The sequence below is a fragment of the Thalassophryne amazonica genome, chromosome 16 (genome assembly GCF_902500255.1).
Source record: "Thalassophryne amazonica chromosome 16, fThaAma1.1, whole genome shotgun sequence".
NCBI lineage: Eukaryota > Metazoa > Chordata > Actinopteri > Batrachoidiformes > Batrachoididae > Thalassophryne > Thalassophryne amazonica.
The window spans coordinates 16,369,193-16,657,550 of NC_047118.1; the positions used below are offsets into that span (position 1 = coordinate 16,369,193).

Here is a 288,358-nt window from a genome sequence, read left to right on the forward strand (position 1 = left end):
TTCTGAATTAGAAGGGGGGGAACCCCTGAAATGAATATTGTGGCATAAAGGTAGTGTTACACTTTCATGTCTCTGATCCTTATATATTGCCAAAAAAACCAAACAAACAAACAAACAAAAAAAAAAACCTTATCTTTCTTTATTGCATTTCATGATATATACACTCCGTGATCTCACACTCACTGATTGCTTTCAACTCTAAGATGCTGTGAAGGAAAGCTCAAAAAAATTTTTGTCACCACTGTTGGACCAAACTGTATATAAAAATGAGGCTACGTGGTGTCCACAGAAAGAGCATCACATCCATTGTGATGCTGCTGGTGTAGAGTTAAACTGCTACAACAAAATAAACAAACAACAAAAAGTACAGTCTCAGGGAAAAAAGTTAAAAAAAAAAAATAAAAAAAAAAAAAATATATATATATATAGGTACAGTGGAAAAAATAATTACGGCATTAAATAACTAGATAGAGGGAAGATGTTTGGTTTCACGTTTTCACTATATAGATGAAACAGTCTCATTTACAACATCTAAATGTTATGATGTGCAAATTAAGCAATGGAATATACCAGCCATGCTGATTTTTAGTTCACACAGCTACAGAGTCTTGCATAATGAAAGACATGCATTAGTGTTTTCATGCAACACTGCATTCCTTAATTGTCTAATTATAATTTTTTTTTATTTAACAAAAAAAAAACTGCAAGTACAGAGGGGAAAATATTTAAAAAGCTACAAATAAAGCCAATATAAAACTATGATTTTAATTGCATTTTACATTGATATTTGACATCTTGTTTCAATAAGTATGGATTTGGACAAATTGGCTACACTTGCGTCGCATGAAACCTACACTACTTTTAAAGTTTCAAGAGCCACAAACTAGTCGGCACCATGTCAGACATTTTTTGCTATTCAAACGTCCCCTTCTTTACACTCACTCCTGAATCCAACAGCGGACTACAAACTTATTAAATTACTGCTGCACCACCATTTATTGGTCAAAAACAAAATCCAAAAATAGCTTTCATGACTGCCACGATACAGATGCTAAATAAAACCCGCATTACATTCAAAAAGACTCAAACAGCTCAGCAAAACCCCATAGACAAAATTTAGACTGTACAACAGCACTAAGCTGCAACAATGAGCTGTCCGCTGCAGGTATTAAGCAACTTATCTGATTCATACGTTCTAACAAAAATGAGGAAAAACAAAAAAAGCAACACAGTATTATTAGTCGGCAATACCGCTGCTGGAAGAGATTGTTAAAGATGCATGAAAACATTTGCAAAACAAAATCATAGGCTGGTTTTGAGATTTTAAGTTTGTACTGAACAACTTTTGACATTATCTGGAGTACAGTTTCTACCCATATCAGTAGAAGACTTAAAAAAAAAAAAAAAAAAATACATGGGCACTTTTTTAAATTTATGTCTTAAATTTAAAAAGAAATAATAATAATAATCACATTACAATGTATTGGGCTTTGGCTATGTCAACGAAATGATAACCAGTCCATTTACTAAATGGATTAAACACGATAGTGTGATCTATTGGGTAAAAACTAAAAATGGAAGTGCGTGGCACCCGCTACAAGAGTTAAAGCCGACATATATACAATATTTTGTTTGATCTGAAGTGCCATGTGCAGGGGCTGCATTTATAGATTCCTGACATGTTAAAATTGTACAAAAGAGCAGCAGGAATACCACCATCATTATTTCTATGGTACATCAGGCTTGGAAAAGATACTGACTTGCACAGAAACATGTTTTTGCTGTTGTTACCAAAACTGCAATGTATTGTGAAACCAGGGACACAAGGGCGCCACTTTGTTCATCATCTTTACATCCATATAAATAACGTACATTAAACAGAGTGGATTTTCACTTAGATTATCTGAGAAACTATGTAAACTTGTGCGGTAAAAGTTGTTAAACTCTGATGTTTGTGAGATATAACCACCTTCATTAATTTAAAAGGAGAAAAGAAACCCTTGCTGATGTCTAGTGAAGGAGCTTTACAATTACAGGTAATTCAATATGGTTCAGTAAATGTTATGTCAGGCTGCAGTGATAGTATCCTGCTTCTCTGCGGTCCCACGCGTTTCACATTTATCTACTTTAAAACAAATATTCTATGGAAGAGTTATGTTTATTTAAATGGCTCATTGTTATATTCTGTTGTAGCCTGATGGAAAAACAGTTACTAAGTATTGTTGTCTCCCATGAGGTACCGCAGGTTATGATGAATGCTGCCAACATGTTTGTATTTCGCTGAAATGTGTGTGGTCACAGTTTTTTACTTAAAGATGCTAAGTCAAGAAGTATCACTGCCAGTGGAACATTGGCCTGTTACAGCACCATGTGTAATGAGATCATTTATTAAAACTACCTCAAAAACACTGAGATGAATGTACCCTTTCACCAAGCCCAAAACCTGTTTGCGCTGTTTTCAGATATGTCTTGAAATCACATACAGACAACATCAGATAATTATACATAGTTATGTTGGTGTGTGTATATACAGTATATCACTATTCTGGGAAAACTACTTTACCTATCTACACAAAGTGCAAACAATACCACATTCCTACTTAGTGTTGCATACAGTAACTAGTATTTTACTAAAGGCGATTTTCTCTTTCCATAACCGATGAAAAGGCGCTTCAGATCATTTTTATGTTGCTCATAGAAGGGAAAACAGGAGGAAATGCTTATAATTTCTTGATACCTGTACAAATACATTGTGTGTGTGTGTGTGTATATAAAGTTCAAAGGTTTCATTCCAAAACACTTTTTGAGGAAAATTAATCAACTCATTAACAAAACTAATTAAACTATTGGTATACAAAAAATAGTGCAAACACAACCCAATTTCTCTGCATCATTTGTAATTTCTCATGACAAATTCCTTCCCATTTGTTCATAAGTTTAAATCTGTACAAATTTAAATTTTATGGTATCACTAACCACTTTAAGACATGTAAAAATGACATGTCATTGTCTTTTCTCCTTAGACTGTCAGATGCAGTTTACTGGCTCAGCCAGACTTGGAGGAAATAGTGCAGCAGATAACAGAATGTTTACAGAGGAATCCTTCAAATGGTGATACAAGCACCAAATTTGGCAAAAGTACACCTTAGATATTACTCTTTTGAAAAAACCAACGGGCCACTTGAATTTTCAGTAGGCGGCCACGTAGGGGTCAATTGAAGGATTACATAGGGATCAAAATATAAAAATGCTCCAGTCATATTGAAAATTATACCACATTATTTGTCTGATTGTAAAGATTCCAAAAAGGTATAGTTTGGACTATCTATGACTGAATTCTATAGAGTAAAACAACACAAATGGTGACAAAGTTCAGTTTCAGTTTGTACAGGGGTCAAAATTTAGAGTTGCTCCAATTTTGTTCAGAGGTGAGGCAAACTATTGGTTGAGTTAATAGGGTTTCAAAAAGGAATAGTTTGCACCATGTATCATGCTTAGTTATCACGTTACAGGGTAACATATGTCACACGTCATAGAATTCAATGGACATCAACATTATTTGACCTTTACTTTAGAGATCAAGCATTCAACACAGTTAAAACTATTAATTTATTAATCCAAGTAGCTCAATCAACAATTTGCACCATTTTTTACTAAAACTGGAGCAACTTTAACTTTTGACCCCTGTACAAACTGAAATTGACCTTTGTCACCATTCATAAGGTTTGTACCCCATAACTCCATAACATTCAGTCATAGATAGTCCAAACTATACCTTTTTAGAATCTTTATGATAGACAAATGTGGTATAGTTTTCAATATGATTGGAGCATTTTTATATTTTAACCCCTGTGTAATTTTTCAGTTGACCCCTACGTGGCCGCCTATTGAAAATTCAAGTGGCCCGTCTGTTTTTTCAAAATAGCAATGTCTAAGGAGAATTTGTGCTGGATTTGATGCTTGCATCACCATGTGAATTATTGTTTCAGTTATTTGCTGCACTAAAAGACTTTGGAGGAAAGGGCGTGAAAAACCCTCAAATTCACCAATTTAAGATGATCAGTGAATACAATTAGCAAGCTATACCACAAATATTTGAAGATATTTTGGAATGAATCTCTTAAGAATGTTTTCAATTTTGCCAATAACATTTTTTGATTTTCAGGTTCTACACTGACACTAGTCTATGATCCACTCATCAATTTTGACCTAATCGGTACCACTTAAGGGGATGAATGACACTTAGAATCCAGCCTCAGTGTATCATGGCCTACACAAAAATGTATGATTAGCCATCCCAGGGTGGTAGGTGTAGCCAGGCAGGGGTCAATGAATGTACAAACTGAAAGTGACCGTTGCAATCATTTTTTGCTGTTTTTACCCCATACCCCAAGGATATTATATTTTAACCACATTCCTTTGTGTCCAGCTGTAAACTTACAGAAAATACTGGCTATATTATTAATACAGGGTGAATGGATTTCCTTTTTTTTTGTGGTTGTCATTTTGGTACATAAAAAATATATATATATTTTAAGAGGGATTTTTCTTTGTTTGTTTTAAGAAGGGAGGTTTGGGTGGCTTTGCTTGAGCTGCTGCCCCCGCGACCCGACTCCGGATAAAGCGGAAGAAAATGGATGGATGGATGTTTTAAGAAGACACGGATATCACACAATTTGATTGTCCACATATGAAATATGTGCAATATATGCCTTTACAATGTCACTGCTGAATTTTAAGTCACTTTTTCCAGTGGAACATTTTGCAAGCCAACTAATCATTTTGTAAAATTGGAGCTAGGCAGAACAACATTCAGCCCTGTGTTTGAAAGAAAATTGTTGGATTTGTTAGAAGAATTCCATTTCTGCATCCGTACCTGAGTCTTACTTCACAATAGATAGCTTTTTCTTTTTTACTGTCCAGAAGAAGGTAAGTGCCCAAAAATACCATACGTCTCAATCAACACTATTCCCCCAATCATCAAATACTTGTAAATAAGTGTAAATGCCACTGATACTTAACAGTAGCCAAGACACTCACTATTTGCACTTATCAGATAAAGTGATTCCTACCACCCATTATAGATGTAAAGTCTGAAGTACATCTATTACAGCCAAAAAAACAAAAAAACAAAAAAAATAAAACTGGAAGCTCAAAGACTGTTTTCAAATCTTAGAGCTATCATTTGCATTTAAAGCCAGTGTAGAAGACCGGAACATCAAAAAAATGTGTCCCTACAGAAATGCATCTGGTGCGCACTGTAACTTAGGCACAAAGAAAACAGCTTCATTTTGTAAATTTGACACGGTCACTCTCAATATATCACTGAGGCCTCTGTGTTGTACGTGCAGGAGACTGGATATTGGATAGTTTTCGGGAAGAAGCCATCCGTTCAAGAGGCTTTTTTCCATTTGTGGGAGACTTGACACTCAAGTCAGAAGTGGAAGACTTGGACTTGCCTACATACAATAAAGAGCGGCTGAGTGAGCTGGGGGGCTTGGAAGACTCTTTTTTCTCTGACTTTGCCTCACCTCCAGGAGTCTCTGTAGTCATCTCTGAAGATGCCTTGACACCGCCGACATCCTTGGCTTGTCCATTCTGCTTGCTTGCCCTCTCTGAAGTCTTTTTAGCGAGCATGGCGCTTTTGCCTAAATCAGCCGACCTGCGGCTTTCCTTTTGTCGGAGGGCACTCTTGAAGAAGGACAGCCCCTTCTCCTCAGATTTGTTGCTACGTTGCAGTTCTTTAGTGGACACACTTGGTGAGCGCAGGCTAGTGATGGAAGAACTGCTGCTGGAGCTTCTCACAGTTCTCCATTCAGGTCGGTTACTTTCCCCACTCTTAGATACAGAAGACCGAGTGACGGAGCAGCCACGCAGCCCATTGACCAGTGGGCTGGTGTGCACAGAATCTTTGCTGAAGCTCCTTTCTATCACTCTTTTCCGACTGCCTGTGGAGTTTTTCTCAGTGACAGCAGAATTCTTTTTTGTATCTGGAGAAGGAGAAGCTGAGGATAGAGGTGTGGAGTGGATGAATGGCTTATTTTGTGGCGTAGTCTCTGGGGGTTGAGATGGCACCTTGGTTTTGGAAAGAGCCCCAGTAGGTGTAGGGGTGTTTTTCTTGGGGTTAACACTCTTAGTATTGCTCATCTTTTTGCCTTTCACAGGCGTACTGGAAGACGTCTCAGAAGGAGAGTTCTTGTGGGTTGAGGAGGAGCACAAACGTTTTTTAGAGGTTTTCTCCTGTTCCACTTTGCTGGTGCCCTTTGTTGAGCCTGTGCTGTCAGCCTTTGAGGCAAATCCTCCAATACTGCTCTTACGTTTCTGCTCTTTGGAGGGGGTAGCATGGGGAGGTATAGTGTTTTGGTCTATAGCTGTGATCTGATTGTTGTTCTCAGTTGGCTCATTTTTGGCGGCCTGCTTTTCAACTGGAGTGGGAGCCCTGCAATACATCATATCGAGGAACCTTTTATTGCTATCCTGATCACTCACGTTGCTCTCCATCATTCCTAATGGAATCCTACTTCCAAAATAGCGTTCGTGCCTACTATAGCTGCCAAAACATGATGTGGAAACTTTGTCATCACAGGCTTCTCCTATCCGTTCCAGTGGGGGTGAACATCGTGAGTCAAGCGAGAACCTTGAGGGGGAGCTGGATCTCATCTGAAGCTTCGAAGACAGAGACCAAGAAGGCTTAATCATGGTGTCACTTAGGGCTAAAGGGCTACCAATGGATGACCTGGAGGACAGGCTCTGGCGCTGAATGCTCCTTACAAAGGGACGAACAGAGAATCCTCCTTGAAAAAAGAAAAAAAAAATTCCATAAGCTTAATTTTGTTAAAAGAGTTCAAATCAATGTTAAGTACTGTGATAAAACCGGACCAATCCATTTCAAACTCATTATGTAAACATTTATAACACTACTACAACCCCAATTCCAATGAAGTTGGGACATTGTGGAAAATGTAAATAAAAACACAATACAATGATTTACAAATCCTCTTCAACCTATATTCAACTGAATACACCAAAAAGACAAGATATTTAATGTGCTAACCGATAAACTTTATTGATTTTGTGCAAATATTTGCTCATTTTGAAATGGATGCCTGCAACACGTTTCAAAAAAGCTGGGACAGTGGTATGTTTACCACTATGTTACATCACCTTTCCTTCTAACAACACCCAATAAGCGTTTGGGAACTGAGGACACTAATTGTTGAATCTTTGTAGGTGGAATTCTTTCCCATTCTTGCTTGATGTACGACTTCAGTTGTTCAACAGTCCGGGGTCTCCGTTGTCGTATTTTGTGCTTCATAATGTGTCACACATTTTCAATGGGTGACAGGTCTGGACTGCAGGCAGGTCAGTCTAGTACCCGCACTCTTTTACTACGAAGCCACACTGCTGTGACACGTGCAGAATGTGGCTTGGCATTGTCTTGCTGGGACGTCCCTGAAAAAGACGTTGCTTGGATGGCAGCATGTGTTGCTCCAAAACCTGGATGTACCTTTCAGCATTGATGGTGCCATCACAGATTTGTAAGTTGCCCATGCCATGGGCACTAACACACCCCCATACCATCACAGATGCTGGCTTTTGAACTTTGTGCTGGTAACAATCTGGATGGTATTTCTCCTCTTTTGTCCAGAGGACACAGCATTCATGATTTCCAAAAACAATTTGGAATGTGGACTCATCAGACCACAGCACATTTTTCCATTTTGCGTCTGTCCATTTCAAATTAGCTCAGGCCCAGAGATGGTGATGGCGTTTCTGGATGTTGTTGATGTATGGCTTTCGCTTTTAACTTGCAGTTGTAGATGTAGTGACGAACTGTGTTAACTGACAATGGTTTTCTGAAGTGTTCCTGAGCCCACGCGGTAAGATCCTTTACACAATGATGTCGGTTTTTAATGCAGTGCCGCCTGAGGGATGGAAGGTCACGGGGATTCAATGTTGGTTTTCAGCCTTGTCGCTTACATGTAGAAACTTCTCCAGATTCTCTGAATCTTCTGATTATATTATGAACTGTAGATGATGGAATCCCTACATTCCTTGCAATTGAAAGTTGAGAGACATTGTTCTTAAACTGCTGGACTATTTTTTTCCACACAGTTGTTCACAAAGTGGTGATCCTCGTCCCATCTTTGCTTGTGAACAGTTGAGCCTTTTGGGGATGCTCCTTTTATATCCAATCATGACACTCACCTGTTTCCAAACAGGTGTTCTTTAAGCATTCATCAACTTTCCAATCTTTTGTTGCCTCGTCCCAACGTTTTTGAAACATGTTGCAGGCATCCATTTCAAAATGAGCAAATATTTGCACAAAATCAATAAAGTTTATCGGTTAGCACATTAAATATCTTGTCTTTGTGGTGTATTCAGTTGAATGTAGGTTGAAGAGGATTTGTAAATCATTGTATTGTGTTTTTATTTACATTTTCCACAATGTCCCAACTTCATTGGAATTGGGGTTGTAGTAGTATGTTATAAATGTTTACATAATGAGTTTGAAATGGATTGGTCCAGTTTTATCACAGTACTTAATTGGGGTTGTAAAAATAAAGCTGTAAGCTGTGTAAATTCAGATTTTGCCTGACTTACTGTAGCTACTTTCTGTTTCTTAGCATTGTACTATTTCCCTAAGCTGTCCCCACCACACCCCCCAGCCAGCCATACACACCAGCACAATCCTGTACACCCAGTACAATATCATACCATTAACATGCTATGTAAACATCACTATGTAAATGTCAGTTTTTTTTTTTCCTGTTTCCTACTGTACATATTACACTCTGTAAACTGTTTAAACTATAAGTAGCTCAATGATAGTTTACTTTGCATTTGTATGTACTGTTATATTGAATACTTTAATCTCCTTTTCTTAATGGTACCTAGTTTAGAAAGCTCTTGTTTTTTATCCTTCCTATTACAATGCAAATAATGTAGCATGAGGCAAAGGCTGCAACTACTTTTCACTATGCAATCTAGTTTTGTACAATGAAAAATAAGTTCGACTTTGACATTGTAAGCTGTATTTGGTATGCAAACATTCAATAGCTGTGCTTGAAAGTGACATATGTCTACCTCTGCATCATCATGGGTGTCTTGGTAGCTTTCCTCAGCTGTCTTTCTGTCATAATGAGCCAAATTATTTCATTACTTGACAAATTGATTTGAACTGATTCACACATCTAGTCCTAAAGCAGCCCAGCAATGAACTGTTCAATTACTTTTGGCCTCTTAAAAATATTGGACTGCACACAAAATGTTCCGTAATTTTGACACCAATCGTTCACCCATGAAATTTCTTAAATTACAGTGCATCTGGAAAGTATTCACTGCGCTTCACTTTTTCCACATTTTGTTATGTTACAGCGTTGTTCCCAAATGGAGTAAATTCTTTGTTTCCCCTCAAAATTCTTCTCACAACACCCCATAATGACAACATGTAAAAAGGGTTTTTTTTTTTCTAAATTTATTTAAAAAAAAAAACTAAGAAATCACATGTACTCAAGTATTCATGCCCTTTGATTAGTACTTTATTGTACAGCTGCATAATATATTGTTTAAACAGTATACAGTATAAATTTAGCCAACGGTAGAGATTTGGACTCCAACGTCTAATCGCGATAACGCCCATGGAATCTTTTGATCCAGGAAAACTCCTTTGTGAAGTGTCTGTGTGTGAACCACTGCAGCAGAGGGTGGGAGGAGAGGTGAGGGGTTCTGAGCTGAGGCGTGTCTCTCACTGAGACGAAGAGTGTATTGAATTTGTGAGATGCCTGAGCGTCTTCCACACTTAGTTCTGTCACTGATATTTGCAAAGCTGTTCTTTATTTCTGTGGACACTCCATTGTTTGTTTGTTTTTTATTGTTTTTATTTATTTACTTTCATCAATTTATCTTTGCTAAGGGACCAATTCAGAAACACTATCATTTTTACATTTACGAGGTCTGTTAGAAAAGTATCTGACCTTTTTATTTTTTTCAAAAACCATATGGATTTGAATCATGTGTGATTGCATTAGCCAAGCTTGAACCTTCGTGCGCATGCAAGAGTTTTTTCACGCCTGTCGGTTGCGTCATTCGCCTGTGAGCAGGCTTTGAGTGAGCACTGGTCCACCCCTCTCGTCGTTAAGGAAATGGCGGAATGATTTGGAGCTTTGCTGAATCAATTTTTTCCTGAAACTGTGAGAGACCTCCAGGTGGACACCATTCGGAAAATTAATATGGCTTTCAGGGACGATTTTTTGGGGATTACACAGATTAAGGAGTGCTCCAGCCGGTTTAAAAACCGCCCAAAGTGTCTGAGAGCGCGGCGTGCTCCAAGCGCCGATCGACAGGCTGACACCCCGCTGAAACAACCAGATCATTTCCAACGTGAAGGCTTTGTTGATCCGGGACGTCGTCTGACTTTCACAAAAAGGCAGAAGGCGTGGATATTAGCACTTTTTCGGCACATTCCACTGTTACAGGAGTTTTTTTTTCATGGAAAAAGAAGCGGATGAATGCGCCACCGTGCCGCTCATGGCGCGAGACAAAACCACCTCCGTGTTGGTCTCACAGGACGGCTTTCAGATGGCTTCCGGTTGCTTTTCAGTCGTGTGAATATCCGAGAAATTGAGCATGAGCTGGAAATGCCCCAACATGTCCTGTGAGGCTTCATCATGGCGTTGCTTTGCGCCATGCGGCTCCGCCGCGACGCACGGTATTCCTCCGCACGTCTCTCTCAATGTGCCGAAAAAGTGCTGATGTCCACGTCTTCCACAATTCCTGTGCTAGTCAGACGACATACCGGATCAAGACAGCGTCCAGTTTAAGAAATGAACGGCACATTCCACTGTTACAGGAGTTTTTGTCATGGAAAGAGGAGCGGAGGAATTGATTCAGCGCTGCTCCAATCGCTCAGACATTTTCCTTCCAATGAAAATCCGACGAGGGGGGAGTACCAGTGCTCACACAAAGCCTGCTCACAGGCAAATGACGCAAACGACAGGCGTGAAAAAACTCACGCATGTGCACAAAGGTTCAAGCTTGGCTGATGCAATCACACGTGATTCAAATCCATATGGTTTTTGCAAAAAATAAAAAGGTCCGATACGAGGTCTGTTAGAAAAGTAAGTTTATATTGCGATATATACAGTTACTGTAAAGGGATTCAATTTATACCACGATATGAATTTTAGGTCATATCGCCCAGCTCTACTTTGTTGCTGCACCTTTGGCAGCAATTACAGCCTCAAGTCTTCTTGAACATGATGCCACAAGCTTGGTGCACCTATCTTTGGGCAGTTTTGCCTACTCCTCTTTGCACCACATCTCAAGCTCCATCAGGTTGAATGGGGAGCGTTGGTGCACAGACATTTTCAGATCTCTACAGAGATGTTCAATTGGATTCATTGTTCTGCTGAAAGATGAACCGTTGCCCCAGTCTGAGGTCAAGAGCGCTCTGGAGCAGGTTTTCATCCAGAATGTCTCTACATTGCTGCATTCATTTTTCCCTCAATCCTTACTAGTGTCCCAGTTTCGGCCACTGAAAAACATCCTCACAGCATGATGCTGCCACCACCATGCTTCACTCTAGGGATGGCGCCTGTTTCCTCCAAACATGACGCCTGGCATTCATGCCAAAGAGTTCAATCTTTGTCTCCTCAGATCAGAGAATTTTGTTTCTCATGGTCTGAGAGTCCTTCAGGTGTCTTTTGGCAAACTCCAGGTGGGCTGCCATGTGCCTTTTACGAAGGAGTGGCTTCCGTCTGGCCACTCTACCATTTAGGCCTGATTGGTAGATTGCTGCAGAGATGGTTGTCCTTCTGGAAGGTTTTCCTCTCTCCGCAGCGGAATGCTGGCACTCTGACAGAGTGACCATCAGGTTCTTGGTCACCTCCCTGACTAAGGCCCTTCTCCCCCGATCACTCAGTTTAGACAGGTGGTCAGCTCTAGGAAGAGTCCTGGTGAACCTGAACTTCTTCCATTTATGGATGTGCTCACTGGGACCTTCAAAGCAGCAGAAATGTGTCTGTACCCTTCCCCAGACTTGTGCCTCAAGACAATCCTGTCTCAGAGGTTTCCAGACAAATCCTTTTACTTCCTGCTTGGTTTGTGCTCTGACATGCACTGTCAACAGTGGGACCTTATATGCAGACAGGTGTGTGTCTTTTCAAATTATGTCCAATCAACTGAATTTACCCCAGGTGGACTCCAAATAAGCTGTAGAAACATATCAAGAAGAGTGATCAGTGGAAGCAGAATGCACCTGAGCTCAATTGTGAGCTTCATGGCAAAGGCTGTGAATGTTTACGTACATGTGATTTCTTTGTTTGTTTTAAATATATTTGCAAAAAAATAAAAAAATAAATTCACACTGTCATTACTGGACACTGTGTTTAGAATTCTGAGGGGAAAAAATTTATTTATTCCATTTTGGAATAAGGCTGTAACATAACAAAATGTGAAAAAAGTGAAGGGCTGTGAATACTTTCTGGGTACACAGTACATTTGGAAGCAGTATCCACAGTCAGGTCTTTGAAAAACAGCACTAAACACCAGTTAGCTCAGCCATCATTCATCAAGACTACGCTGATCTTGCATTCTGGAGCGGTACACAGAGCATGCATTTAGATTAACCACAAACATTAACGCCAGCAAAAATCTGTCTTGGTTTGGATTTGTGTGGCGTATCCGATTTCCCTCAGTCAATTTGTTGAACAGAGTGTGGACTGGTTACTGAGACGAACTGTTCTGTGGTCAACTGAGCAGGTTTACTCGCTCCAGTAAGATGTGAAGCATCACATCACTTTCTGCCAGTACAAATTCTCTGTGAACCACCATACAAATTGAATAACAGGTCTAGAATTTGGGATTTTTAAGTTAAGACCAGCAGTTCCAAATTATTTCTACTGTGAAACCTTGTGGCATATTTTGATGACAACAGAAATGTCATCAGAAAAGTCCAATGGACTTCAGTTTTCCCTAACAATGGTGACAGCATGTTTTTGCCTCAGATTGTTTGGCTGCCTATTAAAAGTATTCTTAAAAACTAATTAAGCAATTTAAAAATGCAAATGAGCTTTCATTACAATAGAGATTATACAACAATCTTTAAAATGTAGTGATAAACAATCCCTTTACAACAGCTAATTTTAATGTTCTTCAACAATATGGGAAAACACAATATGCAAAAGATGGTCTTAATGTTTGTTTTTTCCCTGCCACTAGATGTCACACGAACAGCTTTCAGCTTAAAAAAAGCCCTCCTTCTCAGCCCCTCCACCCTCCCCCCTACCCACTGAGCAAAAGGAATACCAGTTGGCACGCTCTATATGGGAAAATTCAGATGCATGAAATCTAGTTTCACTATTCCTGGTTTGAGGGCATTTTGATCTTCTAAATGTGATTTTAGGATGTATTTCCATAAAGTTGTTGCAGTCCGCCATCTTGAACAAGAGTGCTCTGAGAGCGCAATATCCCCTGCCAGCAATTGCTGCTTTGGTACAAGTGCTTGCTACATTCTGTTAATATTTCAAGGAATTGTACGTTTCCTGAAATTCCTCCTAAAAATGTGAGAGGAGTTGATTTCAGAATGCAGGCACCAATTCGTGAAATTAGCAGTGCCTAGGTTTGTTAACCAAGGGCCATAACTCTGCCAAAATGTCAATCTTGTACAATATTACAATATGCATATTACCAACCAATAACAAGGAATTGTACCAAGTTTCCCAAACTTCCCACTAAAAATATGAGAGGAGTTGATTTCAGAATGCAGGCAACCAAGCATGAAACTGATGGAGTCTACCTTTGTTGATCAAAGGTCATAACTCGGGTAAAATGAGCTCAACTGGAACAATATGAAAATATGTGTATTACCAACCTATAACAAGCACTTGTACAAAGTTTCATGAAATTCCCCCTAAAAGCGTGAGAGGACGGATAAACAGACAGAAATCGCCACGACATAATCTCCCTTTGGGCCTTCAGTCAGCGGGGAATAAAAACCAATAAAATAAAAATCCTACAGTTACACATCAACTAGTGAGTATTATTGTCTCTATAAACATAGGGGCAATAGTTTCACAGGGCAGGACTTGAATAGCCTAAATGTACACGTGCAGAAATCTCATGCATGAAAAGCACATGTGTGACCAGTATGGGAATGTAAACATGGAGCAGAAAAGGTCAGAGCAGAAGCAGTGTTGCTTCACTCTCTGCAAATCTTAAAATAGAAAATAGTTGTTGGCTGCTACATTAATGTGTAAAATGTCATTCATGGCACCAGCACTTCTCTTACCATCATCTTCATTACGCTCTCCTGTAAACTCCACTGACTCAGCCAGTGAAGCCAAAGAAGTGCGTCTGGATGAAGCTCCGGAGGCCAAGCTAGCGGGCCGACTACCAGGCAGCCTGTTGATCCAGTGGTCACACAAGGAAGAACTGGTAGAACCTGTGTACGGAAAAATAAAAACCCTCCAATCTATGAGATACTTCACAGCAGAATAATATTAATATAAACTGGTTCTTTATACAATTTATATACAAATGGCTGTGTTTATGCAAATACTGCACCAGAACAGCATTTTGGCCATTCTTTCAAAAGTTGGTTACACAATGCAGTACATGGCCAAACGCATGTGCACTCTCAGATAGACATACCATGAAACACATGATGTTTGTTGCACAAAACAAAAGTGGATCATATCTTGATTAAAATTTTAAGGTCAAATGAAAAAAGCAAACTAAAACTAACCAGCAACAGAGCTGTTGGCTGACCAGGAGGGAATGGCAGTCCTCCGCTGGTAGAACAGTATGTAGGCCGTCTGCTGACAAACATCATCATCAGGTACCGGTGAAACCTCGGTATCATCAAAGCAGTACCACTGCCCGTCGATGGAGTTCTTACAGTACGCTGATTTAGCAAAGCAAAAGGAAAATGGGGTTGAGAATGCACAGTGAGACATCATCTTTATATTGTGCCAACTGCTACAGATCCTGTTACTGTTTATTTTGCTACCTGTGTAGTGACCGCCGTGCATATTCCCATGGTGGTTGCACACAGCATACAGGTCATACAGGAAGTCATCGGGATTCCTACCCAAACCGTAAGACCGTCTCCACGGTGACCAGTGAGATGGTAAACTCCAGCTACTTTGGCTTCTCTTCACGACATGAGGTGCCATATCCATGCCCATCAGAGGAAACCTCACCATATTCTGCATTTTGACCCTTCTGTCTCCTTCCTAAAAAAGAGTGACAGCCATATATCAGTCTGTTTAGTAACGTTGTAAACAAATCCCAAAGAACGAAACAATTATACACCACTGAAGCAGCAAAAAAAAAAAACTGACAAAACTAAAGAAGTGTTAGCTGTTGTTTTCCTCACTAAAAAAGTGCAGAAGAAAATTGGATCAGAAAATGCCAAGTTTTCTTTTCTCTAAAGAATAAGATAGAAGAAAAAACATCAACTAACAGTTACATGATTCCTACATATATGCCACATTAATGTAAATAAAGAGTTTAAAAAAAAAAAGGCACAATCTCATTTATTCATTCACTTTCTGCCATTTATCCAGGCCCAGGTGACACCAAGCAGCTCATCCCATATTACGCTACCCTCAGACAAGTCCTCTAACTCTTCCTGGGGGAACCCCAAGGCATTCCCACGCCAGCTGAGCATTACTATCACTCCGGCGTGCCCTGGGTTTTCCCCAGGGCCTCCTCCCGGTTGGTTTTACCAAAGAGAGACCTCCCTCGGGAGACACACAGGGAGTATTGTCATCAGATGCCAGAACCACCTCAACTGGCTACTTTCAATGTGACGAAGCAGTGGCTCTACTCAGAGTCACTAGTCATACTTCCCACCCTGTCCCTGAGTGTAAGGCCAGATACCCAACAGAGCAATCTCATTTCCACCACTTCTATCCAGGACCTTATTCTTTCAGCCATTACCCAAACTTCATGACCACAGATGAGGATAGGAGTGTAAATCGACTGCACAATCTCTTCTCTTAAAATTGTTTAGCACCAAGCAAAATGTGTCAGAGTATAAAACTCTGCCAGAACGATAAAAAAGTGACAAAAGGACAAAAGAAATTACACAAACTCAGACCACCAATGCTGACTAAACTGCTTCCTGACATTAGTACCCTCTCTCCACAAAATTGTCAAAATATACTGTTGACTTTTGCAAAAAATCTTGTATATATACAAATGAAATGATCAACCACCACCCCTCCTCTAGAGGTTTGTCGCCTGGCCGAGGTTAAGAAAAATTATTCTCCACAACCAGAAAGCCAGTCTTGGTTCAAAGTTTCTTTGTTCGGGTGGCGTACCTGTCTGAACCGCTTGAGATGCAGTATGAGCACATCCGGCAGCGTCCACAGACTGAGTTTAATGCGGCCCTGCTGCAGCTGTCTGCAGTGGGGACAACGCCAGGCATCATCTGGGGCCAGCTGAAACACACATACACACAAAAACAGCAGCCATCAAGGACAAAGTCTAACCACACTGTAAAATAAGCGTCTCTCGGGGTGAGGCTCTCGCTTTTCCGCCCGTTTCCCACGTACTGAAGAGTACCATAAACGTTATACCACAACGTACACATGTGTAGGCTGCTGCTTAGGAGTTTTAATTTATCCCAAACATAGCATTTTGAGTAAAACACACAGTAAAACCAAAGCCTGAGAAAGGCTTCCGAATTTGAGCAAAAGAATAATAAGATAGATTGCAGAGGAAATGCAATTCTGTCTGAACTTCCAAACAAATTATACACTGAACTCGGCCAAAACTGCGTCAGTCAGCATGTGTGTATGCATGTGTGCTCAGAATGTTACCTGCTCCTCTTTTGTGTAGAGCTGAAAGCACTGAGCAAGAGTGCAAGCCTGGGGCTGGTGATGCTGCTCCCTGTGCAGATACACACTTTCAGCGTCAGGAATGTACTCCTCCTCGGTGTGTCCAAACAGACTGCAGGAAAACAAAACACAGCGAGGTGATCGGCTACAAGGAAAGCCTCCAAAATCTTAGCAGTGCTGCTTACCTCTGATCTAGAGACTAGACTTCACCCTCCCATTTAAAAGAAATATTGGTGACAGATGTCAAAAAAACTTACTAATCATTTGTTATTTTAAAGGGAGAAAGCTCAAGCTTTTATATAGTTACATTGACTTTTTTTTTAGACTTTATTAGTATATTGTATTTTCCGGAATACAAGTCAGGTTTTGTTTTTTTTTTTTCAATTAGCTTGGGAGGCCCTGCGTCTTATGGTCCGTTGCGACATATATACCAAAAAGTCACAAGTTTATTAATAACAGCAATTATAATGACTATTTGTATAGAACTTGCCAAAGAATCAAAGCACTAAACAAAATAAACTCCAATATAAAAGAATAAATGCCAGAAATAAAAATACACCACAACAACGCACAAAACTCCCAAATTAAAGAGTTCATAACACAGAAATAGACAGACAGACAATATTTTTGACAGGTGTGACATACTTCAAAAAACAGTAATACAAAATATTATGCTTTATTATTTTAGGATTGAAAAATGACAACTGCTGTGAAAGTTATGTACAGTTAGGTCCATAAGTAGTTGGACAATTACAGTTTCTGTAATTTTGTTACTGTAAATCCCTTGAATCAAACTATTACAGTTAAAAGGCCAGTTAAAAGGCTGGAATGCAGACTTTCTGAATGTCACTGCTTTAACTGATGTTTTCATACATATTTGTACTGTATTGAGTCTGCGTGACTGTTTGTTGAAACTGTGTATTGCTGCTATTTTTGGTCAGGTCTCCCTTGAAAAAGAAATCTTCTGATTTCAATGGGACAAACCTGGTGAAATAAAGGTTACAACAACAACAATATTACAACCACGTTTGTTTCATTTCAACTCCATTATGGTGGTGTACAAAAGCAAAAATTATTGTGTTACTGTCCAACTACATATGGACCTGACTCTAAATAACAGGATAGAGGACACAACTGCTATGTTATACTCCTTAAAATTAACACAGTAGTTTAACTTGTGCATCCCACAATCAAATAACAAATACAGCAATTATTCTCTTTCACTCACTATTCTTTGGTCTCTTTGTCCCACTCTACCACAATCTTCACATGGGGTGGCCCTCCTTGTCCACAAGACTTGTACGCCCTTCGGTATAAAGAACATTAGAAAAGACATGGAATTCATTTTAGCGTGGACAAAAATTTACATCTCTTGCAGTTATGTGTACTATGTCCTTCCTGTGCAACTGAACAGAAAGACGTAACAACATAAGGTTTTAGAAAAGCCTAAAATATTCAGCTGTTCTTAACGTAACAATGTCTATTGTAACAGCATTAATGTGGTTACAAAAGAGCACAGCAGTCAACAGCAGATTCACAGGAATCAGTCTCCCACAATAATAATAACAATTCCTATTCTTTAACTTTGATTCATAGAACTGTGGTGCTGTGACTTGTTTTATAACTGAGAATGTTTGTATCAACAGCCAAACATGCTAAACTGGCATAGTAACAAACAGTCACAAGCAAGTTGGGGCTTGTCATTTAACCAGGCCTAAAAAAGCATGCAACAATCAGGGAAAAGTGAAGAGAGAAAAATCAAAGAACTAGGCTACAGCACTGCACAGATTTATCATTGCTGCATAACTAATCTGTATAGATTGTTTGCTTCAGAATATCTGAATGTAATTATGACTTTTCACTGGCATCCATCAACCTGAGAAAACCCTCAGGGGAAAAAGCCATGCAATTTACCTTTTTCAAAATGATTAGTGTTGCTAAATCTACTGTGTTGCTTTGATATTAAGTATCTCTTCTCACACACTGTTATCAAATGTGCATTTTCCAAGCTTCAAGGAGCAATTTCCTGCTCAACATAACAGATGAAACACCTTTCATTGGCTCTGATTTGACATGTGTTGCAAGTGAAGATAAAAGATAAAACGGAAAATACATTCAAAATCAGAATATGCTCGACTTCATAACAATACGGAATTCCACATGTAGCATTTTAAGCAGTAATTTGAAGCCAAACTCTTAAAATATACATTTATTTTTCCAGATATGCTTCATGTTTAAAATGATAGGGAATACTGACCGATCCACAGTTGGATGACATAGAGGCCGTTCATCTTGGGGAAGGAGATAAGTAATGCCAACAACGCCAACTACCCGAAGACTGAACGGTCCCACCTAAACAGAGACACACTGTATAATTAACACATTACAGTGGAGTCAACTTTACTACAGTAAAAATGGTGATGCAAATAATGGACTTCACTCCAAACAGCACTGTCAAGGTGTAAGATATCATACAAACCCCTTTAATACTTTGAAAATGGATTTATTTACTTCAAATCAAATCAATTTCATTTATATAGCGCCAAATCACAACAAACAGTTGCCCCAAGGCGCTTCATATTGTAAGGCAAAGCCATACAATAATTACGGAAAAACCCCAACTGTCAAAACGACCCCCTGTGAGCAAGCACTTGGCGACAGTGGGAAGGAAAAACTCCCTTTTAACAGGAAGACACCTCCAGCAGAACCAGGCTCAGGGAGGGGCAGTCTTCTGCTGGGACTGGTTGGGGCTGAGGGAGAGAACCAGGAAAAAGACACGCTGTGGAGGGGAGCAGAGATCAATCACTAATGATAAAATGCAGAGTGGTGCATACAGAGCAAAAAGAGAAAGAAACACTCAGTGCATCATGGGAACCCCCAGCAGTCTAAGTCTATAGCAGCATAACTAAGGGATGGTTCAGGGTCACCTGATCCAGCCCTAACTATAAGCTTTAGCAAAAAGGAAAGTTTTAAGCCTAATCTTAAAAGTAGAGAGGGTGTCTGTCTCCCTGATCTGAATTGGGAGCTGGTTCCAGAGGAGAGGAGCCTGAAAGCTGAAGGCTCTGCCTCCCATTCTACTCTTACAAACCCTAGGAACTACAAGTAAGCCTGCAGTCTGAGAGCGAAGCGCTCTATTGGGGTGATATGGTACTATGAGGTCCCTAAGATAAGATGGGACCTGATTATTCAAAACCTTATAAGTAAGAAGAAGAATTTTAAATTCTATTCTAGAATTAACAGGAAGCCAATGAAGAGAGGCCAATATGGGTGAAATATGCTCTCTCCTTCTAGCCCATGTCAGTACTCTAGCTGCAGCATTTTGAATTAACTGAAGGCTTTTCAGGGAACTTTTAGGACAACCTGATAATAATGAATTACAATAGTCCAGCCTAGAGGAAATAAATGCATGAATTAGTTTTTCAGCATCACTCTGAGACAAGACCTTTCTAATTTTAGAGATACTGCGCAAACGCAAAAAAGCAGTCCTACATATTTGTTTAATATGCGCATTGAATGACATATCCTGATCAAAAATGACTCCAAGATTTCTCAAAGTAAAAGCAGGAAAATTAGAGGTCATCCATGTCCTTATGTCTGTAAGACAATCTTGCAATTTAGCTAATTGGTGTGTGTCCTCTGGCTTCATGGATAGATAAAGCTGAGCATCAGCTGCGCAACAATGAAAATTTAAGCAATGCTGTCTAATAATACTGCCTAAGGGAAGCATGTATAAAGTGAATAAAATTGGTCCTAGCACAGAACCTTGTGGAACTCCATAATTAACCTTAGTCTGTGAAGAAGATTCCCCATTTACATGACCAAATTGTAATCTATTAGATAAATATGATTCAAACCACCGCAGCGCAGTACCTTTAATACCTATGGCATGCTTTAATCTCTGTAATAAAATTTTATGGTCAACAGTATCAAAAGCAGCACTGAGGTCTAACAGAACAAGCACAGAGATGAGTCCACTGTCTGAGGCCATAAGAAGATCATTTGTAACCTTCACTAATGCTGTTTCTGTACTATGATGAACTCTAAACCCTGACTGAAACTCTTCAAATAGACCATTCCTCTGCAGATGACCGGTTAGCTGTTTTACAACTACCCTTTCAAGAATTTTTGAGAGAAAAGGAAGGTTGGAGATTGGCCTATAATTAGCTAAGACAGCTGGGTCAAGTGATGGCTTTTTAAGTAATGGTTTAATTACTGCCACCTTAAAAGCCTGTGGTACATAGCCAACTAATAGATAGATTGATCATATTTAAGATCAACGTATTAATTAATGGTAGGGCTTCCTTGAGCAGCCTGGTAGGAACGGGGTCTAATAGACAATGTTGATGGTTTTTAGGAAGTAACTTATGAAAATAACTCAGACAGAACAATCGGAGAGAAAGAGTCTAACCAAATACCGGCATCACTGAAAGCAGCCAAAGAGAACGATATGTCTTTGGGATGGTTATGAGTAATTTTTTCTCTAATAGTTAAAATTTTATTAGCAAAGAAAGTCATGAAGTCATTACTAGTTAAAGTTAAAGGAATACTCGGCTCAATAGAGCTCTGACTCTTTGTCAGCCTGGCTACAGTGCTGAAAAGAAACCTGGGGTTGTTCTTATTTTCTTCAATTAGTGATGAGTAGTAAGATGTCCTAGCTTTATGGAGGGCTTTTTTATAGAGCAACAGACTTTTTCCAGGCTAAGTGAAGATCTTCTGAATTAGTGAGACGCCATTTCCTCTCCAACTTACGGGTTATCTGCTTTAAGCTGCGAGTTTGTGAGTTATACCACGGAGTCAGGCACTTCTGATTTAAGGCTCTCTTTTTCAGAGGAGCTACAGCATCCAAAGTTGTCCTCAATGAGGATATAAAACTATTGACGAGATAATCTATCTCACTCACAGAGTTTAGGTAGCTACTCTGCCCTGAGTTGGTATATGGCATTGGAGAACATAAAGAAGGAATCATATACTTAAACCTAGTTACAGCGCTTTCTGAAAGACTTCTACTGTAATGAAACTTATTCCCCACTGCTGGTTAGTCCATCAGAGTAAACGTTATTAAGAAATGATCAGACAGAAGGGGGTTTTCAGGGAATACTGTTAAGTCTTTAATTTCCATACCATAAGTCAGAACAAGATCTAAGGTATGATTAAAGTGGTGGGTGGACTGATTTACATTTTGAGCAAAGCCAATCAAGTCTAACAATAGATTAAATGCAGTGTTGAGGCTGTCATTCTCAGCATCTGTGTGGATGTTAAAATCGCCCACTATAATTATCTTATCTGAGCTAAGCACTAAGTCAGACAAAAGGTCCGAAAATTCACAGAGAAACTCACAGTAATGACCAGGTGGACGATAGATAACAACAAATAAAACTGGTTTTTGGGACTTCCAATTTGGATGGATAAGACTAAGAGACAAGCTTTCAAATGAATTAAAGTTCTGTCTGGGTTTTTGATTAATTAACAAACTGGAGTGGAAGATTGCTGCTAATCGTCCGCCTCGGCCCGTGCTACGAGCGTTCTGGCAGTTAGTGTGACTCGGGGGTGTTGACTCATTTAAACTAACATATTCATCCTGCTGTAACCAGGTTTCTGTAAGGCAGAATAAATCAATATGTTGATCAATTATTATATCATTTACTAACAGGGACTTAGAAGAGAGAGATCTAATGTTTAATAGACCACATTTAACTGTTTTAGTCTGTGGTACTGTACTGTGGTACTTGAGAAATGGTTCTCAACAAAGATAGATATTTAACAGTCTGAAGAATTTTCTTTCAGTAACATTTATGTCTTAATCTATTCCAACATATTCCATATACAATCATGTAAGAGGCTCAAGGCAAGTAAGACTGGCAAAGCGAGAACTTCTGACAGAAGCAATCCTACCCAAACCCAACATACATGAATCTGAGGTTCACCCAATGACTGTACGTCTGATCCAAACTGTGAAAATTTCATGTTATATTTGCTTCTCTGCTGCTCACTGGTGTATTTTTGAGCAAACCACAGAAACACTGATGTACACTCATCACATAATTGCCTGAAGAATTAAGAGGTCAGTGGGACAGCATAATTTGGTTGTATTACATTATCAGTCAAAAAAGATGTGTCAGATTAATAATTCTAGCCTGAGGATTTCTGTGACATAACCACAAGGTAAGAGTTGTCAGTTTTCCATGATGAAGTGTACACAAGCTATATGCTATATATTTCATTAACCAAGCTGTGCAAAAATACATTTTTTGGCACGTTTTCCCCATTCCAAATACACCACATTAAATGGTTACATTGTGCAGTTGCAATGTCACTTTCTATGTAGTTACTCAATTATATACCAATACTAAATGCGACAAAAATCAAGGAGCATAATCACCCACATAAACTGTAGAACATAATCACATGAGAGACTTAGTCTGGACAGGGAAGATATATAGTGTGACTATAAAAGCAACATTATGTTCTGTTCCCTCATAATGCAGAATGGAATATTACAAGGGGATGCATCATTTTCGATGCAAGAGGGAAAGTGGTTAAATGGAGATTAATCTACGAGGTCTGCGAGAAAAATAACGTACCTTTTTATTTTTTTCAAAAACTATATGGATTTGAATCACGTGCGATTACATCAGCCAACCTTGAACCCTCGTGCGCATGCGTGAGTTTTGTCACGCCTGTCGGTTACGTCATTCGCCTGTGAGCTGGCTTTGAGTGAGGAGTGGTCCACCCCTCCCGTCGGAATCCCTTTGTCTGACAACTTCCTGAGAGACTGGCGCTTTGCTTTATCAAAGTTTTTTCAGAACCTGTGAGGCAGATCGAAGTGGACACCATTCGAGAAATTCAGCTGGTTTTCGGTGAAAATTTTCACGGCTGATGAGAGATTATGGAGTCTTACTGTTGCTTTAAGGACTTCCCACGGAGCGGGACATCGCGCCGCGCTCTGAGGCGCCGTCGTCAGCCTGTTTCGAGCTGAAAACCTCCAAATTTAAGCCTCTGTTGACCCAGGACATCGTGAGAGAACAGAGAAGTTTCAGAAGAGCCCGGGATCATCAGTTTATCCGGACATTCCACTGTTCAAGGAGATTTTGTAATGAAAGACGTGTCGACAGATTGGCGCGTCGGCAGGCAGCCGGCGCGGCGCCACAGGAAAAACACCTCCGTGTTGATAACCATTTGTAAAAAACAGGCGGCTTTTGATGGCTTTCAGTAGAGTGAGTATCTGAGAAATTGTTTAACAGCTGGACATGTTCCAACTTGTCCTTAAGGCTTCCAACGGAGGTGTTTTTCCTGTGCCGCCGACCGCGCCGGCTGCGTCCCGACGCGCGGACCCATCCGCACGTCTTTCATTACAAAATCTCCTTTAACAGTGGAATTTCCAGATAAACTGCTGATCCCGAGCTCTTCTGAAACTTCTCTGTTCTCTCACGACGTCCTGGGTCAACAGAGGCTTAAATTTGGAGGTTTTCAGCTCGAAACAGGCTGATGACGGCGCCTAAGAGCGCAGCGCAACGTCCTGCTCCGTGGGAAGTCAAAGTGACAGTAAGACTCCATAATCTCTCATCAGCCGTTAAAATTTTCACCGAAAACCAGCTGAATTTCTCGAATGGTGTCCACTTCGATCTGCCTCACGGGTTCTGAAAAAATGTTGATAAAGCAAAGCGCCAGTCTCTCAGCAAGTTGTTAGACAAAGGAATTCCGACGGGAGGGGTGGACCACTCCTCACTCAAAGCCTGCCCACAGGCGAATGATGTAACCGACAGCTGTGAAAAAACTCTCGCATGCCCACGAGGGTTCAAGCTTGTCTGATGTAATCGCACGTGATTCAAATCCATATAATTTTTGAAAAAAATAAAAAGGTCGATACTTTTCTCACAGACCTCGTATTTTAAAAATCGTCTATTTACTTCAAACTCCTGATCACTTCAAGGATGCTACATGGATCTGCTAAATATAACAGAAATACACAGGAGGTGTGTGAAGTACTCCAACACCTAAATACCAAACATCTGTAACTTATCTAAATCTCTCTCAAACCTTAGGGTTTTATTAAAGCAAGATTAAATCCTTTACAATCAATCAGCCCTCTTTCTACCTGAATGTAGACCCCAGGCCTCAAAAGGTGTCGCATTTTCTCCAGGATCTCTTTCTGTAAAGCATCCCAGGTCACAGTGCGATCCATGTACAGTACAAAAGGAAGGCCAAATCTAAATGGCATAACACAAACTGATTAGCTCCTGACCAATACATAAGAATCTGTGCAGAAGTAGTTTAAAAAGGTTTGCAATACAATTTTCATAGAATATACAATTGTTTTTAAGCAACAACAAAAGCAGTCATTACACAAAGAATTTTTAGTGAAGCATAGTTGCACATAGTGAGTGAAGGATGTTATAAAGTAATCAGAGACAGGATTTTTTTCCCTAAATGATATTTTGATGGGTAATGCCAGTTTTCTTTCCCTCACAAAAATGTCACACTGTCCCCAGCAAAGAAATATTGTTTTGATTTACTGAGGGGTTTTTTTTTTGACAGAATGAACAGCAAAACTTCTGCTACATATATGACAAATGATCCATACAGATCACCAGTCTGTGACCAAAAGACTGATTTTGCTTCCTGCCCTTGCTACATCTCCACACATGGAACAGATGGCATCATCAATCTCAGTCTAGAAATGTACTTATGTGAAGCACTGAAGACAAAAGAATATCTGGATGGATACTTTGCCATCTTAAAAGCAAACATTTTGTATTTTTATACTGCTGTCTGATCAAATAATTTTCACAGAACACTGACCTCTTAGCGCAAACATCACAAATGCAGTGATTTTTATTGCCATGAAACCATATAGTTGCTCATAGATCTTCACCTCTTTTCTAAGCCTTGCTTCCACACCTCTTTCACATAACTTCATGCTGTGGCTGGTCAACTTTACACCCCATATAGTTACTGCAGCTCTGTATATCACCCTTATTCTTAAAAATTGGAATCGGTACACTTCTCCACTCCTCAGGCATCCTCTCACTTTACAAGATTTTATTGAACAATCTTGTTAGAAACTCCACTACCATCTCTTCTAAACATTTCCATTCCTCTACTGGTATGCCATCTGGACCAATTAACTTTCCACTCTTCATAGCTGTCCTCCTCGCTTCTTCCTTACTAATCCGCTGCACTTCCTGATTGTCCTCTCCACATCACTCAGCCTTCTCTCTCACTTTCATATTCTTTATTTTCTTTCTTTACTGTATTTGTTTGTAGACACTGACAAACTCAGACTTTGTTGTCTGTAAACTACCCCAGAAGAGTTACCAATATGATCTCACTAAACACAAAATATGCAAAATCAGAAGTTCAAAGGCTTGTCTCAGGAATTATTAGAATACCTTATGAAATGATGAAGAATATGGGACATAAGACTGCAAAGGGCTCTGGCTCCAGAGCCCATGCTTTCATTGTTTTTCCCACCAAATAAGCTTATATGGGGGGGAAAAAAAATCCTCAGAGTAAAGAAAGTGTGTAAAAACTGTGTAGTGTTTCAGACAGACCATCACTTAGGGGATGAACAAGAAGCAGCCACCCTCACTGACAAGATCGTATTACATGAGGAACCCGTGGACGAATTCAGTGTTATTATAATTATTTACTTAGAATTTTCCTGATGTCTCCCCTCCGTCTGTGTGAGAAATGGTGCTTAAAAGTTCAAAATGAAGAAAAACAAAAAATACTGTATTGGTCTGAACATAAGATGACCCTGCTTTTTCAAGATACAGTTGAGGAAAAATACTTTGTTTTTGTTTGTTTTTTTAAGAAAATACTTTTGATTGAAAATTATGCTAACAAAAGCAGACTGAATACAACAAACAGTGGTGCAAATAACAGTGCAAACTGGCTCCTCAGATCATGTCAGTCAGTCAGTCGATTCCTACGCTATAGCAGTCTGGTCTGTTTGAGGTTTGTTCCAAAATATATATATATATAAAAGAGTTGTTGGGAGGAGTTCATAGGAACAGCAACAGAAGGGATTCTGGGAGAACTGAAATTATAAATAATTGTGATTTATTCCGTTTTATGATGGCTCTGGTGGCAATCTTATTAACGGGATGCAGAGAAGTGGTTGTAATGTTATAATATAGAACAACATTTGGCACTATGAGTGTAAATTTTAACTCACAGACAGACTTCCACCTCTCATTTGGCTGCTGTGTTTGGTGATGAAGATAACATTTTAGAGTTATTGTCACCATCTACTGTTGTGTTGTGGATGTACATAATGTGAAAGTTTTTGTCTGCAGTTACAAGATGACCCTGTGTTTTTCAGATCTATTTTCGGATGAGAAAAAAAAAACTAATCTTATTTAGGTCAATAAGGTAAATCAAGTCAGCACACAGCTGATTAACAGTGTTGGGGAAAGTAACTTTGGAAAGTTACTTCATTAGTTAGTCTATACAGTTATATTTTACAGTTACTTCTTACATTTACTTCATTAGTAGCTGCGGACACCTTGTCGGCAGCTGCTGAATGTAATTAATAAAGTTACTCAATCTAATTTGGTTATTTTTAAGATTTAGTACTCAGAAAAGTAACTATTAGTTACTTTGCTGATTAGTTACTTTTCTGATTGCTCAATTTTACGAGTAACCAAGTTAGATTACTCGTTACCTTATTAGTTACATTACTTATTAGTTGCAAGTTTTCTGCAGATTCTAATAAAGTAATTGCATAAAGCTGCTAATGAAGTAACTGCATAAAGCACCTGTATAAAGCAACTAAAAAAGCAAGCAACTTGTCAAAGTTACTTTCCACAACACTGCTGATTAATAAGCATGCAGGACTGGTCTGACGGTCAATGTATCAATGTTGCAGAAGTGCTATCAGGCGCACCCCCCTTAAGAAAAGAAGCACAGAATTTTTAGAGGTCTTTGCTTGTGTGTGACAGATTGTAACACCATGAAACAACCTTAAATATTCTGAGATGCAGTACCTCTTTCCCTGGTGACCGGTGCAAGCTCTGTTACACACCAAAAGGATCATTTTTTCTGGTCCCAAATTTTTATTGGGTGATGCAGTTACAGGTGTCATTGCACCCTGCATGAAAGATGGAGTCCTGCTGATGTCTGTCCCATACTTGAAGTTGTTATGATTCAGGTTTGCTAAAAGACTTCCTGTAAAACAGAGGAACATGCCATAATCACCCCTTGTAGCAATCCAAGTGTGAGAAATCACAATATTTGTAAAATTGGAAAGTCTAACTTGCCTCTTTTTGTGCGTATGTTCTCCAGTTTAAAAGACTCTGGTGTCTCAAATGCAAAGATGGAATCACTCTCTTGGATAATGTCAAGATCATCATCATCATCGCAAAAAGAACGATGAAAACCATCATAATACATTTCAGTCAACACGAACTGAAAGAGAATAGTATTAATTTAAAATGAGCAACAAATCATTAAGTTGTTCAAATAAATATTCTAATAGGGATGGGTATTGATAACATTTTATCGACAGATACCATTATTGATTCTGCTTATCGATCCGATTCCTTATCAATTCCCTTATCGATACCTCTTGTGAATTTTCTGTGTACTAAAGTAGGCTTTACAGGTTTTCTATGTCAACACTTTATTGAGTCTTAAAGTAAATAAATATGAAACTGGTCACTGGATCCTTAAACTCTGGACATAATAAACTCTACATGGCGAATCCTTGTTCTCTGGACATAAATAGAAATAAACAAAATCTGTAATTTTTGTCAAAAGCATTTTCTTTCAGACATTATTAACATGAATGTCTTTCCATACATATGAGCTGAGCTCTTGCAGCTGGCTGTGCTGTACTTCAGGATGTAATTCATAAAGACAGCAGGACATCTCATTTTGGGAGGAAAAAAAAAAGTTTTAGTCAATTGTAGTTTATTGTCTGTATTACAGCGTTTGGAAAGAGGTGTCATTTTATTTAAAGCGGCAATTCGTTTTGAAGTTATTAATTTCGAGCGGACTCTGTCTTGGCAGAGAGCCGCGGAGCATTTGGAGATGTGCCAACAGAACGGAGGACGATTCTTTTTTCTTGACTGCAACAAGACAAGAATCCCAGTTAGTGACTTTAATCCACACAAAAGTGACTCACGATTGACATATTTTGCCGCTTCTGAAGAGCAGCGAATCAAAGAACCAACAAGTCAACAGATCGAAGCATTGCTTCATTGGTTCACACTTCAAAGTGGAGTTGCGCCGCGGAAGCGGTTGATTACAGAGCCGCTGCAGGGTCTGCATCAAGATAGAGAAATGATCATTTTCCCGACAAACACCCTAAAAAAAACAACGGCCGCTCTGAAGGACCGATAAGGGAATCGTTAAGCAAAATCACGATTGATATCTGTGGATCGAATCATTTCTTAACGATACCCGAAAACAACTAGTTCTCGATACCCAATCCTATATTCTAACCATGAAATAATATCACAGCATCAGTGTCATATAACACCAAAGCGCGCTCTCTCTCTCTCTCTCTCTCTCTGTCTGTCTGTCTGTCTGTCTGTGTGTGTGTGTTCTGCCACCCACCCAATTTCACATCAAGTGCCAAAATTCTTGTGCAAGTGAATGCAATCAAAGGACAACAGTTACACATACACAGTAGATATGTGACTGCCCAAACTAAACAGGCCAAAGGAGGAGTGTGCATGTGGTTTGTTTTTAAGAAAATGCAGTTCAAAATAAAAAAAACTGCTTGCATTTAAGAAGACCTAGGTGGAATGAAATCAAGGCGAGATAACCATTTGTCAAAATCCTTGCTTTTAGTTACATAGTAGCTCTATCATAAATGTGTGCACTCTGCCCTTACAATTCTGAAGGCAAATAGGTTTATAAAAATGTTTGACAGAGATAACCAGGATTATTGTGCATTTATAACAAACTAGTGATCACAGGCTGTACCGGCTTAAAGAACATGGTGCTAACACTGAGTGTCAAGAATACAGTGTCATGTTGGCAGACCCTGTGCTGATAAGAGACAGGAATAGCACCTGGTCCATTGGGATCTTTGTTTCACGTGACACAGCATCTCTGAGGCGATAGACAGTACTGTTGAGAGGTACGGCAACGCCAATTCTCATACAATGAGAGTACTTCCCCTGATAGACCACGGTCACATACAGAGGCCTGCCAAAAAGTAACAACAAAAGAACAGAGTTCACTATCTTTTGCTCATTTACCAATAAGACACCTGACATAAATCAGCAAGCAAAAATATGCATAACTTCACTGCTAGCAGAACCTTGTTTAAAAGATGGTAAAATATGGCACCCAAGCACTGCTATGGATAAAATTTGTAATTGTGAAATGCTCAAACAATCATGATGATTGTTTGCTTTTCCCCCACAGGGCAAAAATTAAATAAAATAATCTCCTTCAGGATCAGCCTGGTTAAACCTGGTAATTTACTTTGTTTTTTTGTTTGTTTGTTTTGCTTTGAGGAGTGGCAGCCATGTATCTCATCCCATACTACTGAGTCATAATAAATATTACATTAATCCACTTCCTTATTATGTCCGCCAAGGATGTAATAAAATGACCTGCGTTTATTTGCCTGTCTGTCTGTTAATAGGATTACCTTAAACTACTGCATGGATTTTGACAAGATTTTCACTACTGATAGATATTCGGCCAAGGAAGAACCCATTCAATTCTGGAGTTGATCTGGATCCAAATTCTGGATCAAATTTCACTTTATACACGCTTTGAAAGATTATGTGAAAACTACTTCATGGATTCTCACCACATTGTCACCACGGACGAATATTAGGCCATGGAAGATTCCATTAAATTCTGGAGGTGATCTGGATCAAGTTTCACTTTATATAGTCTTTGAAGGATTACATCAAAACTACTTCACTGATTCTCACCAAATTGTAACCACAGATACATACATATTAGGCCGAGAAAGACTCCATTAAATTTTGGAGATGATCTGGATCTGAATCTGGATTCTGGATCAAGATTTCACCTTATATATGCTTTGAAGGATTACGTCAAAACTACTTCATGGATTCTCACCAAATTTGCACCACAGATAGACATTAGGGCATGGAAGAATCCATTACATTTTGGAGGTGATCCAGATCCGGATTGGTAGACGTCAGAAATCTCTGATTGCTCTTGTTGTATAAATTAATCTTATCTGAACAGGGCAAAACTCATTCATCTTTCAATGATATACTCCATTACTGTGATGTGTGGGAAAGTGCTCTTTCTAAAAATAAAAGTTGGTAGCCTGAACGTGTGAATACAGTGTGAATAAGAATCAGTGGGGGAGTGGACAGGGGACAAAATCGTGCTCAAGCATAAGCCAAGGCAACCTACACCTAGTGTGCATACATCCTAAAAACTATTTTCTGCAAACATCCTGAGAGAAACGTGTTGTATTCAATTATTATCACCTCATGCTGTAGCACAGATCAGGCCAGAACTCACCGAGTGTGCGGTAGTGGAATCGGTAAGGAGATACAGAGGAAGGGATCAAATGTGTTGCTCTGTTTTTGGCAATGTGGGCATGTAAGAGAGGACCTGTATAAAGAAGCAAAATAGAACATAAATTGCAAGAGACTAAGGCTGAACTTACTGGACAATCATATTAGTAGGACGTTGTGAGCCTACCTGTACTGAGCCTGAAACAGTTCTTGCACAAATGACCCAGCAGAGAGGGGAGGAGAAGGGCCCTCTATGTTTTGGTGATCTTCTTCAATGGGTGGCTAAAATAATAATAATACAATAAATAAATAAATAAATTTTATCAGCCAAAAATCAAACTAGTTTATCAGGATTCATAAGCCATTGTGAAAGCAATGAAACCTTATACATCATTAATGACCACTCCCAGCAACTGAAGAGAAAACACAGCTCAACGAGCTCAGAACATTCAAAAGAAAAACAAAGTGCACGCACACACAGATTACTGTCAGGCAATGTCACAAAAAGCTTTGTTTGCCTAACCTCTACTAGCTGGAGCATTTTGATTTTCCTTGTTAATTATGTGAGTGTGGTTTAAACAGAGAAGCATTTTTGTATAAACTTAACTCTGAGTGAATATCCTGCTGACACCTTTTGCAGTAAAAAAAAAAAAAGACAAACAAAAGCAAACTCACCTTTACGGCAGGCCTACTGTTGGGGTTGACAGTGTTGATGTCTTCGTGTACTCTGTCCAGCAACCACAGCAGAAATTCTTGAGCATCGTGCTGAGCATTGCCTTTAAACTGGGAGGCATTTTTTGAAACAGCATTCTGTAACAAACAGCATAGCTCAAATTAAATTAGGGCAACATCAACAGTGCACCAACCTTAAAATGACCTATATTTGTGTGCAATTAAGAGTCAAATCATAAAGCTTAACAGACAGTTAAAACAGGTCATCTGTCTCTTAAAAACATAATGTTTGAAACAAATATCCCCTGAACAGTGATGCAGTCTTGATGAAAAACACCTTCGAGTCTCCTAGAAACTACCTAGTCTTCTTAAATGATCACTTTAAAGAGAAATAAGCTGCTTCTTATCTTGTCCATGTGTGAAGCAGGCTTGTGCCAAATTCCGAGTTGAATGTCTCCCAAATTCCAATTCAATTCCATGAATCTGAATTGAATTTGAACTGAGGCTGCAAACAGGAAGTAGAATTCCAATTCAAATTTGAACTGAAGGAAGTAGAATTCAAATTGAAGGAAGTACAACTGAAAGTCCATGAAATAACAGTTGATAATTTTGGTGTATTTCAGAATCATGCTTTACAGTATATTCCATACATGACTGTTTTACATATTTCATACAAATATTATTACTATGAACTTCATGTACACATATTTTAATTACAGCAAATGTTTCTTATTGACAGTTAAGAAACAAGTTTAACACGTCCTGGACTGCTGATGAGGATGTCCTCAAGCTTGGTAAGAGATGCTCTAAACCTAATTTTGCCTACTCTTGAATATTGAAACTGTACTGCAGCTTGCATAGGTTAGTTCCTTAATGATGTAATGATGAAATGTATGGTAAATCTAGATTTTTTTTATATGTTTTTTTTTATTTAGGCCTTGGTTACATCAAGGAGCACCTTCCCGACCATGATGAGGGCCATCCTACAGACTCTAGCACCTCTGATGAGGACTTCTTCTCAAATATCAAGCACACACACAAGAGACAGTCAAACAGTTGGACGCTTACCTAACATGTGCAACAGAAAGTGTGACCATGTTAACGGCTTATTCTGCTGTATGTAGCCTCTCTCTTAAGTTGAACACAGCCATGCCTGCCTCTGCAGCATGCGAGAGGCTGTTCAGTGCAGCTGGATTAGTATTCAGGCCAAATCAGGCAGCTATCTGCTCCCACAATTTTGAGAACCAGCTACTGCTGAAGTTGAATAAGGACTTTTACTACTTTGACCATTGACATTTGAGAACTGTTCACACTAAGGCAGGGGTGCAATTTGGGCTTTTTTTCCCACCCATTATGTACAGTAGTGTTCAGAATAATAGTAGTGCTATGTGACTAAAAAGATTAATCCAGGTTTTGAGTATATTTCTTATTGTTACATGGGAAACAAGGTACCAGTAGATTCAGTAGATTCTCACAAATCCAACAAGACCAAGCATTCATGATATGCACACTCTTAAGGCTATGAAATTGGGCTATTAGTAAAACAATGTAGAAAAGGGGGTGTTCACAGTAATAGTAGCATCTGCTGTTGACGCTACGAACTCAAAACTATTATGTTCAAACTGCTTTTTTAGCAATCCTGTGAATCATTAAACTAGTATTTAGTTGTGTAACCACAGCTTTTCATGATTTCTTCACATCTGCAAGGCATTAATTTTGTTGGTTTGAAACCAAGATTTTGCTCGTTTACTAGTGTGCTTGGGGTCATTGTCTTGTTGAAACACCCATTTCAAGGGCATGTCCTCTTCAGCATAAGGCAACATGACCTCTTCAAGTATTCTGACATATCCAAACTAATCCATGATACCTGGTATGCGATATATAGGCCCAACACCATAGTAGGAGAAACATGCCCATATCATGATGCTTGCACCACCATGCTTCACTGTCTGCACTGTGAACTGTGGCTTGAATTCAAAGTTTGGGGGTCATCTCACAAACTGTCTGCGGCCCTTGGACCCAAAAAGAACAATTTTACTCTCATCAGTCCACAAAATATTCCTCCATTTCTCTTTAGGCCAGTTGATGTGTTCTTTGGCAAATTGTAACCTCTTCTGCACGTCTTTTATGTAACAAAGGGACTTTGCGGGGGATTCTTGCAAATAAATTAGCTTCACACAGGCGTCTTCTAACTGTCACAGGACTTACAGGTAACTCCAGACTGTCTTTGATCATCCTGGAGCTGATTAATGGGTGAGCCTTTGCCATTCTGGTTATTCTTCTATCCATTTTGATGGTTGTTTTCTGTTTTCTTCCATGCGTCTCTGATTTTTTGTCCATTTTAAAGCATTGGAGATCACTGTAGAAGAACAGCCTATTAATTTTAAAGTTTTCCCCTCTCCAATCAACTTTTTAATCAAACTACGCTGTTCTTCTGAACAATGTCTTGAATGTCCCATTTTCCTCAGGCTTTCAAAGAGAAAAGCATGTTCAACAGGTGCTGGCTTCATCCTTAACTAGGGGACACCTGATTCATACCTGTTTGTTCCACAAAATTGATGAATTCACTGACTGTATGCCACACTACTATTATTGTGAACACCCCCTTTTCTACTTTTTTTTACTAATAGCCCAATTTCATAGCCTTAAGAGTGTGCACATCATGAATGCTTGGCCTTGTTGGATTTGTGAGAATCGACTGAATCTACTGGTACCTTGTTTCCCTTGTAACAATAAGAAATATACTCAAAACCTGGATTAATCTTTTTAGTCACATAGCACTACTATTATTCTGAACACTACTGTAGATATTACAAGGTGAAGAGGTTTTTGTGTGTAGTATGTGTGTGTGTGTGTGTAGTATGTGTGTGTGTGTAGTATGTGTTCATGGTGAGGTTTACCTCTGGTAAACTTCAAAACAAAAAACACATGACACCATGCTTGTGTGACTATTTTTTGTTGTACTTAAAAAATGCACTTTTGCTTTCTGGCATGTTTTGTTCTGTAACTGTTCTACAGCACCTACAATTACAACTTAGCCACTGACATTTGACAACTTGGCTATTCTCCAGAGATAGACTCCATCTGGACCATTCAGTCCTGTTGCTGCATCCCCAGTGATATCATTTGCCAGTGTGGGGCTAATTCTCTTTCGATGCATACTGAAATGAGGGCAATTCTACGGAAACGGAATTACAATCTGAGCTAATCTGTCATGGTTAGATGCCATATGTCCAGATTTTGCTGCTGTTGTAATTCCGTTACCATATAATTGCCCAAGAGTTGTCTCTTTCTAGGTGCGGTGATTCAAATTAGAGAGCAGCTTTTTTTGTGTGTAGTATGTGTTCCATGGTGAGGTTTACCTCTAGTAAACTTCAAAACAAAAAACACACAATGCCATGCTTGTGTGATTATTTTTTGTTATACTTAAAAAATGTACTCTTGCTTTTGTGGCGTGTTCTGTGACTGTTCTACAGCACCTTCAGTCTACAGTCAATTACAACTTAACCACTGACATTTGACAACTTTTCACACTAAGGAGGAATGGGGGCAAGAGTTTTTCTGTGTACTGATTTGATTTCAGTATTGATGGGGAAAATAAAAAACATTTTCTTTAAGTTGGGTTGCTTCTTTCTGTAACATTATGTCCTTATTCTGCAACCAAGCCAGAGGTATTCGTGTTCTTAGAAATAGTATAAGAAATGCAAACTGAAATTGTACTTTCATACTTAAGTATTTTTGAAAGCAAGCGCTTCAGTACTTTCACTCAAGTATAAATTTAAACGTCCAACTTTCACTTGTATCCGAGTAACATTTGACCAGTAGTATCTGTACTTTCACTTAAGTACTGAAGTTGAGTACTCTGTCCACCCTTGACAGTAACATGGAAAAAGATAATAGACCTAAAAGGCCATCTGTACTAGATCATTTTGGTGAGCTAATTCCCACAAGGACACCAGGAAACCACCTAGCCATCTGCAAGTACTGCAATACTCCAATCTGTGGCTCCATCAAGACAACTTCAAATTTCAAACAGCATCTACAGTGGTCCCTTGTGTATCACAGGAGTTACGTTCTAAAAATAACCCGCAATAGGCGAAATCCGCAAAGTAGTCAGCGTTAGTTTTTACAATTATTATAGATGTTTTAAGGCTGTAAAACCCCTCACTACACACTTTATACACTTTTCTCAAACAGGCATTAACATTTTCTCACTTTTCTCTCCTGTGTAAACACTCTCTTTTTTCTTCTGGGCGAGAAGATTATAAACAGACACACACAGAACACAATGCGCGTGCTCTCCCTTCGCTCACTGCCTCCGGGGGTACGGATGCGGGACCCGCAAAGAATCCAAGTCACGGACACGGAGCTCTGCGGCTGCGGTATACCGAGACCCTGCGGCGCTGTGGATTTTTCCGCAAGAAATCACCATTAGGTGACATCAGGTATAATTAAGCAACTGGGAAGACTAAGGCAGAGAATCCAGTAGTCTTCACATACACTGCTGGGGAATGTAATGTAATTAATGAATTTAGAACAGTAAGGTGTTACTGAATTGTGTTGCAGTCAAATGTAATAAAAGTAATTCTAAAGTAAGGCATTGTGTCCTACAGTAAATATTAAATGTACACTGTAGGTATGCACTTGTAAATGACTAGAGCCCGACCGATATGGATTTATTGAGGCCGATGCCGATAACTATTTGGATGAAAAAAAAGCCGATAATTGATAAATCTAATGATTTGCCGATAGCCGATAAATCGGCCGATAGTGAATCTGAATGTTTCAACCTCTTAGCAGTAAACGAAAGTTTTTCATGCTAGAAATAAGGTCTACACAACGTGGGCTTAATAAAAAGCATGACCAATGCAGTGAAGCACATTTGACACATTACTACATAACTAAAAGTTAATCAAACTGAGTTGAACTGAAACGGGAGAAATGTGGGGTGAATGTAATCGCAAAGTTATTACAAACAACATCCTTATAAACTTACTTGTATGCTTTTTGTCAGCCGATCAGTGCAATGTGAAGGCAAACTACGGGAGCCGGTGATGAACACATTTCAGCAGGGATGTAAGCAGCTCTCAGTTGAATGGAGTCAGAGCTCCATCTACTGGACAAACGGTGCAAGGACATTTTACATTGCCACCACAAACATTATTTCAGTAACTGTTCTGTTTATGAGAAATTATCGGCGTTCTATCTGCAAAATTTCAGCCGATAGGGAGTACTTTGAAAAGGGCTTATATCGGCCGATAATATCGGCCGGTCGATATATCGGTTGGGCTCTATAAATGACTTTTTATTGTGACTCAAGTGCTGCAGGCCATATTTATCAAGAAAGCAAATCATTTGTAGAATGCATTACACTATACTCTCTTGAGAACATTTTAGGTTGAAATAAATAACATGGCTTTTTTGCTTACAGTGAAACATCCTGAAATCTTGACTGAGTCTGCAACCAGCAGTCACACAACCCAACCAAACCAAGATGCAGATGACGGTCATCCTCCAGCAACAACTTCAAACTCTAAGTGGTCAACGTCAAGTTGTTCTCACCAATAGCATTGTAACATACATTGCAAATGGTCTGCTCCCCCTCTCGACTGTTGAAAATAAGGATTTTATGAATGCGTTTCAACTGGCCCAACCATCCTTCACAGTGCCATCTAGAAGAGCTCTCATCCAGAACCTTATCTCAAAACGCTCAGATTATGTAAAAGCACATCTGGCTAGTCCAATCGGAAAAGCTCACCATATTTGCCTGACAACAGATCTATAGTCAAATGGATCAATGAGGTCATTCTATGGGATGACGGGCCATTTTATTGTTGATTTGGATTTGCAGAGCATTGTGTTGAGCTGTCAGCATTTTAAAGGCAGGCACACAGCTGAGAATATTTGTCAAGTTTATAAGGATGTTCTTGAGAATTTCAAAATTCAGAACAAAGTCTCTTTCATTGTAAAGCCCCTTTCACATCGGGCCTGCTTCAAGTTGCATATATGCTGTGTATTTAATAACGCAGGAATGTCTGCGTCAGGTGCGCGCAGCAGGGGGCGAGAAGCTCGAGGAGAGGAGGTGAGACCGCCGAGGAGCTGCAGCCAGGCTGTAATGAGCAGGTGTGCACTCTGATTTCTTTTCTAGTTTATCTTTCTTCTTGTGCAGCGCTGTAGGTGTGAGCTCTGATTTCTCTTCTAGTTTCTTCCTGTGACCGTGGAGCTGCAGCCGGTGATCGCGCATGCGCGATCTGTCTGTAGGTGGACATGGCGATGTCCTCCTTGAGGAGATGTGGAAATGTCCTCTGTGAGGACACTGGATGTAGACATGTCCTCTACCTGACCATCAGTCTGTGAGCAGGGGCTGATGGACTTTATTTAACACAATCATGAAAGAACTCATGAGGAGGTGAGAGCGCTGAGGAGCTGCAGCCAGGCTGTGTGATTTATAGCTCAGCAACAATGGAGCACAGCAGAAATCATAAATTGGCATTGGGTAGCCTTATATTGTGTGGGTGTGGCATCCAGTCATGTTAAGTACCGTTACATTGCCTCAACGTTCATGAAAAATACTTCCTTTCTGCATCCAGTGCTCTACACTGAAAATCTGTGAAATGTGAAAGGGGCTTAACTGACAATGCTAAAAATATGATAAAGGCATTCACACTATTTCTACCACATCATGTTAAGAGTGAAGAGTACAAGGAGGATAATACCTCTGATCTAGAAGTGATCAATGTAGAGGAGGAAATTGCATACTTTCCTCCGTAAAAACATCCTGCTAAGCCCATAGTCTACAACTACTAGTCTGTGGTGATGCAGAGGATGCCGGCTCAATAAAAACCCTCCTAACTAAAGTTCAGAAACTTGTATCTTTTTGCCATAAATCCACGCATGCTACCGATGTCCTGGAGGGAATGCATAAACCTCAACCTGCTAATGTCATCCGCTGGAATAGCCAGCTAAAGATGTTGAGGTCAGTCCTTTCAGTTCCCAGCGATGTCCTTGCTGAGCTCAATTGCTCTATCCAGCTGTCTGCACATGAATTCAAAGTCATCCAGGAGCTTTGTGAAATCAGTGACATCAAGCTTTGTGATCCCTTGTATCAGAGGCTTACGACATACAATTAAAGATGTGAGGATGACTGGGAACAAAAAGTTTGTGCCCACTTTACAAACTTCACTTGATAAACATCTTCAAAAATTTGAGGACATGGAGTCCTTCCAGTTGGCTGCCACGCTTGATCCCAGATTCAAACTGGACTGGTGTATTGGTGAAGAGCACATCCAAATTAAAAAAAATCTCCTCTCTGCAAAAACCAAATCCACCTCCCCAAAAGTCAATGACACAGACATCAGTACCCAGAAAAGGAAATGCCCCAGACTCTTTTCCGACATGGAAAGCCAATCGGCTACTGTTACTTGGCTATAAGGAATTTCACTGAATTGCAATTAATTGAATTCACTTCCTTTAATTCCAATTCAACATCCTGCAGGGTGGAGCCAATTCAATTCAAATTCCAATTCCTCAAATGAATTGAAATTCCAAATTCTGAATTTTGCACAAGACTGGTGTGAAGGGAGGGGAATGAGGAGGAGGGCAGTGACTGAACAGTCCACCTCTCTTCCACAGAGCGGGTGGTGTGTCACAATAGATACAAACCGCAATGAGTAATTCCACTAAAAGGTAAAACAAAGAAATTCCACATATTGCAACCTCTTTGATTGGAGTACCTAAATACTGCAGGCATAGACATACAGGGCTTTTGCCCAGTAACCAAGGGGACCGGGTGCTTGTCAAATTTGGTGGAACTCCTGCAGATTAAATGCCAACCATTTAAAAAGGAGGGTGGAAGATGATCTTTGTCCCTACCTATTAAATGTCTGTAACACAGTAGTGCACATGCATGCAAAGCAGCCAACTTCCTCCAAGACTAGGCATTTTATGCAAATTATGTATATGAAACAAATGCTTGAAAAAAAAGAAAAAAAAAAACGCTACAAATTTAATCACTTATGTTTCTTTTTTACTTGCAGAGACCCTGACGTTTATGTTGATGCCAAGCAAGACTCAGGAAAATGCCAAGATTAACCATACTACAGCAAACAAAAATTACTGAGTTTTGGCACCAGACCAAGAGTGTCAAACAGGTGCAGTGACTTTATGCAAAAACTAACAAAATGCAGGGCCAATATTGACATTGGTATGAAAAACGTCAACCTTTCAGCTTTCTATCTAGCCATAAATTTATTTCCTATACATACAGTAGTGTTCAGAATAATAGTAGTGCTATGTGACTAAAAGATTAATCCAGGTTTTGAGTATATTTCTTATTGTTACATGGGAAACAAGGTACCAGTAGATTCTCACAAATCCAACAAGACCAAGCACTCATGATGCACAGTCTTAAGGCTATGAAATTGGGCTATTAGTAAAAAAAAAAAAAGTAGAAAACGGGGTGTTCACAATAATAGGAGTGTGGCATTCAGTCAGTGAGTTCATCAATTTTGTGGAACAAACAGGTGTGAATCAGGTGTCCCCTATTTAAGGATGAAGCCAGCACCTGTTGAACATGCATTTCTCTTTGAAAGCCTGAGGAAAATCAGGGCTGTGAAATGAAAATTGTGAAATCCGAGGAAAATTCGCAAGGGGCCTGCCCCCCCCACCCCCTTAAATTTTCATCTACAGATACATTTTTAACATCTCCTGGAAGAACAAATCTCAAAAAAAATTAGTGCATATTTAAATGATCCTGGATTCAACCTTTCATTTGAACCGTCAATGATGATGTTGAAATTACAGAATATGATTTTCCTTTTAATTGTAAACCAAAGTATGCATTAACTCAGAACAATTAAATTACATGAAATTCATGAAGACTGAAAAGACTGTTAAACCATGTCAAAAACCATAGCTAAAGCTTGTAGAATATTTTAAAAATCAGGGTAAAATACCAATACCTTCTAAAAAAAAAGCCACACATTCTTGTGTAAATTCCTGTAAATCCACTCAAAGCCATGTCTTTTTTTCCCATGAAAAAAGTCTACATTAGTAAAAACTAATTTCCATTGTTGTGTAAATTCATGTAGCCCGTTCATCTTTCAGATGTGTTCATGAAGCCAGCAACCATTCCACGAATTCTTGTGCTTATCACACTTTTTCAAACAGTCTTTCACGCCATCTTCGCTCTGTCTGATGTCGCTCCGTGACACAGGCATGCTGCAAAGTTCTTTTTTTAAAAACTTGAAAGTTCTAAAAGTTTGCGATGTCCACATGCTACTTTTAGCTAAGCTTCGCACAGGAGCCACAGTGTCACCGCAGCAACCTACCAGTCCTGCTTTATGACAACTGTCGTAATAGCCAGGCTTTGAGCGGCTTTTATTCTCCTCGAAACTCCGCGGATCCGAGGAAACTGATTTGTATCTGTAACACACAGATCAGTATCCGTGGACTTATAAAACTTGCATGATGTCGTAAAAAAAGCACGCTTTGCGATAAGCATTTTAAAAACTCATTAACGATCACGATGAAAGAGTACAACACTAACACACCCACCCCCCTCCCCATGATGAAATCCGTGGAATCACGCAGATCCGCAGAGTTTTCACAGCCCTGGAAAATAGTACGTTCAAGACACTGTTCAGAAGAAAAGCATAGTTTGATTAAAAAGTTGATTGGAGAGGGGAAAACTGATACGAAGGTGCAAAAAATTATAGGCTGTTCATCTACAATGATCTCCAATGCTTTAAAATGGACATAAAAATCAGAGATGCGTGGAAGAAAACAGAAAAACAACAATCAAAATGGATAGAAGAATAACCAGAATGGCAAAGGCTCACCCATTGATCAGCTCCAGGATGAGCAAAGACAGTCTGGAGTTACCTGTAAGTGCTGTGACAGTTAGAAGACGCCTGTGTGAAGCTAATTTATTTGCAAGAATCCCCCACAAAGTCCCTCTGTTAAATCAAAGACGTACAGAAGAGGTTACAATTTGCCAAAGAACACATCAACTGGCCTAAAGAGAAATGGAGGAATATTTTGTGGACTGATTAGAGTAAAATTGTTCTTTTTGGGTCCAAGGGCCACAGACAGTTTGTGAGACGACCCCCAAACTCTGAATTCAAGCCACAGTTGACAGTGAAGACTACTACTACTATGGTGTTGGGCCTATATATCGCATACCAGGTATCATGGATCAGTTTGGATATGTCAAAATACTTGAAGAGGTCATGCTGCCTTATGCTGAAGAGGACATGCCCTGAAATGGGTGTTTCAACAAGACAATGACCCCAAGCACACTAGTAAACGAGCAAAATCTTGGTTCCAAACCAACAAAATTAATGCCTCACAGATGTGAAGAAATCATGAAAAACTGTGGTTATACAACTAAATAATAGTTTAATGATTCACAGGATTGCTAAAAAAGCAGTTTGAACATAATAGTTTTGAGTTTGTAGTGTCAAGAGCAGATGCTACTATTATTGTGAACACCCCCTTTTCTACTTTTTTTTACTAATAGCCCAATTTCATAGCCTTAAGAGTGTGCATATCACGAATGCTTGGTCTTGTTGGATTTGTGAGAATCTACTGGTACCTTGTTTCCCATGTAACAATAACAAATATACTCAAAACCTGGATTAATCTTTTTAGTCACATAGCACTACTATTATTCTGAACACTACTGTATGCTTTGACATACATGTCAACCTTTACGGATTGTCCGTAAATTATACAGATTTTTCTGAGTTTCAGAGTCATACGGACGTACAAATAAAGTCTTACGGATATTCAGGGTTTGGTCTGCAATCGGCCGTTTCTGCAGCCCGACTCCACTTTGAAGCTTGAGCCATTGAAACAATGCTTCGATTCACTAGTTCGTTGGTTCTTTGATTCACTGCTCTTCAGAAACGGCAAGTCCACTTCTTAACCCCTCTCAAAGCCATTAAAATACCGTGAGTCACTTTTGTGTGGATTAAAGTCACTAACTGGGATTCTTGTCTTGTTGCAGTCAAGAAACGAGAATCGTCCTCCATTCCGTTGGCACAGCTTCAAATGCTGCGCAGCTCTCTGCCGAGACAGAGTCGGAATTAATAACTTAAAAATGAATTGCCGCTTTAAATAAAATGACACCTCTTACAAACGTTGTATTACAGACAAGAAACTACAATCTAGGGCTGCAGCTATCGAATATTTTTGAAATCGAGTATTCTATTGATTATTTTATCGATTAGTTGGATAAAAAAAGTACTTTTTTATTTTTAAACAATATCAGTAATGGCAGGGCTCTCCCTAAGCAATGGCACAATGTCGCTGTGCCATCATGCAGATTTTTAAGTTTAGGGTGTTCCCTCTCTCTGTTTTCCCAGGTAATTATTTTTTCACATTATTAAGTTTTGGAGCTTTGCCAAACCATAAGCCCAGGCGCTCTGTGAAATCTTCAGTCTGCGGACAGGACATTCTTTTTTTTTTTTCTTATTGCACATTTCATTTGCACTTTTTATTACTATGATTTATTCAGTGTTTAGTGTATATTTCTACATGCCGTACAGAGCAGCTCAAACCAAAACTCAAATTCCTTGTTTTCTGTGGATACTTGGCGAATAACAAAGCCTTTGAAAAAACGGCTGTGAAGTGCAACATTTCCACCACAGATGTACTGATAAATTAACTCGACAGCCTGTTGATAAAAACTCTAATCAAATCTGAAAAAAAGCTTCTTTTTTTTTTTTGAATAGTTAAACATGATTAATTTAAAGTGCACTTCCTTTCACTTCATCTGCAGAGGTGGAAAGCAGCCAGTGGAGCAAACCATGTTTAAAAAAAATAAATAAATAAAAAAAATATATATATATATATATATATATATATATATATATATATATATATATATATATATATATATAAACACACTGCTTCACTTTAAATGGATAATAGGTCCGTTTCAGACGATCAGCACAGAACCTCTCTCTTAAAAGGCTTTATTTTCCTCAGCATGTGGCTTTGTAAACTTGTAGCATCGCCTGCTACATTGATTAGCGCTTACATTAGTTATGGGCATGCTCTACGGTCTTCTTGTTTTTTTTTTGTGGGAGTGTTACAGTGCCACCTACAGGCCTGGCATATGTACTACAGCTTTAAAAGAAGCTTTGAGGCAAAGAATTTGCCTCTAACATTTTTTGTAATTGAATTATTCAAATTACTCGATTAATCGTTTCAGCCCTACTACAATCAACTAAAATGTTTTTTTTCCTCCCAAAATGAGATGTGCTGTATTCTTTATTATAAATTACATACAAATGTGCAGCACAGCGCAGCTGCAAGAGCTCAGCTCATATGTACGGAAAGACATTTATGCCAATAATGTCTGAAAGGAAATGCTTTTGTCAAAAACTACAGATTTTGTTTATTCCTATTTATGTCCAGAGATCAAGGATCCACCATGCAAAGTTTATTTATGTCCAAAGTTTAAGGATCCAGTGACCAATTTCATATTTATTTACTTTAAGACTCAATAAAATGTTGTTCAATTTCAATTTAATCGGCTTATAAAGTGCCAAATCACAACAAAATCCCTCTCAAGGCACCTCACATAGAACATTTCAACATAAAAAATTAAAATAAATAAAAAAAAATAAAAAAAAATCAAATACATAATTAAGAACAGAAGTAAAAGAATAAAACAGATAAAAAATAAAAACTATTCATAAGAGAATAAAAACAGGCTTTAAGTCTTGACTTAAAAATGTCCACGGACTCCAACTGTCTCACGGTCGCAGGAAGACCGTTCCACAGAGCAGGTGTACGATAAGAAAAAGCTCTTTGACCTGCTGACATAGAAAACCTGTAAAGCCCACTTTTAGCACACAAAAAATTCACAAGAGGTTCCCTTGTGAATCGATTCCCTTATTCATATAAGGGAATCAATAAGGAATCGGATCAATAAGTGGAATCGATAATGTTATCGATATCAATACAATCTTGTCGATACCCATCCCTAATAAACACAGCGGCGAAGTCGAGGATCATCGACATGAGAGTCTGCAACATTGGCACTGGTGAGGCGATTTTCAATACACTTGATGAAGTTCGGAGGTATGACTTATTTTGTTCATTATATTTTATTTATTTTTCATGTTATTAATGTATTTCCACTACTGACACACAGTTCTTGTTTCTGTAAAAAAAAAAAAAAAAAAACTAAATTTGACACATTCAGTTCTATAAAATTCAGCTTAACGCATGAATACTAGATCTCTATCGTTTGAAATTTAACTGTGGAGGAAATACTAATGATCCTGACTAATGTCATTGTGGTAACTCATAATATGTAGGCAAAAATCCAGTTATGTGATACTGCTATGCGGTTGTATGTACTGTAATAAAACTGACTTTGGTGCGATTTGGAGGTTATAAGCATTTTGTGCTGATTTTATGGATTTTCTCACTTGGTTATACAGGTGGACCTTCAAAGGGGTTGACAAGTATGCTTTGACCATTTTCTTTGCTGATAAACTGTTGCACATTTTTTGGGACACCCAATATATATATATATATATATATATATATATAAAACTGGGGTAGTGGCCAAGTGGTTAATGCGCTTGGTTTCATTTCAGAAGGCTCCGGGTTCAAATCCCACCCCTGCCACATTTCTCCATGTAATGTGGAGTTGCATCAGGAAAGGCATCCCCTAGTTGCTTCCGGTGTGTCGTGAGTACCTTGTATGGCAGCACCCTCACATCGTGGTGAATGAGCAGCATTATTTGTAAAGCGCTTTGTGCATCTGATGCAGATTGAAAAGCGCTATATAAATGCCGTCCGTTTACCATTTACGAGGTTCATATAACAGTTTAGGTGATTTGTTTTTTTTTTTAAACCGAGTTCAAAAGTAGGCTGTTGTTGATGCAGTACCATACCATTCGCAAACCGTGAATTGCTTTTATTAGTACAGCGCCCATTGTTCTTTAAACTACCCAGCAGCACGATTCATGCACAACCCAAACCTTAACCGCACACCTATTTTTTGATCTTGAAATTCATCAAATTCCTACTGTACAGCTTTGACGCCATTTTATCCTTCTTAATCTCATAATAATAATGGGCGTTTGTTCTTATATGCAGTACAGAATGGTGCAATGCACTACCATTTCAGTAGCAGCTTCGTTAAAACTAAAACTCTAGTTGAGGTTCATTGCGCTGATTTATACAACTCCACGTCATGAGAAGTACAGTCATGGCATCTTCCATCATGACTGTTGAGACATTACAAATCTCAGTTCATTACTTATAACAAATTATTTGTCTTTTGCCTGTGATATGATTGCATTCCTTATATATTAGTGAGCATGCCAGTTTTACAGTTTTTGCAAAGATGTCTGCAGTACTTTAAATTTGTCACTGATTCCAGACTACAAGTAGAAATAAACTCATCTAATACATTTTCCATCTTGCTTACACAACAAACAGTTGTAACAACTAGGGATGTCCCGATCCGATCACGTGATCTGAAATTGGGCCCGATCACGTGGTTTCAGACTTGATCGAAATCGGACGTTGCATCCCGATCAGCAATCCGATATAGATTTTATCCTGGTTATTTTGATCAGTGCTATTTCAAGCTCTTTATTGCAGATTAATGGGCCTTTCACGCGTCAGAAGCGTGAGACGCGTTGCTTTTTAGAGGACGGGAGCGCGGTCAAAGTTCACTGTAAACTGGGAATGGTGCAACATTTTTATTTTTATCTTCATTTTACATACAGTCCCAACTTTTTATGAATTGTGGTTGTTTCTGTTGCATTTCTGAAATTGTTTCTCCTCATCAGTCACGTTTTGTGCTTAAACACTGCATTAAGCCCATATTGAACAAATAAATACCTTTGGAAAGTAACAGCTGTTAAAGTTCAGAGTTCTCACCTGCTTTTTGTGATCTGTGCATCTGATCACCACCACAGCTTCTCCATGTCAGGGTTTTTTTTTTTTTTGTGGCTCAGTTCATTCATATATTCTCATTTTTTAAATATGTTTTTAAAGCTATTTGACCGTTTATTTCATCTCATGATCTCATAAATTCAGCATACGATGCGCACATGGTGTGAATAGGACGGTAACGGCAGAATCACACCTTTAGAGAAAGTTCAGAGAGAAGTAAAAGCTTCACGGTTTGTTTTGTTAACATGTTCACTCGGGTTAAAATCCTCTCTCTGCTCCGCGCTCGCTGCGCACTGATGGTTCTCAGACTGTAACGTGTCGCGCCTGCATTCAGGAATCTCCCTCACGCACCCCCTCCCTCCCAGCCTGCAGCCTGTTGACTCCGCGCGCGCGCACACGCACGCACGCACACACACACACACCAACAGCTCCACATTTTAGACGGCTTTTGAAGAAGACGGCCACTGTTTTAATCGGCCGTCTTATCCAAACGGCAGGACGGATCGCTCTTCAGCCTCCATGTTATTGCCCCGCCTTAAGACAAGAGCGAGGCTGCAGCACAATGATGTCAGATTCTGAGTCGTTTTATGCTTTGTGGATAAAATAATTAATTCACGGTAATCGCGAATATGAAAAATAATCGCGATTGACGAATACTGTAATAATTGTGACAGCCCTAGCTGGGATTTGAACTGAGGATCCTCTGCACTCAAGCCCAATGCTTTAACCACTAAACCATCACCTCCCCTCCCCTGATAGTCACACTGACCGGACAAAAGTAAAAGTCCCAATGCTTTTGTATGGTTTTCCATGTAATAAACACATAACGGATTTTGCACATCCAGAGGAGTCTGGATGTGCCCAGTAACAGAGGTACAAAATGAAGTTCAACACTGACACTTGCCTATTCGAGGAAAGTGGGACCATATTTCCTTAATTAAAGAGACCGTCCATTTATTTTTCAAACCGTGCTTAGACCAGGAACTTAAACGAGGCAAGCCAAAATTCAATGTTGGTGATTAACAAAATGCTGCTTGTTGCCTGAACTGTAATATTGTGTTACGTTTCACACATATCCCTGGGTGTGAAAAACCAAAACGCTTTAGATCAGAGCCCTCTGCATGGCTGTGAATCCTTTCCGCAGCCTGATGTGTACCTGCTAAATGACAGACACCACAAAAGGCTGTGATTTGACACTTTTACATTTCACTCACATATTTTACAAGTTTTTACAGTGTGCACATTGATTACATTTCAATCATGGATCAAATACATTTGGCAGAAACGTCCAACAATATCACCAACTTCACAACATGGAGTCAGAAACAGATGCTCAAATGACCTGCAATTCATAGAGGAAACTCAGGTTTTATGATTTTAAGGTACCACTTCGCAGTTGACTTAAAAAAACGAATGACCCTAGCAAAAGTAATCTTATTAATGCGCATAATGTATGGCGCTTATTTAAGGCAGGTGTTGATTTTTTCAGACGAAGTCTTGACCCGGTCATTAAATAATGCAGGTCCCGATTCAAGGTCAGGCTTTTAATCAAAGAAACACATAAGCTTAATTGGTGCTGAGGATTCCCCATAGATCCTTCTGCAACTAATCAGTTACATACATATAACGGATTTTGTCCATTTTATACATATAACAGATTTTGTCCGTGTTATACATATAACAAATTTCAATTATAACAGACAAAATTCACTGGTCCACCTGAATCTATTATATCCAAGTTTTACTGTATATAGTTTTAGCACTGTGTTGATTTCAGAAAATTGAAATAAACAAATTCTGGGGAGAGGCTGGGGTGTCTCAAACATGTTTGTTGAAACGAAGTGGCTACGGGTACGTACATCCGTATCTTCTGCGGGACTGCTAAAGGTACGGACCGAGGTTCACTGAAGATACGGACAATGTGCGGATGAGTGTTTGAAGCCTTGCCGGACATTTAGCCGCATATGGTACGGGTATGGACATATTTGCGCATTCTGATTGGTCGGTAAGACACCCTCCATATCTTTAGAACGATCTCTGTAGATACGGGTCCGTACCCGTAGCCACGGCCTTGTTGAAAAATCATTCTGTCCAAGGAAAATAAGAGTTCAAAGTGATCATTGAATACCCAGTGTGTGTGTTAAATTCAGACTACAACTGCTATACAAGTAGTTTAGTTGCAAGTCAGCTGTGTGATTTTCTAACAAAACTAATCACTATAAGATCCACTTATGACATTATCTTGCCTTGCACAATTGGTAACCTACCTTAAAATCCCGGCTATGCTGGGGGGTGTACTCAAAAGTCCATAATGCTCGAACAAGTCCTGACAGCTGCTCTGTTACTTCTCCTTTAGTCAGTGGACCTTTCTTTTGAAGATGCACACCATTTGTCTTTGTGCTGTCCTCATTCAGTTCCTCGTCTTTATAGTGCTCCAAAACAAGGTACTCAGCAAACAGTTCAGTGTTACTTAGGCACTGCAGGATTGCATTCATGAAGCAGGTATTGCCATGGTTTTTAAGCCCTGCCAGTCCAGGGACTCTCTCACCCGAGAGGAACCCCCCAATATCCCCATCAACCACGGGCACATCCTTACTCCCGGTCTTAAAGGCGGTAAATCCACCGTCATCTTTGTCGTCCTCTATTTGCACCTCAGATCCAAAGTGAGATAAGGCGGTCAGCGTCCTCAGGACTCTGCTCATAAAGCTGCCTACTGATCGCACAGAGCCTCGCCTAAAGAGCTTCTTGCTGAAACTCGACTTCTTGTCCTTGGTTGCGGCTTTGCACGACATGATTCTGGTTTTCCTTTTTGGCGGTGATCAACTTCACGGAAACATGCTTTGCATGGCGAGAGCCGCCTCAAAATAGCGAACAGCTTGTTGACGTTGAACCTTGTGCTGCAGGCAGCGCCAGGTGCGCAAAACAGAAGTCGGTGACCGCTAACATTTTAAATGAAGTAACTCTTAGCAAAACAAACGTGCAGCATTATTTGCTGAACGCTGCGCACTTCGCCTCAAGTCCACTACAATCTTCACTAAAACAGCGGCGACTGCTAGTTTTCTAAGAAATACAGCATTGCTACTCTTTGGGTCACATATTTCTGCGTGTAGTTGAGCAGCTTGCATCACAGTTACCTTGTTTTTGCGGTTTGTGCCCCGCAGCAATGAACTGGTTTTGCAGAGAGCGGAGGTAGCAGTCTCAGCTAACTCGGCTAATGTTAGCTACACAAACACGAAGAGACGCGGAGAAGGCGGTAGTCCTTTTCACACCGGGTGTCCAACTCCGACAAAAAGCGATAGTTCGCCATGTTGCACAGTTTATGACACGGTGAGTTTTAAAATCCTTTTCAAGTTGTAGTTATCGTACGTTTAGAGGTGCACTCAGGCTCCCAGGCTACCAAAATGGGTTTACTTCTACTGTGTTGGCACACGATAAGTCAATGTTCCGACACTGCCACCTACTGGACTGGTGGAGCAGCTGTTGTCTAACAGACTATGCAATGTGAAAATCTTGCATAATTAAAATAAAGCTGAGCTTATGTATGAAAATATCCTCTGTTTGTTTGAGTATCATCCCTTAAAGGAAAAGAAAACCCACTGATAAAATACAGGTGGGAAGACAGACAGTGCTATAAACTAACAGTTGATGTGTATCAGTGAAAATAAGGAGCTCTTACAACTGAAATATCCGCCTCGAAAGTCGCCATTTAAGCAGAATTCAATGATTTCATAAATACCGCCATTGACACAATTTTAACCAATCGGAAAAAAAACCCTGGATCACTTGGAGCACTACTGTGATGTAGCATGACCACAGAAAGCTACAGATGGTGAACACGTGCTGATGTAAAAGTCCTCTCTCCCCTCTCTCTCTCTCCCCTCTCTTGCCCTATCTGTCTCTCTCTCTTCCTCACTCTTTCTCTCTCCCTCCCTCTCTCTGTCTCTCCCTCACTTGTGTTTTCCTGCTGAGCAAACATGAAGTCTTTCAACTGTAAAATAAACTACATTTCTAAATGTATCATCAGTGGCACTCACAGGAGTAACTCTGGATAAACACTGAAGGATTTTGGTGGGTTTCCCGTTCAGCAGAGAGAAAGTGAATCTCTGTTCAGCTGTCCTCTTCAGGGACATTGAAGTGGCTGATTTTCAGTAACAGTTCAGTTAATTTTTCAAAAAATCTGTCCTCTTCGGCACAGACCATTTGAACCCGAGAACTAGGCAGAAATTTGTTGTTACTGGTGGATTAAAATTCATCTCTGGTGCAGTGCACAGAAGAAACAGCTCGCCTTCAGCACAGAAACCTCCCACTCCCCCTCCTCTCCTGTTGTTTAGCAGTAAACAGCAGAGAGTAGAGGTGGGCGGATCGACCCTAATATCGATACCAATGCTGGTATTGATATTGAATGATCCTCATGTAAAAAGATCGCTACTCAAGCTTTTTTCTCTCCCGCACACACTGACTGCTCCACACGCAGATTCATCAAAGTCTACTCTCTGTCTGTAAGAGCAGTGCTGCGCTGTGTCATACAACATGGAGCAGCACACCCTTGTATTGTGGGTTGTCAGCCCTGTACCTTAGGAGATTTTGTTTTAAGTTATATTGTGTGATATTTTTTTAAACAAAAATGTTGATTGTGATAATAAAGTATTTTGTTGTCACGTACAATGTTTGGCGAAATTCTATCCTAGGTCTTTTGGATCCTTTGGATCTATGAAGCTTAAATATGAAAAAGTATCGGTATCGATATCAGCGATACTGGGCCTGTATTTACTTGGTATCGGATCAATACCAAAATTCCCGGTATCGCCCAACTCTAGCAGAGAGCAGAGAGCAGGCAGCATGAGAGGGGTTTCACAGATGTGGTTTCTCTCCAGTATCAGAAAATCCCGCAGGTTGGATCAGGAAATTTGATCCGCGAATTACGTCGGTATCGGAACCAGAATACCAATCCGGGATCCAGGATGTTGATTGGCGCTTACGTGCTTTGCCCCTTCTATACTGAAGAGTGACACTGGCGGAGTTGTGAGTTGTGCATGGCCACCTGCTGGTGGCTTTAGACCAGCCATACAAAAACACTCTTAACTTTAACATAAATGACACATGCCTGGAACTTTTCATATGGGCTCTCGATATCATAATCTACCGACCCAATCATAAATTATCAGTGGGTTTTCTTTTCCTTTAAAATATCATTGTATGTCCCTAGATTATGGGTGTTGTGCAGCAAATACAATATTTCTGAAAAATGAATGATGTGATGAAATATTGTATTTCTCTAAAAAAGCAACGTGTCTCATTGAAAATAATGCTTTTTTAAACCGATTTTTGACACTTCTGACGCGTCTGATGCGTTCAATGTGAAAGGCCCTCGACAAAAAATAAAAGGTTGGCATTACCATGTGCTGTCCAATGTGGCATGTACTATACAGGATGACAGTATACAGGATGACAGTATATGCTATAACAATCCTGTGTGTGTGTATGTGTGTGTGTGTGCATGCGTGCTATGGGCGAAATCGAATAGAAAGAACGTTAGTGCGGTAATAGTTTGGAAGCATCTGTTATGTGTCGACGCGGGTTGAGGAGCGGACCTGCGTCAGACGGAACCCAGCGCTAAAAATAACCAGAAAAGCGGTTCCAAAAACAATATATTTATTTCACCCGCTGTGCTTAAAAGGTGTAAAAACAAAAATAGCGTCCTTCTGGTGGAGTGACTGTTGGCACGCTCTCCAGCGCCCGCAAGGATCAAAGCCCGGCACTCCTGGACCCACTACCACCGCCAAACACTCCCCAGGTGGACACGACAAACTGACTCTCTGTGAAGCAAAGAAGAGGTGAGGTAAGTCAGCAGTTACAACAATAACTTTCAAAAGACACACGCTATCAGCAACACATTCAGGTCTGTATCTTTTTAACTTTATGCAAATGAGCAGCTTCTCACAACAGGTGGAGGATCACTTATCCGCATGCCACAGCAGTGAGAAGCGAGCTGCACAATTCTCATCACAATTCAAGTATACTGTGTAACAAAACACCAAGTTACTATCAACAATTAGTCAAACACTTAATCACCTTTGATGTGTGCTGACAGCATGTGTCCTCACCCTTCCTTGCTTCACGGGCTCGATGTGTCAAACCCAGGCGCGGTCCTCAGCGTCTCACAAACGAACATCACAAGGTCGAGTTCCCGGCAGTTCTGCTTGAATCACACATGACTTAAATGCAGAACGCCATCCAATTATCTGCTTCAGCTGAAAGTCTTTAAGGTTGCATGTGAGCACCAGTCACAGGTGCTTCACATGATGTTGATGAGGGTGAGGACTCTTCAGCCAGCACCTTCTCCACAGAAGAATCAGTTTCCATGCCACCTGAAGAGCAAAGAAAAGAAAAGAACATCAAAACATCCAGCCACACCCCCCAACACACAACAGCATCTTGGGGTTTGGTTCACAAGCGGGGAAAAGTTGGAGCGTGAGATTGATAGATGGATTTCAGCGGCATCTGATGTTTTACAGACACTGTACCTGACCATCATGGTGAAGAAAGTGCTGAGCCAGAAGGTGAGACTCTTTATTTACCAGGCGATTTATGCTCTTATGGTCACCTGGGGCAATGAACTTTGGATAATGACCGAAAAAAACAAGGCTCCAGATACAAGCGATGGAAAGGAGATTCTGCCGTTGGGTATCTTGGCTTATGGTCTGGGACAGGGTGAAAACCTTGACTATCCAGGAGGGACTGCTACTTCACTTGAGTAAGCTGAGGTGGTTCGGGCATCTGGTGAGGATGCCCCGTGGTCGTCTCCCTAGGGAGGTCTTCTAAGCATGTCAAAGTAGGAGGAAACCCCGGGAAAGATGCAGGGTTTGGGAATACCTCAAAATTACCCCAGGAAGAGCAATGCCGCATTCACACCGACGACACGCGACGCCACAAATTTGCGTCCTTCGCCTGGCAATGGACGCGCCACCCTCGCCTGGTGTGTCACTCTGCTTTCACTGCGAAAATAGGTGGAGCTTCCATTCCGCTCGCCGGTGTTGTGCCAAAGTACTTCTCCCCGTCAGAATTTGTATCTCCTGGCGCGGGAGCGCGCACTGACTCAGTGCAGCACTTACAGACGTTCTGTAGCTCTTACAAATATTCTCCTGCTGCTCCCAGACAAAAATAATAGCATGTTGGTTGTTCAATACATGACAAGACAAAAATAACAGCATGTTGGTTGTTCAATACATGACACAAAAAAATAAGTTTCATAATCTTCATAATAATTCATAATCTTCATAAGCGCACACTTGAATAAAAAAACTGCTGCTGTCGCTGCTGCCGCTGCTGCTCGCTCTCCCCTCAAACTCTGTCATAACTGTGAAATAAAGAACAAAAGGGACGTAAGTCCTGCTCACAGGCTGGCTTGCAGAGACAGGACATGTCCACATCAAGTATAAACTACAGACATCTCCACGTCACTACATATCCAGTCCCTGATTGGTCATTGCGGAGAGCGCGGGTTGAGCTGCATGGTCTACTGCCACCACGACATGGACCTGGATAAGCGACAGAAAACAACAATGATGATGATGATACAACTCCAATTCCAGTGATGTTGGGATGTTGTGTAAAATGTAGATAAAATCAGAATACAATGATTTGCAAATCCTCTTCAACATATATTCAATGAATACACCACAAAGACAAGATATTTAATGTTCAAACTGATAAACTTTATTGTCTTTTCCTTTTAACAACACTCAATAAGTGTTTGGGAACTGAGGACACTAATTGTGAGTGTCATGATTGGGTATAAAAGGAGCATCCCCAAAAGTCTCACCGGTTCACAAGCAAAGATGGGGCGAGGATCACCACTTTGTGAACAACTACGTCAAAAAATAGTCCAACAGTTTAAGAACAATGTTTCTCAACGTTCAATTGCAAGGAATTTAGGGATTCCATCATCTACAGTCCATAATATAATCAGAAGATTCAGAGAATCTGGAGAACTTTCTACACGTAAGTGGCAAGGCCGAATACCAGCATTGAATACCCATGACCTACGATCCATCAGGCACTGCATTAAAAAAATGACATCATTGTGTAAAGGATCTTACTGCGTGGACTAAGGAACACTTCAGAAAACCATTGGCAGTTAACACAGTTCGTTACTACATCTACAAGTGCAAGTTAAAACTCTACCATGCAAAGCAAAAGCCATACATCAACAACATCCAGAAACGCCGCTGCCTTCTCTGAGCCTGGACTCATTTGAAATGGACAGACGCAAAGTGGAAAAGTGTGCTGTGGTCTGATGAGTCCACATTTCAAATTGTTTTTGGAAATCATGGATGTCGTGCCCGTCGGTCAAAAGAGGAAAAAGACCATCCAGATTGTTACCAGCGCAAAGTTCAAAAGCCAGCATCTGTGATGGTATGGGGGTGTGTTAGTGCCCATGGCATGGACAACTTACACATCTGTGATGACACCATCATTGCTGAAAGGTACATCCAGGTTTTGGAGCAACACATGCTGCCATCCAAGCAACGTCTATTTCAGGAACATCCCTGCTTATTTCAGCAAGACAATGCCAATCCACATTCTGCACGTGTTACAACAGTGTGGCTTCATAGTCAAAGAGTGCAGGTACTAGACTGGCCTGCCTGCAGTCCAGACCTGTCGCCCATTGAAAATGTGTGTCGCATTATGAAGTGCAAAATACGACAACGGAGACCCTGGACTGTTGAACAACTGAAGTCGTACAACAAGCAAGAATGGGAAAGAATTCCACCTACAAAGCTCCAACAATTAGTGTTCCCAAACTTGTTCCCAAAATTAGTTCCCAAACGCTTATTGAGTGTTGTTGGAAGGAAAGGTGATGTAACACAGCGGTAAACTGTCCCAGCTTTTTTGAAACATGTTGCAGGCATCCATTTCAAAATGAGCAAATATTTGCACAAAAACAATAAAAATTATCAGTTTGAACATTAAATATCTTGTCTTTTTGGTGTATTCAATTGAATATAGGTTGAAGAGGATTTACAAATCATTGTACTCTATTTTTATTTACATTTTACACAATGTCCCAACTTCATTGGAATTGGAGTTGTAAAAGTTTGTACACTCAACAAAAATATAAACGCAACACTTTTGGTTTTGCTCCCATTTTGTATGAGATGAACTCAAAGATCTAAAACTTTTTCCACATACACAATATCACCATTTCCCTCAAATATTGTTCACAAACCAGTCTAAATCTGTGATAGTGAGCACTTCTCCTTTGCTGAGATATTCCATCCCACCTCACAGGTGTGCCATATCAAGATGCTGATTAGACACCATGATTAGTGCACAGGTGTGCCTTAGACTGCCCACAATAAAAGGCCACTCTGAAAGGTGCAGTTTTATTTTATTGGGGGGGGATTCCAGTCAGTATCTGGTGTGACCACCATTTGCCTCATGCAGTGCAACACATCTCCTTTGCATAGAGTTGATCAGGTTGTCAATTGTGGCCTGTGGAATGTTGGTCCACTCCTCTTCAGTGGCTGTACAAAGTTGCTGGATATTGGCAGGAACTGGTACACGCTGTCGTATACGCAGGTCCAGAGCATCCCAAACATGCTCAATGGGTGACATGTCCAGTGAGTATGCCGGCCATGCAAGAACTGGGACATTTTCAGCTTCCAAGAATTGTGTACAGATCCTTGCAACATGGGGCCGTGCATTATCCTGCTGCAACATGAGGTGATGTTCTTGGATGTATGGCACAACAATGGGCCTCAGGATGTCGTCACGGTATCTCTGTGCATTCAAAATACCATCAATAAAATGCACCTGTGTTCTTCGTCCATAACAGACGCCTGCCCATACCATAACCCCACCGCCACCATAGGCCACTCGATCCACAACATTGACATCAGAAAACCACTCACCCACACGACGCCACACACGCTGTCTGCCATCTGCCCTGGACAGTGTGAACTGGGATTCATCCGTGAAGAGAACACCTCTCCAACGTGCCAAATGCCAGCGAATGTGAGCATTTGCCCACTCAAGTCGGTTACGACGATGAACTGGAGTCAGGTCGAGACCCCGATGAGGACTACGAGCATGCAGATGAGCTTCCCTGAGATGGTTTCTGACAGTTTGTGCAGAAATTCTTTGGTTATGCAAACCGATTGTTTCAGCAGGTGTCCGAGTGGCTGGTCTCAGACGATCTTGGAGGTGAACATGCTGGATGTGGAGGTCCTGGGCTGGTGTGGTTACACGTGGTCTGCGGTTGTGAGGCTGGTTGGATGTACTGCCAAATTCTCTGAAACGCCTTTGGAGACGGCTTATGGTAGAGAAATGAACATTCAATACACGAGCAACAGCTCTGGTTGACATTCCTGCTGTCAGCATGCCAATTGCACGCTCCCTCAAATCTTGCGACATCTGTGGCATTGTGCTGTGTGATAAAACTGCACCTTTCAGAGTGGCCTTTTATTGTGGACAGTCTAAGGCACACCTGTGCACTAATCATGGTGTCTAATCAGCATCTTGATATGGCACACCTGTGAGGTGGGATGGATTATCTCAGCAAAGCAGAAGTGCTCACTATCACAGATTTAGACTGGTTTGTGAACAATATTTGAGGGAAATGGTGATATTGTGTATGTGGAAAAAGTTTTAGATCTTTGAGTTCATCTCATACAAAATGGGAGCAAAACCAAAAGTGTTGCGTTTATATTTTTGTTGAGTGTATATGAATTTGAAGTTTGAGGTACATGAATTGGTATGTGTGTAATTCTACGGTCCAGTCTGAGAAGTGATCAAGAAAGGCCTGTTCATCCATTAATCATTTTGCATGAATTATTGTCATTTTTATCATAAACTCATAAGAGTCTTCCACAGCAACAGCATTAGCCATGATTCCTTTTTGGAAGTTTTTACACCATGCTGTGGAGAAAACACACAGAATGCTCACCACCAGGTGGCTGTAGTTGCATTTCAAACCCTGACTTTTACTTTCCGTCATCTCTGCCAAGATCAAATTCAGCACAGCTTTGTGCAACTCCACACAGACAAAAATGGGTCACATCCAAGTAATTGCTTTGTTGTTTTTTTTTTAATGGCCTACATATCTCTAACTCTGTGTTAATATTTATTGCTCTTTTATGATGCACACGCGTTGAGATGCACTGAAGTAGGCGTTTGGTAGGAGCAGCAGAATGTATGGCCTCAGCATCCGAAGATCTTAATAAATTAGTGATGCCTGCTGAATAACTTGGAAGATAGTGAGGTTTCATAGTCCATTTACATCTTCTATTGACAATTGAGGCCAGAGACCCCCTGGCTCGCCCTGCCCCCTTTTTCATTAGTGAGTTTAAGTTTTAGTCAACCATTAAATCACTGGAAATACTGTTATGTTTTAATTTTACTGAATATAATTACTGATTACATGCTGCGCAGATTTGAGCCATTGAGAGGTAAAATGTGCTATCCCACATGTGAGGCATTTTCAGATATTTCCCAGTAAAGTTGTGAATAAGCAAAGAAAAACAAAGCAAATTTTACAAACAGTGACTAATTACCCGATGACCATCAAATATGGCTATCGGGTTTTGCAAAGACTTTATGTCCATCCATCTGTCCGTCTGTCTGTGCTCAGCATTAGTCCAGTCCTATTACTGCCAGAGTCTTCAAATTCACAGGAAACATTCAGACCTTGGACATGGACCTTGGATCTTTGTTCGCCTGCAAAGATATCGGTATGTGGTTCAAAATAATAAATTGTTTTCAGAAAAAGTCCAGTTTTGAGAATATTGGCAAGATAAGATTGTGAATTCTTTCTTTGAACACGAAGGATAAAATTATAGTGGTGCAGAAGCTTGTTTTTCTGACTTCAATGGTTTCAAAAATCCAATGAGATTACATCTATAAATGTATGTAATTTTTATCCAAGTGTTGCCTTGAAAAATGATACTGGGGGCTTGTGATCTGGAGGAACAATAGTGTAAGCTGCCCCTTGGGGCGCCGTTTGAGTCACCTGACTTTTAGGGGACCAGTAAATCATCACATTAGAACTCCTCGGCATTCAGACAAAAATTCAACACAGCACAAACATCCCCCCCAACTGATGGGTTAACCAGCTAAAGGTGGCTGGTAGATTCTCTAGATAGAACACTGTAAGACGGGTTCTTAAAAAAGTTAAATTAAATAAAATTTGCCTCACACCACTAAAGAGATCAAACAGAATTGTTGAGTCAGATCCAGATTCTTGAAAAAATATAATCATGCCTTTCTTGAACCACCAACTACCTCACCACAAAAAGTTGGTTGTTGTTTGGTATACATATCATGGTCTGCCTTTCTCTGCCTCTCTCCTTCCCTATTTTCCTTCCAGGTGGTGTGCTGCAGAGCCGAGGAACACCTGCAGCTCATCTTTTCCTCGCAGCTGACGCTCATGAGCTCCTGATCAGGACTCAGCTACTTAAACCCCGGCTCTGAGTTCGGTCTTGGCCAGAGTCTTTGTTCCGTGACTGGCCGGATTCAGCTCTTCCATGAGCCTTCCATGATGAATCCGTGTCTTTGACCATGCCAGATTCTACAAGTCATCATTCCTGCCGCTTCCATGTGCTGTGATGTCTGAGCTTCCCGTAGCTCATATCCAGGTAACCTGGCCATCTCCAATTCCCGCATTAGAGCTCGTTGATCTTTTTGTGTTTCCAGACACTTTCCTGTGCGGCTCCCATGCTGCTCTCTGCGTGAAGTCACTTTGGAACTCATCTGCTCTCTGCCTCTGAAGTGCACAGCTCTGCCCACATTCAGTTAAGTTTGTGCATGTCTGTGAGTTCCCGTTCTCACGCTGCTCCTGTTTGTGACTGTGCATAACTAAGAACAGTTTCCAAGAACTAGTACCATGAACTGTTTCCAAGAACTAATTCCAAGAACTGTATGACCTCTGATGCAGAACAGCTAAGAACTTTCCAAGTCGTTTCTAAAGTCAAGTTCTGCTTAATTGGAACTGCGTCACAAGATGCGCAGCACCCGACCTCTGAAGATAATTCACTTCACTTCACTTTCACTTCACTTTATTTATTCAATGTCTCCAAAGGAGCAATGAGCTGTACAGCAATGGGTATACAGAAAAGCACAGAATAAAAAGAAAAGAAAAGAAAAAACACACCAAACATTCAGTACACAAGGGGGACACTGTACAGACCTGGATTGATGGAAAAGGGTCCAACCGAGTTCATGAACTGTGAACAATTCCTGAACAGAGAATCTTATTTTCTAGACAGTGAACTTTATTCCTGGACCTGAGAACATTGCTATTTAAGCCTTCAGTGAACTGTTTGTTGGTTAAGGCTTCCAGTGTTACGAGTGCAATCACTCACCTATGTTCTCTTCCGTCCTCCTAGTTCCTCCTCCTCGGCTCTCTGTGTTCCACCTGGCTCCCGTTTTGGCTCCAGCTCCTTCTCAGACTCCCAAGTCTGGCCCTGTGTGCTCTGCGGCTCCTGAACTTCCACCACTATATGTGGGCCCGGTCTCTGCTCAGCAGGCTTCCTCCAGTTCAGGACCATACTCAGTTTTTTTTTTTTTTTTTTGTAATTAAAGCTTTTTTCATTCACAACCTGTTCTGGTTCTTGCTCCCTAGCGTTTGAGTCCAGCACCTTGTAACAGTCTGGTTCCATCCAAACCTCTAACCACAACCATACAAGAGATACTAGAAGTGGATACTACAGTGGAGTCAGATTCTGGATCTAGATTTGGCTGATCTTGATTAAGCACAGAGTCAAGACTGTTCACTGATTTAAAAATGCAATTTTTTTGTCTGTGTCATAACAAATCTTTTTTTTTTCTTTTTGTTTTTGTTATTGGCAATTCAAGCAGCTCATACAAGATGGGAGTTTTGCTACTGGTGTGTCCATGGAAACAAGGCATGAGGTCACACTGTGTCTTATCACTCATCTGGGGAAAAGCCTTCTGCTCTTTTTATCTGAGATTTTTTTTTTTTTTTTTTTAACCTTATCAAAGCTCGTCAACAGTAAATAGAAGTCTGTTTATTACAGTCACTAATACGATTCCAGAGACTCCATCGTAACGCTCCATGTCAGCCTCTTTGCCATAATCCTCCCTAATTTACAGTTCATGACTGTCAGTGTTCACCAACACATTTCCATGAAAGTATTTAAATTAAATTCTCACACATCAGTGAAAAATTCCAAACAGCTTTAATGTCTGTCCCTGAGATTTAGTAAGAAAAGGTCAGCATCCGAGGACATCAGTAAATTACGCACCTTATGTTTACATATACCACATAACTTAAATAGTTACTTAATGTAGGTAACTTAAATATCAATATGCTCTTATTGTAATCATCGTGATAACATTGTTCAGCACCGGCGTAAATAGTAGTCTGCACTAAATTCACCTACAACAGCAACATTTTCTTGTCAAAAATTACTAGAAAATGCATAAAAAGTTCATCAATTTTCCTGAATAACAGATCAGTAAGATGGACAAATATGTGAAAGTGATGAAAGGTTAGTAATGATCTCTTTTATGCACAATATGATTATGAAAAAGCAGTATTTTCACACAGTGTCTTCAGGAGACGGGTGAACACAGCAGCTGTCTCTGGGAGACGGGCGAACACAGCAGATGTCTCCGGAAGACGGGCGAATACAGCAGCTGTCTCCGGGAGACGGGCGAACACAGTAGATGTCTCCGGAAGACGGGCGAATACAGCAGCTGTCTCCGGAAGACGGGCGAATACACCTGCTGTCTCCGGGAGACGGGCGAACACAGTAGATGTCTCCGGAAGACGGGCGAATACAGCAGCTGTCTCCGGAAGACGGGCGAATACAGCAGCTGTCTCCGGGAGACGGGCGAACACAGTAGATGTCTCCGGAAGACGGGTGAACACAGCAGCTTTCTCCAGAAGATGGGTGAACACAACAGCTGTCTCCAGGAGAAAGGTGAACACAGCAGCTTTCTCAAAGAGATGGGTATGGGAGAGATGTCTCCCACCTTCTTCATTTTCAGCTGTTCCCCTCAGGTCAGAGGTTTAGGGTACCAGCTTGTAAAACCAAACACTATAAAAACAGTTTTGTACCAGCAGCCATCAGTGCTGTTAACAAGTAACAGACCTTGTTTTTATGAACAGCACATTTTTATTTTAGTTATTATCCTTTGGCTTGGTATGATGTGCTTTTAGACTTTTTAACTATTGATGTTTTAACTCTTCTTGCTTATTTTATCTTAGGGCCATCCTTGTTGTTCTTTTAGCCTTGGCACTGTTGTCATTTTGTCTTGTTCTGTGTTTCTCTTTGTGTTTACAAAACGAGATGACTCACTCACTGTAAACCAAATTTGCCCAAGGGTATAATAATAAATTGAATCTGAATCTGACTCTTCTCCAGGAGATGTGTGAACACAGCAGCTGGGATAGGTAAACACCCTTCGTGACAACTGTCATGTCATACTCTTGTGAGAACTGTAATTCCAGTCATCAAGGTGACGAAAGGGTAAGTATTTCCATTGAATTGTTTTTTTTATTCAATATGGCCGTAACATTATGTCATATGAGTTTTAACAAGCTCCCCATGTCTTCATCTGTCCACAGGTACCACACCATGTATTTTAGAATGCCATTTGGCTCTTTCTGTATGTTATGTGACCTGTAATAGTGTTAAAACTGTTTCTGTTGCAGTTTTACAAAATATGATTTTTTTTTAATCGTCTGAGAAACTACCTGATGAGAACATAAAACCTTTTTTGCGATATTTGAGGGTTTCTTTTTTCTTTTCAAAATACATCTTTCTATTAAAGCTGTCTTGTTGGGAATGTGTCGTGACACGGACCCACAACAGGGGGCGCTAAGGAACGGACAATGGATAAGCCAACCAGTAACAATTTAATGTTGTGGAAACACACAACGGAATACAGACAGAGATATGGATTGCCAATGATACACCAGGTGACGTGTGGGCAGGCTCGAAGATAGAAGACCTCTGGCGAGAGAAGAGCTGATTCCCACACAGCTTCCACCACCAGCGGGCCTGAAGAACACCGGAGCCGCCAAGTCCCGAGTCCCCAGGTGGCCTCTGCCTTCGGCTGTCGACCCTGGTACTGCTGGCAGAGAACAGAGAAAATCCAGGTGAGTGTGAATCCGCACACTCAGTAGTCCACTCACAGTCAATGTTCTCCAAGGAGGGAGCACCTCCACCTCCAATCACACACTCGTGCAGCTCCTGTGTAACCACTTATCTGCTACGGAACGTGATGTGAAGTCGTCGCGGTCACGCCCTTACTCCAGCTCCGATAAGGACACCACAGGGCAAGCGGCTGCAAGGAAGAGTTAAGTTAGCAGAGAAATTTACCACAGAGAAGATTACCTCTTGGTTGCTGATTTCTCGGCGGGGAGGTGGAGTTGTAGTCCGGCTTTTATGGTGATGTGGAAAATGAGTGACAGCTGGTGTCAAGAGTAGAATGGGAGGCAGAGCCTTCAGCTTTCAGGCTCCTCTCCTGTGGAACCAGCTCCCAATTCAGATCAGGGAGACAGACACCCTCTCTACTTTTAAGATTAGGCTTAAAACTTTCCTTTTTGCTAAAGCTTATAGTTAGGGCTGGATCAGGTGACCCTGAACCATCCCTTAGTTATGCTGCTATAGACGTAGACTGCTGGGGGGTTCCCATGATGCACTGTTTCTTTCTCTTTTTGCTCTGTATGCACCACTCTGCATTTAATCATTAGTGATCGATCTCTGCTCCCCTCCACAGCATGTCTTTTTCCTGGTTCTCTCCCTCAGCCCCAACCAGTCCCAGCAGAAGACTGCCCCTCCCTGAGCCTGGTTCTGCTGGAGGTTTCTTCCTGTTAAAAGGGAGTTTTTCCTTCCCACTGTAGCCAAGTGCTTGCTCACAGGGGGTCGTTTTGACCGTTGGGGTTTTACATAATTATTGTATGGCCTTGCCTTACAATATAAAGCACCTTGGGGCAACTGTTTGTTGTGATTTGGCGCTATATAAAAAAATTGATTGATTGATTGATTGGTGCAGATGATGAATGACAGCTGTCACTCTCCGTTGCTCCGACGCCCTCTCGTGCTTGAAGCCCGCACTCCAAGCAGGGCGCCATCTGGTGGTGGTGGGCCAGCAGTACCTCCTCTTCTGGCGGCCCACACAACAGGACCCCCCCCCTCAACGGGCGCCTCCTGGTGCCTGACCAGGTTTATCTGGGTGACGGTGGTAGAACTCAGCCAGGAGGGCCGGGTCCAGGATGAAGCTCCTCTTCACCCAGGAGCGTTCTTCGGGTCCATACCCCTCCCAGTCCACCAGGTATTGGAACCCCCGGCCCTTCCGACGGACGTCCAGGAGCCGACGCACGGTCCATGCCGGCTCCCCGTCGATGATCCGGGCAGGAGGCGGTGCAGGTCCAGGGGTGCAAAGTGGAGAGGTGTGATGGGGTTTCAAACGGGACACATGGAAGACAGGGTGGATCCGCAGTGAAGCTGGCAGCTGCAGCTTCACTGAGGCCGGGCTGAGGACCTTGAGGATGGTGAACGGTCCGATGTAGCGGTCTTTGAGTTTTGGTGATTCGACCTGGAGTGGTATGTCCTTGGTAGATAGCCACACCTCCTGCCCGGGCTGGTACGCAGGGGCCGGGGAACGCCGGTGATCTGCATGGGCCTTGGCCCTCGTCCGAGCCTTCAACAGGGCAGAACGGGCGGTCCGCCACACCTGGCGGCACCTCCTGAGGTGGGCCTGGACCGAGGGCACTCCGAACTCTCCCTCCACAAGTGGGAACAATGGGGGCTGGTACCCCAAACACGCCTCAAACGGGGAGAGGCCGGTAGCAGACAAAACCTGGGTGTTATGGGCATACTCGATCCAGGCCAGATGGTTACTCCAGGCCGCTGGGTGCGCGGAGGTTATGCAGCGAAGGGCCTGCTCCAGCTCCTGGTTAGCCCGTTCTGCCTGGCCGTTTGTCTGGGGGTGGTACCCGGACGAGAGACTCACGGTGGCCCCCAGCTCCTTACAGAAACTCCTCCAGACCTGCGAGGAGAACTGGGGACCACGATCCGATATGATGTCCGACAGTATCCCATGCAGACGCACGACGTGGTGGACCAGGAGGTCTGCCATCTCCTGGGCCGTCGGGAGCTTCGGGAGGGCCACGAAGTGGGCCGCCTTGGAGAACCGGTCCACTATCGTGAGGATGACGGTGTTGCCCTGGGACGGTGGGAGGCCCGTGATGAAGTCCAGGCCAATGTGGGACCAGGGGCGATGAGGCACCGGCAGGGGCTGGAGGAGGCCCGTGGTGCTCCTATGGTCCGCCTTGCCCCTGGCACAGGTGGTACAGGCCTGGACGTAGTCCCGGATGTCGGCTTCCAGGGACGCCCACCAGAAGTGCTGCTGGACAACTGCCACGGTCCTACGCACCCCGGGATGACAGGAGAGCTTGGACCCGTGACAGAAGTCCAAGACGGCAGCTCTGGCTTCTGGTGGGACGTACAATTGGTTCTTAGGGCCGGTCCCCGGGTCCGGGTTTCTTGCCAGGGCCTCCCGGACGGTCTTCTCCACGTCCCAGGTGAGGGTGGCCACGACAATGGACTCGGGGATGATGGTCTTGGTTGGATCCGACAGCTCAGCCTTGGCTTCCTCTTCATGCACCCGGGACAGTGCGTCCGATCGTTGGTTCTTAGTCCCGGGGCGGTATGTTATCTGGAAGTCAAGCCGCCCGAAGAACAGAGACCAGCGGGCTTGCCTGGGGTTCAGCCGCTTGGCGGTCCGGATGTACTCCAGGTTCCGATGGTCCGTGAAAACCGTGAAGGGCAACGCCGCTCCCTCCAACAGGTGTCAAGAGCCTCCTTCACCGCGAAGAGTTCCCGATTGCCCACGTCATAGTTGCGCTCGGCTGGGGTCAACCTGCGGGAAAAATAGGCACAAGGATGGAGAACCTTATCCGACCAGGTGAAGGGGACTTTAGTGGAGGTCAGGGCAGTCAGGGGGCTAACTACCTGACTGTACCCCTTAATGAACCTCCGGTAAAAATTCGCAAAGCCGAGGAACTGTTGCAGCTTCCTTCGGCTTGTTGGTTGGGGCCAATCTCTCACCGCCGCGACCTTGGCCGGATCAGGGGTGACGGAGTTGGAGGAGATGATGAACCCCAGGAAGGACAATGAAGTGCGGTGGAACTCACACTTCTCGCCCTTCATGAACAACCGGTTCTCTAACAACCGCTGTAGGACCTGACGTACATGCTGGACATGAGTCTCAGGGTCCGGAGAAAAGATGAGTATATCATCCAGATATACGAAGACAAACCGATGCAGGAAGTCCCGCAAGACGTCATTTACCAAGGCTTGGAACGTCGCAGGGGCATTCGTGAGGCCGAACGGCATGACCAGGTACTCAAAGTGACCTAACGGGGTGTTAAATGCCGTCTTCCATTCGTCTCCCTTCCGGATCCAAACTAGGTGGTACGCATTCCTAAGATCAAGTTTAGTGAAGATTTTGGCTCCATGCAGGGGCGTGAACACCGAATCCAACAGAGGTAACGGGTATCGGTTGCGAACCGTGATCTCGTTCAGCCCTCTGTAATCGATGCATGGACGGAGTCCGCCGTCTTTTTTGCCCACAAAAAAGAAACCCGCACCCATCGGGGATGTGGAGTTCCGGATCAGCCCGGCGGCTAAGGAGTCCCGGATGTAGGTCTCCATTGACTCGCGTTCCGGACGTGAGAGGTTGTACAGCCTGCTGGACGAGTACTCAGCGCCCGGGATCAAATCGATGGCACAATCGTACGGTCGGTGCGGGGGAAGAGTGAGTGCCAGATCTTTGCTGAAGACGTCAGCAAAATCGTGGTACTCCTTTGGCACCGCCGACAGATTGGGGGGGACTTTGACCTCCTCAGTAGCCGTCATGCCGGGTGGAACAGAGGATCCTAAACACTCCCGGTGGCAGGTTTCGCTCCACTGCGTCACAACCCCAGACGGCCAATCAATCCGGGGATTGTGCTTCACCATCCATGGGAACCCCAAAATCACTCGGGAGGTAGAAGGTGTTACGTGAAACACGATCTCCTCCCTGTGATTCCCAGACACAACCAAGGTCACGGGCTGTGTCTGATGTGTGATTAATGGAAGTAGGGTGCCATCTAGTGCCCGCACCTTCAAAGGTGAAGGCAGAGCCACCAGAGGGAGTCCCACTTCCTTTGCCCATCTGCTGTCCAGCAGATTCCCTTCCGACCCCGTGTCTACCAGTGCTGGGGCGTGAAGGGTTAAATCCCCACTCAGGATCGTTACTGGGATTCGTGCAGATTTGCGGGGCTTCCCCGCGTGTGTGTTATGGCCCACCCTTAGCCCAGTTTCTAAGGACGGGCGTTGTAGTTTGACCGTTTGGGGCAGTCCTTTTGCATGTGCTCACATGAGCCACAGAAAAAACACTCCCCACGGGCCAGCCTCCTTTGTCTGCTGTTTACTTTCATTTTGGCCCTGCTCGTGTCCATAGCTTCGTCAGCAGGGGGAGCTGTTGCCACACGGAACTCTCTGGCAGTGAAGCGTGGGGACGACGACACCCTTTCGGAACCGGAAGGGAGAGGGGCGGCTCGGGCCTGGCCACGCCCCCCGGCCTGCTCCCGACGGTGTTCATTCAAACGGCTGTCTAAGCGTATAACCAAATCGACAAGCCCATCGAAATCCCGCGGTTCCTCCTTAGCCAGCAAATGCTCCTTCAGGACCGGAGACAGTCCGTTTATGAAGGCGGTGCGGAGCGCAATGTTATTCCAGCCGGACCTCGCTGCCGCGATGCGGAAGTCGATTGCATACGCAGCTGCACTCCGGCGCCCCTGTCTCATCGACAGCAGCACGCTCGAAGCAGTCTCGCCTCTGTTGGGATGATCAAAAACCTGTTTGAATTCCCGCACAAACCCAGCATAAGATGTTAGGAGCTGTGAGTTCTGCTCCCAGAGCGCCGTAGCCCAGGCGCGTGCCTCTCCTCGAAGCAAATTAATCACATAAGCCACCCGGCTAGCGTCCGACGCGTACATGATTGGACGCTGTGCAAAAACGAGCGAACACTGCATGAGGAAGTCTGCGCACGTCTCGACACAACCTCCGTACGGTTCCGGAGGGCTTATGTATGCTTCAGGGGACGGTGGGGGGGGGGGGTCGTTGAACGACCAGTGGAATGTCTGTGTCGGGCCCAGGACCAGCGAGAGGAGGGACTGCAGCAGCGCCTTGATCGCGCGCTTCCACCCTGGCGGTGAGAGCCTCCATCCTCCGATTAAGGAGTACATTCTGCTCGGTCACCAAATCCAACCGAGCCGTGAAAGCGGTTAGAATATGCTGCAGATCACTCAACACACCTCCCGCTGACGCCTGCGCCTCTTGCTCTTCCATTGGCCGTTCAAGCTCTGGTTGAAACCCCTCAGGATCCATGACGCTGGCCGAGAAATCCTGTTGGGAATGTGTCGTGACACGGACCCACAACAGGGGGCGCTGTTCTGGTGGTGGTGGGCCAGCAGTACCTCCTCTTCTGGCGGCCCACACAACATGTCTGGCCTTTCAAATTTCACAAAACTGACAAAATTTAGTTTCTGCCTAAATCCAAGCATTATAATGTAGGTTTATTTTTGGACTATGTTGTGAAATTACAGCTCATCTTAATGAAGACAAGATATTGATATGGAGGGAATTCCATGGTGAATACTGTCTTTTCCTTCTAACACCATTGTACAGATGAACTGCAGGAGGAAGCACAAGTGCGCTTGTGCATGAGGTTTTGAAGTTACCTGTGACCTGACCCCCTTGCTTAATTCACGTTCCCAGGCCAGGGACACTAGCATCCGTAAGATGTCTTGTATGTCAGATGTGTTATCTGGTTAGAAAAATAGTGGCTTTAGATTTAGAAGCGTTAATTTCTCACTAACTTTTTGAAAAAAATCTGAGAAACATATTGAGTTTAAACAGAAATAAGATGTTTCAGAACGTTTTCCACCATCTTGGTTTATTTTGTTTGCACAAACAGCCAACTGACATCACACTGCCTTTCTTTATTCCGATTGGCAGTCACCGTCCCATTCCTAGCATCCTCACACAGCTTGGGAAGAGCCCTCATGTGATCTACGACGTTGCTTCAAAATGTAGGCCATTGCACTTGACTGCTTGAATTTCAACCCATCATGGGATGAAATTCTAGATTGTTTCCAGACAGCGCAAATTTGAATCATTGGCAATACAATATTATGAATACCTTATTTAAATGCTAAGGAATAAAATTATAATGGTGCCAAAGAAAATAATTTTATGACTTAAATCTTAAAAAAAACCCAAAGGCCGTATACCTTGAAGCAAACTTTCAAATTGCTCCTTCAAACTGCACAACCTTCAGGGTAACGAGAAATGGAAATTGCCTTGCTTTAAGCACAAAATTGGAGTGAATTGGCTTGTTTTAAAATTCTTGTTACATAATGTCCCATAAATCTTTATATGGACACTTTGACATGTGCCCAAAACAGGGGTGAGACAAGTGACAGCTTCTTTTCATTTCAAGCAACAGGCAAAGAAACAGGCTGTTTCTTCAAGACCTGAAAAGTGAGTATGTTGGGGTTTTATTAAAGGCTGCACCTTGTGTCTATGGGGAATTTTTGGCTGGAAATATTAATTTCAGGTTTTCAGACGACTTGTGACCTATATTACCTTGCTGAATTGCCTGTAAAATGACCCCTTTAAATGCACTGGACCTCTGCTTAACTCTTATTTCCTTGCACTCAGTTCAATCAAAGAACAACTGACACAGAACACACTGGAACCAGGATTCAAATTATACTTGCAATAAAATCATGATTCAAAGCCCAATTTATTTAAAACAGTTACAGTGCAAACCCCATGTTGAATTCTGTATTAATCAGCAGGAAATTATGTTTCAAAGGAACATCTCCAAAGGCCAATTTAATTATAGGCGAATGAGATAGAATATTTCAGTGAGCTTTATGCCACCAGCCTTCTTTTGGACTTGGTTAGGACTGCATAAAACTTCATAATGGCCATGTAAATATTAAAACTGCAGTGAGTTTGGAGCTACTTGTGGCAGTAAGTTTAGTCTATTTTTTTAATGAAACTTTTAAGCATTTGGCTCTGTTAGCCAACACATTTCACCCCTCTGCTGTTGCACAAACTGAATCCAAAGACTTGAATGCATTATTTTAAATAACACCTGCTGCAAATAATAAGAATGCATGCTCTCCAAGCTTGGCTCAGTGACATCATAGTGCATGCACTCTCCTAAAAGGAGCCGCTTTTTATCCACTGTGCACCTGATTATAATGATTGTAAATGCTTCACTGAGTCGCTCTGCATCCTTTTTGCATTATTTCACATCACATAACAGGAGCAAAGTGAAACTTTTATTTAAAGACTCCACTCAGTCAACCTGACCATTTACTGAAACACTATCATGCATATAAAAAGATTCAATCATATTATGCATATTTAATAATTTGCACAGGGAACCTTTGAAATTGAAATGCTCTATTAGATTTTTTGCTGTCGTCCGTGCTGCGATGATGGATTCGATCAGTTTTGATCTCCTGGGTAGAAGAAAGTAAAAGTGCATGTATTCCAATGTGATTGACAGGTGAAGATGCCCCCTCCCTCTCACACTTTTTTTTTCTTGCCGACATCCCTCAGCAACAGCCAGGAGTCAAATGATGCCTTCACGGACACACTGTAAAATCTGGAGGGTTGTTGTTCAGGTATCTCTGGACCCCCCCCCCCCCACACACACACACACACCCCTAATAAATAAATAAATATATACAATGTTTGATAATTTGATGATTGTCAGATTCTTGAAATGCTGCAAGTTTTAGCTATTATACTAAAATCAAAAATTTAAAGCATCCTCGATTTTTTTTTGTATCAATGTGGCTTTTGATGTGTTTTTGTTGTTGTTGTTGTTGTTTTTCGTCCCTTTAAAAATAAAGCAATCACATGACATTTTTATTTTTGTAATCTTTGATGCTCGGCCCTGTTTGTAAAAATTATTGAATATTTACATGATTTGTGTTATTTTTGATGCATATTTGAGATGTGACCACACGGGTGCCTAAATGTGATATTCATCACGGGCAGCATTACGAAAAGTACATTCATCTACGGGTTTGTGACTGGGGCACGAAAATTAGGCACTTATTGTGACACAAATTCATTTTGTTACAGGGGCATGAACTTGTTGTGTGGGCTGCTGAAGAGGAGGTACTGCTGGCCCACCACCACCAGAGGGCACCCTGCCTGGAGTGCGGGCTCCAGGCACCAGAGGGCGCTGCCGCCTCACAGGAGCAGCCGGGGTGACAGCTGACACTCATCACCTGTGACAGCTGTCACCACTCATCTGATCTGCATCGGTATATCAGCAAGACGTCATCTCCACCTCTTTGCCGAGATATCGTTCTACCTGAAAGGTAATATCCTCAGCCTGACTGCTTGATAGAAAGCCTTTTTGTTGTGATTTTTGTGAGTGATAACAGACTTTTTCTCCAACGAGAGGTGGAGGTAGCTTCCCTGCCGTGCAGATTGCTGGGTGCAGACGCACGCACGTTTAATTGTGTTTTTGTTCCTCGCCAGCAGTACCAGGTCCGACACGCGGAGGCAGTGGCCACCTGGGAGTTCGGGACTTGGCGGCTCCAGTATTCCCGGGGTCTGGTGGCGGAGGAAATCGTGTGGTTCCGGTTCTGCTTTGGACAGGCGTCTCCTATCTTCGAGCCTGCCCACACGACACCTTGTAATTTGACCTTTGATCTATTGTGTAATCTGTTGTGTTTGTTGTGCACGTTCGCAACAGTAAAGTGTTGTTATTTAACCTATTCCATTGTCCGTTCATTTGCGCCCCCTGTTGTGGGTCCGTGTACTTACACTTTCCCAACAGGATATCTCGGCCAACGTCATGGATCCCGAGGGGCGTCAACCGGCTGTTGAACGGCCAATGGAAGAACAGGGCGCACAGGCGCCCGCAGGAGGAATGATCGGTGAGTTGCAGCGGATCCTCACCGTTTTCACGACTCGGTTGGATTTAATGACCGAGCAGAACGTCCTCCTTAACCGCAGGGTGGAGGCTCTCGCCGCGCAGGTGGAGGCGCGCCCTCAGGGCGCTGCTGCGGCTCTCCCTCCTGTCGACCCTGTGCGTAACAGTGACGTTCCACTGGTCGTTCAACGACCCCTCCCACCTTCCCCTGAAGCATACATAAGCCCTCCAGAGCCATACGGAGGTTGTGTGGAGACGTGCGCAGACTTCCTTATGCAGTGTTCGCTCGTCTTCGCACAACATCCTGTCATGTACGCGACTGATTCTAGTAAGATAGCTTATGTAATTATCTGCTTCGCGGCAAGGCACGCGCTTGGGCTACAGCGCTTTGGGAGCAAAATTCACGGCTCCTTCTGACATATGATGGGTTTGTGAGGGAGTTCAGAACAGTGTTCGATCATCCAAATAGAGAAGAGACTGCTTCAGCCGTGCTGCTGTCAATGAGACAGGGGCGCCGGAGCGCAGCTGCTTATGCAGTCGACTTCCGCATCGCGGCTGCGAGGTCCGGCTGGAATAACACTGCCCTCCGCGCCGCCTTCGTAAACGGACTGTCGTTGGTCCTGAAGGAGCTCCTGGTGGCTAAGGACGAACCGCGGGATTTAGACGGGCTTATTAATCTCGTTATACGATTAGAAAATCGGTTAGAGGAACGCCGTCGGGAGCGAGGCGAAGGACGTGACCGGATACGCGCCGCCCCTCTCCCTTCCGGGTTCGAAAAGGGGCCGCCCTCCCCACGCTCCACAGCCGCAGCGCTTTGTGGGGCAACAGCTCCCCTTGCTGACGTTGTTAGGGAAACGCACAGGGCCAAAATGGGGAGGCTGATCCGTGGAGAGTGTTGTCTCTGCAGCTCAACAGAGCACACACAGAGAGCCTGCCCCAAACGGCCAAAACGTCAACACTCGCCCTTAGAGACTGGGCTAAGGGGGGGTCAAGACATTCAAGTGAGACACACACAAATTGCCACACGACTCCCAGTCACAATCCTGAGCGGGGATTTAACCCTTCAAGCCCGAGCACTGGTGGACACGGGGTCAGAAGGGAATCTGCTAGACAGCAGATGGGCAAAGGAGGTAGGGCTCCCTCTGGTGGCGCTTCCTACGCCATTGCAGGTGCGGGCACTAGATGGCACCCTCCTCCCTTTACTCACACACAAGACACCACCAGTAACTCTGGTGGTGTCTGGAAACCACCGGGAGGAGATTGAGTTTTTTGTAACTCCTGCCACCTCCCGCGTGATTTTGGGCATCCCATGGATGTTAAAGCACAATCCCCGGATCGATTGGCCGTCTGGGGTGGTGGTTCAGTGGAGCGAAACCTGCCATCGGGTGTGTTTAGGATCCTCGGTTCCTCCCGGTTCCCAGGCTAAGGAGGAGGTCAAAGTCCCGCCCAATCTGACGGCGGTGCCGGTTGAGTACCACGATCTTGCTGACGTCTTCAGCAAGGACCTGGCACTCACCCTTCCCCCGCACCGTCCGTACGATTGTGCCATTGATTTGGTTCCGGGCGCTGAGTTCCCGTCCAGCAGGCTGTACAACCTCTCACGACCTGAGCGCGAATCAATGGAGACCTACATCCGGGACTCATTAGCTGCCGGGCTGATCCGGAACTCTACCTCCCCGATGGGGGCAGGTTTCTTTTTTGTGGGCAAGAAAGATGGCGGACTTCGTCCATGTATTGATTACAGGGGGCTGAATGAGATTACGGTTCGCAACCGATACCCGTTGCCATTATTAGATTCCGTGTTCACCCCCCTGCATGGAGCCAAAATCTTTACTAAACTGGATCTTAGAAATGCGTATCACCTGGTTCGGATCCGGAAGGGAGACGAATGGAAGACGGCATTCAACACCCCATTAGGTCACTTTGAGTACCTGGTCATGCCGTTCGGCCTCACCAACGCCCCCGCGACGTTCCAAGCATTAGTTAATGATGTCTTGCGGGATTTCCTGCACCGATTCGTCTTCGTATATCTAGACGATATACTCATCTTTTCTCCGGATCCTGAGACTCATGTCCGGCATGTACGTCAGGTCCTGCAGCGGTTGTTGGAGAACCGGCTGTTTGTGAAGGGCGAGAAGTGTGAGTTCCACCGCACCTCTTTGTCCTTCCTGGGGTTTATCACCTCCCCCAACTCCGTCGCTCCTGATCCGGCCAAGGTTGCGGCGGTGAGAGACTGGCCCCAACCCACTAGCCGTAGGAAGCTGCAACAGTTCCTCGGCTTTGCTAATTTCTACAGGAGGTTCATTAAGGGCTACAGTCAGGTAGTTAGCCCCCTGACAGCCCTGACCTCACCAAAAGTTCCCTTCACCTGGTCGGATCATTGCGATGCCGTGTTCAAGGAGTTGAAACGGCGCTTCTCGTCTGCACCCGTTCTGGTGCAGCCCGATCCTAGTCGCCAGTTAGTGGTTGAAGTGGACGCCTCGGACTCAGGGATAGGAGCTGTGCTTTCCCAGAGCGGGAAGACCGATAAGGTCCTTCACCCGTGTGCCTATTTTTCCCGCAGGTTGACCCCGGCCGAACGGAACTATGACGTCGGCAATCGAGAACTCCTTGCGGTGAAAGAGGCTCTTGAAGAGTGGAGACATCTGTTGGAGGGAACGTCCGTGCCATTCACGGTTTTCACTGACCACCGGAACCTGGAGTATATCAGGACCGCCAAGCGGCTGAATCCCAGGCAAGCCCGCTGGTCACTGTTCTTCGGCCGTTTTGACTTCCGGATCACCTACCGTCCCGGGACCAAGAACCAGAGATCGGATGCCTTGTCCCGGGTACATGAAGATGAAGTCAAAACGGAGTTGTCGGATCCACCGTCCGGGAGGCCCTGGCACGAAGCCCGGACCCCGGAACTGGGCCGAAGAACAGACTTTACGTCCCACCAGAAGCTAGGGCTGCAGTCTTGGACTTCTGTCACGGCTCTAAGCTCTCCTGTCATCCAGGGGTGTGAAGAACCGTGGCAGTTGTCCGGCAGCGCTTCTGGTGGGCGTCCCTAGAGGCCGACGTCCGGGATTATATCCAGGCCTGCACCACCTGCGCCAGGGGCAAGGCTGACCATCGTAGGGCTTCGGGTCTGCTCCAGCCGCTGCCCGTGCCCCATCGCCCCTGGTCCCACATCGGCCTGGATTTTGTCACGGGTCTCCCGCCGTCCCAGGGCAACACCACCATCCTCACGATAGTGGACCAATTCTCCAAGGCGGCCCACTTCGTGGCCCTCCCGTAGCTCCCGACGGCCCAGGAGACAGCGGACCTCCTGGTTCACCACGTCGTCCGGCTGCATGGGATCCCAACAGACATTGTCTCAGATCGCGGTCCCCAGTTCTCCTCGCACGTCTGGAGGAGCTTCTGCCGGGAACTGGGGGCCACGGTGAGTCTCTCATCCGGGTACCATCCCCAGACCAACGGGCAAGCAGAACGGGCCAATCAGGAGATGGAGCAGGCCCTGCGTTGCGTGACAGCCGCGCACCCGGCGGCCTGGAGTACCCATCTGGCCTGGATCGAGTATGCCCATAACAGCCAGGTGTCGTCAGCCACCGGCCTCTCCCCTTTCGAGGTATGTCTGGGGTACCAACCGCCTTTGTTTCCAGTGGTTGAGGGAGAGGTCGGTGTGCCCTCGGTCCAGGCCCACCTACGGAAGTGCCGTCGGGTGTGGCGTGCCGCCCGTTCTGCCTTGCTGAGGGCCCGGATGAGGTCAAAGGCCCATGCAGACCGTCGGCGGACCCCGGCCCCTGCGTATCGGCCAGGGCAGGAGGTGTGGTTGTCGACAAAGGACATCCCCCTCAAAGTGGACTCCCCCAAGTTACAGGACCGTTACATCGGTCCCTTCAAAATCCAGAAGGTCATCAGTCCAGCCGCAGTGAGGCTTCAGCTGCCGGCCTCACTGCGGATGCATCCTGTATTTCACGTGTCCCGAATCAAACCACATCACACTTCACCCCTCTGTACTCCGGGTCCGGCACCGCCTCCTGCCCGGATCATTGATGGCGAGCCGGCTTGGATTGTGCGCCGGCTTTTGGATGTCCGTAGGATGGGCCGGGGCTTCCAGTATTTGGTGGACTGGGAGGGGTACGGACCTGAAGAACGCTCCTGGGTGAAGAGGAGCTTCATGCTGGACCCTGCCCTCCTGGCCGATTTCTACTGCCGCCACCCGGACAAGCCTGGTCGGGCGCCAGGAGGCGCCCGTTGAGGGGGGGGTCCTGTTGTGTGGGCTGCTGAAGAGGAGGTACTGCTGGCCCACCACCACCAGAGGGCACCCTGCCTGGAGTGCGGGCTCCAGGCACCAGAGGGCGCTGCCGCCTCACAGGAGCAGCCGGGGTGACAGCTGACACTCATCACCTGTGACAGCTGTCACCACTCATCTGATCTGCATCGGTATATCAGCAAGACGTCATCTCCACCTCTTTGCCGAGATATCGTTCTACCTGAAAGGTAATATCCTCAGCCTGGCTGCTTGATAGAAAGCCTTTTGTTGTGATTTTTGTGAGTGATAACAGACTTTTTCTCCAACGAGAGGTGGAGGTAGCTTCCCTGCCGTGCAGATTGCTGGGTGCAGACGCACCCACGTTTAATTGTGTTTTTGTTCCTCGCCAGCAGTACCAGGTCCGACACGCGGAGGCAGTGGCCACCTGGGAGTTCGGGACTTGGCGGCTCCAGTATTCCCGGGGTCTGGTGGCGGAGGAAATCGTGTGGTTCCGGTTCTGCTTTGGACAGGCGTCTCCTATCTTCGAGCCTGCCCACACGACACCTTGTAATTTGACCTTTGATCTATTGTGTAATCTGTTGTGTTTGTTGTGCACGTTCGCAACAGTAAAGTGTTGTTATTTGACCTATTCCATTGTCCGTTCATTTGCGCCCCCTGTTGTGGGTCCGTGTACTTACACTTTCCCAACAGAACTGTGGGGATGGGGGGGGGGGTATGGTTAGGGTTAGGGGAGGGTAGACACCATGGTTACAGTTAATGTTAGATATATTTGTGTGTTTCATTATTGTTTTCTTTATTTGTTTTGGTATTAATGTAGTTATATAGGACTGTGTCCTTAGTTTCATATACTTTTCTGTGTTATCTGTTAGAATGTGCATCTGCTGGAATGTGCATGTCGAACTGAATTTAACGAGATTTACCACTTAGGACAAAGAGATTCAGATTACATTATAAATCATACACGTCCCGTTATCGCCTGGGTCAGTGGCAGGGGGTGGGACCCCCCTTAAATACTCATGGGGACCAATAAAGGGAGGATTTTACAAAATAAAGTCCGCCTTTGTTACACCCATGGAGTGTCTTATAAAACTGTTTGTACCCATCGTTCTTGGGTCTGAATGGGCAGATCTCATGTGTGAGAGAAGTTCTTCAGAAACCAGGCCTGATTTCCATTGTGACTTTGAATAAATTTAAAAGTGCGGAATAGTTTGAGTTTGTACTTTGTGAGGGGCAGTGAAGGGGAGGATTATAAATAGCAAAATAAAAAGCGTGTTATGAAAATCTGGTGCTTTTCGTGATGGGGGCACAAAAAAAATGTGAGATGGTGGATTTCTACTGTGAGCATCACCCAACTCTCCCAAAGCAGCACATAATGTGGGCCTGTTTTTGTTTGTTGTTCCTTTGATTTGTTTAATTTTTTTTATTTATTTATAAATAAGTTTTATTAACAGATTTTATTTTATTTTTTAGGGGAGGTGATGGTCAAGTGGTTAAGGTGTTGGGCTTGAGTCCAGAAGATCATGGGTTCAAATCCCTGCCTGACTGGAAAATCACTAAGGGTCCTTGGGCAAGGCCTTTAATCCCCTATTGCTGCCTTATATGGCAGCACCCTGACGTTGGGGTGAATGTGAGGCATTATTGTAAAGCGCTTTGAGCATCTATATAAATGCAGTCCATTTACCAATTACTATTTTATTTTAATGTCCTTAATTGAATGTTTGGATTTGTTTACATATGATTGTATTTTTACTGCTTTCATTTATATGGTAAATGGACTACATTTATATAGCACTTTTCCATCTGCATCAGATGCTCAAAGCACTTTACAAACAAAGTACTGGGATTAAGGACCTTTCCCAAAGGCCCTCAGTGATTTTCTGGTCCAGTCAGGCTGGGAGTTGAACCAAGGATCCTCTGGTCTCAAGCCCAATGCTTTAACCACTAGACCATCACCTCCCCTTAATAAATTGTTTGTAATGGTTGCATTGCCTTTATATGAATATTTGAATGATTAAGTCAAGGTTCTTTAACTGTTCATTTATAATTGAACTACTGAAAATTTTCCTGACATGTTTGATAAGGTTTTGGCTATGTTATAATTTTAGTATGGTAAGTATACTATTTAAAACTTGTTCAAACTATTTCAGATTGAGTATCTGTACTTTTTTCTTTAAACACATTTGAACAAAACTACAATAATACTGATAACTGTGATCATTTGTGGTTACTGCAATCATAAGGTAAAATTTGCATATCCTTACATGTCTGTGAGACTAGTTAACCAAACAGGTACCTGGTGTGCATGACATAAAATGCAACACTTTGAAGAAAGAGGATCTGCAATATAATAACAAACCATTTTCATGATAAAATCCACATTTTACGGACGTAATCCTTAATAAATTGTTTGTAATGGTTGCATTGCCTTTATATGAATATTTGAATGATTAAGTCAAAGTTAAAATCCACATTTTACGGACGCAATCCCATCATGATTATCTTGTTGATGCGCGGTCAGCTTACATTTGTCATATTTCCGACATTCTTCTGTGTCCGTGAAGTAGCACTTCACTTCCTTTGCCCGTATTTGGCTGCCGATCGGCGCAGCGTGAGCTCAGGAAAGCATTTGGAAGGACTAAAAAAGAGCTTGTGTCTGCCGTCTGATAGAAAAAAAGAGAGAGAGAGAGAGAAAAAAAAGAATAAAACAATCAAAGGTTGTTTTCGCCAAAAAAAAAAGTTGATCGCGTCACGTTTTACTGGAGACAGCGGCGTGCGCGTGCACCGATCAGCAAGAGCTGCGTTCACACAGGTAAGAATGTTTTCCTCATCTAACAGCATCTTTAAATCAGCTCTTCAGAGTGATAAACGCAACATAAGCTGCAACACCTGTCATTACTGCGAAAGACCTTTAATTGGCACCTTGTTGATCAGAATTCCCAAGTTGAAAATAATATGAATGGAGCATCTTCGAGGAAGTCCTCTTAGTGCCAACATGAAAGCAATGCCAGACTTACTCAGGATTTACATATACCCCACGTGAGAATGTATACAACATGAGAATAAATCAGCAATATCTGTTTGATGGCTCAAACTTCCAATGCAGCATTTACTGTGACAGTAAAGACACGCTGGTTACAAATATCTTAATTATATACATAGCATCCTGCTTTGATTTCCAAGTTTCTCTAAAATAACACATTTTCTCATAAATCTAAGGAAGCTCTTGATCGGATTTATATATTCTTTTCTGCTGCTGATTGCTGGAATCTGAGCTTCATATTCTGCAAAAACTCAAAATGTGAAGATGCTGCTGGAGTGGTGCGTGGATGCAACTGTCAGATGGAATTAGTTCCGCTCCCAAGTGACAGCAGCAGCAATTCGGAGTCTGTAATAAACTCTGCGCTTATAATATTGCCAATAATTGCAAGTAGGACACACTAAAACAAGGAGTCGGCTCTATTTCATGATTCATCTTCAGATTGTGTTGTCACAGAAAGGAAATCAGGCTTCTCTGTGAGTGTGATAAAACTATTCAGTTCACCGGAATTTGACTTTCAGTGATAAAAATACATCTGCAGAATTCATTTTATTTTGGCGATTGCCTGGTTTGTGAGTTTGCTTGTTCTTACTACAAGCATTCCTAGCCTTCAGGCACACCTGCTCCCAATTTCCCCACATGGATATGAGATGATAAGATTGTTCCCGACAACATTTCAAAGAATCCAAGACGTGTTCAGCAGGTGGCAGACTGGTATACAGTATTCCTATACACACACACACACACACACACACACACACACACACACACACACACACACACATTTTATATATATATACGCACACACAGTGCCCTCCAAAAGTATTTGGCCCCTTGGTATTTCACACATTTGAATTTATTTATGCCATTTTAAATACAAAAAGTAAATCAGGCTTCTCAATATAAAAATTTCTAAAATCTTCTTCAAAGTCACACTCAAACCAGATCTCTACAATGTGATATAAATTAAATAAAAATATAAGCCAAGATAATGGGTTGCGTAAGTAATGGGCCTCTTTGGTATATCACCTGCAAATAATCAGTTTTATAGTTTTCTTCAGCCAAGTCAGGGGATGGATACATGAACATTTCCAAGTCACTGAACATGTCTTGGACTTTATTTACAGCAGTTATGAAGAAATACAAACAGTGTGGCACTCTATGGTAAATCTGTGTGGAGCAGTTCTCAAAAACTGACTGTGCAAGAAGGAGAAGCGTGAGGAAAGCCACCAAGACAACCCAGAAGAAATTATAGGTTTCTGTGAGTGTGATTGGAGAAATTGTGCACAGTACGTATTTTGCATTTTTTATCCCCAGTTATACAGCTTCATGATGAAGTGGTATAGAGGAGCATTTTCTTTCACCAAAACATCAAATATAGGTTTGGATCTCAGATACAAACGTTTTAGGCACATTTGATGCTTCGTAAGTGCATTCAAATTTGTGAAAGCATGATAAATATTCATAAATAAATTAAATGTGTGATGGATTTTAACGGTAATGATAATCAATATGAAAACTGGGTTAAATTTGCTTGATATTTCAATGTATAAGTTGCACCAAAGTAGTCACAGGACCTCAAAAACTATTTTTAGAAAAATGTGACTTAAAGTATGAGTAACTGCATTTTAAATTCATTCTAATATTGCATGATCATTTGCGGTTGTGTTTGTGTGGTATTCTAATGGCCAGTACACGTGCATTCACTTTTGTTGGAGCTGATATTGTGTTGACATACCAATAAAAACGCTACTTTTATTATAACTCTGGGTGGCCTAAAACATTAACACAGTACTGTGTATCTATGTATATATATATATATATATATATATATATATATATATATATATATATATATATATATATATATATATATATATATATATATATATATATATATATATATATATATATACATACTTGCTCTGGGGGTGGGTAAGGTTACTTATGAGTTGGTGATATATGAATAAATTGAATTGAATTAAATTGAGTTATTAAGATATTCTTACCCTTATTTGTAATTAAGATTTTAATAATAATAAAAAAATGTAGTATTTCAAATATAATTAATTCACGTCATTCTGTGTTTTTAGGTGAATCATTTTTTAATAAGTGGCTGATTTTTCTTTATTTTTAATTTAACATTTCAGTAAAAACTCTGAACCTGAAAATGAAATAGCTATGATGTCATCTGTGCAAATATAAACAATTCTGAATAAATGTAATCTAAACTCTCTCAAGGCAGATTTTATAAATTTGAAGAAAAACCTACTTCATTCAAATTTGATGGCTGTGTCGAGATCCAAAGACTTAATTCATTCAAATTTCATGGCTGTGTCAAGTTCTTAAGAAAACAAGGCAGCTCTTTCCTTTATCCATGTATCATCTCAGTTTGCAGCTACAATCACCAGTTTTCCCATGGAGCTATATCTGTTGAAGGTTGACATTTCGGTGGTGCTTGGCTGTGTGTGAAGCAGAATATGTTGCACATACAACCCAGGCACATGGTGAAAATGCGATGACAACATGAAAAGTTATTTGATATAGTAGCCTGTGATGCCATTACAAATATATGAGATTTTGTAACGGTATCATGAAATTTGGGATGACACAACTGGAGGGGGGAGCTTGACCATGTCACAAAAATGCAATGAATTTTGTGACGTATCATGGAAAAAAGTGAGTGGGCTGGCACTATGGCAGAACCTGGCTTTTGGACTTGTTTCTTATAAGAGTCTGGATAGTCCTGTTCATCACTTGGTCTGGAGCCCACAGTGTCCATTTCTTCCAAAGAGCATATCAGTCTGACAACAATACATGTTTTCACTGTGATGGTCCAACCTGGATGTCTGTGAGTGCAGAAATGTTGACATGGCTTCTGGACAAGGTTAATATGAAGCCTGTTTTTTTTTTTTTTTCAAAGTAAACTTTTGAGAGGCGTTTATGATGGTAACTCCATACTGTAGGGCTTGACAATGGTTTCCAAAAGTAATCCCTTTTTCATGTGGTTTCATGCAAGTGATTTCATGTGGTTATATCAGCTATTGATGAATGTTCTTGATCACAGTTGTTAAACTTAGGCTTGCGCCCCTGCTTTTTACACACTGAAATTCCTCCAGATTAATTGGATCATTTCATATTTTGCACTCTGAAGGGAGAAATATGCAAATCTGTTTCTTGAAGGAACATTGTTTTTAAACATTTCAATAAATTTGTCATACATTTGTTAAGAAACTGGGGAGCCTTTTGTGGATATTATTTTTGTACCAAACATCACCTGTCAGAATTGTCTGTTTAGAATAACTATTTTAACCTCATTTCTATGCCTAAATTGCCTCCATCCCAAACTTTTTTGGGGAATATATTGCCAATCTGAAATGCAGGTATGTCTTGGCTTCATTTCCTTAAGTGTAAAGATCACTGCTGTTGTTTTTGATTTGCATTTTTCATACTGTCCCTTTTTTTTTTTTTTTGGCATTGCGATGGTACTATAGAGAACAGATCCATAAGAATTAGGCTTACCCAGTGTCTACATCTTGAATTGCCACCAATGAATATGATGATGCCATGATGATACAATTACACTCCCCAGTCATTATATAAGGAAGGTCGCCCTTAATAGCATCATCAGTGCACACAGTTGTATGAATTGAGAGCATCACTTGTACGGCAGCACATTGTCTTATATCTTTGTAAACTATGAAAGTGGCTTTTAGTGTCACGACTCAATCCCTGCTATTTTTGACAGCATTGTTGCTGCTGGAGTCACAATGGATGCATTTCCTCTCAAAATAAGCAAGGATTTGTGATTTCTGCTTTTTTAAAACTGTACAGTTGTCGGGATGTATGATCTGCACAAAAGCTCGGAAGCATCCATTCAAGGGATTTTCTCAGGCAATTAAGTTCTTGTCATGCGTCCTGACAATGTAAGACTGAGCGCATTTGGGAATAGAGAGCCAGCTGCCCTGTGTGCCTTTAGGTCAGTGCCTAAGGATTAGAGTATGTGCTGTTTTAGGTACGTACATGCAGTGTAGATCACAGCAATGTCTACATTTTCAGCACCTGTTCTACGAGAAATCCTGTTAACGATTTAAAGCAGAACAGACAGCTTGACCCTTTACAAATGCACCCCTAAGCGCTGAACACATAATGACACTAAAGACCAATTAATTTCCCCATGAGGTTCCTGGTTCTGCCTCAGAGGTTATTTTATTGATGCTAAAAATCAATATACGCACGATGGAATCATTCTGATTATTTTTCTCATATTAATTGATTTTTCACAGGGCAGCATGGCCAACAAGAAGAGATCAGTGGACTTGCCTCCAAAGCAGAATGTTTTGGAAGCAAGACCACTTGTGTCCATTCTCCATGTAATGTACTGATGCATCAAGAAGGACATCCAAAGTTACTACTTATTTACTTACTATTAATTTACGTAGGACAAAATGTGTCATTGGATGTAACATTGCCCACAACTTGTTACAACTACTGTTGCAATTATTACAATAGTGCTTTATTACAATGACATTTGATTACATTCATGCATTCATTCATTCATTTTCTGTTCCCACTTACTACAATTAAGGGTCACTGGCAGGTTGGAGGCTATCCCAGCAGTTATAGGGTGAGAGGCGGGGTACACCCTGGATAGCTTTATTACACTAAAAAAACTGACTCATTGGATTGGATTTCCATCTAATAAATATATGTATTCCCAACTAAATTAAATTAAATTATCTTGCATTGGTGTGCTTTATTTGAGTTGGGGCTACATATATTTATTAGATGGAAACCCTGTTCATAACTGAATTGAGTTCATCTAATGAGTCAGTTTTTTGAGTGTACAACGGCAGTTGCAACAGCATCAACACTCACAATTGTAATAATTATTTCAATAGTGACAGTTATTACAGCAGTGACGTCTTACAGTTGCTGTTGCAAAAGTATTCCATTTATTGTAATAAGCAGTTTATTACAATAGAGTTTTATTACAATGGCTGTTGCAACAACATTATTACAACAATGACAGTTATTACAGTAGCAGTTTATTACAGTTTATTACAGTAGCTGTTGCAACAGCATTTGCACTCACTATTATAATAGTTATTACATTAATGATGGTTATTACAGTAGCATTACAATAATTATTGCCATAACATTCACACAGGCTATTATAATAAATATTGCAATAGTTCCATTACAATAGCGGTTGCAACAGCATTTGTGCCCACTATTGAAATAGTTATTTCAATAATGACAGTTATTACAGTAGCAGTTTATTACAAGAGTAGGTTATAACAGTAGCAGTTACCACAGCATTCACACTCATTATTGTTATAAATATCATAAAGCAGTTTATTAAGTAGCTGTTGCAACATCATTTGCACTCACTATTATAATAGTTATTACATTAATGATGGTTATTGCAGTAGCATTACAATAATTATTGCCATAACATTCACACAGGCTATTATAATAATTACTGCAATAGTTCCATTACAATAGTTCCATTACAATATCGGTTGCAACAGCATTTGTGCCCACTATTGAAATAGTTATTTCAATAATGACAGTTATTACAGTAGCAGTTTATTACAAGAGTAGGTTATAACAGTAGCAGTTACCACAGCATTCACACTCATTATTGTTATAAATATCATAAAGCAGTTTATTACAGTAGCTGTTGCAACAGCATTTGCACTCACTATTATAATAGTTATTACATTAATGATGGTTATTACAGTAGCATTACAATAATTTTTGCCACAACATTCACACAGGCTATTCTAATAAATATTGCAATAGTTCCATTACAATAGTTCCATTACAATAGCTGTTGCAACAGCATTTGTGCCCACTATTGAAATAGTTATTTCAATAATGATAGTTATTACAGTTGAGGTTTATTACAATAGCTGTTGCAACAACATTCACACCCACAATTTTCACAATATTATAACACTGGCAGTTATTACAATAAGTTTATTACCATAGTGGATTATGACAATAGTGGCTGCAACATGGCCACTAACCTTGGAATTCTTCATAGAACATGGAAAATACTATAGATAGGTCAGCATTAGCACAGTTATTAGGAAACAATATCAGTAATAGAAATACAACTTTAAATATGATGAAGAAGAAAGGCTTAATGAAGCAGAACAACTTCACATGTTGGCCGTCAAGATGTTCCTCAGCTAGGGAAGGACAGACATTTCTGCCTTCTGAAATCTAAATCTACAGTAATCTTACACTTGACAAATCTAAAAGTTAAGGGACAGAGGAGGACAGAGAGAAAAATGGAGAGGTGAAGGGCAGCAGAATACAATTTGGAATAGGGCACAGCTTGTTAAAAGTGAAAAACTAAGGGCCCCTTCACACATAACATGATTGAAGCCAACCAGTGCATGAGGGAGGAATTGGATGCCATTTGTGAAAAATCGGAGCGGCCTCTAACGCCTGTCGCTACAACTATTCGCGCACACCAGCGGTCGAAAGACAAAGACTGCCCTGTGAGAGCCCATTTGATCCCTCTTGCAGCAGGTGTCGGCCAAATTCCAGGTGACACACAGAAACGTCCAGTACCACTCGTGGAGCACTTAGACACATTTCACATCCATCTTAAAAGTGGTCGGCTGCTCACTATTTTCGTGCTAACAGCACAAATGGCCACACATTTTCTAAGTGCCCCCACGAGTGTGGCTTTGCAAAGCAACACAGATGTGGCATGCCAGAGTATCGGCTCCCCGCTCAACGCATGTGCCGTGCATGTGTATCGCGTGTGTGTTGTGCCCCCCCCCCACTCCCTCCCCACAACACATGAGGCATGCATGTGTTTTGCGTGCCCCCATCCACAACACATGTGACGTGCCAGGGAGGGGGTGGGTGGGAGTGCTCTTGCATGAACTGCTGACATGTATGTAGAGATGGGGACTGGCCAGCCACGTCTGAGCGCACACAGCACAGCGAGCCACCTCCCAGCTGATCACCAGCCAGAGACTCAGCTGCAAATGACGACTCAGTGCACACGACGTGTCACATTAAAAACACAGAGACCACAGCCAGGACAGGTATATTAATAAGTACTACACTAACTATATATTCAAAATGATCACATAACACAGAAAGAGAGAGTGACACATTGGTGTGTGTGCTGAACGGGGGCGTTGCCACCGACAGCAGCAGCTATTGAGATCTACGGTCCTGGATGTCACAGCTGGGGAACGCGTATCATGTTTTGATGGACATGGCCTTACAACTGTCCACTGTGATGCGCGTGTCTGCTTGCTGTCCTTATGTGGACATACATAAAAACATATATCGCTGTTGCAAGGGGCTGCAGCGAGTGAGTGCACGATGTGCACATTGACAGGCTGTCCCAGGTGAAATGGACCGTTAGATCATGACACACAGCGGGAGATCTGAATGTCATGACACCCACGTGAGCTCTCTTCTACATGACAGGCCGGACATGCGCGGAGGGCCGGCAGGTGCATAAATTTGGGCACCCTTGTCATTTTATTAATTTGAATACATTTAGTCCTAATTATTGGAATACAAAATTGTTTGGTAAGCTCATTGACCCTTGACCTCCTTACACCGATGAATTCAATCATGAGAAAGGGTATTTAAGGTGGCCATTTTCAAATGTTTCCCCTCTTTGCATCTCTTCTAATGAGTAGCAACATGGGAGCCTCTAAACAACTCTCAAATGACCTGAAAACAAAGATTGTTCAACATCATGGCTTAGGAAAAGGATACAAAAAGTTATCTCAGAGATTTCAGCTGTCAGTTTCCACTGTGAGGAACATAGTGAGGAAATGGAACACCGCAGGCAGAGTACTAGTTAAGGCCTGAAGTGGCAGGCCAAGAAAAATCTCAGATAAGCTGAAGCGAAGGATGGTGAGAACAGTCATAGTCAGCCCATAGACCTGCTCCAAAGACCTACAACATGATCTTGCTGCAGATAGTGTCTCTGTGCATCGTTCAGCTATACAGTGCACTTTGCACAAAGAAATGCTGTATGATGCTGCAATGCAGAGGAAGCCTTTTCTGCGTACACACCACAAACAGAGTTGCTTGAGGTATGCTAAAGCACATTTGGACAAGCCAGCTTCATTTTGGAATAAGGTGCTGTGGACTGATGAAACTAAAATTGAGTTATTTGGACCTAACAAGGGGCAGTATGGATGGCTGAGAAAGAACACAGCATTCCAAGCAAAACACTTGTTACCTACAGTAAAATTTTGAGGTGGTTCCATCATGCTGTGGGGCTGTGTGGCCAGTGCAGGTACTGGGAATCTTGTTAAAGTTGAGGGTCACATGGATTAGAGTCAATATCAGCCAATATCAGCAGATTCTTGAGAACAATGTTCATGATGAATCAGTGATAAAGTTGAAGTTGCGCTGGGGCTGGGTCTTTCAACAAGACAACGACCCTAAACACTGCTCAAAATCTACTAAGGCATTCATGCAGAGGAACGAGTACAGTATAATGTTCTGGAATGGCCATCTCAGTCCCCAGACCTGAATATTATTGAAAATTTGTGGTGTGATTTTAAGTGGGCTGTCCATACTCAGAAAACAACAAACCTGAGATGTTTTGTAAAGAAGAATGGTCTGAAACACCTTCAACCAGAATCCAGACTCTCATTGGAAGCTATAGGAAGTGTTAGAGGCTGTTATTTCTGCAAAAGGAGGATCTACTAAACATTGATGTATTTTTTTCTGTTGGAGTGCCCAAATTTATGCGCCTGCCTAATTTTGTTTAAAGAATTATAGCACACTTTCTGTAAATACTACAAACTTCATTTTACTTCTCAAATATCAGTGTGTTCGTCTGCTATATTATACTGTATTATATTGCTATATTATTACTGAAATTTCTGATCTAGACAACCAATGATTTATAAAGGAAAATTATGAACATTATCAGGGGTGCCCAAACGTTTGCATACAACTGTAATGAGGGAATGGATCTGTGTTTTCAATTTGATTGGAAGGTTCCCAGACCAGCCAGTGATTCCATAGTGAAGAATGGACTCAATTGTTGCGCTGTAAAAGATCATAACTAATATTTTTGTTTTATAGCAGGGAAACTGTTATATAGCAGTTTTCTCTTGTAAGCTGGGGTTTGTTTTATTTTTTGTTAACTCCCCTCACAAGAAAACAATCCATAAAATGCTTGTGTCTTGGCCTGACAGTAAGGTGCAAATCTTATTAGGCGTGTTTGTACCATAGGACCTACTTCCCAGATGTCGAAAACATTAACAGAACTGGCCCCATAATTGGCCTTCTCAGCCATTCCGTCGCTATTGCTGTGAAGACCCACTGGGGTCATTGCAGTTTAATGTTAGATGTATTAAACATTAATGTTAACAATAACATTAGCTGCAAGGGGACATAAAATTTTGCTTGTTAGCTATGGGTAGAATGCAACATATGCACACTAGTCAGAAGACCAAAGCAAAAGTAACTGCTTTTTATTTGTCTTTCCACTAGGTTAATGCAAATTCTTAAAATATCTGTAATTCATTAACTGTTTACCTGATTCTGGACTTCTCGATGCCGTGCCCATTGCTTGTTGTAATCTTCTCCTGCATGAGGTCGAGCAGCTACCATTGAGCCCTGCCCATCGATTTTTTTTCCCAGTGCTGCTCAGAAGTACCTATCCTGGAGCGGGGAGTTATTTCACAACCAGATAAAGCTCAGAAAATGTCCTGTCAGCAATGGTTCCTTGTTATAGACACCTGCAAAGGTGATGGACCAAAATGGCCCATGTGTTCCTGCAGCGTAAACAGGGTACTTATCTTGAAATCAATACCTTTCTTCTCCATTGTCATAGATAGTTCAGTTTGTCTTCCATGTCCATAATCTACCTCAGTAATCATGTTCACTTTTTCTTGATTTTCAGTGAAGACAAAACCTGGTGGTTCATGTCTGAGCCTAACAGTAAAAGAAACAATTTCCATTGTTGTGGTAGAAAGAATTAACTCTGTAATGCCTGACCCACAAAATGTATGTATCAAACATGATACAGTACATATGGCATTATAGGGTTTAATACATTCCTCAAGAAAATCACTCACTGGCCTAATTGAAGATATGCCACCAGTTGTCCTATACGTATATCAAGATGCATGCTGTAGTTTCTACTTAAGCTGATGGAAATGCAAACAGTAACCAAAACTAAAACTATATCTAGTATAAGTTCCTATGGTTCATGCTTCCTATTGTAGTTCCTATTGTGCCTTTTTAATGCTTTTAAAATGAAATCATTTTGCACCAGAATATTATGTGTGAGAATTGCCAAAAAAAAAAAAGAAAAAAGAATGCAGATAATTATGTTAAAAAGAACCAATGACTTTTGGTTTTTCAATAGAATGAAGTGGGAAAGTTATTAATAAACAAGAACAATCTGAGATTTCTGACATCCGCCAATTCAGATCCGGATCACTTCATGCCCCAATATCTATATGTGATGCAATTTTGGTCAGAATCTGTGAAGTAGTTTTGACGTAATACTTCAAAGCGAAAATCGAGTGATCCAGAATCTGGATCACCTGCAAAATTGAATGGAGACTTCCATGCCCTAATATCTGTCTGTGGTGAAAATTTTGTCAAAATACATGCAGTAGTTTTGATGTAATCCTGCTAAAAGACAGACAAATAAATAAAGGAACAATGATGAGTTTATTATGTCCTTGGCGGACATGATTAATTTCATATCCTTATCAAATCAAAACATTTCTTCCGGAGAAAAGAAGCATGCTATGTGACAGCCCTGAAACCTGCAGACTTCTTTTTCAGCATTGATGGATGCAGTAGACCTGCCTTATGCGAATGCAAAGAAGGTACATAAGGTTTTTTTCAGAACAGCTAGGGAAGACAATCAAAATATTACATAGACCAGTGGTGTCCAAAGACATTCCAGAAAGGGCCAAGAGGGTGCAGGATTTCTTTGTAGCCACTGACTCCAGCAGGTGATTTCACTGATTAACATCACTTTGACGCCTGCCAGCGCAGACTCCTCCATATGAGAGGTCAGTGAGCACTGAGAATGTGAGGATGAGCAAAGATTTGATTGCGTGGGTGAGTGACAGCTCCAGTGTTGGTGCTGTTTGACAGCGGCCTGTGTCATGTGACTGTTGTCTGAAATATGTTTGGGCTGCATCTTGCTGGTGTGACATGGCTGGCCACGCCTCTTTTCCTCCCGACTGCGTCCAGATTAAGACCATATTTGCCTTGTCGGCCTGGTTCCTGCACATTCTTGATATGTATGACGGGGTTTTAATTTGAACTAGCACGTTGCCTATGGGGATCCATGAGTTATAGATTGGGTGGTAGTGTTTATAAAATAAGTAGCTGACATTTTTTCAAGAGTGGTAATAAATTATGCAACATTTCTATCATGATTTTAACCGAAAGTGCAGGAAATGAAAATGGTGAATAATTGTATTTATGATTTGACACATTTAGTTGAAGTCATGTTTTACAAATGGCAAGGTTGAGATATTTCCTTTGTTCACTGCTTGCCTGGTTAGCAGGGATTGATTAATGGTGTTATCATATACCTATAAATAATACGCAAATATGATTGGATAAAACACTAAAGAATAAATAGCAATACACCCTTTTCGCAGACGGGTAATATTTTTCATACCACCCGAGTAATCAGCCAATCCGGACAGCGGAGCGGCGCCATGATGAAGAGGCGCGGTCAGAGGAACTGTAAAATACTGGTGAGTCACTATTAATAATTTCTTACGTGTCCAACCTTGTAGGTTGATCATTAAAATTAAATTTGTTAGTTCTAAAAGCCATCATAATTATTTATAGGAAAACATTCTATTTTTTTTCTACTAAGGTTTGAACTTTGAGTGTTTACACAGGAGAGAAAAGTGAGAAAATGTTAATGCCTGTTTGAGAAAAGTGTATAAAGTGTGTAGTGAGGGGTTTTACAGCCTTAAAACATCTATAATAATTGTAAAAAATAACGCTGACTACTTTGCGGATTTCGCCTATCACAGGTTATTTTTAGAACGTAACTCCCGCGATAAACGAGGAATCACTGTATATGATCAAATCGTTATCAAGTTGTTCACCAATGAATATGGCTTTTTACACCCTTCAGAAAACCATACAACATTTATCATTTATAGGTATATGATAAAATCGTTATCAAGTTGTTTTACCAATGAATATGGCTTTTTACACCCTTCAGAAAACCATACACCCTTTGGCCTCAGGGTGTATGGTTTTCTTCAGAGTGTATAAAGCCATATTCATTGGTGAACAACTTGATAACTGATAATATCAGCGTCCATTGTTCACTGTAGTTACCTAATATCCCTAATTTCTCCAAAAATATCAGTCCTATCAACTTTCTGTTTTTGCAGCCTTCATCCTTGACCCAAAATACATAAGTATTCCAAATGGGGAAATGCCAACTGTCCCCAATTTCTGTGATCGAAATTACACACACACACACACACACACACACACACACACACACACACACACACACACACACACACACACACACACACACACACACACACACACACACACACACACACACACACACACGTACATAGAGGCCACTTCACTATAAAGATGAGAACAAGGTGAATTACTGTGTATACACAGCAATCCTCCAAGTATTTCTTCTCCTTATTTGAAAATGTTCTGTTTTAAATATTTTCCTGCATATGACCAATGACCAAATCAGAAGTACATCACAAGCCTTGGTGCATGTCCATTACGTCACATCCCTGTGTTGTTGCAAAAAGAAATGGTAAGAAGGCAGTTAATGTTGTCAAGACTCTGGAGGAATTTAATTAATTAAGTGTATGCTTCTAATTTTGATGCAAAGAAATGAGGCAAAATCATCATTAGCCAACATCTTTCCCTGTTCTCCAGTTTGGAAGCCTCTAAAGGATAGAGATTTCACACTCGAGCAGACAAGTGGAGTACCTGCTGCTTACCAAATAAAGCGAAGAGTGCGTTATTGAAAGTGCACAAAGACTAAACTTGAGGGGGTCTGTTGTATGCTGCTAATAATTGACGGCTGTCGACCACAATGGCGACGTAAAAGTTACTTTATTGATTTGTGAGTGTCTCTGGCGGTCTTTCCTTAAATGCAGAGTTGAGAAAATAGATAAATAAATTGAAATGGACTGCATTTATATAGCGCTTTTCCATCTGCATCAAATGCTCAAAGCAACATTCACCCCAATGTCAAGATGCTGCCATATAAGGTGCTTACTACACACCGGGAGCAACTAGGGGATTAAGGACCTTGTCCAAAGGCCCTTAGTGATTTTCTGGTCAGGTTGGGATTTGAACCAAAGATCCTCTGGTCTCAAGCCCAATGCTTAACCACTAGACCATCACCTCCCAAGGTTGCCTCTTGAGATCAGTCTGGGTTGACCGGCTGATTGTGTCTCAGTGCTAAGGTGTACACATTTGAACATTAATAGCTGTTTTCAGCCCATGTACGATCCCATTCACCTGTATTTGCCAGCTCCTTTTCTCCACTGTTACCATAGAGATGCTCCATCCCTATCAGCAAGGCGTCATTGGCTGCCAGGTTCGTTGGCTCTCAAAGGAGAGAGACATTGGTAAGCAAGTGTTTCCCTGGCACCACTTCAGCACCAGTGTAGCGAGACAAGCACTGTTTCCTTAGCAGCCAGCACGCCACTAACGGTGGCACGCCGACCTGCTTTGTCACCATGGGTGGATGAGTGAGAGTGAAATCCAGTTGGGAGAGAGCTACGACTGTAATTGAAATGATTTCACCTGGGAGACAGCTGTTGGGCCATATCTGTGCATGTGGTGGAAGCAATGTGACAACTGAGCAATTATTTCACAGTTCAAAAAAGTAAAAAAAAAAAAAAAAAAAACCTGTAGCAGCAAACCTATGCAGTATTCTAGCAATGTTAACTATGAAAGATGTTACAACAGCCAAACTGTTACCTTGAATTAGAACATAAACCTTTAATCTTTTACTGATAAAACAGGATGTAAAGCTAACCGGCACTGGGCTAATGCTACCTGTTAGCCAGGTTGCAAAATGTTAAGAGAAATGCCATGTGGCTAAAAGAATTTCGATTTCTTTTACCCACAGTAGCTAAAAACTCTTGTCATTATCATAAAAAGTCTTTCATGACAAATCTTCTCCTGTATTAATATTTAGGTTTCAATACCTACTTCTGTATATTATATAGTACCATATTTATTGTATATGTTGCTTATTACCCTTAATATTTAAATATAGTTATATATATATATATATATATATATATATGATGTCTTATCTTTCTTATGTCTTATTATTTATTATTATATATACTTTTGAGCCGTTTGGGTGGGTAGAGAGAGTTCCCATGGGATAAAAAAGCTTTTCAACCTATCATCCCTGGTTCTCAAGACCAGGCACCTACAGTAAGTGGCTCTACTCTACTCTTTTCTACTCTTCTATTTTACTCTTCCTTTTTAGATATTTAGATATACTTTAGTATACTAGCATAGTTCCACCTTTTAATTGGAATATAATATAAAAGATATCCCTTACTGAATTTTCATGAAACTTTTGGTAGGTGAATTTGGTTGCTATTACGATTTGCTATCTTTTACGAATACTGTTGTGTGGCTCAAGGAAATTAATTGAGGCGAAAGAGAAAATACATCATTTAGCCACATTGGCTAAGCATTAAAATGTCATAGGGCTATCCCAGTCATTGTTACTAACCTTATGGTTTCAACTTTGGATGATGACTCTTACATAGTTGACAGTGATCATCACTAAAATTAAATGGGATTTTCCATTAAAACCAATCAATATTTTCACAGTGGTCATAACTATAGACAGGTGACGCCACTCAGATCCAGAAAAATCTTCGCTGTGACACAACTTTTTTGCATTTTTGCCTCTGTACTTCACCACAATAGAGTTGAAATGAAACAATTAAGATGTGGTTGAACTGTAGAATTTAAGCTTTAATTCAAATGTTTTCACCATTTCCACAGATTCTTCATTCAGTTCATTTCAGTTCATCGATACAGTGCAAAATCATAATTTGTCACCCCAAAGGGCAAGGTTTAACCTTACCCAACCCCTGAGTATGTACAATAGTAACAGTGGTCAGGAAAAACTTGCTCAGGTGTATTTGAATCCAGGAAGAAACCTGAAGCAGACCAGACTCAGTGGGATGGGGGCATCTGCTTTGGCCATACTTATAATAACAAAATAAATATTCAACACACAACAAGGAAATGGCAAACAAGCAAAGATAGAAATGTTGTAGCTAAAGAACTTTAAACATATAGAATCCAGTGGTCATAATAACTGATGGCTTAAAAAAACATCCAAATGGTGCAGAGCAGAGTCTGAGTGAGACGCTCTTCTAGAGATCATCAGCATAGTCCGGATTTCCAGAGGTCCCTGTAGTTCCATAAGATCAGATTGACGGCAGCTGATGGGCAGATGCTATTCTGTTTTAAGACGCCATAAATATTTAGACAAACTAACATAATTCATATAAGGATTATTGTTAACACTTAAATCAAAAACCTTTACATTCATTAACTACCTGAAGTCTGGAACACATGGATGTCACCTAATCTTGATATTCCTCCCCTGAGATGCTTTGCCTTTATTGCAGCCTCTTTTACTCACTGCTTGGTCTCTGGCCTTAATTAAGTCATCAATAAATGAAAAGAATGGACTCTTGGGTTGAGATCAGGTGACTGACTTGACCGTAGAAAAAAGTCTTGGGCTGTTTTAACGGTATGTGATTATCCATCTGCACTGTGAAGTATTGTCCTATCAGTTCAACAGCATTTTGGCTGAATCAGAGCAGACTGTATGACCTATATACTTCAAAATTCATCCCACTTCCATCAGCAGTCACATTGCCATTAAAACCAGTGACTCTGGACATTATATTTAGTGTCATTTAACAGCTACCGAATGCAAAATTAACACTAGGAATCAACTCCATTTGCCATGGGATAGTGATGGAACAGGCCACATCTGGCTGTAAAACTACTTGTCAGCCATATAACTGCTTATGGTCTCTGAAAATAGTAGGATTATGCAATCATATATACATATCGCTGAAATTCCAAAATGGCTAATGTGATTTTTATAATGAATTTAGATATTTATTTTAGGGCTAGTTTAAGATCGCTGTATAAATGCATGAGTTGATGTCATTAAGCAGCCGCAGTCTCATGTTCTTTTTCGTGATACCATCATGAAATGCATCACATTTTTGTGACTTGATTAAGTTTAGGTCACCATTTTGAACCATAACCCCAACTCCCCCCCATCACTGCCAGTCATGAAAATGTAACATTTTGTGACAGTATCACAAACTAATAGATTAAATCACTTCTCGTGACTCTGTCATGAACGTGATGTGAATCATGTGTGTTTAGAAATGGTCAACATCTACTTTACTGGCATATCATGATGTGTACAGTAAAACATTGCAACTGTCAGTGAAATGAGGAAATGAAGGCATCTGCTTTTTACATACTATTTTTAACTTTCTTAAATGTCTGCTCATAAATTATAGAATAAATAAATTACTTTATTTACTATTTATTAATTGAATTATTTATTGATGTGCTGTTATGGTGCATTGACAATTCGATTAACATCAACCAACACCGAGATCCGCCAGACTCTAGAGGAGCTACGTAAGTCGTCATCAGTCGAGCAACGCTGGTATTAGTCCATGGGCCAGGCAGTTTTTCGGTACCACTTAAAGGGACAAAACAACACTTTGAAACCATGGCCTACACAAAAAAGTATGATAACCATTGCAGGGTGGTAGCTGAAGAATTACACACAGGTCAAACTTTAAAAATGCTCCAATCATGTTGAAAACTATATCACATTACTTGTCTGATCATAACAATTTCAAAAAGGTATAGTTTGGACTATCTGTAATGGAATGTTCTGGAGTTATGGGGTCAAAACAGCAAAAATGGTGACAAAGGTCAGTTTTAGTTTGTACAGGGGTCAAAAGTTAAAGTTTCTCCAGTTTCAGTACAGAAGGATGCAAATTATTTGTTGAAATAAAAGGATTAATAAATGGAATAGTTTTGACTCTGTTGAATGTTTGGTCTCCAAAGTAAAGTTCAAACAAGGTCAACATCTATTGGATTCTATGACATGTGACATATGTTACCCTGTAACATGATACCTAAACATGACAGATGGTGCAAACTATTCCTTATTAGAACTCTATTAACCCAAGCAATAATTTGCATAATTTTTTTTACTGAATTTTAGCAACTTTAATTTTTGACCCCTGTACAAACTGAAATTGACCTTTGTCACCATTTTTGCAGTTTTTACCCCCATAACTCCACAACATTCCATCACATATAGTCCAAACTATACCTTTTTGAAATTGTTATGATCAGACAAGTAATAAGATATAGTTTTCAACATGATTGGAGCATTTTTAAAGTTTGATCTCTGTCGTTTCGTCCCCTTAAGTGGTACCAATTAGGTCAAAATTGATGATCGGCTTATGGACTATATTCGTTGTGGCTCCTGAAAAATTTTCAGCATGTTTAAAATCTTTGACATTCATGCTAAAATACAGTTGAGCTGTGCTACCACTAGGTCACCTTCATGAGTATGCCATTACCAGAGGTGGGACAAAGTCAATGTGAAGTCATTCTCACGATATCAATCTACAAGTCTAAAGTCAAGTCTCAAGTCAGCTTGCAAAGAGTTGGTTGTCATTATGACTTGAGACTTGACTTGGGACTTGAATTAAGACGTGCAGATTCATGACTTGAGAATTGCTTTGTAATTTGTGTCTGTAGCATGGTCCAAGCAGAGGGTCACCCTTTGGAGTCTGGTCTGCTTGAGGTTTCTTCCTCAGAGGGAGTTTTTCCTTACCACTGTTGCTCTGAGGGTTAGTAAGATTAGACCTTATTTGTGTGAAGGGTCTTGAGGCAACCTTGTTGTGATTTGGCGCTATATAAATGAAAATAAATTGAAATTGAAAATTGAATTGAAGAGGTGAATATGTCCAAATATAACTCAACAACAGATGGTATGTTAAACTTCGGCTAAAGTACCAAGGCGCATCAGCTACTTTTGTTTCCTTCAGTGTCTCAAGAAAAAGTAGAAAAATTATAGGGTTTCCTGACAAAATACCACTTCAAACATCTTGATGTTTCTGTATCAACTCTTCAGCCCAATAAAATAAAGTGTGGATCTTCTGAGTAGAGAGCAGATATCTGCCTCATGGATCAATATCAAGCTTGTCCTTTGATTCGCACTCTGCAAATTGTAAATACCATGAATGTTCCCAACCAATCGTCTTATTTTGCATTATGCTATACACAAGGTTTGGTAGGATTACTTTGAAAGAATACATGTGGATTACATGTATGTATGTACATACATTACATACTTGTAATCTGATTACTTTTGGATTATATTTCAAAGTAATCCTATCCAACCTTGGCTATACGTTATCATCAAGCCTCAATCATAGCACTTATAGAGGTAAATATGAAACATTATAATTATTATGTATAGGTTTTCTGTTTTTTTTTTTTTTTTTGTGGAAATTGCCTTATTAATCAAAACAAACAAGCGACATCACTGCAGTTATTTAGAGAAAAAGGCAGTTGCCTGTAAAATAGGCAGATTGAGCTCAAATCACTTTCCACAAGTGCCTCGAACCAATTGTCCTCTTGTTTCTGTTTGTTAATAATAGTGAGTATTGTGTCATTTTGCTGTTTGAAAAATCTGAACTCCCAGCCTACAGTTCATTGCCTCTTACTCACATGGATGTACAAACGCAGACTGTCAACTCTTGAATAGAGAGTGTCTGACTCTCTGTGTCTGTCTGACAAAAACCTCTCCGTCAATCAGTCCCTTCCCCCTTGTGCTGTTGTCTTTTGTCTAGTTTTTAAAAACGTCTTTTTCTTACTTTGACTTTGAGTCACTTTTAATCAGACCAGCGAGGCTCTTGAAAGACTTTAAGCCATCCAGGTAGAGAACATATCCTAGTTCCATTTGCAGGAACTTTGTATCAAAGAAACAAATAAAGTAGAAGCACGTCGACAAAAGGGATTGGACGCTTCCAAGGGGACTCGACGATAAGATTCACTCTCATCGTCAGTTGCTATGCAGAGCAGTGTGTTGCTTTGTGGCTGAACATCTTCGACCCTACAAAGAGGTGATTTTCACATTTTCTTTTCGTTTTTTTTTTTTTACCACGGATCAGATAACTACAGAAAAGCAAGACACAAAGTATTGCTGCGGCAGTGCTGAAAAATATTATGATCTGCTTTCAAAAAAATATTGCAAGCAGTAATTGTACGCTGCTGCTCCTGTGAGGTTTTAGTGAGCGACTTCCATATTGAACTGCAGCTATTTATAGATACCCAATATTCTGTTGACAGTAAAAGGATTAACTCCTCATAAAGGGTACATATGCTGAAAATACATAATAAAGTTCAATGTCAGACAGTGGCATAAAACCCACGTTAAATTATGTGGCCTTTGAGTGGTAGGGAATTTTCATCAACTTATTAAAACCTTCACTAACGCAGAACTATGGCAGAAATAGAAATCTAATGTGGAATTCAGTCGAACAGCTTAATGTGATCTGAAAAAAGAAATTGGCACTGCTGATGCTGATTTAATATTTCTTTTTTATTCTTTACTTGAGGAAAAAAGTTTTCTGAAATAAATGGAGACAGAAGCGTGGGTTGAAGTGCTGTCACTCTGTTCAAGGATGCCTGGTAGAATCTTGAGTTATTATTTTCCTTCCTGAAATTCATATTTCACAGTTCAGATAACTCAAAAATGCTTATCTCTACAGCACTTTGAATAAAGATCCTGTCTGCTAAACTTTGTCCAAAAAATGGACTGTGATCCATTTTGGTAAAGATTGTGTGTCATGTGGAGTATGATGGGTGGTAGAAGGTTTTGGGTGCAAACCCAACTTGGGGCTTCTCTGTGTGGAATTTCTACTTCCTTATCAGGTACTCATATTCCCCACACATTCAACAGATGCTCAAATTGAGCTAGCTGAGGATTAATTAATTCGATTAAATTTATTTATACAGTATCAAATTGCAACATGAAGCTACCTTGGTGCACGATACAAGAGTAAGGACTAGAGCATCTACAGAACTTCCTAATTTTAGGAAGAAACCTCAAGCATACCAGACTCAGCTGAGTGACCATCTACTACAGACAAACTACCAAACAAAACAAATTACACAACTGCGTAAGCTTCAAGATGTTTAACATGATATGTTCCAAACTGTAGGTTAAACTATGACTTGGAGAGCCATGTTGACCTCTTGCTAACATTGGGCACCACGTCATGGTATTTTGTAATGTGTCGCCATGACACAGCGCATAACACGTCAATACATTTTTTGAAATATTCCAAGATGTTTTGCCATTTTCACTGCTGAGTCAAAAATGTTCTTGGTTAACAGTGGTGGGCACACTTCCGATAATCCAGTAACAGATAATTATCAAAGATAATGTTTTCTTTATCGGATTATCTTTTTAGATAACTTTAAGAACCATTATCGGACCAATTATCTTCCGATTAATCTTTGTCCAATAACTTTTAAACCGATAAACAAAATAAACAAAGCTGAACAGCGACAAGCATTTTTAAAATTAGTTTAGCACTCATCTGTTAAAAGTTTTGTAACCAACGCACAGCTATAACCTTTGCAAACAGAAGACAGCCACTTGTATAAAAAGCATCTCAATCCTCTGCAGACAAAGAAGAAACAGCCCCAAAAGAAAAAAAAAACATTTCCTTTAACACCATACCAATAGGCTAACGATATCAACTAAGTCATCCAGAGGCATACATTTTTAGTTTAGTTATTTAAAATTACTGTCATGTCTGAAGTTTTATTAAGTGAAAATATCAGATATATGTTTTAGTTTTAAAGTAATGTGCTAATTTTTAAGGTTTTGTGAGCACATCCTGTGACCCGCAATGCATTTTGGGTAGGATGATGTAATCTCAGTACATCATGACAGGACAAATGCATTTCAGACACTCTGTTCAGGCTCCACGGACAACAGCATTAAACTCTACTGCCTAAAACTCTCTTGAATATATTCTCTGCGTTTATAGATGTTGGTTTTATTTGCGTTTGTTAAATTCCATGCATTTTAAATGTAGCAGACAGGGATTACTGTATCTGGAATTTTGTTTTCAAGGCCTCTACTGCCATCTACTGGTCAGTAGTGTTCACTAAGCGTGTGGGAACCAGTAGATAGCAGTGTTCTATTTATTTTGACCCCAGTTATGTCAGATGATTGTCAAATCAACTTTTTGGCTTTGCAAATGGCTTTTTTTGTGTGCAATGAATGTATACATTATACAAGTTTCACTTTTTTAATGGAATTGCAACCTTATTTCTTTTTCAAATTCTCCCATTTTTTGCATCCAGCCTTATTTCCTTTAGAAATTTCCTTGACAAATAATATCAGTCTATTAGGACGTCAGGTTATGTGTTACACATATACATGTGTGTGTATATATTTTCCAACTTATTCCCATTGATGAAACTTTTCATTTTCTGCCTGAAAGCTTATTAGATGAGTGTGTTCAGGGCTCCGTTTGTTTACAAAATACACACACGTTACAGACCTTGAAATCCAACAGCAGGGATTGATATTATCCAAAGATTTATGAACATACAAATTAACGTGCTTACACTTTATCATGATTTTCTCCGTTGTGAGATATAAAAGTGTCTTATCGTAGCATTCGTGTGTATGTGCATTATAACGCAGCGCATGAGCGACGTTACGATATTCTTCAGAACGACAACATACGTAACATGCATCCAGCAGCATACACACTGCTGTCATAGACAACTGGCTGTAAAGTTTTTTGGCAAGTTATAACTTTCTAAACAGCGTAATTTGTAATGAAATCCGCTTCATTTATGCGGCTCTTTCGGCACCATGTTTGTTTTTTCAGAGACAGCAGTAAGCTCCTCCTACCCCTCCAAACGGAGGGATTTGTAGCCCTTCGCTTTCCCCTCCTCCTCGCTCCAAAAAGAGAGACTCAGCCAGTGTTTAGCAGAGGCACTTTTACCCAGAATCCTTTGCGACCTGTCTGTTTGTTACAAAACCTCAGAATTAGTGCATTATTCAACATTAAAAGATATATGTTATATTTTAACTTTGTACAAATGACATAATTGACATTAATGGAGTTATTCTATCGGTATTAATGTTATTTATAATCAAAACCATAAGTCAGCATGACTTTATTTTTCAAGACCTGCGCCTGACCGGAGTGTCGTAATTGATAGAGAGTTGGCTTTATGGCTGCTCTCGGAGTGCCTCTGTGCTGGGAGCTCTGTAGTAAACAAGAGCTTCCAGCAGGGGCAGAATGTTGAAAGAAAAGTGGGGTCTCATTGTTGAGGTCTGTTGTTGTTTTTAATATTATTATAAGCTATTAAATTTGTTCTACTACTAGTTGTAGATGTGTCAGAGGTAATATTGGAATTTATCGGTTATCTGTAACTTCTGATACATTTTTGGGTGGTTTATTGTTTTAACTTTATCGAAGATAATTTTTCAGTTATCTGATTATCTGTTATCGAAGTTAATTTTTTGGTTATCTGTGCCCACCACTGTTGGTTACACATGAGGAAAATATATGGGAATGAACTAGCAAGTTGCTGTCCCAAACTCAACAGGAAGCACACTGGACTTCGATTGGGAAACCAAGATGTGGTCAAGCTCACATATGACAGTAGAGCTTCTTTTTTTTCAACTGTAGCCTAATTCATAATTATTGTCCATATTTCATAACGATAAAATTACATAATGCACCATATATGTATAAGGCATTTTGGCTTATGATACACAAGCTGTGGCTGTGTCATGATGGTGTCTTGTTGGCATCTTGTTAACATCCGAGAACACTCCCAAACTATGTACATCACAAACGACTTATAGAGCTTGACAACTCAAAGAGCAAAGCCCGCTTAAGTGTATTACACCTGTTCCCACAGGGCGCTCTTCCACTATGATCTCCCACAAACCAAAAATGGGACAAAATGGCTTCCTCCTAACAGGCTCTCTTATAAAGTGCAGACCTGGCAACCCACCCGAAAACAAAAGATGAGGAGCTGCGTCATCAGCTGCAACAAACACTGCTTCAGCTTCAAATTTTTACCCCGTTGGACCACGAGCAAACAGGTTTTAAGCTGTAGTCACTACAAATACCCCATTTAAAGATGTCTGTACATGATTGAAGCCATTAAGACTATGAATACCCGGACGTTACCGCGTACTATCAACGATTTCGAGAATCGGGATGAAATTTTTGAACAGTTCAACAACTGGATCCTGATTTGAAATCTGGTGCCAGTGATGGCCATAAATTTTATGTATACCAAGTTTGTTCAAGATTGGCAAAAGATGGATCGAGTTACTGTGATGCTTCAAAATGTACCCAGATTTGGTATTCGGGATGAAAGAGGAAGGAATGGCATTCGGTGGAATATGCGGTTTAGAGCTTTAATGGAATGTGAAAGAGTCTGGGGTGTACCTTGGTTTTTCCACATGACTGATGGGATAGGCTCCACCCCTTTCTCTCTCAAAAGGATATATCATATTCAGTGATTAAACACAGGACTGTATTATTTTATATCAATGATTGATATTTTTATATTATTTAAATTAATATTTTTAGGCATAGATGACTCAGTAAGAATACAATATTTACAATGGTTTCCTTGTTTTATTAGAGGTTACAGTTAAGAACATTCAACCAGTTATTTGTTGATACACATTCTTTTGGTTGTTATGTCATCACCTGATCTTGCAAAAATAGTATAACTAAAGTTTTATGTATGCATTTGAATTTTATTTTATTTCATTGTACTGTGAAGAAATGACAAAATTTTGGCCATGATCTGGTTGTGTTTTGTAGAATATTTAAAATCAATGTTAATTTCGATTTAAAATAAAATTGTGAGATGGCTTGAATGCTTATATGACATTTGGCAACAATTATGGAATAATCACACTTAAAAAGATATTCGCCCAGCTTTGTTACTCTGGCAAATAAACTTTTGTTTATTTGCCAGAGTTATGGCACTTAATTTATTTTTGTTCAATAATTGAACATTCTGACTTCATTAAAAAAAGTTTAATTTATCCTATAATGGCATGTTTCATATATATCCAGATGAAGCAGAGGAAAAAATATAGAAACACGATGTTAAGAAAAAAATTTGGTATCATCAGTCAAAGGAATCACAGTTAGTAAATTGATGCTCCACCTCATTCTTTTATGACATTATGAAATCTTTTGGACTCCACTAATAAAAAAAACAATTTTCTCAACAGGATAAATCACAACCTTCTTAAATAATGGTTGACAGATCAACTGTGGAGGACGGAGTCTTGCTATGGACTCATTTTTGAAAATTCTAGCACAAAACTCCAATCAGATTGAGATCTGGGTTGTTTGCAGGCAATGTCACTGAGATGAGACTTTTCCGATAGAAACGTTTTAACACTCTTTGCTCTGTGGCAACCTCCATTATCATCCTGAAAAATTCTGATCACCAAACTAATTTTCTTTGTTGGAATGTGGAAAACATCCGAAATTACACCTGCACATTGCCTGTTGAGGTACTGATTGCTGTCTCAATTTGTACTTTACCTAGCATGCAACACATATCCTAAATGAGTGGGTAAGATGTCCCTGTTTTCTTCAGATAATCATATTTATATGTTTCAAAAACAACACCAGCACAGTGGTGGGCACAACTAACCAAAAAAGTAGCTTCGATGACCGTTAATCCGCTAACTGAAAAGTTAACTTTTATAAAGCTATATCGATAAATCCCTAAAAAAAAATTAGCGGATAAAAGCTAAACCGATGACTTTCAGTATTGACTTCAGTACATGGCAGCTACTGACACAATGAGTCAGCGCTTCTGTCTCAGATCGGCCTTCTCTCAGCAAAACAGACCTGGTGATCAGAGAGAAAGGAGTGAGAAAAAAGGTCATTTCTCTTCACACCATACAGACCTGCCAGTCTTTTGGTTCCTTTTAGTCCATCACTTTTAGTGAATGTGTGGCTGCTCACACTGCCATGAACACTGCCATCTACTGGCAGTAAATATGTACTAATGTACCCATAATGCAATGTGGCATCTGTGTCTAAACGCTAAAAAATTCAAAATTAGTGCATTACTTTACAAATAAAACATATACTTGACATTTTCACTTTGTAAAATGACAGATGTGATGTTAATTTCAATAACCTGTCCGCAATTAGTTTGTTTAAACGTATAACCATAAGTCAAAACTGTCTGCCTGTGCAGACTCCAGTGAAATGACCAGCAGGTCTGTATGGTGTGACGAAAAATATCAAATTTTTCCCTTCTCTCACTCTTCTTTTTCTCTGTTAGTTAGCTCTCCTCTGCACAGGATAGAACTCTACCATTCATGGCTGGCTGTCTGCTACAAAACATGTAACAGACAGGAATTAAAATCTTTGATTTCAGACTAACTGTTAACTGTTAAGCTTTATTCTCTATGCCCGCAAAAATATGTTAGCAGTCTAAAAGGTATCAGAACTAAATTTGTCGGAAGGTAATTGGTCCGCCGATGGTTTTCAAAGTTATCTGGAAAGCTGATTTGCTAATGAAAACGTTAGGTTCGATGATTAGCGTTTACGCCGTGATCTTCCAGGCCAATGCAGATTCATGATTCGACAGTGTTTCTTAAAGGTGTGTAACAAATAGTGACTCCTATTTCTTCCTATATTGGGTATTTTTTTTCTGTATTTTGCAGTATAATCCTTTCCATTGTTTCAGTTTTTTTTTTTTTTTGTATGGGCCTTGTTCAATCATGCCTGTGTAGCAGCTCGTTAACATCTAAAGACAATCACCTTTGTGTGCAGACTGATTAGAATTTTTAAATGTGTGCTGGTACTTAGGAAAGTAAATTACAAGATGATTATATACATTTTTTTTCCTCCCTCAACATTGAGTAATTCTAAAAAATTGTTTATCCTCTATTTAACGCAGGTAAATATTCTATTAATTAAAATGAATCAGTGTTATTTATTCATTTATGTGTTTTGGGGCCATAATGTTTAGCAAGTCATTTGAAGTCTGGGAGCATGCACCGGTGCTGCACTTCGCTGCATCCAGAACACCACGGAATCTTCCCGGGTCCCAGACGGCAACCACACTGGCAGACAACCAGTCCATCCCCACATCCCCAAAACAACCATCCATATGTTGTAGCCAGGTGAAATGTAGGTGTCGCCTTTGCCTTCTCCAGCTAGTGGGTTCTTCAACAGTCAGCCACGTGTGTGCTAGATCATGCACAGAGAAATGTGCCACATGGCCAAAATGTCATAGCTGACACTCCCTCTCAATTCATAGTGGTACTAGTCTTGCTTAGTAATTGCTCATTTGATACAATGTTATTCCAGTGGTACCCAAAGATTCTTTAAAGACACAGGTGTCCTGAAGGTGACATCTCATCCAGTCACCTAGGTGACTGGATATCTTTGGTACTATAGTATAGTACTATAGCAGTACTATACTATACTATATAGTATAGTATAGTATAGTATAGTATAGTATAGTACCAAAGACATTCTGTCACCTAGGTGACTGGATGTCTTTAGTACTATAGTATAGTATTATATCGAAGTACTATAGTATAGTACTATAGTACCAAAGACATCCAGTCATTGCCTCAAGTCTGGCTCACACGGTAGGATAATTAGGCCGATATCGGACCCGATGTTCCCCTTCCGAGAATCTTAAGGACGCTTCGACAATCATGATGTCACTAAAGATAATCTTATCAGATATTCCTGCCGTGTGTGGTGTGTTAAGAGCGCTCTGATCTGCTCAGAAGGACGCCAGGAATCTGGGATATTCAACATCTTGGATTGTCTTGGTCCGATATCGCAGTGTGTGTGGTGTCTTCCGACCACAAACGAGCGCGCAGTCTGCTGAATGTGACGTGCAGCCAATCAAACTGACACACAGAGCGAAATCTAAAATTAAAACAGCTGTGATGGCTTCCCAGAAGACCGGTGGTCGCACTGTCTCCACTCCTTTAAAGAACGCCTATTCTTTGTCTTTTTGTATAGTTTTTTCCTCTGTTGTAAATAGTCTGCAAAGTATCTCAGTTTGTTTACTCTGAAATCACATTTAATCTCGAGAGATTTTGCGAGATTTCCTGTCTGACCCGGGAATGTTTGTGTGTGAAATCTGTTCATGTGTGGTGGTGTTATCCTTACCATGTGGCTGCACACCACACACTGGATGATCACTGTTAGATTTATGATTTTTTTTTTTTTTAATCTCTATGGGTTTGTGGTCTCTCAGCTTTTGGAAACCTAGAGACAATTTTAAAATCCTGCCGTGTGAACCAGGCTTTAAGTCACTGGTTGTGTCCAACTCTCACAACCACACAGCAAGACAGGTACCACCAGGACCCTGAAAACTTGAATCTTCATTCACCTACAAAGATATTGGCATCACCAAACACTTCTGTCCAGTGGCCTCATGACTTCACAACCTCTTTCTTTAAATTGTTCAGTAGCTACTGACACCACAAGAGCTTGTGACGTCATTGTTTAACTACTGGACAAAAATACAAAAATGGTTTTGCACCATATCTATAATTTGTTTATTTGCTCCAAACTAAGAAAGCTGAGTGAACATCTGTGTGCTGTCATTCCATTTTATTTATTTATTTATTTTTTACTACCAGAGGTTGTCCCTGTCCTTCCCACTAGGAAACAGTGGTGACATACGAGGTCTGTTAGAAAAGTATCCGACCTTTTTATTTTTTGCAAAAACCATATGGATTTGAATCACGTGTGATTGCATCAGCCAAGCTTGAACCTTCGTGCGCATGTGTGAGTTTTTTCACGCCTGTCGGTTGCGTCATTCGCCTGTGAGCAGGCTTTGTGTGAGCAGTGGTCCACCCCTCTCGTCGGATTTTTATTGCGAATAAATGCGGAATTCCTTCGCACGTCTGTCTCAATGTGCAGAAAAAGTGCAGATGTCCACGTCTTCTGCAATTCCTGTGGAAGTCAGACGACGTCCTGGATCAACACAGCGTCCAGTTTGGAAATGAACGGCACATTTCACTGTTACAGAAGTTTTTGTCGTGGAAAGAGGACCGGAGGAATTCCGCGCGTCGCGGTGGAGCCGCATGGCACAAAGCAACGCCATGATGAAACCTCACAGGACATGTTCTGGCATGTCCAGCTCATGCACAATTTCTCGGTTAGTCACACGACTGACAAGCCACCGAAAGCTGTTGTGTGGGCCGCTGAAGAGGAGGTACTGCTGGCCCACCACCACAAGAGGGCGCCCTGCCTGGAGTGCGGGCTCCAGGCACCAGAGGGCGCTGCCACCTTACGGGAGCAGCCAGGGTGACAGCTGTCTCCCATCACTGGACACAGCTGTTCCATTCAACACAGAGGTATATCAGCAGAACGGCGTCTCCACCTCAGTGCCGAGATATCGCCTTGAGATTAAGGTAACCTTCTCTGCAAGCATATACTGAAGACTCTGATAAACCTTGTTAAACCTTTTCAGGACAGCTGACTACAGAAAGCGACTTGCTTGGATAAGTACTCACCTTCCTGCTTCATTGTGACAAGAGGTGGAGGCGGCTTCTCCCCTCTCCGTCTACTGGGTGCTGTCGCATCCATACCTGTGTGTTTGTGCTCTTTCCCGCCAGCAGTACCGGATCCGACGAGCGGAGGCAGTGGCCACCTGGGGATTCGGGACTTGGCGGTTCCAGTACTTCTGGGGTTCGGTGGCAGAGGAGATCTGGGTGGTTCCGGTTCGACTAGGACGGACGTCTCCTACCTTCGAGCCTGCCCACACGACACCAGCAGATTTCGGCTTTAAACTCCAAATTATTAATTGTTGTATTGGTTGTGCTCTTTTCACAACAGTAAAACTTGTTATTCACCTTTCTCCATTGTCCGTTCATTGCGCCCCCTGTTGTGGGTCCGTGTACCTACACTTTCACAACAGAAAGCTGTCTGAAAGCCATCTGAAAGCCGTCCTGTGAGACCATCACGGAGGTGGTTTTGTCCTTCGCCATGAGCGGTATGGTGGAGCATCCCTCCACTTCTCTTTCCATGAAAAAAACTCCTGTAACAGTGGAATGTGCCGAAAAAGTCTTGATGTCCATGTCTTCTGCCATTTTTGTGGAAGTCAGACGACGTCCCGGATCAACAAAGCTTTCACGTTGGAAATGTTCTGGTTGTTTCAGCGGGGTTTCAGCCTGTCGGCCGCTGCTCAGACTGCGCCGCGCTCTCAGCTGCTGTGGGCGGTCTTTAAACCAGCTGGAGCACTCCTTAATCTGTGTAATCCCCATAAAATCTTCCTCAAAGCCATTTGAATTTTCTGAATGGTGTCCACCTGGAGGTCTCTTACAGTTTCTGGAAACATTTGATGCAGCAAAGCTCCAAATCATTCAGACATTTATTTGCAATAAAAATCCGACGAGCGGGGTGGACCACTGCTCACACAAAGCCTGCTCACAGGTGAATGACGCAACCGACAGGCGTGAAAAAACTCACACATGCGCACGAAGGTTCAAGCTTGGCTGATTCAATCACACGTGATTCAAATCCATATGATTTTTGCAAAATATAAAAAGGTCGGATACTTTTCTAACAGACCTCGTATATGGTGCATTCCATTTGTACTGGAAGGTCAGAATTTTTCCATTATGCCCTGCGGGAGTGTCCCCTGGAGTTGGAGTTCTAACTCATCAACTTGTTTGAGCCACACTTTTCTGTTTATGTTCAATTCATTATTTATTGCACTTTCTGTTTCAGTTATCTTGTTTCATTAATTGCATTATTCTGTAGTCATCTGGTTTCTTTATTCTCTGTTTGTCAGTAGTTTATTTTTGCTCATCTCATTTGTGATTTCAGTTATGCTTTAATGTCAGGTTTTGTTTTCAGTTCTCCTGTTCATGTTCTGTTCCTGATCCTGGTTATACTGTAGTTGCATTTTATTCTGTCCACGGTTTCTGTTTTGATTGCCCCTGCACCAGCGCTTGTGTCTTCGTCTGTCGCTGTGACTCTTTTTGCTCTGTGTTTTCATCCACTTCCACTCTTGCACCTGCTCACGTGTCTTTGTCTCTTTCATCTCTCCACTCTGTTTTCCTGCCTTCACTATCTTTCCCCATGCATATCTTTGTTCACTAGTCATGCCCCCTTCCAGAACTTTCACTGAGACCTGCACCTTGTTTCACTAATTACACCACCAGTTATTTAAGCCCTCACAGCTCACTGCCAGATTGTTGTCTTTGTACACTTTCCAGCCCTGTTCTTTGCTCTGTGTTTGCCTACATGTGTTTTGACTCCACTTTGTTTTTTTTTTACCTTGCTTTTGCCTTGCCTCTGATAGCCCTTACACCGTGTTTTTTGACCTGTGCCTGTTTATTGTACACATCTCAGCCTCTCGCCTTTTGCTACCTTTGCCTCACTGCTGGACCTCCTGTTTACTGAATCCCTGCCTGTTATTAAACCATCTGAACATTACCAAGTCTAGTGAGCTTGCATTTGTGTCCATCTGGTTTGCCACACCTGATAAAAACAAATATGGGATATGACAATAAAGAACCTTTGAATCCTAATATTTCTGCTGCAGTTGCACACAATAAAACTATTAAAACTGAATAAAAATGGCAAGAAAATTTCTGAGCTTGTCCAAGTCTAACTGTTTCAGTGAGGACTCATCATTTCCTCCTGCTCCAAAGTTTAAGGATTATGCTTAAAAGGTATAGGACCACTAAGCTTTTTAAGATTTAAAGCATAAAAAGAATTTTCTTTGGAACCACTATAATTTTATTTATTAGCCTTTAAATAAGGCATTCAAAATGTGACATTACCAATATGATCAAAAATTAATGTTCTCTAGATAATATTATTAATAATATGTTTCCCTGAAGGGAAAAAATTTCAAAAGAACAAATGACCTCAAACTGCTCATGTCAGCGACCTGTACACTCTATGGTAACAACCTCAGAGATCACGTGGGGACATCCCCTGACTTGTGCGAGGGATGCTGGGAAGCACACAGTGGTATCCAATCAGAGTAGAGAGGCACAGTGATGTCTGCTGGCTGGTCTCTCTCTGGCTGCTAATCCATCATGACGGAAATAAACACTTCTAAATCTAGATATGATGTTTTTGCGACCAGACATCACCTCTGAAGGGATTTACAAGATGTCACACATAGTATGTACGCATCACCCAAGGTCAAATGTAACTTCTGTTTTTTTTTTTTAATTGCTCATGGATGGACACACTCAATAACTCTTGCAAACAGCATAAGAAGGAAAATAAAATTCCGCCCAGGTAGATATGTTCCCTTCATTAAAACAAGTTGTAATAAAAAAAAAAAATAAAATAAACCAATATATAATGTAATGCTTGGATTTCAGTAGAAACTAAATTTTGCTAGTTTTGTGAAATTTGTCAAAGCGCTGCAATTGTAATGTGGACAGTGAAGGGAGTGCAGGAGGAAAAAACTGGGAAGAGGCAGAAATGAGAATGTGTAGTTAATTTCACCATTCAAATAAAGCAAAATACAGGTTTACCCCGTTAACTCGCGTATGCGTATTGCGCGTTTTGGCTTTACTCATGGTCGATTCGTGGACCCTGAAAATTTAGACTACTGTGTGTTTTTGGTCAACCTCATTAATGTAGTATCTGGAAAGTTCTCTGGGTGCAATACCTAAGGGTACCTGCAGGGGCGCTAAGCGGCAATGTAAAAAGCCGTGGCTACAGACAGCACAGCGCAGAAGTAGGTGGACAGTCAATGGAGACCAGTTGGTTGTTTGAGACACTGTAATGAAGTTTGCCGTGTTCCTTTGCTCACTTGTTGGCTCCCTTTTGCTATATTCAGATAAACGTCTGCACACAACAATTAACTCACGGTTTCAGGTAACTCCCAGTTTGATTTTGTGGACCCCAACTTGTGCGAGTTAACAAGGTTGACCTGCATTTGACTTTATTTTAATGATCTCTCAATATCGTTTTATCACATTTTAATCTTACAGATTTTGCCCTCCCCATATTTTTCCACGACTTTCCAGCAAAAAACCCACATTACAAAACACGTTGCCCTTTTTGCTGTTTGGCCTTTTGAGTTTATTCTTCAAGTAACTCATCACATTATCCAGCTTTAATAAACATATTCAGTCTGAGGTATTTTTTCCCTTATTTTAACAAATATTTAATAATAGGGAGAGGTGTTATTTCAAAAATTTTGAAATCTATAAATTTTTGCATGGAATATGGAAATATACATGGAATAAACCATAACAGTATAGTTTTTGGGTCATTTGGTTCTAAAAACCCATATGGACAGAGTGTTTGAAAATTTCAAGTAACGCGTGTGTCGTATATGTGCTGTTGATGTAGAAAACCACTCTGCTGCTTATAATTAGTTCATTTACATGTGATGATTATACTCAACTGATGTTCCTGAAATAAAAACTACATAGATTTTGTTTGTTATAATTGATCTTAACATATGTACTGAAATTAGGTTTTTTGTCAATAACTCTTAAAAAAAACACCAGATAGGCTTATTGTTACTATACAAGTTGAATATAAACTTGGGGTCAAGCAACATTTGGAGCCACATTTCAAGTCTCTAGGTGTAGCGGTTCTCAAGATATGATATTTTCGTCTATATATTTGGCAATTTTTGAACCCAATATCTTCACTGGCTCCATTCATATGGGTTTTTGGAACCAAATGACACAAAATTTATCCTGCTATGGTTTATTCCGTGTATATTTCCATATTCCATGCAAAAATTTATAGATTTCAAAAAATTTTGAAATAACACCCCTCCCTATTAATAACATCCTTATTTCTTTGTGAATCTTCTCAAGTTTCACATTTTAGAAGGTTAATTTACTTATTTTCTACTAATTTCATCCCCCAAAATAATGGTGTCTTGACTCTGAACTGGCCAGACAAAAAGGTGTTAGATTAATTGTGAGCCCCCCGTGGCATCAGATAGAAATAGAACACACCTTCTGCCGAGGAAGAGTGTAATTATGTTAAACGAGCGAGGGGATGATTATGCAGCTGATTAGATGAGAAGAATCCTCCGATCCAAATATATTTCTGGAAACAACCAGCTTCATAAACATGATCCCACATGTGAAGCAAAGTGATTTTTGCAACAGAACAACAGGCTGTATAAACCACCGATCTCTGTTTTTGAGGTTTTCAGACTTTCACTGCTGCAGGGAGCAGAATCTGAAACAGTCACAAAGCCCTGATATATATTTGGATGTTTTTTGTTGTTGTTGTTATTGTTTTTGACAGTGAAAGAACATGACGACCCTGCTGGATCTGAAAAGTAGTGTTCTGAGGCAGGTGCAAAGGAGCCAGTCTCTAAGAGGCAGGAGGGAGTCGCCACCCTCTTCCAGCAGCCTGCACGCACACTGTCCTGACCTCTCACCTCGCAGGTCAGTCAGAGGCTCACACACACACATGCACGCTTACACACACCTTCAAGTGGTTTCATCACCTCATGTAGAATATTTCAGGACTGGCTTAAAAGCAGAATCCCGCTCCCTAGCAACACGTTCGGTTTTGTGGATGCTCTTGCGTTATTAATTTCACAGCGTGTTCATAAATACTTCACTGCAGCTCGCTGTTGGTTACCTGATGAAAACGTGTTAAGTCCAGTCATGCCTGGTTATTTGAAAAGATAAATGTATTAGCACAGGCTCAATAACTTAAAAAATGTAATGAAATGTACATTTTACATGAAATTTGGAATTTGAGGAGGATGGACAGAATTAGGTGCGACACGGGTATGTTGATTTGGAAAGAGTGTAGGCATGTGTAGAGGAGAGATGTGGGGTATATCTAGAGAAGGATGCTGAGAATGGAGTCACCGGGCTTTTGAAATTTGAGGAGGATGGACAGGATTAGAGATGACGCTGGTACGTTGATTTGGAGAGACGAGAGACTGAGATGCTTTGGGCATGTGTAGAGGAAGAATATAGGGTATATATAGAGAAAAATGCTCATGTTAAAGGAAATGTGTTTTGTAAAATATCTTTTTTATATATTTCAACAACCAATAAACCTAGATGGATCAAACATGATGGGAATATTACTTGGATAGATGTCAAGAGGTGATTAGATTTTGGAGTAGTTTTGGTAAAGGTCAAAAGTCAACATCAAGGAAAACATGGTCCAAAAAACACCTTTTTTTGTATACAAGGGGCAATTGAGAGAGTAGGTCATGGTTCTACATGTTTTGCATTGTGAGGAACCAACATTTCTCAACATTATAATGATGCAAATAATGATGAACCACACCCTACTTTGTCTGGGTCAGGCTCAACACTTGTCAATCTCTTTCATATCTCAACAACCAAGAAGCTTAGAAAGATGATCTTAAGCATATATTGGTCATTAATATATTTGTGATCATTTGGGATGAATGACTTCATAATGAAGTCATGCAGAAGTCATATGATGAAGTCACACAGACTCACACCATTACAGACTTTTGCATGTATATTTACTTGAAAATTTATATTGTGGTGTGCAGAGTGTGCAAGATATGCACCAGTCTTCTGATGCCTTGCATAAATTCTTGCATTTTGGAAACATTTTATTGACTGGATATTGTAGAAAAAGCTATGACGATAAGCCAATCAGATTTGTGTGTTTGTCTTTCTGTCTCTTCATCTTATCCATAATGATCTTATGAAATTATGTCTTGTTACTAATCCACTACCAGATCCAGGCCCAGATCCATATTGTGGATTGTTTTGAAATCATTTTTTTATTATTGAGCCAATTTGTGATTTTTGAAATTGTAGCTTCAGTCTCTTTTGGTAATCCTTCGTATCCAGGTAACACCCCTCATCCAATGACATGATCTTGGATTAATGAGTCCGGTGTTAAACTAATCAAGCTATGATGTTCTACACCGGAACAAACAAAAACACCTCCCAGAGGAGCCAGCAAACTGATCAGCAGAGGATGAGGGGCTGCACTCTGTCTGCTATGATTTGAATAGAGTTAGGGCTTTTATTTTATTTTATTTTTTTATTATGAATTTATGTATTTTTGATATTTTACATTTGTTGAGCAAGACTGGTAGGACACAGACAGATGAGCATCTTTCTTTCTGTAAAGATGTGAGGACACCTAAAGGTCATTGACGTGGTCAGAATTAATGTTAGCCTGTTTTATAGTCGCCTGGCGTTAGCAAGTATCATGTTCCCATGTTAATTTATTTTCATTGATACACTGCCTTTTCTAGGATTCTTCCAATTAATCATTTGTATTTATTTGCTGAATTCAGATTTTTCTTGTTTCATGGAAGCGGGTGTATTCAGATCATCCAGGCTTGATCTGACCTGGATGCCTTTTAAATTTTATAAAAGCACTAAATAAAAATGACATTTTCATGATTTTGTCATCCATTTATCCATCCATTTTTCCACCATTCATCTGAGGTCCCTATTATGACTAGTGTACATTTTTTTACCCAGAATATGTATTGTACCGTTGAAATGTCAGGTAGTATTGTCATACAGGATGCTGCACTTGGTCTCCTACCATATTGAATTTACTCCATCAGCCATTCAGGAGAGATTCCAACAGCTGTGGAATGAAACTTTTACATTTAAGCAGTTTAAACCCCAGCTGCACGTTAGGAGTGGACTAGAACATAGAAATGTAGATGACTTTCATGTTAGGAACAGTGTTAGAGGTTTTTTATGCCTTGGCCTTGCTATGTAATGACTTGGCTTTGGTCTTGGCCTGGCCTCAAAGAATAAACCGAGGCCGGTTCAAGGGCACTCCTTTGTTTTTTACCTATTTCTCACATTGTTTACTTCCTGCCCCGTCTATGTGCGCAATTCCTGAATGCATGGTATTCTAGTCACCACAGTACTACAAGTACACATAGATATATACTACGCTACGCTATATCTACAAATACTAATGTAAAAATCTTCTGAAACAGCCTCGTCACAACCCAAGCATTATTATACATCTTCGCCCTGGTAATGTGTCACGAAGGTACGCTGACGATCATCACTGTCCAAGTCACTTGGCTGTGGTTTGAAATTACATTAGTCTGTGAGAACGGGCTGCGGCAACTAAGATAGACTTTGTATAATATTTGGTATCTGCCTTGGTCTCAGGTTCGGATGCTGTGGCCTCATTCTTGGTCTTGGAATAGAGTTGTTTTTAACTCATTCTTGGCCTTGGAAACCTAAGACTCAGACTCTGCCGTGGCCTCGGGGGAGGTGGACTTGAGTATAGCACTGGTTAAAAGAGACTGCTGTCAGAGATAATCTGGTAAAAGCAGATTTGCTCATTAAGGTGTGCTCAGTCAATCAAGAGATTACAGACACTTAACTGAACCAATTAGCTCTGGGTAGGGCAGGTAGAAATTGAAAGTTTGCAGGTTAAGGGTCCCTGAGGACCAGGACTGGGAAACACTGCTATAAGGTATTCTGAAGAACAGCATTGCTATTCACTGGATCATAAATTCACTTCTTGGAGACACATAAAATGTTGGAAAAGCAAATAGAACTCTCACGATGATATGTAGGACTGATAATCATCTAGATGGCAACAGTGTGATGTATCTCGACAGCACTAGTGAGATTCAGACTTGAATACAAATATACCTAGCATAGGTACCAATGTACAAAAACTATTTTTTACTGGAAAATGTACCGGGCTGGGCTACAAAGTTAGTACCGCAACTGAACACTCTACCACATGAGCAGATGCTAGGAATGTTCAAGTTACAACGCGTATACCAGGAGTATTCAACTGATTTCAGAAAGGGCCAAGAGGCTGCAGGTTTTCTTTCCAACCATCCACTCCACCAGGTGATTTCACTGATTAACATCACTTTGATCAGATGGAATCAGTTATTCAGTGAAATCACCTGGTGGAGTGGATGGTTCCAAAGAAAACCTGCACCCCCTTGGTCCTTTCTGGTCTATACCATTGACATGCCAGAGGAGACCTCATTGACATATTTAAGCTTATAACAGGCAAATACAGAGTAGACGGAAACTACATCAAAAGAGATATCTCTCACACTGGTACCAGAGAACACAAACTACGACTACAGAAAGGATAGCCCATGAAAAAAACAAAAGAATGACTTCTTCCTAGAACGAGCAACCAATACATAAAATCGTCTAATGGAACATGTTCTGATGGCACCTTAATCTAAAGTGTTTCAAGGCCAGACTGGAGAAATGTTGTACCTGGGACAATACAAATATCACCTGTCAGCCTTATTTGACCATTATAAGTACAATAGTGCATACTGTATATTGATTGGCGAATTTGCTAAGGGGTACAAATGGCCTAAACATTTCCCAGCAGAAGAGGATAAGTGTAAGTATAAGAAGGTAGGACAGATTCTAAAGCAGAGTAACTGATTAACTGATTCCTCTGCTCAAAGTGATGTTAATCAGTGAAATCACCTGCTGGAGTGGGTGGTTGCAAAGAAAGCTTGATTTGCATCTTTCTGTTACTGTCGGACCCAAACTGAAATAAAGGACCCAAATGCAAGAAACAGAGTTAATGAAAGAAACAAATGGAGTTATTACAAGAGCAAATGTGCAATCAATAATTTTGGAGATGTTGCTGAGACCTGGAGCATGGAGACCCAGGCTGGCCTGCTGTTGAAACAGGGAGCCACAGTCCTTTGGAACCAGAACCAGGGATGTGGAGTGGAGTGAACCAAGATGGATGACAACGGGATGATCAGAGTGGAGAGGTGTGGAGATGGAGATGATAATTGGAGCCAGGTGGCAGCCCACGGAGCTGACAAGATGCATGATCACTGGAGGTGAGGAACAAATGCAGGTAAGGGGCGTGCTGCTGCAAGCAAGCACAGTAGGAGCACTCATGGGGCGCTCACAGTACAAACAGATAGATAATCTGATTGCGCACAAAATGCTGGAAATTACAGATGGCTGGCTAGGAATGCACTGAGCGTGAAAGCTCCAAAAAACTGAGTGGGGACATACAAAACTCTATTAGGCAAAAATAGAGAGGCCAGGTTACTGAGGAGTGACAACTGAATTTCTGGTGAAGGTGGAACCGTAGAACTGGGGTTTATATACGGCTGGAAATGATGAGTGACAGGTGCAGTGATCAGCTCCGCGGCACATCACCAGGAAACACAGAGAGAGAAGAGGCAGGACCAGGCAGGAACCAAGGCAGCACACAATACTGTCAAAACATCAGCCTGGGTTAACTCAATTTGGAAGCAGATACACACCCACAATCACTTTAAATGAATATTCTTTTGATTTGCATTGATTCATCATTTTCTGCCAATTATCAGGGTCCATGTCGTGGTAGCAGTAGGCCAAGTAGCTCATCCTCACACTTCCTTATCCTTGCCCAAGCCCTGTAGCATTTCCTGGGGGATCTCAAGGCATTCCCAAACCAGCTTGGAAATATAAGCCCTCCAGCATGTCTTGGGTCTTCCCTGGGGCCTCCTCCCAGTTAAATGTGGGAGACGACCAAAGGACATCCTCACCAGTTGCTTAAACCACCTCAGCTGGCTCCTTTTGATGTGAAGAAGCAGGGACTCTAGTCTGAGTCCCTCCTGGATAGTCGAGCGTCTCACCCTGTGCAGGAGTATAAGCCCAGATACCCAACAGATGAATCTCATTTCTGCTGGTTGTATCCATGACCTCGTTCTTCTGGTCATTACTCAAAGTTCATGAGCATAGGTGATGATAGGAGCACAGATCGACTGGTAAATCAAGAGTCTCACCTTCTGGTTCAGCTCTTCCTTCATCATGAGTGACTGTTCACTGTGTCTGTAAAATGTCAGAGGCAACCCCAAATCCATCTATCAATCTCAGGCTCCAACTTACCCCCACTCATGAACAAGACCCCAGATTTCCATGTTTTTTGTACTTTTAAGAAACAGCACCCCAACATGTTCTTACTAGTCTGTTAAGGGAAGCTAAACTGAGGACTGTTAGACCTTGGTGGAGGTATGCACTCTTTAACCTGCCATCCCTACAGGACCTGTACATCTCCCGGGCCCTGAAGCAAGCAAGGAAGATTGTGGCTGATCCCTCACACACAGGACACAAACTTTTTGTCACCCACCTCTCTGACAGATTGCTGAGGTCCATCAGGATTAAAACATCAAGACACAAAAACAGCTTCTTTCCAGCCGCAACTAGACTTATAAATCATGCTTTATCCTGCCGCCCCCACTCCCACAATGTACAGATTACTCATCCCTGCACTGAAAGGTACTGTACATCTGCACACCAATCACATGCTTTTGCACAGCCCCATTCCACTATGTTATATTTATTTATTTTACAGTGAATATAGTTTGTCTATTTGACTCTTTTACTTCTTACAGAAGTGTTTCTTTTTCCTTTTTTTATTGTTGTTTATGCACCAACAAACCAGCTCAAATTCCTTGTATGTGAGAACTTACTTGGCAATAAAGTCGATTCTGATTCTGATTAAGTGCTGTCTAATTTGGATATAAAAATAACTAGAGCTCTTGTAAAAGCATGAGACATGTTTGCCACATCACCAAAATTAACAAAGATGTTGTTGCCTGACCATGTGCACATTCCCCTCCTCAGTGAGCATGTGTGCCTTACAACGTGAGAAATTACAAGGGGTTTTGAAAAAATGTATGTGACAGAGTCGCCATGGCAGCACGCCAAGCAAGACAGTGGTAGCACATCACTCTCCTCAGCCTTATTTTTGTGTATCAGCATACAAAAGTGGCGGAAGCAGCAAATTTTAGCACAACAATGATCAGGAATTAGGTTATTCTTTTTTCTTCTTCTTTTGTGCGTGTATGTGTTGGGGGGTGGGGTGGGGGGGCTTGTTTTGCAGCTTCATTTGATGTTTTAAGCCAAAACTAATACTATGAACCTGAGGTTTCTATAGCAACCTAAATACAGGCTGCTGCCTCAGTGTGAACTTATACTTGTAATGACGACAACGTCTATTTTTAACAAAGAAGATAACCTCAGTTGCGTTGAGCAATAATCTGATTTGGATTTAGAGGATCATTACTGTAGCTACAGAAAATGTCTATGTTGCTGTTTTTGTAAATGTGCATTTTTTTTTTGTCTTTTACTGACTTCCATTTATAAACTTTCCATCTCTAATTCAACTGCATTTGTGCTCATTTGAAGCATCTTGCTTATTGTCGTTTCCCAAGTGAGTGACACAGCCTTTGCACTAAACCCTAAGATGTGCACATCCCATAAATGCTCATCATAAGAGACATTCTGTTGATCGTTGTTATCCATTCATCCCGCTGTAACCTGCCTGCGATCTCACTTTAATTGAGAATTTGCAAATGAGATAGGGTAAGATACAGGGTTCCTCGGTCCACGCCAGCTGTGCAGGCACCTGTCTAATCAGAGCTCTCAGAACACAAACTGACATATTGGAGATTGGAATTGGAGTCATTGCATTTATATCTCCATGCATTCTGGGTGTCAAGTCTGTACAAATGCACAAGACAGTGTAAACATGATTGGCATTTTTAGATCACAAACCCCAAAAGCATTTATATTTAAAGAAGTACTATCTCACCTAACAATAGCTGAGTGTAGGCGCCTTGACGCTTGCACGAGTTTGATCTGCGCACTTGCAGGCAGTCTGCTGTGCAGGAGTGTAAAGTCGTTGTAAACCATTGTAAACTGTGCGTGGCTTCATGCAAGTGCGCAAAGAAAATTTTGAAATGTTCAAAAGCTTTGTCACGCATTAAGTATGTGAACATTGCGCAAATCATTAAAATCACTGCACGTGAGTGCGAGCGATTGCATCAGCGCACCGCATTATAGCACAGTTCATCTGAACGATTATAACAAGCTCATACGAAGGAATGAACATGCAACTGTTTTACCAAGCTATTACAATATAATCATTACAAACTAGAAGCACTCGGAGAGCGCAAACCTCCGCCAAGGCCATAGGGTCACTGACGTCACATGGAATACCATTTGGCAAAGAGACTTATTCCACGTCGTTTCACGCATCTACTGTCATGTTTCAGATTCAGTGGTTAAACCCTTAGATCTTCTGCAAATGTATTTATAAAGAGAAACTGCATGAACTACACAAGTTTTTTATTTTCTAATAACAAGTTTATTCAATGAGGAGAAACAAATGCTAAAAAATTCCCCCTATCCTTCAAGGTGAAGAATCCTTTAAAAAATTCCTGGATCTGGATCGTGATCCGGATCACCACTAAAATTTAATCACTTGTTCCTCTTGTCATTTCCAACCACTCCACAAAATTTCACCAAAATCTGTTCAAAACTTTCTGAGTTATCCTGCTGCTGACAGACAGAGGGCTAACCCTAAACAAAAATAAATTCAAGAAAAATATTACAATTTGAAAACAAATGCACCCGAATGTTATGACAGCTGCAACTGCTTAATGCTAACTTTTAACATTGAAAATGCCGTAGACATGCTAACGCATTAGCATCGGGATCCGGATCATGATCCAGATCACCACTAAAATTGAATCACTTGATCCTCTTGTCATTTCCAACCACTCCACAAAATTTCACCAAAATCTGTTCAAAACTTTCTGAGTTATCCTGCTGCTGACAGACAGAGGGCTAACCCTAAACAAAAATAAATTCAAGAAAAATATTACAATTTGAAAACAAATGCACCCGAATGTTATGACAGCTGCAACTGCTTAATGCTAACTTTTAACATTGAAAATGCCGTAGACATGCTAACGCATTAGCATCGGGATCCGGATCATGATCCAGATCACCACTAAAATTTAATCACTTGATCCTCTTGTCATTTCCAACCACTCCACAAAATTTCATCAAAATCCGTTCAAAACGTTTTGAGTTATCCTGCTGACAGACAGACAAACATGACCGAAAACATAACCTCCTTGGTGGAGGTAATAATTACCTTTTAGACTATTCCAAATGCGTTCTCCACCTCACAAAGTGCAGGAGGGAGAGTGAGAAAAAAACTGCAGATGAAAGTCCGATTCCCGAAGCCATTAGAGGTGTTTTCAATAGCCAAACTCAGAGAAAATGATTAATCCGCTATGAAATAATAATTTTGTATACACAGCTTCCAGCGCACAAAGCACAGCATCCAGCTGGGAACACAGCGGGTGGCATTGTCACAATGAAGTGTGTGGGAGTGCGGAGCCAAAATGAGTGCAAATGTCAAGGCATCTTGACACTTGCACTCGACTTTATTACCTTGTATGCTATCGTACAAACAGGGGATTGTCATTGTGTGTGTGTGTGTGTGTGTGTGTGTGTGTGTGTGTGTGTGTGTGTGTGTGTGTGTGTGTGTGTGTGTGTGTGTGTGTGTGTGTGTGTGTGTGTGTGTGTGTGTGTGTGTGTGTGTATTGACAGCACTCATTGGACTAACCAGTATTCAAGTCTCTTGGAGCCATTTCGCAACAACTTCAAATTAGAGAATATCCTTAGATAAATTCAAACTTCTGCACCCAATTCTTCTTTTTTAGAGTTACAAATGATGTATGCTGTGCAATTATTCCACCCTGACAAAAGAACAGTTTGACATCATTGTAAGCCCAAAATTACCATGACATTCACGTCCATGATTAGTGGATGTAAATGTACGACTATGACTGTATTTTTGAACCATACTTTATAGGACCAATACTATTACTCGTATGTAATTATTTTTTAAATTTCTTAATTAGATGTTAATTTTGAATGTTCATCATAATTTTCAATTTGCAAAGGAAACACAACAAACAAAAAAATCTCAAATCTTAAATTTGTGTATTTTACTTCAGCAAACCACATAGAAAGACAACAAAGTAATCCAAGTTATTTTCCTAATCATTTATTGGCTTGTCCCTTCAGCACTCTAAGTTTTAATACTTGACCAAACAAAACCAAAAAAAAAAAAAAAAAATTCTTCTTTACATGCTTTCCACAGTATTATGGTACGTTCCAGTTTTTTATAATGAATAATATAACAAGATAATAAATCAGAGGTTCCTTGCAAATTATTCATCTTGCAGGAATAAAGGGCACTAAAGGTGCCCTTTATTTGTGTAAAATGATTCAGGTATTCAGACAGTTGTTGACCTGTGCTGCATAACCAAGTGAAAACTGTTAAACAGAAATGTGAAGCACACCAGAGTAAAAACATTCAAAGTAATTTTATGTCAAGCTGCTGTTTTTCCTCAAAAGCTACTCTATGAAGTCTGTTGTGGTTTCTACAACTATAATCTTCACGCTGAATTATTTCCTACAACATTTTGTTGCTAAATCAGTTGTGTAGTTTGAATAACACTCATGTGTGTAGCATTTGGGGAGGGTTGTTGCCATGCAGATATGTGTGTATGGTAGGAGTGTTATATTATGCAAGTCAGCCACAAGCATGTGAAATCTGATTAAAAATCATCTTATGATGTTATTGAAATGCATGCTGGTGTCACATTGTCTTTCATGCTGTAGACAACAGAGATTCCGCAATGTTAATTACTACATATGCACTGTCATATTATATTTATCTTTGAACCGCTGTTAGTTTGAACTTCATTGTTGTTGTCACCTTCACAGAAGCAACTAGTTGTGTTGTTTGCAAGACACGACTAGGCGTTTATTTAAGTTATGCTACTGATTTGTTCTTTCAGTGGGAAACTATAGTTCAAGCATTTCAGTAAATTTTAAACTAAATGAGAACAAATTGATTAGAAAAACTAGAGCACCGCACTGGTAGCGTGCAAACTTCTGCCAACACTAGTTTCCAATTTCATAAATTTTTACCTTGGAAAAAATTTCAAGGTAGGTACGATATATAGAATTACATACTCAGACAGAAGAATTAACAGACTAACTAGCCACAATTCTTCTTCTTCTATGACATTTTATCGTGGTTGCCAGACCAACAACTGCATTACCGCCACCATCTGGACGGGTGTGTGCAATGTCCACCTGTCCCTCTGTTCCCGCATCACGCTGAAACGGCTTATCTGATCACTTCATTCTGTGCTAGACCATGACACGGGAGTGGATTTTCACTCCCGTCCCATCCCGCTCCCAGAAAAAAAAATCCCATCCTGTCCCAATCCTGGACTGGAGTAAAAAAATAAATCCCATCCCGTCCCACTCCTATAAAGATGACTCCCAATCCCATCCCGCTCCCACTCAAAATCAGTCCCACTCCCATCCCACTCCCGTATGTCTTCGTGGCTAGGATGGCATTACGTACGATCAACTCAATCAAAACTATTAGCAAGCTAACTAGCTACAACTCTTATTCTGTGAAATTTTATGGCGGTTGACACACTGACAGCTGCATTGCCGCCACCATCTGGCCAGGAGCGTTAATCGCCACTGAATCCAAACACACGGCATTTCTCACAACGAACAGGACGTTCAGCCAGAACCATGAATGTTTGTGGAAATTCTGACAAAATGAAAATCCTCACTAAGTAAAACATCTAAGAAGGTTGAATCAAGGCTGAGGGCCAGGATAAACAGCGATTATCGAACTGTGGAGAGAGAATATGACGCTGAAGCACATCGACTCCCGAGACAGTCACAAAAGTATCGAGCAAATGAACATGAATGAAACTACTGGAACACATCAAATTCACAGGCAGTCACAAATGTATAGAGCTAATGAACTAGAGATTAACATAGCAGGACACAGAATTCATAGACAGTCACTACAGACCACCCATTTGAACATTAGACGTATGCAACTTCAGTTAGCTTCAAAAAACAACAGATGGCTTGGGGTGTTATTTGATGTTGAACACTTCCAGGGAAAAGAACTTCCAACTGAACAACAATCACGCAAAGTACTAAACCTGTATGAGACTGGCCGAAGATGTCTATTGTGCTTTACAGTTTGTTGGAAGCAGGAGCGACCAGGATTCTTCTGCGAAAAAGGCAAAGTTGCATTAATAATAATATATTTTATTGACATTGTACATATACATATATACAACAAAATTTATCCTCTGCATTTAATCTTTCCTAATTACAATTAGACACAATCCAACCAATAGGAGCAGTGGCCAGCCACAGTCCAGCACCTGAGTGCCCACTCCAGATGAAACCGGAGTGCACAGAGGAAGCCTACACAGACACATGGAGAACATGCAGACTCCACACAGAAAGGCCGGGTAGCGAGCCCACAACCTTCTTGCCGTGAGGTACAAGTGCTAACCACTAAGCCACCATGCCGTCATATACATCATACATGTGAAAAAACACCCTTCACCTGAACATGTCCGATGGTACAATCTGTCACAAGCGAGTGAGGTGTTTGTCATCATACCTGGAGAGTCATCTGGAAGTGTGATGGTGAACTGCAAGCGATCACAAAGCTACATAGGAGCTATGACCCTCTGCATTATGTGTTGATGTTTCCCTATGGAGAAGACGGCTACAAGCTGAAACATTCCTCATGCCAAGGGTTAAAGTCCTGTGTCACCTACAGAATTTGCAAAATTCCATTCCAGGATATATGATTTCAGCATTCGAAATGTTCACCTAGCAAAGTTCCTGTCTGTAAATTAATCAAAGCTTATGGTGAGTTTATATGTATTGACATTTTAAAATATTTTTGATGTTTAAAAAAGTTAGTTTGGGCTTTGTGTGTGTGTGTGTGTGTGTGTGTGTGTGTGTGTGTGTGTGTGTGTGTGTGTGTGTGTGTGTGCGTGTGTGTGCATGCACGTGTAACCCCCACCCCCACCCTGGATCTCGACATCACCTCCATGTAAACATGTCGCATATTGAATCTTGCTTTCTTTTTTGGAGTGAGCATTGAATGAAAACTAATTGGAGCAGACAGACATTGAAGCGGCAGTGGTTGTGCACTGCAAGGCAAGTGTATATTTCTCAGCACAGCTGTCTCCAAGTTAAGCTCCCCCATGTCAGCTTTTTATGCTGAAAACTCAGACATAATAAAACACTCCAGGAATTCAATCCAAGCATTCAGACCAAAACAGATTTGCAAAAATGTGATTTGAATTGCATGTCAAGCTACCTACGAATGAGGCTTGAAATGGATTCAGAAAAGTTGGATTTTGTGTGACTTTTGACTGTATAGACTTCCATCATAGAATCAAATTAAACTCGGATATCCACATAAATCTTATTTTTAACAGCAGTCTGAATAATGCCTGAGTGTGTTGTGGGGAGTAGTTGCTGTCGCTCATGTCTTACTTTTGAGTTTTGGGGTCCATCAAGGATGTGTTCTGCCTCCTCCTCAATTCAGTTTTTGCTTGGGCTGAGCATTGTGCCAGGTCATGAAATAATATGAGCACAGTCTGTTTGCCAGTGAGGAATGCTTCAATAACCTCGACTTTGCAGATTATGTTATAGTCTTTGTGGGGTCAATGGTTGCCCTGTTTGCAGCTTTCATGAAACTGACAGAAGTGTCTAAGCTTGCAAATCTCCTGGATTAAGAACAGGTTTTTAATGACTTCTTGGACTGAGCCGTCAGAAGTGAGTCTCTTCAAAGAGCTTATGGAACCATGAAGACACTGAACAGAGGTGTCCACTTAAACATGAACCCGAATGATTGTATGATAACCGTGGGCAAAACAGCTGAAGCGCAAAATATTCTAAGGTATTACACACTTTCTCTCTCTGTCTCTCACTACATATTCAGTTTGAGATTTAGTCTTTCTCACTAAATATCCAGTTTGTAACTCTTATGAAAAAGCATTTTGTTTACATTATAAATACAGATAAGATTCAAAATCATTTTAGCCTTTGAATATAGTATTTACATCAGCAAATTGTCCCCTTGCAGTGAAAATAAAGCTCTAGTATTCCACTGATACATTACTACTGCAACTTAAAACAGTTCCATTCAAGTGTCTGTGGTGCAACTTTGAAATAAATGTTTTTTGTTTGTTTGTTTTGCTCATGTATAAACACACATGAGCAAAACATTTATTGTTGAAATGTTAATATGATTATGGAATAATTAATGGTCCAATTAATGGAACAAATGGATCCAATCCAGAATGTAATAAATTCAGGCATTCTTAAGACTGAAAATTAACCAGAGAGGTACAGCACGGTGTTTTGGGTCCACTTTTAAAATGAGTCATAAATGATGAAGACTGATCATTTTACTTTTGTTAGGGAATGCAGTTTTCATTTAATATGTCCACCCGTCAGCTCTCTCATCAAGAGAGCACAACATAGGATGTACTTTCTGCAGCAGCTGAGGAACCTCAACTTGCCAAAAACAATGATGGTGAACTTCTACACTGCGATCATTGAGTCCTTCATCTCCTTTTCCATCACCATCTGGTACACTGCTGCCATGGCAAAAGACAGGAGCAGACTGCAACGTATCTTCCACGCAGCAGAGAATGTGATTGACTGCAGTCTGCCATCCCTACAGGACCTGTACACCTCCAGGGCCCCGAGGAGAGCAAGGAAGATTGTGGCCAATCCCTCTCACCCAGGACACAAACTTTTTGTCACCCACTCCTCTGGCAGACAGCTGAGGTCCATCAGGACTAAAACCTCAAGACACAAAAACAGTTTCTTTCCATCTGCAGCTAGACTTATAAACAATGCCATAATGCCAGAGACTCCCATTTACCCTGCCCCTTCCTTCACTTCCAGAAAGTACAGATTGATCATCCCTGCACTGAAAGGTACTGTACATCTGCATGCTTTGGCACAGCCCCATTCCTCTATGTTATTTTTAACAGTATTTTTTTCCTTTTCTTTTATTGTCGTTTATGCACCAATTACATCAGTTGAAATTCCTTGTATTTGAGAAGTTACTTGGCAATAAATTTGATTCTGATTCTGATTTCAAGCTTCATTGGGATTGGCACCAACAAAAATCTGACCAGACTTCCCAGCAAGGATGTCATTTGTCTTTATCAATAGCTCCAGTGTTGTGCCATCCGCTCTTCCACCACAGGGAGAGTCAGTCGGTGCTGGGATGGTCTGCCACACTCCTGCTGTGATGCGATGACGCTAATAAAGGAGCATGACGGGGTTTCTGTAGATGCCTCGTCTGCATAATGTGACAGGTCTGGCTGAGAGGAGAGGAAGCAGACAGAAGCTGGGGGGGGATGACGAAGGCCGGAGGTGGGGCAGTTAGCCAGACAACATCCTGAAGGTTATGATGATGCGGCTCACATCAGAACAGCCATTCCTAATGATTTCGATCCAAACCAAAAGGAAGACGCTTGGCAAAGCATTTGAGTGGAAGGTGAGAGGGTTGATGGTGAGATTTCCCAAAGTCTTTAGCCAGCTACTCCCTCCCTCTATCACCATGACAACTGTGGCCGGTGGGAGTTCGGATATATTCACTCACACCTGGAGGAAACGGAAAACATCATTTGCATTTTGCACACATCCTTGCTCACCACAGTGGGTTAATATGGTTCACAAAGAATACAGAAAGAGATCACAGGAAACTTTTGTCTATACCAGCTGTCCTTCCCATGGAGTCCATTTTAGCCAAAACATAACATTACCAACAGTCACTGTCGATGTGTGCCTCCCAAGACTATTTCACAATGTTTCCATGTTAAGAATTATCAGGCAATGTGACCTAAATGTGTCATACTGATGGAGTCTGACAATGCAGTTTGTAATGTGTTTGTGACCTTATTAGTAAATGGACTGCATATATAACGCTTTTCCATCTGCATTAGACGCTCAAAGCGCTTTACAATAATGCCTCACATTCACCCCGATATGAGGGTGCTGCCATACAAGGTGCTCACTACACACCGGGAGCAATAGGGGATTAAAGACCTTGCACAAGGGCCCTGAGTGATTTCCCAGTCAGGCTTGGATTTGAACAGAGGATCTTCTGGTCTCAAGCCCAACACCTTAACCACTAGACCATCACCTCCCCTACTTTTAAGTTATTGGCAACGCCATAGCTTAAAAGTAATAGAAAGCATTTTTTTAATATAAAAATCTCATTTTCAGCCTTTTACCAACTTTTCCTTTTAAAGACAAGTCAGGGGATGGATACATGAACAGTTCCAAATCACTGAATATGTCTTGGACTTGATTTATACCAATTATTAAGAAATACAATCTGCATGGTAAAAATCTATCTGGGGAAGAAAATTCTCAAAAACACGAAGGAAATTTGTGACTGAAGCCACCATGACACCCAGACAACTCTGAAGGAATTTGAGTCTTGAAAGCTATTAACTATTAAAACCATAAAGATGCTTCTTGATGCCACTGCTTTCAGTCACCTTTTTGTTACTGCACCTTTCCTGCCAGGAAAAGATGACATTTTGAACCTGAACCACAACCTCCTCGGTGACGGGCAATGATGGTCAGTCATTGCCCATCTTTTCCTGGCTTCCAGTTCAGGATCTCCCACTGAGCTCTCTCTCTGCTGCCTGCCTCATGATCTACAAATGTCATCTCCTTCCCTAGGATTCTCAAAGCTACACAGACTGAGCCGGGAAACCGCTGCAGCCAATGTCCATGAAGACTAACCATGCCTACCATCCTTTATCACATCATTCTGGGACTAGCTCATGGTACTAAGGTTCTTCATGTCTTAAGTTTCTTAATCTCTCAGGAGTCTTCACATCCATCTTCCCACTGGACCGTTACTTCGATCAGCATAATCTTTTTCTCCTCCTCAGACCTCTGGGAAGTTTGGATGTTGTTGGGCAGGATCTCATGGCCGATTCAGTGTTTCGCAGTTGTGAATTTTGCACTGTCTCACGGTCCGTGATTCATGCGAGAGGTCTGTTTCAGCAGAGTTCCAGTGTCACCGACCAAACAGTCCCCCTAAAAATCGGTCCCCCGATGATGAGGTTCACAGATTAACATCTCGTTTCTGCTTCAAACTGCATTCCAACGACAGATATTGAAGCTCTTGTACAACAATTATTTCTACATAAATTCATCATTATTTCATCATAAAAGGTGGCAGAAGTGATCAGAGCGCCACAGCTAAACGAGCTGCTAGCTGATGCGTTCACTGCGCGTCGGACATTTCAAAGCATCACGGAATGAGTTTCTACTTAAAACTGACTTCAGAATTATTTAAGAGGTTTTACCTTTATCATCTAATGATTAATAATCCCATTAATCTATTTGATTGCTTTGGGTGAAGAGATTCCATCTCAGACGTGCTGCTGTGGTCTGACATGACACATGCACAGATGCAAAAGGCAGACCGATTTTTTGGGGCGGACTGTTTGGTCTGCAACACTGGCATAAGACGTGTTTCTGCTAGACATCCGGTGAGCCTGTGTAATCTCTTTGTCTTCTCGTGTGAATAAAACATCGTGTGGGTGACGGCATTTTCATATGGTTGAAGCAGCAAGTGAATGAAAGTCTGACAGCGCTAACTGACGTTCATCGATCAGTCGTATAACTTCACATCTCCTCTGGAACGCTAATCTCCCATACTTGAGCTGCCTGCAGGAGGCTTGCCTTGTTCTTCTTGGAGGGGTGTGTTTTCTCCCCCTCCCTGCTGAATTAAATTGGCGGAACTGGTTTCCTGTGAGTTTTGCGTGTTTTCACTCTCTCATGCTCCATGACGTTAGCCAGGGCTCTGAGGACCTTATCATGATGCCATGTGCATGCACCATGTGCCACCTTGCACCCAGGCAGTATGTGCCCCATTGTGCCTCTCTCAAATCAAATCAAATCAAATCAATTTTATTTATATAGCGCCAAATCACAACAAACAGTTGCCCCAAGGCACTTTATATTGTAAGGCAAGGCCACACAATAATTATGGAAAAACCCCAACGGTCAAAACGACCCCCTGTGAGCAAGCACTTGGCAACAGTGGGAAGGAAAAACTCCCTTTTAACAGGAAGAAACCTCCAGCAGAACCAGGCTCAGGGAGGGGCAGTCTTCTGCTGGGACTGGTTGGGGCTGAGGGAGAGAACCAGGAAAAAGACATGCTGTGGAGGGGAGCAGAGATCAATCACTAATGATTAAATGCAGAGTGGTGCATACAGAGAAAAAAGAGAAAGAAACACTCAGTGCATCATGGGAACCCCCAGCAGTCTAAGTCAATAGCATCATAACTAAGGGATGGTTCAGGATCACCTGATCCAGCCCTAACTATAAGCTTAGCAAAAAGGAAAGTTTTAAGCCTAATCTTAAAAGTAGAGAGGGTGTCTGTCTCCCTGATCTGAATTGGGAGCTGGTTCCACAGGAGAGGAGCCTGAAAGCTGAAGGCTCTGCCTCCCATTCTACTCTTACAAACCCTAGGAACTACAAGTAAGCCTGCAGTCTGAGAGCGAAGCGCTCTATTGGGGTGATATGGTACTACGAGGTCCCTAAGATAAGATGGGACCTGATTATTCAAAACCTTATAAGTAAGAAGAAGAATTTTAAATTCTATTCTAGAAATAACAGGAAGCCAATGAAGAGAGGCCAATATGGGTGAGATATGCTCTCTCCTTCTAGTCCCCGTCAGTACTCTAGCTGCAGCATTTTGAATTAACTGAAGGCTTTTCAGGGAACTTTTAGGACAACCTGATAATAATGAATTACAATAGTCCAGCCTAGAGGAAATAAATGCATGAATTAGTTTTTCAGCATCACTCTGAGACAAGACCTTTCTAATTTTACAGATATTGCACAAATGCAAAAAAAGCAGTCCTACATATTTGTTTAATATGCGCATTGAATGACATATCCTGATCAAAAATTACTCCAAGATTTCTCACAGTATTACTAGAGGTCAGGGTAATGCCATCCAGAGTAAGGATCTGGTCAATCAATCAATCAATCAATCAATCAATCAATTTTTTATATATCGCCAAATCACAACAAACAGTTGCCCCAAGGCGCTTTATATTGTAAGGCAAGGCCATACAATAATTATGTAAAACCCCAACGGTCAAAACGACCCCCTGTGAGCAAGCACTTGGCTACAGTGGGAAGGAAAAACTCCCTTTTAACAGGAAGAAATGGTCAGACACCATGTTTCTAAGATTTGTGGGGCCAAGTACAATAACTTCAGTTTTATCTGAGTTTAAAAGCAGGAAATTAGAGGTCATCCATGTCTTTATATCTGTAAGACAATCCTGCAGTTTAGCTAATTGGTGTGTGTCCTCTGGCTTCATGGATAGATAAAGCTGGGTATCATCTGCGTAACAATGAAAATTTAAGCAATGCTGTCTAATAATACTGCCTAAGGAAAACATGTATAAAGTGAATAAAATTGGTCCTAGCACAGAACCTTGTGGAACTCCATAATTAACCTTAGTCTGTGAAGAAGATTCCCCATTTACATGAACAAATTGTAATCTATTAGATAAATATGATTCAAACCACCGCAGCGCAGTGCCTTTAATACCTATGGCATGCTCTAATCTCTGTAATAAAATTTTATGGTCAACAGTATCAAAAGCAGCACTGAGGTCTAACAGAACAAGCACAGAAATGAGTCCACTGTCTGAGGCCATAAGAAGATTATTTGTAACCTTCACTAATGCTGTTTCTGTACTATGATGAATTCTAAAACCTGACTGAAACTCTTCAAATAGACCATTCCTCTGCAGATGATCAGTTAGCTGTTTTACAACTACCCTTTCAAGAATTTTTGAGAGAAAAGGAAGGTTGGAGATTGGCCTATAATTAGCTAAGATAGCTGGGTCAAGTGATGGCTTTTTAAGTAATGGTTTAATTACTGCCACCTTAAAAGCCTGTGGTACATAGCCAACTAATAAAGATAGATTGATCATATTTAAGAACGAAGCATTAATTAATGGTAGGGCTTCCTTGAGCAGCCTGGTAGGAATGAGGTCTAATAGACATGTTGATGGTTTGGAGGAAGTAACTAATGAAAATAACTCAGACAGAGCAATCGGAGAGAAAGAGTCTAACCAAATACCGGCATCACTGAAAGCAGCCAAAGAGAATGATATGAGTAGTAAGATGTCCTAACTTTACAGAGGGCTTTTTTATAGAGCAACAGACTCTTTTTCCAGGCTAAGTGAAGATCTTCTAAATTAGTGAGACGCCATTTCCTCTCCAACTTACGGGTTATCTGCTTTAAGCTGCCAGTTTGTGAGTTATACCACGGAGTCAGGCACTTCTGATTTAAGGCTCTCTTTTTCAGAGGAGCTACAGCATCCAAAGTTGTCTTCAATGAGGATGTAAAACTATTGACGAGATACTCTATCTCACTTACAGAGTTTAGGTAGCTACTCTGCCCTGTTTTGGTATATGGTATTAGAGAACATAAAGAAGGAATCATATCCTTAAACCTAGTTACAGCGTTTTCTGAAAGACTTCTAGTGTAATGAAACTTATTCCCCACTGCTGGGTAGTCCATCAGAGTAAATGTAAATGTTATTAAGAAATGATCAGACAGAAGGGAGTTTTCAGGGAATACTGTTAAGTCTTCAATTTCCATACCATAAGTCAGAACAAGATCTAAGATATGATTAAAGTGGTGGGTGGACTCATTTACTTTTTGAGCAAAGCCAGTTGAGTCTAATAATAGATTAAATGCAGTGTTGAGGCTGTCATTCTCAGCATCTGTGTGGATGTTAAAATTGCACACTATAATTATCTTATCTGAGCCAAGCACTAATTCAGACAAAAGGTCTGAAAATTCACAGAGAAACTCACAGTAACGACCAGGTGGACGATAGATAATAACAAATAAAACTGTTTTTTGGGACTTCCAATTTGGATGGACAAGACTAAGAGTCAAGCTTTCAAATGAATTAAAGCTCTGTCTGGGTTTTTGATTAATTAATAAGCTGGAGTGGAAGATTGCTGCTAATCCTCCGCCTCGGCCCGTGCTACAAGCATTCTGGCAGTTAGTGTGACTCGGGGGTGTTGACTCATTTAAACTAACATATTCATCCTGCTGTAACCAGGTTTCTGTAAGGCAGAATAAATCAATATGTTGATCAATTATTATATCATTTACTAACAGGGACTTAGAAGAGAGAGATCTAATGTTTAATAGACCACATTTAACTGTTTTAGTCTGTGGTGCAGTTGAAGGTGCTATATTATTTTTTTCTTTTTGAATTTTTATGCTTAAATAGATTTTTGCTGGTTATTGGTGGTCTGGGAGCAGGCACCGTCTCTACGGGGATGGGGTAATGAGGGGATGGCAGGGGGAGAGAAGCTGCAGAGAGGTGTATAAGACTACAACTCTGCTTCCTGGTCCCAACCCTGGATAGTCACGGTTTGGAGGATTTAAGAAAATTGGCCAGATTTCTAGAAATGAGAGCTGCTCCATCCAAAGTGGGATGGATGCCGTCTCTCCTAACAAGACCAGGTTTTCCCCAGAAGCTTTGCCAATTATCTATGAAGCCCACCTCATTTTTTGGACACCACTCAGACAGCCAGCAATTCAGGGAGAGCATGCGGCTAAATATGTCACTGCCGATCTGATTGGGGATGGGCCCATAGAAAACTACAGAGTCCGACATTGTTTTTGCAAAGTTACACACCGATTCAATGTTAATTTTAGTGACCTCCGATTGGCGTAACCGGGTGTCATTACTGCCGACGTGAATTACAATCTTACCAAATTTACGCTTAGCCTTAGCCAGCAGTTTCAAATTTCCTTCAATGTCACCTGCTCTGGCCCCCGGAAGACAATTGACTATGGTTGCTGGTGTCGCTAACTTCACATTTCTCAAAACAGAGTCACCAATAACCAGAGTTTGATCCTCGGCGGGTGTGTCGCCGAGTGGGGAAAAACGGTTAGAAATGTGAACGAGTTGGCGGTGTACACGGGGCTTCTGTTTAGGGCTATGCTTCCTCCTCACAGTCACCCAGTCGGCCTGCTTTCCCGGCTGCTCGGGATCTGCCGGAGGGTAACTAACGGCAGCTAAGCTACCTTGGTCCGCACCGACTACAGGGACCTGGCTAGCTGTAGGATTTTCCAAGGTGTGGAGCCGAGTCTCCAATTCGCCCAGCCTGGCCTCCAAAGCTACAAATAAGCTACACTTATTACAAGTACCATTACTGCTAAAGGAGGCAGAGGAATAACTAAACATTTCACACCCAGAGCAGAAACGTGCGGGAGAGACAGGAAAAGCCACCATGCTAAACCGGCTAAGAGCTAGTAGCTGCGCTAAGCTAGCGGATTCCTAAAAACACACAAAGTGAATAATGTGTAAATAATTTAGAGGTGATTCAGCAGACGGAGTGCTTTAGTTAAGGCACGCGAAGATTACACCGTGAAACAAATCGTTATCTAGTTAACTAGATCAATCTAACTGCGCAGATTAAACAGCTAACAGATACAGCAAAACACTGCTGTGCTATGGAACAGGAAGTGATACAATACCGCAGTGAGAGCCAACCTCACCTCATAATTTGCACAGGGGGCCCTCCCTCAGTCCCCATCTGTACAAGAATGTTGGTGTTGGCGGAGCGTCATCCACTGATTGGAACAGGAAAGAACTGTGGAAGGGCTCTTGCTTCTACAGTTCAGGCCACATGAGCTTATGCTTAGGCAGGTCCCACTTCAACCAGACTCCTTGTGAAGCTAGTTCCACGGCTCTGGACCTTTGCTTTTCTTCCTCCAGGTGTTGAACCTCATGTCTCTCCTCTGCCTTTCTTTCATTGCTGGACGTGGGTGGTTCCGAGTCCTTCTCTCCCAATGCAGGAGTTCCCTATGGTGTCCTTTAACATCAGCATGTTTTCTGCTTGTGTCACCACTTGATCAGCCAACCACTTACATTCTGATCTTACAGTGACAGTAATCAGATAACTGAAAAGTTATCTTTGATAAAGATAAAACAATAAACCCCCAAAAAATGTATCGGAAGTTACAGATAACCGATAAATTCCAGTATTGTCTCTGGTACATTTGCAACTACTAACAAGCTGAATTTGAGTTTTAACACCACAATCACTTCTGGTAGCATCAAAAGGACAACAGACCCAAACAATGAGCCTGCACTTCTGTCTTTGAACATCTTGCCCCCTGCTGGAAGCTCTTGTTTACTACATGGCTTCCAGCACAGAAGCAAGCTGAAAGGAGCCGCAAAGCTCAACTCTCAACCCAATCACGACGCTCCCGTCAGGCTGAGCGTAAAGCAATGCTGAGTTATGGTGTGGTGTATAAATAAAATTACTACTGATACAATAACTCCATTAATGTAAATTCTGTCATTTGTAAAAAGTAAGTCCCTTCGGCTGCTCCCTTGTTTTTGCACTCGGGGTCGCCACAGCAAATCCAAGGTGGATCTGCATGTTGAAATGGCACAGGTTTTACACCAGATGCCCTTCCTGACGCAACTCCACATTACATGGAGAAATATGGCAGGGGTGGGATTTGAACCCGGAACCTTCTGAACTGAAACCAAGCGCACTAACCACTTGGCCACCACCCCTGCACAATTCTGTCATTTGTACAAAATTAAAATATAACATATATCTTTTACTGTTGAATAATGCACTAATTCTGAAGTTTTGTAACAAACACAGACAGATCGCAAAGGATTCTGGGTAAAATGTGCCTCCGCTAAACACTGATTGGTTGAGTCATTCATTATGTAAACCAACACGTTAATGTGATGTGTGTCGTGTGTTGGTGTTTACAGATAAATTTGCTTTTGTAAAATATTCCATTTTTTTATCTTTTATTTTTTCTTTCTTTTTCTTTATTCAATGTTTTACCAGGTAAGTCAATTGAGAACACTTTCTCATTTACAATGACGACCTGGTCAAGAGGCAGCACAACGACAGAAGAGAAAAACAGAGATTCACAGTCCCCACATACAACAGTGAAAAACATACAGTAAAACAACTGCAAAAACAACAACAATGAAACAGAAAATGTTAAGAATTAAGATATACATTATTAAAAACATATGCAATGGTCCTGTAAAATATTAGAAATTGAGTTTTTAAAAATAGATAGGGGTAAAAACAAACTAAGCTTTAGAGACTGTTGTAAATTATTCCAGTCACTTGCTGCAGAAAACTGGAAAGAGGAGCGACCAAAGACTGTGCGAACTTTTGGGACCACCAGACTGATGTAAGTGCTGGAGCGGAGAGCGCGACTGGAAGTGTGGATGTTTAGTAAGGAGCTCAAATAGGACGGAGCCAAACCAATCAAACATTTATAAATACACAATAGCCAATGGATTTGTCTACGCGTGTGGAGAGAGGGCCACTTCACCATTGAATACAAATCACAATGGTGCGTGGTGAAAGGTGCACCTGTGACAAAGCGTATGGCAGCATATTTGTAAAAACAGGCATTTTTACGGAGCCCTGGAAGGGTCATCGCAAAATGTTTTGCATGTGGAGAGAATGTGCACTCATTTTATGATATTGTGTGCACGTTTTATGATATTGTGCACAGGTTTTAAGCATCGTTTGAGTAAAACAAGGGCACGATCTACTTAAACATGGCCACAATTTATGCACGTGCACTCAGTATTGTCTTGACACATAAATGTTGGCCATTAGCCAACAAAGCAGGAGACAGTGTAATACATTTCCCCATTAGAAATGAATCTGTCAGAGTGTATCATCATGGTTTGGGCGCACAAGGTCATATAGAGAACTCCAGCTACCCAGCATGACATCTGGAGTTTAAGCACATTAAAGAGGATGCTGAGGGCGAAGCGTCGTCCCGTCGTGAGGATGACAATTTAGGTCATATTATGAAGTTCATTTTGAACGAAAGGAAAACGTGCGCATGTTTTATTAATTCAAGGGCTCAATTAAAGGTAAATGTGCGCACAAATTATCACAGCCAGGAAAACATGTGCACGTTTCATGAATTTGATAGCACGTTTTTTCATTCGTGGGCTCAATTAAAGGAAAACTTGTGCACAAATTATCATGGCCAAAAAAAAAAATATCACTTTAAGTGACCTCTCCCTGGTTCCGTACTCCCATTGAGAGTTTTTGTAAATTAAGTTTGAAAAAAAGCTTCTGTTTACATTTTGCTTCTGGAAACACGAGTCCGATGTGTGGTTTTTGAACATACAATGTGTGTGAGAACATAAATATTGCGCTCTGAACTTTTACACCTTGCCAAGTACAGTGATTGAAAATATCAGCCCAGCTTCAGGGCCAATACTGCCGTGAACACTACTGGCCAGTAGATGGCAGTAGAGACCTTGAAAACTTTCCAAAACAAAATTCCAGATAATCCATGTCTGCTACATTTAAGATGCCTGGAATTTAATAAATGCAGACACAATAACATCTATAAACCCAGAGAATATATTTACGAGAGTTTTAGGCACTAGAGTTTAATGCTGTTGTCCGTAGAGCCTGATCAGAGTGTTTCAAATGCATTTCTCATGTCGTGAACGTACTGAGATTACCCTATCACCCATAATGCACCTGGACACAGCATATATCTGTTGGGAAAGTGTCGTGACATGGACCCACAACAGGGGGCGTAAATGAACGGACAATGATAGAGTCAAAAATGAACACTTTTACTGTTGTGAATGAGCACAACCACAATACAACAGATTACAGAATGTAAGACAATAGTCAATCACAAAGGTGACGTGTGGGCAGGCTCGAGGATAGAAGACGTCTGTCCTGAGAAGAACCGGAACCACACGATTTCCTCTGCCACTGAACCTGGAGAATACTGGAGCCGCCAAGTCCCGAGTCCCCAGGTGGCCACCGTCTCCGAACGTCGCATCTGGTACTGCTGGCGAGGAGCAGAAACAATCAAAGGTGGGTGTGTGCACACCCAGTAATAACAAATGGTGGGAATTCCACCTCCACCTCTCATCCACACGTGCAGCTCCTGTCACAAAGCACTTATCTGGTGGGGTGTGAAGCGAAGCTGTCGCCGGTCACGCCAATCTCCAGACAATGCACTCCACAGGAAAAAACAGCTGCAAAAATGAGTTCAGACTAAACACAGTTAGTTACACGGCTGAGAATATTACCTCTACTGGTAGATGATATCTTGGCAACGAGGTAGAGATGAAGTCCGTTTTTTATGGAGGAGAATGATGAAGTGTAGATGGGTGACAGCTGTCATGAGATGATGAGTAACAGCTGTCACCCCCGGCTGTGTCCGTGGCGGCAGCGCCCTCTCGAGCCTGAAGCCCGCACTCCAGGCAGGGCGCCATCTGGTGGTGGTGGGCCAGCAGTACCTCCTCTTCTGGCGGCCCACACAACAGGACCCCCCCTCAATGGGCGCTTCCTGGTGCCCGACCAGGCTTGTCCGGGTAGCGGCGGTAGAAATCGGCCAAGAGGGCCAGATCCAGGATGAAGCTCCTCTTCACCCAGGAGCGTTCTTCGGGTCCATACCCCTCCCAGTCCACCAGATACTGAAACCCCCGGCCCATCCAACGGACGTCCAGGAGCCGGCGCACGGTCCAAGCCGGCTCCCCGTCAACGATGCGGGCAGGAGGCGGCGCCGGACCGGGAGCACAGAGGGGTGAGGTGTGGTGTGGTTTGATCCGGGAAACATGGAACACGGGCTGAGGACCTTGAGGATCTTGAAGGGGCCAATGTACCTGTCCTTCAATTTCGGGGAGTCCACTTGTAAGGGAATGTCCTTCGTAGACAACCACACCTCCTGCCCAGGCTGGTATGCAGGGGCCGGGGTCCGCCGGCGGTCTGCATGGGCAGAACGGGCAGTGCGCCACACCCGACGGCACCTCCGCAGGTGGGCCTGGACCGAGGGCACACCGACCTCTCCCTCCACCATGGGAAACAATGGGGGCTGGTACCCCAGACACACCTCAGGTGTCTTCCTCCACCGGCCTCTCCCCATTTGACTGTTATGGGCATACTCGATCCAGGCCAGATGGTTACTCCAGGCCGTCGGATGCGCGGATGTCACACAGCGAAGGGTCTGTTCCAGCTCTTGGTTGGCCCGTTCTACCTGTCCGTTCGTCTGTGGGTGGTACCCAGACGAGAGGCTCATGGTGGCCCCCAGTTCTCTGCAGAAACTCCTCCAGACTTGAGAGGAAAACTGGGGACCACGATCCGAGACAATGTCAGTTGGTATCCCATGCAGACGGACAACGTGGTGAACCAGGAGGTCAGCAGCCTCCTGGGCAGTGGGGAGCTTCGGGAGGGCCACGAAGTGGGCCGCCTTGGAGAATCGGTCCACTATCGTGAGGATGGTGGTGTTGCCCTGGGACGGCGGGAAGCCCGTGACAAAATCCAGGCCGATATGGGACCAGGGGCGATGAGGCACTGGCAGCGGCTGGAGAAGCCCTTGGGTCTTCTTGTGCTCGGCTTTGCTCCTGGCACAGGTGGTACCGGCCTGGATATTCTCCCAGATGTCGGCCTCCATGGACGCCCACCAGAAGCGCTGCCGGATAACTGCCACTGTCCTTCGCACCCCCGGATGACAGGAGAGCTTGGAACCGTGACAAAAATCCAGAACTGCATCTCTAGCCTCTGGTGGGACGTAAAGTCTGTTCCTCGGACCAGTTCCGGGGTCCGGGCTCCATTCCAGGGCCTCCCGGATGGTCTTATCAATGTCCCAGGTGAGGGTTGCCACGATAGTGGACTCTGGAATGATGGACTCCGGTGGATTCGACAGCTCAGTTTTGACTTCATCTTCGTGCACCCGGGACAAGGCATCCCATCTCTGGTTCTTGGTCCCGGGGCGGTAAGTGATTTGGAAGTCAAAACGACCGAAGAACAGTGACCAGCGGACTTGCCTGGGGTTCAGCCGCTTGGCAGTCCTGATATACTCCAGGTTCCGATGGTCAGTGAAAACCGTGAATGGCACAGACGCTCCCTCCAACAGGTGTCTCCACTCCTCAAGAGCCTCTTTCACCGCAAGGAGTTCTCGATTGCCGACGTCATAGTTCCGTTCGGCCGGGGTCAACCTGCGGGAAAAATAGGCACATGGGTGAAGAACCTTATCGGTCTCTCCGCTCTGGGAAAGCACGGCTCCTATCCCTGAGTCAGAGGCGTCCACTTCAACCACGAACTGGCGACTAGGGTCGGGCTGCACCAGAACTGGTGCAGTCGAGAACCGTCGTTTCAACTCCTTGAACGCGGCTTCACACCGATCCGACCAGGTGAAGGGGACTTTTGGAGAGGTCAGGGCTGTCAGGGGGCTAACTACCTGACTGTAGCCCTTAATGAACCTCCTGTAGAAATTTGCAAAGCCGAGGAACTGTTGCAGCTTCCTGCGGCTTGTTGGTTGGGGCCAATCTCTCACCGCCGCAACCTTGGCCGGATCAGGGGCGACGGAGTTGGAGGAGATGATAAACCCCAGGAAGGACAAAGAGGTGCGGTGGAACTCGCACTTCTCGCCCTTCACAAATAGCCGGTTCTCCAACAACCGCTGCAGGACATGACGTACATGCTGGACATGAGTCTCAGGGTCCGGAGAAAAGATGAGTATATCAACCAGATATACGAAGACGAATTGGTGCAGGAAGTCCCGCAAGACATCATTTACCAAAGCTTGGAACGTCGCGGGGGTGTTAGTGAGGCCGAACGGCATGACCAGGTACTCAAAATGACCTAATGGGGTGTTAAATGCCGTCTTCCACTCGTCTCCCTTCCGGACCCAAACCAGGTGATACGCATTCCTAAGATCCAACTTTGTAAATATTTTGGTTCCATGCAGGGGAGTAAACACAGAATGTAACAACGGCAACGGGTATCGGTTGCGAACCGTAATCTCATTCAGCCCCCTGTAATCAATGCATGGACGGAGTCCGCCATCTTTCTTGCCCACAAAAAAGAAACCTGCACCCATCGGGGAGGTGGAATTCCGGATCAGCCCAGCAGCTAATGAGTCCCGGATGTAGGTCTCCATTGATTCGCGCTCAGGTCGTGAGAGGTTGTACAGCCTGCTGGACGGAAACGCCACGCCTGGAATCAAATCAATGGCACAATCGTACGGACGGTGCGGGGGAAGGGTGAGTGCCAGATCCTTGCTGAAGACGTCAGCAAGATCGTGGTACTCAACCGGCACCGCTGTCATATTGGGAGGGACTTTGACCTCCTCCTTAGCACGTAAACCGGGAGGAACCGAGGATCCTAAACACACCCGATGGCAGGTTTCGCTCCACTGAAACACCACCCCAGACGGCCAATCAATCCAGGGATTGTGCTTCAACATCCACGGGAAGCCCAAAATCACACGGGAGGTAGAAGGAGTCACAAAAAACTCGATCTCCTCCCGATGATTTCCAGACACCACCAGAGTTACTGGTTGTGTCTTGTGTGTGATTAAAGGGAGAAGGGTGCCATCTAGTGCCCGCACCTGCAATGGCAAAGGGAGCGCCACCAGAGGGAGCCCTACCTCCCTAGCCCATCTGCTGTCTATCAGATTCCCTTCCGACCCCGTGTCCACCAGTGCTGGGGCTTGAAGGGTTAAATCCCCGCTCAGGATTGTAACTGGGAGTCGTGTGGCAATACGTGTGTGTCCCACGTGAATGTTATGACCCCCCCCCCTTAGCCCAGTCTCTAAGGGCGAGTGTTGTCGTTTTGGCCGTTTGGGGCAGTTTTTCTGTATGTGCTCTTTTGAGCTGCAGAGAAAACACTCCCCACGGACCAGCCTCCTCATTCTGTCATCTCTTCTTATTTTGGCCCTGTGTGTTTCCCTAGCAACGTCAGCAGGGGGAGCTGTTGCCACACGGAGCGCTGCGGCTGTGGAGCGTGGGGAGGGCGGAACCCTTTCGGAACCGGAAGGGAGAGGGATGGCGCGTACCCAGCCACATCCTTTGTCTTGCTCCCAACGGCATTCCTCCAACCGACTGTCTAACCGTATAACGAGATTGATATGCCCATGTAAATCTCGCAGTTCGTCCTTAGCCACCAGGTGCTCCTTCAGGACCGGCGACAGTCCGTTTATGAAGACAGCGCGGAGCGCAGCGTCATTCCAGCCGGACCTCGCAGCCGCGATGCGGAAGTCGACTGCATAAGCGGCTGCGCTCCGGCTCCCCTGTCTCATTGACAGCAGCATAGTTGAAGCTGTTTCTCCTCTATTAGGGTGATCAAAAACCGTTTTGAACTCCCTCACAAACCCAGCATACGTGTGAAGGAGCCGTGAATTTTGCTCCCAAAGCGCCGTAGCCCAGGCGCGTGCCTCACCTCGGACCAAGTTAATGACATAAGCCACCTTACTGGCGTCAGACGCGTACATTATGGGACATTGTGCAAAGACGAGCGAACACTGCATAAGAAAGTCCGCGCACGTCTCCACATAACCCCCGTACGGCTCTGGGAGGCTTATGTATGCTTCAGGGGATGGTGGGGGGGGGGTCGTTGAACGACCAGTGGAACGTCTGTATTCTGCACTGGGTCTGCAGGAGGAGGAGCTGCAGCAGTGCCCTGAGCGCACGCTTCCACCTGTGCAGTGAGAGCCTCCATCCTGCGATTAAGGATGACGTTTTGCTCGGTCATCTGATCCAACCGAGCAGTAAAGGCGGTGAGGATTTGCTGCAACTCACCAAACATGCCTCCTGCAGACGCCCGTGCACCCTGCTCTTCCACTGGCTGTTCAACGGCTGGGTGATGCCCCTCGGGATCCATGACGCGGGCCGAGACATCCTGTTGGGAAAGTGTCGTGACACGGACCCACAACGGGGGCGTAAATGAACGGACAATGATAGAGTCAAAAATGAACACTTTTACTGTTGTGAATGAGCACAACCACAATACAACAGATTACAGAATGTAAGACAATAGTCAATCACAAAGGTGACGTGTGGGCAGGCTCGAGGATAGAAGACGTCTGTCCTGAGAAGAACCGGAACCACACGATTTCCTCTGCCACTGAACCTGGAGAATACTGGAGCCGCCAAGTCCCGAGTCCCCAGGTGGCCACCGTCTCCGAGCGTCAGATCTGGTACTGCTGGCGAGGAGCAGAAACAATCAAAGGTGGGTGTGTGCACACCCAGTAATAACAAATGGTGGGAATTCCACCTCCACCTCTCATCCACACGTGCAGCTCCTGTCACAAAGCATTTATCTGGCGGGGTGTGAAGCGAAGCTGTCGCCGGTCACGCCAATCTCCAGACAATGCACTCCACAGGAAAAAAACAGCTGCAAAAATGAGTTCAGACTAAACACAGTTAGTTACACGGCTGAGAATATTACCTTTACTGGTAGATGATATCTCGGTAATGAGGTGGAGATGAAGTCCGGTTTTTATGGAGGAGAATGATCAATCAATCAATCAATCAATCAATCAATTTTTTTTATATAGCGCCAAATCACAACAAACAGTTGCCCCAAGGCGCTTTATATTGTAAGGCAAGGCCATACAATAATTATGTAAAACCCCAACGGTCAAAACGACCCCCTGTGAGCAAGCACTTGGCTACAGTGGGAAGGAAAAACTCCCTTTTAACAGGAAGAAACCTCCAGCAGAACCAGGCTCAGGGAGGGGCAGTCTTCTGCTGGGACTGGTTGGGGCTGAGGGAGAGAACCAGGAAAAAGACATGCTGTGGAGGGGAGCAGAGATCGATCACTAATGATTAAATGCAGAGTGGTGCATACAGAGCAAAAAGAAAAAGAAACAGTGCATCATGGGAACCCCCCAGCAGTCTACGTCTATAGCAGCATAACTAAGGGATGGTTCAGGGTCACCTGATCCAGCCCTAACTATAAGCTTTAGCAAAAAGGAAAGTTTTAAGCCTAATCTTAAAAGTAGAGAGGGTGTCTGTCTCCCTGATCTGAATTGGGAGCTGGTTCCACAGGAGAGGAGCCTGAAAGCTGAAGGCTCTGCCTCCCATTCTACTCTTACAAACCCTAGGAACTACAAGTAAGCCTGCAGTCTGAGAGCGAAGCGCTCTATTGGGGTAATATGGTACTACGAGGTCCCTAAGATAAGATGGGACCTGATTATTCAAAACCTTATAAGTAAGAAGAAGAATTTTAAATTCTATTCTAGAATTAACAGGAAGCCAATGAAGAGAGGCCAATATGGGTGAGATATGCTCTCTCCTTCTAGTCCCCGTCAGTACTCTAGCTGCAGCATTTTGAATTAACTGAAGGCTTTTTAGGGAACTTTTAGGACAACCTGATAATAATGAATTACAATAGTCCAGCCTAGAGGAAATAAATGCATGAATTAGTTTTTCAGCATCACTCTGAGACAAGACCTTTCTGATTTTAGAGATATTGCGTAAATGCAAAAAAGCAGTCCTACATATTTGTTTAATATGCACTTTGAATGACATATCCTGATCAAAAATGACTCCAAGATTTCTCACAGTATTACTAGAGGTCAGGGTAATGCCATCCAGAGTAAGGATCTGGTTAGACACCATGTTTCTAAGATTTGTGGGGCCAAGTACAATAACTTCAGTTTTATCTGAGTTTAAAAGCAGGAAATTAGAGGTCATCCATGTCTTTATGTCTGTAAGACAATCCTGCAGTTTAGCTAATTGGTGTGTGTCCTCTGGCTTCATGGATAGATAAAGCTGGGTATCATCTGCGTAACAATGAAAATTTAAGCAATACCGTCTAATAATACTGATGAAGTGTAGATGGGTGACAGCTGTCATGAGATGATGAGTAACAGCTGTCACCCCCGGCTGTGTCCGTGGCGGCAGCGTCCTCTCGAGCCTGAAGCCCGCACTCCAGACAGGGCGCCATCTGGTGGTGGTGGGCCAGCAGTACCTCCTCTTCTGGCGGCCCACACAACAATATCCACACGAAAACCTTAAAAATTAGCACATTACTTTAAAACTAAAACATATATCTGATATTTTCACTTTATAAAACTTCAGACATGACGTTAATTTAAATAACTTGTCCGAAAATAGTTAGGTTAAAAGTTGAACAATAAGTTAAAAATGTATGCCTCTGGATGACTTGGGTGATATTGCCCTCATGTTAATATGGGGTTAAACATAATGAGTTTTTTTTTGGGGGGGGGGGGGCAGTTCTCCTTTGCCTGCAGAGGATAGAGCAGTTTATTCTTGAAGCAGCTCTTCTCTGTTTTGCAGAGGGTAGAACTACACATCAGCTATGAAACATTTAACAGGTAGGTGCTCAAATGATTTTAAATTTTATAAATGTTTGTGGCTGTTCAGCTTTATTTACCACGTTATCAGTCTAAAAAATATCAGACAAAAATAGTAGAGAAGCTTGAATCTTCGACTGGACTGGGTTGCTTGACGCAAGGACGTTTCGCTTCAAATCACAGAAGCTTCCTCAGCTAAAATTCTTGCTCTGGAAGAATTTGTTGTTGTTGTTGTTGTTGTTCTTTAGCCCTTCCCTCTGCAGTTGTGGAAGGGCTAAAGAACAACAACGTGTCCGGAAAGCCCTCACAGTATGTGGGTACCCATGATGGTCCCTGGACAAAGTGCAGAAGTCCCAGAGAACAAAGAGACCAAATAGACAGGAGACGGAGACAAGAAGAAGAGGAGTGTCTCTCCCTTATTTAGCAGGAGTAGGGGAAAAACTACAGAGGATCTTCAGACAGCACAAAATCCCAGTTTACTTTAAACTGGTTAACACCTTGAGACAGAAATTAGTTCACCCTAAGGACATGATCCCTAGTTAGAAACAGAGCAATGTAGTGTATTCTATCAGATGTCAGGAAAACTGTAACGAACACTACATATGTGAAACGAAGCAACCTTTACACAAAAGGCTATACCAGCACCACAGAGAGGTCGTCAGTGGACCTCAGTCTGCGGTTCACCTCCACCTTAAAGACACTAACTACACGTTTGAGGACAAGGAAGTTAAAATATTAGCCAGAGAGAAGAAATGGTTTGAGAGAGAGGTCAAGGAGGCATTCTTTGTGAAACGTTTGAAACCCAGCCTTAACCGGGGAGGGGGTCTGAGACACACTTTATCCCCTGTTTACAATGGGGTACTCAGGTCAAAGGAGTTTCAGTCTTTTGTTTATGGTAATGAGTCATTCAAGTCATCAAGGGACTCATCAGAAAGGCATCCATCCCATCATTAGAGGGACAGCTGTCCTGCCATTAGGTGTGCTAACTACAGCACAGTAGTTGCTAATTAGAGCTATTGTTTAGTCACTAGCCTATAGCAGTCTGCCTCTCAGTAGGAGGGGTCTGGTTAGGTTTAAAACTCCAGCTTTTGTTGGCTTCTGTTTTATTGTTCTCTACAAGAGTCAGACAGAAGTCAGACTTCCAGAGCAAGAATTTTAGCTGAGGAAGCTTCTGCGATTTGAAGCGAAACGTCCTCGCGTCAAGCAACCCAGTCCAGTCGAAGATTCAAGCTTCTCTACTATGGAAACCACCTGGACAACTGAGAGCCTACACAGAAACATCAGACAAAAATTTATCGCAAGCTAATTAGTCCGATAATGGTTTTTAAAGTTATCTAAAAAAGATAATCCAATAATGAAAACATTATCTTCGATAATTATCGGTTATTGGATTATTCAACTATGCCCACCACTGGTTAGCTGTAACTGCTCAGACCTGATGGACAACCCTAGTGATGTAAAACTTGGTGGAACTTCAAGCCTCCGTTGAAGATGTTTGTCATATCTTTCTTATGTCTTATTATTTATTATTATATATGCTTTTTTTCTTGAGCCGCTTGGGTGGGTTGGAAGAGTTCCCATGGGATAAAAAAGCTTTTCAACCTCCCATCCCTGGTTCTCATGACCAGGCACCTAAGTGGCTCTACTCTACTCTTTTCTACTCTTCTATTTTACTCTTCCTTTTTAGATATATAGATATACCTTAGTATATTAGCATAGTTCCACCTTAGAATTGGAATATAATATATAAGATATTCCTTACTGAATTTTCATGTATTTTAGAGGCTTGTACTGTATGTGTTTAATTTGTATTGGTTTTAATGATGGTATGTCTAATTGTTAATGATAAAGAACTTTGAATTGTGTAATTTTGTACAAAAAATGCTATATAAATAAAGTTATTTATTATTATTACAGGCATATCTTGATTGTTTAATTTCAACTACAGTGTGATGGTGTAAAGTAAGTAAGTTATTTCAGCATTTCCCTTTTGGCTGCAATGAGGCCCCAAAAGTCTCTCTCTCTTTGGACAAAAATCAGCTGCCATCTGAAGTGAGAACAGATGGCACCCCAGACCACAATGCAACGTCCACCAAAATAACCCCTTTCCAAGATGTAGGGTCAAGCCTGTCATTCATCTTGGCATCTGCTGCCTCTGATTTCCTCATCAGGGTAGCCAACATTGAACCTTTAATCATAAAGAAAATAATGTTTGTCCATCATCTGTTGACCACGTGCCTTCCAGCTAAAGCCTATTATTGCTGATGTTAAAATCAGACTGTGATATGGTCTCCTTGCACAAACGCAGACAACTGAAAGACATCCACACAATGTTCTGCCGCTAATCTGTTTTCACTTCAAACCAGTAGCTGTGCATGCTGCAGCTGTCTGGAAGCATTGGCAATGATGGTGTAAAATCAATATGGCAGTCCCATCTTGTGGTTGTCGCCCTTTGTGCACCTGGATGTGGTCTGATAATGACCAAGAGGATGTAAAATTGTGGAGGGATTCCCCCACTCATTCTCCTTGTTTCATTTCTTTGAACTTGCATTAGTCATGGCATGATGGAAAATAACTGTAAAGTCTTTGCGGACTAAAGCCTCAAGAGTTACATGTCTGAAATAATTATTTCTACAATGCACATGGGTGGTTGGGAAACCAATACCAAGGATACTAGGTGATATGGAACCAATATCCATTAAAAAAACCTACAAATTCCTAAACAATAAAATAAAATAAAAAAAAAATCAGCTTTTGATGTTTTCAATACATTCCCATATCCGATAATCGGATGCTATTTAGCCACACTAGATGATCTGTTGTATATCTATATAGATATACTTTAACATTATTTTGTACATACATTCATCATGGGCTTGAATGTGAGGATAATTAGCATCTGCCCACATGCAAAAGCCAAAAGCCTGAAAAGAGGTATGTTTGGAAGAGTAAAGGTGAGGCTTTCAAATTGAAAAACACTGTACCACTGTTTTGCTGCCAGTGGTAGTGGTGCATTGCACAAAGTGGATGGAATAATGAAGAAGGATGACTACCTCCAAATTCTTCAACATCATCTCAAGTCAGCAGCTAGATGGTTTAAACTTGGCCACAATTGGGTGTTCCAGCAGGTCAATGATCCCAAACACACATCAATACTGGTTGTGGGCTGGGTAAAGTAGGTCCCAAAGCCCCGACCTCAACCAAATTGAAAACCTGTGGACTATACACTCAAAACCCTGTTCTGTGCCAGGAAACAATCAACTTAAATGAACTCTACCTATTCTGCCAAGAAGAGTTGTCAAATATCCAGCCAGATGTATGCCAGAAACTGGTTGATGGCTACCAAAAGCATCTGGTTGAGGTCCAGCTTATGAAGGGACATTTAACCAAATATTAGAGCCTGTATGTATATTTTTGACTCTTTGTTGTTGAGAGAAGATCCAAAATCAATTCAAATTTGCGTAGGTGATTCTCATTTTTTAAAGTCATTAATAATGTCTGCACCGTGACAAAAGAACTGATCAAAGACATCATTAAAAGCCCCAAACTACCATGACATCCATGCCCACGATGAGTGTATATAAATCTCTGACCACAGCTGTATATTTTAATACATCAATGTCTATTTATCTATCTAGGTAGATAGATCTCTGTCTCTGTCCACACACACAGACACGTACATTGAATTCAGAATATATATTCCACTCTTCACATACTGCTGTAGTAGTATATGTCATATTCCACACTGACTATTTTTAGACAGGAGTCATGTTCATCATTCTGCTTTCTCTTCCTGGCAGGGTTTCTGAGGAGAGTGTTGAGTTCTTTGAGCGTATGAATGCTGTTCTGCAGAAGCAGGAGAATTTGCTCCGGGCTGCACATGCTGAGGTAACACCCCCCCCCCCCTTTTTTTTTCTACCTTTCTGTCTCCGACACACTTGAAGTACATTTTACATGCAGAACATGCAGTGAATCAACCTTTGTCCTGCCATTCAACTCACCAGTACTGTGGGCAGGATGACGCTTGTAGACAGATGGACTGGGGTGAGCAGGGTGCCAAAATAAACAAAAGAACCCTGACAGCTCAGCTGTGACAAACTGCTGTCAGTTTTTGTGTTTAACTCTGTTATTAATATCTTTTCAAAGAGAGCTAAATGTGTTTATTTCCAAAATGATGCATAAGTAAGTGTTAAACAGCAGCATGTGTCACTTGGCAAACTATCATATTGGAATTAACGTAAAGAAATTATTCATTTCCTGGCAACATAGTTCATCCAACACCTTGTTGGATTACTGATGAGGGTTCAAAGCCCTTGTTTCATAAACAGTGAAGGCAAGGGCCGCGCCAGATGATATCCAGTCATTTGTATTGATTGGCATGAATGTGTACAACCAATAACAATGAAATTACAATGACAAAAATGACATTACTCTGTTCTGTAGTTTGACCCAAATGGTGTATGTCACTGTTAGTGAGCCTTAATCTAAAATTAAAAAAAAAAATCCCATTTGGGATATTGCACTGAAGAATGGCTTGTGCTTGTTTTGTTCCAACTACACAAAAACAGGATGTAGAACATCTTTAGCTTCTGTGATGTTTTTCTGTTTTTCTGTGATTTCCAGGTTAGATGAAATCTGGTACAAGACTACATGTGAGGACTCATACACCCCTTTGTAATGAGGATGCTTTAATTACACTGGTCTACAGCTGAAATGCTTCTGAAATAAATGTAGTCAAACTTTGCCAAAATCCATCGTAAATAGCACATTATATTTCGGAAGCAGACAACTTTTTAAAATTTGTAGACCAGTGTTACATCATGTTGGGAAATTAAAATAAATTATGCATGCATCTCATATTCATGATGTCACTCTGTTCACTGCTTGGCTGAGTGAGGTTTAGTAAGTTGGGAGAAGTTAGCTGATTCCCCCAAACTTTAACGTTTAATGTTTTTTTTTTTTTCTCAATAAATAAAAAATCTAATTAATTATTGTATTATGAACATAAAAAATGTGTGTGTGTTGGGGGGGTGTTTGTTAGGTGTACTGTCGATACATTGCAGATGATCACTCAGTATGATTAAAATTTAAATTTTAAAAATTTTAAAATTTAAGTATATTCTCCGGAGTATATGTCACACCAGAGTATAAATCGCATGTGTTAAAATGCTGCTCGAAGAGGGAAAACCCATATACAGTAATGTTCAGAATAATAGTAGTGCTATGTGACTAAAAAGATTAATCCAGGTTTTGAGTATATTTCTTATTGTTACATGGGAAACAAGGTACCAGTACATTCAGCAGATTCTCACAAATCCAACAAGACCAAGCATTCATGATATGCACACTCTTAAGGCTATGAAATTGGGCTATTAGTAAAAAAAGTAGAAAAGGGGGTGTTCACAATAATAGTAGTGTGGCATTCAGTCAGTGAGTTCGTCAATTTTGTGGAACAAACAGGTGTCCCCTATTTAAGGATAAAGCCAGCACCCGTTGAACATGCTTTTCTCTTTGAAAGCCTGAGGAAAATGGGACGTTCAAGACATTGTTCAGAAGAACAGCGTAGTTTGATTAAAAAGTTGATTGGAGAGGGGAAAACATATACGCAGGTGCAAAAAATTATAGGCTGTTCAACTACAATGATCTCCAATGCTTTAAAATGGACAAAAAAAACACAGACGCGTGGAAGAAAATGGAAAACAACCATCAAAATGGATAGAAGAATAACCAGAATGGCAAAGGCTCACTCATTGATCAGCTGCAGGATGATCAAAGACAGTCTGGAGTTACCTGTAAGTGCTGTGACAGTTAGAAGACACCTGTGTGAAGCTAATTTATTTGTAAGAATCCCCCACAAAGTCCCTCTGTTAAATAAAAGACATGTGCAGAAGAGGTTACAATTTGCCAAAGAACACATCAACTGGCCTAAAGAGAAATGGAGGAATATTTTGTGGACTGATGAGAGTAAAATTGTTCTTTTTGGGTCCAAGGGCCGCAGACAGTTTGTGAGACGACCCCCAAACTCTGAATTCAAGCCACAGTTCACAGTGAAGACAGTGAAGCATGGTGATGCAAGCATCATGATATGGGCATGTTTCTCCTACTATGGTGTTGGGCCTATATCGCATACCAGGTATCATGGATCAGTTTGGATATGTCAAAATACTTGAAGAGGTCATGTTGCCTTATGCTGAAGAGGACATGCCCTTGAAATGGGTGTTTCAACAAGACAGTGACCCCAAGCACACTAGTAAATGAGAAAAATCTTGGTTCCAAACCAACAAAATTAATGCCTCACAGATGTGAAGAAATCATGAAAAACTGTGGTTATACAACTAAATACTAGTTTAGTGATTCACAGGATTGCTAAAAAAGCAGTTTGAACATAATAGTTTTGAGTTTGTAGCGTCAACAGCAGATGCTATTATTATTGTGAACACCCCCCTTTTCTACTTTTTTTTTACTAATAGCCCAATTTCATAGCCTTAAGAGTGTGCATATCATGAATGCTTGGTCTTGTTGGATTTGTGAGAATCTACTGAATCTACTGGTACCTTGTTTCCCATGTAACAATAAGAAATATACTCAAAACCTGGATTAATCTTTTTAGTCACATAGCACTACTATTATTCTGAACACTACTGCATAAGTTGCAATGGAGTATAGGTTTCACTGGAGTATAAATTTCTGTATTATCTTTTATTATTAGTTTCTTTTATTTATTGATTTGATTCCAGGAAAAGTAGTAAGTAGTCTTTATAATACTAATTCTTATTAATAACAAATGTGGGATTTTCCTGTGTGTAAGTCACACTGGAGTATAAGTAGCAAAACCTCCCCAACTACTTGAAACATTGAAAACATTGTAAATACAATCCAATTTTCTGTAGTTTCTGGAGTGTAAGTCACACCTGTAAAAAAAAAAAAAAAAAGATGAAGAAGAAAAGAAAAAAAAGCCCTTTTGAAGAGAGGAAAAAGCATATATAAGTCACACCGGAGTGTAAATTGCACCTTTTTTTTTCCGGAATTATCATCTTTTTAATTTGGGATTTTCACTGTCACTGTTGTGTACTTTTTATTATTGGAGTTTATTTTGTTGAATACTCTGATTCCGGGGAAAGCCCTATAAAAAGTAGTTATTCTAATTATTATTATTATCATCAATAACGAAAAAGTGACTTTTCAGAAAATAAGTGCCAAGTCCAGAGTATAATTCACAGGACCTCCCAAACTTGTTAAAAAAAAAAACTGTGACTTGTACTCTGGAAAATGTGGTACTTAAAAATTGCAGCAGACCACCTGAAAAAAATTTTAGTTTTCTTTTAGTCTTTCTTTAAAGGTAGTCGATGCTCATATATTTTACATTTTGTAATATGCATTTATACTTATCAAACATACATATGAACCATTTTTGTTTTTGCGCCTACATTTAACAAGTTGAAGCAAAACATTCAAGACTCATTCTATGCCCCAAAAAGGCATTTTTCTGCTAGATTGTTGTTCACATTTTTTCTTTTTAATCCGTGATAGTTAGCACTTCAGTTTTGCCTGAGTTCCACCTGGAAAGTGCAGCGTATCAAGATGCTGATTAAACAGCATGATTACTGAACAGGCGCGACTTGATCGGGTCACAATGTAAAATATTTGAGTGGATGGATGGTCTTTGCAAAGGTGAAGTGCTCACTATGTGGATTTTAATAAATTTGTGAACATATGTCAAGAGAAATAAGCATTTTGTATGCATAGAATAAAAAACCTAACTTTTGCTTACAGGAAAATGCTTGAAAAATGCAAGAAATTATTTTCATGCTGGTGTGATTTTAATGGTGTGCTGTGGAAAAAGAAAACTGCTGATGTGGTCAATGTGTAGAAAATAAGTTTTCATTCAGCAGTCTGTCTCCACACAGTGCCACAGAGGGGCCTGCACAGTGCCGCCACCCCAGGAGCATGTGGACCAGGCCTTTATCCCCGACAGAATCAGTCGCACTGAGGTGTGTTAGTGCGGTGCTCATTTTTAAAGTCAAATGAACACAATGCACTCATGTTTTGAATGTTATATTTGTATTTTTTAAGAGAATGTTTGTTTTTGTCTGAATGAAGTAAACTGTGTTTCCGTGTAGCTGGACCTGCTCTATGAAGAAGCGATATACACTGTGGTCAACAGGGTGGGAGTACATTCAGCAGAACATGTCAAAAATGACGAAGAGCTGTTTGCATATCTTCGCAAGGTATATGTCTGTCTAGATAGCTGACTATCTTCTAAAATAGTGGGTTTGCAGGCTGTGAATACACTTTTCTTTCTTTTTCTTTCTTTTTTTGTGGTTGTTGTTGTCTGGCCTTTTCTTCTAGGTGTTTGATATGGGAGAAGAAGAGCATGAAATAATTCTTCAAAAAGTCCAAGAATCCAAGGTGGGATGCTTTGTGCTTCAATGCAATGTAATATAATCTAAGTGTTCTTTCACCAGCATAACCGTGAGAGTGGACGCTTACTTTAGAAAAAGAAAAAAAACAACACATTTTTGCATTCTGTGCTAACCAACAGTCTCAATATCAATAATTTAACTGTAATTACATTCATGTCTATAAAACACTCTATGCCTGTTTAATACACACTCGTATAATTTCAAAAAGTAGGTTTAATTTTACTTGTATAATCACTGAAAAGCAAATTACGCTGCAGATGCAACAAGGTTGCTTGCCAGTTTTTCAGCTATGAAAGCATAAATGTTAAGATGTTATTTTTCAAAAATGCTGCAACACAGTTTTGAAACTTGAGGGCTTTTTTTTTTTTTCTTTTTTACTGTTACAATTATAGAAGCATTTCCAAGACCTCGGTTGTGCAGCCACAGGTGGCGTTTTTGTGCATTTTGAGACATTACTCAGTCATTGTGTGAACCGTTCAATAGTAATAAAGTGAAAGCATGGCCCAGAGAGCAAATGCTTGACTGCACTGGTGTCCTTGGAGACACTTTTGAGATGTAAGACTTGTAAAGCCAAAGCTGCTTTGAAATGATTGCTTGTTGTTTGCTTTCATCGATTAACGTCTTTCAAATGTCTTTTAAAAGTGCGTCATTTTGCGTGCGTCACACAATGTGCAAATGTTGTGACAATCAATGATTTTGTCCTCGGTGACACACTGAGGCTTTTAACAGTGATTTTTTTTAAATGGTGTGAGGTTACTAGTAAATTAATAATATTCTCTCCACGTTTCTACAATATACGTTTTACACTTTCCCTGAGTAATTGTTGACCAATTGAACTCTGTTATATAATTTTAATGTATGGAGGATACTGAATCCTAATCTAAAGCAAGGTCTACCTTCAAAAATGTAAACCAATTCCTAACTCGCCAGTCTTGCATTTTGGTGATATTTTGATAATCGTCTCATTGTATGGACTACGCCAATGGTGTCCAAACTATTCCAGAAATGGCCGAGAGGGTGGGTGCAGGTTTTCCTTGCAGCCACTGACTTCAGCAGGTGATTTCACTGATTAACATCCCTTTGAACAGGTAGGACGGATGGATGGATGGATAGCTTTATTATCATTGTCATTACAACAGCGAGATTTCCACATTCACATTCCACAGACAAACAGCAATTAATCCACAATTATTACTTGTTTACCGTAATAATGGCACACATCAGAATTAAGACAACACATATATATTTGACATTGTTTATGTGCTCTAAACTTGAAACAGTCCGTTTTCCAAATTGAGGCGATTTGAGTGTGTGGTAGCCGCTGCAACTGGAGTCGCACCGCCGCCAGCTTGGGGGGGAACGAGGACCTGCCGCAGCTAAAAACCGCGCAGCCCCCGCAGGGGAAGGGGTGGCATGAGCGGTGGCCGGGATGGGGTCTGTGATGGGGGGAGCAGGAAGGGAGGTGAAGGGAAAAAAGGAGCATGCTTCAGTCTTTTGTCCATGTGTAAGTCTGTCATCTTATTGTCTTTGTGGGTTGAGATAAGAATGGAGCCGAATAATCTACCAAGGCCTGAATACATTCCTCTGGAGGTAAACAGTGGGCAATTTGTCCTTCAGATTCAATAAGCCTGGAGTGTTGTGGTTGAGCAGTGAAAAACACTTTTTTAACAGTTCCACTTGAACAACCAAATCCCAATTATGAATTAAGAATATTCCCAATTATGAATTAAGAATATTCACCTCAACTTCAATTGCAAGGCATGCATCTGCTCCAAGATGTTATCCAATTTGCATCTGAGTTCAAGAGTCATCACAGTCTAAGAATGCACTGCCTTGCCAACCTCGTTAATCATGACGGACAAGCGAGGGGCCGTGGTTCTTGATGCCACCATCTTGCCAATTTTCAGGTAGATCAGGGTAGCACATAAGCCAAAAAGTACCAGCCCTGCTACAATGAGACCAAAAATGAATAAATCCTTGATGTCCTCAACAGAGAAAGGCGCCAAGCATGCCACACACCAAGAGCTCCAGGAGTCGAGAACATAGCCCGCAGGATGCGTTCCATCTGGGCAGGTAGGATCCCCCAGTCCTGCCCTTTTTGTTGAAAAAATGGTGTCAATAGCATTCAGAGACCAGGTGATCAATTCCATGGTAAATCCAATAGTAATCCAATAGATCCAGTATCCAATATAATTTGAGGAATTCACAGTCTGTTGAAGTAGGGACTTGAAGGTTAAAGCAGAGATAAGGGAGAGTGGAGGAGATGCGACCGCCCTCGTCGGAGTCCCAAGCTGAGTTCATCAGTGAAATCACCTGCTGAAGTCAGTGGCTGCAAAGAAAACCTGCACCATCTCGGCCCTTTCTGGAATAGTTTGGACACCACCAGACTAAGTAATACTAGAATTTGAAATTGCACTGGACATAAGGTTTCATTCTATGCTGATGATCACTTGCCTTTTGTTTTAGATCATATTAATTCATACCCCTTATCATTAATTTATATACACTCAACAAAAATATAAACGCAACACTTTTGGTTTTGCTCCCATTTTGTATGAGATGAACTCAAAGATCTAAAACTTTTTCCACATACACAATATCACCATTTCCCTCAAATACTGTTCACAAACCAGTCTAAATCTGTGATAGTGAGCACTTCTCCTTTGCTGAGATAATCCATCCCACCTCACAGGTGTGCCATACCAAGATGCTGATTAGACACCATGATTAGTGCACAGGTGTGCCTTAGACTGCCCACAATAAAAGGCCACTCTGAAAGGTGCAGTTTTATCACACAGCACAATGCCACAGATGTCACAAGATTTGAGAGAGCGTGCAATTGGCATGCTGACAGCAGGAATGTCAACCAGAGCTGTTGCTCGTGTATTGAATGTTCATGTCTCTACCATAAGCCGTCTCCAAAGGCGTTTCAGAGAATTTGGCAGTACATCCAACCAGCCTCACAACCGCAGACCACGTGTAACCACACCAGCCCAGGACCTCCACATCCAGCATGTTCACCTCCAAGATCGTCTGAGACCAGCCACTTGGACAGCTGCTGGAACAATCGGTTTGCATAACCAAAGAATTTCTGCACAAACTGTCAGAAACCATCTCAGGGAAGCTCAGCTGCATGCTCGTCGTCCTCATCGGGGTCTCGACCTGACTCGAGTTCGTCGTTGTAACCGACCTGAGTGGGCAAATGCTCACATTCGCTGGCGTTTGGCACGTTGGAGAGGTGTTCTCTTCACGGATGATGCGAAGGAGATGTGTTGCACTGCATGAGGCAAATGGTGGTCACACCAGATACTGACTGGTATCCCCCCCAATAAAACAAAACTGCACCTTTCAGAGTGGCCTTTTATTGTGGGCAGTCTAAGGCACACCTGTGCACTAATCATGGTGTCTAATCAGCATCTTGGTATGGCACACCTGTGAGGTGGGATGGATTATCTCAGCAAAGGAGAAGTGCTCACTATCACAGATTCAGCCTGGTTTGTGAACAATATTTGAGGGAAATGGTGATATTGTGTATGTGGAAAAAGTTTTAGATCTTTGAGTTCATCTCATACAAAATGGGAGCAAAACCAAAAGTGTTGCGTTTATATTTTTGTTGAGTATACACACACACCAGAGGTGGGACGAAGTCACTGTCAAGTCATTCTCAAGTCATCAATCTGCAAGTCCTAAGTCAAGTCTCAAGTCAGCTTGAAAACAGTTGGTGGTCATTAAGACATGAGACTTGACTTGGGACTTGCTGATTGATGACTTGAGAGTAACTTTGTCCCACCTCTGATGTACAGTATATCAGTCGATCACATTGATTTTATTGCATTTTAGACCTTTCACTGAAGTATCTTCTTCTTCTTCACAGACAGCCAGTTTTTTCTTACGAGTTTCTGTTATGAAAGCAAAGAATCTGATGGCCAAGGATGCAAATGGTAAGAGAATATAAAATAGCTTTTTCAAATGGAAAAGTAATTCATTTTATATGTACTATTCACTAACAAAATCATTGATAAATGACATCAGAACCCTAACCCTAACCCAGACACCTTTCATTTATTCGCTTCATATCCAGCAATAATGTGTGCAGCACTTCATGTAACATGTTTGTTTAAAGGTCCTATCTCACTCCAGTTAACGCCGTTTTTTTAAAAATATATATTAGATTATAAATCATTTCTTCCAACATTTCCACGGTCTTTATTTCTTTCCAACTCTCTGAAATCAGATTTGGCATCCTTGGCGAGACTCGCCGGTGTCCTGCACATTGCAGTTTAGCTTATGGTGTGATGTGACGCGGCGGTACAAACCACAAACACTGCCGGTTGTACACTTTTGGGAGAGGCAACAGGCTTTATTAAGTCCACACAAATGGAAAACATAGAATCCATGGTTAGATCTGTTTTTTAAAGATCATCTTCACACTGAGCTTTGCTTCATTTTGGCAGTCTGTCTGAGCACCATTTAAAAAAAGCTTCCACTTCCCTCCTCAGAATCTTATCGTTGGGAAAACTGTTCACCTAATAAACATCACGAGTGTTGCTGCTGCATCCTCCCAAAACACACTTGTTCACCATTGTTTGGCTTTGATCATGGAGAAACTGGGAAGAGCTGACATTTACCGTTTGGTATGTTTATGTACTTTGCGTCAAAAATTAACACTGCGTAAACGGATTGTTGACAGAACTAATATTTTTGGAAAAATTTGTGATATTATCTAACAACAGTGAACAATGGACGTGGTGCAATGCACCATGACAGTTTGGTTTTTGGGGTTTTAAATGTTTTTGGGGTTTTAAATGTTGTTCTTGTGGTTCATGTTAGTTTAACAGTATTATTAGTGTTACTGATTTATTGTGTTTTTGTAGTTCAATTGGTTTAATCAGTTCAGTGTCATGTTGCTGTTACGATGGTTAAATGTCATGTTACCGTTACCATGAATGAAAACTGTAATGCTTTTGATGTCTTCCATCACTGTCTCTGTTTGTGGGTGTGTAAAATTAAAAGCACCTGCTTGCAGCAGAATGCAGAAAAGACAAAAAGCTGTGCATGCTTGCATGCATGTGCATTACTTTGATCATGGACAAACTGGGGAAAGCTGACATTTGTCATTTGTTATGCTTATCTGTTTTGTGCCAGTGATGAATGCCACCAAAACAGAAAGTTGATAGGACTAATATTTTTGGAGAAACTACAGATATTTGCTAACAACAATGAAAAATGTGATAATTACATTTTGGACTCGCACACACCATTCCAGCAGGGGGCCTTAAATTGTCTATATATTAAAAGCATGTGTGAGTGTTTTATTTTATTTAGTAAGTTTGTGGTGGCCAAGTGGTTAATGCACTTGGTTTCAGTGCAGAAGGTTCCCGGTTCAAGTCCCACCTCTGCCACATTTCTCCATGTAATGTGGAGTTGCGTCAGGAAGGGCATCCGGCGTAAAACTTGTGCCAATTCAACATGCAGATCCACCTTGGATTTGCTGTGGTGACCCCGAGTGCAAACAAGAGAGCAGCTGAAGGGACTTACTAATGTAAGTTCATAATAGAATTGTAAATGTTGTGTGGGCCGCTGAAGAGGAGGTACTGCTGGCCCACCACCACAAGATGGCGCCCTGCTTGAAGTGCGGGCTTCAAGCACGAGAGGGCGTCGGAGCAACCAGGAGTGACAGCTGTCACTCATCATCCGTACCAGCTGTCACTCATCCACTACTCATCACCACCACCATAAAGGCCGGACTGCAACTCCACCTCCCCCGCCGAGAAATCAGCTACCATTCAGGTAACTTTCTCTGCTGACTCAAATCATTGAGTGATAACCTGAACTTCTTTTGCAGCCGTTATCCTGTGGTGTTCGTCCTTATCTGTGGGATTGGCGTTTGGTGTGACAGCGACGGCTTTGCCTCACACCCCAAACCAGATAAGTGGTTTAAACAGGAGCTGCACGAGTGTGTGATTGGAGGTGGAGGTTCTCCCTCCTTTACTGAGCACTGACTGTGGGAGTACTGAGTGTGCGAACTCACACTCATCAGGACTGTCTCTGTTTTCTGCCAGCAGTACCGGGTCTGACTGCTGAAGACAGCGGCCACCTGGGGCGCAGGGCTTGGCAGCTCCGGTGTTCTTCAGCTCCGTTGGTGGTGGAAGCTGTGTGGGGATCCAGCTCTTCTCTCGCCAGGCGTCTTCTATCGTCGAGCCTGCCCACACGTCACCTGGTGTATGATTGACAGTCCACCATATTGTTATTGTCTGTACGTTGTTGTGCGATTCACAACATTAAATTGTAACTTTTGGCTTATCCATTGTCCGTTCATTACCGCCCCCTGTTGTGGGTCCGTGTCACGTCACTTTCACAACAGGATTTCTCGGTCAGCGTCATGGATCCCGAGGGGCGTCAACCATTGCTTGAACAGCCAATGGAAGAGCGAGGTGCACAGGCACCAGCAGGAGGCGTGTTGGGTGAGCTGCAACACATCTTAACCGCCTTTACCGCTCGGTTGGACTTAGTTACCGAGCAGAGCAGTGTTCTCAATCGTAGGATGGAGGCTCCCACCGCCCAGGTGGAAGCGCGTGCTCAGGGCGCTGCTGCAGCACCTCCTCCTGCTGACCGTGTGCCAGAAACAGACATTCCGCTGGTCGTTCAACGAACCCCCCCACCTTCCCCTGAAGCATACATAAGCCCTCCGGAGCCGTACGGAGGCTGTGTGGAGACGTGCGCGGACTTCTTGATGCAGTGCTCGCTCGTCTTTTCACAGTGTCCCATCATTTACGCGTCAGACGCCAGCCGGGTGGCTTATGTGATCAATTTGCTTCGAGGAGAGGCACGCGCCTGGGCTATGGCGCTTTGGGAGCAGAATTCACGGCTCCTAACGGTTTATACTGAGTTTGTGAGGGAGTTCCGACAGGTGTTCGACCACCCTCATAGAGGCGAGACCGCTTCAAGTGTGCTGCTGTCGATACGGCAGGGGCGTCGGAGCGCAGCGAAGTATGCAGTCGACTTCCGCATCGCGGCAGCACGAGCCGGCTGGAATGCTGTTGCGCTCCGCGCCGCCTTTGTAAACAGACTGTCTCTGGTCCTTAAGGAGCACCTGGTGGCGAAGGACGAGCCGCGGGATTTAGATGGGCTTATCGACCTAGTTATACGGTTAGACAACCGATTAACGGAACACCGACGGCAGCGAGACAAGAGGCGTGGTCAAGTACACGCCGTCCCTCTTCCTCCCGGGTCTGAAAGGGAGCCGACTTCCCCACGCTCCACTGCCAGGGCTCTCCACGTGACAACAGCTCCCCCTGCTGACGTTGCTATGGAAATGAGCAGGGCCAAAAAACGATCAGATCAGAGACAAAGGAGGCTGATCCATGGAGAGTGTTTTCTCTGCAGCTCTACTGAGCACACACAGAGAGAATGCCCCAAACGGTCAAAACAGCAGCACTCGTCCTTAGAGACTGGGCTAAGGGTGGGTCACAACACCCACATGGGGAAACCCCGACGATCTGCACGAATCCCAGTCACGATCCTGAGTGGGGATCTAACCCTTCATGCCCCAGCACTGGTGGACACGGGGTCGGAGGGGAATCTGCTGGATAGCAGATGGGCAAAGGAGGTTGGGCTCCCTCTAGTGGCCTTACCGTCACCATTGTCTGTGCGGTCACTAGATGGCACCCTTCTTCCACTAATCACACACCAGACTCAGCCAGTGACTTTGGTGGTGTCTGGGAATCACAGGGAGGAGATTGTGTTTTATGTAACACCTTCTACCTCCCGAGTGATTTTGGGTTTTCCATGGGTGTTAAAACACAATCCCCGGATTGATTGGCCATCTGGGGTTGTGGTTCAGTGGAGCGAAACCTGCCACCGGGAGTGTTTAGGATCCTCGGTTCCACCCGGTGTGACAGCTAAGGAGGAGGTTTTAGTCTCCCCCAATCTGGCGGCGGTGCCGGCTGAGTACCACGACCTTGCTGACGTCTTCAGCAAGGATCTGGCACTCACGCTGCCCCCGCACCGTCCGTACGATTGTGCCATTGATTTGATACCGGGCGCTGAGTACCCGTCCAGCAGGCTGTACAACGCCAATCAATGGTGACCTACATCCGGGACTCGTTAGCTGCCGGGTTGATCCGGAACTCCACCTCCCCGATGAGTGCTGGTTTCTTTTTTGTGGGCAAGAAGGACGGCGGACTCCGTCCATGCATTGATTACAGAGGGCTGAACGAGATCACGGTTCGCAACCGATACCCGTTACCTCTGTTGGATTCAGTGTTCACGCCCCTGCATGGAGCCCAAATTTTCACGAAATTGGATCTTAGGAATGCTTATCACCTGGTTTGGATCCGGGAGGGAGACGAGTGGAAGACGGCATTTAACACCCCCTTAGGTCACTTTGAGTACCTGGTCATGCCGTTTGGCCTCACCAATGCGCCCGCGACATTTCAAGCATTGGTTAATGACGTCTTGCGGGACTTCCTGCATCGGTTTGTCTTCGTATATCTAGACGATATACTCATCTTTTCTCTGGATCCTGAGACCCATGTCAAGCATGTACGTCAGGTCCTACAGCGGTTGTTGGAGAACCGGCAGTTCCACCGCACTTCTTTGTCCTTCTTGGGGTTCATCATCTCCTCCAACTCCGTCGCCCCTGATCCGGCCAAGGTTGCGGCGGTGAGAGATTGGCCCCAACCAACGAACCGTAGGAAACTACAACAGTTCCTTGGTTTTGCAAATCTCTGCCGGAGGTTCATCAAGGGCTACAGTCAGGTAGTTAGCCCCCTGACAGCCCTGACCTCCACAAAAGTCCCCTTCACCTGGTCGGATCGGTGCGAAGCCGCGTTTAGGGAGTTGAAACGCCGGTTCTCGACTGCACCGGTTCTGGTGCAGCCCGATCCCAAGCGCCAGTTTGTTGTTGAAGTGGATGCCTCTGACTCAGGGATAGGAGCCGTGCTATCCCAGAGCGGGGAGTCCGACAAGGTTCTCCATCCATGTGCCTACTTTTCCCGCAGGTTGACCCCAGCTGAACGGAACTATGACGTCGGCAATCGGGAACTTCTTGCGGTGGAGACACCTGTTGGAGGGAGCATCGGTACCATTTACGGTTTTCACGGACCATTGGAACCTGGAGTACATCCGGACCGCGAAGCGTCTGAACCCCAGGCAAGCCCGCTGGTCGCTGTTCTTCGGGCGTTTTGACTTCCGGATCACCTACCGCCCCGGGACAAAGAATCAATGATCTGATGCCCTGTCCCGGGTGCACGAAGAGGAGGTCAAGACCGAGCTGTCAGACCCCCCTGAAACCATCATCCCCGAGTCCACTGTCATGGCCGCCCTTACCTGGGATGTGGAGAAGACCGTCCGGGAGGCCCTGACACGGAGCCCGGACCCGGGGACCGGTCCGAAGAACAAACTGTACGTCCCACCAGAGGCCAGGGCTGCGGTCTTTGACTTCTTTCACGTTTCCAAGCTCTCCTGTCACCCAGGGGTGCGAAGGACCATGGCAGTGGTCCGGCAGCGCTTCTGGTGGGCGTCTATGGAAGCCGACGTCCGGGAGTATGTCCAGGGGCAAAGCCGACCACCACAAGGCCCAAGGCCTCCTCCAGCCTCTGCCTGTGCCTCGTCGCCCCTGGTCTCATATCGGCCTGGACTTTGTCACGGGCCTCCCGCCGTCCCAGGGAAACACCACCATCTTAACGATAGTGGACCGGTTCTCCAAGGCGGCCCCCTTCGTGGCCCTCCCGAAGCTCCCGATGGCCCAGGAGACTGCAGACCTCCTGGTCCACCACGTCGTGCGTCTGCATGGGATTCCAGCAGACATTGTCTCAGAACGTGGTCCTCAGTTCTCCTCCCAGGTCTGGCGGAGTTTCTGTAGGGAACTGGGGGCCACCGTCAGTCTCTCGTCTGGGTACCACCCCCAGACGAACGGGCAGGCAGAGCGGACTAACCAGGAACTGGAGCAGGCCCTCCGTTGCGTGACCTCCACGCACCCGACGGCCTGGAGTGACCATCTGGCCTGGATCGAGTACGCTCATAACAGCCAAGTCTCATCTGCCACCGGCCTCTCCCCATTTGAAGTGTGTTTGGGGTACCAGCCCCCATTGTTCCCGCTAGTGGAGGGAGAGGTCGGGGTGCCCTCGGTCCAGGCCCATCTGAGAAGGTGCCATCGGGTGTGGCGTACCGCCCGCTCTGCCCTGCTCAAAGCCCGGATGAGGGCCAAGAACCATGCAGACCGCCGGCGTGCCCCGACCCCTGCGTATCAGCCTGGGCAGGAGGTTTGGCTTTCCACAAAGGACATTCCCCTGCAAGTGGAATCCCAAAAGTTGAAGGACAGATACATTGGACTTTTCCCCATCCTCAAAGTTCTCAGTCCAGCCGCAGTGAAGCTGAAGCTGCCAGCTTCACTGCGGATCCACCCGGTTTTCCATGTGTCACACATCAAACCTCACCACGTTTCACCCCTCTGTACCCCCGGACCGGCGCCGCCTCCTGCCAGGATCATCGACGGGGAACCGGCTTGGACCGTGCGCCGGCTCCTGGATGTCCGTCGGAAGGGCCGGGGGTTCCAGTATTTGGTGGAAGGCGCCCGTTGAGGGGGGGGTCCTGTTGTGTGGGCCGCTGAAGAGGAGGTACTGCTGGCCCACCACCACAAGATGGCGCCCTGCTTGAAGTGCGGGCTTCAAGCACGAGAGGGCGTCGGAGCAACCAGGAGTGACAGCTGTCATCATCATCCGTACCACCTGTCACTCATCCACTACTCATCACCACCACCATAAAGGCCGGACTGCAACTCCACCTCCCCGCCGAGAAATCAGCTACCATTCAGATAACTTTCTCTGCTGACTCAAATCATTGAGTGATAACCTGAACTTCTTTTGCAGCCGTTATCCTGTGGTGTTCGTCCTTATCTGTGGGATTGGCGTTTGGTGTGACAGCGACAGCTTCGCCTCACACCCCAAACCAGATAAGTGGTTTAAACAGGAGCTGCACGAGTGCGTGATTGGAGGTGGAGGTTCTCCCTCCTTTACTGAACACTGACTGTGGGAGTACTGAGTGTGCGAACTCACACTCATCAGGGCTGTCTCTGTTTTCTGCCAGCAGTACCGGGTCTGACTGCTGAAGACAGCGGCCACCTGGGGCGCAGGGCTTGGCGGCTCCGGTGTTCTTCAGCTCCGTTGGTGGTGGAAGCTGTGTGGGGATCCAGCTCTTCTCTCGCCAGGCGTCATCTATCGTCGAGCCTGCCCACACGTCACCTGGTGTATGATTGACAGTCCACCATATTGTTATTGTCTGTACGTTGTTGTGCGATTCACAACATTAAATTGTTACTTTTGGCTTATCCATTGTCCGTTCATTACCGCCCCCTGTTGTGGGTCCGTGTCACGTCACTTTCACAACAGTAAATACATTAAAAATACATGGATGACACAAGAAAGTGAAAACATTTCCATTGTGGTCCATTTAAAAATCAAATAACAAAATAGAAGTAAAAATATAATAATAATAATAATAATGTGTATATGATAAGTACATAAACAATTTTTAAATACATTAAGACAGTAAATTAACAGGAAATAATAGGGTTGAATTCTTCTCAAAACTGCTGAGGTCTAAGGTTCTAAACCACATTCCAACTCAAAAACCTTGCACAATTTATTATCACCCTTGAAAAATGTCAGCTACCTATTTTATAAGAACTACTCAATCTAGAGGTCATAGATCCCCACGGGCAACACACTAGTTTGGTTCAATATTGTCTCTGTGTGGGCACTGCCCAGTAAGATGTCAAAGTCCACATTTCTCACAGCTTCATGTTTCTGAGCGTTTATCAGCAGCAGGTGAAATCAGGCTAAATTCCCCATGTTTATGAAAACTGTTTATTTCGAACATTTGATACAACAATTACAAGATAGATCAGTGAAGACAACAACAAAAAGTTCCTACTGTGTACCCAACATGTCCGAAAAGGGGTAGGGTGAAGCATAAGCATATGTTTATGACATATGGTACCAAAAATAAAGAGCAATGCATCAATATTTTCATAATTCTTGATTTATTAAGAATAGTCAGCTCATTTGACATTTCATTTACTAGCGATATGCACTTTAAGCTCAGAAAGGTCTGCATTGACGACTTTGCACTGTGTTTGTTCAGAGGCATTGATTTATTGTGTTATTCCACAGTAATAGGTGACAAGTTGGTCAATCTGCCAATAGTTTTGACACAGTAGTGATGCGGTTGCTTTCTTACTGTAAAACTTCAATTCATGATGCAAACAGATCCACTTTTCCCACAGCTATATGTGTTCATATAGTCATATGTTTCATAGACAAAGTTGCTGCTACAGTCCAAAGTGTCTTCACTGTGTTGCTGCGTTGGATTTTACCCCAGTAGATGAGAAGGTCGCCTCCTTGTGCCTTTGAGTTGTGGGCATGAAAACTCTGACTGTTGTTTGTGCGTATGCGCTGAACAGCAGTTTGGAGTCTTCAGCCTTCTTGGAGTCCCTGGCTGGAGTACTGCATGGGCCTCCAGTGGGGATCCATTGTTCTGGTGAAGGACTTCAGCCCACATGTGGGCAATGACAGAGACACCTGGAGAGGTGTGACTGGAAGGAATGTCCTCCCTGATCCCAAACCCAAGTGGTTGTTTGCTATTGGAGTTCTGTGCTAGTCATGGACTGTCCATAATGAACACCATCTTTGAGCATAAGGTTTCTCATAAGTGTACACAGTGTCAGAGCATCCTAGGCCGAAGGTCGATGATTGATTTTGTGATTGTATTATCTGATAAGAGGCTGCATGTTCTGGACACTCGGTTGATGAGAGGAGCAGAGCTGTCAACTGATCACCATCTGGTGGTGAGTTGGATCAGAAGGTGGTGGAGGACTTTGGAAAGACCTGGTAAGTCCAAACAGGAGGAGCCCACTGTCTGAGAGATCTTTAACTCAAACCTTCAGGCAGTAACTCTCAAACACCGTGGTGGACACCAGTGGTCAGGGAAGCCGTTCAACTGAAGAAGGAGTCTTGGTGTAACAGATCATAGTTGATTCGTGATTCTTATGGACTGCTGTCCATGGTCTGGCATGTATGTGAACCATGGATTAATTGCTAAGTTTACATAATAGTATGATGTGTCATTGGGATGTATTTAAAAAAAAAATTAAGCGATAACTTCAGTAATTTTGAGTGAAGGCAGTGCCACTGTACATTCACATGAAATTACAAACAGCCTCTTGAGACAGCTTGCTGCAGACCCAATGCATTCTGAGTCCAAACACAAAAAGAATCCTTAAAAGACTTCAGGAGTTGAGGACGAAGTGCTAGTTGACTTTTCCCTCTGCAGTCTGGATCCACTGATACGAGCACTGTGCTTACAGTGCGGGTGGAGCCAAGATGGCTGAATGCCAGACCATAATTGTTTCCGAGCATCTGCTTTAGTAGGACCATTGATCTGAATGAATTTGGATCAGTGGGGAGGACTGTGTTTATCTTTAAAGAATTATGAATAAAATTATTATTGTTCCCCTCTCACCAGACAATCCTCATCTTCAAGAATTGGAAGTTATAAACTTTGATTAGCTTTGCTCTATTTATTTCTTATTTTTTACATTTCATGATTTCAACAAATGCTATTTTGTTATTCATGGATACTGTTCAGATTGCAATTTAATAAAACAATGAAGTATTTCATTTTAAAATATGATAACCGTTGAAGACCTTTTTTCACTCAGGAATACAGGCATAAAATTCTTTGTATTCATTGCTTATATGCTATCAGGTTTGAGTGGACACAAATTCAGGATTCAAACTCTCAGTTCAGAATTTCAAGGGCATTTACTGGTTGCGTATGCAGGGTCTGGTACAAAGAAAGGCAGCCCAAGAACAGCAAACAAATCCGGAACAGCAGGCAAAAGGCGTGGTCGACAAAACAGTAGGTCAAAAAACTCTAGCAAGCAGGCAGGTGAGGAAAACACAAGGAACTGAGCTGGAAGCTAACTTTTTGTCAGCAGATTAGCTTTTCAGCTAACTTCAAAAACCGTCAGAGGACCGATTGGCTTCTGCTAAATTTACTTCTGCTAATTTAGCCCGCTAACATTTTTTTATGTAGTAATAGTGATAAACATTTCTAAACTTTAAAATCATACATGTTGGCTCCTGCCTGCTACGTATTTTACAGCAGTCAGGCAGCTGAGAGGAGCTGAGCTCAACTCTACCCCAGCAGAAGGGCCAAAGAAAAAAAAAGTAATTTCCCTTCACAGCATACAGCGGTCCAGCCGTGAGGCCGAAGTCCTCAAAGGGAAAGCAGGTTTGGCCTATGGTTTGATTTATAAACCAAATTCATCCGGATAGTTTAACTACATTAATGTCAAGTGTGCCATTTGTACAAAGTGAAAATATAACACATCTTTTAATTTTAAAATAATGCACTAATTCTGAAGTTTTCAACATTAACACTCACAGATGCCAAAATGCATTATGGGTAAACTCAGCCTCCGATCACTGATTGGTTCATTCATTATATGTAAAAACCAACACACAAGTTTAACGTGTGTTGGTTTTTACAAATAAATTCAGTTTGTTAAGTTGTGATTCAGCAACAACCGTGTGAGATAACCGGGTGTCATTCACACTGCCATCCAGCAGATGACAGTGTTCAATGCTTTTTGACCCATATATACTACTCAAAACCGGCTTGTCAGTAGCTGAGAGTGTACCGGAGACAATACTGAAAGATAGTGCTTAGTGGTTAGCTGTAGCTTACGCTATTATTTATTTATTTAATTTTTTTGTGGTTTATAGGTTTAGCGTTATAAAAGTTAACTTTTCAGTTAGCTGATTAGCGGTTGTTGAAGCTAACTTTTTGGTTAGCTATGCCCACCACTGCATAAAGCACAATGATCTGGCGAGGAACTAGTGCAACCAATGAAGCTTATACACACCCTGGTGATGAGCTACAGATTAGAAACCGGTGTGCACCCAGCACCAAGTGAGACGGACAAGAGAAATCACAAAAAAGGCAAACAAATCAAACTAAACTAAAAGAGAACAAAGCATAATACAAAAGTCCAAATCATGGCATATGCAAATATGGAAAGCAAAGAATTTTTTTTTTTTTGCTTATCTGCAAATGATCCATCCTGCAACTTAGATATCCTGATCTGAACTGTGGGTTTTGCAGTCTGTCAGACCCCTACTAGTTATAGGCTTCATCATCCTCTTAAGCTTTGATCCCTCAGAGAAAAGATTCAAAATCTAACTGCATAAACCTTTACTAAAAAAGGGACATGATATCAAGATGTACATCATTGTTCATGTAATTACTTTATAGTTGCATCATCGTAGAACGTTTGGACATCTGTCTTATTTTCAGATACAAAGTGTTTGCAGGGTAGCGGACCTATAAATGACAATTTTTTATCTGAGATAACTGTAATGACTCTACTTAAAATGGTAATCATTGTTTTGAAGTGCAAAATGTCTAATGCAGCCTATCATACATGCAAAATATAGCAATCATTGGAATTTTCCTGTTCCACTGTAGCCAGACTGAAAATAAGTTTTGTTGTTGTCTCTCTGTCCTGCAGCCCCTTTGTCACATATTGTTTGCACTGGCGAGTCCTTCACTGCAAACAGTACATTGATTGTAATTGCAAAAGAGCCTAACTACTTTCTACGTATTGGTGCAGCAGCAGCAGTGTTGAAGTGACAAACATTTTCAGGCATGCAATAACCTTTCCTCTTTGCTACCCTGCTGCCTGCCAGGGTACAGTGACCCCTACTGCATGCTGGGAATCCTGGTGGGCCAGAGTGCCAAAGAGAGCGAAGAGAAAAAGGAAAGAAAGTTCAGCTTCAGGAAGAGGAAGGAGAAGCTGGAGAAGCGCAGCAGCACCAAGGAGGTGTTACCTGCCAGGTGCATCCAGGTCACCGACGTCAAACCGGAGACTCTCAATCCAGTTTGGGATGAGCACTTTGTCTTGTAAGTACAACTTTTGGATGATGGGAACATGCTTGTGTTCTTTGATTGGCGCGGTGGAGTCGCAGTTTCTTCAGTTTCACACGATCAGCACAATCTGTCAGTTATGTGACCGTTGCTGGACATCATCGTCTCTGCTGTTGGTGTGGCGCCAAAGGCTTGTTCAGTGTTTGCAAATTAAATCAATAACTTATAAGTTTACTGCATTTTCCACAGTGAAATCGACGACGTCCACAATGACCTCTTACATCTCGACATATGGTAAGATCACTGTGTGCTTGAGACAGTTTGCAGTTGTGATTTTTATACAATTTAGTGGGGATGTTTAACGTTATGCTGCAGTAACTCTTCAGATTCTCACCTCCAAGTTTTAATTTTCAAGCTAAATTAAATAATTAACTTTTAATTAAAAAGCTATTACTTATCAGTTAAAGTTTTATTACCTCTGGTCAGCTTCATCCTCATACTTGTTGAGTAAATTTTACTTGAGGTGAGTTGTGAATGTCAGTTAAGCCCAGTTCTCACTTTTTGCAGATATGCATCCAGGAAACTTACAGTTTGAAACCTTGTCCATACCATGGAAGAACTTACACTGTTAAAAACAAACAAAAATCCATTGTTTATTTAGTAAAAAACTGTCAGCTGTGGTTGCCAGAATAATTATAAGAAATACAGGAATTTTCTTTTAATTTTTTTAATTTATTTATTCCAAAATTAACGTTATGATGCTGCTTTTACATAATTACTTCAGTGGAATTTAAATGCAGATTTATTACACATTGAATCCCATTTTGTTGTGCTGCTACTATTTTGCTCAGGACCACCACAGACGTTTTGGCATGAGATCCACATACTGATCTGGTTTTTCAAGCACAACTCCAGGTGTATAAGCTGAATGGGCCTTGGGCAACTTTGAATATGGGATATGTATTTCACTTTGGAGACAAACATATGGAAGTAAATCTGTGCCATCAGAGTTTGAATTTGAATTTCTAAGGTTGAATTCATTTAGCATCAAAAAATTTCAACCTCAAAAAAATTTCAACCTCAAAAATTCAACTTAACCCTATAAAGCCCACCCTGTGAAATAATTGTCAGAAAATTCAAATTTTTTGAAACAAGAGTCTTTACTGGACCTTTTAACAAAACCACCAAAACAAACAAACAAACAAACAAACAAAAAAAAAAACAAAAAACAAAAACCTTTTTGCATATATGAGTTTTTATTTGTATCACATTTGCTACATTGGGCGTTCTAGCATAAAAACATCCATTTTAAATCCAGAGCAAACATAACATTTCAAATCTATAAAATGCTGCATTTTCTTAGGGAAATTTCTGTGGATCACTTGTTTCAGGCAGCCATTATGAATGTCTCATCTGAAGGCCCTCTGATGCATAAGATACTGACATCTGGTGGTTTGTCTGTGCACTACAAGTATCTCATTGTATACGATGGGTTTTTTGGGGAGAAAATATCACACTGATGAAGCAGACATCTCAGAAAATACTGTATCAAATATGATACACTTGGCGTTATAGGGCTAAAAAAATGAGCTCAAAAAATAGAAAAGCAGGGAGAAGCAATTGATCCCTGTTTCAATCATCCAACATTCAGCAATGTATCACATCTTCTTTCCATTTAGTCTTGGTGTCACATGACCAATGGAGTAAACCGTTATTGGCTGAATGTTGGATGATTGAGACAGGGATCGATTGTTTCCCCCGGCTTGTCTATTTTTTGAGGTTGATTTTTTTTTATATATTTTTTTTATAATATTATATATAAGTATAAAAGTATATTAATATGAGGAGTGTTGTGTGGGCCGCTGAAGAGGAGGTACTGCTGGCCCACCACCACCAGAGGGCGCCCTGCTTGGAGTGCGGGCTCCAAGCACGAGAGGGCGCCAGACCTAGAAGAAGTGACAGCTGTCATTCATCCCCTGCACCAGCTGTCACTCGTTCATCATCATCACCACCATAAAAGCCGGACTGCAACTCCACCTCCTCGCCGAGAAATCGACTACCATTCCTGAGGTAATCCTTCTCTGCAGTATTTGGATTAATCCACGTTTTGATCTCTGTTTGCAGCCGTTTATTCCTGTGGGACAGTTTTTGTTGGAGTGGCGTGTTGTGGGAACCGCGACGTCTTCGCCTCCCACTCCCTCCAGATAAGTGACTGACAGGAGCTGCTTAAGTGTATGATTGGAGGTGGAGGTGCTCCCTCCCTTCAGTGTTGGACTGTGTATTACTGAGTGTGTGGACTCACACTCACACATCCTGTTTTTGCTCTCTGCCAGCAGTACCAGGGTCGACAGCCGGGAACAGAGGCCACCTGGGGACTCGGGACTTGGCGGCTCCGGTGTTCTTCAGACCGTTGGTGGTGGAAGCCGTGTGGAGTACGGCTTCTCTCTCGTCGGGGGGGTCTCCTATCTTCGAGCCTGCCACACGTTACCTGGTGCTAATTGACTGTGCATATTTTCTGTGTCTTTTCGTTGTGTAGTGTCACAACATTAAATTGTTACCTTTTGGTTTAGTCATTGTCCGTTCATTTGCGCCCCCTGTTGTGGGTCCGTGCTACGACACCTTCACAACAGGATTTCTCGGCCATCGTCATGGACTCCGAGGGACGTCAACCCGAGCTTGAACGGCCAATGGAAGAACCAGGAGCGCAGGCGTCAGCAGGAGGCGTGTTGAGTGAGCTGCAGCAGATCTTAACCACCTTCACGGCTCGGTTAGACTTAGTGACCGAGCAGAATGTCCTCCTTAATCGGAGGGTGGAGGCTCTCACCGCCAGGGTGGAAGCGCACGAGCAGGGCGCTGCTGCAGCCGCTCCTCTGGCTGGTCCTGGGCCTGTATCAGACGTTCCACTGGTCATTCAACGAACCCCCCCACCGTCCCCTGAAGCATACATAAGCCCTCCGGAACCGTACGGGGGCTGTGTCGAGACGTGCGCGGACTTCCTCATGCAGTGTTCACTCGTCTTTTCACAGCGCCCTGTCATGTACGCATCAGACGCTAGCCGGGTGGCTTATGTGATCAATTTGCTTCGAGGAGAGGCACGCGCATGGGCTACGGCGCTTTGGGAGCAGAATTCACGGCTCCTAACGTCTTATACTGGGTTTGTACGGGAGTTCAAACAAGTGTTTGATCATCCCAACAGAGGCGAGACCGCTTCGAACGTGCTGCTGTCGATGAGACAGGGGCGCCGTAGCGCAGCCGAGTATGCAGTCGACTTCCGCATTGCGGCAGCGAGGTCCGGCTGGAATAACGTTGCGCTCCGCGCTGCCTTTGTAAATGGACTGTCACCGGTCCTTAAGGAGCACCTACTGGCTAAGGAGGAACCGCGGGATTTTGACGAGCTTATTGATTTAGTTATACGCTTAGACAACCGCTTAAACGAGCATCGTCGGGAGCAGGCCGGGGGGCGTGACCGGCCACGAGCCATCCCTCCTCCTTCCGGTTCCGACAAAGTGACGTCGTCCCCACGCTTCACTGCCAGAGAGCTCCGTGTGGCTACAGCTCCCCCTGCTGAGGAGGCTATGGACACGAGCAGGGCCAAAGTAAAAACAAACATCAGACAAAGGAGACTGGCCCGCGGGGAGTGTTTTATCTGCGGCTCATGTGAGCACATGCAGAGGGACTGCCCTAAATGGTCAAACTACAACGCCCGTCCTTAGAAACTGGGCTAAGGATGGGCCATAATACGCACGCGGGAAAACCCCGCAAATCTGCACGAATCCCAGTAACAATCCTGAGTGGGGATTTAACCCTTCATGCCCCAGCAGTATTAGACACAGGGTCGGAAGGGAATCTGCTGGACAGCAGATGGGCAAAGGAAGTAGGGCTCCCCCTGGTGGCTCTGCCGGCACCATTGCAGGTGCGAGCACTAGACGGCACCCTGCTTCCATTAATCACAACCAGTGACTCAACCAGTGACTTTGGTTGTGTCTGGGAATCACAGGGAGGAGATAGTGTTCCATGTCACACCATCTACTTCCCGAGTGATTTTGGGCTTTCCATGGATGGTGAAGCACAATCCCCGGATTGATTGGCCGTCTGGGGTTGTGACGCAGTGGAGCGAAACCTGCCACCGGGGAGTGCCTAGGATCCTCGGTTCCTCCCGGCACTACGGCTAATGAGGAGGTCAAAGTCCCCCCCAATCTATCGGCGGTGCCAAAGGAGTACCATGATCTTGCTGACGTTTTCAGCAAAGATCTGGCGCTCACTCTTCCCCCGCACCGACCGTATGATTGTGCCATCGATTTGGTCCCGGGCGCTGAGTACCCGTCCAGCAGGCTGTACAACCTCTCACGTCCGGAACGCGAATCAATGGAGACCTACATCCGGGACTCCTTAGCTGCCGGGCTGATCCGAAACTCCACCTCCCCGATGGGTGCTGGTTTCTTTTTTGTGGGCAAGAAAGACGGCGGACTCCGTCCATGCATTGATTACAGAGGGCTGAACGAGATCACGGTTCACAACCGATACCCGTTGCCCCTGTTGGATTCTGTGTTACGCCCCTGCATGGAGCCCAAATCTTCACTAAATTGGATCTTAGAAACGCGTACCACCTGGTTCGGATCCGGAGGGAGACGAATGGAAGACGGCGTTTACACCCCGTTAGGTCACTTTGAGTACCTGGTCATGCCGTTCGGCCTCACCAACGCCCCCGCGATGTTCCAAGCTTTGGTAAACGACGTCTTGCGGGACTTCCTGCATCGGTTCGTCTTCGTATATCTGGACGATAGACTCATCTTCTCCCCGGACCCTGAGACCCATGTCCAGCATGTACGTCAGGTCCTACAGCGGTTGTTGGAGAACCGGCTGTTTGTGAAGGGCGAGAAGTGCGAGTTCCACCGCACTTCTTTGTCCTTCTTGGGGTTCAGAATCTCCTCCAACTCCGTCGCCCCTGATCCGGCCAAGGTTGCGGCGGTGAGAGATTGGCCCCAACCGATAAGCCGTAGGAAACTACAGCAGTTCCTCGGCTTTGCAAATTTCTATAGGAGGTTCATCAAAGGTTACAGTCAGGTAGTTAGCCCCCTGACTGCCCTGACCTCCACCAAAGTCCCCTTCACCTGGTCGGATCGGTGCAAAGCCGCGTTCCAGGAGTTGAAACGCCGGCTCTCGACTGCACCAGTTCTGGTGCAGCCTGATCCTGATCGCCAGTACGTAGTTGAAGTGGACGCCTCTGACTCAGGGATAGGAGCCGTGCTGTCCCAGAGCGTGGAGGCTGATAAGGTTCTCCATCCTTGTGCCTTTTATTCCCGCAGGTTGACCCCAGCTGAACGGAACTATGACGTCGGCAATCGGGAACTCCTCACGGTGAAGGAGGCTCTTGAAGAGTGGAGACACCTGCTGGAGGGGGCGTCGTTGCCCTTCACGGTTTTCACGGACCATCGGAACCTGGAGTACATCCGGACCGCCAAGCGGCTGAACCCCAGGCAAGCCCGCTGGTCTCTGTTCTTCGGGCGCTTTGACTTCCAGATCACGTACCGCCCCGGGACCAAGAACCAAAAACCAGATGCATTGTCCCGGGTGCATGAAGAAGAAGCCAAAGCGGAGTTGTCGAACCACACCGAGACCATCATCCCCGAGTCCACTGTCGTGGCCACCCTCACCTGGGACGTGGAGAAGACCGTCCGGGAGGCCCTGACAAGAAGCCCGGACCCGGGGACCGGCCCCAAGAACAGACTATACGTCCCACCAGAGGCAAGAGCTGCCGTCTTGAACTTCTGTCACGGGTCCAAGCTGTCCTGTCATCCCGGAGTACGCAGGACCGTGGCAGTAGTCCAGCAGCGCTTCTGGTGGGCGTCCCTGGAAACCGACGTCCGGGACTACGTCCAGGCCTGTACCATCTGCGCCAGGGGTAAGGCGGACCACCGGAGGACGACGGGACTCCTCCATCCCCTGCCAGTGCCTCATCGCCCCTGGTCTCACATCGGCCTGGACTTCGTCACGGGCCTCCCGCCGTCCCAGGGCAACACCGTGATTCTCACGATAGTGGACCGGTTCTCCAAGGCGGCCCACTTCGTGGCCCTCCCGAAGCTCCCAACGGCCCAGGAGACAGCAGACCTCCTGGTCCACCATGTCATGCGGCTGCATGGGATACCGTCGGACGTCGTCTCGGATCGGGGCCCCCAGTTCTCTTCACAGGTGTGGAAGAGTTTCTGTAAGGAGCTGGGGGCCACCGTAAGTCTCTCGTCGGGGTACCATCCCAGACCAACGGCCAGGCAGAGCGGGCTAATCAGGAGTTAGAGCAAGCCCTCCGATGTGTCACCTCCGCGCATCCGGTGGCCTGGAGTCACCATCTGGCCTGGATCCACAGCCTGTCTAGTGGATTTTTATTTTATTTTAGCACTGTTGTCGTGCGTTACCTGTGCTGCTCCACAGCCTGTCTAGTGGATTTTTATTTTGTTTTAGCACTGTTGTCGTGCGTTGCCTGTGCTGCTCCACAGCCTGTCCAGTGGATTTTTATTTTTATTTTATTTTTTAGCACTGTTGTTGTGCGTTACCTGTGCTGCTCCACAGCCTGTCTAGTGTCGGATTCCCTGTTTGGGAATCCGCTAGCTTAGCATAGCTACTAGCTCTTAGCCGTTTTAGCATGGCGGCTTCTCCTGTCTCTCCTGCACTTTTCTGCTCTGGGTGTGAAATGTTTAGTTATTCCTCGGCCTCTTTTAGCAGTAACGGTACTTGTAATAAGTGCAGCTTATTCGTAGCTTTGGAGGCCAGGCTGGGCGAGTTGGAGGCTCGGCTCCGCACCGTGGAAAATTCTACAGCTAGCCAGGCCCCTGTAGTCGGTGCGGACCAAGGTAGCTTAGCCGCCGTTAGTTCCCCCCTGGCAGACCCCGTGCAGTCGGGAAGGCAGGCTGACTGGGTGACTGTGAGGAGGAAGTGTAGCCCTAAACAGAAGCCCCGTGTACACCGTCAACCCGTTCACATCTCTAACCGTTTTTCCCCACTCGACGATACACTCGCCGAGGATCAAACTCTGGTTATTGGCGACTCTGTTTTGAGAAATGTGAAGTTAGCGACACCAGCAACCATTGTCAATTGTCTTCCGGGGGCCAGAGCAGGCGACATCGAAGGACATTTGAAATTGCTGGCTAAGGCTAAGCGTAAATTTGGTAAGATTGTAATTCACAGTCGGCAGTAATGACACTCGTTACGCCAATCGGAGGTCACTAAATTAACATTGAATCGGTGTGTAACTTTGCAAAAACAATGTCGGACTCTGTTGTTTTCTCTGGGCCCCCTCCCCAATCAGACCGGGAGTGACATGTGTTAGCCGCATGTTCTCCTTGAATTGCTGGCTGTCCTGAGTGGTGTCTCAAAAAATGAGGTGGGCTTCATTGATAATTGGCAAAGCTTCTGGGGAAAAACCTGGTCTTGTTAGGAGAGACTGCATCCATCCCACTTTAGAGGAGCAGCTCTCATTTCTAGAAATCTGGCCAATTTTTTGGGAATCCTCCAAACTGTGACTGTCTAGCGTTGGGACCAGGAGGCAGAGCTGTGGTCTTATACACCTCTCTGCCGCTTCTCATCCCCCTGCCATCCCCTCGTTGCCCCATCCCCATAGAGACGGTGCCTGCTCCCAGACCACCAATAACTAGCAAAAATCTATTTAAGCATAAAATTCAAAAAGAAAAAATAAGTATAGCACCTTCAATTGCACCACAGACTAAAACAGTTAAATGTGTCTATTAAACATTAGGTCTCTTTCTTCTAAGTCCTGTTGGTAAATGATATAATAATTGATCAACGTATTGATTTATTCTGCCTAACAGAAACTTGGATTACAGCAGGATGAATATGTTAGTTTAAATGAGTCAACACCCCCCGAGTCACACTAACTGTCAGAATGCTCGTAGCACGGGCCGGGGCGGAGGATTAGCAGCAATCTTCCATTCCAGCTTATTAATTAATCAAAAACCTAGACAGAGCTTTAATTCATTTGAAAGCTTGTATCATCAGTCCTTGTCCATCCAAATTGGAAGTCCCAAAAACCAGTTTTATTTGTTATTATCTATCGTCCCACCTGGCGTTACTGTGAGTTTCTCTGGAATTTCAGACCTTTGTCTGACTTAGTGCTTAGCTCAGATAAGATAATTATAGTGGGGCGACTTTAACATCCACACAGATGCTGAGAATGACAGCCCTCAACACTGCATTTAATCTATTATTAGACTCTATCGGCTTTGCTCAAAAAGTAAATGAGTCACACCCACCACTTTAATCATATTTTAGATCTTGTTCTGACTTATGGTATGGAAATAGAAGACTTAACAGTATTCCCTGAAAACTCCCTTTGTCTGATCATTTCTTATAACATTTACATTTACCCTGATGGACTACCCTGCAGTGGGGAATAAGTTTCATTACACTAGAAGTCTTTCAGAAAGCGCTGTACTAGGTTTAAGGATATGATTCCTTCTTTATGTTCTCTAATGTCATATACCAACACAGAGCAGAGTAGCTACCTAAACTCTGTAAGGGAGTTAGAGTATCTTGTCAATAGTTTACATCCTCATTGAAGACAACTTTGGATGCTGTAGCTCCTCTGAAAAAGAGAGCTTTAAATCAGAAGTGTCTGACTCCGTGGTATAACTCACAAACTCGTAGCTTAAAGCAGATAACCCGTAAGTTGGAGAGGAAATGCGTCTCACTAATTTAGAAGATCTTCACTTAGCCTGGAAAAAGAGTTTGTTGCTCTATAAGAAAGCCCTTCGTGAAGCTAGGACATCTTTCTACTCATCACTAATTGAAGAAAATAAGAACAACCCCAGGTTTCTTTTCAGCACTGTAGCCAGGCTGACAAAGAGTCAGAGCTCTATGAGCTGAGTATTCCATTAACTTTAACTAGTAATGACTTCATGACTTTCTTTGCTAACAAAATTTTGACTATTAGAGAAAAAAATTACTCATAACCATCCCAAAGAGGTATCGTTATCTTTGGCTGCTTTCCAGTGATGCCGGTATTTGGGTTAGACTCTTTCTCTCCGATTGTTCTGTCTGAGTTATTTTCATTAGTTACTTCATCCAAACCATCAACATGCTATTAGACCCCATTCCTGCCAGGCTGCTCAAGGAAGTCCTAACCATTATTTAATGCTTCAATCTTAAATATGATCAATCTATCTTTGTTAGTTGGTTATGTACCACAGGCCTTTAAGGTGGCAGTAATTAAACCATTACTTAAAAAGCCATCCACTTGACCCAGCTATCTTAGCTAATTATAGGCCAATCTCCAACCTTCCTTTCTCTCAAAGATTCTTGAGAGGGTAGTTGTAAAACAGCTAACTGATCACCTGCAAGAGGAAATGGTCTATATTGAAGAGTTTCAGTCAGGTTTTAGAATTCATCATAGTACAGAACAGCATTAGTGAAGGTTACAAATGATCTTCTTATGGCTTCGGACAGTGGACTTATCTCTGTGCTTGTTCTGTTGGACCTCAGTGCTGCTTTTGATACTGTTGACCATAAATTTTATTACAGAGATTAGAGCATGTCATAGGTATTAAAGGCATTGCGCTGCGGTGGTTTGAATCATATTTGTCTAATAGATTACAGTTGTTCATGTAAATGGGGAATCTTCTTCACAGACTAAAGTTAATTATGGAGTTCCACAAGGTTCTGTGCTAGGACCAATTTTATTCACTTTATACATGCTTCCCTTGGGCAGTATTATTAGACGGTATTGCTTAATTTTCATTGTTACGCAGATGATACCCAGCTTTATCTATCCATGAAGCCAGAGGATACGCACCAATTAGCTAAACTGCAGGATTGTCTTACAGACATAAAGACATGGATGACCTCTAATTTCCTGCTTTTAAACTCAGATAAAACTGAAGTTATTGTACTTGGCCCCACAAATCTTAGAAGCATGGTGTCTAACCAGATCGTTACTCTGGATGGCATTTCCCTGATCTCTGGTAATACTGTGAGAAATCTTGGAGTTATTTTTGATCAGGATATGTCATTCAAAGCGCATATTAAACAAATATGTAGGACTGCCTTTTTGCATTTACGCAATATCTCTAAAATCAGAAAGGTCTTGTCTCAGAGTGATGCTGAAAAACTAATTCATGCATTTGTTTCCTCTAGGCTGGACTATTGTAATTCATTATTATCAGGTTGTCCTAAAAGTTCCCTAAAAAGCCTTCAGTTGGTTCAGAATGCTGCAGCTAGAGTACTGACGGGGACTAGCAGGAGAGAGCATATCTCACCCGTGTTGGCCTCCCTTCATTGGCTTCCTGTTAATGCTAGAATAGAATTTAAAATTCTTCTTCTTACTTATAAGGTTTTGAATAATCAGGTCCCATCTTATCTTAGGGACCTCATAGTACCATATTACCCCATTAGAGCGCTTCGCTCTCAGACTGCGGGCTTACTTGTAGTTCCTAGGGTTGTAAGAGTAGAATGGGAGGCAGAGCCTTCAGCTTTCAGGCTCCTCTCCTGTGGAACCAGCTCCCAATTCAGATCAGGGAGACAGATACCCTCTCTACTTTTAAGATTAGGCTTAAAACTTTCCTTTTCGCTAAGGCTTATAGTTAGGGCTGGATCGGGTGACCCTGGACCATCCCTTGGTTATGTTGCTTTAGACGTAGACTGTGTTTCATAGTTGTTGTATGGCCTTGCCTTGCAATGTGGAGCGCCTTGGGGCAACTGTTTGTTGTGATTTGGCGCTATACAAGAAAAAAGTTGATTGATTGATTGATTGATCGAGTATGCCCACAACAGCCAAGTTTCGTCTGCTACTGGCCTCGTCCCCTTTTGAGGCATGTTTGGGGTACCAGCCCCGTTGTTCCCGTTGATGAGGGAGAGGTCGGTGTGCCCTCGGTCAGGCCCACCTCAGGAGGTGCCGGCCGGGTGTGCAGGCCGCCCGCTCTGCATTGTAAAGGCCCTGACGAGGGCTAAGGCCATCGGACCGCCGGCGTTCCCCGGCCCCCACATACCAGCTCCCGGGCAGGAGGTGTGGCTTTCGACCAATGGACATCCCTCTGTGTTCGCCTCCCTAAATTGAAAGACAGATTCATCGGACCATTTAAGATTCCTCAAGATCATCAACCCGGCCGCAGTGAAGCTTCGACTCCCGCTTCACTGCGGATTCACCCCGTCTTTTCATGTTTCCCCGTCTCAAGCCACACCACACCACCTCGCCCCTCTGTACCTCCGGGACCAACACCGCCTCCTGCCCGGCTCATCGACGGGGAGCCTGCCTGGACAGTCCGCAGGCTCCTGGACGTCCGTCGTAAGGGCCGGGGTTTCCAATATCTGGTGGACTGGGAGGGGTATGGACCTGAGGAACGCTCCTGGGTGAAGAGGAGCTTCATCCTGGACCCGGCCCTCCTGGCCGATTTCTACGCAAGACATCCGGACAAGCCTGGTCGGACGCCAGGAGGCGCCCGTTGACGGGGGGGTCCTGTTGTGTGGGCCGCTGAAGAGGAGGTACTGCTGGCCCACCACCACCAGAGGGCGCCCTGCTTGGAGTGCGGGCTCCAAGCACGAGAGGGCGCCAGACCTAGAAGAAGTGACAGCTGTCATTCATCCCCTGCACCAGCTGTCACTCGTTCATCATCATCACCACCATAAAAGCCGGACTGCAACTCCACCTCCTCGCCGAGAAATCGACTACCATTCCTGAGGTAATCCTTCTCTGCAGTATTTGGATTAATCCACGTTTTGATCTCTGTTTGCAGCCGTTTATTCCTGTGGGACAGTTTTTGTTGGAGTGGCATGTTGTGGGAACCGCGACGTCTTCGCCTCCCACTCCCTCCAGATAAGTGACTGACAGGAGCTGCTTAAGTGTATGATTGGAGGTGGAGGTGCTCCCTCCCTTCAGTGTTGGACTGTGTATTACTGAGTGTGCGGACTCACACTCACACATCCTGTTTTTGCTCTCTGCCAGCAGTACCAGGGTCGACAGCCGGGAACAGAGGCCACCTGGGGACTCGGGACTTGGTGGCTCCGGTGTTCTTCAGACCGTTGGTGGTGGAAGCCGTGTGGAGTACGGCTTCTCTCTCGTCGGGGGGGGTCTCCTATCTTCGAGCCTGCCACACGTCACCTGGTGCTAATTGACTGTGCATATTTTCTGTGTCTTTTCGTTGTGTAGTGTCACAACATTAAATTGTTACCTTTTGGTTTAGTCATTGTCCGTTCATTTGCGCCCCCTGTTGTGGGTCCGTGCTACGACACCTTCACAACAAGGAGTTCTGTAAAAAAAAAATTATGTCTAGAACTGAGTAGGCCGTGTATCAATAGGATTAATCAGATTCTATAGTCCATGACATTTTCAGACTAACTCATAGCATGTAACAGAATGGTGCCACATGCAATTTGTGTACTTGCTTCCCAACAGCATATCCCTGGTTCAAGGCTGCCTGTACCCCATTCTCCTTTTATTAATTTTATGCAAATTACAATGGTTTTATTAAATATTATTTATGAAATAGAGCTGCCATTTGTTCCCATAAAACAATAGAATTTTCTGAATTTATTTATTTAAATTTTGTTTGGATTTTTTTTATAGTGTAGCCTTTTCAAGAAGGTATCTGTGGTGGTATTTCATCATTGTACCATGGACTTGATTTAACTCAGTTTTCAAGGCTAGGTAATAGTACATGTGGACATGAAGACATGAAAGTCTATGGCAAGCTGACCTTGATGTTTACCAATGATCTTGATGTTTACCCAACTGATTGACTTATGGCTGACGTTGCCATGGCAGCTCTACAGTCCACCTTGGTGTGTGCTACATTTGATCCAGATCAGGTTGAAAAATCAATTTCCTTGGCCTCTGCCTTTACCAAAGTGAATTTCAAATTAGGGCAGGTTTGATGTTAATCTTCTTTGATATACCAAGTTTGGTAGAAATGATCAAAAACACCTGGGAGCTGTAGGTCAGCAAAAAGACAGGCAGACAGTCAGTGACTGACCGTGGGCAAATCTGGCCTGAATCCGAATTCTAGAACCAGTGTCCATATGCGTGCCAGGTTTGATGCAAATAATTGTGAAAACTTAAATTTTGACCTTTTACCTCATTGACCTTAGGGTGCCTTATGTTGTAATTTGGCACTATGTAAATAAATTGAATTGAATAGACCTTGACCACAATAACTGGCATTTGGTAAATTTGATGTTGTCTTGGCAATTCCAGAACTTACCTACATATATGTGTCATAGAATATAGATATCAAAGTTAAAGTCAAATTTAGACCTTTGACACCAATTACATTAAGCCGTTATCAAAATGAACCCATTAAGTTGACTTTCATTCATGTCCCAAATTGGATGGTAATTAAACAAAGGACCTAGGAGGAATAAGGGGACAAACAGACTGCCAGACATGGCTCAAATTAGGGTATAGTGTTGAAGTTCTGTTTTTCTGTTGCAAATTTTGACCTACTTTGGTAATCTCTCTGTTGTTCTTGTACACAAATCATGGTACAAGTCATTTGTAATACATCATAACTCCACTCTCTAGAATGGCATGTTTTGGCTTCATACCACACATTACATCACATATGTGAGCAACTGTAATTGTCACATACCAATTTGTCACAGTTGCAGAGCGTGATCTTCTGGAACACATATCTGTGAAAGTGACTACTGCTTATTAGGGTTAATGTGGAAAATTGAAAATCAACACAGAGTGAGAAGGTATTGTCCTTTTTCTACAGGGATCATGATGATGACGTCTCTGTTGCTGAAGCTTGCAAAAAGCTCAATGAAGTCAGCGGACTTCGAGGGATGGGCAGGTAGAATTCATGCTGCCAAACTCTAAACATTTATTAACTCTTAAAGACTAGAGCTCTTGGTGAAATTCTATTGCAACTGTATTAATGGTAAATGTCCATTAGGTGGAGATATTGTTCCATTTCATGAACCTCAAGTACAGGCTGCTGTGGGACATGATGATAGATGGAATTACCTCAGGTGTATGATACAATATTTTAGTTGTATCAAAACTGTTGCTTATTTTGAAATGGTTGAAGTATAATGCATTGCCATGTATTCCCTTTGTTTACTGCACAAAGGGCCTGATTTACTGAGACCCCAGTTAACGAGTGCTGAATTGCATGGGATATCCAAAGTTTTGCATGTTGTGGTGGAGACACTTTTGTTTTGATTTACAGAGTGTAAACACACAGTTGATAGCAGATGATAATGTGATGTAGACAGCAATATACGAGGGCTGTCAATAAAGTAGCGGTCCTTTTTATTTTTTTCAAAAACTATATGGATTTCATTCATATGTTTTTACGTCAGACATGCTTGAACCCTCGTGCGCATGCGAGAGTTTTTCCACGCCTGTCGGTGACGTCATTCGCCTGTGAGCACTCCTTGTGGGAGGAGTCGTCCAGCCCCTCGTCGGAATTCCTTTGTCTGAGAAGTTGCTGAGAGACTGGCGCGTTGTTTGATCAAAATTTTTTCTAAACCTGTGAGACACATCAAAGTGGACACGGTTCGAAAAATTAAGCTGGTTTTCAGTGAAAATTTTAACAGCTGATGAGAGATTTTGAGGTGATTCTGTCGCTTTAAGGACTTTTCACGGTGCGAGACGTCGTGCAGCGCTCTCAGGCGGCGTCATCAGCCTGTTCAAGCTGAAAACCTCCACATTTCAGGCTCTATTGATCCAGGACGTCGTGAGAGAACAGAGAAGTTTCAGAAGAAGTCGGTTTCAGCATTTTATCCGGATATTCCACTGTTAAAGGAGATTTTTTTTAATGAAAGACGTGCGGACGGATCCGCGCGTCGGGACGCAGCCGACGCGGTGCGGCGGCACAGGAAAAACACCTCCGTGTTGATAACCATTTGTAAAATCCAGACGGCTTTTGATGGCTTTCAGTGGAGTGAGTATATGAGAAATTGTTTAACAGGCAGGACATGTTCCAACTTGTCCTTAAGGCTTTCAACAGAGGTGTTTTTCCTGTGGCGGAGCGTCGCGGCGGCTGCGTCCCGACGCGCGGACCCGTCCGCACGTCTTTCATTAAAAAATCTCCTTTAACAATGGAATATCCGGATAAAATGCTGAAACCGACTTCTTCTGAAACTTCTCTGTTCTCTCACGACGTCCTGGATCAATAGAGCCTGAAATGTGGAGGTTTCAGCTTGAACAGGCTGATGACGCCGCCTGAGAGCGCTGCGCGACGTCTCGCACCGTGAAAAGTCCTTAAAGCGACAGAATCACCTCAAAATCTCTCATCAGCCGTTAAAATTTTCACTGAAAACCAGCTTAATTTTTCGAACCGTGTCCACTTCGATGTGTCTCACAGGTTTAGAAAAAATTTTGATCAAACAACGCGCCAGTCTCTCAGCAACTTCTCAGACAAAGGAATTCCGACGAGGGGCTGGACGACTCCTCCCACAAGGAGTGCTCACAGGCGAATGACGTCACCGACAGGCGTGGAAAAACTCACGCATGCGCACGAGGGTTCAAGCATGTCTGACGTAAAAACATATGAATGAAATCCATATAGTTTTTGAAAAAAATAAAAAGGACCGTAACTTTATTGACAGCCCTCGTATAAATGTTTTATGGCCCCTTCACACATAACACATAGTTGTGCGAAAGAAGCAGGAACCGGCTGAAAAACAGCAGAAAACAAACAAAGTGGGGAGCCGCGAAACATTCCACCTGTTGTCGGGAGGGACACATGGTCGGACAGGCGCAGACGATACTGCAGCAACGGTTTTGTGCATGCTTGCGCACGCGCATGAGCACAATGCAAGCACCTGGAATGTGTGACACCACATCGCGCTGCTACTGTGGGGGTGGAGAACCACACACCAAAACCAAAACACCACAGTTTCTAATATTCCTTGGTCTAATATTTAATATTTTCTATATTTTGTCCAGCTGGCCCCACATGTCCAGTGAGTGGTGCGCTGAAGGACACCGCATCATGTGGACCATAGCTGATGTGGGTGACGTGACATTCAGATCACTAGCTGAGTGTACACATGATCAGATGGTTCTTTTCACATGGCACAGCCTGCCGCTGTGCGCACTGACACAGTCGCTCCAGCCAGTTGCAAAGGCGATATGTCTTTCCACCTGAGGACAACATGCCCATGCTGCGCCTCACGGTGGAGTGTTGTAAGGTGAAATCCTTCATAACATGATATGTGTTCTCCAGCTGTGACTTGCGGATCCAGAGATCCCAACAGCAGCAGTTGGCGTGGACACGTCCATCTTACCAAATGAACTCAGCTCACAGAACAAAAGTCTCACTCTCTGTTCCTTTGTTTTGTGATTATTTATTTTAATTATTTGTTATGTAATTACATATGTAGTTATTGTTGTATGTATTTATTTAATTGTCCTATTTTCTGTTTTTTTAATTTAACACGTCATGTGCACTGAGCCGCTGTCAGCTGGAACTGACCACAGCACGATGAGCAAAGCGATCACACATGAATGAGTTTCTGCCTTTCCCCATATTTTATTTATTGTCCACTCTTTCTGTCTGTCATGTGGAGTACAATGTACGTGGTGGAAGGTTCATTAGCCTGGGCGGCTGGCTGATGACAAAGTTCACACTGTGCTATGTGCGCTCAGACGTGGCTGGTCGGTCCCCATGTGATCTTGTCTGTATGTAATTATCAGCATGTCATGAGAGCCCACCCACACATGTGCATTGCATGGAGTGTTGTTCATGTTGTTGATGGCACGACATATGTCCTCCAGCTGAGTTGCAAGTACACAGTGGTACAGCCGTCCAGATGCACGCTGCGCTGCAGCAGCAGTCACACTCCAGCCACCTCTGTGGCACCTAACAATGTTGGAACATGGTGTGGGGGGACGACACGCTCTCGAGATTCTGTGTTTGCGTGGGGGTTGCGCAACATACTCACATGCCACGTGTGCGAGGGGAAGCTTGCATGGACATGCATGTTGCTTGGTAACAGCACATTTGTGGGGCACTTAGAACATGTGGGGCAAATCGCACATCAAGCTTGAAAGTGGTCACCTGACAGCTGAATGGCCCCGCCTTTTCTAACTGCCCCACGAGTGGTGTTGGATGTTCATGGGTGCCACCTGGACTCTAGCTGACTCCGCCTAAGAGTGGGTCGACTGGTCACTCACACTGTGAAGGCTGCCTCGATGGCGTATTCAGCCACGGTTCGCCATGGACAATTTTGTGCAGCTGCTCAACTATGCCCAGATATGTCCGACTTGCGTATGACATCCATTCAGATGCTGCAAAATGATCAGATGGCAGTGCGACCTCATCTTGCCCACCGTTCGAATGGGTGTCCGAATGAATGTGGTGACTGCTGTACGTGGTGTTCGAGTGCAGCTCCGATTTCCAACGAGTGCCATTTGACTCCTTCTTCATGCACCGTTCTGCCTCAATCGTGTTATGTGTGAAGGGGCTCTTAATGACAGTAAGTGCCAAATGAAATAAATCAATAGCTTAAGTTAAATTACTGGATGCAGGTTCAAGTCACCTCTCTATCCAGATCTTGTATGCATGAAAGACAACTCAGGATTCATATAGCAGTATATTTTATTGATTTATCTAATCTGAGACTGCTGGGCTAGGCTCTAGTCCTCTGTGACCCTTGATTGGCATAAGCAGGTTTAGAAATGAATGAATGAATTGAATGAATGATGCCCTCTATATTAAATTTACTATCATCATTTCACTAATGAATGATCTGTTTTCAAAAGTGATTCTACTCAGTGTTGTTAATAGGTCCTCTGGCAGGCTGTTCTGTGGATCAACCACTCTCATTGTAAATTCCTCAAAATTCAGATATGACCTTCTTTTAAATAATTTCTTACATCCGGATTACATTTATTAGCAGTATGCACTTTGCATTTCATTACACATGAACTTATAACTGTTTTCACATATTGACAATTTTAAGAAAGAAAGAAAGGTTTAAAAAATCTCTGCTGATGATAATGTCCACGTTTTGTGAGTTTGAAGCCATGGTGTTAACCGATTGCGCTTGACAGCCTGGTCTTCCAGATTGCCATTTCTGTGCAGAATTTTAATAATAATCGTTCATTGTAAACTTTGGACATATTTAATTTTATTTCATGCCTGTTTCTTTCAGAATGAATGTCACCCATATGTAACTGGTAAACCAAAAGCAGACCGCAAATATTGGAGTCTGTGTGGGATGTACACAGAGGACACACAGCACTTGAACAAGCTCATGTGCTGGCTATTGCAACAAACAAACATCAAAACAAAAATCTTCTATTCCAGACATTTAATTCTTGTTTTTACCTATTTGCATGCTTCCTCCCACAATTTTGTACTCTTGGGTGGACAAGCCCCCAAATTGTATATTCATGAAGGCAAATACGGTAAATTGATTTTGGACATTTGACAGATGGAATCCTCATTGCGCACTGTTTGTAATCAGCATGCAGGGGTATTGTGAGTACAATGGTGTTTGCTCAAGATTTACACACGTAAATCAGGCCTAAAATGTTAATTCACACATTCATCCATATAGTATTGTGGCCGACCTGTCAACCATTCGTCACTCAAAACATCATTTCCTATTGGATGGTGCAATTTTGAGAAAGTGGATCAGCTGCTTTTTAATTTTGATTGGATTATTTTTGTACTTGTCCTTTTTAATTCAAAAGAAAGGCTGATGTACAGGAAGCCCAGTGCAAACAGCCCTGTGTACACACAGAGCACACACAGTTCAGTCAGCTGAAATAAAGAGCCATATATTGCTGATATGTGGAAATGCCAGTCATAGCCAAAGAACAGAATTAAAATTATCCTCTGGTGGAAAAATGTGCATTTTTACATTTGAAAAAACATGTGACTAATAGCCAGGTGTCATTAAGAGTTGGAGCTCATTCTCAGTGCTGTAATTGTAAATCACACTGGGTTAATGTATTAGTCAATAGCCTAAAAAAAAATTACAACTGACAAACACAGACCGACAGATGGAATTCAGCCTTTGACAACAAGGGATGACCAATGTGTTTGACTGTATTTTCTGTTAAGGTATTTTAAGCAGATAGCGAAGTCAGTACGCGCCAATGGATCCGCATCATCGGGATCTGAGGAGAATGCAGACGACTTTCTCGGCTGTATCAACATCCCTTTGAGCGTGAGTGTTCAAAATGCACTAATTCATACAAAACTCGCACCAATCATCTCTGCTGGGCTAATGGGAGAAATCAAAGGCAAACTCAAAGCGATTGTCTGAAGTATGTTTTCCTTAAAGCTTCAGCTTGGTGTTTTATGGTGTTTAATCTGTGCAGGAGATCCCTGTCGTTGGTTATGACACATGGTTCAAGCTGGAGCCTCGCTCGAGTGCATCGAAAGTTCAAGGAGAGTGCCACTTGATACTGAAGCTCTTCACCAGTCAGGTATGAACAAAAGGGGTTGATCTCAGTTTTAAGCCCTGCCTAAAAGGCTCCATCCATTGTCATGGTGGAAGTAAGTAAAAAATAAAAACAAGAGCAATCAGAGAGTCTAACATCTGCCAGTCCTGATCTGGATCAAATCTACAATTCAGTGGAGTCTTCCATGCGTGGTGTTCGACTGATGTTTCGAGTGGTGCAAATTTATCTATCTGTGGTGCAAATTTGGTGAGAATCCGTGAAGTAGTTTTGTCGTAATCCTTCAAATCCTATACAAAGTAAAATCTTGATCCAGAATCTGGATCCAGATCACCTCCAAAATTCAATGGAGTCTTCCATGCCCTAATATTTACTGTATCTGTGGTGCAAATTTGGTGAGAATCCCTGAAGTAGTTTTGTCATAATCCTTCAAAGCCCATAAAGTTAAGTTCATCTAGAATCTGGATCTGGATCACTTCCAAAATATAATGGACTCTTCCATGGCCTAATGCACATCTGTGTTGAAAATTTTGTCAAAATCTGTGCAATACTTTTGACGTAATCCTGCTACCGGTAATCCTTCAAACCCTATATAAAGTGAAACTTGATCCAGAATCCAGATCACCTCCAAAGTTTAATGGAGTCTTCCTTGGTCTAATATCTGTGGTAAGTGTCGTAATTGTAAATCACACTGATGGCTGAGCTATATGTTTTAAACGTTAAAACTCTATTTATGACCATAAAATCCAGCATGAACATCCGCAAATCAAACACAACAGGGTTATTCCCTAAATAACATGCATATGAAATTCGTCACATGGAAATAAAATGCTATGTGTTATGTGTCGACGCGGGTTGAGGAGCGGACCTGCGTCAGACGGAACCCAGCGCTACAAATAACCAGAAAAGCGGTTCCAAAAACAATAAATTTATTTCACCCACTGGTGCATAAAACGTGTAAAAACAGAAATAGCGTCCTTCTGGTGGAGTGAAGGCTGGCACGCTCTCCAGCGCCCAAAAGGATCGAAGCCCGGCGCTCCTGGACCCACTACCACCGCCAAACACCCCCCAGGTGGACACGACAAACCGACTCTCTGCGAAGCATAGAAGAGGTGAGGTAAGTTAACAGTTACAACTAATATCCTTCAAAAGACACACACTATCAGCAACACATACAGGTCTGTATTTTAAGCTTTATGCAAATAAGCAGCTTCTCACAACAGGTGGAGGACCACTTGTCCGCATGCCACAGCAGTGAGAAGCGAGCTGCACAATCCTCATCACAATTCAAGTATACTGCGTAACAAAATACCAAGTTACTATCAACAATTAGTCAAACACTTAATCACCTTTGATGTGTGCTGACAGCATGTGTCCCTCACCCCTCCTTGCTTCACGGGCTCGATGTGTCAAACCCAGGCGCGGTCCTCAGCGTCTCACAAACGAACATCACAAGGTCGAGTTCCCCGCAGTTCTGCTTGAATCACACATGACTTAAATGCAGAACGCCATCCAATTATCTGCTTCAGCTGAAAGTCTTTAAGGTTGCATGTGAGCACCATTCACAGGTGCTGCACATGATGTTGATGAGGGTGAAGGATTCTTCAGCCAGCACCTTCTCCACAGACAAATCAGTTCTCATGCCACCTGGAGAGCAAAGAAAAGAAAAGAACACCAAAATATCCAGCCCCACCCCCCAACACACAACACTATGCCTGGTTTCTCCTGGGGATTTTCTGCATTGTACTTTCTGTTATTGTATGTGGTGGTGCCTCTCGTGGCAAACAGAAGGTAAGCAGAAAGAGCACCAGCGTGCAGCTGCACAGTAGTAAAATCCTAAAGAAGGTCCAGTGTGAATGATTAACAAATAAATAAAAGAAATAGTGAGATGTGGAAAATATACAGTGATACGGAATTTTGGTCATATCGCACACAACTAATCTGAACCAATTTAACAGTGTGTTTTAGAAACAAATTGCTGCTTTAAAATGGTCAAAACATTACATGAATGAGTTGCTTCTGAAAATTTAGTGCTCAAAAATACTCAGGGCACTCAATAAAACTGCCACTTTAAGCCATCGGTGTGAAATGATGAAAACTGTTGGGGAAAGTGTGGAACACGGACCCACAACAGGGGGCGCAAATGAACGGACAATGAAGAAGTCAAATAACAAGGTTTTACTGTTGTGAATTCGCACAACAAACACAACAGATCACAATTGTAAGAATAAACCAATTCCACTGGTGACGTGTGGGCAGGCTCGACGATAGGAGACGTCCGTCCGAGTCGAACCGGAACCACCCGATTTCCTCTGCCACCGAACCCCGGGAATACTGGAGTCGCCAAGTCCCGAACTCCCAGGTGGCCACTGCCTCCGCTCGTCGGATCCGGTACTGCTGGCGAGGAACAGAAACAGTCAGATGTGGGTGCGGTGCACCCAGCAACACGTAGGGTGGAAACACCACCTCCACCTCTAGTCACAAACAATATTGCTGTGAAGGGTACTTATCCAATATGGATCAAGTTCAGTCTTCAGCTGTCTTAAGCACAAGCAAAAACAGGTTAGTCCTCAGAAATATGATGACTGGCTGAGTGTGTTACCTTCCTGGTAGAACGATATCTCGGCAATGAGATGGAGATGCCGTCCAGCTGATATACCCCTCAGCTGATGGATGTCAGCTGTTTCAGGTGATGGGTGACGGCTGTCACCTGGGCTGCTCCTCTTCAGCGGCAGCGCCCTCCGGTGCCTGGAGCCCGCACTCCAGGCGGGGCGCCCTCTGGTGGTGGTGGGCCAGCAGTACCTCCTCTTCAGCGGCCCACACAACAGGACCCCCCCCTCAATGGGCGCCTCCAGGCGCCCGACCGGGCTTATCCGGGTGGCGGCGGTAGAAGTCGGCCAGGAGGGCCGGGTCCAGGATGAAGCTCCTTTTCACCCAGGTGCGTTCTTCGGGGCCGTACCCCTCCCAGTCCACCAGGTATTGAAAACCCCGGCCCATCCATCGGACATCCAGAAGCCGGCGCACGGTCCAAGCCGGCTCGCCGTCGATGATCCGGGCAGGAGGTGGCGCCGGACCGGGAGTACAGAGGGGTGAAGTGTGATGTGGCTTGATTCTGGACACATGGAATACAGGATGGATCCGCAGTGAGGCCGGAAGCTGAAGCCTCACTGCGGCGGGATTGACGATCTGGAGGATTTTATATGGTCCTATGTATCGGTCTTTGAGTTTCGGGGAGGCTACTTGCAGTGGTATGTCCTTGGTGGATAGCCACACTTCCTGCCCGGGGCGATACGTAGGGGCCGGGGTCCGCCGTCGGTCTGCATGGGCCTTAGCCCTCGCCCGGGCCCTCAACAAAGCAGAACGGCGGCAACGCCCACACCCGACGGCACTTCCGCAGGTGGGCCTGGACCGAGGGCACACCGACCTCTCCCTCAACCACCGGGAACAATGGGGGCTGATACCCCAAATACACCTCAAAAGGAGAGAGGCCGGTGGCTGACGACACTTGACTGTTGTGGGCGTACTCGATCCAGGCCAGATGAGTACTCCAGGCCGCCGGGTGCGTGGCTGTCACACAACGTAGTGTCTGCTCCATCTCCTGGTTGGCCCGTTCTGCTTGCCTGTTGGTTTGGGGGTGATACCCGGCGAGGGACTGACTGTGGCCCCCAGTTCCCGGCAGAAACTCCTCCAGACGTGCGAGGAGAACTGGGGACCGCGACCGGAGACGATGTCTGATGGTATCCCATGCAGCCGGACGACGTGGTGGACCAGGAGGTCCGCTGTCTCCTGGGCCGTTGGGAGCTTTGGGAGGGCCACGAAGTGGGCCGCCTTGGAGAAGCGGTCCACTATCGTGAGGATGACGGTCTTTCCCTGGGACGGCGGGAGGCCCGTGACAAAATCCAGGCCGATGTGAGACCAGGGGCGATGAGGTACGGGCAGCGGCTGTAGCAAACCCGAGGACATGCTGTGGTCGGCTTTGCCCCTGGCGCAGGTGGTACAGGCCTGGATATAGTCCCGGACGTCGGTCTCCAGGGATGCCCACCAGAAGCGCTGCCGGACGACTGCCACGGTTCTACGCACCCCAGGATGACAGGAGAGCTTCGAACGTGGCAGAAGTCCAGGACTTGCAGCCCTAGCTTCTGTGGGACGTAGAGCCTGTTCTTCGGCCCGGTTCCGGGGTCCGGGCTTCATGCCAGGGCCTCCCGACGGTCTTCTCCACGTCCCAGGTGAGGGTGGCCACGATAGTGGACTCCGGGATGATGGATCCTGGGGTCCGACGGCCCCGTTTGGACCTCATCTTCATGTACCTGGGACAAGGCATTCCGCATCTCTGGTTCTTGGTCCCGGGGACGGTAGGTGATCCGGAAGTCAAAAACGGCCGAAGAACGGTGACCAGCGGGCTTGCCTGGGATTCAGCCGCTTGGCGGTCCTGATATACTCAGGTTCCGGTGGTCAGTTGAAAACCGGTGAATGGCACGGACGTTCCCTCCAACAGATGTCCTCCACTCCTCAAGAGCATCTTTCACCGCAAGGAGTCGTCGATTGCCGACGTCATAGTTCCGTTCGGCCAGGGGCCAACCTGCGGGAAAATAGGCACACAGGTGAAGAACCTTATCGGTCTTCCCGCTCTGGGGACAGCACGGCTTCCTATCCCTGAGTCCAAGGCGTCCACTTCAACCACCAACTGGCGACTAGGATCGGGCTGCACCAGAACGGGTGCAGACGAGAACCGACGTTTCAACCCACTTGAACGCGGCAGCGCAACGATCCGACCAGGTGAAGGGACTTTTGGGAGAGGTCAGGGCTGTCAGGGTGGTAACTACCTGACTGTAGCCCTTAATGAAACCTCCTATAGAAATTAGCATAAGCCGAGGAAGGTTGCAGCTTTCCTACGGCTTGGGGTTGGGCCAGTCTCTACCGCCGCAACCTTGGCCGGATCAGGAGCGACGGAGTTGGAGGAGAAGATGAACCCCAGGAAGGACAAAGACGTGCGGTGGAACTCACACTTCGCCCTTCACAAACAGTCGGTTCTCCAACAACCGCTGTAGGACCCTGACGTACATGCCTAACATGGGTCTCAGGGTCCGGAGAAAGATGAGTATATCGTCTAGGTATACGAAGACGAACCGGTGCAGGAAATCCCGCAAGACATCATTAACCAACGCTTGGAAAGTCGCGGGAGCGTGGTGAGACCGAACGGCATGACCAGGTACTCAAAGTGACCTAACGGGGTGTTAAATGCCGTCTTCCACTCGTCTCCCTTCCGGATCCGAACCAGGTGATACGCATTTCTAAGATCGAGCTTCGTGAATATTCGGGCTCCATGCAGGGGCGTGAACACTGAATCCAACAGGGGCAACGGGTATCGATTGCGAACCGTGATCTCGTTCAGCCCCCTATAATCAATGCATGGGCGAAGTCCGCCATCTTTTTTACCACAAAAAGAAACCTGCACCCATCGGGGAGGTGGAATTCGGATCAACCCGGTGGCTAACGAGTCCCGGATGTAGGTCTCCATTGATTCGCGCTCAGGCAGTGAGAGGTTGTACAGCCTGCTGGACGGGAACTCACTGCCCGGAACCAATCAATGGCACAATCATAAGGACGGTGGGGGGGAAGGGTGAGCGCCAGATCCTTGCTGAACATGTCAACCAGGTCATGGTACTCCACCGGCACCGCCCCCAGATTGGGCGGGACTCTGACCTCCTCCTTAGCCTGGGAGCCGGGAGGAACCGAGGAACCTAAACATACCCGATGGCAGGTCTCGCTCCACTGCACCACTACCCGGACGGCCAGTCGATCCGGGGATTGTGTTTTACCATCCAGGGGAAACCCCAAAATCACACGGGAGGTAGCAGGAGTCACAAAAAACTCGATCTCCTCCCCAGAGTTTACAGGTGGTGTCTTATGCGTGATCGGAGGGAGTAGGGAGCCATCTAGCGCCCGCACCTGCACAGGCGAGGTGAGCGCCACCAGAGGGAGCCCTACCTCCCTAGCCCATCTGCTGTCCAAAGATTCTCCTCCGAGCCCGTGTCCCCAGTGCTGGGGCCTTCAGGGTTGAGTCCTCATAAAGGATCGTAACTGGGAGTCGTGTGGCGATGTGGGTGTGTCCCACGTGAATGTCTTGGCCCACCCCTAGCCCAGTCTCTAGGGGCGGGCGTTGGTGTTTAACCGCTCGGGCAGTCTTTTACGTGATGCTCTATCGAGCCACAAACAAAACAAGCTCCGTGGGCCTGCCTCCTCTGTGCACCTGGTGCCCTAAATGTTGCCCTACTCGTGTCCATTGCTTCGTCAGCAGGGGGAGCTGTGGCCCCACGGAGCGCAGGGGCCGTGGAGCGTGGGGAAGGCGGAGCGCGGTCGGAACCGGAAGGGAGAGGGACGGCGCGTGCCCGGCCACGCCCTTCGTCTCGTTCCCGCCGACGTTCTTCTAACCGGTTATCTAATCGTATGACAAGATCGATGAGCCCATCTAAATCCCGTGGATTGTCCTTAGCCACCAGGTGCTCCTTAAGAACCAATGACAGTCCGTTTACAAAGGCGGCGCGGAGGGCAGTGCTATTCCAGCCGGACCTCACAGCCGCGATGCGGAAGTCGACTGCATAGGCAGCTGCGCTCCGACGCCCCTGTCTCATCGACAGTAGCACAGCTGAAGCGGTTTCTCCTCTATTAGGGTGATCGAACACGGTTCTGAACTCCCTCACAAACCCATCATATGTCTGAAGGAGCCGTGAATTCTGCTCCCAGAGCGCTGTAGCCCAAGCGCGTGCCTCGCCGCGAAGCAGGTTTATTACATAAGCTACCTTGCTAGCATCGGTCGCGTACATAACTGGACGCTGTGCGAAGACGAGCGAACACTGCATGAGGAAATCCGCGCACGTCTCCACACAGCCTCCGTACGGCTCTGGGGGGGCTTATGTATGCTTCCGGGGAAGGTGGGAGGGGTCGTTGAGCGACCAGTGGAACGTCAATGTTACGCACAGGGTCTACGGGAGGGAGAGCCGCAGCGGCGCCCGGAGGGCGCGCTTCCACCTGCGCGGCGAGAGCCTCCACCCTGCGGTTAAGGAGGACGTTCTGCTCGGTCATCAAATCTAACCGAGTCGTGAAAGCGGTGAGGATCCGCTGCAACTCACCGATTACCCCTCCTGCGGACGCCTGCGCATCCTGTTCTTCCATTGGCCGTTCAACAGCCGGTTGATGCCCCTCGGGATCCATGACGTTGGCCGAGATATCCTGTTGGGGAAAGTGAGGAACACGGACCCACAACAGGGGGCGCAAATGAACGGACAATGAAGAAGTCAAATAACAAGGTTTTACTGTTGTGAATTCGCACAACAAACACAACAGATCACAATTGTAAGAATAAACCAATTCCACTGGTGACGTGTGGGCAGGCTCGACGATAGGAGACGTCCGTCCGAGTCGAACCGGAACCACCCGATTTCCTCTGCCACCGAACCCCGGGAATACTGGAGCCGCCAAGTCCCGAACTCCCAGGTGGCCACTGCTCCGCTCGTCGGATCCGGGTACTGCTGGCGAGGAACAGAAAACAGTCAGATGTGGGTGCGGCTGCACCCAGCAACACGTAGGGTGGAAACACCACCTCCACCTCTAGTCACAAACAATATTGCAGTGAAGGGTACTTATCCGATATGGATCAAGTTCAGTCTTCAGCTGTCTTAAGCACAAGCAAAAACAGGTTAGTCCTCAGAAATATGATGACTGGCTGAGTGCGTTACGTTCCTGGTAGAACGATATCTCGGCAATGAAATGGAGATGCCGTCCAGCTGATATACCCCTCAGCTGATGGATGTCAGCTGTTTCAGGTGATGGGTGACGGCTGTCACCTGGGCTGCTCCTCTTCAGCGGCAGCGCCCTCCGGTGCCTGGAGCCCGCACTCCAGGCGGGGCGCCCTCTGGTGGTGGCGGGCCAGCAGTACCTCCTCTTCAGCGGCCCACACAACAGAAAACGCTAATTAAAACAGGTGTTTCAGAAAATGAGCAAATGTTTCAAAATGTTCAAAACGCTAAAGGAAATCGTTTTTAGAATTCATAAGGTGCATTAATATCCCAGAGGAATAGAGTCTAAAACTGCGAGCAGCAATTGGGTCAAATATTTTCATGGTTAATAATTTCTTGTCAAACAGGTTATCAAAGATTTCCTTTTGTGATCTCCTTTTTGGTTGATGTGGTTGTGTGTGTTGTTTCTCTACAGCTTCACAACTTTTCTGATTCATATAAATGCAGCTACTGTTTCAAAATGTGTAATACTTATACTGTACTAAATTGAACAATTCATTCTGTTGTTTTGAAACAGTGAAACAATTCATTCAGAAAGGTGATTCATTGTATCAAAATGGGAGAAAGCCCTACTGAAACAAGTGCTTTAGAAAATGGTTCACTGTTGTGAAACACTAGAAACCCTAAATAAACAAATTCTTCACAAAATGTTTTCTCTTCGAAACCCTTCAACACAAATTTACCTTTTCAAAAATGTCAGAACATTGGACAGAACAATCGTCTCAGAAAGTGATTCATTTTTTGTGATGCACTCTAAACATTATAACAGCGACATCTATCGGACAGGAGGACTAATCCTAATTTCCAGCCATGCATATACAAGTACAAGTACTTTAACTGGTGCTGCTATGTAGTTGTGAAAAATTGCAACTAACATCTTTGTTGTTGTTGTTGTTGTTAATGTTTGTTAGAGAGACACTACTTTGTCCAAGAAAGACTCAAATGTCTCTATTCACAAGAAACTGCTGAGTCAGATTCTGGAATATGAGCATACTAATGTCAAGGTGAGATTCCATGTTTTTTTTTTTGTTTTTTATATTAACACAAAATCTTTGCTAATGTCACCTAAAACACAAAGCTATTTGAATTTTGATTGTTGAAAAACAGCTAAAATGATCCATTTAGCTAAATTTTAAGCTAAATTTTTGAAGCAAATTTTAACTTCAGTTTTTGCTGCCTGATTCTTCTGTTATTTGACAACACAAATTTGGCTGTCGAGGTCAGAAACTTTTAAACACAATTCAGGGAAAAGAAGATTGTACACACATGCTGCCTTTATTCATATCTTTCATGTGAGGGTATTGTTTTCAGCCCTGTGTGTCTGTCCACGTGTGAATAAAATAACTCAGATTTGTTCCAATTTGGAAGAAACTTGGCACAATAACAGAGCCAAGGAAGGACAAAATCAGTTGCTATTGAGAAAAAAGGTTAAAAGGCAAGGTCAAAATTTGGGCCCAGTGATTGTGTAATAAAATGGCATATTTTAAGGAGTTGGGTATGACACATCTACAGTTACTATTACCGTTCTATTGGTAACATGACTTCTGACATTGAGTGATCTTAAAGGTCAAACTCAAGGTCATAAATGTTTGAAATGTTTGGAGCCAATAGAGGTTAAACATAAGGGAAGGTTTGTGTGTTATTCAAGGAAAAAGGAGCTCAGTTTTGGATAGAACTGATCAAATGTCAAGGCCACATAGAACCATATATACACTCAAAAATGGCTCTTTGGATGAACTCAGATTTCCATCTAATAAATATATGTAGTCCCAACCCAAATAAAACACTTAATACAAGATAATTTAATTTAGTTGGGATTACATATATTATTAGATGGAATCCAATCCAGTGAGTCATTTTTTTGAGTGTATCACTCAAACAAATAACTCACTGGATGAACTCAATTCATTTATGGGCAGGATTTCCATCTAATAAATATATGTAGTCCCAAATAAATTAAATTCAATTATTTTGTATAGATGCGATTTATGTGAGTTGGGGCAACATATATTTGTTAGATAGAAATCCTGCTCATAATTTGAGTTCATCCAATGCATCAGTTTTTTTGAGTGGAATATCACTGAATCATAAAGAATTAATTTGCTGTTACTCTGTCAAATATATAATGTGTGCATGTTGCACATTGTGATTTTTCAGTAGATTCTGCCCTAGCTAGGGCACATCATTATCATGATTTGACTCCTCTAGTGTTGCAGAGATATTTGAGTGCTTGACCTCTTCACATCCCTGCATGATGCACATGTTTGCATCATGGGTTTGCACATGAAAAAGGACAGATCCTACCCTCACTCGTTCTTTACTCTGCTGTTCCTCCATTTACTCCTGCTCCATTGAGTCCTGCATAGATTTCACTGTTACACCATGTTAGTAGTTACGGGTAGGAAAAGAAAGAGTGTAGTTATATTTTTCAGAAAATAGGTCATTTTTAACCAATTACAGTCTTGAGAGCATGACAAGCAGCATAAAGTCTCTAAATCGGAACCTTACAATTTGAGGATAAAAGAGCTGATTACATTATTTCAGGAGCTGAGTCATATTCACATTAATAAAGTCATCCCGACTTACTTAGCTTTCTGAATTTATCTTTATAAATGCAGATAAATGTGTTTGCCTTGAATTTTTACTTTGCATTATGCATTGATTTTTTTTTCAACAGCTTTTTATGAAACAGTTATATGGAACAGGGCGTGACTGGGCATGAGCTTTAAGTCTGGATTTGAGTTTTCCTTGTTTTTGCAGAGAGAGCCTTATAACTGGAACGGTCAGGTTAGTCCTCCAGCATGGACGGTGCTGACTCACCACGCTGTGCAAACTGATCTCTCACCTCTGCAACAGGCCATTATGTGAGTATTACACAAGTCAGGTTGATCACGTCAAATGTCACAGGCAGCTTTAGCATCAGTTAAGAGGGGTACGTTTGGTTTTGTGTAACAACACAGCCGCTGGCAGGGCTACAGCAGCCACCATCGGACCCAGAGGGTGTGCTATTCCCTGCTGCTGCGCCTCCTGAGGACTATCGATGCAGAGTGGGACCCTCCCACTGTGAGGGGAGACCTGGTAGGTTCCTCCGGCTTTGCGTTACTATGTAGGAGGAGGGAAAAAAGAAAGAAAAAAACATTTTCATCACCTCATTAGTTCAGCTCTTCACTGACATGCATCAAGGTTTTTGGTTCAGCCAAAAATGTCTCACAGCCGGTGTACTTGAAGCTATAACAGAGCCCTTCCTGTGTCCAGGAGAGGCAGCTGTCAGACAGCTTCAGGCTGTACACAGAGCACTGCCTGTGCCTGATGAAGAACATGCGTCAGGTTTTCCCCTGCACCAGCGCCGCTGCCATTACACGCTACGAGCTTATGCTGAGGTAACGTCACACCGCCATCACATCGCATCTTCACATGCTCGGTCTCACGCTGTGAAGGAAGCAATGATGAGCTCCTGACTCCAAGAAGTGGAAAAAAAGACGCTTAATCATTGCTCATTACTCATGTCAAAGCACTAAACTCAACATGTGGACTTAATCACATATTATTGCAGTTACCTGCTCCACCTCAACAGTATGCTCATCTTAAAGGGGTCACGTTGTGCAAAGTCTGTTTGATATGCTGTTTACAGTTATATATGGTTGGGGTGTCATGTTAAACATTTTCATCACCACAATTCTGTAATTATCGTTTGAAAAGTTTTGCTGTTTTTAGCAAAACAATTTTGTTTAAAAATACTTGCTTTAGACATCTGGGACTAGGGTTGGGTATCGAGAACTGGTTCTTTTCGGGTATCATTAAGAATTGATTTGATCCACCGACATCAATAGCCTTTTTGCTTAACGATTCCCTTATCGGTCCTTCAGAGCGGCCGTTGTTTTTGAGGGTGTTTGTGATAATTCCTCTACATTGATTACAGACCCTGTAGCAGCTCTGTAATCAGCCAGTTCTGCAGCACAACTCCACTTTGAAGCGTGAACCAATGAAGCATTGCTTCGGTCCGCTGGCTCATTGGTTCTTTGATTCGCTGTTCTTCAGAAGTGGCAAGTCCACTTAACCCCTCTCAAAGCCATTAAAATATGTCAATCGTGAGTCACTTTTGTGTGGATTTAAGTCACTAACTGGGACTCTTGTCTTGTTGCAGTCAACAAACGAGAATCGTCCTCCATTCCGTTGGCACATCTCCAAATGCTGTGCTGCTCTCTGCTGAGACAGAGTCCGATCGGAATTAATAACTTCAAAATGAAATGCCGCTTTAAATAAAATGGCTCCTCTTTCCAAACGCTGTAATACAGACAATAAACTACAATCAACTAAAATGTTTTTCCTCCCAAAATGAGATCTCCTGCATTCTTTATGAATTACATCCTGACATGCAGCACAGCTGGCTGCAAGAGCTCAGCTCAGACGTATGGAAAGGCATTCATGCCAATAATGTCTGAAAGGAAATGCTTTTGACAAAAACTACAGATGTTGTTTATTTCTATTTATGTCCAGAGATCAAGGATCCACCATGTAGAGTTTATTATGTCCAGAGTTTAACGATCCAGTGACCAAATTCATATTTATTTACTTTAAGACTCAATAAAATGTTGTTGACATAGAAAACCTGTAAAGCCTACTTTTAGTACACAGAAAATTCACAAGGGGTATCAATAAGGGAATCGATAAGCGGAATTGATAATGGTATCGATAGATAAAATCTTATCAATACCATCCCTATCTGTGAAATATGTAACTGAAGTGCAACAGGGACAGAAGGCAGTTTTTTTTTGTTGTTGTTTTTTTTTAAGAAACATGAAGCCAATGCAGAAGTGCCAAATTTTGCAGTTCCTTGAATGGCCACTTGAGGCTGGCTCAAAAAGTGAGTCAATCCGCGTAGTCCCCCATGTTAAAATCTCCAACTTTACAGCAAAGGCAAACCTGTTTACACCCTAGTACACAAAAGGGTTTTGGTTTCCATGAAGTTTGAGTGGCAGCTAGTGTTCCCTGTGGGTCCAGGATCTTGCTGACAGATGCTGCTACCTGCTGTGGACTTGACCATCTTTGTCCTTTGCGCGCATTTTATTAAAAATATCTGATATAATATGGGTCACTGTGCAGTAAATTGTACCAATAGTCTATCTAAGAACTCACTTTCAGCACTAGTTAGCAAGTATCAATATTTTAGTGACCTTACATTTGCAGGTTGGAGCATTTAATACTTGCAATTTAGCTATTTATTGAGAAAAGTACACATTAATCCAACACCCAAACCAAGGTTAGCTGGTTAGTCTTAGTTTGTTTGATAGCTACAAGATAGATGTCTGTGCAGGCTTCAGTCGTCCCACCCAGGTCACACTGGTCTTGCCCTTACTCAGCCTCTTTACCCATTTATTGGTTGTTCGGGAGTTTGATGTAGACAGGTACTGCCTGGATGACGACATTTGGAGCCACCCCTTTTGAGCTTCCACTCTTCCGAAAACCTACGGGTGTTGCCGCAGAGGGTTTGTCCAGAACAGAGAATTTACTATAAAATGTATAGAACATATTAACAAGAATTAATGTCACACATAGTTAAATAATCATAATCCCGCCAAGCCCCACCAAGAAAAAGCCTTTGGAGCCACCGTTACCCAGTGAGCTAGATGTACAATATGACCCCTTTAACATGTCTCATTATTTTTTTACACTTCTCTCACATTTTGCTTTCATTCCACACATAAAATCAGCAACTGAGTCATTTCCTACTTTTAATGCACTGCACATCTCAGCTGTGAGTAAAATTTAATGGTTGTATCAAATCTGCTGAGAATGAAATTGATCAAGGGTGGCATGGTGGATTAGTGGTTAGCACTGCTGCCCCACAGCAAGAAAAGTCCTGGGTTTGAATCCAGCATGGTCCTTTCTGCGTGAACTTTGCATGTTCTCCCCATGTTTGAATGGGTGCCCTTCGGTGCTCCAGCTTCCAAGGTGAACTGGGAACATTGAGTTTGTCTCTCTATAGGTCCATCAACCCTGTGCTATAACAGGCTTCCTATCTAAGGTGTTGCCCAGTGTCAAGCCCAGTGACGGCTGGGGTATACTCAAAAAAAATAAATAAATAAACAATCACGAAAGTCATGGAAACTGTGAGCATCTCAATCAATCAATCAATTTTTCAATCAATCAATTTTTTTATATAGCGCCAAATCACAACAAACAGTTGCCCCAAGGCGCTTTATATTGTAAGGCAAGGCCATACAATAATTATGTAAAACCCCAATGGTCAAAACGACCCCCTGTGAGCAAGCACTTGGCTACAGTGGGAAGGAAAAACTCCCTTTTAACAGGAAGAAACCTCCAGCAGAACCAGGCTCAGGGAGGGGCAGTCTTCTGCTGGGACTGGTTGGGGCTGAGGGAGAGAACCAGGAAAAAGACATGCTGTGGAGGGGAGCAGAGATTGATCACTAATGATTAAATGCAGAGTGGTGCACACAGAGCAAAAAGAGAAAGAAACAGTGCATCATGGGAACCCCCCAGCAGTCTACGTCTATAGCAGCATAACTAAGGGATGGTTCAGGGTCACCTGATCCAGCCCTAACTATAAGCTTTAGCAAAAAGGAAAGTTTTAAGCCTAATCTTAAAAGTAGAGAGGGTGTCTGTCTCCCTGATCCGAATTGGGAGCTGGTTCCACAGGAGAGGAGCCTGAAAGCTGAAGGCTCTGCCTCCCATTCTACTCTTACAAACCCTAGGAACTACAAGTAAGCCTGCAGTCTGAGAGCGAAGCGCTCTATTGGGGTGATATGGTACTACGAGGTCCCTAAGATAAGATGGGACCTGATTATTCAAAACCTTATAAGTAAGAAGAAGAATTTTAAATTCTATTCTAGAATTAACAGGAAGCCAATGAAGAGAGGCCAATATGGGTGAGATATGATCTCTCCTTCTAGTCCCCGTCAGTACTCTAGCTGCAGCATTTTGAATTAACTGAAGGCTTTTTAGGGAACTTTTAGGACAACCTGATAATAATGAATTACAATAGTCCAGCCTAGAGGAAATAAATGCATGAATTAGTTTTTCAGCATCACTCTGAGACAAGACCTTTCTGATTTTAGAGATATTGCGTAAATGCAAAAAAGCAGTCCTACATATTTGTTTAATATGCACTTTGAATGACATATCCTGATCAAAAATGACTCCAAGATTTCTCACAGTATTACTAGAGGTCAGGGTAATGCCATCCAGAGTAAGGATCTGGTTAGACACCATGTTTCTAAGATTTGTGGGGCCAAGTACAATAACTTCAGTTTTATCTGAGTTTAAAAGCAGGAAATTAGAGGTCATCCATGTCTTTATGTCTGTAAGACAATCCTGCAGTTTAGCTAATTGGTGTGTGTCCTCTGGCTTCATGGATAGATAAAGCTGGGTATCATCTGCGTAACAATGAAAATTTAAGCAATACCGTCTAATAATACTGCCTAAGGGAAGCATGTATAAAGTAAATAAAATTGGTCCTAGCACAGAACCTTGTGGAACTCCATAATTAACTTTAGTCTGTGAAGAAGATTCCCCATTTACATGAACAAATTGTAATCTATTAGACAAATATGATTCAAACCACCGCAGCGCAGTGCCTTTAATACCTATGGCATGCTCTAATCTCTGTAATAAAATTTTATGGTCAACAGTATCAAAAGCAGCACTGAGGTCTAACAGAACAAGCACAGAGATGAGTCCACTGTCCGAGGCCATAAGAAGATCATTTGTAACCTTCACTAATGCTGTTTCTGTACTATGATGAAATTCTAAAACCTGACTGAAACTCTTCAAATAGACCATTCCTCTGCAGATGATCAGTTAGCTGTTTTACAACTACCCTTTCAAGAATTTTTGAGAGAAAAGGAAGGTTGGAGATTGGCCTATAATTAGCTAAGATAGCTGGGTCAAGTGATGGCTTTTTAAGTAATGGTTTAATTACTGCCACCTTAAAAGCCTGTGGTACATAGCCAACTAACAAAGATAGATTGATCATATTTAAGATCGAAGCATTAAATAATGGTAGGACTTCCTTGAGCAGCCTGGTAGGAATGGGGTCTAATAAACATGTTGATGGTTTGGATGAAGTAACTAATGAAAATAACTCAGACAGAACAATCGGAGAGAAAGAGTCTAACCAAATACCGGCATCACTGAAAGCAGCCAAAGATAACGATACGTCTTTGGGATGGTTATGAGTAATTTTTTCTCTAATAGTTAAAATTTTGTTAGCAAAGAAAGTCATGAAGTCATTACTAGTTAAAGTTAATGGAATACTCAGCTCAATAGAGCTCTGACTCTTTGTCAGCCTGGCTACAGTGCTGAAAAGAAACCTGGGGTTGTTCTTATTTCTTCAATTAGTGATGAGTAGAAAGATGTCCTAGCTTTACGGAGGGCTTTTTTATAGAGCAACAGACTCTTTTTCCAGGCTAAGTGAAGATCTTCTAAATTAGTGAGACGCCATTTCCTCTCCAACTTACGGGTTATCTGCTTTAAGCTACGAGTTTGTGAGTTATACCACGGAGTCAGACACTTCTGATTTAAAGCTCTCTTTCTCAGAGGAGCTACAGCATCCAAAGTTGTCTTCAATGAGGATGTAAAACTATTGACGAGATACTCTATCTCCCTTACAGAGTTTAGGTAGCTACTCTGCACTGTGTTGGTATATGGCATTAGAGAACATAAAGAAGGAATCATATCCTTAAACCTAGTTACAGCGCTTTCTGAAAGACTTCTAGTGTAATGAAACTTATTCCCCACTGCTGGGTAGTCCATCAGAGTAAATGTAAATGTTATTAAGAAATGATCAGACAGAAGGGAGTTTTCAGGGAATACTGTTAAGTCTTCTATTTCCATACCATAAGTCAGAACAAGATCTAAGATATGATTAAAGTGGTGGGTGGACTCATTTACTTTTTGAGCAAAGCCAGTAGAGTCTAATAATAGATTAAATGCAGTGTTGAGGCTGTCATTCTCAGCATCTGTGTGGATGTTAAAATCGCCCACTATAATTATCTTATCTGAGCTAAGCACTAAGTCAGACAAAAGGTCTGAAAATTCACAGAGAAACTCACAGTAACGACCAGGTGGACGACAGATAATAACAAATAAAACTGGTTTTTGGGACTTCCAATTTGGATGGACAAGACTAAGAGACAAGCTTTCAAATGAATTAAAGCTCTGTCTGGGTTTTTGATTAATTAATAAGCTGGAATGGAAGATTGCTGCTAATCCTCCGCCCCGGCCCGTGCTACGAGCATTCTGACAGTTAGTGTGACTCGGGGGTGTTGACTCATTTAAACTAACATATTCATCCTGCTGTAACCAGGTTTCTGTTAGGCAGAATAAATCAATATGTTGATCAATTATTATATCATTTACCAACAGGGACTTAGAAGAGAGAGACCTAATGTTTAATAGACCACATTTAACTGTTTTAGTCTGTGGTGCAGTTGAAGGTGCTATATTATTTTTTCTTTTTGAATTTTTATGCTTAAATAGATTTTTGCTGGTTATTGGTAGTCTGGGAGCAGGCACCGTCTCTACGGGGATGGGGTAATGAGGGGATGGCAGGGGGAGAGAAGCTGCAGAGAGGTGTGTAAGACTACAACTCTGCTTCCTGGTCCCAACCCTGGATAGTCACGGTTTGGAGGATTTAAGAAAATTGGCCAGATTTCTAGAAATGAGAGCTGCTCCATCCAAAGTGGGATGGATGCCGTCTCTCCTAACAAGACCAGGTTTTCCCCAGAAGCTTTGCCAATTATCTATGAAGCCCACCTCATTTTTTGGACACCACTCAGACAGCCAGCAATTCAAGGAGAACATGCGGCTAAACATGTCACTCCCGGTCCGATTGGGGAGGGGCCCAGAGAAAACTACAGAGTTCGACATTGTTTTTGCAAAGTTACACACCGATTTAATGTTAATTTTAGTGACCTCCGATTGGCGTAACCGGGTGTCATTACTGCCGACGTGAATTACAATCTTACCAAATTTACGCTTAGCCTTAGCCAGCAGTTTCAAATTTCCTTCAATGTCGCCTGCTCTGGCCCCCGGAAGACAATTGACTATAGTTGCTGGTGTCGCTAACTTCACATTTCTCAAAACAGAGTCGCCAATAACCAGAGTTTGATCCTCGGCGGGTGTGTCGTCGAGTGGGGAAAAACGGTTAGAGATGTGAACGGGTTGGCGGTGTACACGGGGCTTCTGTTTAGGGCTACGCTTCCTCCTCACAGTCACCCAGTCGGCCTGCTTTCCCGGCTGCTCGGGATCTGCCAGGGGGTAACTAACGGCGGCTAAGCTACCTTGGTCCGCACCGACTACAGGGGCCTGGCTAGCTGTAGAATTTTCCACGGTGCGGAGCCGAGTCTCCAATTCGCCCAGCCTGGCCTCCAAAGCTACGAATAAGCTACACTTATTACAAGTACCATTACTGCTAAAGGAGGCCGAGGAATAACTAAACATTTCACACCCAGAGCAGAAAAGTGCGGGAGAGACAGGAGAAGCCGCCATGCTAAACCGGCTAAGAGCTAGTAGCTACGCTAAGCTAGCGGATTCCTAAAAACACGCAAAGTGAATAATGTGTAAATAATTTAGAGGTGATTCAGCAGAAGGAGTGCTTTAGTTAAGGCACGTAAAGATTACACTGGGAAACAAATCGTAATCTAGATAACTAGATCAATCTAACTGCGCAGATTAAACAGCTAACAGATACAGCAAAACACCGCTGTGCTCCGGAACAGGAAGTGATACAATACCGCAGTGAGAGCCAACCACCAGTGAATATTGTGAATATTATGGAATTGCAAGAAGAATTTTAACACTATTGCATTTGTGAACAAGGAGCCCTTTTAACTGAACACCAGATGGAGGACTATCATCACAATCATTTGGCAGAAGCAAAAAAAAAAAAAAGTCAAACAGCCATTTGGTCAGAGAAGGAATTTAAACCACTAAAATGACAATATTACAAATATAGAACACAATGGTAAAGTGCCCTTGGCCATATGAGCATAAAAATAGGAAACGCAACATCTAGTTTCACTTGGCCAACTCAGGCAGTAGCGCCAATAAACTGCCCTGGTGGACAAACCCCAATATAAAATGTGACCTTTTGTCCTGGAAGTAGGCCATGGTCAGCTACCTTCAATGTCCTACAAGTTCATTATTCTGAGATTACACCCTGTAAATGTAACGTTGTGACAACAGAGAGAATGGATGTAATGAATGAGAGAGTGTGGAGAAAGAATGTGACCTTTTGACCCCTTACAATAGGTCAAGGTTAGCTATCTTTGAACTTGCCCAAGGTCTGTGTCACAAGAATGCTCCTTGTGAATTTGAAGACCCTGGCAGTAATAGGACTGGAGTTACACTGAGCACAGACAGACAGACAGACAGACTGACAGATGCAAAATCTTCACATTACCCAATGGCCATATTTTGGCCTCGAGTAAAAATCCAAATCCACATGCCAGTAAAACCAGTACACCGTGCTCTGCCACATCTGAAGGAGTCCGTTTTCCTATCACACTTGTCCAGGCTCTGTTAAATGACCAGCACCTCAAGGGAGATTTATGCAATTCCCCAGTGACACACACTCACGAACACATGCATTCACACACGCATGCACAAATTAGAGCATCTCAAGTGGCAGTTACAGCTGCATTACGTTTCCCCTCCTGCAGGAAAAATAGTGTATACTGCACACAATTAGAGAATAGAGAGTTTAGGAAGATTGTAGCATTTGTGCTAATTGAATTCTCAGGACAAAATGTTGGTGCAGGATGTGAAACGTTCATTTCAGTGATCTAAAAGTACTTGATCTTAATGTTTTCCTGTCTGTGTGTGTCTGTGTTAGGGGTATTGGCTACATGCAAAACATGCGGGCTTTTAAGACGGTATGTCCTCTTCGAAATGAGCTGCATTTGGACATCACCACTGCTCTCAAGGTAAAGCTGACGGTGTGGCACAAACTATATTATATATATATATATATACACTCAACAAAAATATAAACGCAACACTTTTGGTTTTGCTCCCATTTTGTATGAGATGAACTCAAAGATCTAAAACTTTTTCCACATACACAATATCACCATTTCCCTCAAATATTGTTCACAAACCAGTCTAAATCTGTGATAGTGAGCACTTCTCCTTTGCTGAGATAATCCATCCCACCTCACAGGTGTGCCATATCAAGATGCTGATTAGACACCATGATTAGTGCACAGGTGTGCCTTAGACTGCCCACAATAAAAGGCCACTCTGAAAGGTGCAGTTTTATCACACAGCACAATGCCACAGATGTCGCACGATTTGAGGGAGCGTGCAATTGGCATGCTGACAGCAGGAATGTCAACCAGAGCTGTTGCTCGTGTATTGAATGTTCATTTCTCTACCATAAGCCGTCTCCAAAGGCGTTTCAGAGAATTTGGCAGTACATCCAACCAGCCTCACAACCGCAGACCACATGTAACCACACCAGCCCAGGACCTCCACATCCAGCATGTTCATCTCCAAGATCGACTGAGACCAGCCACTCGGACAGCTGCTGAAACAATCGGTTTGCATAACCAAAGAATTTCTGCGCAAACTGTCAGAAACCATCTCAGGGAAGCTCATCTGCATGCTTGTCGTCCTCATCGGGGTCTCGACCTGGCTCCAATTCGTCGTCGTAACCGACTTGAGTGGGCAAATGCTCACATTTGCTGGCATTTGGCACGTTGGAGAGGTGTTCTCTTCACGGATGATGTGAAGGAGATGTGTTGCACTGCATGAGGCAAATGGTGGTCACACCAGATACTGACTGGTATCCCCCCCCAATAAAACAAAACTGCACCTTTCAGAGTGGCCTTTTATTGTGGGCAGTCTAAGGCACACCTGTGCACTAATCATGGTGTCTAATCAGCATCTTGATATGGCACACCTGTGAGGTGGGATGGATTATCTCAGCAAAGGAGAAGTGCTCACTATCACAGATTTAGACTGGTTTGTGAACAATATTTGAGGGAAATGGTGATATTGTGTATGTGGAAAAAGTTTTAGATCTTTGAGTTCATCTCATACAAAATGGGAGCAAAACCAAAAGTGTTGCGTTTATATTTTTGTTGAGTATATATATATATATATGTGTGTGTGTGTGTGTGTGTTTTTGTACAACTGCAGTGGCAACACATTTGCATACCACAATTGAATGTTGAAAATTCTAAATTACTAACTTAGGAAATGTATCTAACATGATTGATAACCTCAAATTGTAGGCAAAAGTTCATTCACACACTCAAACAACATCATAGAATGACTGGAACATTAATGAGCTATGTCTTCTGGTGGAACCTACACCAGGTTTTGTCTCATCAGTGTACACCTACTCAGCAAAAGAAAAGAAAATAACATCACAACCATAAAGTTAGTTTATTAACTGTATCAATGGCTAGCAGGCTAATATGAGACTTTGAACACTTGGGCTCATAAATTAGCTCAATAAGATGTTTTCTGAAACAGCTACATGCTAAATAGGCTAATGGTTAGTTAGCATGTAACTAGCTATACTACAGAATGGTGCATGGGTACAAATTGTTGTAAGAGTTGCAGTTTATCACTGTGCTGTTTACGCTCAGTTATTTGTGTTCTTGAGTATTAGATTAAATGCACTGAAGAAATGCTATTGATGGTCTGAAATGTTAGCATTGAAAATGGTTTCTTTTGACAGAAATATAAACTGGAACTTGTAATGGATTGGCTATGGATCCCAATGAGGGGAAGTAACATGATGGGAAAGCAAATACAGGTTTATTTTCCCAAAAGTGCAACTGAAACGCAGCAAGCTGACTTAGCAAACTAAAACCAGCTTGATCAAAAATAGGCAACAGGTCAGGCACATGGGTGAATCCAGTTGGCGATGGTCTTTCTGAGGGAGTCAGCAGAGGGTTAACCAAAAAACAGGCACAGTTCAGTCATGAGAAGTTTTCATTTGAAGCAGTCAGTCCAAAAATGATAGGCAAAACAGTAAAAGTGATCACTGTAACAAAACGCTAGAGAGCAGGATGGACCTCATACAATCTGGCAAGGAGGGACCTCTTTAAATATCCATAAATATGCTTGTAAACAATAAAACCTGAAAGTGCGGAAACATGTGAAACAGGACAAGCAGGAACAACATGAGTTACATGAAACAAACAGACCAAACGTCAAAGTAAAAGTATCAGAGAATATTTACAATGGGGAATAATTAGCCAGATCACACGGAGAATAATAAATAACACCCAGAGAGTAATACTAGGAGCACAGTAATGCAGAGGACACACCAGAAAACAGAACAATGTGGTGATCAAACCAAAACACCAAAATGTGACCCACACCAAAACTGTTCCATGCATATTTTCGTATTGTGCACCTGGCGTATGTGTGACAGGAAATCATGTATGGTAGTTGTAAAAAAAAAGGAAGGAGTGAATGTGGTTATTAATGTTTTGCTGTATTCATAAGCTTTTTGAACCTTGTGTGGTGCACCTTGATATACAAGAAGCATCGCTGTTATCGCAACATAGAGCAACTTTTTCATGATCGTCTTCTTTGTTGCTAGGCAGCACAAACAGCCATTGTGAACATAATGCATGTAAACCCTTCATAGAGTCGCAATGGCACACCAGTACATATTGAATCTAATGTTGTTCGTGTGGGGAATACAGTAAAAGTATATTTATCATAGCAAATGGCACAGGAGACTGAAGTGGTTTGTCTATTTTTATTTATTTGAAAAAAGATAAATGGTATGTAGGGTAAACCCGTCATCATGACACATCATCATAACTTATTGTGCAATCAGTTCCTTTTTGTTCTTTCTTTCTTTTCAATGCCAGTGCACAACAACCTGCCAGACATTTATATCCTGTAGATCTGAACTCCAGTTAACATATTCAGGTGACATTTAATTCAGCTAAATGTATTTATATGTCATCCCAAAGTGCACGAGTAAGGTTTAAACCTTATCCACCAAAAACAACAGACTCATTTTGGGCCCCAACAAAAGTATATGGCTGTGTCCCAATTGCCCAGCTTACCAGATAAGCACACAGCACCATACTGAAATATGTGACATCACTTGTGGGCTGGTCCTCAATGGTCTCCACTAACTAGCTTAGTTAATATCTGAATTACAAGGAGATCATGTAAGGAACATATTTCTGCTGCTTTATGTTGACTTAATGGACTGCAACATTATACTCGTATATGTATTTTTGGAGTATCTTCTATACAGTAGTGTTCAGAATAATAGTAGTGCTATGTGACTAAAAAGATTAATCCAGGTTTTGAGTATATTTCTTATTGTTACATGGGAAACAAGGTACCAGTACATTCAGTAGATTCTCACAAATCCAACAAGACCAAGCATTCATGATATGCACACTCTTAAGGCTATGAAATCGGTTTATTAGTAAAAAAAAAAAAGTAGAAAAGGGGGTGTTCACAATAATAGTAGTGTGGCATTCAGTCAGTGAGTTCGTCAGTTTTGTGGAAAAAACAGGTGTGAATCAGGTGTCCCCTATTTAAAGATGAAGCCAGCACCTGTTGAACATGCTTTTTTCTTTGAAAGCCTGAGGAAAATGAGACCGTCAAACATTGTTCAGAAGAACAGCGTAGTTTGATTAAAAAGTTGATTGGAGAGGGAAAACTTATACGCAGCTGCAAAAAATTATAGGCTGTTCATCTACAATGATCTCCAATGCTTTAAAATGGACAAAAAAAAACAGACGCGTGGAAGAAAATGGAAAACAACCATCAAAATGGATAGAAGAATAACCAGAATGGCAAAGGCTCACCCATTGATCAGCTCCAGGATGATCAATGACAGTCTGGAGTTACCTGTAAGTGCTGTGACAGTTAGAAGACGCCTGTGTGAAGCTAATTTATTTGCAAGAATCCCCCACAAAGTCCCTCTGTTAAATAAAAGACATGTGCAGAAGAGGTTACAATTTGCCAAAGAACACATCAACTGGCCTAAAGAGAAATGGAGAAATATTTTGTTGACTGATGAGAGTAAAATTGTTCTTTTTGGGTCCAAGGACCACAGACAGTTTGTGAGATGACCCCCAAACTCTGAATTCAAGCCACAGTTCACAGTGAAGACAGTGAAGCATGGTGATGCAAGCATCATGATATGGGCATGTTTCTCCTACAATGGTGTTGGGTCTATATATCGCATACCAGGTATCATGGATCAGTTTGGATATGTCAGAATACTTGAAGAGGTCATGTTGCCTTATGCTGAAGAGGACATGCCCTTGAAATGGGTGTTTCAACAAGACAATGACCCCAAGCACACTAGTAAATGAGCAAAATCTTGGTTCCAAACCAACAAAATTAATGCCTCGCAGATGTGAAGAAATCATGAAAAACTGTGGTTATACAACTAAATACTAGTTTAATGATTCATAGGATTGCTAAAAAAGCAGTTTGAAAATAATACTTTTGAGTTTGTAGCGTCAACAGCAGATGCTACTATTATTGTGAACACCCCCTTTTCTATTTTTTTTACTAATAGCCCAATTTCATAGCCTTAAGAGTGTGCATATCATGAATGCTTGGTCTTGTTGGATTTGTGAGAATTTACTGAATCTACTGGAACCTTGTTTCCCATGTAACAATAAGAACTATACTCAAAACCTGGATTAATCTTTTTAGTCACATAGCACTACTATTATTCTGAACACTACTGTATGTTCAAAGTTGACCCAAGTTGATCTTGATGTGAAATATTGGTGCTGATGACTCCACTGTACATTTTTCCAATTAGTGGATTTCATAAAATGACAGTGAAAGGAATTAAAATGACCTCAGAAACCTTGTGGTTAACATGCTGGTGTGACTCTGACCCTCGTACAGCTTGTTCTAGTATGAAGAGCTTAATTATTCCATTGCCTTTTGCTAAATTACACAATTATTTCAACAGAAGGGAACAGCAGAATGGTACGAGAATACAATTGCACGATATAAGACGGAAGACGGGGTAGGTTTATTTTGAAAAATGCCATGTTTTACAACCTTTTTTATTTTTATTTTTGCTGGCTATGCTATGACCGTTGCTATCCAGGATACTTGACATTGTGTGCTGTCAATGCAGACTTTGGAGGAGCAGCTGAAGAAGCTGGTTCAGGTGGTGGATGCTGTGATTGCTGACATACACAGAGCACAGAACATCTACAACAAACTTTTCTACAGGTGAATAACAGAGCTTTGGATGAATCATATCTCAGAAGAGATCTTGAAAGATTTATTCAACCAGGAACAATGGGTCTCATGCAAGAACCACTTGTGCTTGTTGACATTCCTTTGTCAAATGCATATACCATGGATTCACCAATTTTCTCAGAGCTATAGTAGGAACCATGTGCAAATCATCTACTGCCATCCAAACCTTCGTTTTCAAGAAATAATTGAATGTTTTATGAGTTTGGAGCAGTTTTAGTTTGAAAATCCTACATAAATTGCATATGTCATCCTGTTTCATGCTACAATTTAAAATTGAGCATGAGTCTAAATTTATTCATATAGCCCAGTGATACCATTAATTTAATTTATTGTTAATTCATAATCCTTTATGAAGCCAGTCTCCCATTACCGACATTTGACAAATGATTGACTGTGGTGCAAAACCATAATCTGGGTCTAAAATAGGTGTCAATAGGTGGTGAAAGCAGTGTCTTTTTCCGCCACTGGGATAGTTTTAAACATGTTCAAAAAATTGTGATGACACACTGTGATCCAAAACACTCAAAAGTCATTGTATGTGAGCAAATCAAGAGCAGATCGGGCACAGATGAAGTATGATGTGGAACCAAGAAGATGGATTGTGGCTGGAACAGTTGTGGAGTAGCATATTATAAGAAGAGAGAGCGTCATCTTATCGCTCGCTCCCTACTTGCTCCTCTGTGGCATTCCGGACCAGTACTGGGCCACAGACACCATGTGCCTTAGGTTTATTTTTAAAGATAGCTTATTATTTTCACAGTGCCTGTTGAAATGAATTATTTCTACTTGAATGTCGATTTGGTTGTTCAGTTATTTATTTATTTTTTTTATAAAATACAATGCAGATTGTGTGGATTTTTGGAGCGAGCGAATGGACTAGGCCAGGGGTGGCCAAGTTCGGTCCTCGAGAACCAGCTTCCTGACACTCTTAGTTGTCTCCCTGCTCCAACACTCCTGAATCCAATGAAAGACTCGTTAGCAGACTTTTAATGAGCCTTTCATTGGATTCAGGTGTGTTGGAGCAGGGAGACAACTAAGAGTGTCAGGAAGGTGGCTCTTGAGGACCGAACTTGGCCACCCCTGCACTAGAGGATGAGGATTGGACCCCAGGATGCAGATAGCCAGACACAATAGGTACGTGAACATTAAAACCAGGTGTTTTAATGTTCCAAGTGAAAAATACACAGAATCATGAATCCCCACAGTGGCAAAACCCAAAATGCAGTCAAGACTGATAAAGTGGCAAAACCAAAAACTGACTGTCAAAAGGTAACAGTGAGAGAGTAAAGCAAAACTCTTCTAAGTAGCAAAAATCCCTAAAAAAGCAGTAATGACTAACAATGTGACAAAACCAATGACAAAAATCAACTGTCAAAAGGTGACAGTGAGATTGTAAAACAAAACTCTTTCAAGTGGCAAAATCCAAAAAGCAGTAAAGACTAACAATGTGACAACACTGATAACAAAAACCAACTGTGAAAAGGTGACTTGATACATGGAGCAAGAGCTGACTGGGAAACAATCAACCGGCAAACAGAACAGAAATAAAGGTGTGGCTTAAAAGCTGAAACTGATGACAAAATGGAGGACAGGTGTGGCAGGGTCAAAGGTCAACAGACAACACAAGGCGAACAAAAACTGCACAGGTATCTTACACTCAACAAAAATATAAATGCAACACTTTTGGTTTTGCTCCCATTTTGTATGAGATGAACTCAAAGATCTAAAACTTTTTCCACATACACAATATCACCATTTCCCTCAAATATTGTTCACAAACCAGTCTAAATCTGTGATAGTGAGCACTTCTCCTTTGCTGAGATAATCCATCCCACCTCACAGGTGTGCCATATCAAGATGCTGATTAGACACCATGATTAGTGCACAGGTGTGCCTTAGACTGTCCACAATAAAAGACCACTCTGAAAGGTGCAGTTTTATCACACAGCACAATGCCACAGATGTCGCAAGATTTGAGGGAGCGTGCAATTGGCATGCTGACAGCAGGAATGTCAACCAGAGCTGTTGCTCGTGTATTGAATGTTCATTTCTCTACCATAAGCCGTCTCCAAAGGCGTTTCAGAGAATTTGGCAGTACATCCAACCAGCCTCACAACTGCAGACCACGTGTAACCACACCAGCCCAGGACCTCCACATCCAGCATGTTCACCTCCAAGATCGTCTGAGACCAGCCACTCGGACAGCTGCTGAAACAATCGGTTTGCATAACCAAAGAATTTCTGCACAAACTGTCAGAAACCGTCTCAGGGAAGCTCATCTGCATGCTCGTCATCCTCATCGGGGTCTCGACCTGACTCCAGTTCGTCGTCGTAACCGACTTTAGTGGGCAAATGCTCACATTCGCTGGCATTTAGCACGCTGAAGAGGTGTTCTCTTCATGGATGAATCCCGGTTCACACTGTTCAGGGCAGATGGCAGACAGCGTGTGTGGCGTCGTGTGGGTGAGCGGTTTTCTGATGTCAATGTTGTGGATCGAGTGGCCCATGGTGGTGGTGGGGTTATGGTATGGGCAGGCGTCTGTTATGGACACAGGTGCATTTTATTGATGGCATTTTGAATGCACAGAGATACCGTGACGAGATCCTGAGGCCCATTGTTGTGCCATACATCCAAGAACATCACCTCATGTTGCAGCAGGATAATGCACGGCCCCATGTTGCAAGGATCTGTACACAATTCTTGGAAGCTGAAAATGTCCCAGTTCTTGCATGGCCGGCATACTCACCGGACATGTCACCCATTGAGCATGTTTGGGATGCTCTGGACCGGAGTATACGACAGCGTGTACCAGTTCCTGCCAATATCCAGCAACTTTGCACAGCCATTGAAGAGTGGACCAACATTCCACAGGCCACAATTGACAACCTGATCAACTCTATGCGAAGGAGATGTGTTGCACCGCATGAGGCAAATGGTGGTCACACCAGATACTGACTGATATCCCCCCCCCCCCCCCCCCCCCAATAAAACAAAACTGCACCTTTCAGAGTGGCCTTTTATTGTGGACAGTCTAAGGCACACCTGTGCACTAATCATGGTGTCTAATCAGCATCTTGATATGGCACACCTGTGAGGTGGGATGGATTATCTCAGCAAAGGAGAAGTGCTCACTATCACAGATTTAGACTGGTTTGTGAACAATATTTGAGGGAAATGGTGATATTGTGTATGTGGAAAAAGTTTTAGATCTTTGAGTTCATCTCATACAAAATGGGAGCAAAACCAAAAGTGTTGCGTTTATATTTTTGTTGAGTGTAAGTGAAGTAAAATAAAACATGAGCATACTTGAAACATAACTAAGAAAAAGAAAAGTCACAAAACCGCAAGACCGATCCAAAACTACATAACCATGAGGTGAAAGCATGAGGTGAATGCTGGAACATACCATTCAACGAGCCTCGTTGAATGGTATGTCCAGCCAAAAATCACGTCAGCTTTTCAGTTTTTCATCTGAACAGTTCTTTATGCATCCAGACGGCTTACAGCGGAGTGAATTTTGTGTGTGTGTTACAAGAATTAGCAGCGTCAGTTAGCTCAGTGAACTCGTCATCTTGGTAGAGTTGTTGTCCCCCGCACGTGCACGCACACACAACCGGCTCGGCCCTTGTGCAGCGTGTGTGCTACCAAAAAAAAAAAAAAAACTGTACATCCTCATTGCGGTGAAAAAAAATCATGTCAGAAATTAGTCCAGTTTTTCATTCTAACTTCCTACTAACAGCCTCCAGACAGTGCAGTGGATTTGATTGTGTGTGTATGTGTGTGTGTGTGTGTGTGTGCGGATGCGCATTTTGTGTGTGTGTGTGTGTGTGTGTGTGCATGTACGTGCACACATTTGTGTGCATGTGTGTGTGTGCACAGTGCAATGGTACCAAATGTATGGAGCCAAATTTGCACTCTAAATGGAACCAAACTGCACTCTAACTGCAATACAAAACAAATGGGACAAATAATCCATGTCATGTGACATACAAAGCACCAATCAAATGACAAGGATCCAGTCAGCTGTTATATAACACCTAATATTCTGTTCATATTCATGAAGGAGACCCTTGACCTGCTTCCATGGGAAGATTTTTTTTTTTTTATCCATTTTCATGTCAGACTTTTACTTCTGTATTTCAGCTATGGATTCTGACACTTCATAGGGTGAATTGGCATTCAAAGCACTCGCTATTTTTTCCCATTTGCTGGATTGAGTAGGTCTCGTAATTAAAATTTTTTTATACTGTTAAAAAGTCCTCTTTGATTTTGCTGACTGGACATCCTGTGACATATACTCGTGTGGTGCAAAAAAACAGAACCCAGCAGGATTTAGGAGTGTTTGCTGCATTTTGAGTGGTACACTCATATGAGTACATCGTACTAAAGAAGGGACGTGAAACTGAAGAGATTTGAATGAAAATGTTCTTGCATGAGGCCCACTGTTGCTTCTTTCTGACGTTCATCTGTAATTAGAATGTTGTGTGACTGACAGCATTCAACATTTGTTGCTCCTCACAGCACAGTCAAAGTCGATTTCTTCAGCATTTCCTACAGGCAGGTGGAGAAACTGGTATGTATATGAAACATTTTTGAAACGTCAGTAAAACGTCCAATTTGAGCCACAACGGCTTATATTTGGTGAGTCATAATATGCTACGCTTGCTGACATTTACGCTGTGAAACTGTCAAATCCGTTTGTTCTACAGGTTGCTGATGATGTCAATGTTGCAATGGAGCGGATGTCTGGGACTCTGGAGCAGGAGAGCTCCAGACTGACACAGATGACAGGAGAAAGCATCTTTGAGCTCTTCATGTCCTTGAAAATACTGAAGGGCTTTCGGGAGTTTCTTCCGCTCAAGTTGGTTTTCTGTTCGACTCTTATACAAGGACTCATATTGCAGCATATAAATCTTTGGCAGTTATTTGTTTGAGATTTGAGAGTTTTTGTTGTTGCTGTTTTTAATAAAGGTGTATCTTCTCATCCAACAGGGATGCTAAAATGTTGGCCTTGACAGGCTATCACAACTGGTTCAAGTTATCGATCCATAAGTGGCTGCAGATTGTCCATGACAGATCATGTGACAGGATTCATAAAGCAGTGGAAGCAGACATGGTAGGGCAGGCTGCAGTTCAGTACGCATCCACCAAATAAATTTCCTTGAAAACTCACCTGACCCATTTGTAAGATGTAGTCCATGGACCAAGCAGGTTTTTGGTGCCATGTAAGGTGACAAAATGACACTTAGAATCCAGCCTCAGTGTACCATGGCCTAGGTGGCAGCTGTAGCCAGCTAGGGGTCAATGAAGAATTACACAGAGATCAAAATGTAAAAATGCTCCAATCATATTGAAAATTATACCACATTATTTGTCTGATCATGATGATTCCAAAAAGGTATAGTTTGGACTATCTATGACTGAATGTTCTGGAGTTATGGGGTAAAAACAACACAAATGGTGACAAAGGTCAGTTTCAGTTTCTACAGGGGTCAAAAATTAAAGTTGCTCCAATTTCAGTAAAAAATTATGCAAATTGTTTGACATAATTGGGTTCAAAAAAGGAATAGTTTGCACCATCTGTCATGCTTAGTTACAGTTGTATGTAAAGGTTTGTGCACCCCTGATGATTTGATTGATTTTCCTTTATAAATCATTGGTTCTTTGGATCAGCAACTTCAGTAAATATATAATATAGCAGACAAACACAGTGATACTTGAGAAGTGAAATGAAGTCTCTAGTACGTATGTTACAGGGTGACATATGTCCTAAGTCATAGAACCCAATGGACCTTTACTTTGGAGACCAAACATTCAACACAGTCAAAAGTATTTCATTTTTTAATCCTTTTATTTCAACCAGTAATTTTACATTTTGATCTCTGTGTCATTCTTCATTGACCCCTAGCTGGCTACAGCTACCACCCTGTGATGGTTATCATACCTTTTTGTGTAGGCCATGATACACTGAGGCAGGAGTCCAAGTGTCGTTTCATCTTCTTACGTGGTACAGATTAGGTCAAAATTGATTACTAGCTCATGGACTAATGCTGGCTTTTTAGGACTCCCTGGACTTCTTAACCACCAGCAGGGTGTATTTATGTGGGAAGAGTGTTGATCTTAAGAAAACCACTTCCCTCGGCAGCGACGTTCATGTCTCTCTGAGATCTGGCTGTTTAGGAATAGGTTGATCCATGAGTTTCTGGAAAGAGGCAAATTTTTATTTACATTATACAATCAACTTTATCACAAAAATGTTGTAGAGGTGATACATATAGCAACATATTTAAGCTGTCTATGTTTTTCATTTTTGTAGTCTGTCCCTGGTTGGGCTTTTAAACGCAGTACAAAAATGAGAAGAACACTCACCTCCACCAAGTTCCGCCAGTTCTCTGTTTACATTTCTAACATTTTCATTTTCACTTTCTTTTGCAATGCCAGAAGATTATTTATTTGACGTTTTCCCTAAAGCTCTGTTCTCACTTAAACTTTCACGGATATGCATCATAGAAGGGCGCAATATGAAACCTTGTCCACACTTTAGGAAACAGAGGGTCCGTTAGGATGCTGGAGAACCAGGGCATTACTGCCTTTGAGTAAAACATGGTGGGTTTTTAAAGATGTTTGTAGATTTCTTTTTTTTTTTTCCTGAACTCAACCCAGTCTCACGGCAGTTTGTGGTGACATTATGAAAAGTACATTAATCTATGGGTTCATGACTGGGGCATGAAAACGGGGTGATGGAGCACAAAATGTGGGGTGACAGGGGAGTATGTGGGGGTTATAGTTAGGTTCAGAGGAGGGGACACACTTATGCTATGGCAATGGTTAGAGTTGAGAAAAGGGGGAGGATTCTAAATAGCAAAATGAAAAAAACATGTCACAAAAATGGGGTGCTTTTCATGATGAGGCATGAAAAAAAAATAAGATTTGGCTGCCTGAACTCTAAAATACTTTTGCTGTGGTAAAATTATACTACGGGCATGATACTGTTGTCAGAAGGGAGTTTAGCATTCTTACATCCTGACCGCTGACCACTAATCATGCACGCTGATTGTGCTTGCTGCTTGGAATCTTGTCATTTTCTGATGAATATTGTGATAGAATGGATGTAAACATTACTTTTTTTCATGGTCTCCAAAATTAATATGTGTAAACGGTCTTTTAAGTCCCTGAGGCCCATTGGTGCTGATTCCTTGATTCTGTAGTGTCAAGCAGCCGAGAGTCTACATCTTTCCCTGGACGGGGTGCCAGGCCGATGCAGCTTACTTCCCCAGCTGAGGCTGGCACCCCTTTACAGTTGAGTGAACTGACACCATGTAGATTAAGTGTCTTGTCCATGGACACAGACAGGTAGCATGAGCGGGACTTGAACCCGTGTCTACATATTGACTACTTAACTTTTTACTACTGCTCCTGAATTTAGCTCACTCACTCACTCATCTTCAACTCCAATTAAGAGTCGCGGGGGTCTGGAGCCTATTCCAACAGTCACAGGGCATGAAGCGGGGTGTACCCTGGACAGGACACCAGTCTGTCGCAGGGCCACATATAGACAAATCACCTAAACACAATATAGACAAACAAACACATACACACCCACACGCACACCTACAGACAATGTAAAGCGACCAATCCACCTAACTTGCGTGTCTTTGGATGCGGGAGGAAGCTGGAGCACCTGGAGAGAACTCATGCAAACACAGGGAGAACACGCAGACTCCACACAGAAAGGCTACAGGTGGGAATCGAACCCATGACATTCTTGCTGTGAGGCAACAGCGCTAACCACTAATCCACCGTGCTCCCCACTGAATTTAGCTACTTTACTGATTTTACTCTTGTTTCAATTTTTGCAGAAATGTCTGCAATAATTGATATCGTCACTGAATTAAGACTACGAGTGGAAATTCACTCTGAAAATACTGAGACATTTTCCAACTTGCGGAAAGCAGCTGTAATAACTTACATTTGTGTTCCTTGTAAAGGCAACAACAACAACACTCCAATGTGTTACTGCAGGCAATCGTATTCTCAGAGCTGATCAAATGAATGCACACGCTCAAGGTGGACTTCCTGAGTTCACCGTCGTCTTGAACGCAGCATTTGGATTCTTTGTCCCGTCACCTGAGTTTTTCTGAGGGAAGTTTCTTCGCAGGTGCTGAGTTTGTGATCACGTGCAACAGAAGTACTTTGCGGATGTTTGTTCCTGAATCACACGTGTTTATCATCACACTTTTAAGAGTATTTTTTCTGTCCTGGATGCAGTTTGAGCCGATACAGCGCACCAAGCACAGCACCTCGGCAGTGGAAGTGACAGCATGCTTCAGCCAGGTACGCGAGATCTGGCTCCAGCTGGCCTGGCCAGACTCTGCGGGGGCCTTCATCTTCGTCACTCGTTTGACAGACGTGAGTGCTACTTCCAGTTCCTCCACACTCAGGCGCATCACATTAAAAGTGCACAAAACAGATCACACAGGAAAATGACCCAAATCGAATTAAATCGACACCGTGTCGATGTCTGTTTGGTAGAATTTCTGCAGTGAAGCTGTCTGTTACTCAGAGATGATCACACGCAAGATGGAAAGGAACCAGCTGGGGCGAGACCACAAGAGCTTCACAGTGCAGGTAACGCCTGTAGCAAGACAGGACCTGGGGCGGGTGCAGCGACGCGGGAAGAAACTGTCAGCGAGCGCTGGCTCTCCGACAACGTGTGGGGCTCAGCTGGAGATCAGCTCAGTGAAATGTTACACTCAAACAAATAAAAGCAGTGTCTCCCTTGTCAACGTCACCTCACATCCCATCCCTCCGTTTCTCTGTAGCCCTGCTTCTTTTCCTGCTTTGTTTTTCCACCTCCATCCTCTGTTTCTCCTCTTCTGCTCCTTCCTGCTTTCTGCTAGCTCTGCATCACCTTGAACAACACGGAGCACGTGCGGGTTTTCCTGACTCGCCTGCCCCAGGAGTTGGACTGGCCAGGCATGGAGAGAGCCATGGAGGAGTCCTGCGGTGCCGAAGGGAAGGATCAGGTCTACAAAGCTCTGAACGGGCAGCTTTTCAACGTGGATCAGGACCTGCAAAGGGAAGCCAAGCGCCTCATGAGCTTGCTCACTGACAAGGTGGTGCACAAATACATGCACTCAAAGTGTGATGCAAAGTCCCCCATTCAGTAATTTAACACGTAAAATCCATTGCTGATATGTGTGTGTAAAAATAAAACATTCTGTGGACTCAATGCCACTTAAAAACTGCACAATTCATTACATGCAGAAATGGTAAAGAAGTCAATCCTATCGAGGCCCTCAGGCCTATCGGACCTTTGCTTATTCCTGGATACTGTAGTGTGAAGTGGATGAGAGTCTGTGACTCCATGTGGATGGGCTGCCAGTCCATCACAGGTTAGTTTTCTTGTTGAGACTAGACTGGAACAATGCTACTCAAGTGTCTTGCTGAAAGACACCAGCAAGTAGCCTGAAAACACACACCTGGAATTGAACCCCAGTCTATATATTCTAGGGATGGGATGAGATGACTAGTCATAATAGTCGACTACTACGACGAGCTAATGTCCAACTAGTCAACTAGTCGAAAGCCATTTATTAAGCTCATTTAACCCTTTAAAGAATAGACCTACTGGAGCTTGCACACCTCCTTCACTCAGTGCAGAAAGTGTGTGAACCTCAGCAGGTGAGTTAGTCGGCTCAAACGGGGCACCAATGCCTAGTAAATGAATGCAGGTATTGTCTTCATGCTAATGCTGTTTTTTGCATTTGTGATTTTGTGCTTATATTTGTTAAAATAAATGTCACATTTGAGTTTCACCATGAAGATTCAAAATTGGCTTAATTCATTCAATGTAAAATTTAGTTGTTGACTAGTTGATGACTGGGCCCCTTCACACATAGTATGAATGTGGTTGACTTGCGCATGAAGTGCGCATGAAGCAGGAATCGTATGCAAAACGTGTAAAATCATAGCTGCCTGTAACGCCTCGTACACCTGTTGCTACAAGTATTTGCACACAACAGCAGCTGAAAGACAGAGTATGCGCTGTGCAAGCCCATTGAACCCTCACATGGCAGGTGTCAGCCAAATTCCATCTGACACACACGAACATCTAACACCGCTGACATGGCACTTAGAAAATGTGTGGCCATTCGCACTGTCAACACAACAACAGTCAGCAAACAATCACTGTCGAGCTGGATGTGAAATTTGTCTAAGTGCCCTCACGACTGTGGAGTTGCAAAAATCCACACATGTGGTGCATGTGTCTCACATGTGTGCGCGTGTGTTGCACCCCAGGGTTATTTAACCGGGGGGTTCTGTATTGCACCCCTTTTTATGTATTATTTATATCAATCCAGTGATATTCACTAATTATACAACTAGTTTTTGTTTCATTGTTCTCCACATCAGCAGCACAATGTGGTGCAGCTGCTCGCACTGTGTTCCTGCATGCATGAACTGTCGCAGCGGCATCATGCACGCCTGCCCGTTGGCGCGATGTTTTCATGGTTCACTCATATGAGGTGTTCCGCCGTGAGTCACTCTGAGTTGTACTTATTCGTACTATGTGTGAAGAGGCCCTAATATATTCATCGTGTACTACTACAGACTACTATGTGACAGAGATACCTGCTTCATTATATACACACATTTTGCAATAACTGTTTCATTGCTCACAGTATTTATAGTTTCACAGTAGCAGTAAAGGCTATATACTCATTGCTGAGTGTCAAGGATGCGCGGGTTAGAATAGCATATGTGCCGAGCCACGGCATGATGAGGCAGGGTGGCCAGATCCTTACCTCTCCACATTATATGTGATAACCAACTATTAGGGCCCCTTTACACATAGTGCGAAGTTTGGACGACGTGCACACTTAGTGCACATGACGCAGGAATCGTGTGCAAACCGTGTAGAATCATACCTGGCTCGTACACCTGTTGCTACAACTATTTGTGCACACAAGCGCTTGAAAGACGAAGTGTGTGCTATGCGAACCCATCGCACCCTCTTGCGGCAGGTGTCAGCCAAATTCCAGGTGATATGTCATTTCATGACTGTATGTCTATGACCATGGGTCATCACGTGTTTAATTTTTTTTTGTAATACTTCCATGTCCTTCCTGATATGAGACAGCTTTCAGCTCCGTAGCTTAGTGGTAAAGTCTCTGAATGCGGATCAGAGGTTTTGAAAGGAGCAAGTTCGCATCCCGGGTGGTGTGTTTTTTCTTTTTGTTTTTATTATTCCACATAAGCAGCATGATGTGGTCCCGCAGGTACCGGCTGGTTTTTATTTTATTATTTATTCCACATAACTCAGACTCAGACTCACTTTTATTGTCACTCGACCCTTACAGGCAGAACGAAATGCAGTTTCTCCAGGTCTTGGTGTAGTTAACGGACAATTTTTTTTTTAACCTAACCTATTGTTGTGAAAGTGTCGTGACATGGACCCACAACAGGGGGCGTTAATGAACGGACAATGGATAAGCCAAAAAGTAACAATTTAATGTTGTGAATCGCACAACGAAGTACAGACAATAACAATATGGTGGTATGTCAATTATACACAAGGTGACGTGTGGGCAGGCTCGACGATAGAAGACGTCTGGCGAGAGAAGAGCCGGATCCCACACAGCTTCCATCACCAACGGATCTGAAGAACACCGGAGCCGCCAAGCCCTGTGCCCCAAGGTGGCCACTGTCTTCAGCAGTCAGACCTGGTACTGCTGGCAGAGAACAGAGACAGTACTGATGAGTGTGAGTTCGCTCACTCAGTAATCCCACAGTCTGTGTTCTTTAAGGAGGGAGCACCTCCACTTCCAATCACACACTCGTTCAGCTCCTGTTTAACCACTTATCTGGTTTGGGGTGTGAGGCGAAGCCGTCATAGTCCACACCAAATGCCAATCCCACAGATAAGGACACACCACAGGAAAACGGCTGCAAAGAAGTTCAGATTATTGCTTAATGTAAGTCAGCAGAGAGGTTACCTGAATGGTAGCTGATTTCTCGGCGGGGAGGTGGAGTTGCAGTCCGGCCTTTAAGGTGGTGGTGATGATGTGGATGAGTGACAGCTGATGCTGATGATGAGTAACAGCTGTCACTCCCGGTTGCTATAACGCCCTCTCCTGCTTGAAGCCCGCACTTCAAGCAGGGCGCCATCTGGTGGTGGTGGGCCAGCAGTACCTCCTCTTCAGCGGCACCACACAACACCTACTGTATAAACTTTTGCAATATAAACTTTTGCAATGTACAATATGCGCACCCCTGTGGCCATAGAATTACAAGGCACAGGGTCGGCAGCAGCAGCAGCGTTAGAGTATTAAGAAGGTGACAATGTGCATGTAGTGCAATGTTCACAGTTTGGTGGTGGATGTTGAACTGTTCAACAGTCTGACAGCATTCGGGTAGAAGCTGTTTTTCAGTCTGGATGTTCTTGCCCGGATGCTGCACAGCCTCCTTCCAGAGGAAGGGTGTGAACAGACAGTGCGCAGGGTGGGTGAGTCTCGGAGGATTGCAGGTGGCTTTGTCTCTACATCTGTAGATGTAGATGTCCCCATGGGGGTAAGCTGCATCCCATGGTCCTCTGTGCAGACTTCACCCACCCGCTGTGATTGGTCCCACAGGTACCGGCTGGTTTTTATTTTATTATTTATCCACATAAGCGTCGCAATGTGGTTCCGACATGTACCAGCTGGTTTTTATTTCTTCCACATAAGCAGCACCATGTGGTGCACCTGCACTGTTCCTGCTCGACCGACACCGGCACGTGCATGAACTCTCACACCGGGTTCATGCACGCTGGCCCGTCGGTGCAGTGTTTTCGGCACAATGTTTCGTGGGCTAATTCGGAACTGTTTTGCGTTGTTTCGCCATTTTCACCATACGGCGTCCAAACTCGTACTACGTTTGAAGGGGCATTAGTCAGGAGCCCCAGTTACTGCTGGGTGAGGAGGAGGACTGAAACCTGACTGACACCTGATTGCCCCCACCTCAGATCGATCAGTCTTAGCAGGACTCGAATGACCAAATTTGTGCTCTAAATGAAAATTGTAGTATAGTAATCTTCTTGAAAATTATAGTCATTTATAGATAAAACAAAAAATCAGTAAGAAGTAGATTAAAATTACTGGCTGTAATGCTTATTCACAAGTGTAAATTGTGCTTGTCAGGAGAAATTCCACTCTAGTGTCCACCCTTCCAGCAAACTATCATATCTTAAAACTCAAGACCATGAACTCTCAAAATCCAATTTTTATACCTTATTACTGGGAGGTCAAAGCTCTGTGTGCCAAAAAACAAAAACAAAAACATGCATTTCTGACATTGATAAATGCCTTTTTCAGTAAATTTGGGTTTCAAGTAGGAAATGTACCAGAAGCAAGGCAATGCTAACATCGCCCACTAGATGGCGAGAGAAGTTGTTCAAATGTGTGACAAGGTTTCGACTGTTTCATCATTTCAGAAGTTAACTTTTGGTGAAAATAAGATGGGCTAACATCCAAAAATAAATTTACAATTGTATTCCTTGCCCTTATGGCCTACATATTTTTTTACAACATTGAAAATAAAATTACTTGATATTTTTGTGATTTTTTTTTTATTTTTTGTATTTCATTTACATTCTGTTGCAGAGATTTATTTTCACATTCAGGTTAAGCAGCATTACTTTAAGAATTATTCTCTGAGGTAGTTGGACTTTTTTTGTCATGAAGCAATGGCAACTCCCCCGACCCACCCCCGCCTCTTCCCCGGACCCAAAAAAACAAAAAAAATCTCAATTAGGTGAATACTTCAAAAAGCTATTTCATCTTACTGCTTTATTGTATGCATATTTGTAAGAATGAGAGAATATTGAGAATATTTCAATACAGATGATGCCTGAGCTGCGGCGATACATCCAGCACATTAGCCTTTCTCCGGACTCAATCAACAATGATGAAGTAAGGCCAGCTGCATTTGCAACTTTCATTCCTGCTTTCATGATTTTTTTGTAGCACCAGTAATGTTGAGTTATTAATACTTTCTTCCAGGCTGTCTCTCCTCTTATGAAGTACTTACAAGATAACATGGTCATCCTCACTGACATGCTCGTAAAGGAGAATCTGACCAAGTAATTACTGTTCCCTTGTCTGTGTAAAACATATTTGCTTTTATTTAACAATATGCAGTTATTACAATAACTATTTAGCTTTATCAAATATAACAATTTCGGTGTCAGAATTTGTGCATGCAAAAACATACACTGCATGCAGTGCATTTTGTATTCAAGTATAACACAGTATCATCAGCATACAACTGAAATGTAAAATCATTTAAAAAAACAACAGGCATCATAAAATTAGGGATGGGTATCGAGAACCGGTTCCTTTCGGGTATTGTTAAGAAATGATTCGATCCACCGACATCAATAAGCTTTGTGCTTAACGATTCTGTTATCAGTCCTTCAGTGTGGCCATTGTTTTGGGGGGTGTTTGTCAGGAAAATTATAATTTCTCTACATTGATTACGGACCCTGCAGCGGGTCTGTAATCAACTTTTCTGCAGCACGGCTTTGCTTTGAACCTTGAACCAATCGAAGCAGTGGTTCGCAGATTGAAGCAATGCTTCGATCTATTGCTTCGTTTATTCTTTCTTTCGCTTAATTTTCCCCCGCTAAAACCCTAAAGAGCATACATCTGTGAGTATTATTTACCTTTTCTATGTTAAAACCGACCTGTTATGGTCTTCTGTATTTATAACTTAAAACGGGAGCGATGCTACGCGTTAGCATGTCTGTGGCATTTTCAATGTTAAAACTTAGCATTAAGCTGTTGCAGCTGTCATCACATTCGGAGTGCATTTGTTTTCAAATTGTAATATTTCTTAAATTTATTTTTGTTATATATAATAATCTAATGATTATATATACAATATATACTTATTATATACAATTTTAGAGAAAGAGACAAAAGAACCTGAATAGAAACACAACAGAAAATATAAAACCAACTAACAATGAACATAAATAAATAAATAAATAAATACATACATACATACAGAAATAAATAAGTGTTTCCTGTGAACACCTAGTGACTCTTACACTTCCACTTCATCCCTGTTTTATTTAAGTTTAATGGCAATTTGTTTCGGTCAAACCATATTTTCAATATGTTAATTTCTTCAGTGATTTCCTCCAGAACTATCTGCCAAACTAGAAAACTGCTGCATCCTAGTAAGAGCAGAATACTACTGGAATGAATTTAAATAAGGAAAGTTGTTTTTTTTTTTCTTACCTACATGGATGCTGCACTCACTCCAGTTTATCATCTGGAATAGTCCCAGATTGCATTTCAGAGCTTCTAGAATTCAAACATTTTCATGCAGGTGGTGTTGGGGGGTAATTTTGGGTTTCATCTTTTTTGTTTTTCACCACTTTCATCCCTGAATATGTCAATCGTGAGTCACTTTTGTGGGATTAAAGTTACTAACTGGGACTCCTGTCTTGTTGTGAGAAAGAAACGAGAATCATCCTCCGTTTCTGTTCCACACAGCTCCAACGTTGCACGGCTCTCTGACGAGTCAAGTTAGAACGATAGAATCCAGTCTGAATTAATAACTTCAAAGCGAACACCGTTTTGTTTATTTTATTTATGTCCAGAGATCAAGGATACAGTGACCAATGTTTCATATTTACTTTATTTTAAGACTCAATGAATAACATAGAAAACCCTTTAAAGCTTACGTTTTAGTACAAAATTCACGAGGTATCGATAAGGGAACCGATAAGGCATCGGATTGATAAGCAGAATCGATAATGGCATCGATATTGATAAAATTTATCAATACCCATCCCTACATAAAATTGAGTAGTTGATATGTTTTATTCACAAAATAAGATTTTATCTGCTTACTGTTGCAAGACAAAAACGTGTACCAGCCCATTCAGTCAGCTTTTGTGAACGTATAAGTATTAGTGTTTCAATAACAACACCCTTCAGGCATGTTTTGTGCTATAACTGATCATTACCGAGCTATTAGCGTCTATGAAAACGTGCACGAGGGCAAGTGAGGGTCTAAGGGTGTATTTAGAAGTGCTGCTAAACACAAACCTGTGGGTGTCTTATTATGTCTGCCATCTTGTAGAGTTCTTCAAAGCATGTGGGAACTGCTCCTGCGGATGATCCTGGACATGGTTACAGAAAACAGAGGAGTTCAGGTGGAGTTCTACAACCGCTTCCAGTACACGGTGGAGGTCAGCGCTTATTGCATTTTATTTCATAACATTTTAGGGCTTTGGCTGGACAATTCAAATTTATGAGTGACCTATTTCTTAATTCATTCTCTTAACTTGGTTGTGACATTCATGCCTCTGATTACTCAGCTTTTGAGATCAGGAAACTGTGATGATCATGTCATGAGCTGCTAAATCGAAGTATTACCAATATACCAAAATACAGCGGTGGGGTGAAGTCACTGTCAGGTCATTCTCAAGTCATCAATCTGCAAGTCTCAAGTCAAATCTCAAGTCAGCTTGCAAAAAATTTGTGGTCATTATGACTTGAGACTTGACTGGGGACTTGACTTGAGACGTGCAGATTCACGACTTGAGAGTGACTTGCTGGTGACTTCGTCCCACCCCTGCCAATATATTCGAGGGAGAACAAAGGTCCAAGTCTTTACGGTCTTGATGCTACCTGTCTTAATGTACGGCTATGAGACTTGGATACCAACCAGTGATGTAAGGTGATAACGGGTTGTCTTTGGTACAATATCTCTTTGGAGAAATCCTGGGTAGCACTGGAAAGACTTTGTGTCACAGGAGTGGTTAATTAGGGAGACTCAGATGAGTTGTATCACTTACACAGGCCAGTCTCACATGGCTTTTTTTTTAAATACCATCACACAATGTATTACATTTACATTTGTTACTCTTCTCTCACTAATTTTAACCCTAACCTTAAGCATAACCCCAATGACATGCACACACACCCACCCCCGTCACCCCAAATTTTGTGATACCTTCATGAAAATCTACTCAGTTTCGTGATGGTATCACAAACTAATATAAATCACTTTTCGTGATGTGATCATAAACTTGGCGTGAGATTGGGTTGCCTTGCATTGTGAGGAAATGTCCCCTACAACATTTTGGCTACGTGGCACATTTGGACCAGTTCTCTGCCTAAAGACTAAAAGACTAAAAGGCGGTTCCATAGTGTGATGGGTGGGGCTACAGTTTTGCTAGAAATTGAAATTTGACAGTTTTTACAATATATTTTTGCCAGAGCTACGCACTCTACTGTTACTCAAGTTGGACTTTGCACACAACAGAACAATTGAAGCATTTATGATTTTAAAAAGTGTCAAACTACGGTAGCACCAAGGTTATCGTCTCTGCTCTCACCAACGCCCTTAATTGGCTCTGTATGCACTCATTAGCATACATCAGACGTTTATGAAGTCACTCGTTAGTAGTTCAGTGCCAAATTCAGTTCCCTCATGAATGACTATGTGAGAGCTGCTATATAGTTTGCCAATTTGTCCAGCTGGAAGGAAACATGACAGATTTTCAGGAAACGTCATGGGCTCAATTTAGTGTTTGGCAGATAGACGTCTTGTTTGTTTGCCATCCTGTTTGTGTGAACAACACGTCCTCCTACTACACTGAGACTTAGTCAAGATGAAATGTGATCTCTTCAAACTTACATCAAAATCTTTTTTTTTTTTGAACATGGCAGACCCTGTTACACTTTTTCCATGTCAAAGGAGAAGGTCTGTCCCTGGAAGACATGAAGAGTGGAGACTACAAGGTAAAAAATGAAGCGCACTTGCCTTTTTATGTTCCATTTAGTCCTCCTACCCACTGGGCCTTTTCATATGTCTCCCTTCTGACAACCCGCCTACTGCTTCAGGGTCTGGAGGAGGAGCTCAAGCTCAATAAATGTTCACTCCTTTGAGCTGATTGAACAGTACTATCTGGAGAAGATTTCCCATCAGGTGAGTTTCGTTGGACTTGCTGAGCCAATATTTGAGTTCTAAAGTGGATAGAAGGATATTGATTGAGCTGCACATAAAGCCATCCTTTGTTGTTTTATCTCTGAAAATGTGCCTTTGTCTGAATAATTGAATAAAACAATTCAACACGTATTTCTAAAGCAAGTTTAACAACAACACGCACCAAAGTGCTGCATGGATAAGATGAGATCAAATCCGAGATAAAGTCATTTTGAATGAATAAAAGAGGTAGCAAAAATAAATACATTTAAAAAGCCTGACGGAGAAAAGCGATAAGCAAAGGAAATAACAAGGAAAAACACATTTGCAGAATGCAGCCTTTACTACATAAATAATTTTAAAGACAAAATGCTGTTGTTATTTCAGAAAACACTCAAACATACCCGTTACGGCCGGATCAGTGTGAAGTGCTACTACGATGCCTCAGAGCAGAGACTGACCGTGGAGATCCTGCATGCAGCAGATATCATACCTCTGGATGCCAACGGTAAAAATGTGCAGTGAGAAGAACTACACGGAGCTCCTTCGTGATGAATGAATTGCAAAACACCAGCTCAGAATCCTAGTTTTTAGCCCCAGACTGCTGTCTTGTCACCAAAAATGCATAAAACCTATAACCAGATGTTCAGGGAACTTGGAGGATAAGTGCTCCCCCAAAAGCAAACACTCACCAGCCACTTTATTAGGTACACCTGGCTAGTATCAGGTTAAATCCTGTTTTGCCTTCAGAATTGCCTTAATTCTTTGTGGCATAGGTTTAACAAGGTGTTGGAAACAGTCCTCAGAGATGTTGGTCCATATTAACATGATGGCATCATGCAGTTGCCCATTCAACCAGTCTGCCTGTTCTCCTCTGACCTCAACAAGGCATTTCATTCATGCAACCAGTGGTGAGCACAGCTAACCAAAAAATTTGCTTCGATAACCGCTGATCAGCTAACTGAAAGTTATCTTTTATAACGCTAACCAATAAACCATCAAAAAATACAGCTGCTAACTGAAAAATTTCAGTATTGTCTCTGGTACACTCTCAGCTACTAACAAGCTGATTTTGAGATTAAACAATACTTCTGATAGAATCAAAGGTGATTACAAACCCAAACACAGCCAGTGAGTCAGCGCTTCTATCTTTATGTGCTCTGCTCACTACTGTAATGAAGCATCATTTACCTTGACAGCATACAGTGATCCAGCCGTGAGGCAGATGTCTTAAAAAGTAAAGCAGATTTGACTTATGGTTTTGATTTCTAAATCAAATTATTCTGAATAGAATAACTCCATTAATGTCAACTCTTAAAATGTACAAAGTGAAAATATAACACATATCTGTTAATTTTAAAATAATGCACTAATTCTGAAGATTTGAACATGAACGCACATATGCCCAAAGGGATTATGGGTAAACTGAGCCTCCACTCATACTGATTGGTTGACTAATTCATTCTATGTAAAAACCAACAAAGTGAATGTGACGTGTGTGTTGGTGTTTACAAATAAATGTGCTTTTGTAAAATATGTCATTGTTTCATTTATTAAAAGAAAGGCATTTGCAAAACTGAAAAGTCTGTTAAGTTGTGATTTGACAACTGTGTGATATAACCGGACGCCAGTAGATGGCACTGTTCTATACATATTGACCCCGGTTATAACACATGGTTGTCGACCTGAATCACAATTTAACAGACTTTTCGGTTTTGCAAATGCATATTTTTTACAAATGAAAAAAATGACAAAGCACATTTATTTGTAAACACCAACACACATTACATTCACTTGTGTTGGTTGTGCATTATTTTAAAATGAACAGATATGTGTTATATTTCCACATTGTCCTTTTTAGGAGTTGACATTAATATCATTATTCTATCCAGATTAATTTGATTTATAAATCAAAACCATAAGTCAAATCTGCTTTACTTTTCAAGACATCTGCCTCATGGCTGCACCACTGTATGCTGTGTCAAGGGTTATGACTTTTGGTTTTTTGTGGCAGTCTGGCGGCTAGGCCCCTTCTGCTGGGCTAGAGTTGAGCTCAGCTACTCTCAGCTACCTCACTGCTGCAAAATATGTAGCAGACAGGAGCCAACAGGTTTATAAATGTTTTTCACCATTCCTAACTATGTAAAAAAATGTTAGCAGTCTAAAAGTTATTGTAACTAAATTTAGCAGAAGCTAATTGGTTCGCTGATGGTTTTTGAAGGTAGCTGAAAAGCGAATCCACTAATAAAAAGTTAGCTTCACTAATTAGAGGTTAGCAGATTAGTGGAACTGTGCCCACCACTGCATACAGCTATATCATTTCTTTTTCAGACCATTCTCTATAAACCCTCGAGATGGTTGTCCATGAAAATCTCGGTAGATCAGCAGTTCCTGAAATATTCAGACCAACCCGCCTGGCACCAACAACCGTGCCACTTCAGAGTCATGTAAATCCCCTTTCTTCCCCATTCTGATGCTTTATTTGAGTGTCACCAAGTCTAGATGCCTAAATGCATTGAGTTGCTGCCATGTGATTGACTGATTAGCTATTTGTGTTAACAAGCAACTGAACAAGTGTACCTAATAAAGTGGCCGGTGAATGTATATTGCACTTTCATGCTAATGTTGGTCCAGGGATTTTTTTAATTTTGAAAACATTGCAAAATAATACTGACAGTCTGCTCTGTGTACATGTGATCCCGCCAGATTGCAGAAGCTATGCAGGATAGGATCTGATTAGTACTTGACAAACTTTCGGCCGATATCAAATCTATCATTTTTCTCTAAAATTCTGGAAAAAGTGGTGTCACGGCAGCTCGTAGACTATCTTACTGAGAATAATCTCTTTGAGCCACTGCAGTCTGCTTTTAGAAAATATCATTCCACAGAGAAGGCTCTCACTAAAGTGGTGAATGATATCCGCTTACAATGGATTCGGACACTACTACAGTTCTGTTGCTGTTAGATCTCAGTGCTGCATTTGATACAGTGGATCATCATATTCTACTTGATAGGCTGGAAAATCATTTTGGGATTACTGGGAGTGCCCTTGCATGGCTGACGTCATACTTGACCAGTCTTTCTCACTGTGTTTTGTACAGTAACACTACCTCTAACCTTAGTGACATGAAATTTGGGTTCCACAGGGGTCTGTCTTAGGGCCCCTGCTTTTCTCCCTTTATATAGCACCCCTTGGGCACATATTGCGGCGTTTTGGGATTACCTTTCACTGCTATGCAGATGATACTCAGTTATACATGCCGATAACTGCTGGTAATCTCGTTCACATAAAATCCTTAGAAGATTGCCTTGCAGCAGTGAGAAGTTGGATGTCTAGCAGCTTCCTACTTTTAAACTCTGATAAGACTGAAATGATGGTTCTTGGTCCAGTGAGACATCGGCATCAATTTAACCAGTTAACGCTCAGCCTCGGCTCGTGTGTCATACATCACACTGACAAAGTGAGGAACCTTGGGGTAATTTTTGATCTTTCGTTGTCCTTTGGCCTCCACATTAGAAATATTACTAGGACTGCTTTCTTCCACCTGCGAAATATAGCGAAGATTCATCCCATCCTGTCTATGGCTGATGCTGAGACCCTGATTCATGCATTTATCTCTTCTAGATTGGACTACTGCAATGTTCTATTTTCTGGTTTACCGCAGTCTAGCATTAGGGGTCTCCAGTTGGTTCAAAATGCTGCAGCCAGACTTTTGACACGAAGCAGAAAGTACAACCACATTACACCCATTTTGGCATCTCTTCACTGGCTTCCTGTCCCAGTGAGATCAGATTTTAAGGTTCTGCTACTAACCTATAAAATTATTAATGGACTGGCACCTCCCTACCTAGCTGACCTAATTAAACCTTACGTACCGGCCCGGGCTTTACGTTCTCAGGGTGCGGGACTACTTTGTGTCCCTAAGGTGAATAAGAAGTCTGCGGGTCACAGAGCTTTCTCTTATTGTGCCCCTGTTCTGTGGAATGATCTCCCTGCGTCAATAAAACAGTCAGATTCTGTGGAGACTTTCATGTCCAGACTTAAGACACACTTATTTTCCCTTTCATATGGCTAGCATACTGGTACAGTTTTGTTTTATGCTTTTTACTCTTTTAATTCATTTATTGGTAATTGGAGCGGGCCGCGGCCTCAACTTTACCTAAATTCTGGGTCTTTTAGTGAAGTTTAGGGCTAGTGGCCGGCGATCACCTTAGTATTTCTCTATTTTTCTTGTTGTTTAATGCTGGCAAATTATACAGTATTTTTTGTTTTTCTGATGCCTCATTCTGTTTTTTTCTCTCTATTTATGGTGCAGCTCCATCCAGAGATGGGAGTTGTATTCATGTTGGCGATCCTCCTGTCCTGTGCGCCAATAGCATTTCTTATATATTTGTCCATGAATTGTTCTGTGAATTGTTCTGTAATTTATGTTTGTAGCATGGCCCAAGCAGAGGGTCACCCCTTTGAGTCTGGTCTGCTTGAGGTTTCTTCCTCAGAGGGAGTTTTACCTTACCACTGTTGCTCTGGGGGTTGGTAAGGTTAGACCTTACCTGTGTGAAGCGCTTTGAGGCAACTCTGTTGTGATTTGGCGCTATATAAATGAATTTAAATTGAAAATTGAAATTTACTTGGCTGGGAGACTGTTTAAAAAGGCCAGGGGCTGTGTGTGTGTGTGTGTGTGTGTGTGTGTGTGTGTGTGTGTGTGTGTTGTGTGTGTGTGTGTGTGTGTGTGTGTGTGTGTGTGTGTGTGTGTGTGTGTGTGTGTGTGTGTGTGTGTGTGTGTTTCTCCATGTAGACCTGGAGTTGCTTCAGGAACCACATCCAGTGTAAAACTTGTGCCAATTCTGGATGTGGATCTGCACTGGAACCTCTGTACACAAATGGGGCAGCTGAAACCTGAAGCAACTACAACATTGCAAAACAGTCCATTTTCTTGAAATTATATATATTTTTTTTAAAAAACATACACATGTAGAATTTTTATATAAAAACAACAACAACAACAACAAAAAAACAGTTTTGTGCAGAGCTAAATAATGGGGATATCCCATTGAAATTGGTTAAGGGGTAGAAGAAAGCTAATATCAAAGACAAAACATAAGCCACAAAAGTCCATATGTGCAAATAGCTTGTGTGGGACTTTTGCAACTTATGTATGTCAGAAAAACGTTAAAAGAGCTGTTTTAGGTCTAATTTCTTTTTGAGCAGGGCCGTCCCAACATATTTAAATGTAAAAGGTGGATTAACAACAATTTTACAGTTATCTCTTCAAAAGCAAGTAGCTTTGAACACTTTATATATTTAGAGGTCTAAGAGTTGGAGCTATTATGTCCTGTTAGGTGCTGATAGGTGTTTGCCCCTGCAGTACCCCCATATTGTTTTCGGTTTTAAAAACACAAAAACAGTGGCAGTTGGCTGAACGTTTTTGGGAGTACTGCTTTTTACTTGAACATTTATGAAGGAGTCTCCCTTTGAAGATGAGCTTTCCTTTTGTTTCTCTTATTTTGTGCTCCCACCCAGGGCTGAGCGATCCGTTTGTCATCGTGGAGCTCTGTCCTCACCACCTGTTCCCCATGGCAAAGAGTCAGCGCACACAAGTCAAACTGAAGACACTGCACCCCGTATTTGATGAACTCTTTTACTTGTGAGTAATATTGTCCTGGTTTTGTTGTTCTTTACATGACCCTGTTAGAAATTTGAATGTATAATTTCTGTCACATAAATATCATGATCCTACGTTTGTTTGTTTGTTTCTTTGTTTTGGTCTATTTGAGTATATTAAATTAGTAGTAGAGTATATTAAATTAGTAGTAGCAAGAAGGTAATTTTTCCTGTTTTAAAAAACAACTTTGTCTTTTAAAACTATGAATTTCATTTTTTTTTTTCATTTAGTACTATTCTTCTGTATTGTTAGTTTACATTTTCCTATTTAAAGTAACAACAGTCACCGTTATAGCAACTATTACCACAACAACCATGACAACCATCACCATAACAACAAACCACAACATCCACCATCATAGTCATCATTATAACAAGTACCACCAAAACATCCATAACTATAACTACCATCATAAACAGCAGAAATAACCACAACTACCACCATACAAAACACCTTCATAACAACAACTATCCCAAGAACTATAACAACTACCACTATACCAACCACAGCAACCACCAATATAACAGCCACAACAACCACCACCAAAACATCCATAACTATAACTACCATCATAAACAGCAGAAATAACCACAACTACCACCATACAAAACACCTTCATAACAACAACTATCCCAAGAACTATAACAACTACCACTATACCAACCACAGCAACCACCAATATAACAACCACAATAACCACCACCAAAACAACCATAACAACCATAATAAATAGCAGAAACAATCACAACAACCACCACCATACAGAAACACCTTCATAACAACAACTATCCCAAGAACCATAACAACTACCACCATACCAACATAGCATCCAGCAATATAACAACCACAACAGCCACCACCATAATAACCACCATAACAATAATCATAGCAACCACCATAATAAAAAACTACCTTCATAACAACAACCATTGTAAGAACTATAACACCTACCACCATACCAACCACAGCAAACACCAACATAACAACCACAACAACTACTACCATAAGCACAACACCCATAATAACAAATACCACAACAGCCACCACCCTAGTAACCACCACAACAACAGCAACAACCATAATAATATTACTAATCATAGCAACACTACCATAACAACAGCAACCACCACAACCATAACAACAACCACCACAAAAACATCCACAACAGCTACTACCATAACAACCACTACAACTATAACAGCCACTTTAACAACCACCACCACCACAATAACAAACACAACAACCACCATCATAACAACCGCCATAACATTCACAACAAACACCATAACAACCACCACCATTATATCCACAACAACTATGACCATAACAACCACTACAACCATAGCAACCACCACCACCATAGAAACCACCATAACAACAACCACCATAATATTCACAACAAACACCACAACAACCACAACAGCTACTACCATAACAACCACTACAACTATAACAGCCTCTTTAACAACCACCACCACAATAACAAATACAACAACCACCATCTTAACAACCACCATAACATTCACAACAAACACCACAACAACCACCACCATTATATCCACAACAACTATGACCATAACAATCACTACAACCATAGCAACCACCACCATAACAACCACCATGATAACAACTTTCATAACAACCACCATGATCACAATAACCATCATAAGACCCACTACCATAACAACCAAAAATCATAACAACCATCGTAAGAATCACGACAGCCATGCCAACCATAACAATCACCATGTCAACCACAACAGCCACCATATAAACTCACAACAACAGCCACCATGACAACGATAATAACAACAACCATGACAATCACCATAACAAAAACCATCATGAAAACCATAAGAACAATGATATCAACCATAACAACAAGTACGCTAACAGCCATCACAACCACCACTGTAACAGCAACTACAATAATAATCACCACCATGATACATAACCACCATCATACAGCAATAATCATGGAAATGCTGACATATCTTGTGATTAATTCATTTTGACACTGTGTCTTGCAGCCATGTCAGTCCTGAGCAGTACAGACACAGGTTTGCCTGTTTGGCATTCACTGTCATGGACTATGACTGGCTTTCCACCAATGATTTTGCCGGCGAAGCTGTGGCCCCGCTTAGCGACTTCTGCTGGCCAGGGAGACCAAACGCCTCAGCGACCGGCAAGAGTGTCCAGCCTGTCATCCTCCATCTGTCTCGCAGTAAACCCAGTGGTATATATAACTCCAGGCCATGTCAAGGCTTTCTCCTCCCCTCCCCTGCAAACATAGTGTAATATTGGCTTCTTGAGAGACCAGAGGGTTTAGGTCTGGGTTTCCAATTTTGTGTCCAATGCAACATGAAAAGCCATTCAATCTGGAGATATTTGTGTCAGCTGTAGGAACTAATTTCATCTGTTTGCTGTCCCCTCCAGAGAAACCAATCATGAGAATGCTGGATGCGCGCATTGGAGACAGAGAGGCTCAGGAGTTTGTCCGCAGGCTGAAAGAGATTGAGAAATCCATGGAAGAAGAATGAAGGCTGTCAGTGCTGCTGACTGTCATGGTGTTTTCTGACCACATCTCGCGACGTGCTTTTGTACTGGTACGATGTTTACAATGTTTGGTTTTTTTGTGTTATTGTTTGTTCAGTAATTAAACCAAAATGAAAAGAAAAGTGAAGCAGCATAAACTCGCCGTTTTCTAACTGGGAGATTAATGTCCTGTCACTGTGCAAGACTTTGCTGTCTCAGTTCAGATATACAGTGCATCCGGAAAGCATTCACTGCGCTGCACTTTTTCCACATTTTTGTATGTCACAGCCTTGTTCCAAAATGGATGAAATTTACTTTTTCCACATATTTCTACACACAATATCCCATAATGACAATGTGAAAAAAGTTGTTGTTTTTTTTTTTCCAAATTTATTAAAAATAAAAAAACTAAGAAATCACATGTACATAAGTGTTCACAACTTTTGCCATTAAGCTCAAAATTGAGCTCAGGGACATCCTGTTTCCACTGATCATCCTTGAGATATTTCTACACCTTAACTGGAATCCACCTGGGGTAAATTCAGTTGATTGAACATGATTTGGAAAGACAAACACCTGCCTACATATAAGATCCCACAGTTGACATGTCAGAGCACAAACCAAGCATGAAGTCAAAGGAATTGTAGGGGAGGTGATGTCTAGTGTTTAAAGCATTGGGCTTGAGACCAGAGGATTCTCTGTTCAAATCCCAGCCTGACCAAAAATCACTAAGGGCCCTTGGGCAAGGTCCTTAATCCCCTAGTTGCTCACGGTGTGTAGCTGCTGCCTTGCAGCAGCCTGACGTCTGGGTGAATGTGAGGCATTGATGTGTAAAGCACTTTGAGCGACTGATGCAGATGGAAAACCGCTATGCAGTCCATTTATCAGTCCATTTAATTGTCTGTAGACCTCCAAGACAGGATTGTGTCAAGCCACAAATTTGGTTGAAGGGTACAGTGAGCACAGTGGCCTCCATCATCCATATATGGAAGAAGTTCAGATCCACCAGGACTCTTCCTAGAGCTGGCCACCTGTCTAAACTGAATGATTGGGGGAGAAGGACCTTAGTCAGAAAGGTGACCAAGAACCCGATAGTCACTCTGTCAGAGCTCCAGCATTCCTCTGTGGAGAGAGGAGAACCTTCCAGTAGGACAACCATCTCTGCATAAATCCACCAGTCGGGCCTATATGGTAGAGTGGCTAGATGGAAGCCACTCGTTAGTAAAAGGCACATGGCAGCCTGCCTGGAGTTTGCCAAAAGACACCTGAAGGACTCTCAGACCATGAGAAACAAAATTCTCTGATCTGATAAGACAAAGATTGAACTCTTTGGTGTGAATGCCAGGCATCATGTTTGGAGGAAACCAGGCACCATCCCTACAGTGAAGAAAGGTGGTGGCAGCATTATGCTGTCGGAATATTTTTTAGTGACAGGAACTGGGAGACTAGTCAGGATTGGGGGGGAAATTAATGCAGCAATGTACAGAGACATCCTGGATGAAAACCTGCACCAGAACGCTTTGTCTTTCAGGAGGACAATGGCCTTAAACACACAGCCAAGATATCAAAGGAGTGGCTTCAGGACAACTCTGTGAATGTCCTTGAGTGGCCCAGCCAGAGCCCAGACCTGAATCTGATTGAACATCTCTGAAGAGATCTGAAAATGTCTGTGCACCGACGCTCCCCATCCAACCTGATGGAGCTTGAGAGGTGCTGCAAAGAGGAATGGAACAACTGCCCAAAGACAGGTGCACCAAGCTTGTGGCATCATATTCAAGCAGACGTGAGGCTGTAATTGCTGCCAAAGGTGCATCAACAAAGTATTGAGCAAAGGGTGTGAATACTTATGTACACGTGACTTCTTAGTTTATTTTATTTTGAATAAATTTACAAACATTTTAAAATATATTTTTTTCTTCTCGTCATTATGGGATGTTGTGTGTAGTATATTGAGGGAAGAATATGAATTTATTCCATTTTCGAATAAGGGTGTAACATAACAAAATGTGGAAAAAGTGAAGTGCTGTGAATACTTTCCAGATGCACTGTATTTTAGAATCTTAATAGTTGACCCTAAATGTTACTACTCTATATTTTTTGCAATGAAGTTATTGTTATCTTTGTTGTATGATCTTTGATAGATTTAATATTTGTAAACTATTTTGTGCAAGTAGCTTACATATCTGATAGTATTCAGTCCAAATCTAAATCGTTACCTCAGATATGCTAATTTCTCACAGGCAAGTTAAAGATAACTGGAGATATTTCACATTCCATGTGGCCAGTATGGAGATTTTACAAAATGCTTGTGTGGAATGTGAAGGCTTAAGCCTACATTTATTTTTGTGATCATTCGGTAGGGTTCCAACAAGGCGCTAGGAAAAAACAAACACTGACTTCATGAAAGTCCCACAGTGATGAGGATATGCACTTTATGAGACTGCGAGTGAGCATCAGCCGTAAATGTCACAGCTCTGGCTCAATGGACTTTTCAGGTTGCTCTTTACAAAGCTCATGACGGATGATTGAAGAGGGAAAAGACAGACATACCTTAGGGATGGCTGACAGTCATATGTCAATTGAGAATCATTTTTCATATTTGCACAAACTTATGCAACATTTTTTGCCGGCAGCATCCCTGGCATCTCTCTGTGCAAAAATCTTTCATGCTGGCTAGTTTAATTGGAAACTCAGGATTTCGTTTTGGCATTGTCATTACTTGGTATACTTTATACAGCAGCGTCCTCTGTGTTAAATCGACTCACAAGTGTTAAAATTAACACTATTCCTGAGTGAATTCCTGTAATTTTCACCAGTTCACTTGTGGCTTCCACAGCCAGCACCCATGTCTTTTAAAATGGCAAGTTGTGAGAGCATAGTGCAGGTGGAATGTAATCGTGTGACAGATTAAACCACAGACCAGCGAAAACCTGGTCTAAAGTCAACTGCAGAGTATTTCTGCTATGAACAAAAAGTCATATTTACATTATCTCCTGTAGGCAGTGACATGACATCTGTACGCTGAGCAAGGATGTGCTTTATGAAGTGCATTCGGAAAGTATTCATGACGCTTCACATCAATATGGATGAAATTCATATTTTTCCTTAAAATTCTACACACAATACCCCATAATGACCATGTGAAAACCCCGCTTTGAGTTTCCCAAAAGGCATCTGAAGTACTTCTTCCAAAGTAGCCCAAGAAACAAAATTCTCTGGTCTGATGAGACAAAAATTGAGCTCTTTGGTGTGAATGCCAGGCGTCATGTTTGGAGGAAACCAGGCACCATCGCTACAGTGAATCACGGTGGTGGCAGCATCATGCTGTGGGGATGTTTTTCAGTGGCAGGAAGTGGGAGATTAGTTGAGGTTGAGGGAAAGACGAATGCAGCAATGTACAGAGACATTCTGGATGAAAATCTGCTCCAGAGTGCTCTTGACCTCAGACTATGGTGATTGTTCATCTTTTAGCACGACAATGTCCTTATGCACACAGCCAAGATATCAAAGGAGTGACTTCAGGACAACTCTGTGAATGTCCTTGAGTGGCCCAGCCGGAGTCCAGCCCAGAATTCGGTTGAACGTCTCTGGAGAGATCTGAAAAAGGCTGTGCACTGACACTCCCCATCCAACCTGTTGCAGCTTGAGAGGTGCTGCAAAGAGGAATGGACAAAACTGCCCAAAGATAGGTGCACCAAGCTTATGGTATCATATTAAAGAAGACTTGTGGCTGTAATTACTGCCAAAGTTGCATCAACAAAGTATTGAGCAAAGGGTGTGAATACTTATGTACGTGTGATTTCTTACTTTTTTATTTTTAATTAATCTGAAAAAATTTTAAAAAACTTTTTTCATATCGTTATGGGGAGTTGTGAGTAGAACTATGGGGGGGGGGAAGTTATTTACTTAATTTTAGAATAAGGCTGTTGTATAATAAAATGTGGAAAAAGTGAAGCACTGTGAATACTTTCCAGGTGCACTGTACAAAATGAGCCATGAGAATTTGGCTGCAGGCTTCACCTCAGGTATCTTTGGTGGCCATGATAAGCTGTGTGCTCTGACAGGTTACAGTGAGGGTGCTTTTACACCTGCTTTGTTTTGTGGAGGCCATCAGACTTTTCATATTGATCCAAAACAAAATATCAGGTGTGAAAGCTACCTTGGCCCTTGGTCTGTACTAAAGGACCAAAACTTGGTTCTGACCAAAAGACATGGTCTTCATCCAGATCAAACTTAACCATTATCCATTTTATTTGCAGCGTGAATGCATGTTTTGGGCAGTTCAGACTTTTGACCAAATTACAGAAAGGAGCCAGGTTATTGTCACACATTTAACAGTAGAAGAAAAAAGGAAACAACAGTAATTGAAGTAATTTGCCTCATTAAAACTGGTGACTCTTTGCAATGCTGTCAGCCATTTCTCCTCATTAAAGATAAAACATATGTTTTGCGCTTGATGCTGCAAGTGGTGACAGTTGGAAACTTTTATCTTTTGATGTGTGTGTGTGTGTGTGTGTGTGTGTGTGTGTGTGTGTGTGTGTGTGTGTGTGTGTGTGTGTGTGTGTGTGTGTGTGTGTTCAAATGTCAAATGGAAATATACACCAAAGTGACAAAACGCCAATGTCTCACATACACATGCACACACGCACATGCACACATGCACATCTACAAGCCAGTCATTGTCAATATGGGTAGATGTAGCCCACATAGATGATGATAGCACTAAATCACAATATAAGTCGCCTCAAGGTGCTTCACAAAGGTAAGGTCCAACCTTACCCATCTTCCTGAGCAAACACATTGGCAACGTCCATAAAGGAAAAACTCCCTCAGGCATTTTTTGATTTTAGGAAGAAACTTCCAGCAGACCAGACTCAGAGGGGTGACCATCTGCTTTGGCCATACTAACAATAACAATGTTACAAACAAGACAGAGTACAACAAAGAATTGCCAAATGTGCAAGACAGAGAAGATGCAGCTAGGATCCAGGTGTCGCATATTTATATTAATTAAGTGTCCAAACAGTCAATTAGTAAAAAACACGGAGCCATGAAGTGGAGCACAATTTTGGTAGTCCATCAGTTGGCAATTCTGAATCTTAGGAAATCCCTAATGGGCCACTCTGCTAGCATCCACCATATCCTCTTGGGCTTTGCCAGTCTCTATTGAAGGCAGTCGTTGGTGGTCATGTGCAGACTCTAGATTAACTAATCCCTTGGTCAGAGAACAAAGCAGAAATCAATCATCCGCAATGAACAGTGGACAGCAACATTATTGCTTCCTCGAGGCTGTAGCATAGTGCACCTGGTGCAGTACAGGTGCCACTCTGATTCATGATATCATGTTTGAAGTACAAGATGCCAAATAAAGACAGTGGTAAATCCAACCTTTTTACGCACAGCACCTGGGTTTTTGCTGGTATTTTTTGCACACACACCAAATGGATATGCGCCATGTGTTGTTTTAGTGTCCGTTAAAATAAGGCCTTCAGAATGTTGTATGTCTCTGAAACATTAACACTCAAGTCTTTGCTGTGTATGTCAGAAAGACAAACACTTGTTTTTGCTGTCAAAGTGGAATCTTTTGAAAAACATCTACTATCACAGATGGTTTCTTCACTTTCGAGAGGGTTTCTTCACTTTCTTGATTGCAACCTGTTATATAATGTTGCAGGGACGCTTAATTAAATGGTGCCACCTCATAATTGAATGGAATCCAAAATCACCCAGGCATACCCAAATATTCAGGGGGCAGCGGGATGCCTAATGTCCAGATGGTACAGTTCCAAGAAAAAGTACCAGGAGAAACCCAACTAATTGCAGCTAACGAGCTCATGCAGTGTTCAGTTCTGTGAACAGCCATCAAACATGTCAACCCCCTGCCTCACCACCACCCCACTGCCAGTTTTAAATCAGTTATGGCAGTGCAGACTTCCTACAGGCATTAAAATTTCAAATTTTCCTCGTATTCTCTTGAGGTAAAGAGCAAAGAAAAGTGTAACGAGCCTGTGCATTAGTGAGATTCTTCATAATGGCTGAGGGCTTGTCGCAGGTCCTGTTGGCCTGACAAGTGCAAGTCAACACCACCTCTCATCTGGAATCATAATACGAGGTCTGTTAGAAAAGTATCAGACCTTTTTATTTTTTGCAAAAACCATATGGATTTGATTTGAATCACGTGTGATTGCATGTGTGATTTTTTTCACGCCTGTTGGTTGCGTCATTCGCCTGTGAGCAGGCTTTGTGTGAGCAGTGGTCCACCCCTTTCATCGGATTTTTATTGCAAATAAAATGTCTGAGCGATTTGGAGCTTTGCTGCATCAATTTTTTTCCAGAAACTGTGAGAGACCTCCAGGTGGACACCATTCGGAAAATTCTGTTGGCTTTCAGCGACAATTTTATGGGGATTACACAGATTAAGGAGTGCTCCAGCCGGTTTAAAGACTTCCCACAGCTGCTGAGAGCGCGGCGCACTCCGAGCGCCGATCGACAGGCTGAATCAACCAGATCATTTCCAACATGAAGGCTTTGTTGATCCGGGACATCGTCTGACTGCCACAAAAAAGGCAGAAGACATGGACATCAGCACTTTTTCGGCACATTCCACTGTTACAGGAGTTTTTTCATGGAAAGAGAAGCGGAGGGATGCGCCACCGTGCCGCTTATGGCGCGGACAAAACCACCTCCGTGTTGGTCTCACAGGATGGCTTTCAGATGGATTTCAGACGGCTGTCGGTGGCTTTTCAGTCGTGTGACTATCCGAGAAATTGTGCATGAGCTGGACATGCCACAACAGGTCCTGTGAGGCTTCATCACGGCGTTGCTTTGCGCCATGCGGAAATGCCCCGATGCGCGGAATTCCGTCTGTCTCAATGTGCCAAAAAAGTGCTGATGTCCACGTCTTCCGCAATTTCTGTGCTAGTCAGACAATGTCCCGGATCAGCACAGCGTCCAGTTTAGAAATGAACGGCACATTCCACTGTTACAGGAGTTTTTGTCATGGAAAGAGGAGCGGAGGAATTCCGCGCGTCGCGGCGGAGCCGCATGGCGCAAATAACGCCGTGATGAAGCCTCACAGGACATGTTGGGGCATGTCCAGCTCATGCGCAATTTCTCGGATAGTCACACAACTGAAAAGCCACCGACAGCCGTCTGAAATCCATCTGAAAGCCATCCTGTGAGACCAACACGGAGGTGGTTTTGTCCGCGCCATGAGCGGCACGGTGGCGCATCCATCCGCTTCTCTTTCCATGAAAAAAACTCCTGTAACAGTGGAATGTGCCGAAAAAGTGCTGATGTCCATGTCTTCTGCCTTTGTTGTGGCAGTCAGACGATGTCCCGGATCAACAAAGCCTTCATGTTGGAAATGATCTGGTTGATTCAGCCTGTCGATCGGCGCTCGGAGTGCGCCGCGCTCTCAGCAGCTGTGGGCGGTCTTTAAACTGTCTGGATCACTCCTTAATCTGTGTAATCCCCATAAAATCGTCGCTGAAAGCCAACATAATTTTCCGAATGGTGTCCACCTGGAGGTCTCTCAGTTTCTGGAAAAAATTGATGCAGCAAAGCTCCAATTCGTTCAGACATTTATTTGCAATAAAAATCCGACGAGAGGGGTGGACCAGTGCTCACACAAACCCTGCTCACAGGCGAATGACGCAACCGACAGGCGTGAAAAAACTCACGCATGCACACGAAGGTTCAAGCTTGGCTGATGCAATCACACGTGATTCAAATCCATATGGTTTTTGCAAAAAATAAAAAGGTCCGATACTTTTCTAACAGGCCTCGTACATTACAGTCAAAGTGGGAAAGTGGAATTTTCCAGTTGATAATCTGGGAATTTCTTCCTGACCTCAAATTGTTCTGCACCCATTGTCCTAGTTGGTAGAAAATGTCTACAAAGAAATACATTTTCTGAAATTATTTATTATGTAGTTCACATTACGTTAATCAAAAGAGGTAGTAGATAAGAATTATCACCAGAGACAGATTTATTTTTATTTTTCGCAACAGTGTACATGCTGTTATATTTTAGTTGTAGTTACACTAATAGATGACGTTATACTGTATTTTCAGATGTTCACCTCAGTGGTTGCTGTGTATTGAATAGCATAAGAGCAGCTAAATTGCTCAGGGTTTGGCCCAAATTTTGCTTTGGAAACTCCTCCCTGAATGTGTTCCGAGGACACAAAATCCTGCGCCTTAAGTGGTGTAGAACGTAGCATCACTCTATTAGAAATGTTACGCATTTTATTTCTGAAAAGCTATTATCATCGCAGCATTTCAGTTAAAAATGGGCAAAAAACTTAAAAACCAACCACTATTATCCCATAAAGAGCTTGATATAGTTAAGCATTTGAAATCTTATCAAATAATTCAACAATGCATAAATTATTTTAAAATCTTAACAGTGAAGTAGCACCGATTTTACTTTGATGGTAGCCATGAGCTCTAACAAACTGATATCTTGTAGCAAGTGTCAAAGTCACTGACCAGTTTCTGTACTCCTCTGTGGCCAAGTCAGTTTATATTATACAGCACCAAATCACAACATAACTCACCTCAAAGCTCTATATACAAGTAAGGTCTCGCCCTTACCCACCTCATGAGCAAGCACACTGGCAGTCGTGGTATGGAAGAACTCCCTCAGTGATTTTTGATTTTACAGGAAGAAACCTCAAGCAGACCAGACTCTGTGGGGTGACCTGTTGTGGCCATTGACATAATGACACTTGAACAATCAAACAATCTTAGATAAATCGCTATTTCACCTACAAACATGGAGAAATTCTCCATGTACTTGGCAGCATTTCCTTCAGAGAATTACAAAATGAGCTGTTCTCCAAAGCCTGTTACACACAAGATGTGTGGTGCCATTCTTATTCATTTGTCTTTTCAGTGTAACCTGATGACATCGTATTAGTGGTTAATCATAATCATAGTCATATCTTTAACGAATTCCTTAAAATAAAATTCTAAACATTCCCCACACTGAAAAAAAATGCTACTTTGGATCAACTTTAAAAAATTGATGATTTTTCGTTTCTCACAATGTATATTTAGGATTTTGTAAAGTGATTCCAGCAGATTTAAACTGGAAACCACAATTTTCCATTAGACCAATGTAAATAAGTACTTTGAATGAAGTGCGCTATGTTTCACTTTTTTCAGTGCATGTATTACAATGGGCCATTCTTGGCCTTGGCTAATGATGACCTTTTGTTTTTTCTCTAAATCTAATCACTTTGTCCTTGACTGACCCTCAGGCATTTTGCCAAATTTAGTCCAAATCAGATCAAAATGCTTTGAGTTACTTTATTCACATGAACACACACAATCAAAAATAGATCTAATGGCTAAATTAGATTTTTAAATGCAGAATTTCAACATTTGATATGCTGTCTATGTAGTATTTTCAACTAAATACGGCATTTAAATTATTTACAAACAATCACACACTGTTTTATATTTTACAGGATGTCTCAATGTTTTTAGAAATGGGATTGTCAGTCAGACTTAAAGGGGTACTCCGGAATTTTTTTTAAACCCGGCTCATTTTTTTTTATAGAGGAAATGTATTTCATCTTTTCATGAGAGATAAAAACTAAATTCATTGGTGCAATGTTAATTTAGAATGTAAATACCATCACAGGCTAATGGGCTATGTAATATTATTGGTTGGGGCAAACAAAAAACACTGAGAGAAAACCACTTGCTATTGGCCTGGAAAAATGTCTGGTAGCACAGAGTATTCTTACAGAAGTAAAAGTAAAAATGTTTACCTCATTAAATAAAAATAATAATAATACAACCAGTTACACAATTAGCTGCTTACCTCACCCTTGTAGCAGTCCAGTGGTGCTTCTGTCCGCTGAGGCACCATCATTGGCTACTGCACTGATACAAGGCTAAGGTAAGTAGCTAACTGTATAATCGGTCACCTTAAAAGTTTACACTTAGTGAAGAATATGTGCACATTTACCTCCATAGAAATCCTCTTTGTGCTAACGGACATGTTGAGTTCAGTGGTGACAGGAATCCGTTTACTGCAACAGTTTTTAGCTTGCCACATGCAGTTACATTATATAGCCGCTTAGCATGTGGTGGTGTTTGCGGGCAAAATCAGTATTACACCAATTAATTTTGGTTTTGTCCTGAGTAAACAGATGAACCTGGAAGTGTTTAACAATACAGCCTAGGTTGAGGTCTTCTTCAATTTTGTTTTTAAAAGTGACCTTCTAAAACACTTTAAATTTCAATCACTTGCTGGCTGTGAATTATTGGGTTTACAGGATTAATTTCTCTTACTTCATTTGTTTAAATGGTGTTACTGCTTTTTTGATAAAGTGGCCTTTGCAGTCACAGATGTGGTTTACGTACAGTATAATCTATCACTTTTAGGGAACATGCAAAAGCTATATGCACATTGTTCAAAAACACCCAGCAAAGATAGTCCACTGGTGCCATAGTTTTTGCTTTCTGTTTGCATGTTAAGAAGCATTTAAAAATAGTATGAGGCCTTAAGGACTGGTAATAGGAGTTGGCAATATACTGTGTAATACACAATACAGAGTTGACAGATAAATACCGTAGTATCATACATGTAGGCATGGGACAGCCTAATAAAACAAACACTTAAAAACACTGTAGCAAGTACCGAAAACTTAACAACACATTTTCACACCGACAGCATTTTGATAGTGATGTAACTTTACTGTAGCTGCTTGTGTAGTACTTTGTCGTTACCTCTGTGGAGTTGTGAGGATGAAGCACGCAAAATTAAAAACTATATCTATGCCTGAAAAGTGTGCTGCAATACAGGAATTGTTCAGGTGTTCAAGAAAGCTGATGTTAAGGAAAAAGGTTTAATTTCAATCCATTATTATTATTATTATTATTAGTATTATTATTATTATTATTATTATTATTATTATTAAAATATTTCACACATACTTTTTTTTTTTAAATCACATTCCATTTGCTTTTCTTCTTTGTTATTAACATGCAAAGCCCATATATAGAAGATACTTCTGTATGAGTTTAAAGGGTTGTTTGAATATGAAATACTGGAATATTTTAAGTAGTGCAGCCTTATATATTGCTCAAAAACAATTAAAGGAACACTTTGGAAAGACATGAGATCTCAACAGGGAACAAAAAATTATGTTGGATATCTTTCCTGAAAATTGTCAACCTACAGAAGGCTGACTTCAAGACACCCTGTCCAGCTTACTGCCTGTCTCCTGGAATCTTCTCCATGCTCTTGAGACTGTGCTTGGAGACACAGGAGACCTTCTGGCTGTGGAAAGTATTAATGTGCCATACCTGTGCAACCTCTGTAGGGTCCAGGTAACGCACCATGCTGCCAGTTGTGATGCTGACCTCAGCCAAATGCAAAACTAGTGACAAATCAATCAGAAAAGATAAGGAGAGAAAAAATGTCAGTGGCCTCCACCTGTAAAACCATTCCTGTTTTGGGTCGTCTCATTGTTGGCCCTCTAGTGCACCTGTTGTTAATTTCATTAACACCAAAGCAGCTGAAACTGATTAACAACCCCCCACCCCACTACTTAACTGACCAGATCAATATCCCAGAAGATGAACTGAGTTGATGCAATACTCTAATTAAAAAAGTGTTCCTTTAATTATTTTTTGAGTAGTGTGTATATTCTCTGCATTACTGTGAAACCTCGCTTGAATTTGTATTGTAAAAATGAAGCTTATAGTGAAGTATATCATGGCTGTATTTTGTATTTTCAACTGGTCTCTATCTCCGTCACAACAGTTTAATTTATTTTTAGGATTCCTAATGAAAAAAAAAACATCAACTTTCAATTGCACACATAATGTATACAAAATATTAACATGGTATTCATATATATATATATATATATATATATATATGTGTGTGTGTGTGTGTGAGAGAGAGAAAAGTTTGATATCTGAGGCAGAGAATATCAGACTGTGAATTACAAATATCACAACTGTGAAGTGCTGATGTGGGCAAGTTTTGTTTAACATATTAACACCGAAATATTGTTTGAGTGTTTGGTTTGACGTTTGTCGTTCATATTTAAAGGTCATGGCTGGTGTGTTCAAGAAGCAAAACACCTTCAATTTGTTATTGTAAAAGTGAATTATTTGTCCTTGAATTGTAAATGCCTGTGTTGCTGTTTACTGGATTATTATACCTTTGAGAGATGTTTATGAACTTGAATAAAAATTGTATTTACATTTGAACTTATGGTCTCTGTGTTTTCACCAACATGTGTTGAACAGTTAAAGCTACAATATGTAGGATTTAGTGCCTGCTATTTGGTGAGGCTGTAGTTAGCATTACACCATAGGGGATGCACTATTTGCATTTGACTGAATTATCCAAGGTTGGTGAAAATTGCCACTGCTACCAGAAGTGTGTTGATCTACTTTAAAAAAAAAATGTCAGCTGATGACGCAATGCATTCTGGGTCAAATTTTCCTTTATGTGGTATAGAGAATTTTGCTTCCCTTTAAGTTTTTGCTTAATTGGTAACAGGGATTTATGTTCCCTTGCCTTCTCTTGTCAAAAGCAATACATATTATCAGCCCACTTTTTTTGTGTGATACCATCATAAAATATATTTTTGTGACAAAGTCACCCGTCACTTACTTTAACTCTAACCATAACCCCAAATGCACCCCCCCCCCCCCACACCCACCACGTCACCCCAAATTTCATGATGCCATCACAAAATATATTGTGTTTTGTGACGCCATCACAAACTTGGCATGAGACTAGGTTAATATTATACTCCATTTAACAAAAGTGAGGGTTCTTACACTTGCTAGCCTGCACTAGCAGCCAGTTGGCAGTGTAAAGGGGATCAACCACTTATTCCGCTTCTGTTTTCGTTCAGTCTTCCAGCTGTGTTTCAAAGTGTGATCCACAGAGTAAGTATGTCCATTTTTGGTTCCTATATTAACATGGCGCCCTCCGTGAGGGGGCCTCCGCCCATGTAGATTTGAAAAGGTCATTCTAAGCTCATGAAAACACATCAGTTCACTATTGCAGGTAATTGTGCACTAATAGCCAGATGGTTATAAGTGCTATGTTCCATTTCTGCCATATAGAGTAAAACATCCATAAATCCTACACACTGTAGCTTTAAACGTAGCAGGGGCTGAAACTCCTGCACGTCATTTCAACACTTTAACATTCCTGCAGGTGTTTAGAGTTGCCAGAGGCTGTCGAAAGCCCATGTGTCTGTACACCATCTCCCCTAAAATGTCATTATCCTCCTAATTAATCTTCCCTGTTATTCCCCACAGAGTTGTCTTTCCTCTTCTCTCAGCCTTTAATATGTTGCTGCTCCTCCAGCACAGCTACCCGGAGATCAAACACATCCTGTAATGCCACTGCAACCTAATAGGAAAAACAAAACAAAACACAACATACAAACTGTGGGAAACAGGAGCGTTCATTATGTCCAGCGTGAGATCTGAACGCCTGAAACCTCACCAAGATCACAATCGCTTTGATGTCCATTTTTAATAAAGTGCGGCTGTGATGACACAAAGGCTCCATCATTCCTTAAGGACATGGGTGTCACAGAGGCCCTGCACTCTTCTTAATGCCAGATCATTTTAAATTGGATGTCTGGTGACAGCTTAAGTTTATTGGTTTGTATATCTGTCTCAGGTGTGGAGAGAATCTTGTCATTGAATCTAGACATCACGTCCTCTCATCAGCACCACGTGCACTGCTGACCCTGACAGCTTCTTTAACACCTGCAGCTCCAGGACTTACAGAGTAATAATGACTTCTGTCCTACAATGAAAACAGTGGCTCGCTGCACGTACAGTAATGTGCATGTATATGCATACATATATACATACTGAATGTGCAATCAGAGGCTTTCACATGCTGATGATAACCACTAGATGGCCTTGTAATTTTACATTTTCTTTTAGGAGCCTGAGCCATACTGTAAGCAACGCCAATGTACTTGTGTTTATTACAAACCAGTTATCAGGAGGCTCATGGTCAATACATACTTTAGTAGTATTTACTATATAATCTTGATCAGGATCTGAAGGCTTTGCATAATGCTGATAACAGGAAAAGCTAAAAAAAAAAAAAAAGCAATGTTTTATATATATATATATATATATATATATATATATATATATATATATATATATATATATATATATACACTCAACAAAAATATAAACGCAACAATTTTGGTTTTGCTCCCATTTTGTATGAGATGAACTCAAAGATCTAAAACTTTTTCCACATACACAATATCACCATGTCCCTCAAATATTGTTCACAAACCAGTCTAAATCTGTGATAGTGAGCACTTCTCCTTTGCTGAGATAATCCATCCCACCTCACAGGTGTGCCATATCAAGATGCTGATTAGACACCATGATTAGTGCACAGGTGTGCCTTAGACTGCCCACAATAAAAGGCCACTCTGAAAGGTGCAGTTTTATCACACAGCACAATGCCACAGATGTCGCAATATTTGAGGGAGCGTGCAATTGGCATGCTGACAGCAGGAATGTCAACCAGAGCTGTTGCTCGTGTATTGAATGTTCATTTCTCTACCATAAGCCGTCTCCAAAGGCGTTCCAGAGAATTTGGCAGTACATCCAACCAGCCTCACAACCGCAGACCACGTGTAACCACACCAGCCCAGGACCTCCACATCCAGCATGTTCACCTCCAAGATCGTCTGAGACCAGCCACTCGGACAGCTGCTGAAACAATTGGTTTGCATAACCAAAGAATTTCTGCACAAACTGTCAGAAACCGTCTCAGGGAAGCTCATCTGCATGCTCGTCGTCCTCATCGGGGTCTCGACCTGACTCCAGTTCGTCATCGTAACCGACTTGAGTGGGCAAATGCTCACATTTGCTGGCGTTTGACACGTTGGAGAGGTGTTCTCTTCACGGATGAATCCCGGTTCACACTGTTCAGGGCAGACGGCAGACAGCGTGTGTGGCGTCGTGTGGGTGAGCGGTTTTCTGATGTCAATGTTGTGGATCGAGTGGCCATGATGGTGGTGGGGTTATGGTATGGGCAGGCGTCTGTTATGGACGAAGAACACAGGTGCATTTTATTGATGGTATTTTGAATGCACAGAGATACCGTGACGAGATCCTGAGGCCCATTGTTGTGCCATACATCCAAGAACATCACCTCATGTTGCAGCAGGATAATGCACGGCCCCATGTTGCAAGGATCTGTACACAATTCTTGGAAGCTGAAAATGTCCCAGTTCTTGCATGGCCGGCATACTCACCGGACATGTCACCCATTGAGCATGTTTGGGATGCTCTGGACCGGCGTATACGACAGCGTGTACCAGTTCCTGCCAATATCCAGCAACTTCGCACAGCCATTGAAGAGGAGTGGACCAACATTCCACAGGCCACAATTGACAACCTGATCAACTCTATGCGAAGGAGATGTGTTGCACTGCATGAGGCAAATGGTGGTCACACCAGATACTGACTGGTATCCCCCCCAATAAAACAAAACTGCACCTTTCAGAGTGGCCTTTTATTGTGGGCAGTCTAAGGCACACCTGTGCACTAATCATGGTGTCTAATCAGCATCTTGATATGGCACACCTGTGAGGTGGGATGGATTATCTCAGCAAAGGAGAAGTGCTCACTATCACAGATTTAGACTGGTTTGTGAACAATATTTGAGGGAAATGGTGATATTGTGTATGTGGAAAAAGTTTTAGATCTTTGAGTTCATCTCATACAAGATGGGAGCAAAACCAAAAGTGCTGCGTTTATATTTTTGTTGAGTGTATATATATATATATATATATATATATACACAGTAGTGTTCAGAATAATAGTAGTGCTATGTGACTAAAAAGATTAATCCAGGTTTTGAGTATATTTCTTATTGTTACATGGGAAACAAGGTACCAGTAGATTCAGTAGATTCTTACAAATCCAACAAGACCAAGCACTCATGATATGCACAGTCTTAAGGCTATGAAATTGGGCTTGGGCTTTGGATTTGTGAGAATCTACTGAATCTACTGGTACCTTGTTTCCCATGTAACAATAAGAAATATAGTCAAAAGCTGGATTAATCTTTTTATTCACATAGCACTACTATTATTCTGAACACTACTGTAAGTCGGATTTTGTTTGTGTCACTTTACATTCTGTCACGCACATTTCCTCTGTTTTCTTATTGATTACACCTGTCACTTATTGATTGGTTTGGTATTTAAACTCACACCAGTCATATCTTGTTGCTGATTCATTCACTGTGGCTTCAGCGCTCTCTGTGTTCCTTCGTTTGTGAGTATATGCAGCATTCAGAATTTTCAGTTTTTGCCTGTGATTGTTCCTCTTCGCTCTTCTGTTACTCTGTGTTTATTTGTTGGATTCTGTTCTCTAAGTCCCCGTTTTTCGCACTGTATGGATTTTTGTCACCTGGGATTCACGTTATAAATAAGAAATAAATCACTCTGGTTTTCTCACATAATCCTCGTGCTGGATTGCATGAATTTTGGGGTTTAATCTGATAGTGAAGCCATTTGTAACAAAAATCAGGGTGATGTGATCATTATCTAATATGTATATGTTGCGGACATGAACGAGCGAAGCTCTTCAGCATCTCATCATGTCATTTAGGTTGTTCTGGGTTTTTTCAGTAAATGCTTCTGGGGAGCATTAGCATGGCTAAAATCCTTCAGCTACAGCCAACTGTAAGCATTTTTCAGATGCCTAGAAAGTCCTCACCATCTCATTTGGGTCCTTCAGACTTTATTTTCAGTAAACGCTTCTTGGGAGCATTGGCATAGCTAAAATCCTTCATGCAGTTTACACACTAAATAAGTGAAGTGCGCATCTCAGGCCGCGCCGTGCATTATGGGTAGGCTACCAACCCACAAGCTATGGCGGCAGAAAGCAGCAAGGAGTGCTGTGATTTGGATCATTTCAACCGCTGGAAAGTTGATGATTTAAAGCATTTATGTAAGCTCCGCGGATTGCCTGTTACAACCAGGACTACGTACGGCAGTGGACAGAAATGGAAAGAAGAGCTGGTTGTGCTTGCGTGTGCTGCATTGTTACAGAAACTACCGTTGGTGCCGACAAAGGAGGAAGAGAGAGCCGCTGTCAAAAATAATCAGTCCTTGTTGATAGTTGGAGACAAACAAATTTCTGACCCTTGAAGGCAACTGACAGATGGTTAGACAAAGTCCAGAGTCTGAAACTGTGGATATTGCGGAATATTTGCTAAGCAGGGATGAGAAATCGTTACTCCGCCGGCTTCGTAATGACTACAATGACGGTGAGTCTCACATATAACCTCTTTGGTGTCACATTTGTTTTGATAAGTTCACAGACATACAATGATATGTGCATGTATGCAGTTTGTTTATAGAACATGTCAATATTACAATATTACGCGCCACGTCATTCATGGCGCGACATTACAGTCATAATCCAATGCACAAAAATGGCGGCACAGTTTCAGTATATTGACAAAATAAATGTGTGCAAGAAACTTACAATTTTAGTCCGTCTTTTACGTCCGTCTGGATCTTTCTTTTCTGTGGCGAAATTGTGTAGAATAAACGGAGGTTTATGAGCACATTTCTTCTTCTTTCCGTCTTTGGGTGGACTCGGCGGAGCTTTGCAATCGTGTGTTTTCAGCCACCTTTCAAGCCTATAAATTCTGTTCGAGCATTTGAAAACAATGCGCCCCTGTCATTACTGTATACTAATGCTACTGTATACGAAATTCAATAGGAGCGGTGTGAGTTTGGGAGCTGGACGTTTTGCCCTCGTTTGACCCACGCAAGCGCAGATGCGATGCGCACTTCGTTTATAGTCACTGACTGACCTCATGTGATGTCAACGTGTGCACTGCCTCCCACTTTAGCGTTCCCAGATTCAATGTTGACTCAACATTTAGCATTTCCTGTTTCAGTGTCGACTGTGCACTGAATTCCCGTGGGAGCTCCTCTATTCATGCAAGATCTCCTCTTTCTGTATTTTAAATGTTCTTTTCTTTTTATTTTAAATTGAGACAAACAAAAAATTACACAAAAACCTTACAGAGGATAAACATAGCAGTGCAAAACATAATGAAAAACAGGTTAATAACCTCTCCTGTAGCTCCAGGAAGTGTTCAACATTTGACATTTCCTGTTTCACTGTGACCTCAAAATTTGGCACTTCCTGTTTAGGACTTACTGTACTACAAGCAAGCTTGTGCCACTATTAATAATTGACTTATTTTTGATACTTTTCAGTTTGTGTACCCTGCAGTTAGTCATAGTGCTGGGATCAGTGAAGTTTAGTGAATTTTCTTCTTCCCTTCTTATCTTCCCTAACTATCTGGGTGTCCTTTGAGTTAAAATGATCCTAAACAAGCATCTCTTTAAATAGCACACATGAATGGGAAATATGACTCTGCTTCAAAGAGATGCTTTCAAGCAAGTGCTTCCTGGATCAGGTAGGTTTTGGTTTTGGCAGCAGCACAGGGGGGGGGGGGGTAACCTTCAGCTGGTGTTGATCCCCGGGAATGTTGGCAACGTCTCTGTCTTGCTGCTTCCCCTCTGCTGCCTCTGGCAGATATATTTAATAGTGCTGTGATCCACGCTGTCTTATCTCCCCTCAGACAAGCCTAATCCTCCACACAGAACTGTTACACTGAGGAGCCGGTGCCCCCCACTGCTGAACCAGTCCCACCTGGAACCACGACGCAGGCACTCCTTTATCCTGGCTCAAGTTTAAACGCCTGCAGCTTTCTTTACTGAGCATTTTACAGCTTTCTAGTGAAGATGACGCACAGCATTCCACTTTATAATTTGCGCTTGTCATGGAAATTATAATTTGGGCCAATGTGCATGTGCTTGTTTGAGCTCATAAAGTTATGTTAGGTAGAATGAAATGAATAAATACTGCCAGAGAAGCGCCACAGAAATCACTACTGGACAAGGCTGGAAACAAATACATTCAAATTAACAGTCCAGATATATATATATATATATATATATATATATATATATATATATATATATATATATATATATATACACGAGGGCTGTCAATAAAGTATAGGTCCTTTTTATTTTTTTCAAAAACTATATGGATTTCATTCATATGTTTTTACGTCAGACATGCTTGAACCCTCGTGCGCATGCGTGAGTTTTTCCACGCCTTTCGGTGACGTCATTCACCTGTGAGCACTCCTTGTGGGAGGAGTCGTCCAGCCTCTCGTCGGAATTCCTTTGTCTGACAAGTTGCTGAGAGACTGGCGCTTTGTTTGATCAAAATCTTTTCTAAACCTGTGAGACACATTGAAGTGGACACGGTTCGAAAAATTAAGCTGGTTTTCGGTGAAAATTTTAACGGCTGATGAGAGATTTTGAGGTGATACTGTCGCTTTAAGGACTTCCCACGGAGCGAGACGTTGCGCAGCACTCCCAGGCACCGTCATCAGCCTGTTCAAGCTGAAAACCTCCACATTTCAGGCTCTATTGATCCAGGACGTCGTGAGAGAGCAGAGACGTTTCAGAAGAAGTCGGTTTCAGCATTTTATCCGGATATTCCACTGTTAAAGGAGATTTTTTTAATGAAAGACGTGCGGACGGGTCCGCGTGTCGGGACGCACGGCGGCACAGGAAAAACACCTCCATGTTGATAACCATTTGTAAAATCCAGGCAGCTTTTGATGGCTTTCAGTGGAGTGAGTATATGAGAAATTGTTTAACAGCTGGACATGTTCCAACTTGTCCTTAAGGCTTCCAACAGAGGTGTTTTTCCTGTGGCGGAGCGTCGCGGCGGGTGCGAGCCGACGCTGCAATCCGCCCGCACGTCTTTCATTAAAAAAATCTCCTTTAACAGTGGAATATCCGGATAAAATGCTGAAACCGACTTCTTCTGAAACTTCTCTGTTCTCTCACGACGTCCTGGATCAATAGAGCCTGAAATGTGGAGGTTTTCAGCTTGAAACAGGCCGACAACGGCGCCTGGGAGTGCTGCACGACGTCTCGCTCCGTGGGAAGTCCTTAAAGCGACAGTATCACCTCAAAATCTCTCATCAGCCATTAAAATTTTCACCGAAAACCAGCTTAATTTTTCGAACCGTGTCCACTTCGATGTGTCTCATAGGTTTAGAAAAAATTTTGATCAAACAAAGCGCCAGTCTCTCAGCAACTTCTCAGACAAAGGAATTCCGACGAGGGGCTGGACGACTCCTCCCACAAGGAGTGCTCACAGGCGAATGACGTCACCGACAGGCGTGGAAAAACTCACGCATGCACACGAGGGTTCAAGCATGTCTGACGTAAAAACATATGAATGAAATCCATATAGTTTTTGAAAAAAATAAAAAGGACCTATGCTTTATTGACAGACCTCGTACGAGGTCTGTGATGAAAAAAGCGGTCCTTTTTATTTTTTTCAAAAAAGAAATGGATTTGATTCATATGTTTTTACGTCAGACAAGCTTGAACCGTCGTGCGCATGCGTGAGTTTTTTCACGGGTGTCGGTGATGTCATTCGCCTGTGGGCAGGCCTTGAGTGAGGAGTGCTCCACCCCGCCCGTCGGAATCTCTTTGTCTGAATAGCCGCTGCGGACGGCGCGCGTTGCTTTATCAATATTTTTTCTGGACCTGTGAGGGATATCCGTGTGGACACTATTCGAGAAATTAAGCTGGTTTTCGGTGAAAAGTTTAACGGCTGATGAGAGATTATGGGGTGTTTCTGTCACTGTAAGGACTTCCCACGGAGCGGGACATCACGCAGCGCTTCCAGGCACCGTCGTCGGCCTGTTTCGACCTGAAAACATTCTAATTTAAGGCTTAATTCACCCAGGACGTCGTGAGAGAACAGAGAAGATTCAAAAGAGGCTGGCATGAGGACTTTATGCGGACATTCCACTGTTTAAGGACATTTTGTAATGAAAGACGTGCGCGCAAATTCACCGAGTCGTTTCCGTGACGACTCGGTGAATCTGTGTGCGCCGTGACAGGAAAAACACCTCCGTGTTGAAAACCATTTGTAAAATTCAGGTGGCTTTTGATTGCTTTCAACAAGTGAGTAACCAAGAAATTGTTTAACAGCTTGGGCATGTTCAAACTTGTCCGTTAAGGTTTCCAACGGAGGTGTTTTTTCCTGTCCCGACCCCCCGCGGTTGGGTCCGGCCCGACATGCGACTCTGCCTGCACGTTCTTTCATTACAAAATGTCCGTTAACAATGGAATGTCCGAATAAAGTCCTCATGCCGGCCTGTTCTGAATCTTCTCTGTTCTCTCACGACGTCCTGGGTGAATTAAGCCTTAAATTAGAATGTTTTCAGGTCGAAACAGGCCGACGACGGCGCCTGGAAGCGTTGCGCGACATCCCGCTCCGTGAGAAGTTCTTACACCGACAGAAACACCCAAAATCTCTCATCAGCCGTTAAACTTTTCACCGAAAACCAGCTTAATTTCTCGAATAGTGTCCACTCGGATATCCCTCACAGGTCCAGAAAAAATGTTGATAAAGCAACACGCGCCATCCGCAGCGGCTATTCAGACAAAGAGATTCCGATGGGCGGGGTGGAGCACTCCTCACTCAAGGCCTGACAACAGGCGAATGACGTCACCGACACGCGTGAAAAAACTCACGCATGCGCACGAGGGTTCAAGCTTGTCTGATGTAAAAACATATGAATCAAATCCATTTATTTTTTGAAAAAAATAAAAAGGACCGCTTTTTTCATCACAGACCTCGTATATATATATATATATATATATATATATATATATATATATATATATATATATATATATATATATGTATATATATATATATATATATATATATATATATATATATATATATGTATATATATATATATATATATATATACACATACACTGCCATCTACTGGCAGTAGATGGCAGTGTTCATGGCAGTGTGAAGAGCATTTGCCACACATTCGCTAAAAGTGATGGACTTAAACAGAATGTTCAGTTTTCAAATTACCTTTTTTTTTACAAATGAAAAAAATTGCATATTTACAAACACAGATTTATTTATAAAAAACGCCACACACTTCACTAACTGTGTGTTATACCGACCAGCCAACCACTGATGTCAGGAAATTAATGTACCCATAATGCAATGCGGCATGTGTGTCTAAATGCTAAAACCTTCAAAATTAGTGCATTACTTTAAAACTAAAGCATATAGCTGATATTTTCACTTTGTAAAATGACAGACGTGATGTTAATTTCAATAACTTGTCGGAATTAGTTTGTTTAAAATTATAACCATAAGTCAAAACTGTCTGCCTGTGAAAGACTCCAGTGAAATGACCGGCAGGTCTGTATGGTGTGAAAATAAATGATCTTTTTTCTTTTTCTTTTCACCCTCTTTCTTTCTCTCTGATAGTCAGCTCTCCTCTGCCTGCAGAGAATAGAGCTTTACTATTCATGGCTGTCTGTCTGCCAGAAAACAAGTAACAGACAGGCACTAAAATCTTTGATTTCATACTTTACAAATGTTATTTAACTGTTAAGCTTTATTCACTATGCCCGCAAAAATATGTTAGCAATATAAAAGTTATTGGTTCAAAATTCATCGGAAGCTAATTGTTCTCCAAAAAATATTAGTCCTAACAACTTTCTGTTTTGGTGGTGTTCATCCTTGAATGAAAATCCATAAACATACCAAACGGCAAATGTTTGCTCTTCCCAGTTATTCCGTGATCAAAGTTACACACACACACACACGTACACAGACGGCACTTGGCTTTTACTATATAGATGATGATTTACCGTCCCCTGCTGGAATGGCGTGTGAGTCCAGAATTTAATGATCAACGTCCCATTTGTTCAGTGTTGTTACCTAATATCCCTAATTTCTCCAAAAATATTCGTCAATTTCAATTTATTTCATTCATATAGCATTTGGCGAGGTCTAACTTTACCAACCCCCAGAGCAAGCACACAGGTGACAGTGATAAGGAAAAACTCCCTCTGATGATTTGAGGAAGAAACCTCAAGGGGACCAGACTCAAAGGGGTGACCCTCTGCTTAGGCAATGCTACAGACACAAATTTACAAAATGAATATACAGAAAATTTTGCCAGTGCACAGGACGGGAGGGTTGCAGAAGTAGACACCATACCCATCTCTGGATGGAGCCGCACCTCAAACAGAGTCCTGTTTTGGCTCAACTTATTGAACCTTAAGAATCGCAACCGTCTTTGTAATATTGTCAAGGAATGTGGTAAAATTATGGGAACTCAGTGCACGGACATCATGGACCTTTTTAAAACAAGGGTTGTGTCAAAAGCCAGGAAAATTATGGCTGATTCGGCACACCCTCTGCACTCACAATTTAAGTTTCTGCCCTCGGGCAGACGCCTGGTAATGCCCAGATGCAGAACCAACAGACTAAAAAACTCTTTTATTCCCACAGCCATTGCTCTACTAAATAACACCTAAGGACTCAGTGTTGCACTTAAGTCTACAACCCCTGGCAATAATTATGGAATCACAGGCCTCGGAGGATGTTTATTCAGTTGTTTAATTTTGTAGAAAAAAAAGCAGATCACAGACATGACACAAAGCTAAAGTCATTTCAAATGGCAACTTTCTGGCAGTCAGTAACGGTTACTTTTTTTAGACCAAGCAGAGGGAAAAAAATATGGACTCACTCAATTCTGATGAATAAATTATGGAATCGCCCTGTAAATTTTCATCCCCCAAACTAACACCTGCATCAAATCAGATATGCTCGTTAGTCTGCATCTAAAAAGGAGTGATCACACCTTGGAGAGCTGTTGCAGCAAGTGGACTGACATGAATCATGGCTCCAACACGAGAGATGTCAATTGAAAACAAAGGAGAGGATTATCAAACTCTTAAAAGAGGATAAATCATCACGCAATTTTGCAAAAGATGTTGGTTGTTCACAGTCAGCTGTGTCTAAACTCTGGACCAAATACAAACAACATGGGAAGGTTGTTAAAGGCAAACATACTGGTAGACTAAGGAAGACTTCAAAGCGTCAAGACAGAAAACTTAAAGCAATATGTCTCAAAAATTGAAAATGCACAGCAAAACAAATGAGGAATGAATGGGAGGAAACTGGAGTCAACGTCTGTGACTGAACTGTAAGAAACCGCCTAAAGGAAATGGGATTTACATACAGAAAAGCTAAACAAAAGCCATCATTAACACCTAAACAGAAAAAAACAAGGTTACAATGGGCTAAGGAAAAGCAATCGTGGACTGTGGATGACTGGATGAAAGTCATATTCAGTGATGAATCTCGAATCTGCATTGGGCAAGGTGATGATGCTGGAACTTTTGTTTGGTGCTGTTCCAATGAGATTTATAAAGATGACTGCCTGAAGAGAACATGTAAATTTCCACAGTCATTGATGATATGGGGCTGCATGTCAGGTAAAGGCACTGGGGAGATGGCTGTCATTACATCATCAATAAATGCACAAGTTTACATTGATATTTTGGACACTTTTCTTATCCCATCAATTGAAAGGATGTTTGGGGATGATGAAATCATTTTTCAAGATGATAATGCATCTTGCCATAGAATAAAAACTGTGAAAACATTCCTTGCAAAAAGACACATAGGGTCAATGTCATGGCCTGCAAATAGTCTGGATCTTAATCCAATTGAAAATCTTTGGTGGAAGATGAAGAAAATGGTCCATGACAAGGCTCCAACCTGCAAAGCTGATCTGGCAACAGCAATCAGAGAAAGTTGGAGCCAGATTGATGAAGAGTACTGTTTGTCACTCATTAAGTCCATGCCTCAGAGACTGCAAGCTGTTGTAAAAGCCAGAGGTGGTGCAACAAAATACTAGTGAAGTGTTGGAGCGATCTTTTGTTTTTCATGATTCCATAATTTATTCCTCAGAATTGAGTGATTCCATATTTTTTTTCCCTCTGCTTGGTCTAAAAAAGTAACCGTTACTGACTGCCACAATTTTTTTTCCTGATTTCTTATAGTGTTTCTTAAAGCCAGAAAGTTGCCATTTGAAATTACTTCAGTTTTGTGTCATGTCTGTGATCTGCTTTTTTTCTACAAAATTAAACAACTGAATGAACATCCTCTGAGGCCGGTGATTCCATAATTTTTGCCAGGGGTTGTACACTGACTTGCACCTTATTTTCTTGGTTTTGGTTTTGTATATTTATTCTGCTGTGTTTTTATGAACTTGTATGATGTGTTTTTATGAATGCAATTTTTACTGCTGACTGCACCTGAATTGCCCCCATGGGGACTAAATAAACGATCAAATCAAATCAAATCAAACATCAACTTTCCGTTTTGGCGGTGTTCATCCTTGACCCAAAATACATAAGTATAGCAAACAACAAATGTCAGCTCTCCGCAGTTTCTCTCCATGATTGAAGCCATACGTACACAGAGGCCACTTGGTTCATATATATATATATATATATATATATATATATATATATATATATATATATATATATATATATATATATACACTCAACAAAAATATAAACGCAACACTTTTGGTTTTGCTCCCATTTTGTATGAGATGAACTCAAAGATCTAAAACTTTTTCCACATACACAATATCACCATTTCCCTCAAATATTGTTCACAAACCAGTCTAAATCTGTGATAGTGAGCACTTCTCCTTTGCTGAGATAATCCATCCCACCTCACAGGTGTGTCATATCAAGATGCTGATTAGACACCATGATTAGTGCACAGGTGTGCCTTAGACTGTCCACAATAAAAGGCCACTCTGAAAGGTGCAGTTTTGTTTTATTGGGGGGGATACCAGTCAGTATCTGGTGTGACCACCATTTGCCTCATGCAGTGCAACACATCTCCTTCACATAGAGTTGATCAGGTTGTCAGTTGTGGCCTGTGGAATGTTGGTCCACTCCTCTTCAATGGCTGTGCGAAGTTGCTGGATATTGGCAGGAACTGGTACACGCTGTCGTATACGCCGGTCCAGAGCATCTCAAACATGCTCAATGGGTGACATGTCCGGTGAGTATGCCGGCCATGCAAGAACTGGGACATTTTCAGCTTCCAAGAATTGTGTACAGATCCTTGCAACATGGGGCCGTGCATTATCCTGCTGCAACATGAGGTGATGTTCTTGGATGTATGGCACAACAATGGGCCTCAGGATCTCGTCATGGTATCTCTGTGCATTCAAAATGCCATCAATAAAATGCAGCTGTGTTCTTCGTCCATAACAGACGCCTGCCCATACCATAACCCCACCACCACCATGGGCCACTCGATCCACAACATTGACATCAGAAAACCGCTCACCCACACGACGCCACACACGCTGTCTGCCATCTGCCCTGAACAGTGTGAACCGGGATTCACCCGTGAAAAGAACACCTCTCCAACGTGCCAAACGCCAGCAAATGTGAGCATTTGCCCACTCACGTCGGTTATGACGACAAACTGGAGTCAGGTCAAGACCCCGATGAGGACGACAAGCATGCAGATGAGCTTCCCTGAGACGGTTTCTGACAGTTTGTGCAGAAATTCTTTGGTTATGCAAACCGATTGTTTCAGCAGCTGTCCGAGTGGCTGGTCTCAGACGATCTTGAAGGTGAGCATGCTGGATGTGGAGGTCCTGGGCTGGTGTGGTTACACGTGGTCTGTGGTTGTGAGGCTGGTTGGATGTACTGCCAAATTCTCTGAAACGCCTTTGGAGACGGCTTATGGTAGAGAAATGAACATTCAATACATGAGCAACAGCTCTGGTTGACATTCCTGCTGTCAGCATGCCAACTGCACGCTCCCTCAAATCTTGCGACATCTGTGGCATTGTGCTGTGTGATAAAACTGCACCTTTCAGAGTGGCCTTTTATTGTGGGCAGTCTAAGGCACACCTGTGCACTAATCATGGTGTCTAGTCAGCATCTTGATATGGCACACCTGTGAGGTGGGATGGATTATCTCAGCAAAGGAGAAGTGCTCACTATCACAGATTTAGACTGGTTTGTGAACAATATTTGAGGGAAATGGTGATATTGTGTATGTGGAAAAAGTTTTAGATCTTTGAGTTCATCTCATACAAAATGGGAGCAAAACCAAAAGTGTTGCGTTTATATTTTTGTTGAGTGTACATATATATATATACGAGGTCTATCAGAAAAGTATCCTACCTTTTTATTTTTTAAAAAACTATATGGATTTGATTGACGTGCGATTACACCAATCACGCTTGAACCCTTGTGCGCATGCGTGAGATTTTTCACGCGTGTTGGTGACGTCATTTCCCTGTGGGCAGGCGTTGAGTGAGATGTGATCCCGCCCTCTCGGCTGAATTCCTTTGTTTCACACGCTGCTCGAGACGGCGCGCGTTGCTTTATCAAAATTTTTTCTGGACCTGTGAAGAATATCCGAGTGGACACTATTCGAGAAATTAAGCTGATTTTCGGTGAAAAGTTTAACGGCTGATGAGAGATTATGGGGTGTTTCTGTCGCTGTAAGGACTTCCCACGGAGCGGGACGTCGCGCAGCGCTTCCAGGCGCCGTCATCAGCCTGTTTCGACCTGAAAACATCCTAATTTAAGGCTTAATTCACCCAGTACATCGTGAGAGAACAGAGAAGATTCAGAAGAGGCCGGCATGAGGACTTTATGCGGACATTCCACTGTTTAAGGACATTTTGTAATGAAAGACGTGCGCGCAAATTCGCCGAGTCATTTCCGTGACGACTCGGCGAATCTGTGTGCACCGCAACAGGAAAAACACCTCCGTGTTGAAAACCATTTGTAAAATTCAGGCGGCTTTTGATGGCTTTCAACAAGTGAGTAACTGAGAAATTGTTTAACAGCTTGAGCATGTTCCAACTTGCCCGTTAAGGTTTCCAACGGAGATGTTTTTCCTGTCGCGACCCCCCGCAGTCGTGTCCGGCCCGACATGCGACTCTGCCCGCACGTTCTTTCATTACAAAATGTCCATTAACAATGGAATGTCCGAATAAACTCCTCATGCCGACTTCTTCTGAAAGTTCTCTGTTCTCTGACGACTTCCTGGGTCAACAGAGCCTGAAATGTGGAAGTTTTCAACTTGAAAGAGCGAGACGCTGCCGCCTCGAAGCGCAGATCGCCGTCAGGCACCGTGGGCCGTCCTTACGGTGACAGTACCAGACCAAAATCTCTCATCAGCCGTTAAAATTTTTACCGAAAACCAGCTGAATTTATCGAATGGTGTCCACTCAGTTGTGCCTTACATTTTAGAATAAATTTTGATCAAACAAAGCAGCAGTCTCTGAGCCATTCCTAAACAATGAAAAAATCGACGAGAGGGTGGGCCACTCCTCACTCAAAGACTGCCCACAGGCGAATGACGTAACCGACAGGCGTGAAAAAACTCTTGCATGCCCACGAGGGTTCAAGCATGTCTGATGTAATCACACGTGATTCAAATACATATGGTTTTTGAAAAAAATAATAAGGTTGGATACTTTTCTAATAGACCTCGTATATATGATTTTGTCACTTCACCTCAGTCAGCCTGAGATTGGTGCTTTCCACTGACAGCCTCAGAAGTTTAAAATGAAGCAGGGCTCTGCCCAAACTAACAACCCAAATGATTGTTGTGTGCAGGTGGTGTCAGTGAAATTAGTCTTTTCTGAAGTCTGCCTGTCTTCTCCAGCAAATACACTGAGACTGGCAGCACAGCAAGTCCTTTGTGGCTTTGGGGGCCTCTGTCAGAGTGAGCAGAGATAACACTGGACAGCTTGCTTCCGAGGAATGCAAATAGGATGGTACTTGGACCCAACTCAGTGATTCCACTGAGCCTTTTAGTGGGACAAATCCCAGAGCCATCCCAGTGTCAGGCCGAACCCTGAGCCCGTATTTAGTCCACCGAGCAGCTGAAATCCAGCCTCACAGACTTCAGGGTGCATTCTGAATACTCTCAGCGTAAATTAGATGTGTGCTCGTGGGATTGCTCATGGACGTTTGAAGAGCTTTGCACACTTTACTTGCTTGAGGGAATTACCCATAATTCATAGCGGAGTTGACAAGAGCAAGTTTAAGCCTGCGTGCTGCATTGCCTAAGTACTGCATTGCTCAGTACAAACAGCACTCAGAGACATTAAACGGCTTTTTATCTGACTTTTAATGTTTTAAAACAATTAACTTAATACGGTAGTTTGTGAGATCAATAAAACGTATAGAAAGAAAGAAAGAAGTATTGTCTTTGTCATCAATCTACAGTACCTACTATATGAACAAAATATAATATTAAGGGCTGTAATTCCTCAGCTACAGGGGATGTAATGCTGACATTGGACAGATTCATTTGTCCTTCTTCTTGCTTATGCAAGAAAAATTTCATTTCATTAAAATGCCACACGTTTATAAGAAAATTTACAGGTGTGCATTTTTCAGAAAGGCATTGTATTTTCTGGAGTATAAATCATATCTTTTTACTATATTATCAGTTCTTTAACTTGGATTTTTGTTGTGGATTAATTTGTTCATTTTCTGACACTTATCCAGGTCGGGGTCACGATGGCGGTAGACCAAGCAGGCACTCCCAAGACATCTGGGAAATATAATCCTTCCAGCCTATCCTGGGTCTGCCCCAGGTTTTCCTCCCAGTTTGATGTGCCTGGAAGACCTGCTTATAGGGAGATGACCAGGGTCCTGTTTCAAATCAAATCAAATCAAATCAATTTTATTTATATAGCGCCAAATCACATCAAACAGTTGCCCCAAGGCACCTTATATTGTAAGGCAAGGCCATACAATAATTACGGAAAACCCCAATGGTCAAAACGACCCCCTGTGAGCAAGCACTTGGCAACAGTGGGAAGGAAAAACTCCCTTTTAACAGGAAGAAACCACCAGCAGAACCAGGCTCAGGGAGGGGCAGTCTTCTGCTGGGACTGGTTGGGGCTGAGGGAGAGAATCAGGAAAAAGACATGCTGTGGAGGGGAGCAGAGATCAATCACTAATGATTAAATGCAGAGTGGTGCATACAGAGCAAAAAGAGAAAGAAACACTCAGTGCATCATGGGAACCCCCCAGCAGTCTAAGTCTATAGCAGCATAACTAAGGGATGGTTCAGGGTCACCTGATCCAGCCCTAACTATAAGCTTTAGCAAAAAGGAAAGTTTTAAGCTTAATCTTAAAAGTAGAGAGGGTGTCTGTCTCCCTAATCCGAATTGGGAGCTGGTTCCACAGGAGAGGAGCCTATTACTAGAGGTCAGGGTAATGCCATCCAGAGTAAGGATCTGGTTAGACACCATGTTTCTAAGATTTGTGGGGCCAAGTACAATAACTTCAGTTTTATGAGTTTAAAAGCAGGAAATTAGAGGCCATCCATGTCTTTATGTCTGTAAGACAATCCTGCAGTTTAGCTAATTGGTGTGTCCTCTGGCTTCATGGATAGATAAAGCTGGGTATCATCTGCGTAACAATGAAAATTTTAGCAATGCCGTCTAATAATACTGCCTAAGAAAAACATGTATAAAGTGAATAAAATTGGTCCTAGCACAGAACCTTGTGGAACTCCATAATTAACCTTAGTCTGTGAAGAAGATTCCCCATTTACATGAACAAATTGTAATCTATTAGATAAATATGATTCAAACCACCGCAGCGCAGTGCCTTTAATACCTATGGCATGCTCTAATCTCTGTAATAAAATTTTATGGTCAACAGTATCAAAAGCAGCACTGAGGTCTAACAGAACAAGCACAGAGATGAGTCCACTGTCCGAGGCCATAAGAAGATCATTTGTAACCTTCACTAATGCTGTTTCTGTACTATGATGAATTCTAAAACCTGACTGAAACTCTTCAAATAGACCATTCCTCTGCAGATGATCAGTTAGCTGTTTTACAACTACCCTTTCAAGAATTTTTGAGAGAAAAGGAAGGTTTGATATTGGCCTATAATTAGCTAAGATAGCTGGGTCAAGTGATGGCTTTTTAAGTAATGGTTTAATTACTGCCACCTTAAAAGCCTGTGGTACATAGCGACCTAATAAAGATAGATTGATCATAATTAAGCTCATAATTGAGCAGCCTGGTAGGAATGGGGTCTAATAGACATGTTGATGGTTTGGAGGAAGTAACTAATGAAAATAACTCAGACAGAACAATTGGAGAGAAAGAGTCTAATCAAATACCGGCATCACTGAAAGCAGCCAAAGATAACCATACGTCTTTGGGATGGTTATGAGTAATTTTTTCTCTAATAGTTAAAATTTTATTAGCAAAGAAAGTCATGAAGTCATTACTAGTTAAAGTTAAAGGAATACTCGGCTCAATAGAGCTCTGACTCTTTGTCAGCCTGGCTACAGTGCTGAAAAGAAACCTGGGGTTGTTCTTATTTTCTTCAATTAGTGATGAGTAGTAAGATGTCCTAGCTTTACGGAGGGCTTTTTATAGAGCAACAGACTCTTTTTCCAGGCTAAGTGAAGATCTTCTAAATTAGTGAGACGCCATTTCCTCTCCAACTTACGGGTTATCTGCTTTAAGCTGCGAGTTTGTGAGTTATACCACGGAGTCAGGCACTTCTGATTTAAAGCTCTCTTTTTCAGAGGAGCTACAGCATCCAAAGTTGTCTTCAATGAGGATGTAAAACTATTGACGAGATACTCTATCTCACTTACAGAGTTTAGGTAGCTACTCTGCCCTGTGTTGGTATATGGCATTAGAGAAAATAAAGAAGGAATCATATCCTTAAACCTAGTTACAGCGCTTTCTGAAAGACTTCTAGTGTAATGAAACTTATTCCCCACTGCTGGGTAGTCCATCAGAGTAAATGTAAATGTTATTAAGAAATGATCAGACAGAAGGGAGTTTTCAGGGAATACTGTTAAGTCTTCAATTTCCATACCATAAGTCAGAACAAGATCTAAGATGTGATTAAAGTGGTGAGTGGACTCATTTACATTTTGAGCAAAGCCAATTGAGTCTAAAAATAGATTAAATGCAGTGTTGAGGCTGTCATTCTCAGCATCTGTGTGGATGTTAAAATCGCCAACTATAATTATCTTATCTGAGCTAAGCACTAAGTCAGACAAAAGGTCTGAAAATTCACAGAGAAACTCACAGTAACGACCAGGTGGACGATAGATAATAACAAATAAAACTGGTTTTTGGGACTTCCAATTTGGATGGACAAGACTAAGAGTCAAGCTTTCAAATGAATTAAAGCTCTGTCTGGGTTTTTGATTAATTAATAAGTTGGAATGGAAGATTGCTGCTAATCTTCCGCCTCGGCCCGTGCTACGAGCATTCTGGCAGTTTGTGTGACTCGGGGGTGTTGACTCATTTAAACTAACATATTCATCCTGCTGTAACCAGGTTTCTGTAAGGCAGAATAAATCAATAGTATGTTGATCAATTATTATATCATTTACTAACAGGGACTTAGAAGAGAGAGACCTAATGTTTAATAGACCACATTTAACTGTTTTAGTCTGTGGTGCAGTTGAAGGTGCTATATTATTTTTTCTTTTTGAATTTTTATGCTTAAATAGATTTTTACTGGTTATTGGTGGTCTGGGAGCAAGCACCATCTCTACGGGGATGGGGTAATGAGGGGATGGCAGGGGGAGAGAAGCTGCAGAGAGGTGTGTAAGACTACAACTCTGCTTCCTGGTCCCAACCCTGGATAGTCACGGTTTGGAGGATTTAAGAAAATTAGCCAGATTTCTAGAAATGAGAGCTGCTCCAGTCGGCCTGCTTTCCCGGCTGCTCGGGATCTTCTGGAAGGGAACTAACGGCGGCTAAGCTACCTTGGTCCGCACCGACTACAGGGGCCTGGCTAGCTGTAGAATTTTCCACGGTGCGGAGCCGAGTCTCCAATTCGCCCAGCCTGGCCTCCAAAGCTACGAATAAGCTACACTTATTACAAGTACCATTACTGCTTTTTGCATAACCAGCAAAAATCTATTTAAGCATAAAAATTCAAAAAGAAAAAATAATATAGCACCTTCAACTGCACCACAGACTAAAACAGTTAAATGTGGTCTATTAAACATTAGGTCTCTCTCTTCTAAGTCCCTGTTGGTAAATGATATAATAATTGATCAACATATTGATTTATTCTGCCTTACAGAAACCTGGTTACAGCAGGATGAATATGTTAGTTTAAATGAGTCAACACCCCCGAGTCACACTAACTGTCAGAATGCTTGTAGCACGGGCCGGGGCGGAGGATTAGCAGCAATCTTCCATTCCAGCTTATTAATTAATCAAAAACCCAGACAGAGCTTTAATTCATTTGAAAGCTCGACTCTTAGTCTTGTCCATCCAAATTGGAAGTCCCAAAAACCAGTTTTATTTGTTATTATCTATTGTCCACCTGGTCGTTACTGTGAGTTTCTCTGTGAATTTTCAGACCTTTTGTCTGACTTAGTGCTTAGCTCAGATAAGATAATTATAGTGGGCGATTTTAACATCCACACAGATGCTGAGAATGACAGCCTCAACACTGCATTTAATCTATTATTAGACTCTATTGGCTTTGCTCAAAAAGTAAATGAGTCCACCCACCACTTTAATCATATCTTAGATCTTGTTCTGACTTATGGTATGGAAATAGAAGACTTAACAGTATTCCCTGAAAACTCCCTTCTGTCTGATCATTTCTTAATAACATTTACATTTACTCTGATGGACTACCCAGCAGTGGGGAATAAGTTTTATTACACTAGAAGTCTTTCAGAAAGCGCTGTAACTAGGTTTAAGGATATGATTCCTTCTTTATGTTCTCTAATGCCATATACCAACACAGTGCAGAGTAGCTACCTAAACTCTGTAAGTGAGATAGAGTATCTCGTCAATAGTTTTACATCCTCACTGAAGACAACTTTGGATGCTGTAGCTCCTCTAAAAAAGAGAGCTTTAAATCAGAAGTGCCTGACTCCGTGGTATAACTCACAAACTCGTAGCTTAAAGCAGATAACCCGTAAGTTGGAGAGGAAATGGCGTCTCACTAATTTAGAAGATCTTCACTTAGCCTGGAAAAAGAGTCTGTTGCTCTATAAAAAAGCCCTCCGTAAAGCTAGGACATCTTTCTACTCATCACTAATTGAAGAAAATAAGAACAACCCCAGGTTTCTTTTCAGCACTGTAGCCAGGCTGACAAAGAGTCAGAGCTCTATTGAGCTGAGTATTCCATTAACTTTAACTAGTAATGACTTCATGACTTTCTTTGCTAACAAAATTTTAACTATTAGAGAAAAAATTACTCATAACCATCCCAAAGACGTATCGTTATCTTTGGCTGCTTTCAGTGATGCCTGTATTTGGTTAGACTCTTTCTCTCCGATTGTTCTGTCTGAGTTATTTTCATTAGTTACTTCATCCAAACCATCAACATGTTTATTAGACCCCATTCCTACCAGGCTGCTCAAGGAAGCCCTACCATTATTTAATGCTTCGATTTTAAATATGATCAATCTATCTTTGTTAGTTGGCTATGTACCACAGGCTTTTAAGGTGGCAGTAATTAAACCATTACTTAAAAAGCCATCACTTGACCCAGCTATCTTAGCTAATTATAGGCCAATCTCCAACCTTCCTTTTCTCTCAAAATTCTTGAAAGGGTAGTTGTAAAACAGCTAACTGATCATCTGCAGAGGAATGGTCTATTTGAAGAGTTTCAGTCAGGTTTTAGAATTCATCATAGTACAGAAACAGCATTAGTGAAGGTTACAAATGATCTTCTTATGGCCTCGGACAGTGGACTCATCTCTGTGCTTGTTCTGTTAGATCTCAGTGCTGCTTTTGATACTGTTGACCATAAAATTTTATTACAGAGATTAGAGCATGCCATAGGTATTAAAGGCACTGCGCTGCGGTGGTTTGAATCATATTTGTCTAATAGATTACAATTTGTTCATGTAAATGGGGAATCTTCTTCACAGACTAAAGTTAATTATGGAGTTCCACAAGGTTCTGTGCTAGGACCAATTTTATTCACTTTATACATGCTTCCCTTAGGCAGTATTATTAGACGGTATTGCTTAAATTTTCATTGTTACGCAGATGATACCCAGCTTTATCTATCCATGAAGCCAGAGGACACACACCAATTAGCTAAACTGCAGGATTGTCTTACAGACATAAAGACATGGATGACCTCTAATTTCCTGCTTTTAAACTCAGATAAAACTGAAGTTATTGTACTTGGCCCAACAAATCTTAGAAACATGGTGTCTAACCAGATCCTTACTGTGGATGGCATTACCCTGACCTCTAGTAATACTGTGAGAAATCTTGGAGTAATTTTTGATCAGGATATGTCATTCAAAGCGCATATTAAACAAATATGTAGGACTGCTTTTTTGCATTTACGCAATATCTCTAAAATCAGAAAGGTCTTGTCTCAGAGTGATGCTGAAAAACTAATTCATGCATTTATTTCCTCTAGGCTGGACTATTGTAATTCATTATTATCAGGTTGTCCTAAAAGTTCCCTAAAAAGCCTTCAGTTAATTCAAAATTCTGCAGCTAGAGTACTGACGGGGACTAGAAGGAGAGAGCATATCTCACCCATATTGGCCTCTCTTCATTGGCTTCCTGTTAATCCTAGAATAGAATTTAAAATTCTTCTTCTTACTTATAAGGTTTTGAATAATCAGGTCCCATCTTATCTTAGGGACCTCGTAGTACCATATCACCCCAATAGAGCGCTTCGCTCTCAGACTGCAGGCTTACTTGTAGTTCCTAGGGTTTGTAAGAGTAGAATGGGAGGCAGAGCCTTCAGCTTTCAGGCTCCTCTCCTGTGGAACCAGCTCCCAATTCAGATCAGGGAGACAGACACCCTCTCTACTTTTAAGATTAGGCTTAAAACTTTCCTTTTTGCTAAAGCTTATAGTTAGGGCTGGATCAGGTGACCCTGAACCATCCCTTAGTTATGCTGCTATAGACGTAGACTGCTGGGGGGTTCCCATGATGCACTGAGTGTTTCTTTCTCTTTTTGCTCTTATGCACCACTCTGCATTTAATCATTAGTGATCGATCTCTGCTCCCCTCCACAGCATGTCTTTTTCCTGGTTCTCTCCCTCAGCCCCAACCAGTCCCAGCAGAAGACTGCCCCTCCCTGAGCCTGGTTCTGCTGGAGGTTTCTTCCTGTTAAAAGGGAGTTTTTCCTTCCCACTGTAGCCAAGTGCTTGCTCACAGGGGGTCGTTTTGACCGTTGGGGTTTTACATAATTATTGTATGGCCTTGCCTTACAATATAAAGCGCCTTGTGATTTGGCGGTGTAAAAAAATTGATTGACTGATTGACTGCTAAAGGAGGCCGAGGAATAACTAAAGATTTCACACCCAGAGCAGAAAAGTGCAGGAGAGACAGGAGAAGCCGCCATGCTAAATCGGCTAAGAGCTAGTAGCTGCACTAAGCTAGCGGATTCCTAAAAACACACAAAGCGAATAATGTGTAAATAATTTAGAGGTGATTCAGCAGAGGGAGTGCTTTAGTTAAGGCATGTGAAGATTACACTGTGAAACTAATCGTGGGTAGATACAGCAAAACACCACTGTGCTCCGGAACAGGAAGTGATACAATACCGCAGTGAGAGCCAACCACCAGTAGAGGCAAGCAAGTCCTGTAGAATATGGTTTCATAATGCAGTTTTATTTTGTTTTGTCGAAAAACAAGTCATTGCACAAAGCACTTAGTCAAATAAAGTTTTGCGTTACCAAACTAAATTTTTTAGCCTGGTCCAGAAGGGGCTTAAGCCACTCAAGGACATTCACAGAGTTGTCTTAAAGCCACTCCTTTGATATCTTGGCTGTGTATTTAGGGCCATTGTCGTCCTAAAAGATGAACCGCCGCCCCAGTCTGAGGTCAACAGCGCTCTGTAGCAGGTTTTCATCCAGGATGTCTCTGTACATTCCTGCATTCATCTTTCCCTCAATCCTGACAAGTTTCCCAGTTCCTGCTGCTGAAAACATCCCCAAAGCATGATGCTGCCACCACCATGCTTCACTGTAGGGATGGTGCCTGGTTTCCTCCAAACATGATGCCTGGCATTCATGCCAAAGAACTCAATCTGTGTCTCAGCAGACCAGAGAAGTTTGTTTCTTAAGGTCGAAGAGTCCTTCAGGTTTCAGGCTTCTTTTGGCAAACTCCAGGTGGGCTGCCATGTGCCTTTTACTAAGGAGTGGCTTCCATCTGGCCAATATACCATACAGGCCTGATTGGTGGATTGCTGCAGAAATGGTTGTCCTTCTGGAAGGTTCTCCTCTTTCCACAGAGGAATGCTGGAGCTCTAACAGAGTGACCATCAGGTTCTTGGTCACCTCCCTGACTAAGGCCCTTCTCCCCTATCGCTCAGTTTAGACAGGCAGCTCTAGGACGAGTTCTGGTGGATCTGAACGTCTTCCATTTCCAGATGATGGAGGCCACTGTGCTCACTGGGACTTTTTAAGCAGCAGAAATGTTTCTGTACTCTTCTCCAGATTTGTGCCTCAAGACAATCCTGTCTCAGATGTCTATAGTCAATTTCTTTGACTTCATGTTTGGTTTGTGCTCTGACATGCACTGTCAGCTGTGGGACCTTATATGTAGACAGGTGTGTGCTTTTCCAAATCATGTCCAATCAACTGAATTTACCCCAGGTGGACTCCAATTAAGCTGTAGAAACATCTCAATGATGATCAGTGGAAACAGGATGCACCTGAGCTCAATTCTGAGCTTCATGGCAAAGGCTATGAATACTTATGTAAATTTGATTTCTTAGTCTAAAAAAAAGAGCCTTTACATGTTGTCATTATGGGGTATTGTGTGTAGAATTATGAGGAAAAAATTTATTTCATCCATTTTGGAATAAGGCTGTAACATAACAAAATGTGGAAAAAGTGATTTATTTAGCAATTTGTTCTCAGACTAATATAATATGGTCACTGGGTTTATTTTTTATTTCTGTCTTTCAGATGATGCATTCTAACCAACGGGTGATTCTGCTTGTACTAACCAAAGAAGATATTGCATGAACAACATCTGATTCTGTTCCACTTTGCATGCCTGGCTCCATGTGCAGCATCGGCTCTGGGGACCTTCTTTGTCATTCTTTACTCTTCAAGTCAGCGGGACTTCTTGTGAATTTTCTTTCTTGCTGGTGAATGCTTGCGTCATTCCAGAGAGGGTGGTAGTAGAAAAACATAGAGTGTTGTTTGATGTTGAAGGATGTTTCATTTTGGGACTCTAAATGAAAACAGCCAAGATTTCTTTGTGAAGAAGCTGTTATTGTGGCGGAGCATGTCCACATGAATCCTTTGTTTGTGCACTCAGTTCTGCAAGAACACTAACTGTGGTTCGGTTGGTTGGTCCCAAACACGCACATGTATCCCCAGGCTGTTTCTGTAATGATGCACAACATGGTTTTTATGCAACGTGTGCCTGCTGAACAAATTCCAATAGTACAACAGTTTAAGGAGTCTGGTTGTGGGAGGAGTTAACGGCTGCTTTAATTGGTTCTGTGACACTAAGAACCCTAATAAACATCACACGAGCTGGATTTTTGGTATTCGCTGCCGCTGGAAACACACATGCACATTCAGATTTTTTTTTTTCCTCCCATTTGGCAACTTCTTTAATGTACGCTCCATAAGAGGAGACAAAATGTTTCACTTACTAGAAATGATAAAACAAAACTTTACCTTACCTGGGAGCAAAGGGCCTCCACAATTTAGCTCCCACAAGCTGAGTTGAAACACAAGACAGATCTGTGTAGTTTTCTTCCAGCAAACGGAAGGTTGTCACTATAATTTAATGTGCAGCGAGCAGTACTCGCTCCAAATAGGAACTGTAAAACTGTAAATAACTTTCCATAAAGCTTGAGGCTGAGGGGGGGGGGGGGGTAAAAAAACAATGCCCAAAGTTGAATGCACAATCACTAACTCATTTTAAAATTTGAGTATCACAAAAGCTTTCCTGCACAAAAATGTATAGTGTGTGTGTTTTGGCACCATGAGAGCAAAACAGCAGATGTAGAGGAAACTGTATCCAAGGATCACATCAGTATCTGCCTTTGAGAGAAAAGTTTATAAGGAATCATTTTCCTTCTGCACCATGGCTATTTTTCATCACATTAGTCACAGAACATGAGTTGGGGGGGGGGGGGGGGTGATGGTCTAGTGGTTAAGAGTTGAGTTTGAGACCAGAAGATCCTCGGTTCAAATCCCAGCCTGACTGGAAAATCATTAAAGGCCCTTGGGCAAGGTCCTTAATCCCCTAGTTGCTCCCAGTGTGTAGTGAGCACCTTGTATGGCAGCACCCTCACATCGGGGTGTATGTGAGACATTATTGTAAAGCGCTTTGAGCATCTGATGCAGATGGAAAAGCGCTATATAAATGCAGTCCATTTAATATTTAGAGTTTTACTTCTGCTGCATAAGAAAAGTTTTTTTCTGTTTTGGCCGAATGCTTTTTGCGTTCTTGGACTTACTTGTGTTTGCTCCTTTATCTCATTAACACTCACTTTAATTACACATTATGCCCTTGCCAGTCACTGTTTGTTTCTTGTCACCTTTTTTACATTTATGTTTGAACTTACGACCTCTGCGTCATCACCCAATGTGTGTGTGTGTGTATGTGTGTGTGTGTGTGTGTGTGTAAAGCCATACTGTGTACGATTTAGTGCCCAGTGGTGATGTTATAGATTGCATTATGCCCTTGCCAGTAACTGTTTGTTTCTTGTCACCTTTTTCACATTTATGTTTGAACTTATGACCTCTGTGTCATCACCTGTGTGTGTGTGTGTGTGTGTGTGTGTGTGTGTGTGTGTGTGTGTGTGTGTGTGTGTGTGTGTGTGTGTGTGTGTGTGTGTGTGTAACATTTAAAGCTACACTGTGTACGATTTTAGTACCTAGTGGTGATGTTATAGATTGCATTATGCCCTTGCCAGTAACTGTTTGTTTCTTGTCACCTTTTTTACATTTATGTTTGAACTTACGACCTCTGCGTCATCACCCAATGTGTGTGTGTGTGTGTGTGTAAAACATTTAAAGCTACACTGTGTATGATTTACTGTCATCTAGTGGTGAGGTTGCAGACTGCACTATGCCCTCACCAGTCAGTTTTTTGTTTCTCTCCACTTTTTTCCACATGTGCTTTTGAACTTATAGCCACTGTGTCATCACCAGTGTGTGTGTAGCATTTAAAGCTACACTGTGTATGATTTAGTGCCATCTAGTGGTGAGGTTGCAGAGTGCACTATGCCCTCACCAGTCAGTTTTTTGTTTCTCTTCACTTTTTTCCACATGTGCTTTTGAACTTATAACCTCTGTGTCATCACCAGTGTGTGTGTAGCATTTAAAGCTACACTGTGTATGATTTAGTGCCATCTAGTGGTGAGGTTGCAGAGTGCACTATGCCCTCACCAGTCAGTTTTAAGTTTCTCTTCACTTTTTTCCACATGTGCTTTTGAACTTATAACCTCTGTGTCATCACCAGTGTGTGTGTGTGTGTAGCATTTAAAGCTACACTGTGTATGATTTAGTGCCATCTAGTGGTGAGGTTGCAGACTGCATTTTGCCTTCACCAGTCAGATTTTTTGTTTCTCTTTTTTCCACATGTGCTTTTGAACGTATAGCCTCTGTGTCATCACCAATGTGTGTGTGTTTGTGTATGTGTGTGTGTGTGTGTGTGTGTGTGTGTGTGTGTGTAGCATTTAAAGCTACACTGTGTATGATTTAGTGCCATCTAGTGGTGAGGTTGCAGACTGCACTATGCCCTCACCAGTCAGTTTTTTGTTTCTCTTCACTTTTTTCCACATGTGCGTTTGAACTTATAGCCTCTGTGTCATCACCAGTGTGTGTGTGTGTGTGTGTGTGTGTGTGTGTGTGGCATTTAAAGCTACACTGTGTATGATTTAGTGCCATCTAGTGGTGAGGTTGCAGACTGCATTATGCCTTCACCAGTCAGTTTTTTTTGTTTCTCTTCACTTTTTTACACATCTGCATTTGAACGTATAGCCTCTGTGTCATCACCAATGTGTGTAGCATTTAAAGCTACACTGTGTATGATTTAGTGCCATCTAGTGGTGAGGTTGCAGACTGCATTATGCCTTCACCAGTCAGTTTTTTTTTGTTTCTCTTCACTTTTTTACACATCTGCATTTGAACGTATAGCCTCTGTGTCATCACCAATGTATGTGTAGCATTTAAAGCTACACTGTGTATGATTTAGTGGCATCTAATGGTGAGGTTGCAGACTGCACTATGCCCTCACCAGTCAGTTTTTTGTTTCTCTTCACTTTTTTCCACATGTGCTTTTGAACTTATAGCCTCTGTGTCATCACCAGTGTGTGTGTGTGTGTGTGTGTGTGTGTGTGTGGCATTTAAAGCTACACTGTGTATGATTTAGTGCCATCTAGTGGTGAGGTTGCAGACTGCATTATGCCTTCACCAGTCAGTTTTTTTGTTTCTCTTCACTTTTTTACACATCTGCATTTGAACGTATAGCCTCTGTGTCATCACCAATGTGTGTGTAGCATTTAAAGCTACACTGTGTATGATTTAGTGACATCTAGTGGTGAGGTTGCAGACTGCATTATGCCTTCACCAGTCAGTTTTTTTGTTTCTCTTCACTTTTTTACACATCTGCATTTGAACGTATAGCCTCTGTGTCATCACCAATGTGTGTGTAGCATTTAAAGCTACACTGTGTATGATTTAGTGCCATCTAGTGGTGAGGTTGCAGATTGCTTTATGTCAACAGTTTTGTTTTCCATCATGTTTCTGCTTCTTTGCCACTGGGTATTATTGCTACCTTGCCTTCGCTTGTGATAAGCAATATCATCCTCAATTTCACAAGACTCAGGCTTCTCAAACTTATTAGCCTGTAGACGGTATAAAGAGGAGAAACCACTGATTCATCTTCATTTTCTCCAGTCTTCTGGCCAGGCTGCAAAATGAGAACGGCAGGGTACGTTTGTCCCTTTGGAGCTAGAGGATCAACAGGGCATTGAGACATGGAAACCTCCAAGAAGGGTCTCGCTAAGATGTCAACATGAAGGGTTCATTCCAACATTATGAAAACACAATGACGCCTTGTTGCAGTTAATTATACAGTAATGAACCAGTGGTGATGAATGATATATTCAATTTCTGCTAATAAATGTGCCTACATCGTACACATTGTAGCAGACCAGATTTTGACCAGACTGTTTCACACTCTTGTAGCTTATTACTTATGTACACTTCCACAAAATCCACAAAAAGACACTCAGAACCTTCAAAGCAGCCACACCACCCAAAGGCAGCATTAATTGAATGTGAAGGACCACCACCCTCGCGTTTATCGCTGAATGCCTCGTGTTTTCCATTAGCGTCTTTGTGCCAAGACTAATATCCTTTGATGGAAAGACCTTTTGTATCCCCTGACTGACTGAGGTCGAAGTAATCTTTAGTTCATTTCCTATCGCATTTCTCCACAAGTGGGGCGTCCGTGGGTCAAGTGGTCAGTCGCCGAGCCAAAATGTCCACAGTTACGTCTTTGATGTCTTTGACGACCACTGAATAACAAAGACGACTGTATCCATGGCCACCACTGATGAAAGCGGGAGAATGCGAGTAGTTGCTACAAGATAAAATCTGCTGGTTCATTTGAAGGTCAGCAGACTTTTCACACTTCCAAAACAAAACATGTTCTCTAATTGATACAAAGTTCCGTATTCATAAAAGGAAAGATTGGCCAGTGAAATGGACAAGCACACAATGTAGCACACACAACAGGTATGGACCAAAAAAACCCAGGATACAGATTGTATACTTATTTGAACTTTGCCTGTGCATACTTTATGTTGCATATATAACAGGAATTTAAAAATGGAAAAATCAGTGTCTGTGTTGACAGCAAAAATGTTCCACTGAAAAGACAAACACAGTGTAAACTTTGGAATCTCTCTTTCAACTCATGATTATGTAAATGAGGTGAAATGGCTGTGTATGTTCTTCAAACAAAAATTCACAACAAATCCAAAAATCTGCTTGGGTAGTTAGTTATGCCAAAATAAATAGAAACTTTTGCCTGGTTCGGTGTGTTATAATTAGACAAAGCTGCAAAGAACCCTCCTGTTTTTCAGCACCAGTGATTCCACTCAGTGAGTATACCAGACCAGATGATAAAGTCATTCAGAAAATCTCAGATGGAACCAAATGACAACATCCGGTGCTGAAAAACAAAACCAATATGGAAGTGCTAAAGCCTGTAATTCCATGACTGGACACTTGGGTTGTTGTCACTCAAATCGACCACTTACATAATTATACAGAATGTCATGGCTTAAAATGTCTTAAACTAAGAAGTTAGAAAAAAATTCACATGAAAACTATGTATGGAGACCAAGACAGTTTTTGTACCAGGCTGTAAATGTGGTTATTTCTGCTCTAACTTTGAACATTTTAACATGGACTTCAATAGGACATGCTCGCTTTTGGATCCAGCCTCAAGCAGCCAGTCAATGAACTGCATATTTTTCTTCTTCAAGTCGTGCTTCATCTGAGATCATGAAGCTTACCTCTTGCTGACTTCACATTGGGTTTGTCCATGATTTATACATTCTATGGATGGAAGATTTTCTGTTGGAAAAGGGTGGAGTTACTAACCCAGGTGGAGGAGTTTAAATCTCTCAGTGTCTTGTTCACGGGTGGGGGCTAGACAGTGAGGCTTTCAATTACCAGTCGATTTACCTTCCTATTCTCACCTATATGGTCATGAACTTTGGGTAATAACAGAAGGAATAAGGTTGTGGATACATGCGTCATAAATGAGATTCCTCCGTCGGGTATCTGGTCTTATACTCCTGGACAGATTGAGATGTGTGACTACCCGGGAGAGACTCTGAGTAGAGTCGCTGCTGCTTCACATTGAAAGGAGCCAGTTGAGGTGGTTTGTTCATCTGGTATAGATGCTCCCTGGTCATCTGCCTAGGGAGATCGTCCAACTGGGAGGAGGCTCCAGGGAATACCTCAGACTTATATTTCCCAGTTGGCTTGGGAACACCTCACCAGGAAGAGTTACAGGAATTGGCCAAGCACAAGGAAGTGTGGGATGAGTAGACCCCAATAAGTGGCAGAAAACGAATGAATGAATGGATGGAACACAGCTGACTGTTTTTCATATGCTCAAAATAAAGGGTCAACTGTAGATGTCAAGCAAATTATTGAGATTGTCGACTACAAGTCTCCCTATTAAAGCTCACTGTGTGGGAGGTAAAACTGTAGAATTCTGTGCCTTTCTAGACCCTTCCAGACTCCATACAGGACTCTCAAATGGAGACTGTGGGAATGGATTCAAAGGAATTCTCCCAAAAGGGAATAACAGCGTGAGAAACACAATTCCTAAGAGAGACTCTGAGGTTGTGCTGGGCCTTGTGGGTACAATAAGAGGAACAGTGTGTTATGTCGGCCTCTCTCTCATGGCCTCAGACCTCCACACAGACCCACATCGGCCTGCTCTGACACGGCCGAAACCACCAGACCTTGCTGAACCAGACAGACCAATCAAATCACAGGGGGCAGAGACAGCTGTAAGAACGTTATCCTGCCATTCTGTTGAAGTTCACATCGTCTCACAGCTGTCCTGTGTTAAATTTCACTGTCCCCTGCGATCTGGACTTGAAGTGTGAGCACACGTTCACCCTTTCAGAAACGAACATAACTCGTTATCAGAGAGGCGAGAAGTGAGTCTCTGCATGTCAGCCTTTCTCCGCTCAGACAGCGCTGATACACCCAAGACAACGACTCCGTTCCAAAAAGTGTCCAAGAAAATAGGCATAAATTGTATTGTTGAAGTGTTTTTCTGCTCGCTGACTCCATCCATCCATTATCCATACCCATAAACATAGCTGTTAACCACATTAAAGCATCCACATGTGGGATGTCACACATTTACTGCATTTGCATTTTGTCCTCTAACAATAGGCAGATGTGAGTTGCAATACCCACATCAGCCACAAGGGTAGTTTCATTGTCAATGCTTTGAAACCAAAAAAGCCAACATGGGTGTTGTTGGTTTTTATGTTACATGAACGTAAGTCTAACATGTAGCTTCTACAATATCGAATCAAGTTTTATGGATAAACACATTCAAATCATGTAGTTTTAACATAATATGCAACAACTTAAAATTTAACTTCCTCAGTGAGCATAATAAAATTATGGAAAGCATTTCCACCCAAGGAAAAGGTGTTAACATAGCCAAAAGCAATTTTGCTGAGTGACCTAAATGTAAATTTGTTGGGTCAACATGATGAATTTGCGTTATTGCTACTTAAATACAATGGTTCAGGCCAACTAGATTTGTAAGAGTAAACGTAACAAAAAAAACAGCAAGTCCCTTTGGCTACGCGCTTGTTTGTGCTCGGAGTCGCCAGAGCAAATCCAAGGTGGATCTGCATAAATTGTGCTTATCCAACACAGCAAAGTTAAATTGACATGTAACTGTTCAATTTTAAAAGAAGTTGTAACTATTTACAGGGCAGGGGTGGTGGCCAAGTGGTTAGCACACTTGGTTTCACTATGAAAGGCTCCCAGTTCAAACCCCACCCCTGCCAGATTTCTCCATGTAATGTGGAGTTGCATCAGGAAGGGCATCTGGTATGAAACCTGTGCCAATTCAACATGCAGATCCACCTTAGATTTGCTGTGGCAACACCAAGCGCAAACAAGGGAGAAGCTGAAGGGACTTACTTCTTATTTTTCTTAAATTTACTCTTACAAATCTTTGTTGGCCTAAACCATGGTAATTGAATAACAGTAACACAAATTCATCACGTTGACTCAACAAATTTACAATTAGGTCTACATTTACCTTTACAAATCTAGTTGGCTTGAACCATGGTAATTAGTTAACAGTAATGCAAATTCATCATGTTGACCCAACATATTTACACTTGGGTCACTCAGCAAAATTGTTTCTGGCTAAGTTAACATATTTTACTTGGGTGGAAGTACTTTACAGAATTGTTTTATGTTCACTGAGCAAGTCTATACAGAGGGTTGGGATCCACTCATCCTTATTCTTCATGAAGTGGTGATCCAGCCTGAATATAAGCATTGAGTGCTGACTGGCTGGGAACTACTACATCATCATTGCGGCCAAAGCAGGTCAATGTTGAAGGAGGAAAACTATTTTTCTGTGTTTCTAAAGCTCTATCACCAAGAATCATATGAATTTAAACAAAAATAACTGGAATGCTCAGAGCTTTTGTTGCACAAAATATAAGACATTGTTACCACAGCGCCCTCTCAAGTCAAGTCTGGGAGCATGAGCTGGAGCCGAGTGTTGCCCCATCCACCACACGATGAAATCGTGCCAAGTTCCAGATGGCAACCACCCAGGCAGACAATCAATATATCCTCAACATTTGAAACTAACTATCTGTCTGCTGCGGCCAGATGAAATGTGGGCGCACACTTGGCTTTCTCCAGCCACTGAAGCACCTATGTGCTGGATTGTGCCCAGGTGCCAATGTAATCAGATAACCAGCGTTATTAAAGTTATATATCAATGATCACAATGTTATAGATGATTATGACATGTGACACAAATTTTTGTTGTTGTTGTTAAGTAACAGGTAAAAGGTTACTTTATTTATACCCGTAGGTAGATTTGCTTGCAGCCAGCAAGGTACACATCCAACATCCAATCCGCATACAGGAAACACACTGTTACACCACATTTCACAACAGATCGGTAAAAGACAGTAAAAATCCATGTGCAATAGCTTATTCAGAATATAACTTGGACTGGGAAAAAAAAAATCATGTTTTTTTTGTTTTTTTGATTGTCTCTCTCTCTCTCACACACACACATACTCAGATGGCCTTTAACCAGGGACATTCTGTTTAGGAAGCAAGTGTACTAACCTCTTGCACAAATACAAATATAAAGCAATCCTAAAATAACATTGTCTGTATGAGCATTGTCTTCTTTTTAATTTGCTGTTGTTTAATTGGTATCCCAGTGCAAAGTGTGTGTGCGTGTATATCTATCTATCTATCTATCTATCTATCTATCTATCTATCTATCTATCTATCTATCTATCTATCTATCTATCTATATATATATATATATATATATATATATATATAGTTATTTACGTTCATTATTAAGATCCTATTGTGTTACGTATATTTTGTACATGTTCAATCAAGCCCCTCTTTCACGTGATAATTTCTTAAGGAACAGAGTGGAAATTAGCGTTTATGCTTTGTTGTGTTATCCATGTATCACTGATATATTATATTCACCATTGTATGTTTATATTGATGCTGCAGAATAAACTCAATCAGTCAATTAATCAATCAATCATAAACAGAGGTGTCAAGTAACGAAGTACAAATACTTCGTTACTGTACTTAAGTACACTTTTTAGTTATCTATACTTTACTCCTTTACTTATTTTTCTGCCTACTTCTGACTTCTACTCATTACATTTTCACACAGGTATCTGTACTTTCTATTCCTTACATTTTTAAAACAAACAGCCTCGTTACTCTTGGCTTCAGTTTAATGTTTATATATATATATTTCACGTCATGTGTGCCTGTAATCAACTTTTCTGCAGCACGGCTTTGCTTTGAACCGTGAACCAATCGAAGCAGTGGTTCGCAGATTGAAGCAATGCTTCGACCTATTGCTTCGTTTATTCTTTCTTTCTTTCGCTTAATTTTCCCCCGCTAAAACCCTAAAGAGCCTACTTCTGTGAGTATTATTTACCTTTTCTATGTTAAACCGATCTGTTATGGTCTTCTGAAACAGTTGATAGATGTATTTTATAACTTAAAAACGGGAGCGACGCTAACGCGTTAGCATGTCTATGGCATTTTCAATGTTAAAAGTTAGCATTAAGCAGCTCTCGTCACGTTCGGGTGCATTTGTTTTCAAATTGTAATATTTGTTAAATTTATTTTTGTTTATATATTAATAATCTAATGATTATTATATACAATTTTAGAGAAAGAGGCAAAAAGAACCTGAATAGAAACACAACAGAAAATATAAAAGCAACTAACAATGAACATACATATATAAATACATACATAAATAAATGTTTCCTCTGAACACCTAGTGACTCTTACACCTCCACTTCATCCCTGTCTTATTTAATGACAGTTTGTTTCGGTCAAACCATATTTTCAATGTGTTAATTTCTTCAGTGATTTCCTCCAGAACTATCTGCCAAACTAGAAAACTGCTGCATCCTAGTAAGAGCAGAATAC

At 42.2% G+C, this 288,358-nt stretch overlaps 3 protein-coding genes and 2 long non-coding RNA genes across 5 annotated transcripts; 3 read left to right on the plus strand and 2 right to left on the minus strand.

The window, feature by feature from the left end:
• Positions 1–5,133: 5,133 nt before the first annotated feature.
• Positions 5,134–50,321, minus strand: usp31 (ubiquitin specific peptidase 31). The gene is made up of 16 exons (XM_034190497.1): positions 49,180–50,321; positions 31,988–32,122; positions 31,500–31,594; positions 31,317–31,409; positions 29,870–30,005; positions 28,109–28,256; positions 27,836–28,016; positions 24,943–25,054; positions 19,105–19,199; positions 18,076–18,153; positions 16,830–16,959; positions 16,329–16,448; positions 15,011–15,236; positions 14,747–14,905; positions 14,291–14,443; positions 5,134–6,794 (listed from the first exon to the last, which is right to left on the minus strand). The coding sequence occupies exons 1-16, from the start codon at positions 49,702–49,704 to the stop codon at positions 5,323–5,325; spliced, it is 3,858 nt and encodes a 1,285-aa protein (XP_034046388.1). The 5' UTR covers positions 49,705–50,321; the 3' UTR covers positions 5,134–5,322.
• An 11,152-nt stretch (positions 50,322–61,473) lies between these two features.
• Positions 61,474–88,799, minus strand: LOC117527976 (keratin-associated protein 4-3-like). Its single transcript, XM_034190496.1, has 2 exons — positions 88,744–88,799; positions 61,474–61,840 (listed from the first exon to the last, which is right to left on the minus strand). The coding sequence occupies exons 1-2, from the start codon at positions 88,797–88,799 to the stop codon at positions 61,474–61,476; spliced, it is 423 nt and encodes a 140-aa protein (XP_034046387.1).
• A 1,758-nt stretch (positions 88,800–90,557) lies between these two features.
• Positions 90,558–110,748, plus strand: LOC117528477. The gene is made up of 3 exons (XR_004565779.1): positions 90,558–90,641; positions 98,913–98,919; positions 110,734–110,748. It is a non-coding gene; the product is annotated as an uncharacterized LOC117528477 (long non-coding RNA).
• A 1,877-nt stretch (positions 110,749–112,625) lies between these two features.
• Positions 112,626–240,450, plus strand: baiap3 (BAI1 associated protein 3). Its single transcript, XM_034190164.1, is given in 34 exon segments — positions 112,626–112,759; positions 148,994–149,081; positions 153,101–153,184; positions 153,314–153,421; positions 153,543–153,602; positions 157,491–157,557; positions 169,369–169,582; positions 169,796–169,840; positions 183,262–183,339; positions 188,569–188,674; positions 188,829–188,936; positions 197,617–197,709; positions 199,466–199,569; positions 199,666–199,783; positions 199,961–200,085; positions 208,560–208,650; positions 213,654–213,710; positions 213,825–213,922; positions 218,475–218,526; positions 218,663–218,814; positions 218,946–219,069; positions 222,222–222,362; positions 222,486–222,581; positions 222,854–223,069; positions 227,837–227,905; positions 227,996–228,075; positions 230,088–230,196; positions 231,683–231,754; positions 231,857–231,892; positions 231,894–231,941; positions 232,326–232,446; positions 237,460–237,583; positions 239,632–239,837; positions 240,038–240,450. Coding segments are annotated over 34 exon segments (3,528 nt in total). The 3' UTR covers positions 240,142–240,450.
• Positions 240,451–252,010: 11,560 nt separating this feature from the next.
• Positions 252,011–252,368, plus strand: LOC117528115. Its single transcript, XR_004565676.1, has 2 exons — positions 252,011–252,040; positions 252,084–252,368. It is a non-coding gene; the product is annotated as an uncharacterized LOC117528115 (long non-coding RNA).
• Positions 252,369–288,358: the final 35,990 nt, after the last annotated feature.

Excerpts from the sequence above, each read along its gene's own strand:
- usp31 (XM_034190497.1), bottom strand. The coding sequence starts at position 49,704 with ATGTCGTGCAAAGCCGCAACCAAGGACAAGAAGTCGAGTTTCAGCAAG. Across the intron at positions 28,257-29,869 it reads CAAAGATCCCAATGGACCAG|TTCGTGTTGACTGAAATGTA; the intron begins GTGCTATTCCTG and ends ATTCTCTTTCAG. Across the intron at positions 28,017-28,108 it reads GAACATACGCACAAAAAGAG|GAAGTCTTTTAGCAAACCTG; the intron begins GCAAGTTAGACT and ends TCTGTTTTACAG.
- LOC117527976 (XM_034190496.1), bottom strand. The coding sequence starts at position 88,799 with ATGCAGGAGAAGATTACAACAAGCAATGGGCACGGCATCGAGAAGTCC. Across the intron at positions 61,841-88,743 it reads ATCGAGAAGTCCAGAATCAG|CTGTTGTGTTCACCCATCTT; the intron begins GTAAACAGTTAA and ends TCCTGGAGACAG.